Genomic DNA, 240,156 nt, shown 5'->3' with positions numbered 1-240,156 from the left:
GGGAACTGGAGACCAGCTGACCTTTGAGAGAGGAATGGTGTCCTATTCTTGTCTGACAGTCCTCGGTCGCTGCGTCAAATATTTGGTTTCATGATGGTTTCAGATTTTGTTCAGCTGATGAAAGGTCTGGACTGCAGATACCCAGACTCCTCTATGTGAAGTCATGCTGTTGTAATAAAGGTGCAGTATGTGGTTTATCATTAACTTCATGAAGTATAAAAGCCTCTCCCTGAAAAAGACACCTAGATGAGAGCATATGTTTCTGTAAAATGTACAGCAGTGTTTGTGTCTCGCAAGATGTGTAAGCTGCCAATTCCATAGACACTAATATATGCACCCCATCCTCTCTTGGACCAAGAGCTGAGAACCCTCGTCCCTCATCTTCACTCAAGAAGGTGCAGCATCCATGAATTGTAAGAATTTGACATTTTGGCTTGTTTGGGGGTTTTGTTTTGTTTTTCTGACCACAGAACAGTTTTCTACTTTGTCACACATCCATTTCAAATGAGGAACAGTCCACGGAAGATAGCGGTGGGATCATATTCACATATGGCTTCTTTTTCTTCACGGTAAAGCTCGAAACTTCTTTTTTGGTGGCACAATGAACTGTCTTTACCCCTGTCCTCCCACTTCCCTCATAGTTTCTGGAGGATTTCCTGAAACGCACCGATTTCCATGACACACTCATGCTTGTTTTTATGTACTGGGGCTCGAGGGCCCAAAGATCCATTTTGCATCTCCTTGTTGAGCATTATTCTGAAGCTTTTCCATAATTTGTAGATCCATTTTCGGTGGAATGATGGGTGTCTGCCCATCTGTACTTTTGAGAAACTTTCTTGCTCTTTTTAAGCCCAATCATGTTAGGGACTTGTTGCCAGTTAACCTTGTGAATATTCTTCCAGCTGTTTCCTTTTTGGTTCTGATTACCTTTGTTAACACCATTCCAACTTTTTTGAGACGTTGCTGCAATCGAATTTAAAATGCGTTAACATTTTCTTTAGTCTTAAAATTGGAAATGTTCAAAGTTTAAACATTACAAGTCATTGCATTCAGCTCTTATTTACATTTCACACAAGATCCTTTTTTCTTTTTGGAATTGGGGTTGTACCAGTTAAGCCTGTCATGAGGCACAAATACCCGGCTTTATTGTCCTTTTTTACTCTAATGTAGACTAGAATTTGCAAAATAAATCACATGTTGCATTAAATAAGACTTAGAAATTTGAATAAAAGCCATACACTCATCAGGAAATTGTTTCCTGAGCACTCAGACCAATGAAGTCAAAGGGTTGTTTTCCCAGTAGGCTTCTATCCGATCAGCCTTTTGCTCTGCCCCCTGCAGGCCATTAGAAAAACTGCAGGGTTAAGACACTTCCACATCAGAGTCAGTTCTCAGACCCAGAAAGTTGATCATCTTTTATGAACAGTCTGTATTTATTCTTTATATTTGATTCAATCTAATTTTCTGTGAAATTAGTTTTGTTCTCAGAAGGTCATATATTTTATTTATCATAGATTTTAATTCATCCACAGTGTCAAGAATGTGACATTTAAACTCACATTTTCTGCGTATAAAAACGTCAGAATAGGTATGGGCTCAAATTGTGGTCATAAATATTTTGTACTTCCAAATCAGTTTTGTATGTGTAAAAAGAATTTGTGTGTGCATGAAAAAGATTTGTATGTGTAATGTGTATGTGATTGGATTGTTAAATTTGTGATTGACATGACATTGGCCAATCAGATGAAAGGAAGAAAAATAGGGTCAAAATCCGTACTTGTAACTTGAAACTTGAGTGCAGAGTTTCACACATATTTTTTGGCTAAGTCCACACACAAATCTTTTTTACGCACAGACAAATTCTTTTTACACATACAAAACTGATTTACAAATACAAAACTGATTTACAAGTACAAAATATTTATGACCACAATTTGAGCCCATAAATAGGCCAGGGCAGGGCTGTTTACAGGAGAGATTTTGACTTTCTGTTGCAGCAAAACAATAGGTAACTAATGAGTTCAACAATGGCTGCTTTTTGATCATGGAGCCCGCAGGCGGTGTGCACAGTGGGGTTATAGAAGCGGAGCACTGTACTGCAACAAAGCCTTAATTAAGGTGATGAATCCCCCCCGTGAATTTCCTGCTAATGAGACACACCTGGTGGAGAGTAGTGAAGAGCCACAGACCTGCTTTATTTTCCTTTTTATTTCAAATAGTTTAGGTTGTCTTTTTTTTTTGCACTTCTGCAGGCTTCAGGATTTCATGCTGATTAGTTTTATAATTCAAAACCTCTGAATGACCGCAACCCTGAGGGGAAGTTATCCAGAGGTGTAGTCACACCTCCCATCGCAGGACTCACGGAAGCAGACACGTGTGAAATAACGTGGAGATCAGACAGATCCATGCAGCTCAGAAACTGTGACTCTGCCGATATGATGTGCAGGCTTGTACAGACATCCAGCTCACGACCTGCGAGAGCATTTCATGTCAGAAACTCCAGTGCTCAGACAGAACGCTTGATAAGACGTTTTCCACAGAAAGTGAGCGGATATTTTTATATATGCTACTTTACTGTCAAGAGAAATGATTCCAGGAGTAGGTCATGTACAGTCTGTGTGCTACTCAGCAGGGAAATAAACATAAGAAGTTTTAATTAGAAATATATCAAGGTCATCGAGGCTGACACCTCTGCTTTGTAGTCACACATTGGATGATTTGTGTTCGCACTAATCAGTGTTTAAAAAATGATCAACATGCACACAGATGCAGACACTTGCCTACATATGCTATTCTGCATGCTTTTAAACCATTTAAAATTACAATTCATAGTTTTATATGTGAATTATATAATGTTAAATTACTATTAAACAAATGACTGACTAAAGTATTTTAGGCTTAATTTACTTCAACCATATTCCATATAAATCAGGTATCATACAAAAATAAAAATAGCTTCATGAATATGACTTTAAGGACTTAACAACATTACTTCAGTTATACTACACCAACATCTCTGATACATTAGCACTAAGAGAACACTGAATGATCTGGTGGTTTTTGTCCATAAAACTACTCGTCTAAGATTACCACAAAGTAAAAGATCTCTGCAACATTTTAGGCACTATTGCCCCGATCAAATCAGTGAGCTGAGATTTTCTATTCTAAACATGAACTACTGTTACAGCAACAGACACGGACTACTGCTGACCCACACAACAACTCAATGTCCACTATGTGAAGGAGCCAAACACATGCCTGCTCCTCTCGTTAACTGAGATAAACTGCTGGCACATTTGTTTTACATCTATACTGTCCAGCTCTTCTGGTGGACATACAGCAGCATTGTTTAATCTCATTTGAGTCATTGTTAACCTTACCCATCTTTTTAGTCTTCTGAGAACACTGAAGCTTCTTTCAGCCTCAGTACATGCATTTTATCCTCAGATTAAAATTATTATTATGTGCCTGATGTGCCTCACCTTTGACCCTGGCTCTTCCCCTCCGACTGCACTAGGACATATTGCTACCTGATAAAATAACACATTGATTCGTGCCATATAAAAAGTGAGACATGTCAATTCAGATTCTTTGTCAAATATACACTAATGAATCAATTTACACCAGCAGCCTAACAATTGTTATGATGACAAATACTAGTTAATCTATAGCACCAAATCATCAGCCAGTCACCTGTGACCTTGCCTCCTCACCTCTGAGCTACAACATGGCAGAGGCATAAAATGTGCAGCTGCTTCAGTGTTTCTGTCAATTTGTGCAGATCTTGACTCATCAGTAATGTTTGTAGGGTGAGTGCATTTTTAAAACAATTTGTGCAAACTGCACTACAAGGTGGATATTTGCAAAATCATGACTACCTCATTATATTTTGTCTCAAAAATCAACCCTATGAATATGTCAGTGCCATTAGGATGAAATTATTGTGTCACCAACATTTTAACGTTAGACATATAATTTTAACAGCCTCTGTAAACTAATATCCTGGCTTGCTCGAGGCTGCCGTTTTCTCTGACAGCTTCAATCAAAATTAGAAATGCTACTCTGGGACTGAGAGAACTAATAGTGCTGCATGTTGTGCAGTTAGTTTACAAAACACGTTATTCATGGTTGCATACAGTTTTAGACTGATGTGGGCCAAAGCCTGTTACGTTATTAAGACGGACACATTTTATGAGTGAACTTGGTTTTAAGTGACTTACAGGTTTCTTTGAAAAATACTTTCTTATATCCAGGATCTTCCTTGTTGCTGCCATCCTCCTCTCCTCCTTGCATGTTCTTGCATCGCAGGCTTGCCGCTGCTAAAACTAAACAGAGGTAGGTCACATGAGGTAGGACTCCAGTAGAGAACGTAATTTAACTCTTTCTGCACCGCTGGGTGAATGAGACGTTGACAGATCGTTTTTTTTCTTTCTATCGGGTTTGTTTTTCTTTACTCGAAGAGATCAAATTATTGGTGGGGACAATTCAATAATCGTTGGATATTGGTGGGGACATGTCCCTTCCGTCCATGCCAAATCTACGCCCTTGTGTATGCACATAGTTCTTCAGAATTTTGAATTCTCTATAATTGCTCTTATCTCAAGCCCCACATTAATACACCTTCATTCTTCCAGGAAAACAGTTTAGCTGAGCTTGCATTCTTTCTCTTTCTAAAGACTGTCCTACTTTAAATTGCTTCAGTTACACATTCATACCCATGAGATGAGGTTAAAGCTGTATTCACCAATTCAATAAAAACAGCTTTTTTAAAAGATGACATTGACTCAAATTATGTCACAGATTTAAAAAAAAAAAATCGCCCATGTCCATCTTAGCTGTGAAAATCCACTGGTTTGAGACCAGAAGACACAAAATCAACCTCAGGGGTCACAAAGCTGGTGTATTTAATGCAGACTTGCAGTACATTGGAGGGTTTGCGTCAGGAAGGGCATCCTGTGTAAAAAATATGTCAAATCAACATGCAGATCCATCCGCTGTGGTCAAATAAGGGTCGAACTTAAAGTACCACAGTCAAGATATATAGGTGTCACGGCGGGGTGCGCCGGTGTGTTTTTTGAAACAGGACCCGAAAGCAGATGTGGACGAGGAGTTGCAGGTTTAAACAGAAAGCGATCCTTTATTTGGATGATAGCAGTAGTTAAACATGGAACCCTAAGCAAACTAAAAAACACTAAGAAACAAATACTATGAAGTTCTATGACTATAACAATGACAATAACTAAGACAATGGTGGAGATAACAGACGACCTGACAACGACATTCAGAAAACAGAGGACTTAAATACACACATGAGGTGATCAGAGGAAGTGGAGACACATGAGAACACAGCTGACTCAAATGAAACATAATGACAATACAGGGGAGAGTAACACTAACTACAATGAACAAAGAACACCAGACTCTTACATAGTAAAACAGGAAACACGGAGACATAGACATGACATGAACTTAACATAACCACATAGACATGAAACATAGACGCAGGAACCAGGGAGACTGGGGACAAGGGCAGATGACAGTAATAACTAAGAAATAAGGTCTGAACAGCAACCTAGAAATTAACTAGATTGAAAATGAATACAAAAATACATAAAACTCAAACACTGGGTCACACGACCCAGTACCGTGACAACAGGGTTTTCCAAATTTAGCAGTTTCCTCCTCCTTATCTCTTGTACAGAGAGTAAAATAGTTTAAAGCAATCTTATGATTTTTGGTTGTGTGCGGTAAATAATTGATCTGCTTTTAAGGCAAAAATATGATATAAAATAATCTCACAAGGCTGACTCCCAGTCTGGTTGGAGTATAATATAAAGGCTGTAACTGCAAACACATCTTCATCAGGTATTTAAGCCACATATATTTGACTGAGACTGAACGATCGAGGACAGGTTTCTTTGAGTATTGGTGGATTATTGTAGTTGACTTTGTCCTGATGTGGAAGCGGAGAGTTTCGTGCTCTTCAGTTGGACTTTTGTGGCCCCTCTGAGGATTTTAACACTGACCTTGCAGTCTGTCCTCTCAATTATAATCAGCTAAAATTAGAAAGTTAACATCAATACTCTTAACTCCAGCCTTACAGAGTAAGAAGATTTCTCTGTTATCTTTGAAATTACACAGTGGTGGCTGTTGCTGCTGAGCTCCACAGTGAGGCTACGCCTCAGGCCCCGTGTCAGGCTCCATCAGTGGGGACCATCATTAGCTGTATCCCTGAGGAGCTGTTTCTGCTCCACTTCACCCTCAGCCCTTTGTGGCCTGTGCTGATAAGGCCAAGCTAATATCTGCTCAGTCACTGGCTGCATGGGAAATGATAAACATAGACTGAGCTGCTGTCCACTCCACCGGGACAATAAAAACTCAAAGTCTAACACCTAAAGTGCACTTTTAGCTTTATATGTGGTTTTTAACTTACACTGAAATATTTCATTTGGTACCTTTGATTATCTTCACTTTGACAAATTCATTTTCACTTCATTTGAAACTGCTCTACATGCATCTCTGAACCCTTGAATTTTGCTCAGGAAGCAAAGTGATGATAAACAATTTAGAAAAAAAGCAGCGCAGGTGCTCCTGATTATGCTCTGATGTGCTGCCACTGCAGGCACAGAACCAATGATCAGCCGTCATGACACAAGAACGCAGAAGATGTTGAAGGTGAAGTCTAACAAATTAAGTCAGGTATGGTAAATGCAGTCTATTTACACCTACAGGCCAGTGGACACTCTTTCAATGATGAGGATGCACACATCCTGGACAGGGAGGAACGCTGGTTTGAGCGCGGAGTCAAGGAGGCCATTTACGTGAAAAGGGAAAGGCCATCTCTGAATCGAGGAGGGGGCCTGAGGGTACATCTGTCACCATCTTACAATGCTGCAATTGCAGCCATTCCCCAACTCTCTGTAAATGGTACTCATGGCCATTGATCAGTGGTTGGTGATCAATGGTCATGAGAATTTGCATAATTACGATGAAAGAACTGACCTCCCAGTCTCACGTCTCTGTCAGAATCTTAGAGCCTTAAATCTCCAGTCAAACTGATGCATTTACTCTCCCTAAAGCAAAATCTCTCTCTGCCCCGCTGTATTATAGCCTTCACCCTTTCCCTCAGTCTAAAGTCACAGGTCCTACAGTGGATGTTTTTTGGCAGTTGCTGGGATTCATAATTTTTTCCCTTTGGTCGTAACCCAGAGGTCATGACCGCGTCCGAGGGTAGGAATCAGATCAACTGGCTCAGGCTGGTAATGCTACCCCTCATCATCGCAGATGCTCTCGTCTCCGCTTCATTCATGAACAGGATCGCAAGATGCAGCTCTTTCACTTAGGCCAGCATTTGTCTCCCCACAGACACTTAAATTTAATAGCTCTGTATTTTTTTATTAAGACTTATGACTATCTGCTACATTAATTAAAAGCAGTATAACATTAATTTACATCTCATTAAACAGCTGAGTGACAGCTAGCCTCACAGGATGAAGAGATGCCGTCTGCTGACGACGGATAGCAAGGATAGAGGGTTTAAACATGTACATGGCAGGCTGACACAGTTTTTATCTCTCATGCTTATGTATGTGTGGGACCACCTCTGAGGAACTCCCCTTCCTTCTACAGACATGCAAATGTAGACAAACCTACCTCTGTGTCTCCTGCTACTGGTTCTGCATGGTAATTGCATTCTTGCTGGTTATTTAAAAACACACGCACACTGGTTGACAGGGTTCTCCTCAGACTCCTGATTTTTGTTGCAAACTAAGACTGCACGTTTACTCTGAGGCTCTGCTGAATGGAAACCAGAGAGCGAAGAAGACGAGCAGACTTCAGTGCAGCTACCTCACAGCGTGCAGTATTGAATTTTACTCAAAGTCATTTGAACCTGTTAAATGTGTGTGTATGCTTTATAGGAAACGAGTTTAACTCAAAGACTTACCAATTGCTTTCCTTGGCACAGTAAAAACTTTTACAGACATCAACACTTACATGAATTTAAACGTGCAGAGGATACGAGCTTCCTGTGTTTTAAAGTTCCTGTCAAGATTTTTATAAACTCCTTTTTTTAATGATAGTCTGTGGGGATGAAGTGGGTTTAAGACTGCTACAGTGTTGCAGTTTTAAACTTAAACAGACAGGCTGTAAACCTTGTCTACTGTGTTATATGGTTACTTCTATAGTGGTGCCACTGCTACAGTTTCTATTGCACAAATATGTTATTTGCTAAGTATTTAGTAACAAAAAAACCAAAACAGAGCATTATAATCAGCCGGATATCCAGCAAGTCTCTGAAGCATGAATTCTAAATGTTTTGTCTTTGTGTCCATGTGGTACATAGACTACAGTCAATCAATAGATCAGTTACAGATACTCCTGATTATTGCATAAAGCACCTGTTCACAGAATCAGTTTGGGCAAATGATGTCAGGGACATGATTGTAGATTAGAATGGGCTACAAGACCCTCAGCAAGAAGCTTTGTGTTGGTGTGCTTATTCAGGGATAAAAGAAGTATAAAATGACCGTCAGCCGCCCACAGTCTGGAGCTCTGTGCAGGATCTTGCCTCATGGGGTGAAGATGGTCATCAGAAAGGTGGAGAATCAGTCCAAAACTACACAGGGGGCGCTAGTTAATGACCTGAAGGCAGTTAGGACTACAGTCACCAAGAACACCACTGGTAACACACTGTGCTGTAATGGATTGAAACCTTGCAGCGCCCACCAGGTCACCCTGCTCAAGACAGCACACGCACAGGCCTGTCTTAAGTTTGCCAGTGAATATCTAAAGTGAGAGAGGGCTTGGGACAAAGTGCTGAAACCAAAATCAAACCCTAGAGCTTGGATCAGCATTTAGGGGTCAGTGGACAGAGCCAGGTACTGTAAAATATTAGACGATAACCTCCTTCTCTCACCCAGAACATTGAAGACGGGTTGTGGATGGCTCTTCCACCATGACAATGACCCAAAACATATCGCCAAGGCAACAAAGGAGACTCTAAAGAGAAAAAAAATTAAGGTCATGGAGCCGCCTAGCCAGTCTCCAGACCTCAATCCTGTAGAAAATCTGCACCTATCTCCTAAAAATCAAGTGGATACTATTTCGGAAATAGATCCTTTTGGCAAGAGGCAAATCTCTGTTCTTTTTTTCTTATTTTTGTGCTTTATTTCTATGTATAATCACAATGTTCTCATTCTATTGTGACCACAATTTGTGTAAAGCGAATAAATATATTTTTTTTTAAAAAGAAAACACATTAAAGTAGCCTAGGTAGTCTCCAGACCTCAATCCTGTATGAAATCTGTGGATGGAGTTGAAGTTTTGAGTTGCCAAGCAGCGGCCAAGAAACCTAAAGGATTTAGAGAGTTTCTGTAAAGATGAGTGGGCCAGAATCCCTCCTGAGATGTGTGTAAACCTGGTGACCAACTACATGAAACTTCTTACTGCTATGCTCGCCAACAGGAGTTTCGCCACCAAGCACTAAGTCATGTTTTGATCGGGAATACTTGTTTCTCTCAGTTACATTCAAATCAGTTTAAAACTTTTATGTATATCTAAACTCTATTCACAGTATGATGCACTGATACACTAAACTTCAATAACTTATTTCTCTACTATTCTACTTCTACTCTAACCTTCTGAGCATCACTCAGCTCATATGAGCTATCACTTTCTAGCCTTAAAAAGTTACAGTAAGGGTATGGACATTTTGACATTCTTTGTACTGTTGGGATGTCTGTCTGTCTGTTTAGGCCATTTCTTCTTCCCCTTTGCTTTCTTCATCTGTAAGACTTCCTTATAACCCAGGTCTAACACAAAATTTCTCCACACTGCCCACATATGTGTCGCTGATACTGTACTATACTGATAGTACCCGTCGTGCTATGAAATGTATAAAATGGAACATAAGTTTTCCCCTCTTATCGTAACCACTTAGTTAAACTGCTGGAACCTGATCAGACCTTGGGGAAAAGAAGACTTGTTTTGGAAATAGTCAGATTTGGTATGGAAAGCACTGATAACGTATGGGAATGTGAAGCTCTGTGTTGGTGCAGCTAAACATGTTTACTCGAACAACAGGAAAAACAGTCACAACTGCTTCTGGTGTTAAAGCTCTGGGCTGGTTTTTGTCTCCTCATAAGGCTTTGGGTTTCACTGGTTGCTCCAAACTGTGAGATCTCTATTAAGATAGACCTGAGTGACAAGAGCTCCAGGTAGCTAACAATCTCTCTGTATCCCCCGCTGGTTGGCAGTGATGGTGTGGTGTAAGCCACTCACTAGTGACAGGGGGACAGAAAAAAAAGCTAACCAGCAGGATAAAAATCTGCAGGGAAGCTGCTCAGCCTTTTGAAACGTTGCTCTGAATTTCCACTATATTTTTATCCAAGACAGCCCTGAAGAGTCACTCCTTATCTGTCAGAATGAGCTGGAAACTGTCAAAATATATTTCACACACCCAGATTTTTCTCCCTGTATCTGCTCTTCTTTAGCAGAAAGGCCCAAAATGTTGATGAGTGAGATGGCGCGCTGCTCGGAGGCGATATCTTTTGCTACCTTCAAACAGAAATCATGGAGCTATATTTCCCAAGTGAGAAATGACATCCAGGCAGTTTAGGTTGTGCGAGCAGAGATTCTGATGAAGTGGGATGTCTGAAAGTTGAAATGATGGATACCTTTTGTCCAAGTTGGAATAAAGGACCAAGATAACTTAAGACACTAAAACATTTCAAAACACAGCACATTTCATAAAATCTGTGAACTTTCAGGAAAGCCGTAATAAATAAAGTGAACAATAAGGTCATTTTCCCAAAGACTTCCTTGCAATTGGACTTACTTTTTAAAGCACAGTAGTTGCCCCCTGCAGTTCATGCAGAAAGAGCCTGCTACAAAGGTCACTTGAAAAAACCAAGTTGATGAGTCTAGCAAGTAGCTAAAGAGATGCACATGCGGATGAGACACTGGGAATTTCCTGGAAACCATGGAGATGGTTGTGCAGATGAACTAAAAACAAAAAAACAAAACGGTAGAGTCACAGTTTGGGGTATATTACATTAAAGCACGGATCCATTTTGCCCCGTATCAATAGTTCAGGCAGGTATAGGTGGTGTAATGGTGTGGTTGGTATTTTCTTGGCACACTTTAAGCCCCTTAGTACCGTCTAAACTTTGTTTTGAAATCGCCACAGCCCACCTGAGTATTGTTGCTGACCACGTCCATCCTTTTGTGGACACAGTGTCCCCATTTTTGACGGCTGCTTGCAGCAGGATGACACGCTCAAAACAACTCAAACTGGTTTCTTGAGCATGACGCAGAGTTCACCGTCACCTTCCAGATCTTAATCCAGTAGAGCATGTTTGGGATGTGTGGGAACAGGAGAATCACACATGAATGTGCAGCTGACAAAATATGGATCAAAATCCATGTTGGTCCATATTGAACATTTTCCTCTTGTCACAGCTGGCGGAGGGAGCCGTGTGGTGTGGAGGAAAAGGAGGACCCAAGATGCAGCGAACTGATGACAGAGTGATGTTTATTTACAAGGTGGTGGTGGTGGCAAAAACAGGCAACTCAACATGAGCAATTACAAACCTAAACTGGGAGAAACTAAAGACAAACCTGAGACCATACAAAAGGGGTGCGGGGCAGAGAGACGCAGAGACAGGAACGAAACACCATAGAATGCAGAGCTACACGGAGGAACGCAGTGATACATGGATGAACGCAGACGAGCCGACGAGGAGCACAGGCAGACACCAACTATAAATACACACACCAGGTAATGAGGAAATGGCACACAGGAGGGGACACAGCTGGAACTTAATGGGCATAACGAGACACAGACCTACAAAGTAAAACAGGAAATCTAGAACCCGAACCGGACACAAGGGGGGAGGACACAGAATAACTAGAACAGAGGGAAATAGTCACAAAACACAAAACGCTGGGTCAACGACCCAGGACCATGACACCTCTTCTCTACACAGGCCTTGGTGGAATTTAATTACGTTTAAGCGATGCAAACGTAAATGATGGTGGTGTCATGATCGTTATATTACACATGATTCTGTCGTTGTTGTCTTTGTTTTGTTCTTTTGTGTCGTTAATCATTGATTCTTTTTATAGTTTTCTGCATGAATTTGGCTTTTTCTCATCAGTGTGACAGCTGGACAAAATCCACAGTCTTATATTCATGTCAAACACAATGGAAATGAGGTTTCAGTAGTCTGAATCAGACAAATAAATAAATAAATGTTGGCATATGCATCAGGTTTGATATTTTTAGCAACACAAATCTCACAGCACTCATTTCTAAATGCATTTCTTAGTTGGAAAGGACAAGCATTTTAAATATTGGACATAATCCTTTACCAGCATTTTCTTTTCTTTCTTCTTTCTGGTTTTTTTCCTTGCATACATCCACAAAAAAATCCACTAGTGTAAAGACAGAAGCAGCAAACTTCCAGTCCTCTGTCTCCCCCTCCAAGATTGCCACATTTTCTTCTGGATGCTCATCACAGCTCCACAAAGAAATACAGTCTGGAAATTAAAAGAGGATATTTCCCAAGTTGTTGTTAGAATATTTTGAGAAATATCTACTGAGTCTATGTGTTTGGAACGCTGAAACCTGGCATCACGTCTTTCATTTAATAAAGACTAGATTTTCCTAACAGCTCTTCCAGCTTCATTACTTTAAGAAGGGATCTCTTTAAAGCAAGTATGAAGAGAAAAACAATAACAGCAGCCAAATGCGATGCTTAAAGGCAGACTTTTAATTTAATCCCAAACCAGACCTGCCTGTGAATGTCAAGTTTTACTGAACGGTCTGTCACTGGCCATGTGGTGTGAGTTGACACTAACTGATAAGTTTGTTTTAAACATGAAAGATCTAGCCTTTGGGGTAACGTGATACTTAGTGTAAAAAGATTATTCACAGCTTTAAGTTTTGTAAGTTTTGCCAGGCAGATTTGGGGATTTTAATACTGCAGAATGAATAGGTGTGTAATTATGCTTCTTTGACCCCAGTGCTTTTATTTTTCACATGGACATCTGGCCCGGCCACGGCCTTTGTGGATGACATTTATGTAGTTAAAGTGAAATCTGAGCGCTAGAAGCCCGCTCTGACAAGACTCGAGCGAGAGGTTTCTGCCTCCTCCGTGTTTGATCGGCTTGTTTAAAATCCCTCAGCACACGGAGCAAAGGTGCCAGAATTCTCCTGACATTTTGGTTTGATGACTGACAGCAGACTGGCAATGTTGCCCAGTTAATGAGATTTATCCAGAAAGGCCAATCTGCTGATCCGCAGCGATGCAGTGGCATTTCTCTCACTATAGATTGATCGATAAGTGGCCAGACCTTCCCCTAAAGGCTAAACATTAAAACGAAAACACAGCAAATGCTGACTTTAGATGAAACTGCTCACTGGATCAAAACAACCTTTTTTCTCCTCTTCCTCCCAACAGACTGGGTTAAATGCTTGAAATATTCACAAAAATTAAAATGCAAATGTAAAATGCTCTATTATAATCTGAGGTCTGCTGTGTGTTGTTCTTCCAAATCAGTGTGGAGCTGTATCAGATGAAAAAGATAAAAACATTTTAAACTACTGAATTGTCTCCTACGTAAAATTGAGCTGCTGTGCTGAACTTCTCATTGAATTTAAATAGTGCGAGGAGTATTTAAGTGTTTTATTAATGTTATGCATATGAGCAGATTTAATATGCACACAGAGGCTGTATACTTGTTTGCTCAACGAGAGCTAGCTGTGCAGATATCTTCTATATGCTAGCTAGCAGACGCAGCACATGAAAAAATTGAAATGATCTGCTTGTTCACTGCATTTTCATTTTCTTTCACACTCAAAAAAAGCTTCACTATTATTAATAAACTAAAAACAAATTAATTGTGATGTTCTTGTACATATTTGATTGGGTTTTAGAGTAAAACTTTGGGGCAGTTAGCTTTGCAGACAGCAGTATGACACTCTACACACTTACACATTGTAGATATACAACATACAGACAACCAGAACCACATTTGCTGTTTTCTACTGTGCAGCACCCTCTGGGATGTCCTTTTTTATACACAGCTTTAAAAATGCACTTATTAATTTTCACTCCATAGCAAGTTTTTGTTGAGAGTGACCAGCATGGACAGCCCAGTCTGAGCAGTTTGGAGACAGAGTTAGAGAAACCGTTGAGACATGTGCAGAGGAGGGATAGTGGATATATTGGATGAAGCATGTTGAATATAGCTGTCAAGCATGAGGAAAAGAGGAAGATGCAGAGAAGATTTATGGATAGTGAAGGAGGACATGCAGATGGCTGGTGTGACATTAGAGTTATGACAACCCACGGCCTCATGTTAGTATTTGTTGTTGTTGTTGTCTGCTGTTTGTTTTCCCATTTTCCAAGGAAAATTATTTCACCTGAGATACGAGACGGTTTCCTCCCAGGACGTCTCTCTCCTCCTAGAAGACCATTTTTCATTTGCTTGGGTCGACTGTGTTACAGTTATTCTTAGTTTATGCCACTTTGTTTGTCTTTTTACTCATTATTAATATATTGTGTGAGGTAAAAAACACAAGTGTATATCTCTCCTGCACAGCCATTGGCATCCCTCTGATTTTGCATCTTTAAATTTAAAATTTGCATTTGCAAATTTACAGAAAGTGGATGTTGATGGCTTACAGCAGGGGTGTGGGGAACTCCAGGCCTCAAGGGATGGTGTCCTGGAGGCTTTCGATGTGTCCTTGATCCAACACAGCTGATTTAAATGGCTAAATTAACTCCTCAACATGTCTTGAAGTTCTCTAGATGCCTGCTAATGAACTAATGATTTGATTCAGGTGTGTTGACCCAGGGTGATATCTAAAACCTGCAGGACACCGGCCCTCGAGGCCTGAAGTGTCCCACCCCTGACTTACAGTAATCCCTTGTGTAGTTTCTGGCTGAAAGTCTGTTAAGCTGCCTGCGTCTTGTCTGCTGTACTCAGGGGCACCTTCAAATTTTTTTGTCAGCAGGAATAAATTTGACACCAGAATATTTGATCAGAATTAAACAGTGTAGAAAACGCTGGGTGTAATTTTCAGGGACTCATAGATGTTTCACATTAAGTATGAAAATGCACAAGAGTTTAAACATACCTTTTCAGTTAATATCTCTTTTTGAAAACTGGCAAAACAACTATTTAAATTGCTTCATATTTAAATATTTAAATAGGCTGAAGACATACTGCCTAAAATAAAAGTTCTCATTATACGTGCTTGCATTGTATTAATATTTCAGTGAGGGGCACAGCTCTGCACATACCTTAGAGTTTTAAATAGTATATTCCAATTAGGATTTTCCTTTTGCCCTGTTCCCCAACACATTTAATTCCTCCTTAAATATTTCTAGTTTGCACATCAGTGGCTGAAGAGTTGAATATGAGAGCTTCTTCCACTCGATTGGCTGAACTGTTCTGGCTGGCTCGAGCGCTGAAACATTAGTGCTTTCTCCTCTTCGTTTCACCCCTGAGGTTCTCTTTGTCAAGCTGACCGGGGCTGAAGAGGTGGGCGTGAATGTTGACACCGCTGTCATCTTTTGGCTGCAGCCTCTTCTCCACGGCTCTTAGCAGCGCCCAACATTAAGTTCTGTGTTAAACCGGCACAGGGGTCTATCAGAGAGCGACATTTCTGTTTAGAGAAGAAATGTGGCGTGAAAAAATGAACTGTTTAGAGATTTCAACAGCTGCTCGCATACAGAGAAAGTGTCGTGGTGTTTCGGATGGCAAATGTTATAAATGTCTGCTGGCTTGAGCCGTGACACAGATCAGTGCTGAAAGTCAGACTCACATCAGCACCGGCTCGCTCTGTGTGTGTGTGTGTGCATTTGTCGTGGCAGGCATTAATCCAAAAACTGTTTCTCCAACTTGCCTGAGGGTGCAGCTGTCTCCATCAAGGGCAAATAGAGGCAAATAATAGAGCAGATTAGCATAAAGTGTCAAGACTCAGCTCAGGGATTTGTCTCCAGACTGCTCCTGCACACTTCTCCTGGCAAATATTCACTGCATAAAAAAAACACTCCTCCTAAACTTAGGTCTTCAAGGCTGAACGTTTGTTTTTGTTTTATTTTGCTTTTCAGAGACAGTAGGAGCAACGACACCTCCTTTTGAAATGTTTAACCCGTAATTCTTTTAAATAATTTTATCAGTTTGTTCCTTATGATTTTTTTTTCACAATCTAAATGTTTTGGGGACTCATGTACACAATTCTGCCTTCTGCAGTTTTAATAAACTGAATTATTTGTTCACTTAATATTTGCCATTGTTCCTAAATTAAGATAACACACAGAATCCAGTGGGGCTACTCTCTCTGTCATTGCAAATGCAAAGGACTCCAGTGTTGCTTTTATCATCTGCACGGGACGTTATCGTTATTGATCTTCTGCACCTGAGACAGCTGAGGCACGCCCTGCCACGTCTTAGTTGTTTTTAATCATTGCTGGTCTCTGCACAGCCACGGTGAGAGCTTGGTTCACATTACCAGCTGTAAGTCAGTCTGGGCAGACAGGCCGAGCCTTTGTCACTAATGCTGTTCATAATATTTACATAATATTTCTAGGTGCTGTCTAGGTGGGGAGAGCAGAGAGTCATCTCTGCTTTTTCATTGGCCTCCATCGTGACCTCCAGCTTGGACTGAAGTGGTTTGCAGCTGATTGTGGTGCAGATGGGATGAGAATTAGCACCTCCGTCTGAATCTGTGGTTCTCAGCTGGAGTAGGATGGAGTGGCCAGTCCAGGTCAGTGAAGGCATGGAGGAGCTTAAGTATTGGTCTGTTGCGGTGAAGAGAGCTGATCCCGAAGGTGTCGATTTATAAGTCGATCTACGTGCTGACACTCGCCTGTGGTCACGCTGACTCTGTGGACATTACTTTCACAACTAACAATACTTTAAAAAGAAATACTTTTTGTTGTTTTTATTATTTTGTTACTATAATTGCTTCTTACTGTAAATTATTCTCGAGGTCCCCAGGTGCCCCAGTCAAACATCCACGTGTGTAAAACATGTTGATTAAATAAAAGCTGTCGATCGCAGCAGCATCCCGGCACACACCATGCTTGGTTGGATCAGTGAGTTTCCTCTCCCACGGGGACACTGTCGAGCAAAAGCAGGACGAATGTCACGGTGTGATTTGTTACATGCTCGGTTGAGTTTGTCCACCGTGTCAGAGTCGAGATTCACTGCTATGCCTGATTGCTTTCAACAAGTTCCACTTCTCCAGTCATTTGATGTTGACAAGTTCCAGTGGAAAGCATCACACGCTTTGATTTCTGGAGGTATTTGCATAATGGCTGATCTCTCTGTCATGAAGGACCTGTTGAGGAATATCTGTGAGGACCTTGCAAAGGAGGAAAACTCGACCAAACTTTAAAAATGGATCTGTTTGTATGAGCACTTGTCCTGGTTTCTGTTACAGTCAGCATGGGTTTGAAACATGTGCAAACATGTAACTGAGAACACAATATTTAAGGCAAAAACAGAGTTTGCACAATTGTAACAAGCTTGAAAGTTGATATTTCTTAAACACAACAACTCTCTTATGTAAACTTCTTGCAGCAGTTCTCAGGAGTAGTTCTCCAGGGCTCCTGATTTTCCTTTCTTATGGGAAGAGAAATCAACTTGACAGCCACTTTTCCATCGAGACCACTACTGATGAGGCTTCAGCAAACAGTAGTTCGATCAACTGAAAGGGCCAGACGAATCTCTCAGGTCCTGTAACGTAGTTTCTGCCCATTAAGGACATGAGTGTCAGATACTGTTCATGTGCTGTAGATTTTATAGATAAATATAAATGTAGATTTAGGCCTGCCACTTCTTTTGTCCTCTGATATCTCCACTCTCCTCACATTTTTAAGGACTGAGGTATGACAAGGTTTCCACTGAAAACTCTTTGGGAATCACCTCGTTGATTCAAAAATACTATTTTATGCCTGTAAAAACGTGTTGTTGTTGGCATATTTTGTGGATTCAACAAAAACAAAAAAAGGGAACAAGTGATATGTTTCTCTTGACAGGATGTGAGTAACAAAGTGCCAGCAGACAGAATTTAAAAATGGTCCTTTGATGAGCTGTCTGTTATGTGTAGCGATAACACTGGTTCATCACTTGAGTTAGGTGCCTTTTCTGTGCTTGAATAATTCATAGGTCAGTGTTAAATGTCTTAAACGGACAAACAAGAAAAAACCCTCTGAAAATGATCAAGTACGTGGACTGGAGTGAAAATGAGTGACAATATCCAAAGAAAACTTTGAAAGAGCTTCAGAAAGCCTGGGGAGACCGGTCAAGACCAAAGTCTGGCTGCATGAAGTGAGAAGTAGCTCAGTATTTGTGCAGTACTTTATATAATAATCGTGAATTAATACATTTTGTGTATTTGTGTGTATGTCACAAACTGTTGTAAGGTTGTTACAGTGTTTCACTTTTTTTCCAGTAAGACAAAAATTGTGTTGGTGAAGCCAGATAAGGCGACAAGTTGTTTATCTGTTAGGATGGAGGAGCCATGATGGTAGAGACAATAGATGTTTATGTGAGCTGAGCTTCTTTAGCAGGAAAGGACAGTGTTTTCTTCCCTTTTCCACCACTAATCACTGCTTAACTCAAACCTGCCAGAAAGCAAAACAACGGTCCTGGACATCACTGCAGTGTGAATTACAGTGAGGGAATCCTTTACCTCCATGTAATACAAGTTAACAGGTTTAACTGTGGAGCTGAGAACAATGCTGGGATGCTGCAGGATTGAAGAGATAGGAGGAAAAAAAGCAGAGATGCAGAGAGAGAGAGAGAGAGGCATTCACTCTAAGTTATGTAAATTTCCAGAAGCTGTTCCCAGTAATCATTTCCATTGTAGATTGTGGTGTAATTGTGCTGCTGTTTTGCTGCTGATAAACCTTTGGAAGAGTCCAGTCTCCATTGGATTCTATCAGGAGGGTGTCAGACAGAAAGTCTTGGCTCCACCAGGAACCAGGAGGGGTTTTTGCCACAGTAGCAGTAGTTTTTCTTCTTTGTCCCAACACTGACAACACGCAAAGAGAAGACAGAAGTAACAGGCAGAGAGGGATATCAACACCTTGTTGTCATCATACGTACATGCAGCTCGTTTGGAGTTCTTATCTGCAGCAGCTGGTGGTGCAGAGAGTACACAGCCTCTTAGTTTTGATGGTCCAAGTGGAAATAAAAACCACTGACTGAAGAACTAATCAGGACTTTTGTTTGTGTCAGTGGACCATCAAAAACTTTTCAGTTTCCTCCACAGCCATTTAAAATTTCACCACTAAAATTCTTTACAGAGGCAGTGCTGAAAAGAGTTATATGTATATATATATATATATATGTGTGTGTATATATGTGTGTGTATATATATATATATATATATATATATATATATATATATATATATATATATATATATATATATATATGGAGAAGGAGGCTAGAGGGCAAGATCAAAGTAGCACGGAGGGAGGTTAGCCAACTAACGGAGTTGCAGAAAGGTGCGACAAAGAAGGTGCATAAGAAATACAGCAAGCTGTCCATACCTGAGGCCTTGGAAACTGCCAAGCAAAGACTCACAGCCTTGGCCAGCCGCTTGAGGAGGTACACCAGAGAGATAGAAGGCAGGAGAATAAACCAGCTGTTCTCCACAGAACCAGCAAAGGTGTACTCTCAGTGGCAAGGGAACAATAATAAGAGAACAGCACCACCAAGGCTGGAGACGGAGCAATACTGGAAGAGCATATGGGAGAAGGACGTAACCCATAACGGCAATGCTCAGTAGCTAGTGGATCTGAGGGCAGACCACAGCGACCTCCCTGAACAGGGTCCCGTAACCATCACAGTGGCAGATATCCAAGAAAGGGTCTCCAGTATGAAGAGTTGGACAGCACCAGGGCCCGACATGGTTCACGCCTACTGGCTAAAGAAGCTGACTGCACTCCACGAGCGTCTGGCAGCACAAATGAACCAGCTGCTAGTTAACGAGAGACACCCGGAATGGCTAACTGAAGGCCGGACGGTCCTGATCCCCAAGGACCCCAAGAAGGGACCGGTCCCCTCCAACTACCGACCAATAACCTGCCTCAGTACTACATGGAAGCTCCTGTCAGGCATCATATCGGTTAAGATGAACAGGCACATGGGTCAATACATGAGTGGGACACAGAAAGGAATTGGCAAGAATACCAGAGGCGCAAAACACCAGCTACTGGTAGACAGAACAGTCAGCCGAGACTGCAAGACCAGACTGACCAACCTGTGCACTGCCTGGATTGATTACAAGAAGGCCTATGACTCAATGCCCCACAGCTGGATACTGGAATGCCTAGAATTGTACAAGATCAATGGGACCCTAAGAGCCTTCATCAGGAACTCAATGGGGATGTGGCGTACAACACTAGAGGCCAACTCCAAGCCCATAGCACAAGTCACCATCAAGTGCGGGATCTACCAAGGAGATCCTCTGTCCCCACTGCTGTTCTGCATAGGCCTGAACCCCCTCAGTGAGATCATTAACAAGACTGGCTACGGATACCGACTACGGAACGGAGCAGTTGTCAGCCACCTCCTGTACATGGATGACATCAAGCTGTATGCCAAGAGTGAACGAGACATCGATTCACTGATCCACACTACCAGGCTATACAGCAATGACATTGGAATGTCGTTCGGACTGGAGAAGTGTAGTCGGATGGTATCAAAGAGAGGGAAGGTAGTCAGAACTGAGGGGATTGAACTACCAGAAGGCAACATTGCAGACATAGAGGACAGTTACAAGTACCTGGGGATCCCGCAGGCAAATGGGAACCATGAAGAGGCCGCTAGAAAGGCTGCAACCACCAAGTACCTGCAGAGGGTCAGGCAAGTCCTGAGGAGTCAGCTGAATGGTAAGAACAAGATCCGGGCCATCAACACGTACGCCCTGCCCGTGATCAGGTACCCTGCTGGGGTAATAGGCTGGCCAAAGGAGGAGATAGAAGCCACTGACATAAAGACAAGAAAGCTCCTTACCATGCATGGAGGGTTTCACCCCAAGTCCAGCACCCTGAGGCTGTACGCTAAGCGGAAGGAAGGGGGCCGGGGACTGGTGAGTGTCAGCACCACAGTCCAGGATGAGACAACAAACATCCAAGAATACATTGGGAAGATGGCCCCAACTGACCGAGTGCTCAGTGAATACCTCAGGCAGCAGAAACCCAAGAAAGAGGAGGGAAACGAGGAACCATCATGGAAGGACAGGCCCCTGCACGGTATGTACCACCGGCAGATAGAGGAGGTGGCTGATATCCAGAAATCCTACCAGTGGCTGGACAAAGCTGGACTGAAAGACAGCACAGAGGCACTAATCATGGCAGCACAAGAACAAGCTCTGAGTACAAGATCCATAGAGGCTGGGGTCTATCACACCAGGCAAGACCCCAGGTGCAGGCTGTGTAAAGATGCCCCAGAGACAATCCAGCACATAACAGCAGGGTGCAAGATGCTAGCAGGCAAGGCATACATGGAACGCCATAACCAAGTGGCCGGCATAGTGTACAGGAACATCTGTGCGGAGTATAACTTGGAAGTCCCGAGGTCAAAATGGGAGATGCCCCCAAGGGTGGTGGAGAATGACCGAGCTAAGATCCTGTGGGACTTCCAGATACAGACGGACAAAATGGTGGTGGCTAACCAACCGGACATAGTGGTGGTAGACAAACAGAAGAAGACGGCCGTAGTGATCGATGTAGCGGTTCCGAATGACAGCAATATTAGGAAGAAGGAACACGAGAAGCTGGAGAAATACCAAGGGCTCAGAGAAGAGCTCGAGAGGATGTGGAGGGTGAAGGTAACGGTGGTCCCCGTGGTAATCGGAGCACTAGGTGCGGTGACTCCCAAGCTAGGCGAGTGGCTCCAGCAGATCCCGGGAATAACATCGGAGATCTCTGTCCAGAAGAGCGCAGTCCTGGGAACAGCTAAGATACTGCGCAGGACCCTCAAGCTCCCAGGCCTCTGGTAGAGGACCTGAGCTTGAAGGATAAACCGCCCGCAGGGGCGTGCTGGGTGTTGTTGTATATGTGTATGTATATGTGTATGTATATATATATATATATATATATATATATATAGCAAGCTGTCCATACCTGAGGCCTTGGAAACTGCCAAGCAAAGACTCACAGCCTTGGCCAGCCGCTTGAGGAGGTACACCAGAGAGATAGAAGGCAGGAGAATAAACCAGCTGTTCTCCACAGAACCAGCAAAGGTGTACTCTCAGTGGCAAGGGAACAATAAGAGAACAGCACCACCAAGGCTGGAGACAGAACAATACTGGAAGAGCATATGGGAGAAGGATGCAACCCATAACGGCAATGCTCAGTGGCTAGAGGATCTGAGGGCAGACCACAGCGACCTCCCTGAACAGGGTCCAGTAACCATCACAGTGGCAGATATCCAAGAAAGGGTCTCCAGTATGAAGAGTTGGACAGCACCAGGGCCCGACATGGTTCACACCTACTGGCTGAAGAAGCTGACTGCACTCCACGAGCGTCTGGCAGCACAAATGAACCAGCTGCTAGTTAGAAAGACACCCGGAATGGCTAACTGAAGGCCGGACGGTCCTGATCCCCAAGGACCCCAAGAAGGGACCGGTCCCCTCCAACTACCGACCAATAACCTGCCTCAGTACTACATGGAAGCTCCTGTCAGGTATCATATCGGCTAAGATGAGCGGGACACAGAAAGGAATTGGCAAGAATACCAGAGGTGCAAAACACCAGCTACTGGTAGACAGAACAATCAGCCGAGACTGCAAGACCAGACTGACCAACCTGTGCACTGCCTGGATTGATAGAGGACCCGAGCTTGAAGGATAAACCGCCCGCAGGGGCGTGCTGGGTGTTTTTTGTTTTTTTTATATATATATATATATATATATATATATATATATATATATATATATATATATGTGTGTGTGTGTGTGTGTGTGTGTGTGTGTGTGTGTGTGTGTGTGTGGTTATTTTTTACCTGGAATATTTTTAGGTTCATATATTTGACTGTTGTGTGAGGGATGTGACCACTATGTGAGTCAGGAACAGTTCTGAATATCATACACAGCAATGCCACAACACTGAAATTCATTCAGAAATAAAGGTATTCATTTAAACACACTTTAATTAATTACAACTTAATATTTAATTGGCTGGTTATTTCAAAAACAGCATTGGGGACTGGATTGGACTCTGAGATACCAAATATTCAAGGATTAGGGAAAGGTGCAAAAATGACCAACTTGTACTTCTGTCCTAAGACAGAAATAACATTCTCTTGCACCTATTACATTGCCTGGTAAAGCGTGCATTAAGAGATACACCTCAGAAGCAGAAGCCAGGAAAATACATGGCTTCTTCTCAAAACACTCATTTAGGGTGTACCTTCAGCAATGGCATAAAGCTAGACCCATCCAGAGGTGACGCTGAGCAAAAACATCTGGAGGAAAGAGCTGTCACACAACACCAATGACAGGTGACTTGTTGCTGGAATAAGAACCGGTCAACATCATGAAGGCAGACATCCAACAATGAGCCTCAGACACAGAGAACTGGAGAGCACCAGGCCTAGCATGATCCATTCTAGCTGAAAAAGCACTCCGTGTGCACTTCACAGCAGAAATAAATGAACAGCTTAATTGGCTGGCAGGACAAGCCTGATCATGAAAGATCAACATTGAACTACCGCCGATTCATCTGCCTCTCAGCACTGTGGAAGTTCCTCTCAGACATCAGTGCAACCAAGCTGAATAGGTGCCTGGGTCAAAACATGAGCACACCACAACCAGAGGCTCAAAGCACCAGCTACTGGTTTAGAGCAGTACACAAACAGAGCAGGAAGTAATCCTTGGTGCAAGTATAACGATGGATCAAAGGTCAGTCTAGTACTGGAAGACTCCAAGACTATCAGTTTTAAGAAACTGTTGTTCACCATGGACCTGAAACTCTTCAGCCAACTCATCTCAATGTCAGATCTGGTCAAAGATTCAAGATTAAAGTGGGCATTAGCTACATCCTGTACATGGGTAAGACAAGAACCTGTACACAAACAGCAAGTGAGACATCAACTCACCCGGACCTACAGTACAGACATCAGGATGGAAATTAGACTTGCTATCTGTGGCACTCTGGTGGCAAAGACAATCTGGGGTGAGGAGTGGCAGGATAGGATACATACAGACATATAGGACAGTTACAAGTACCTGCATATCCCACAGTTCAATGATAAAAGCACAAGGAGGTCAGCTGTAGTCAAATACTGCCAGAGGGTAAGACATGTAAGGAGAAACCAGTTCAGTAGTAGCATTAAAATTCAAGCCTTCATCATCAACAGCTATGCCCTACCAGTCATCAAATACCCAGCTGAAATAATAAGACAGCTTCATCAGGTGAACGATCCCACTGATGTCGAGATGTGAAAGCTCCTCACAGCAGAGGGTTCCACCCAAAGTCCAGCTGAGGCATGCTGAAGCACTTTGAGCATCGACAAGAAAAAAGGAGAGGTTAGTGAGTGTCCATCCAGGATGCATACATCAGGATTTGCCCTGAGCTTGAGGAAGACACACATACCAGCCTTATGTGTTCTATATATTCACTAAAAGATTAATTAGTTAGAAAGTGTGTTAAAAAACAAAGATAATAAATAAAGGTTCCTAAATTCACTACAGTGAACCATCCTCTGTCATTTTTAATCCAATGTGCTTTAATCAGCAGTTTTGAAGGAAAATCCTGCTCTCTAAATGACTTCCTCTCCTTTCTGTTTGCTCAGCCGTAGAGCAGAGGACAGAGCCGTTTGATGACTTTCAGCCACTCAGGGTGAAAATTGGTAATTACTCTTCAGGACTGTAAAAAGACGTTCAGTGAAGCAAAAGCAGCACCTTTAAAAATAAAAATTCAGACTCTCGTGTTTAAGTAAGAATCCTTTATTTTACTTGCAGCATTATACTAACGAAAGGATAAATAAAATACTTTTTGTGGTCACAAAACCAAGTCCATGAAAATGCAGCTTAAATGAATTTAAAGCTGTTATGTGCTTTCCTGCTTGTTCACTTCTGTTAAGACAGTAAGAACAAGGCAAGGTGACAAACAAGGACCAGCACAAAGGCACATGACTCTCATTTCATATTAATCTCATAACTATCATCAAGTAAAATAATCAGTGACTAATGGACCATCTGTGCACTAAACAATTGAAGTGTAGCAGCTTCACACATAAAAAGGAAAGCTCCAAATGAACTTGCTGTGACTGTGGACGTCCGTCTCCCCGAGGACTCTTTATCTCCTGGAGCTGAATATTAAGAGAAAACAAACAAAACAAAACTCCTCAAAAGGTTTTGTTAACATTTTCCCAACACCCAAAAGTCCAAGGTCATTTCATCGCAGCAGCAACAATAAGATGAGAAGGTGTTTCTGTCCAGTGGGACAAGGATTTGTTCAGTGACTGGAACTTATCGAGGTGAATGGACGTCCTTGGCTAAACTCCAGCTTCAGTGTTTGAGCAGAGAGGATGAGCAGCAAAGCTGTGAAAACTCTGGGTGGATAAAAAGTCTCCAGAGATTGTCAGGATTTATATGTGCCTTGTGTTGCTGTAACTGTAGTTAATAATAATTCAAAAATCCTCATAATTTCAGATCACTTTCATCATCTATACTGAATGTCTTTTAGGAGCAGTGAAATCAGTCTCTTCATATTTCAGCTGCAGCAGACTGAATCTGTAACTTTGAGGAACAGAAGGACGCTAACACGTCCCGGATCTGATGTCTGCCTGAAGGAAGCTGGAGGCATGTCACTGTTTACCGCAGTTGGAAATCATCAACTTATTATTACATAATATTTATAGCTGCATTCTGTAACACTATGCATTTCAGTCACACCTTTACAGCCAAAGGAATATTTTTATTTCCATCTTCTGTAACTCTTATTTGATGGCATCTTCACCCTTTTCAGAATCAGAATAAGCTTTTTCTTTGCTCTCAGAGTAAACAGAAGACAGACAGTACAGATAATAGCAACATGACACTCACACTAACAACACAGAGACCTTTTTAGGGTTCTGTACAGTATCTTAGCTGCTCCTATTCCAGTCAAAGACCAGCTTCTAACGCTGTTTTTACCACTGGGTCCACTTTGTTTTTTTTATTCCACATCTGCTACAGTTGTTCCTTCAGCTCGTTGTACTTCTCTACTTTGTGCTCCTTCTTCCTGATGTTGCAGTCTACTGGATGACCAATCCCGTGCAGAGGTTTGGTCATAGTTCCTCTTACTGTTCCTCATCACTGTCTGTCTTCAGCTGCCCGAGGGGAGCCGTCTTCCTGATGTATTCGTGGATGCTTCATGTTTCACCCTGAACTGTGGTTCTGACACTCACTAATCCCCACTCTCCGTCTTCCTGCTGCTCATAGAGCCTCAGGGTGCTGGACTTCAGGTGGAGAGCTCCCCGGATTGCAAGGAGTTTTCGTGTGTTAACGTCAGTGTTGTCTATTCCTCCCTGTGCCCATCTTACAACCTTTTGTACAATTACAATTTTCATTTTCCTCAGACTAAAGCCTTTTTGGGGGAAACAGCAGAAATCCCCCAAATAGAAAAACAGAATAAAGCCATTAACCTGCACTGTTACATTACCCACCCAACATAAACTGAATACTTAAAGTTAGTTTACGATCACCAGATATTAATGCTTTATTTCATACCACCAGTTGTACATCTTTCCCCATGAAGGAATCGATCTTTAACTGTGAATTCGCAGCATAGTTCCTGTGGGGGGGGGGATATTTGTTATTGAAAACATTTACACAGCACTCAGTTCCAGTTAATTAACTCCAGCTAATTGCTGGTGTAACCCTTCATAGTCAGTGCACAGCTGGTCTGCAGAACATGCAGATGTCTGCAAGCAAACACGCTATTCAACATAAACAACATTTCCAGTCATGAGTCATATAAATCTTTTCTCATGGCTTAAATTGATTAATCCTTGTGAGCACATTTTTTGGGAATTAGAACAAAATTCAACAAAACCGACTGAACAGCTAACTAAAGGGCTTAAAACCTGCTAAAACCTTTCCCTTTGTTATTACTAAATAACAATTTATTCAAGGACAGTTTAGAAATGCGGGCCTGTAGCATGAAGTGCCACCCATGTGATTTATCTGTTGTCAACACTGATCAAACAAGCAAAATGTCTTTATATTGGACTTTTTAAAGGGATTTGTCACAAAAAAATACCTAAAAAACATATTATAATGGACTTAAAATGCTAAAATTTAAAACAGCATGCAAATTGAAAGCAATAAAAAAGAAATGAATGAAACAATTCTAGGATGTAAATCAATAAACTAACTGAAGAATTGAAAATAATAAGTAATTGCGGACAAAATAGTAAGACTGGAGTAGAAAAAAAGAATAATTCAGCACACCTAAAAGCAGGGCTGCTGCAACTAGTGTCACCCAAATCTGTGTTCAATCAGAGGCTATTAACCGTCTTCAAAAACATCCACAGGATTGGCAAATCTTAGAGATGCAGGCAGAGTATTACACAGTTCAGGGGACTGAAAAGCCCAATCACACTGAGACCTTAGGCGTGTGTAAAAATCTCTGGGACTGACAGTAAGTTTATTAGACTTAAGCAAGCAAGATGAAGAGTGATTATGAAGGAGATCAGCCACGTATGCAGGAACCCGACTATGAAATGCTCAGCGTGTAAGGGGAAGAATTTTAAACTGGATCCTGAAGTCAACTGGGAGCCAGCGAAGGGAGAAAGTAATACAGTTTGACATAGTAAGGAGCCTGAACTGATCCAGGCACGATGACGCCTACAGGAGGTCATAAACAACAGACTATATTCACTGTGACCACACTCTTTATTATCCGTAAAGAAATTATCTGAGAGGAAACGCTTTGGATTATCAGTGCCAGACATCACAGGTGCACTGACAAATAACACCAGATGCCATCACTCTCCACCAAACAGACAGGATAAAGTCTCCAGCAGGAGGATTGGCAGGATTAGCGCTCTGGATGGTGGAGCTTTCTAGGTACTGTTTTGTTTCTGCAGTATAAATGAATAACTGTGACACTGTCCACTTATAGGAGCTGCTTGGCCATACAAACCCATGCCATGAAGCTCCCAGCGCAAAAATATCTGTGCTGATGTTAATGCCAGACGAGACAGAAGACAGAGGGTTCCCAGCCGACTTGTGGATTCAAACGCAGCTGTCACTGCTGTGTTAACCACTGTGCCATTGCACTGTGCAGACTTAGAGTCATTGTTTTTATTATCTTAATTTTCTGTGTAAGATTTCTTCCAAGCGTCGGCTTAAAAAACAGAGTAACAAAAATGACGGTGGGTGAGCTGAAGCGCTCCAGTCAGACTGTGGAAGTTAAGTAAAGACTCTGCTGACTTCTGGATCATGCAAACCCACTCTAGTACATTTCAAGAATAAAAATGAGGAGTTGTTAATTAACACAGTAAGAGGTCCCCTTTAAGGCAGATAAATTATTAAAAACATGCAGAAAACCAACAACATTTGCCAGAAAATGTATTAAGCTTTCTCTTATAAGAAATGCTCAACTTTACAGTAACGACAGTCACATAGTCAATGAGAGTTTTATCACTGGCAGCCACACAGACTTGTAGAAGTTCAGTGAGTCGAAGTGGCTCTCTGTGGGGTTTTGCTTCCTACTGGGAATACATGTTCTACTAAATGTATGCACACCGAGTACGTTAAGAAACTGAACAAAAGCTTTTGTTCTTTATTCTCCTTCAGCACCATTTCCTAATTCATGCTCTTAATTTTCCCTGAAGGAGATTTAAAACACGAACAAATAATTAAAGCACGTGAAAAGAAAAGGGAGAGGAGGGCAAGAATGAGAGGAATAAGTAGAATAGAAATGAGGACAAAGAGAGAAAATGACACTCGAGGGGGTAAAAAGTGCACAGCAGGAGGTGTCGAGGAAGAGAAGAAGCAGCGTGTTGACTCCCGCCCTCTCATTATAAAGGTCATTAGTGGTTCCCCTCCTCCGGCTGCTGATTAATAACATCATTTAGATCAAAATGCCGCTTAACTCAAGACCTCTGAATTATAGTTTAGAGAAAATAAGGTCATCAGAGACAGAGGCCGAGAGTTACGAGGTAGTTCTCTTTCTGCAGTGAGCACAACTTTCTGCTCTTGAATAAAAACGCTTTTATCTTCCAACAGTGAGATTTAGATTTAGTCAGGAGCTACATACTTACAAATGTAAAGACTGTCTTATATCAAAAGGAGCCTTTGCCCCTCTTCGTATGCATCACCTCTGCTATCTGATCTGGAACCAGTTGCTGATGAGGAGAAACTGAAATTCATAAAAACTTGGACTAATTCCCACCTAGCTTCAGTTTGATTATTTATCCAATATGACCCCTTTCACATCCTTCTGTTTAATTTCATAAACCTGGCAACACATTTGACTCTTTCCCCCCTGTCTCATTCATCAGTTCACCTGGCTTAGTTTAAATTTTTATTTCTCCTCTTGGCACTGTTCATTATGTGTGTAATTGTCCTGTTTCTTTATTGGCTGACTTTGCCTGCAGCTCAGAGAGAAAAACAGAGCTGCAGCTGGGTGGTTAATGAAGGCGGAGGAGAGCCACAGACCGAAGGTTCAGGAGACAAATTGCTGTTACTGTACCTGGTTTGCTGATGACGTCAAAGACAAATGCTTCCTTCACGGCATGCCAGTATCTTTAAATAAAAATGTCACAGTGCTGTCATCTTTGACATGGATCCATGTATTTTGTGATGCCACAAAGTATAAAATTACAAAAATGGACACATCACCTGTTAGTGAAAGAAAAACACAGGAGATAAGAATATAAATGTCTTGCTGAAACAGAAAATAGATGCAGCAAGCAGCAGTGTGTGTTTAAGTATTAAGGTTTGTCATTTAATCTATTTTCATAATCTGTTGCTCTATAAGAGAAGCAGAAAACAAACAATCCCAGATGCCAAGATGAATTCATAAACTGTCCTAAAAATCAGAATAGTCAGAAAACTGTATTAATCCCCAAGGAAATGATGTGGTTACAGTTGCTTTAAGACAATAAGAACAGTAACAGGCTGAAGTAAATTAAAAAACACAATATAATACAAAGTTCCAAACTATAAGAAATATGTACAAATAGCTCGATTATAAATATCCAGTATGTTACAATGATTATGATTATATGATAGACATTTTACTCTAAAATGTCAACTTTAAAACTATTATTGGTTATTTGTTATTTTACTGTGAAGCATGTGCAAAAGGGTGTAACTATTGCACTTTGTACTGTGCCTCAGATGGAGGAGTTGTACAGGGAGAGGCATTTGTAGTTCTCCACAATGTCCACAACAACACCCTGGATTAAAACAAATATTGTCGTGTGAGGTGAGTGTGTGGCAGGTAGAGGGTGCAAAGTGCAAGACCGAACCAACAGAAGTGAACTAAAAGTCACAGATTTATTTAATGCTGGAAAAACATCAGTAAACAAACAGGGGCCCGTTCTTCGTACGTCGCTTACTACATCCAAGATCAAATGACACATCCAAGATCAAATCATCGCGCTAACCGTGAGCTCGCTAATCCGGTTCCCCGAACACACCTGCTGTTGACGATTACTACAGCTGGATGCAGGAATGTGACATCACTGGGTGTCGTAAAAGGGGCTACGCATCGATAGTAGAAACATTGATCGGCAACCCGCTGATTGGTCGGCGAAAATGTCGAAGGGGCGTGCTCGGTATTTTCCGGCAGCAGAGCAAGAACTCATGAGTGAGGGATTACAGGAGTTTCAGAGTTTAATTAAAACGCAAGAGAACACTGCAAAGGCTGCAAAAGCAAGGAGAGAGGGCTGGCAGAAAGTTGCTGACAAATCAAACTCGTAGGTAATTTAATAATAATAATAATAATGGATTGGATTTATATAGCGCTTTCCAAGGCACCCAAAGCGCTTTACGATACCACTATTCATTCACTCCCACATTCACACACTGGTGGAGGCAGCTACGGTTGTAGCCAGGCTGCCATATCGCGCCATCGGCCCCTCTGGCCAACACCAGTAGGCGGTAGGGTAGATCTATCATATGACACTATATTGTCCAATATCATATGGCATTATATTATATTATAATATGTTATATTATATCCCCTTTCACATTAGAGCCACAACAGGACCCACAAGAACATGGGAACAAGTAAAAGTGGAATACAGGAGTATTCTACAGAATGGTAATATTTATCTCTCAGATTGCTTTGCGTCTCTTGGCAAGGTAATACTGGCCTGTAATACTCTGTTAGTTTGTTCATAACAGCAACCAAGAAAAGGGCAGAGGAAAAAAAGACAGGTGGTGGTCCTGCACCCCCTCGTCAACAAGTTGGTTAAGTGAATAATACCCTCACGGGAATATCGATATCTCTCTATGAGCACACTGTCGCGCTGAGCTAAAGGATCCTGTCTATCCCGCAATATACGCTGAATTCTGAGGACTCTCCTTATCAATCTTGCACCTTCCGCAATGGGTTGGTCGCGTATACGGACAGGACATGGCTGCGACAGGCTTCCCAAATCCACCTTCGCTTTTATAGCCGTGGTCTCTCATCTTGATTACACGAAGTAATTTACAATTACTACTCTGAAATATGAATTACATCTGTAATAATCACATACATGTAATAGAATGTTAATAGTACATTTCCCTTTTTTAGGAAATGACCTGTATGTATCTGTGTGACATCAATAAAAGGATCAAGTGCTGCATTATCTTTAGTTACATTGATAATATTTATTTATGGTGAAACAGTGGAAAAATATCGCTGTTGCTTTCGTATAAATGAAGCGGACATACCTGCGTGGCCGCGATCTAATCCTGTTTACATAAAGTAAACCTGCTCCCGAGCAGGTTTACGCTTACGGCTCTGTTGCTATGACAGCAAGTCCCGGATGAGCTTCGGGGAACCGACTGATCCAGGATCACGCGAAATCGTCAACAATCTAATCCGGCTAACCTACTTAGCGAGGTACGAAGAACGGGCCCCAGCTGACCAACCAGGGAGGGAGCTGCCGACAACATATACACAGAGGAGATGAGGCAAAGTGGACACACCTGGGAAACACAGCTGAACAGAATCTGACAAGACAGGGGAAGCAAAACTGAACATCATACACACAGACAGGAGACTTTCAAAATAAAACAGGAAATAACATACGTTGAGCCTCAGACTGAGACACTTGAACTAGACTTGGGGGCTGTTTCTCAATACTCAAGTCCGTACTTGTGTTCTTGCTATTTCGCACTTCACAAGTTCACGCAGGAGTCCGGACTTCCCGAGACGGGAGAACGCAGCACATGAGTGTGCTTGAGTGCCTTTGATGACATCGCAACTCAGTGTTTTTACTACTACTAACCGCTCTTACTACAAATGTGATAAATATTTGCTATGGAAATTGCAGATAATACATGTAATTACCAGATTTCTTTAAGAAAAAAAAATAGATACATATGATCTGTTTCACTGTGTCTAATCAGCTTAATACAGTAAAGCACCAACAATCAGCACATGACTGAAACACAAACTTCATCTCTCTTAACAAAAAAATATACACGTATACACAGCTCATGCTGCTTATTGAATAAAAACAAACAGGTCAGATGTTAAACTGCTTTTATTTATATTTTAGTCGACACTTTAAACTTACGATGGACAGCTGGTGTTTGGAAAAGAATTAAACGAATATTCAAAACATAATTTGTTCATTTCTATAGCAGGCTTCAGAATCTGCAGGTATCAACATGCCACTCCAGATGTTTCTGCTCCCCGTGAAAATGTTTGCTCCTGGACTAAAATAGATTTATTTCAGAGTAAGCCATTAAAATAAGAACAGCACATTTTTTACATCAGGGAATAAAGACGAACAAAAGACTCATTTCAACAGACATCCTAGAAAATGTCGGAGCTGCACATAGGCGATGTCTCGATAATTCAAGCCGATATTTGAAGTTTACATGCCCACATTGTTGCCTGGAAATATCTTAAAAGTTTATTTTGTTTCACAGAAAGACTAATATTTCAAACTTTACTTACAGTTTTAGCCACTCTCCTTTACTGATTTTGATTTTCGGACTTGATGCGTATCTTGAATTAGAACTTGGAATGCGACATATCACATATCACAAATTCATGAGTACACAGTAAATACGCATGTTTGAGAAATGGCTAGGGACAACAAGTACAAAATAACATGAAACAACAGGGAAAACAGACAGAACACAGAGAGAGCAGACAGATCTGGGAACAAGACCAGATAATAACTCAGATGCACTACAGAATACAAAACTCAAGACCAACTAATAAAGAGACTAAAACATAAAAATCTCTTAAATCCAAATGAATGAATCTCAAGACGATAACAAACTCAAACACTGGTCTGACGATGGAGGACCATGACAAATATCTACTCTTTTAAGGTGAGAGCAAAACTAGAAACTCAGAAACAAATGACAAACTAAATATATAACACTATATTAAATTTTGACAGATACATATGTTGAAAAGCCCAAGATCCCAACAGCATTTATACATGAATACACAAGGCTTGTGCATGAATGCTACTGGGGTCTTGGGCTTTTCAAATTATGCTACGGTGTGCATTTTAATTCCATGTAAACAAAAAAATTATTTAAAAAAATGCGCTTGCACTCTGCCAGAAGCCAGTTTTGTCTTTTCTGTCGCACCATGGAAACTGTATGACCGTGGCTCAGGGGGTTGGTAAGCGTATCTGTAACCGGAAGGTTGCCGGTTCGATCCCCGGGCTCTCTGTCCTGGTCGTTGTGTCCTTGGGCAAGACACTTTACCCTACCGCCTACTGGTGTTGGCCAGAGGGGCCGATGGTGCGATATGGCAGCCTTGCTTCTGTCAGTCTGCCCCAGGGCAGCTGTGGCTATAGCAGTAGCTTCCCTCCACCAGTGTGTGAATGTGAGAGTGAATGTATAGTGGCATTGTAAAGCGCTTTGGGTGCCTTGAAAAGCGCTATATAAATCCAATCCATTATTATCATTTTGAGCATACCTGCTATTCATTAGATGGACAAAAGAGGGAAAATTGGAGTCCCACAGTGTGTGAGCTTTGTTGTTGACTTGTTTTCCGCCCCACAGCTGCTCCTGTTCTGTTGAAGATGTACGTGTATTTTTCTGGCTTTAAATTCCATCAATCATCGTTTCTTCCTAGCCTCATCCTCTTTCATCTCTTTGGAATTATTCTCCACTGAAGTCCACACCAACATGGGTATTTGGTGTATTGTAGCTTAGCGTTATAAAGCACATGAATGTTTGCACTGAACCTCATTCTCACCATTTGTTGGTAAAGCATACGACACTCAGATCAAAGCGAATCCAAGAAGGCTGTAATGGCTGATTTAAACTCCTTCAGTGAATGTTTGAGTCTGTATGTGTGTGTGTGTGTGTGTGTGTGTGTGTGTGTGTGTGTGTGTGTGTGTGTGTGTGTGTGTGTGTGTCTGTGAATATGAACTTGTATTTTATTTCCTTGTAAAGTAGTAGTAATTTACATTTAATAAAATACACTACATAGAAAAAATTGACATTGTAGCCCCTATGAATAAACCTACATAAGTGGCAATGTCTTGTGTTTTAGATGCAGTCCATGACAGAAACAAAAAATGCTGGGACTTTTTTCCCACCAGAGGACATCTTTCAGTCCTCGTGTTTAAATGATGATGATTATTCTTTCACTGACAAATTAGAAAACTCTGTGAAAACTTGCATAGGAGGGATTGATGGTACTAAATAGACTGCATCAAAGCATTGCACACTTACCATATCCAGGCAGTTGCATATCAATCTATGGCATGTGTTATGGTGTGGGTTGCAGTTTGGGGTTTCAATGGCGCTTGTGGTTATGATGGTGTCGATTTAACACATGGAGACGCACGATGAGGAAAAGTATTAGGGATGTACAAAATTAGACATGCAGCTCATGTTTCTGGCTCTGTGGTTTAACTAAATGCTTCACGATTTTCACAGGAGAGATGGTACATTTGTCTGTCACCTGTCATGCTAAATGTTATAGACCAGTTGGGAACTAAGTTACTGTAAAACTAAATTAAGAATAAAACACTGAAGCCAGCCTTTGTCGACTGGTAATTCTTGACAACTTTTATTCTCACAATCTAGTAAAGTATTTTTGATCAAGGCAGCTTTGAGCTTGATTTTCATTTCAGTTGAAGCTCACAAGCAGTGTTTAGACCTATAACTGTTATCAAACTGAAGGGCTTAGAGATAGTTTTGTGTGCCGACCGCTCAAATTCACATCTTTAACCTGCAGGAATTCCTCTCTGAGAAAAGTTTAAGCTGGGACAAACTTTAGTCTGGGTCGGTTCTTTTGAAATTACAAGGTTACCTTTTCTTTGAAGTTTCGCACATTTCATTAAAAACCTGACTCTGGCCAGGTAAAAGAACCACCACTGCTTTCGAATGAAACGGGAACCACAGAGAGCTCAGAGTGTGCAGAGACAAGAGCTCTCCTCCTCCACATTTACAGTATCACCAGCGGCGTGCTGCAGGCATCCTGCTGAACTAATCTGAGCCAGAGATCAAGGCAGAGAAGGCAGGGGATGGAAAGACTGAGGCAGAGAAAGAGTGATCCAGACAGAGGAAGAATAGAAAAACAATGTGTTGCAGCAGGCTGAGAGAAACCCTTCACTTTGTATTAAAAGTCTGTTAAGCTCTGCTCTCACTCCTCATCTGAGATTCTCTCCTTTCCCTGCGCTCAGTTTAACGCCTCAGCAGTTATCAAATCATTAATTAAGCATGCTTCAAATCTACTCCCACAGAGCCCACATTGTGTGTGTGCGCCTGTGTGTGCGCGCATGTGTATGTGAGAGAGTGAGGGGTCTGCAGGCAAGCAGTGCTACCCTGCCGCCTTTTGAATGCAAATATGAAGACGCAAAGTCATCATGTTGTCAATGGTGTTAACTTCTCCACAGGGAAATTTTATTTGAGTTACCACTAAATTAAACACAACACGGCATCCCATGTCTCCATTAAAAGTAAAAAAAAAAAATTTGATTACAATTACATGCAGAGATTGAACATTTCCTTTTCTAGAATTGTACTGAACTGAAACACATCGTCAATAACAGTTTGTTTCTTTATCCTTGAAATACATTCATCAGTCTGTAAAAGGCCATCCTGTCACTCTTTTACAGTGGTCCTTGTGGCTTTACTTAGATATACCCTTACAGTGACGGAGATTCAATATACAGAGTGTGATGGATAAGTTATTTTCCTTTCATGTTACTGGACCCTGAAAAATTTGGTAAAAGTTGATTTATTTTAAAAATGTACACAGACATGGTGCCTCGGGGAAAAAAATGGTCATTTATGGTCATTTGTCTAGTCTGACTGCATATTACTAAAAGTGAGTAGTGAGAATAACACAGAGGATACAAGTTATAAAGAGCAGTACAAGTTGGTATAGAAGTTGGAAGCTGACTAAAAGTGGCCTTCCAAATAAGAATAGACTATTAATGGAGCCTAAGGAGGGACAAAGCAGACCATCCAATAACAAATGGTGGGTAATGGCTTTAATAATGAATGTCAGTGTTCCACAACAGAAATTAGCATATGCAAAAACTGATGTTTATGCAGTACATTCAATACAATCTAACAGAGACTTAAGTGGTAACAACAAGTCTCTTTATTGCCTTAAAGGAAAAAAACAAACAAACATACTAATTCAATATCAGATCCCTGGTCCTGGAAATCTGTCCCCAGAGATCTTCATTTGTTACATTCCTGTGCCCCATACACTGCACTGTTATAGAAACACTGTTTTTTATTAAAACTGAACAACAACCGTTGAACACAAACCCTGAACTATAGTCAGTAATCGTTGTTTTCCTTCATGGCTTTGATGCAATTCTTAACTCATAGACATCATTGTCATCATTAACTCAGTTCTCAAAACAGTCAAGGCCTTTGTCATACCTCACTAAAACAATCAAAATCTCCATAGCATGTCCAAACATGCAGGGTCAGTCATGTAAATTCTCACTTTGTGACCAGTGAATAAAATCATTTTTTCACTGTTTTAAGGCATAGAAACAAAAAATGCTTTTATGTGTTGTTACGTTCTTAGTCTAGGCGTGTCTTGAACGCGCAAAAAAAAAAAAAAAAAAGGCCCACTCCCGCTCCACCAAAGCAAGAACCCAAACAATAGTATCTTCTAAAATGCTAAGCAGCCATTTATTTGCTTCAGCAGTGAGCAGTGCCAAGAATAACAAACAAAACTCCCTAATGGTCCCTACGCTTTCCTACACAAAATGAAAACCAAACAAAAGACAATTCACTTACCTAACTTTCTACATGAAAAACAGGCGAAAACTCAATCAACAAAAATGGCTTCTCACGCCTACTAGGCTGCTGCAGTGAACAATATATACAAGGTGAACAAAATACTCAATTGCTACTTTACTTTACAAATCTATTTACAGCTATTTACAAAATTAAGATACCAACACCAGACACAGACACACACGGTTATACTTTGTCAACGAAACTCTACACAGCAACAAATCAAAACACAGGTTCTTTGTTGGATGGTGGAGGCTAGGAGAGAGGGGGCCAGGTGGCTGTCATCTGGTAGTTAAAAACTGGAGGTGATTATCCAATTATCCAATCCAAGGATAGGAAGAGACTCCACCCAACTACTCAGAAGGCACGCCCAGGTGTCCAACTCCTAAAAGAGAAAGGGGAAAAAACCCACAGCCATCCTCTGGTGGGAGGAGTCACGCATAAAACAAAACACTGACAACATTGGATCGTAACAGTGTTTTTCAAAACCTTACCGCCTTTAAAAAAAACTGCTGCAAAAGCTGTAGGGTCAAAAGTGAACAGACACAACAATGAAATATGATGGAATTGTTTCAAACTTGACGCAATCATGGAGGAAATCATTAATGTAATGCCAGACAGTATTAGGTAAGTGAGAGCTCTGTAGTTCTGCCTGACAAAATGACAGCACAATTACAAAACATCCTTAAGAGTTAAGTACAAACAATAGATGGGGACAAACACAATGATTCCAGTACTGCTCCACAAGGAAGTAAAACTTCTTATGTGAGAATTGCGTGAAAAGCAATCAAGAAAAGCTGCAATTGTCATGATCCAACAGGGCGGCGCCTGCCTTCACACACACGTACACACACCTGTAGCTCATCACAGGTGATGAACACCAACCATACTTAAGGGCTGGTTGGATTGATGTTCCTTGCTAGAGCGTTGTACTTGTTAGTGTAGCCTGGCTCAGGCTCTTATTGATCTCCCTGTGTACCTGAGTGTTTCTCTGGTAGACCTTCCTGGACCTGAACCTGAACCTGTCTTCCCTGGACCCTTTCCGGTTGAGCTTGAGTGAGAATGAGCATGGTTTTGGAGTGGACGGTGTGAAATCTGGATTTGGACTGTATGAAGTGGAGTGTGAGCATGTGTCCCAGCCCTGGACGTATCCTTGGAAGCCTTCTTCTCCCTGTCTCACTGTATATATGTAAATATCACTGGTGTTGTAAATGTACGCACTTGTTTGCCTGCACAGTACAGTCCTGCCTTCTGAGTCCAGTACCAGCAAACGTGACAGCAATAACTCATCCCATCCACATCACAATAATCCTAATCTACCCCAAAATGATCAAAAAGCTGCTAAATTGAAGTGTTCTTGTTAAAACAGCCTCGGAGTCTTTGTGCTTACCCGCCCAGAAGTTTTCTGTACTTAGATTAATCAAGTACATCAAGTTATTAAAGGAAACAAGTGTGCACAGCTATACTTTTATTACTTTATCATAGTTAACATTATTAGGCATATTTCACAGTCTCAGGCTGTCACTTTCCATTTCTCCATAATAAATGGATGTGGATGTGGGGATTTACTTATGTGCACTGTATGTGTGAGTGTGTGCTAGAAAAGAAGGAGATGATGATGAAGAGAACATCTTCCCAATCAGTCTTTATAAAAGACTCTCTGTGAGTCAAACTGAAGATTTTTGTTTATAAAATGTAATCAGAGCCGCGCTTGAAGATCTTTGATTGGACGAGCACAGAGGCTCTTCTTTCTCCAAGGACAGGAACTGAATGTTAAACTGCCTTCGAAGGACTCCGGCAGCCACTCAGGGGAAGGAGGATGAAGAGATAGAAGGAAATAATCTCACATACCACTGGGAACAAGTCCACATCTCCTAGTTTTTGTAAGCGACCATATAAAATGTGTCTGTGTGTGTGTGTGGGGGGGGACTCATGTTTGGAGTGTTGACGGGGGAGTCTGCTTCTAATGTGAGAGCTTTGTCACAGCTTGCTGATGAAATGGAGATTAATGGATGCAGCTGAAGTAAAAAATAAAAATAACATTACCATACAATCATTACATACAGGTTCCAAAAAGGTCAGGACGCTGTGTAAAATGTAAGAGGTACATTTACAGTATTTTTCTTAAAATATAATACTTTTATTTAAAATATTGATTAATTTAGAATTTGATGGGCTAGGGTCATAGAAAGCAGCTCAAAAGTTGGGGCAGCATTCTGTTAAGCACTGGGTAGCATCCCCTCTTCTTGACAGTCCACAAACATCTGGGAATGGAGGCGTTTAAAATGAGTGCTGATATGGCCGGATGGTCCCGCTCCTCCTCTGTCCTTAGGATGTGGTGTCCACATTTTCCTAAAAAAATTTCAAGAACAGTTTTTCTCTTTGCCTCACTACATATTAAATGAGCTCACGGTGATTTCCAGGACAGAATCATGTCTGTGTTTAATGCAGTGCTGCCTGAGGGCCTGAAGATCACAGACATCCCACACTGATACTCAGTCTTGTCTGTTGTGCCGAGATTTCTCTAGATTCTCTGAATCTCTGATATTATGCACTGTGAGTGAGGAGATATTCAAAGTCTTCAATTCAATTCAATTTCTTAAATTACATTTTATTCATATAGCACCAAATCACAACGACAGCTGCCTCAAGGTGATTTGTACTGTAAGGTAAAGATCCTGTGATATTATGTAATTTTAAATGGAGGAAGATGATTCAAATTATTCAAAGATAATTAATGATTTTAAGATGTCTGTGCGTGTCGGCTCTAGAAAAGATTGGAAATCTGTCAACGATGAGCCCCGTCTGTTGCCCGGTGACAGTTGTGATGGATGGATGGTCTCTGCTTGCCTTTAGTGTCATCCACCACTTTCTCTCTTTCTCGCTCGTTGCTTTGTGTGCATGTGATTCTGAGTGTGCAGACTCATTGCAAGATCCTTAAAGTGGACATGAAACACTGCATCTTATATTAGGCTAATTTACACCATGGAGTCCTACTCTAAGAACGTCCACAGTTAACTTTACGCTGTCTGTGAAGCTGTATTGAAGCTGTACAAGTGTTTGAAGTACATGTTTTTAGAGCCTGTATAATGACATCCTGTTCCAGTACAGGATATGACATCAGTGGGTTGGTTGTTGCTATTGAGTTGAATTTGTATATTTTTAGCTAACTAGTAAAAGAACTGATAACTCAGTGGAAAACAAGGGAACGAAAACTAAAGAGCATCCTAAAGGACATTGCACACCAAGGGTATTGCAAAAATTACAAATTTTCCGGATCCTAGCCGACTGAACCTGAGCAGCATCTTACTGTGTGTCTGAGGTAAAATACTATTATTTTACTATTTGTATATCATTGTGTGTTCAGTACAATTTTTTAGCAAAAAATTCAGTTGTACCCAAATGCAGGGACCTGATTGGCCAGATCTGTTTATTTGGTTGGTTTGAAAAAATATCTGTCACAATATCATCCAGTGAAATTTGGCAGTCAGCGTGAACAGTCGCGATAAGAAGGGATGAGTTTGAAAAACCCACAAAATATTTGCAAGGATTTTATGTGTTGACTCTCTTTAACAGGGTCACTTTTCTACTGCCCTCAGCTGCAGCACTGTGTTTATATGCTCTCCACTCTCACTCTCTGTCTATACAGTAATATAAGATAAGATAAGATAAGATAACCTTTATTAGTCCCACACGTGGGAAATTTGTTTTGTCACAGCAGGAAGTGGACAGTGCAAAAGTTATGAGGCAAAAATTAGAATACAATAAGAATAAATACAGTACACAACTGTACAGAATAGAATAAAATAAAATACTATATACAGTAGAATACAATAAAATAAATATACAATAAGATGAAAATAGAATACAAATACAAATACTATATACAACTGAGTAAAAATACAACGATGCCAGAAAGGATTATTGCACTTAGTATTATTGCATATGTATGGATGTGTGTGCTTGATCAGTTAAAGTCTTTATTTTGGAGTCTGACAGCAGTGGGGAGGAAAGACCTGCGAAATCTCTCCGTCCCACACCGTGGGTGCCGCAGTCTCCCACTGAAGGAGCTGCTCAGTGCTGTCACAGTCTGCTGCATGGGGTGGGAGATGTTGTCCAACAGGGATGACAGCTTAGCCGCCGTTCTCCTGTCACTCACCACCTCCACTGGGTCCAGAGGGCATCCTAGAACAGAGCTGGCCCTTCGGATCACCCTGTTCAGTCTCTTCCTGTCCCCAGCAGAGATGCTGCCGCCCCAGCAGACCACACCATAAAAGATAGCAGAAGCCACAACAGAGTCATAGAAGGTCTTCAGGAGTGGGCCCTCCACTCCAAACGACCTGAGTCTCCGCAGCAGGTACAGCCTGCTCTGCCCTTTCCTGTAGAGGGCGTCTGAGTTATGAGTCCAGACCAGTCTATTGTTCAGATGAACACCAAGGTACCTGTAGCTGTCCACAGCCTCAATGTCCATACCTTGGATGTTCAGTGGTTGCAGTGGAGAATGCTTGTGCCTGCGGAAGTCTACCACCAGTTCCTTGGTTTTACTGGCGTTGAATATAGCACTATTTTACCCACTGACATCCTGAAACATGTACGAAAGTGCCTGTGATAAATTTTCAACTCTTAGATCAAACCATGAAATTTTGTCTGCTGCCGTCTTCTCTTGTTGTATGAACCTAGAATCTCTGTTTCTTCCACATCGGGACCAGTTCATTATCACTTGATGTTATTTTACTCTTTTAAAGACTTCATTTTTTAAGGGGGAAATTTCTGCAAAAATCGCAAGTCTTTCTGTCTTTACATCTAAAAAAATCTGAATTTTGTGTCACTTTTTCACAACATGCTTGGTGTGTAATGGCCTTTATGCTCACTTCTCGCCCTTCTTGTTCCCTAAATTCCACTTGTGTGTCAGTCAGCCTCATTCTAGGAACTTAGTTCACCTATAAATCTACCTTCACTCTGAAAACCACTCACATGAAGACCTAACTGGCAGCTCACTCACCGTCATTCCATGCCTCCACTGCCAAGAAAAAAATGTTGTGTCAATTCAATTAGACTTTAAATGTCATTTAATTCAATTTATTTTATTTATACAGTCGCCTCAAGGCACTTTATATTGTAAGGCAGTTCCTACAATAATACAACAGAGAAAACCCCAATGATCATATGACCCCCTATGAGCAAGCACTTTGGCGACAGTGGGAAGGAAAAACTTCCTTTTAACAGGAAGAAACCTCCGGCAGAACCAGGCTCAGGGAGGGGCGGGGCCATCTGCCGCGACTGGTTGAGAGTGAGGAGAGGGACACAGAAAAAAAAGACATGCTGTGGAAGAGAGACAGAGATTAATAGAAGTATGATTCAATGCAGAGAGGTCTATTAACAGATTGTGAGTGAAAAAGGTGATTTGCCAGTTCTGCATTGCTTACGACAAATTTATTATTTGGGTGTTGTTTTTGTCAGTTAAATAAATAAAAATCCACAGTTTTCGTCAAATAACAGGCTTAATACTGTTCCTGTGTGCAGCGTACCCTTGCTTAGTTAGTGCCTGAAGGTCTGTTTTGAACCAGTAAAAACCATAAAACCCATAACACTGTCTTGACTGCCTTGCTCATGGAGTCTAGAGAAGCTCATCAAAGAACTCATAGATCAGATAACTGAGAGTGACCTTGACCAGTATGAGAGAAAGTCAGTGTGTGTGAGTGTATAATGGTGTCCCAGTGTCTTTTATTTCCACAGACAGCTGATATCCCCCCCTCCCCCCTCTGCCACTCTTTCACTCGGCCCAATACTTCACATGAAAGCTGGAAAAATATCCAAACATGTTTTTTATCTTAGTTCCCTTTCACTGTCGTCTCTTCTTCACTTATGATGTTGTACTCGGTGGTCTGTTGCTTTGCTTTCCTGAATCTCCTCCACTGAAATCCAATTCTGTACCTGACAGGTTGAAAGCACTGAATTTCTGCATCATCTTTTTGAGGTCTTTGATATCCTGAATGGAGCCATATTAACCTCGCTGGGAAGAGATTTCACTGTCATGTAGGATCATAAATTGCTAACATTCATATGTAAACCAGGCTTTTGAACCGCTGCTGCTTTGAACCATAAAAATGACACAAGTTAACAGGTAATTTTGAGGTGGAGATCCAGTTTAAATGCTCCTATGTTGTGGTTACGTTTGACTAAACACCTGAATATTTGTGACTGAATGTCACCATATCACCTTTATGGATATAAATAGCTGTAATTCCTAAACAGTTTTCATAGTAGTAGCGTCCCTTGAATTAAAGCTGAGAGTCTGCACTTCAATCACATATTTATTGTTTAGTTTAAAATCTACTTTGTTAGATTATAAAACTATAAGATTGTGCCTTTGCCCAACACGTTGTGGATCAAGCTGTATACAGTACAAAGCAGTTCTTTAAATTGTCTGAGAATAGCAGCAAAACCAGTTAAATGTCCATCAACCTGTCTTAAAACAGCCTCTGTGATTAACACGCTTCCCTTAGGTTACTTCAAAAGCAATTCTTCTGTCACATATCATAACTGGGTATAACTGGATTTAATTTACACACATGTCTTTTGGATTAGCATATTTTAGGACGGTCAAGTCAAAAGCGGACATTTGAAAGTCCTGTTTCCCCCTTTTAGTCAAAGGTTAGTAAACAGGATGCGGTGAAAAACTGCCTGGACCTGACCTTTAATCAGTGGAGCAGACTCCCATGAGACACAGCACATACACACAAAACACACACAAATCATTAAGCTCTTATTAGTGGCATCACTAAAAGCTTTTCACATCAATAGTAAGTCTGGGCTTTATGCCATACATCTTCTAAAAAACTGCAACACTGGCTGATATTTAGGATTTACAGCAGGAATCCGCCTCTCAAAGGAAATAAATGACCTGACTGAAGATGGACAAAAGCAAAGTGGCCACAAATGAGATAATTGTTGTGTGTTAGAAAACGCTCGGTGAGGACAATGATGGGAGTCGAGCCGTTGATAATTCTTTCAGGTACGAGGCTCCGGTTCACTCTGAGCTCTGTATTTTTATCTTCCTCATTCATATTCCACACGAGATGCTCAGACTGTGTCAAATGGTTGATAATTGCAAAGAGCGGAGAGAGTCCCACTTAGACAGCCAATGTGATGTGACCAAGGCCAGACCGGCTCTTGTGATTGTAGGAAGGGCTGAATACCATCAGATCACAATCCATCGCTCAACACCATTACAGTGGCAGCCTGTGATTGGCTGGTTTCAGATGAAGTTGGAAGTTGGTCATCTTTGTGATTCTTTTTTATGTCCAACACAGAGAATCACTTTATAGTTTTGTTGAGCCTCAATTTGCTAAAACTTTTTCCCAAGCAATAAAACAAACTGTAGACTCATGCTTACACTGCATTAGAAGACTTAGCAAAGATTTATAAAAGACTAATGTCCCGTGTCAAAGCTGGTTGCCTGTCCACTTCATATAATATTTATATCCATCAATATTCATTCATGTTGACATTTTAGTCACATGGGACTTACTTTCAGAAGATGTGAAAGACTAGAAGATGTTACTTTTCAAATCATGTCTTTCCAACTGATTTTAATATTTTGATTCTTTTAAGCTTTCTCTTTGGGTATACCAAATAGGTAAAAAAAAAAAGTAGTTTACACGTTACCTGCTACTATTTTAACATTCAACTTTAACATCACTCTGAGTTCTTCGCTAGCTTTGTCATACAGTAGCATGCTGCATCACATACTGAAGTTTTTAAAGAGTGGATGTAGTGTTAGCAGTGTAATCCAAATCTGTCAGTCCTTGGGCATAATTTGCACTTTACCATGGCACTCTGATCCTTTAATGCAGGGGTGGGGAACTCCAGGGCTCAAGGGCCGGTGTCCTGCAGGTTTTAGATGTGACCTTGATCCAACACATCTGATTTAAATGGCTAAATGAACTCCTCAACACGTCTTGAAGTTCTCTAGATGCCTGCTAATGAACTAATCATTTGATTCAGGTGTGCTGCCCCAGGGTGATATCTAAAACCTAAAACCGGCTTTTGAGGCCAGGAGTCCCCCACCCCTGCTTTAATGGAATTAAATTAAAAGTAATGATAATGTGACAATTCTTCTAATGTTGTAAAACACTACATCATTTTCCATCTCATTGCACATAAGCTGAAATCCCCTGATTCCAGTGCAAACGCGTAGGAAGAAAGAAACATTTTTTCTTTCCTTGTCAATTATCAGTTATCTGTCAGTCGTGCAGATAATTGAAGTACCTTTGTAGCCCAAGTAATGACAAAATTGTAGCTGAAATCCTGTTGTGATTACAGCAACGTGTGACTTTGTAATACAAAAATAGAAAATTCACATCCGAGTAATAATGAAGCATGAATTTTACCTTCATGCCTAAGTGTAAAGGTTTTCCCAGTGGTGCTAGGTCTCGCTTGGCACGTGGTCATTCAGGTCAGGCTCAGGGCAGAGTTATTAGTCGTTTACGTCAAAAGGACCCATTTGAGGGGGTTTGGGAATCTGACTAGGATGCCTCTGCATCTCATCGATGAAGGATTTAGGGCCTGATCTAGCAGGTGAAGGCCCCAGAGAAGACCCAGGACATGATGGAGAAATCTCTTTGCTGGCTTGGGAACACATCTTTGTCCCCACAGATGAGTTGGAGGTGGTGTCTGGGAGAGAGGTCTTGCTGTCTCTGCTTACAATACTGCAAGCAGAGACTGGATGAACAGTAGGAAATATTAGTATTAGATGGATGGATGGATAACACAACATAAAAAGAGAGCATCATTGTAAAACAGAAAGCAGCTCAGACATTTTATTTTTATTATCTTGTTTTCATATTCATTGAAAGCTGAAATTTTGATTGAAAATAACATTTGATAAATTGTCTAGACCCACTAATTATTGTAAGCACTATTTATTTTAATCAGAATAAAAGTTCTAATGAATGTCAACATAACTGTCAGTTTTCATTTTAGTTTTCATCCATTACTGAAAAGCAGAACCTTGATATAAAGTGATATTTTCCTTTCCTCATTTAGATCAGGGGGCATTAGCTAATTAATTGTGCTATGACAAAACAGCAAATATTAAGCTATTAATTAGTGATAAAAATGACCTGCTGAATCTCTGCTGCTACTCCTTTGAGGGGATTTAAAAGTTTGAAGGTTCTACTTTCTCATGAAGAGAGAGTGATAAAAGAGGAGCAAGATATCTTCTACTCAGATTAAAATGTCTTCACGCTATTTGCCTTTTTGGCCCTAAAGAAGAAATAATCCATTAACCCTTTGAACCTGCAGCTACTGAAGCAGCAAACGGCTTTGCTTTAATTCAGCGGAGTCATTAGTATCTCCTTTAATTCAATGCAGTTCAGCTCCCGCAGAAGACAATTCAAACAGCCGAAGGACGGAGCGAGCAGGTTTGCAGTGGATCGTTACAGCAGAATATCTGTGCCCAGAGGAAAAGTCACAGTTCACATATAGTAGTTCAGGTCAAACATCACGATACTGAATCAACAGATGATTGGTGACATTTTGAGGGCGAGCGCTGGGACAGTTCAGAGCTCTGAGGAATGATACAGCTTGGCCATAAAATTGCTGAATTGTTCAATGATTGCTTGACCTTTTGTGGGAAAGTGCTGGTGGGGAAATGAGGTGTTTTAATTTGTTCTTTGTCACTCAGAGCATTAGTGTCACAAGAAAGTCAGAAGTTTGATGAAACTGAGCAGGATGTGATGGATTTCACTGCTTTAAAGTTATACATGGTTTCCTTCGTTCGAGAGTTACAGTCTTTTTTTGACCACAGCAGTGAACACTTGACACTAGAGTGAAGAAAACACCATCGTTGCTATAATCTCTAATGTGGGCGTGCCAACGGGCAACGCATTTTAACATCTTGCTGCAAAAATTCAACTGCCATTCAGGTACAATGAGGACATGTGGCACTATGCAGTCCTTTAACATGGAAGACATTATTTGCAGCTGCATTAACTGAGGTTTAACAAACTCTGCAGCTCTTAAATATTTTTGATCGTGCATCCTGCAAATTCAATTCAACATCTTCTGCTAGAACAGTGCAGCTAGCAGTCAGCAGTCAAACAGAGCTTCGAGGGAAAGCATCAATTATCAGAAACATTACATCAAATAATTGTGATACACGTCAGCTCAATGTGTGCAATTAGTCGACTTGTGTAATGGCAGTCTGGCGAGGAAAAAGCGGCTAGCAAGTCCAGCCAGATAACTCGAAGCCAGTCAGTTAAATCGAACAACAAACCTTTATTCGTTGTTAGCAACATAAGACCATACAAGCCAGATTCCTTGGGTCTACTTTGTCCGTACATACAGCCCGTTACAATGATGAGGTCTCTCTCTGAACACACGAGCAGCATGTAACGGCTGCAACCCCCCCACTGTGTCCTATAACACAATAAGGGTTGTTACACTAGACAATTATTATTATGTTCAAATATTCAGTGCTTAGTGCTGATTTATAGTTATCTTAGTATTTCTTACACCTGTACTCCTGTCTTCATGTTTTTCTTTTTGCTTGTTAAATGTATTAAATCTATTAGTTGCCAGGAACATCTGTAGTAAATAGGCACTGGTTTGCAAGCATGTCGGCTATAATAGCTTCATCAAGCAATAACACGATTGTATTGATTCTTTCAGCAGATTGTGGCATTCTTCTTCCCCCTCTTGCCAATAAATCAATTAATGCAGCTTCAAATGGAATTTCTTTAATGATGAGGATTTCATAATGTCAATATTCAGTCATTAAAAGCCTACGTGACATACTGGGCTGAAGCCAAGAAGTCTGTATTGCATTCAGAGATTTGTCATCTTACTTCACAGGCTGCCACCGCGCGCGTTGCTAATGTCTTCTTTTTAAGTGAACCACTGTTGGAAACAACTAATGGCCCGAGGTTTTGTAATGGAAGCAAACTGCAGCATGAAAATGTGGCATATTGTTGGGGATTTGAGGTCAAAGCTTTCTCAAGGTTTTTTCATACTAAAAGAAACACCTTGTGGCATCTTACACCCCCCCCCCCCCCCACACACACACACACACAGACACGCACTCCCCCCTCTCTCCTTCAGTGGTCAGTAATGGATGTTTACAAGAAGGGAGAAATAGTTTGCTCAGATCTGTGCTGCTGTCAGATCTGGTGGAGGGGAAACAAATGTCTGTTGTGACAGGAAGAAGCCCTGCAGAGAAAAAACTGTCCGAGACTAACAGGAAGACAGACAGAGGAGGAGGAAGAGAAAGAGCTGCTGTGACATGGACAGAGAGTGAGACAGGCGGAGCGGCACGGGAGGAAATTACATACGTGAAGCAGAAATTTAATCTGAATGGAGAGTGTAGCCTAAGGCGGCTCTAAATGCATTAAGAGTTAGTGAAGAGAAGGAAATTATGTTATTTTCCAAAGAGTGTGAAGCAGGTTATTAGAAATGAGTAATTGTCCGAATGTATATGTGGGCAATTTCCTTTTTATAGGTTTAAGCCCCAAACCAGTGCAGTTTTATAATATGACTTCAGCTACATACGAACCTGCAAACCAGTTAGATAACAGGCCACTTTCATCTCACATTTTACTTTTAAAGTGGAACCTCACTGATTTTGCAAATGTCAAAGTCACTTTATTGGTCATAAGGGTAGCTTGTAAACCTTTGTAAACAGTGTAATTAGAGTATAAAGAATAGAACCTCTGACATTTTAACTGAAAGGTCTTGAGCTTGTCTTTTGAGGATATTTAGTAATAAATGATAAATAACATAAACAAGCATGCATAATAAATTCTTGGATGGGTAGATAGGCACTGAAGCACAGCACAATCTTTGATGCGGATTTAACAGGACTCTATGCAGTCCTATGAAAATACCTTTACTGTTTCCATAGGAATTTAGAGGCTAAATACCAACCAGGTGCTGCTAATCAAATGCATCTGATTAGCTGATCATCAGGAATATCTGTAAAAGCAGAATTTTTGGCAGTTTCCTGGTGTGGAGCGTTCAGGCGTGCATTAACACAAAGTCGCAATCTTTACTGAAGGGGACTTCCACTCCAAGGTCAGACTGTGAACTGCAATGCTCAGAAATTGCAAAGAAAACCCATCTTGGGTACTACAGGCCTCAGTTGGCATATTAAAAACGCCCATCAATTAAAAAAACAAAACAAAAACAATTAGACATTTGAGTTTTAAAAAATTTAAAATGAAACATTTTCCATACTAGGAAGCAACTGTTTTACTAAAGAATTTTAACCACTGGAAAGGGGTTTCACACTTTTTGACTACCAGTAAGTCATTTTTATTTATTTTGTAAAACCAAATAATTAGGCTGACACATACATGTTGCTCCTGTGGTCTGATTACAGTTACAGTTGCAGAGTCATTGCAGGTCGAGGAATTACCCTTTCACAGCACTATGTTGCATAAAACTAGGTTTTAACTTAGATGAGGTCCCACTGTATTCAGTGTTCACTTCAAAGTATTTCATGCATTCAATGCATGAAAACGAATTCTTCCTTTGGGGACGTCTTCGCCTTTTTCTAACACAGAGAGACAGATGACAGTTTACCCTCACACCAACAGCCACTTAAGAGTCCCCAACAAGCTGACAATCAGGTCTTTGGATCCGGTTAACCCAAGAACCTTCTTGATGCGAGGCAACTGAGGCACCACTGTGCTGCCCAGATATTTGCTATTTTCCTTACTCACCAATGTAACTAACCACACCATCCAGTTCATAAGATCAGTGTTTTCCCCTCTGCTAGTTTAGTTCATTGTAAATGGACTGAAATTCATGTACCACCATTGTACTCTCACCTAAAACTCAAAGCACATCAAGCAGTAGCATCAGTTTACTGACTCTTTCAGCATAACCCCTGCTTCGACTGCAAGCTGCATCCACAGACACATTTTCAGAGCTCACGCAAACCCAAATGGATGCTTCGGCATTTTGCCGTAGGACATTTTAAGATGCAGATGCAGGTGTTCAGACCACCCACCTTTTAAATAGTTCCTAGCACTGTACTTTTCTGGACAGACATCTCTAATTTTCCTGTTACCACTGGGACCACTTTAGACTTTACCATCTCACAGGTTGCTTCTATTTATTCCTGCTCTGACCACTCTGCTGCAGTAATAATGTTAATTTCTCAACTGTGGGACTAATAAGCCTATCTTAGCTCATCTTATCTTAGAAGGGTAACATATCAGTATGTAGCTCATGAGGTAGAGTAGGTCGTTCACTAACTGAAAGGTTGGTGGTTCAACCCCTGGCTGCTACAGTCTGCACGTCAAAGTATCCTTGAGCAAGATACTGAGCAACAAGTTGCTCTCTGATTCGTCTATCAGTGCAGGAATGTTAGATAAAAAGCACTAAGGCATAGAAGTCAGTCTCTTTACCATTAAATAATAGAGTTCAACCATTAGTCTGTATTTTAAAGCACATTTTCTCATCTTTCCTTTTATTTCAACTTGGTTAAATGTGTTGTATGATGTATTTTTTTTCCACGTCTCACCTGTTTCCTTTTACGAAACAATGCCTTCATGTCACTGGGGTTTCGGCAGAGAAATCGTATTGTCTAGTAATCTGTCATTCAGTCTCATCCAAACCTATCAGTGTTTGCAAGGTGTTCACTAATCTGTAGACAGTGACTCTGCCCTAACAGGGGGTATAGTATGTTGACCCTCTCCCCCTCATTTCATGGCACAGAGACAGCTTTAAGCAGCATTTTGTTCCAGCTGTCAGTCATAGCTGACGGGTCATAGGCGCTCAGAGATCGTTAGGAAGCTTCCTGCTGTGAAGTTCAGCATCTAATATCACGCTTCACAACACTCTTGAGGGCTCCGCAGCTGGATACGAACCTCAAGGAGCAGTCACTCAAGCAGGCAGTCAGCAAGAAGTACAAAAAACTTCTTGTCCTCTTGCTCCCGGTCTTAATCATCTCCTCGGCCTGTTTCCTCTCTTACACACCTTGAGTCTTGGGGGGTGGACAGGAGCTGCATAGGTCACAGTTGGTACTGCCATTCATGTGGCTTTGCTGGGTGTGCTGTGCAGCAATCGGTTTCTTCCTTTTTAATTACACCATAGGCATAATATCACAACATGTTACTATACACGTAGGACCTTTGGGGGCAGGAGCACTACTAAGAGGTAGGTAGGCAGGGGTGGCATTAATTGGAGCTTATAAGTGACTGTTTCTATTTTACCAAATCAGAGCTATGGTGAGTATGTTTTAAGTAGTGAGTGAAAGTGCCTTGCTGTGACAGTTCAATCACTGCTTCCCTCTGGCTCTTTTCTTTTGTTCTGTTATACTTTCTCTACTGCGGTGATACTGGGATCTCATCTAGGAATTATGTCACACTTCTGTAAATGTATATTATCATTCACACAGTAATCACAGTCATTTGGCTTGTCTGCTTTAAACTAAAACCTGAATATTAAAACACAGATCTCTTAAATGTGATAAATGATGTTCTATAATTTCATAAATATTGAAGTCCTTGTCTCTAGGATTTCATTAGAGCTCATAAATGCCCTCTTGTGAATCTACTGTGATGTTCCCACATGCTCCTTCACATGCTGCAGGATTCACTGCTGTTAATGAACATGCAGGGATTAATTCCTGCTGCAGTTTGCTGCAGATAAGTCTCAGCAGACTTGACATATAAGATGACTCAGGTGGCAGCTTCAGGCTCTCAATTTGCTGTTTTATGTCAGTAATTGTGAGGCTCTTCCTTTTTTGATCTCACATCTCGCTCAAAATGTCCTGACAACTAACTCCTCAAAACGCCTGTTGACAGTGTTGAAGTTAACACTAAAATTTTGTTGGCAACACGTTGCACTTCAGACTGTAAAGCAGTGTTTACAAACACATAAAGATGAATTCACATGAGGTGCGCATATGAAAGTTAAGCACTCAGGTCTGACTGCTTATCTCAGTGAAAGCCTACATAGCTCGACTGATAACCTTCAATCCAATTGAAAATCTGACAGTGAAAAATTAAGATTTTTAATAGATATTATTTTGCTTATTTTTTGGCCTTTAATGGATCATGAGACAGTGAAGAGAGAGAGGGGGAGACAGAAGATCAGACTCGAACTCAGGCTACTGCCCTCTGGCCATGTGGCATGTAGCCGGCTCACCCACTGAGCTAAACTGCCACCGATCATGGTCATTTCTGACATCTTTTAAAGGAACAAAGTACAAGCTTTTCATTTCGTGGAGGCAAACAAGACCATATTTCAGTAAAGGGATGGAGAACTACAATATCAACTACTGCCAGGTAGCTTGTTTAGCAACAACATGGTGAGCTACACAAAAATTCAACACCTGTATCATTGCTGTGAGGTATAAAATTAGATAGGAACAAAATTGCTTTGCACCAGGTTGTACTTTTTTTTTTTTTATTTCTCCTTTAATAATAGTACATTTTAACGTCTGTGGAGACTGAATCGCAATTTAAGCCTCAAGTGGCCACTGGTGGAACTGCACCCTACACACTCTCTAATAACCCTTACCCATTAGTACCTACTTGGCTCGGCTCAACTCAGTTCTTAAATGAAAATGTGACATCAGCAGACTGTATGACACCTGTTGGCCAGTCAGTGGTGCGGCTCCTTCACACAAATCAAAACCGCCGCTTTAGAGACCCGGGAATGAGGGAAATAACTTCATAAAAGCCAAAGCCGTTGTCACTGAGCCTGATAAAAGGCCATTGTACTGTTGCACCCAATGTGACCCAGTGTCCTATATTGAGATTCACAGCCAGCTAAACTCTCTCTTGCATCACTTCCTCCAAGGAACAGGCACGTGTTGTATTTGGACAGGATTTAATGCAAAAAAGTGTGAAACTGAAATGATACAGAATACAGAAATGTCACATAAACATTAGCTTGGGTCGAACTTAAGTGGACATATAAAACACATCAAAAGTTTCCAAATCACTTCAATAATGTCATATACCCTCTCTTAAAGGTAAACACAATTAAGAAACTTACTCATATTGCCACTCAAAGGGATTTAACGGAGTGGATGGCTTTGGATCAGAGGAAAACACACCATGTCTTGCTTCACTCATGAGCAAACACTTCCTATCACACTTCTTTTAGTGACTAATTGGCTCAACATAGCAAACTGTGCAAACCTGCGCCCCCTATAGGCCTGGAGAAATAACATACAAACAGTTCCAGTACAGCCATAGATCGAGCAGTAGGTATACCATAGCTTCGATGTCTCCCATTGTTGTTTTGTGTCGCATACAAATGACCTCATTGGGCTTTCGACTGCAATGCTATAATGACCCCATTCATGTGAGGTGGTGCTCAGTTTTAATGGAAAATAATGAAAAAAACTAAAGCAAAAGAGGCGTAAAAACTGTGTGAACAGAAACATAATTACAGCTCTATATCTAAGGTGGTTTCTGTTGATCTTTCCTTGAACATTCAAAGGAGCTCTCTACTGAATGGCATGTAAACAGTTCTTTATTAACTCCTGTCCCATCGTCCTCAGTGAAGTACTGCACCGTCTCCTTATCTGTGGAAAATGCAAACACTGCTTTGCTGACTCTGCTTTTCTTTGTATCTCTTTCGGCAATACAAGATAGCGGTCTGATCCTGAACTTGATGTGATAAGACCTGGATAAATTCGCAGAGTGTTCGCAGATCTATTGAGGTTGGTTATCTCAGCAAAAGAAAACTAAAAGTCATAGTCACTTGAAATAAGTGAGGAAATTTGTTAAGTTTATCTCAGTTAGACCTCAGTTCAGGATCTTTCTTTCTTTCTTTCTTTTCAAGCAGGACAAATGAAAGGAATATGCACAGTAAGAGATAACCTTCAACTGAAAGATATTTACCACTCTCTCTTTCACAGCTGATTTGAGATAAAACTATAACAGTAATTGCATACCCTCCATATGTTTGAGAAGGCTTAAGGAGCTCTGCCGTCTCTTATCTTTAAATAGACATTTTGACTTCTGAGGCGAGGAAAGCCAAACATAGCTTTTGAGGTTCACTTTGCACTATTTTCATTTAAATTTTTGCTTCTGTCAGACATTATATGAATAAATATCATTTGAACAAAGCGAATAGACAAATACTAATAATAAGATTGAAAGAACAATTTAGTTTCTTCAGCTCTGATTACATATCCTTCACAAAGTTCAGCCATTTCACATTTTCATCTTTTCTCTTTTCCGTTTAAGCCTGCAGCTTGTCTCAAAAAAATTAAAGTGGGACTTAAGAGCTTTTTTTTAATAAATCAAAGAAAAATAAATCCTCTCCTGCCATAAAGTTTGATTTGATTTGCAATGCTTTCAATTATGAGCATGTCTTTCTCTTCATGTTTCATCTTAGGTGCACTGTTCGTAACGATATTTAAATATGAAAGTCAGTTCATACCTGTATATCAAAAATGTCACATGTGACTGATGTTCTATGGAGATAGAGAGTGATGTGAAAGACATTTTAGTACGTAAATAGAAAGTGTGACAATTTCTCCGCACTTTAAATTTAAAATAATAATGTCAGATTCCCTTTAAACTTTTCATAAAGTTACTACTCTGTGAACTTTACAGCTTTTCAGCCTTTCAAGAAAAATCTGACCAAAAGTTTCAGTGAGTCTACAATACGTGTTATATCCCTGGGTTTTTCTGTCGCTTTCTCATATCTGTGTCTTTATTACTGCTATCAAATGAAAGCAGGCAAAGAAACAAAGCATAAACATATTCTGAAATAGTATGGGCAGGTAGTCCATACACTGCTGAAGAGTTGTCTTTAATTTTGTAACCATGTACAGTCATTTCAAGCAAAGAATGTACATTCATCTTTTCTGGAAACATCTGTTCAACTGCTCATTAATACAAATATCGATCAGACAGTCATACTTTTGGTGTATTTAGAGGCTAAATAAACCACCACATTGGGGTGGGTATGTTTGGTATATAATGTGAGGTGAGTGAAGCTTGAGTTACCTCCCTAGTCCAAATTTAGAATAGCTACACAGCAACTATTTCTGCGGAGCAACAATCTGTTTTTGGCCCTGGTCGCAGAACACTTGTGATGTGTCCTCTGCAGTTCTTGAACCCAACACTGCATGTCTTTGTGTGTTTTCTCCTGTTGTTGCTCCTCCTCCTGCATTTGAGTGTTTCTGTTAGAGATGGACCGATCCGATATTACGTATCGGTATCGGTCCGATACTGACCTATATTTCTGGATCGGATATCGGAGAAAAATAAAAAATGTAATCCGATCCATTAAATATCACGAAAGCACCTCACAAAACTTGCAACACGCCGTAACTCACCTCAGAACGTTAGCATGTCGGAGCAGTATGCATCACGTGATAGAGCGGCTGTGGCATGCGGGACCTGTGGTCTGGATAGCATTTGGAGCTTCGCTAGCAACCCGGCATTTCATCTCCGACAAAGTTATCCCCGAGAGAAGTAAAGCAAGTGTGTAAGTCCATCTCTGAATGTTTGTAAAGCATTCCTGCGTTAAGCTTAACAAACGATATATGGAGCGACTGCCTCTTCTGGCTGCTACTTCAATCATGAAACTGCTTAATGATCAGCTGATCGGCTTTTCTGTCGCGAGTCCGTGTCTCTAGTTTGCTTTTGGCCCACTTTGCACCAGAAAGAGGAAACCAGCGGCTGAACAACAGCAGCACGTTTAAGCTTGATCAGCTGTTGTTAGAATGTATTTAATATTACTTTCTACTCGAGGATCTTTTTCTATGTAGCTGACGCTGGTAACTGTGCAGGGGCGGATCTAGCAAAGTTTAGCCAGGGGGGCCGATAGGGCATTAACAGGGAAAAGGGGGCACAAAGACATACTTTTCTTTCTTATTCTCATTTAAAATGTCTAGCTTTTAATAAATAATTATCTGACACCCAAAGTTTTAATTTGATGCAAAATGTATAGAAGTCCATTACTGTATATAGTAACTATTAAGTCTAATATATATACCCTAGTAAGCTATAGTACTTTTTCCTTTGGGAAGGTACCATCTGTGCAGTCTGCAATTTTGTTGAAGAAAGATGTTGAATCTATTTAATATTTCTTGAAAAATAATTGATTTCTGTGCATTTTTTTTTTCACACTGCATCAAATTAAGGTTGATTACGTCGATTAAGCATCATGAGGTGGAGTGTGAGGGGTGGTTCCCTATTTTTTATTTATTTATTTTTGTTGTTGCTGGGAGTTGGAACCCTATTAGTTAGGTTGCTTAATATTTATGCTAAGTACTCTTTAAAATACCAGAATAGGGAGGATGGTGTAGGTTTAAGTTTATTAGATTGATCAGTATTGCTGAACTATGAAACATTTTTTTTGCATACAGGTATAACAGAATAGCTTTAGTGTAGTTGTTGTTTTAAACTTGAGTATGAACTTATACAAAATGCAGCAAGATATTTAAAAAACAGTTTTGTTGATTAAAAAACACTATATCGGATTCATATCGGTATCGGCAGATATCCAAATTTATGATATCGGTATCGGTATCGGACATAAAAAAGTGGTATCGTGCCATCTCTAGTTTCTGTACAGTGCTTGGTATACAGTCCTTGCAGATGAATATTTTTCGGCAGCATTACTTGAATTTTAGACTGCCATTCTGTGCATATTTCCTTCAGTTGTTGTTTCTTTCCTCAGTTTCCTTGTTTTTGTCCTTTGCTTTGTTGTAAAATACTCGTAATTTAAAATTGTTCTCCTCAACGTTGTGGAGAACATGTTGCATTTCTTTCTGTGTCTCTTAAAGTTGTTTCTTGTCTGCATTCTTTTGGAGTGCTTTATGTAACATTTTTCTTGCAATGCTTCATCCTCTTTTTCTGTGTCTTGGAGTCTGCACTGTATTTCATTGTTCATTGCCTCACGTTGTTCCTTCTCTTTCAGCATTTGTGTATTCTGACGTACTGTGGTCTGTCACTACCTCAATGACAGACCACAGGCTGAAGGACATCACGTCTGACACTGTGGTCAGCAGCACAGGAGCACCACAGGGAACTGTGCTGTCCCCTCTTCTCTTCACCCTGTACACCTCTGACTTCTGCTACAACTCTGAATTATGCCACATTCAGAAGTTTGCAGATGACACGGCCATCATGGGGTGTATCTGGGATGATCAGGAAGAGGAGTACAGAAGTCTGGTGAGGAACTTAGTCGCATGGAGTCACACAAATGGTAAATGGTAAATGGCCTGCATTTGTATAGCGCTTTTCTAGTCCATAGGACCCCAAAGCGCTTTACACTAGATTCAGTCATCCACCCATTCACACACACATTCACACACTGGCGATAGCAAGCTACATTGTAGCCACAGCTGCCCTGGGGCGCACTGACAGAGGCGAGGCTGCCGGACACAGGCGACACCGGGCCCTCTGACCACCACCAGTAGGCAAACACGGGGTTAGTATCTTGCCCAAGGATATTTGGCATGCAGCCAGGATGCAGCCTGGGATCGAACCACCGACCTTCTGATTAGTTGCTGACCTGCTCTGCCACCTGAGCTACAGCCACCCCACCTGCAACTCAACACCTCAAAGACTAAGGAACTGGTTGTGGACTTCGGGAGGTCCAGAGAAGGTCCACTGCCGGTTCAGATAGAGGGGGAGGAGGTGGAGGTGGTCAACAAGTACAAGTACCTCGGGCTGTGGGTGGACAACAAACTGGACTGTTCATGCAACACAGAGCACCTGTATAAAAAAGCCCAAAGCCGACTGTACTTCCTCAGGAGGCTGAGATCTTTTAACATCTGCAGGAAGCTCCTGAGGATGTTTTACCAGTCAGTGGTTGCTGGAGTACTTTTCTATTCTGTGGTGTGCTGGGGGAGCAGCACAGCAAAGGAGGACTCATCCAGACAGGAGAAACTGATCAGGAAGGCTGGCTCTGTGGTCGGCATGAAGCTGGACACTCTGGTGACAGTGGCAGAGAAAAGGACACTAAAAAAACTGCTGGACATTATGAACAATGCTGGGCATCCTCTGCACACGGCCATTAACAACCAGAAGAGTCTGTTCAGTGACAGGTTGCTTCTCCCCAAGACAAGAACTAACAGACTTAAAAACTCCTTTGTCCCACACGCCATCAAACTGTTTAACTCCTCTCTGGAGGGGAGAGGGAGGGGAAACAGGAGGACAAAGGAGGGGGGAACAACTAAGCTGTAGTGCCTCTTCACTTCACTGTGCAATACTTTTGTTAATAGTCAGTGGTGCAATAGACCTCAATACTTGAAATGTGCAATTCACTTGTATTTTTATTTTTATTCCTATTTATTCTATTTATCCCCTTCGTATATTTTATTTATATATGTCTCTGTATTTATATGTGTGTGTGTGTGTGTGTGTATATATAATATTCTGTAACTCTGTAACTTCTGTCGGTGCTGTGCTTTTGGAAACCGAATTTCCAAGAGGAACCCACCCGAGGGATTAATAAAGTTTTATCTTATCTCTTCTTCTCAGCGCTTCATAAAACATTACACTTAAGCCTTAATTTTTCTTCTCCATATGCTGGAGCTTGCACTGCATCGCTTGATATTTTTCTTGGAGTTTGCACTGCAATTCTGTGTTTGTTGCCTCCTGCTCTTCTTTCTCTTTTAACACGTGTGTATTTCTTTGGAGGGGTTCATCAAACATCACTTGCAGGCCTTCATTTTTTTTCTTCTCAATGTCATAGAGCTTGCTCTGCATCTCTTGGTGTGTTGCCTTCATGTTTTTGAACTTGCACTGTATATCTCTGTACTTCTCCTCTACTTGAGTTTTCTCCTCTTGCATTTCTTTAACCCGGTTGTCCATGTGTTGTTGGGGAAAAAAACACTCCTAACTCGACTAGGTTAAGTTCATCTAACATTTGCTTCTATTTGAGTTGGTCAAAAATATTAAGTTGAACTAACTTTAACTATTTTGCACATTAAGGACCTGCTACTTAAAAATATCATTTAATTTTATGTATTTTTAAAAAAATTATATTGCAGTCATTTTTGGAAGGTTTTGATAACGTACATAAATGATATGTCTTTAGTCTGAGATAATTACTGGACTGATTTAGATTCTGAGAAAAGAGTGAAGTAAAAGTAAAATGTCCTCACATGTTGCTCACATGTTCTTGCATTTACACTGGATTTTTTTAATGTATTTTTTGTTTGTTTGTTGTGGGGTTTTTTTTTTTGGTTGCTTTTATTTCATTTTGAAACAACACATAAAAAATTTTAAATAAAAAAAAACATTTGTTATTTATATATTCATATGAATTTAGGAGTTTATTGGGGCATTTAGAAAAATGTGTATGAACTGCAAGCCTTAAAAAGAGTCAGCTGCTTTTATTATTTTGAAGATCCCTTAGTGAGGTAATTTCCTGTTTAATATGGAGCTCCGCCCACTTGTCTGCAGTAGCTTTTGAAATGTGAGAAGGTGGGATTGAAGACTCATTAAAAGGCCAGAGACACCAGCCATTAGGTGGCTCTGCATTCATCACTGTTGACCATTAACAGCATTGTGTCACAGTAAGTATTCTGCTTTTCTTTAGATTTCTGTTTTCCAAGACATTTTAATACCATTTCAGCAAAGCAATTCTCACACAGTGGTACCGTTAGCTAACAGCTAATGAGCTAACGCAGTCATTTGACAAAGTTAGCTGACTGAGTCCCCCACAGTAGCTGTTTTTTAAACTGTAGACCTTGTTTTTACAAGATTTTTGAATTTTTCCTTTTTTGTTTTGATACAATATTCTGTATTGTCATCAACCTTTTCCAAGCCAAGATCACTTTACACATTTAGATGAAGGCCAGAATCTACCAATTGAAATTCTAACAAATAAAATTTTACAAATGCATACATACTGAAAAATATTGCGTCTTTTGTCAACAAACGGTCAGCCTCTCTTACATTCTCTGCCAGTCTTTTTAAATTTGGGAAGTGTGACAGTCTCCCCTTTCTCAGCTGTATGGTCCACAGACCCATCTTGGCTTTGAATGCTTTGAGAGTGTTTATCATATCTGCCAAATCTTTGTCTTTGCCTTGCAGCTCAGAGCTCGTTTAATTTAGTCATCAAGTCTTTGAGAAAGCCCAAATCAAGAAGCCGTGCATCAGTTCTTCATGATTTTTATTTCTTGCTTCCCAAAATGCTTGAATCTGTGGGAGGAGTTCAACATATCACTGTAGCACTTCACCGCAACTTTATCAGCCTCAACATGCAAGAGCAAGTCCTCATGTTCAGTGCCCACCTCGTCCAAGAAGGATTTGTGAACAGTCTCTGCTGCTTTCCTTTTGGAGTTAACGATTTTTACAACAAGCAATATGAGGAAAAACCTGCAACTTCACTAGTGAATGGATGCTGTTGTATCACACAGTGATAACTTTGGAAATCTGGAAACTCTGGGTCTTTGCGGCATAAAGCTATAAAACCGGAATGTGTGCCTTGCATCACTGATCCGCTTTGCTTATTATAAATTGTTGATGACCTCACCGTCTGTGTTGCTGACTGAACTTAAGCACAAGTAGTTTATTTAATGCCGGAAACTTTCAGCGAATTGTCCTACAGACTCTACAGCCAAAAAACTTTCATTAGTAAGAAAATGAATGCAAAGTTATCTGTCTCCACTGGTTTCATGTAAATGATTACTTTGTGAGCTAAGGGTCTGTAAAGAGGTGGATCTTATCATACCACAATTTCTATTCCACCCTTTCTGAAATTGTCTCACTCTGCTGATGATGTATGCTGGGTCCATCTACAGTAACTTTACTTCTAGAGCACTTTATCAAAAAGCTCTCAGCCTGCCTCCTCCTTAGGTAGCCCCCTGGCTGTGTTCATACTACAGTATAGTTCTGCTGATTCTATATGGGTATCAGTATATGCTGAGCACAACAGGCTTGTAGTAGAGGGCCCCCAACTCCCCACAGCAGGGAGCAGATGCAACTACAGTAAGTCCAGAGGGGAAAACATAAATCAGTTACCACCTTGCACTGCAAGCTTTTTACAGTTCTGTACGTTTTTTGTTTTTTTTCTAAGGTGGTTTGGGTGCAACCTCACGAAAGCTGAGCCAGCGAGCTTTTATCATGTTGGTTTGTAAAGTGTGAACATATATTTGTTTTGTTTTGGGGGTTTTTGTTTTCTTGTGTGACAGGATGAACCTGTGTGAACTCAAATCTAGATTTGTCCAATTTCTGTGTGTTACCCAGTGGTTCTCAAACTGTAGAGGTTAAAACCATTGAAGGGAAAGAAACAGCTTGTTTTGCCTTTTGAAGTGGTGCGTAGTAGAAAACTTTGACAACCTAAGCTGTCCCTCTGGGACATTTAAACTCTCTTTTGTGTCATTTTTACAAAAGCCACTCAGGTCTTCACAAAAAGTAGAAGTGCATTCTTAAGTGCAAAGCAACATGATTTGAGGGCTCTGAGATTTTTGTCTGTCTGGGTATAGGACATCGTGAAGCTCTGGAAACGAGGCCCTTTCAGGTGGTTATAAATTCTGTTGCTCCGGTGGATGCTGCAGTCATTCAGCTGGTTTGACAAAGGGGATGGCAACCTCTTTCCTTATTAACTACTATCTTTTGTGTCAGTTTTTCTTCTTATCCATCCATTTTTCTGTAGTGCTTATCATATTTGGAGCTGGAGCTTGTCCCAGCAGTCAGATGGCAAAATGCAGAGTATTCCCTGGACAGGCCCCAATCCATCACAAAAGATAACTTGCAGAAACCCCCAGGGATGGAAGTCAGTTCCTCAAGTTAATGCTAAAAGACTTCCATCTAAAAATGTCCAAATACTTTAGGTCTGACTTCTTTAAAGCCTGCTACAAATAAGGTTTTTGTGGCTAATCTAATTTTTACACCACTTCCACTTTCCCACGCTGTCAAGCTTATTGCATCGTCACTGGTCTAGTCTAATCATCTTTCTTCCCGCCTTTTTCCGGCCAATCAGCCTCCACTCTGTGTACTTTAAAGGGGTGTCCAAATTCATGGGCTGCATCCTCCTGAGGCCGTGATTATGTCACAGCGCCGCGACGAAGGCTGTCCAAATTAGTAAACTCCTCCGAATGCAACCGACAAATGCGTCCTCCTTTTCCCCGAATTTGAAGGATGGGTCGGGTGTGTCCTTCGTGGCCCACCATATCCCAGAATTCATAGCGCGGCCCAGCCAATTCCAGTTTTCAACAATGGCGGCTGTTAGTTTTTAATATTACTCTTATTACTCTTTCTGGGTCACAAAATAAATTTTTAACATATTTTCAGGCGAGAATGTAGCTATGTAAACTTCAAGTATCTGCTCGGTTTATCAAGATATCATATTTGCAAAAGTGTTCTGACGTTTTCAGAGACGTCTGTTATCCACCAGCTCGATAGCTAGTCAGGAGCTCGAGGGTCACTAGAGATGCCGAGAATATCAAACTCCCAGCACATCATTTTCAGATCACCGCAGTCTTTCACTACTCAGGTTAAACGTAATATATAAGTCACTTAGATAACCTAAAAATGTTATTGTTTGGCTTTTTCAGTGTTTTATTTGTTCGTGAGTAAATCGGTTTGGCTGAGATTAAAGTTATTAGAATAGATTAGATAAAATGAAACTTTATTAATCCCCCGGGTGGGTTCCTCCTTGCTTTTCACACATCTGAATAAACGTCAGACAGAAAACTGATTAAACAGAAGTGTGAGATGGTCGAGAATTTACACCAGTGTCCTGTTATATTTTAGATAGCAAGGAGCAGGCAGCTGAGTTTATTAAACTGCACCGAGACAGCAGCGCAGATTCCAGGGTGTCTTGTCCTAATCTCTATCACTGCTGGACCTTCAGGTCAAGGTGACCAGGTTTTGAACTCTTGCAAGATTTTTAGTAGATGCATCTATGGTATGGATTTCAGAATCCTATGTCATCTTGTTCCCGAGTTATTGCATTCCAAGCCACCTGCACACCCGGTGAGGCGATAACAATGCCACATCAGGCTTTTGCAGTTAAGGGATGAAAGCTAAACTGAAACTAGAAAAAGTTGCCGTGGAATCTGAAAACAGCAGAAGAAGGAGAACTATCTGCTGAAAACACTGTGTAGAAGCTGAACTATTTGCTGAAAACTTCTGTATTTGAAAGGGTACATTGAATAGTGTCAATAAAGCAGAGTACATGCAAGCAGGGAAGATGTGCAGCAAACGCCGCAGGTAGGATTCAAACCTTTGCCACCAGGTCTTACGGCTGCTGCTCATCCCACTGAGCCAAAACCAGTTCTGGTCTCAAGCAAACATATGATGAGAGAAAAAATGTACACTGTGCAGAAGAAGCTAAATTGTGCTGAAAAGAGGTGAAGAAGAAGAACCTTGTGCTGAAAAGAGGTGAAGAAACTGAAATTTGTGCTGAAAGGAGGTGAAGAAGCTGAAAATTCTGCTGAAAAGAGAAGAGGCTGACATTTCTGCTGAAAAGAGTTGAAAATCTGAATTGTCTGCTGAAAAGAGCTGAAGAATCTGGAATTTGCGCTGAAAAAAGGTGAAAAAACTGAAAATTCTGCTGAAAAGAGGTGAAGAAGGTGAAATTTGTGTTGAAAAGAGTTAAAGAATTTAAACTGCTAACTGAAAAAAAAAATTGCCATAAGCGGGATTTTAACCTGACCCTCCTACTCTGAGAACGGCTGCTCATCTCACTGAGCTAAAACATGGCCCAGCCTGCAAGCTAAACTGGTGATCACACTGATAATGTGGTCCCATTCAGCAAAATGGGCCAAAAAAATGGCATAAAAAGCATAAAAAGATCAGAACAGTTTAAAATTTGAATGGGGGAAATCGGCTGACAAGGAAATCCACTCTGGAAACTAACTGAAACTAAGCTGAATTAAAAACAAAAAGTGAAAACGAAAGCTAATGAGAAAATTTAAACTATAATAACTCTTCTTTGCACCCTGAAAAAGAACACAAACTGATAAAGCTTGTGCTCTAACCTCTGCAGGTTTTTTTTTTTTTTTGTTTGTTTGTTTTTTATAGCTCTCCAGGCATCTTGGAGGTAATCTGTGGCAGACAGAAAGTCTGCTTTCTTTACAGTTCATGGATGCAGCTCATTAACTAAGCTTGTCAGTGTTACCTGATAACTTGGCAATCCACCCTCTTCCCTAAATATCTAAATATATTAAAAAAGCTTGTGCATATATGCTAAAACAATGCTTTGACTCTAGAATTTTTAGCCCAGAACCAATGGATGATGTCAACTTCATCTTTTTGTTATTCTGACTGACAGATAACTGGTGAGCCTGTTGTCTTCACGCCATGTTCAGCAGCCCAGAGTCAGGGTAATTGAGCTATCTGGATAAAGCTTTTCTTCAACTCTGCACTTACATGCAACACAGACGCTGAGTAAGAGCTGTACATTGGCAGCTGTATGAGAAGAGTAAACGTATCTACCGTTCAATAACTTCAAATTACAACAAAAATACAATCCAAGTAAATCCACATTAAACCCCAGTGCATAAGTAATTTATGAACTACATGATTAATTTCCGCACTATAATTGAGCTGATGATCTGGGCTCAGACAAATTTCCTCCCAAAAACATTTTTAATGAAGGAGGCAAATTGAAATGCTATTTTCAGGTTTAATGAAACCCCTTCTCCTCCGTTCCTTAATTAATCCATTAATGCACAAAAATAGAGAAGCTCTGGTGGAATCAATTTACACTCAGCTGACTGACATGTTGATTAATATCTTGTCAGCTGTCTTCATGTTAAAGCTTTACTTTTTTTTGAAATTCTCTGAAATTTGTGAGAGTGCGTGTATCTCCGATCATTTTCCTGTTCTATTTTCTGCCACTGCACATTGTTCTGATGCTGCAGTTAAACCTCCTTCACGCCGTCACCGGATCATCAATACCCATGTACCATCTCAGTTTTCTGCTGCTTTTAGCAACTCTGAGCTCTCCACGGTGGACTGGATTGATTCCTTGTGTGCAGAAGATTTAACTGATCTTTTCAACTCAACATGTACTTCTATTTTGGACCTCATCGCTCCCCTAAAAACACTCCGTCCCAAAGCTCACGCTGAACCCTGGATTACAGACTCTGTTCGTGCTCTCAGGCGCACCTGTAGGTGTGCTGAGAGAAAATGGAAAAAGGACAAGCTGCACATTTCTTTTAATATCCTCAGAGACTCTCTTTCAACCTATCAGAAAGCCGTTAAAGAGGCCAAGTCCTCCTACATATCAAACCTGGTTAGCAGTAGTGTCCATAAACCTCAGACTCTGTTTCGTGTTTTAAATTCCATTGTAAATCCTTACACATCCACCAGCCTCACACCTTCTGCCACCCTCTGTAATTACTTTCTAAAGTTCTTTGTAAACAAGATTTCCTCCCTGCAGTCTGTCATTCCATCTTCACCTTCCAATCCCTGTGTTTTGTCTTTGTGCCATTCTGCCTTTAATCAGTTCGAACCAATCTCTCTCTCTCAGCTGCATGAAATAGTCTGCAAGGTTAAGACTACCAACTGTTCCACCGATGCTATCCCCTCTCGGCTTCTGAAGCAGGTTCTGGACTCAGTCGGACCTTTCCTTCTGGTCCTGATCAATGCCTGCCTCAGTTCTGGTTGTTTTCCAACACCCTTCAAGCACGCTGTTGTTCAACCTCTCCTTAAAAAGCCTAATCTAGATCCATCCCTACTCTCTAACTATAGGCCCATTTCCAACCTCCCTTTTCTGTCTAAAGTACTGGAACGAGCCGCCCTCACGCAGCTCCAGCTATTTCTTGACAATAACAATCTCTATGAGAAGTTCCAGTCTGGTTTTAGAGCTCGGCATAGCACAGAAACCGCCCTTCTGAGAGTTTTTAATGATTTGCTTTTAACTGTTGACTCTGGTTGTGCTGCTGTCTTAGTAACCCTGGACCTGACAGCAGCCTTCGACACTGTTGATCACAACATACTGCTATCCCGCCTTCAACATTGTGTCGGTTTAAAGGGCACTGTCTTAAAGTTTTTCCAGTCCTATTTGAATAATAGGAGTTTTTCTGTTCACCTTGGTGAACTGTCATCTCCCAGAGCTCCTTTAACCTGTGGCGTACCTCAGGGGTCCATACTAGGCCCCCTGTTGTTTATTCTGTACTTGCTCCCTCTGGGCGATGTGCTCCGTAAACATAATGTGTCCTTCCACATCTTTGCCGATGATATTCAGATCTACCTCCCTCTGAGGTTGAACTGCAATGTTTCTTTGCAGCCGCTACTCTCCTGCTTGTCTGACATTAAGACTTGGATGACTCTTAACTTCTTACACCTTAATGAAAGCAAAACTGAAGTCATTGTGTTTGGGCTTCCTAAAGATCCCAACTTCTCTCTTGACTTTTTGGGACCCGAGTCTTGGTGTTATTTTTGACAATGCTTTTAAACTTGATAAACAAATCAGCTCTGTAGTTAAGGGATCTTTTTATCATTTGCGGATTTTAGCCAAAGTCAAGTCTTACCTTTGCAGGAACGATCTAGAAAGAGTGGTCCATGCTTTATTACTTCACGGCTAGACTACTGCAATTCCCTCTATGCTGGCCTAGATCGTTCCTGTCTACATCGCCTTCAACTGGTGCAGAACGCTGCCGCTCGCCTGTTGACCGGTTCAAAAAAAAGAGACCACATCACTCCGGTTCTCTGCTCTCTCCACTGGCTCCCAGTTGCCTTTAGGATTGATTTTAAAATCTTATTGCTGGCTTTTAAGGTTTTAAATGGCACTGCACCTTCTTACCTGTCAGAACTCCTTAGAACTTATCGCCCCAGGAGATCTTTGAGGTCAGCCGACCTGATGCTTTTAGATGTTCCCAGGTATAAATTAAAGACAAAGGGAGAGAGGGCGTTTGCTGTGGCTGCACCCAGACTGTGGAACAGTTTACCTCCTCACGTCAGACTCTCCAAAAGCCTAGAAACTTTTAAAACCGCTCTTAAAACTCACCTCTTTTCATTGGCTTTTAGAAAGGTTTAATTTATTTGTTTTATATATTTTTATTTTATTTTTATCAGCGAGGTGTTATTACAAAATTGTGTTCTATTGTATTTTTATCTGTATTTACTGTACAGCACTTTGGTCAGCCTTGGTTGTTTTTAAATGTGCTCTATAAATAAACTTGACTTGACTTGACTATCGGGCAGCTTGGACATCCATATTCAAATAGTTGAACATCAAGAATTATATATATATATAGAATTAGCAATGGTGTATTTTCATCCAGAAGCAAATCCTTGTGTTCCATTTAACTCTACTCTTGAACAATGGATTAGCCGCGAGGATCATCCTACTGTACTAAATGGGTTTTGATTAAGCATCATTGCTTCATTGGATGCAGTAGTAATAGAACATCCCTTTAACTGTCTGGGTTTTGGTTGGCTCCTGCTATTTCTTTGCCTTCTTTTACTCTCTCCCTTTCTCTTTGCTCTCTGGTGGAGTTTGGGAATAGTTCTGATATATCCTGTTACATCTGCTTACTCATTATCCAAAGACTTAAACAGCCATCTGAAATCTTCAATCTTTGCCAGGTTGTTGTAGTAACTTGTGATTTACTTACCTGGGAGGTTCTAATTATGTGACCTCATCTTCTTTCCTAGTTTTCTTCCTGATCCATGCTTTGACTTAACCAAGAGTAAACCAGTAAAATCAAGAAATCTCCAGCAGGTTCATCGGTAAAGCAAGGACCTACCTAAAAAGTAAAGCTAGCTGTGTGCATCCAGTAAAAATCTGAAGGAATAATTCTGTCTAAATACTCTCGTGAAAGCATCCTCCATGCTGGCAGTTTTCCATTGCTCAGTCCTTGTGCTGCAACACTTACTCGAATCATTCTTTGACTATAATAATTTTATAAATATCACAGCATTATAGTGATACTGATTATAGTGAGTGATTATGCACTCTGCTTTTGTCCCCAGCATTCGGTAAAGATTTTGGTGCTGTCTTCATGGTAAGTAGTAAACATGTATTTGAAATAAATGCAAAGGTGGTAAGAGTTAAGGATATTGAAGTCCTCTTTCAATATAACAAATGTGTATACCAAAAGGATCGCCAGTTTAAAGAAAAACCAGCATAGGCCACAATGTGTCACTAGCACAGCTTCTGTGTCCTTTGGCTCTGATTTTGTGTTTGAACTCTACTGGAGGGATGAAAACAACTTTTAAAAGATTTTTACTCATTTGGTGCTTTGGTGGTGGAAGAGCTGTTGAACCCATCAAAGTCTCCCACAGTGGTTAACCAATCTCGATCTGGTGCACAGATTAGTTATTTTAAGGATTTTCATGCTGAAATGATTATTTAGTCAGCCTGCGTTCACTTCGAATGGGATCTGTCATTGTTTTACTCTTTAAAATCAGCGTTAGCCACAAAAAGCCACATGTTCATTGGGCTCTCATAGAGAGGGCAACAAAATAAGAAGTTTGATGTAAGCATGTCATAGACTTATTTCTTTTTCAGCTGTTATGCTGATGTTTAATTGTCTGAGCTTTGCAACAGTAGAGCTGTTGTGTAATCCAGCAGCAAGCGTGTTAATTCCTGGGAGAGATGAGCTGCAGTGAACCGGCCAACAGCTCAGACGTCTGGCGCTTCGAGGAGGATGCTGCCGGTCTGATCAGCTTTGTTCCAAAACAATCGAAACCTGAAATGCCCTGAAAGGGAGACCAACAGGATTAGAGAAGTTGCTGTCTGTTGTTGTCTTAACACCAGTGTTTCAGAGATAAAACATAAAATTATTCAGAGTTTGCTTTTAATGCTGTTTTCTTCTCTGCCCTGGTTTTATACTGTAAATCCAGGCTTAGTCTATGAAACACCTTGAGGCTATTTTTAATGTTAGTAAATCAAGGATGTTGTCTTACCTTACAAGCGCTTTGAGGCGAGTTGTTGTGATTTGGTGCTGTATAAATAAAATTGAATTGAATTGAATCAGGCAGTGTGAGCCAGAGCAGAAGGGGTTCAAGACCCCTACAGTGGTGCAGAAGAAAATCTTTTAAGCTGACTAAATATCTCCTGCTCACCTACTTTATTTTGATTGAAACTTTTTTTCTGAGCCCCAGTCATGTTTGTTGGTGTTACTATATTTTTTTTTCTTCACTGACAAATTTGATGTTTTATTAAATAATTAAATATTTTTCTCCAAGAGTGAGATGAGAACAAAAAAGCACCTGGACACAGATTAGTATCATTTTCATCTGGGTTTCAAGTGAAATCGTGTTACATAATTCAAACCTAAGCTATCAGTTCTAGATTTCGTGTCCTGTTGATTTTGACAGTGGCACTGACTTAAAGTGCATGCATTGTAAGAGTTTCTGATATGCAAAATGCTCCAGGTTGCAAGATTTCAGCAATGCAGAAATAGCTTGCACGTGCTGACAAATGCCCTTGTTTTAATTTTACAAAGAAGGCAAAGGGGCCTGTTTTCTAAAATGCAGAAAGTTGCCAGGAAACTCATTTTAAGCAGCCATTGATTTTGTAACACTCAGTGCTTTTTATAAGATATTATCAGATTTCACTGGTGCTGCTACTGGTACTAAATGTATTCTCAGACATCTACAATAGTAGATTTGAACTTCTTTTTCCCCTGCAAAATACAAATTAATTGGCTTGGTGGTTAAGATAAATGTTTGTGTTGCAGGGGACCTTCGCTGCATGTCACCCTGTCAGATTCATAGAAGGCTACCTTATAGTTCCAGAATATAAAAAAATGGACCTGGAAAGAAACAAAATTTTAATATTAACTTCAAATCATGTAGTGCATTCTTATTATGGTCTCTTTTTTTAATACAAAGTAAGTGGATTTTAGTAATAAGTGCAAATGGATAATGCAGCAGCCTTAAACTATATCAGATACACAAAGCATGAGTCTTACAATACTAAGTATACTTTCCCTGGACCTGTAGTGATAAAGACATATAGCTGCAGACAGACTAAAGACTGTCAGATCAACAAACCCTCATTACTCTCCTCTAAAAGATCTGATGAAATGCAGCTAACCTGCAGTCCACCCAGCAAAGGCAGGAAAAACCTCTCTGGTGAAACCTGCCACCGCCCTCATCGGACTGCCAGCCTGAAGGCATTTCTCACCACCTGTCAGGTAAGGATTAAACAAAGCAGAACTATCGACACCTGAGGCTCTCTAACGCTCGCTAACAATTCACCTTCTTACACAAAACCCCAAGAAAAACAGACAAGTCTGGATCTAGTTAGCAGTGAACATCGTACACTTTTTTTCTTTTTTTTAATCATTAAGTCTTGGTGAACTTCATTAAATCCAGACAGCAGAGATAATTAAATGGATACTTGTCTAGTTGGTGTTTATGCCCCTGATTAATATTATATATTCTTAAATTTAATCTTCTCATTGGGACTTGATTGATCACAGATTGTTACGAGGACAGCAGGATGATGTGAAGGTGATCTGAGTGATACTTGTTTGTTAACTTTGTCCCAGATGAAGTTTATTTCATCACGTCAGTCTAACTACTTTGTGTAGAAACATTTTGTCAGCGGCTAATTACGACTTCCTCTTTGCTGTGTAGTTTTAATTATGTCTGGCATATGTTGTTGAAGTTGGCAAAGGTGAAATGACATTTTAATGACTTTTGTTCAAATGTTGCTGCAGTTCGGTGCTTTTAGAAAGGTTACATGACTCGACTCAAAGGTTTGTGCTGCTTAGAAGCCCAAAAGGAAAGCAGATAAGGAAAACAGAAATTCTGACTCTGTTATCACATAACAGAGCCTCTTCTTACTAAAGGGTGACCTGACTACTTTTGTACATCATATCTACATAGTAGACACAAACTTTCTTTTTGTATAGAACAGTCAAAGTACATTTTCTTCACCTCCTTCCAGGTAACTTTTAACCTTAAACCTTACTGATGTACCCACTCAATACAGACTCTGAACAATATTGAGCTGCAGAGCATTACAAAGTCACAAAAGTTTGTCTTGAATCTTCCAAATACTTCAAGAAATCTGTCATTTGGTCCTTTTTTTTTTTTGACTTAGCCAATGTATTGCTCGGGACAAGAGTAAGTGTAGTGCTCAGTCAAAGTGTTTCCCGTGACTGCTGTGCACTACCTGCTCAATGCTGGGTTTGGGGAAAAGGGTGCACAGTCTTTGTAAGGATCATAACTGACATTATTTGTATTTCAGTGCTACAACTGTAGTCTACCGAAACCCAATTCAGATACTAAAATAAAGTTGTAACCCTGAAACAGATCTGGGAGGGAAAAAAATGTGGATTTGAAAAAATATATGAGGGCTGGACAAAACGTTCTGCAAGCTTTAAATCAATTATCGTGGCTGTAAAAAGCAGATTCTCAGTGTTGTTTCGAGGGGTTTAAAAAAAAAAAAAATTTGCACAAAGCCTTTAGGAATAACAACCATTTTCATACACAATCGCCCACTTTTTTTTGAGTCTGAAAATGAATTGGACAGTTGATATCAAGCAGTTTCATGGTCAGGTGGCCCTGTTCCCTTATTTCATGATGACAAAAAAAAATACGAAAGTTCAAATTACAAAAAAGAATTTTGTTCTTATGAAAACTTAAGTCTTGTGACTCTTCTTTAAACACTAACCACAAAAACATAGATTATACTCTCTGCACAAGTGATACTGTAAAAGGTACCAAATAAACATTTTCTATCCATCTCCTTACTGGTGATCCAGATTAGGCACCAGCCCATGGATCCACATAACATAAAGTGAGAGGTAAGCTACACTTTGGACAGACCTCCCAGGTCATCACAGGGGAACCAAGCTCACATCAACCTATGTCCAATATTGAATGGCCGATTAACCAAATGAGTCTGTCTTTGAAATGTGGGAAGAAACCAGAGTAGCTGGAGGAAATTCCACAGGCACAGGGACAACATGTAATCTCCAGAAAGACTCCAGACAGGTTTGAACCCAGGACCTTTTGCAGTGAAGAGGCCATACTAATCTGCCTACCATGCTGTCTCCAGTAGTAAACTTTGGGTTATGTATTTATTCTGTGTGAATAAAACACTTGCACCATTTACCCCATGATGGACTGTCAGCCTGTTGAGTTTATACCCTGCCATTTGCCCAGTGTTAGCCGGGATTGGTTTCAGCCCTTCTTAGCCTGAGTTAAATACGTAAGAAAAAACAATGATTTTGTTGCTTCACTGAAGAGCAGAAATTTAAAAAGAAAAACACAAAAAACATCTAGACAATACAAGACTGGGTGGAATGAGCCGATATTTTCCACAGTTAAATCTACTTATAGCAAAATGTAAGAAATGAAAATTGATTTCAAAAGAAACCCCGACTACAAGAAATATAATCCAGAGAAATGCACACAACATCACCACAAATGGTTCAAGATGTGAATATTTGAGTAGCTTTGTAAGGAAGTGTGGCCGAGCAAAGCGTGGACCCTAATAGGAAATGACGGTTATGGAACTAAAGAGTGAATGTAATGTGTTCTACTAATGGTTAAAAACCTCAACATAAAAGCAAGTAGCTGGCTGCTCGAGCGGTAAATGCACATTTACAGCATGTGTTATGGTATTGAGACACCAAAAGGATAATGTTCATGTCTTTTTATTCACAAATGTAAACTAAATGACAAGTTAGTCAGCATGAATGCTACAAAAAGCAGAACAGGACTTTAAATTTAACCCAGGTCACTCGTAGTCAAAGACCCTGTGATGGAGAAACTGTCCTTATTTGAGGCCTGGGAAACTCGAACCTTTTTTTTTTAACATCACTGGTATTTGATAGAAATATGTAAATTCACAAAGTGTGTGTTCAGAGTTTACAGGTTTTCTCAATCACTTTGGTGCAGTTCTCACATCAGGTATGTCATTCTCATCACTCTTAATGCAGTTCTCAAAACAGTTAAGGCATTTTTATACTCCAGACTCACCTGTGCAAAAGACACTGTAGCAAACCTTATAGATGAGTGTTAAAACATGAATAGTCAATCACATCAACTCTGATAAATGACTAAAAACATTTCACCACCCTTTAAAAAATGGTTCTGCAAAAATGACGGCCTAATGTAGAGTAGATTGTTTTTTTTGTTTTGTTTTTTACTTTATAAAATTGAGAACAACAAAATGGAAAAAAAAATCATCAGAAAACAGAAAAAGAAATTACGTACATTCTAAGAACAAAGCGTGAATGTATAGTCCAGTAAAGTCATGCTACATACCTTTAGCAACCACTTTATTAGTTACATCTGTTCCACTGTTCATTACAGCAAACCACATATATAATCATCCTTTTACATCAGCAGCAACTCAAAGCACTTAGGCATGTAAACATGGTCGAAACAGCCTGCTGAAACCAAACCGAGCCTCCGAATAAGGAAGAACGATGAATGAATGTCGCATTGCTGGTTTTGGCAGATGGCCTGATGTGAGTATTGTATTACATTTTTAGAATAAGAATACAAATTTAATGCCACAAACTTGAGTTATCATATACATCTGTGAGTTTATGTGCACAACAGCATGCACATGTAGTCTGTGCATGAACACACATGAAGAATTTGACCGGTTTCTATGCTGACTGATGTGCTGCTCAGTGTCTTTTGTTCCCTGCTTTTAAAACAGATGTCACTCTCAACACAAGCTACTGCAGCCCAGCTGTCTTAGCTGAGGGAACAAAGGTACATTTGCTCACTTTATGTAAAATATTGTGATGATGTTACATTATATTAGGCAGGCAGCTGCCCGCATTACACTGTGACTGTCACAGTGTAACGGGACTGTTATCTATTTTGAACGCCTCAGCTGAAAAAGTTAAATATGAAGCAATCTGCAATGTATAATGTTTGTGTTTCTGAAAATCCTAAGAAATGTCTTTATTAACAAAGTAAACTAAAAATAGACTTTATTATATTTTAAAGTTTTAAAATTGAACTTGAACATAAAATTAAATAATATGTTTTTATATACAACTACATTTGACTCCCGAATATGTTAAAAATGGATGATTCCTCACTAGATGATGAATAATCTATTTACATATTTGCTGCACTGACAGCTTAGTTGTATATAAATATGATTTTTAGGACATGATGTTGACGCCAATTAGGTGAAAAGCCAAAGCAGCCAGTTCTGCTTCTTCTTCTTTGGTTTATCTCAGAGAAGGTATCAATGATGCCTGAGTGGACATACACAACTTACAAGTTCCAGGGGGGGTGCCGGAGGACGGGGGCCGTGCCTCACTGCCTGCCCCTTCTCGGAGAAACATTTCTACAGGGGAGTCGAGAGAGCCAGGAACTTGTGAGTTGTGTATGTGGTGTTTTACAGGTGGTGCTTACACCTCTGATGAAGTCTCACAAGTTTCAGTACTGATAAATTATCAAAATCATAATATTTCTGACTGTCTTAGTCAAAATTGAATCGAATCCAATCGGATCGGGGATCAAATCAATAATAGAAAACAGTGATGATACCCAGCCCTAGTATTTCAGACATTGTTTATTTACTGGACTCTTCCTGCACAGCCTTCTCCAGGATTTACAGAGAAAGGTCCGAAGAAGAGAACATATCCAGCATCACTTCTGAGTGAAAGTACCTTGTTGATGTCAGATGTGAGAGGAGAATGGCCACACTACTAACAAACTCATAGGACTGAAAGTAACTCAATTCACCACTCTGTACAAACAAGGTATGCAGAAGAGCATCTCCCACAAAACATCGGAGTTTGATGGAAATGGGCTACGGCAGCACGAGACCACACCAGTTGCCACTCCAGTCAGTTAAGAACAGGAAATTGAGACCACAATTCAAACTGTCCAACAGAAGATTGGAAAAATCTTGTACTCGAATGGCCTCCACATACCAGATCTGTAATCAAATACGAAATTTGGACGGACAGCTGACAAATCTGCAGCAACTGTGTGATCATATCCCGTCTATATGAAGCTAAATCTATGAAGAGTGCCGGTAACACCTTATTAAATCTATTACACAAAGAATTGAAGGCAAATGTGTTCCCAACCCAGCATGAATAAAGTGATTGTGAGAGTTAAATGTCCAGGATATGCATGTGTGTAAGTAGCAGCGTAATGACATTATGCTTTTCTATTTGTTTCATCTAAACCTCTTCTGACAATGTACAATGCCAGCATTATTTGTATTACTTGGTGTAGTATCGTGTACTTAAAGCTTTCCCGTTAAACAGGAATTTTTAAGATATATATATTTGCTTTCATTATTTATTACAAGGGTACTCAAACATGTGATGGTACACTGAAATTGGCCTTGGGATGCCTCTCTGCACACCTTCACCCCCTCACCCCACACCCACCCTCTACCCCGCATTCTCCGAGACTCCACCTTGATGTGTTGTTGACGGGGTTGCAGAGATTTTTTTTCCAGGGTTTCTGAAGGTTATGAAAATAACTCATTCATTCAGCTTAAAACTTTAAAGGATGCATCAGTCTATTTGGGGGGAAATGCACGGTAATATGATACTTGGTAATAGAAGTTTTTAATATCAGAATTTTAATTTGAAATCCTGCACAGCTATCATCTACATGCAAATGGATGTTTATGGATAAGCAACCTTGCAATGTGCTCTCAATGCTGTTTGGTAACCAGTTGACTGGTGATTCATTTACTCCTGCACTGAGATGTTAATCAAAATTTCATATTCCCAGTGACACATTAAACATATTAAGAGTGCAGTAAGAGTGCTCTACTGACTTACAACTGCACTCTAACAACACTGTAAAAAACACGGGTCAAAGCAGAAGGACCAGAGATGACAACTTTAATCAATTTACTTATTTTCTGTCCTTCATCTGTTGCTTATATTTATGCACGCCCTTGTTGTGAGATAGAAACTGTTATGCTAGTTTTGGCTAAGGTACGCTCCAGCTGTAAGATGGTGAGAAGCTACAGAAACTGCAGATTGATTCCCCCCACAGTATATCCAAAGTACTTCTACAGACTGAATTTAACCTTGTCCATTACACTGCTCAGATTTGACAGTTTTAAGTGTTTTCTTACTTTTAAACTAGTCAGTGAGATTGATGTTAATTAATAAGGAAATTATCCACATCCCCAAAATCCTGTCTCTTTAACTCTCCCTGATACTGCAGTAGCAGCGGAGACAAAGTTGGTCATTGCAAGGTAACTGGTCAGACAGAACAAATAGAGTCGTTTTTGCCAAGCCTCAAGCTTCAGTAGTTACTGCTGCTGGATTAATATTATTATAATGTGGTTAGGACTTTTGCCTCACAGCAAGACGGCTCTGGGTTCAAATCTACCACCTGGCCTTTCTATGTTGAGTGTGCACGTTTTTCACGTGTCTTTGGGAACTCCGGCTTCCTCCCACAGCCCAAGAGATTGCCTATAGGTGTGAATGCGAGTGCGAATGCTTGTGTGTTAGCCCTGTGATAGACTGGCGACTTGACTGTGTTGTATCTTGGCTCACCTGGCAGTAGCTGGGATAGACTCCCCTTGACCCTGAACTGGATAAGCAGAAGAGGATAGAAGATTATTATTATTATTATTTATTATTATTATCATCAATATTTAATTTTTAAATATCACTCATCAGTTCATCAGTTTCAGTGTATCGTGACACACCTGCACCAGATGTAACAATGTAAACCATTTCAAGGCATGAATGTACACAGTTCCCTGTAGACAAACTCCTCCAGCTACAATGAAGCTGGAGTCCTGTTAGGATTCTGTGGCCGTTCCATGTTGGTAAAATCCTGCACATTGAAGCAGTGGTTGTGATTTGGTGCTATATAAATGAAATGAAATGAAAGTGAATATCTATAGCTACCAATTCAACCACACAGAAAACTTGAGGTTTCCTGAATTATACACATATAACACTATCCAGTTAATCCGGCCCCGATTCTCATGCAATACACCGATATCTATTGTAGCTGTAATACCTTATATCTTGGCTATTTCTACAAAGCACCAGATACAACAGCGGGTAACTCATTGTGCTATTTGACTTAAATGGCTCTTTAATTTCCAACAGAGGAACTCTCATTCCAGCTCTTAGTACCTAGAATGCAGTAGAGAGTTTACAGTACACAGAAGACTGAACTTCTTTGTAGAACTCGTTAATTTCGCTCCCTCTTTTCTGGCTCCCAGCAGCTTGATCTCTGCTCTGCTCTCAAAGAAACTCTGAGTGTCTTTTCTGCTTCAGCCAACTGGCCGGCCGGTCAGGCAGCAGGCCTCCAACAGCCTGCAGCTGCTGCTGTGAATATAAAGCAGAGGCAGAATGCACTGATCACCAGCTCTCTCCATCTGCTATTCAACACAAATACAACCGTGGACAAAAGGCGAAGCAGTAGCCCGGGCTCACATCATTCAGCTGCAATCTGACTCATCATGTTAGAGACATTTTGAGCCTTTAATGCCTCACTTTACTCCATTATCTACTAATAAATGTGCTTCTCCCTTACATTTCATAATGCTGGATGAATCCACTGCTTTGAGTCAGAGAATTTCATCTTGGAAAGAAATGTGCTTCGAGATGTTTGATGGCATAGGGACGATTTGCAAGTTTAACTTGTGAGATACTCTACTGGCAATGAGTTCATTAATAGCTGGATTGGTTCGTGGCAGCACTAGTCAGTCACTTTAGCTTTCTGGGAGTCTTGTTCTATAGACTGTACATCATTTCATTTGATGAAGAGTTTAAATTAGCTGTGTAAAACTATGAGCAATTGCTAACTGTGAGTTTGGAACCTAATTAATTGAGTTTCTGGCAGGACTGCCTGAAAAACACTCCTCTTTTAGAGTGTTTATACTCAGGAAGTTAAATAGAAAGTGCAAAACTGCAAAGAAGTTATAACAGCTTCTTTGTTGGACTTTCCAGCTTTTTGTTTCCTCAGAGGTTGGCGCGGTCAAACTGCTCTTACCTCAGGGCATCAAAAAATGCCATTTTGATCTGTGACAGACAATCTAACATTAGGCCATGGTTCATTCCTGTTTAGACATTAGGTCATGTTTGTTGGTAGTGTTTGTGTGCATTTGTGTACTTTTTTCTGCTTGTAAACATCATAATTTGTTTTTAATGAATTCCAATAAAACTTTGTAAGGCTGTAGAGTAGAGTCATTTTAACAACCCGTTAAAATTTGGCTTAAATCCACCACAGTCTTCAAGGTTAATTCGAAAATTACCAGAACAGTCTTTGAACTTAGAAACTATGAGGTGCTGTGTATTGTCAACATTTACAAAGCAACTTATGAAGACTTAAAATATAATCTCACTTTTATTACATTCACATCTTCCTTTCTTTCAAGTTGACCCCAAAATGTGTTATATCTTTAAAGAATGTGTTGCTAAGAGAAAGTAGTTAGTTATTATATAATAAGCTCAAGTTTTATATGTTCACTAATTTACAAATCTATACTTTTTATCCATTACTAACTTCAAAGTAAACACCTGTCATATTACCTTCATCTTTACTACAAACTTATTTAAAAAGAACAAAAAAACAAAATACAATATTAGTCCCTTTAAAGTAAATACTCCCCAAAGAGTGTGGTGCCATATGGAGGTTTGCTTAAGTGCTGCTTATTTGATTACTTTTCTTTTCTTTCTCTCTTTATCTTTACTTTTGCTTTCATTTCTGTTCTGTTAGGTCTAGGCACCAACATTTGGTTCAACTTTAGGAAAAGAGGTTGGTTTTGGTTCAAATACACCTCATTCAAAGAAACCCTACAAGCAAAATGATGCTAAAGGGTACCCAGCACTCCAGGAGATCTGCAAGCATTTACATGAGCCGTCTAACTGTTGAGGTAACCGGTGAGTGACAGCACCAATACGCGCTTCCCTGTTGGATAAATGCAAAACTTCAAATGTCAAAATTTATCATAGTTTTTTCCCAAATGCCCATTATCATAGTCGCTGATAACGGTCATAGAATGCACAGTGATATCAGTTGGGCTGTTCCCAGCATTTGATCCCCATGGAGATGAATAAAGTTTAAAGTATGCTTTAAAAGTTGCTTTCAAAATGCTTGGAAGCTCAGACCTACCTGTGCAGTAGCCCATTCACATGCTGAAAGCTGTTGTATTTATTTGATAATGTTTATTCATCATGCTGGTAATTTTGCTGCTGAATCTTGTGGGGGGGAAAAAGCTAAACTTTAATCTTTTTTTTTTTTTTTTTTTTGTGCATTGGGTTGGAGATGTGAGCATCTCTAATGAGATCGACCACAAACATTATCTCTGCACCATCTAACCTGCAGCATTTCATTAACTCTGTGTCGAATATTTCCCCTAACCCCCCACCCTCCCTCCCTCTCTCTTTTCTGCTGTTTTCTCCTCAGAAACTGTGAAGTCTGTTTGCAGAAAGTTGATTCTGTTCATTTGGATGCAGCGTTTTCACTGAGAGAAACCTTTCATCACTCATCCACGACTTCTTCCTTCTCAGCTGACTGCAACTTTCCCAAACTTTATGAATAGTCGTCTCTTAACAGTCGTTCTTTGGGACTATTTGTAAACAAAACAGAGAAAAAAATCCTCTGGTTGCTAGGCAGCATTACAACATGATAATGTGATATACTGTAGATAAAACCTTCAGAGGCCTAAGATGTACCTGCGTGCCAGGTTTGGTTGCTCCCAGTCAGAGTTGGTATATTATAGTAAGATTTGTCTCCATGCTCTGTTAGAAAAAGGTCCTGATTTGTAGAAACAAACATGATATGACTGTAAAGTGGCTCAGACAGCACATTAGTGAATGGTCTCAAATGAAAAGCTTCTCTCTCTTATCAATATTTATCCAAAGACATGCACAGAAATACTAACAGATCCCAAGTTGATCCTTTCACCTATTTTCACACTCTGTCAGGAGGAATTTTCAGCTCTGCTCATGAAGTATAATGAAATGAATTTAGATTAAAAAATACCCATCATAGATGAAGCCATAATTAAAAACCATCTATATTACTTACTTTTAGTTGTAGTTACATCTACACTGGCCTCCCTCTCCCTCTGTGCTCATTCTCATGCAGCTCCTCGTTCTATTTTTCAGAAGTCCATTCAGCATCTCTGTTTAGCTGTGCAGGAAGTTACCATGGTAAAGGAAAAATATTTCATTAATTGCTATGTGGTGCAGAAGTAACAAGTTGCTGGTCGGGGATCAGGTTCAAAATCTGCTGAAAGCTTTTACCGACCAACTTGGCAGATCAGAGAAAGAAATTCCTCTGCGTTTGACAGAAGAGGAGATGGTTTAGTGCAGTGAAGGATCCATTGGGAGCTGATGGTTGAATGAGTGCTCAAATAAAAGCAAGTTTGCTTGCATTTATTCAATCACTAAACCTTTTACTTCTTTGGTTTGGTTTATTCTGCAAAGTGGGAGTGAAGCAATCTAGTGTCATCAATTAGTCTGAGATCTCAAAAGTTCAGCTTTCATCAGCTTTTTATTCTTGTTTAGAAACACCAAGGAAGTGATGTCATTTCTAATAAAGCCCAGCAAAGATAAAAGTAAGCATGGAAATAAAATACTCTGATAATAAATTACAATAAAATATGAGAAAACCGAAGAGAGATATGAGTCACATAATAAATCCAGTAAGAATATATAGACTAAACACAAAATTAATAAGGTACTGAAGACAAATAAAACCTGTATATAATTTCATGAATATGTGTCAGATTTTAGATCCATCAAAGTGTTTGCTGTGATCACAACTTTACAAAAGAAAGGCAGTATCCTTTCCAGTATCCTTGCCAGCATCAATGCGGGGTGCCTTTTAATTAACAGACAACTTGTCAAAAGTTTGTGGGATTTCTCACCCTCTAATGAGACCATCAGTTGTGCTGTGTTGAGCTACTGCTGGTATACATAAAAACAGTCCTATCTGCCTACGTTGGTAATTCATTGGGTAATTGTTTTCCCCGCTCAGCTAAGAAAAGCAAAGCAGCACTTAATCACCAAAAGACACCAAGTTCAGTCACAAGAACCATGAAATGCTGTGATGAAATTCTGGAAAGGAAGACCAAAGGTGGCCATCGTCATGTGTCTGGGCCTTGGAGCCAGGCTTTCATCTTTTTGTTGGCTCGTGTGGATTTTTGGTTTTGCTCTCTGTATTTTTGTTTTTCTGTTTCAGGCTTGTGAGTCAGAGTTATTGTCTTGGCAATAGTTCTTTCTTGTTTAATTTTTTTAACTTTTCCACAAGTCTTTACCTTCAGTTGTGTTTCTCGGTGTTCTGTGTTTTTATAAAAGACTTGTAGTTTTGTATTTCTTCTTCCTGACTTGCAATTGTTTTATATTTTGTCAGAGCTTACATTTAAAAGCTGCTTTTTGAGTTTACTCAGGTCTCCCAAATCTTGCATCTGGGTGGACATCCTGCCTGCTAAACAGCTGTTTCATGACAGCCACTGCTGCAAAGGATTGATTCACTCCATTAGAAACTGCATCAGTCCAAGCAGCACATACATCTCAAAATCAGCTGGATGGAGACTGAGTGACTCTTTTATCATCAAACAAGACTTAACCACCATGTACACCACAACATCTGAGAAAGTGACCCAAAACACACCTCAAGGATCTTAAAGGATTCTTGACAAAGAAGCGTGACAGAGTCCTGTATCAGCTCACTGACCTTAACCCGGCTGAGAAGTTTTTAGTACGATTTAAATGTAAAAGTAAAGAAAAAGCAACCAACAAGTGCAAAATTTGCAGTCTGTGTGAATGACAAATTCATGGGTGTGCTTCCTGTTTTGGTCTCATTTCCCTGCCAGCTCTGGCAGAATGGAAACTTTGCTGAGCTTTGTTCAGTGTCCCAATTTTAAAATAGAGGATTGATTATTCTAACAGTGTCCCATCACACTGTTATGAGCATTATTGCACTACCAGACTATAAAATCCCCCCAGGCCACAAAGGGTACGCTCAAACAATTTGATAATTCAAAAGTAAGGCAGTTTTTTTCACATGGGTGGCTGAAGGGACTATCTTATTAGAGATATATTGAAGCAAAAGTTAACATTTAATTGACAGTGGCCTTTCATGCTCATCATACGAGCACTTCTCCACAGGCCTGTCACGATGTGCTGTCATCACAATTTGGGTGGATTTCCTTCTGCTGCCAAAATCTCCAACCAGACAAGATGAGATGTTACAGTCTGATAAATGAGCTCCATCCAGGTTTAACTGACTAACTCCAGAGAGATCAAATTCTGCTATGGAGGATGGAGGGACATTAAAGTGTTCGTTGATGGGTAACGTCTGGGTCACAATTAACTCCCTTGCTCTGCTTTCATCTGTACTGTATTCACTAGTGCCAAACCAAGTGGACACAAAGAGTCTTATTTTCTTTCTTTAACCTGTAAATGAAAATCTGGTCACTTTTTACACACAATTCTTTGAAAGTTTTTCTATTTGAAAAGAAGCAAATTGGTTTTCCCCAGTGTCCCATTGTAGGCTTTCACTGAGAACTGCCAAGTGATTCTGTCAAACCTGTCAGATAAGGCAAAAACTAATCTTCCTTTCACAAAGTCGAAACTACACCCGTGTTGTGAAGTTGTTGTTTTTCTTTTCAGACTCTACAAAACCTAAGATTTGTCTGTCTTTCCTTCCCCATATTTTACTCTTTGAGTATTTTTTGATGTTCAGAGCTAGTTGAAAGAGAAAAAAAAGTGCGTTCATTATCCCTTTACCTGCTTCTAAAATGTTATTTTAGATTTTCTGTCTCACCTTATCAATCTACTATAACTTTCTTGCTGTGTGTCACTCTCAGTTTGACCTCTGCCACCAAAAGCCTGCTGTTTTCTGTCTCTGCATTTTCTGCACGTCTCACATTGACATAGTTTGAAAACCTCTCACTGGTCTGATTTAAACATTAAGCAGCAGCTGTTTTTTCTGTGTGCGGTATGTCCACAGGCCAGCAAGGTGTCTGATGCTAATTTTGAGTGTTTGTATCTGATTCTCCCACTGTGTTTGCGCTCAACAGGTTTTTTATCATCTCATTCCCCTGCTGTCTATACTCTCAGTAGGTTTTCATTATCAGATCCCCCTGCTGACTCTCTGCACGCCTTCCCCTCTCTTCTCTGTTTTCAGGGCTTTTTCTTGACCGTGCATTATCGACCGAACGCAACCGAAAGCTTCTCTCTCTAAATGTATGCACTCAATATTCTGCACTGCACCCGATCTGTTGAATGTAACATTATAACCTCATCCCCAGGCACTTCTGTGTTACACAAATTGGTCTCAAACGACTACTGTGTGTTGAATCACGGTTGCTTTAACCCACCCCTTACTCTTGACTTAAGTAAAGCCAAGAACAAATTTCGCTTCGAACTGTAGAGCAAATTTTAACCTAGTGTCTAGAAAATCTGGGCGCCATCAGAGCACTCCATGCATTTTGTATGTGTAACTGTGTGTGTGTTTGTAAAACCTTATACAACAAAAAAGTAGCAGACCAAAGTAGATTTTGAATGTGCTTATCTGGGGACCTTTATAGCCTCCTCTTCTTTATATGCCAATCAGATGCTTTTGTCTCTCACAATGCAAGCTTTACTTCACATGAGCACAGCAAACTATTGCCACCTACAGCGACTGCCTGGCAACGTTGTTGTTCTGTCATTTGAATTAGCAGCAGCTCCCGGATACTTCAGATTATAATGGCATGCACAGCGCAAGCTGTTGATATACTTTATCTGAGACAATGCACACTGGCCAGCTCTTGGATTTACGTAAGCATCTTGCGTGTAATTAACACAATTGCCTCATGCTTTAAAGTTAAGTGTAACTACATAGTGTAGAAACTACATGATATGCAGAGAGGCTAGATTAAATTGGTCATATCATGTTCAAGTGAAGTAAGTCAATAATATATCAATGTTAAATCCCACGACACTGCACGGGTTTCAGACTCGCGCTCTTTAGATTGTGGTTTCAGGAAGGCATCCATCTCAGTCAAGTCGAGCAGCCACCTCTACTTTTTTTAGTATACCAAAAAAAGTAAATTGGGTGGTTGTTACATTAAAAAAGTCTAACTTGTAATTTGAACACAATAATTTCATGTTTCTATGAACGTAATTAAATCATGAAGAATCTGTACGAAATTCAACAACTTAATTTGTTCTTGTTGAGACGACATGATACAATCTAGTAAGAGTGGTTAGTTGCTGAACTCATGAAATTCACAAGATTGCACAAGATTTCAAACTGCAGGAAAATCACTGGAGTTATAAGAGGCAGAGACCTACACACGCACCACCTGCATGCTATTGCTATTTATTGTGTATTATTACAAAAACAAAACAATTCTGCATCAAATACAGGAAATCATACCTTTCCTACATTTCCTAGATTGTTGGCATGGTGGTTAGTGCTGTTGCTTCACAGTAAGAAGGTCCTGTGTTCAAATCCACATTCTGGCTATAGTTTGCAGGTTTCTCTCTGGGTATTCTGGTTTCCTCCCGCAGTTAAAAGTCATGCAGTTATTAGAGTTAGGGTAAACTGGTGATTCTAAATTATCTGTGAATGTAAGTGTAAATGGTTGTTTGTTTCTATGTGATAGACTGCTCAGCTGTCCAGGGTGTACCCTGCACCGTAACCTATCACTTCAGGGTTATTTCCCAGCCCTCCTGCAACCAGGATAAAGATAGAAGGATGGTAGTTGTTGAAGACCCATTAAATTTTTATGGTAACCAGGATCTAGACTTTGTTGAACATTATGTAATATGAAGACAGCATGTAGTATTTAAGTGACCAAGTAGTATTGGGGTAAAAGTTATTGAATAGTGTTGAAATGAAATGACAAAATTGTGAAGAATTAAAATATTCCAGGAGCTCAACTTACTTCATCTGAACATGTTTCAATCGCGTTTTATGAACACAAAATGCACAGGTTTACTGAATATGAAAAAGTTGTGTTGATTTAACTCAGTTGTTTAAGTTTCTCCCAAAGCAAAACATTTGTGTGCAACCAATGTCCATTATTGAATCAAGTAAATCCAACATGGCCTTTTTTTCAGTGTATGAGGAGGAGACATGGCTCAAAGAATCGTGAATAAAAATCCATGGGACAATTCTGAGTGCCTGTTGCCTCACCCCTGCCCCCCAAAAAGCCAATCAAGCGTCAAATGGGAAACATATTGGCTAATTTTCTTGCTACACCGATACATGCGCAAAGCAGATCGTTACAACTGGCACATTTCTACATCTTTAAACATGATTACTAAGCTGTAGGTAACTGTAGTGTTCTTTAATTTTTATCAGCTTGCTGTATCCATCATGCAAATAAGCATGGTATTTGATCCCAGTTGTTGTTTTTGTGGGAGAAGCCGAGACACTTTTAATGTCAGCACTCTGGTTTGAGCAGTAAATAAAGGTGTAATGTTGTGAAACAGTGCAGTAGGAATATAACTGGTGGAGGGAAAAGACTTTTGGTGGCCAAAATAAGCGAAGTTTTAAAGCAGTTTTCTTTAAAGTCCACCACACTTTATATTTCACGTGGCAGTGACCACTGAAATAAAAGCTCTCTCCCCATTCTACTAGATAGGAAGTTTCAAGATCATTGCCAAGTTACAAAACTTGCTTCTGATATCACATTCACATGTCTTGATAAAACCATTAGACTAGCTGATGGGTTCGGAAATCCATCAGCCATCCTGATTTAATTGTAATTTAGCTCCTGGGGTCCAATATTTCAAGACTTCCAGTTTAGGAAATCACATCTCTGCCCTCGGAAGCTAAGTCATTACTGGGTGATGACCAGCAGTTGTTAAATGCAGATATCGTTCCTCTTTCCCTCAGTGTGATACTACAATTTTTGTGGTTTTGCAGGTTTCCAGTGTTTACACAGTGTTTTAGTGTATAATGATAAAAACTGATGGACAAAGATGCACATAGTAGCAAAAGCAGTCAAGTGGCTAAACTGAGAACCCACACAAACAGAAAAACATTTCAGCTCAAAAGCGTAATTGCTTGTCATTGCAGTTCATTTTAATGTTTTTGTCTTTCTGAGATTTTTACTTCCTTTTTCTCCTCTTCTGCTTGACCCAGTAATACCCAATGTTCCTCAGAAACTTTTCTGAAAGAGAGAGAGAGACCGTAATGCATCACATACTGCAAGAATTTCACTTAAATAAGCATTAGAGGGGATAAAATTCTTTATATTATATTATATATTTTCACTTAATCCAAGCTTCTACATTTCACTGTGAAATAAATGCATTTTTAAACCCCCCCTACATTTAACAGACCTTAAATATTTCTGTTATTATTTAAAACCACTTGAGAATAAATACATGTAAAACTAAAGTGACAAGTCAATTAATTTATAAGCCATTTGGCAGACTTTAAATTGAACTGATCTAATCTAGGTCTCATCTATGAAAAATACAGGTGAACTTCACATTTAAAAATATTGTTTAAATTGAGCATTTTTCATTTTTACTATTTTAAACCATTTATTATCATATTTAAAAACATTAACTTGCAGCAGTTTTAGTGCAGGACTCTGACGTGTGATGTGTAGTACTTTGACAGTCATATTATGTAGGATCTGAAAACTTTTTAGCACTAACAGAATGTTTTGTGCACAATATATTACAATTGTTTTCACAGCTTCACTTCTTTTCATATATCTCTTCTGCTCTTTTCCTTTATCAGTTTCAGACGACTAAATGATACTAATTTAGTTTAGTTATACTAATGATGATACTCATCAAAACTGCAGAATAACCAACTGTGTTAACTCCCGTGGCTCTAAAGTGAGCTATTAAGTTGTCTAATAACATCACAGGTAATTGCTATCACACTCACTCTCCTGGTTGCTCGTTGTCTCTCCTATCATGTTGCATAGCTCAATTTCCTTGAGCCTGATGCAGAGCTCACAGATATCATCCGCCTCGCTCCATGACGCTACAGTAGGATCTTCTTCTGCCGCACTGAAAACATCCAGAGGCTGGTAATCAGGCACCGGCAAAATGTTTGATGTCTTCCAGGCTGCCGGAGCTTCGAGCTGCTGATCAGCACCATCATTCAAGTTGTTAGCAGAGCAGTCGTTTCTGGAACCGATGGGCAAAGAGTTTTTCTGGTTTGGCGCAGGGTCAAAAAAAGGCCAGGTTTTCTTGTTGTCTGTTTTGTCGTGGATAGAGGGGAAATACTTGACAGCTGCCATTTTGCTCAAAGAGAACATTGTTATTGTTTAAATTCAAATTGGGAGATATCCATATTAGCTATTCCAGAACAGGAGTTTCCACAACATGGTGCCCGACTGTTGCCTGGTTTGATGAAAACCCAACTGACAACCCAACAATCACTGACCATGTATCCAGAGTACCCTCTGTAGCACAATGTCATTTAAAAAAAAAAAAAAAACACACACAGGCTGATATTCTTCTTCAGTTTAAAATAAAGATGGACACTGTAGCTTCTGCATTTGAAAAGGGAAGCTAGCACATATGTGCCTAAAACCTGCATTATTTTTTCCAGTTGCCAGAAGGGGGCACGTCTTCGGGTTTAAAAACAAGTCAGATTTTATAGAGGTCTATGGGAAAGCAACCCTTTGCTCACTGATCTATGGCCACAGAAGTGTCTCAGTCACAAAGCTTATTTAAATAAGGATCATGTTATAAATGATGGTTTCCATCTGACTTAAAAAGGAGAACAAAGCAGAGCATGCTTTAGTTTGGTGAACTTGTCTCACAAATACATTAAGTATGCTTATACCACAATTTTCCTTTTGCAGACTCACCTTTGCTGGGTGCCACCTGTTCTTCTAATGTATCTGCAGCATCTCAAAGAGATGAGCACCAATGTTCCCCAGACAGCCAAGTACAGGGCACTTGTGGAATACATTTTCAAGACAGTAATGAGATGCTAATGCAAACACTTGTCATGTCTTGGTGACAATTGAAAAAATCAACTTAAAACAACGAGATAATCAAAGATTGTGGAAAATATGCTTGTTTGATTACTTACAGAGCTGGGTGAGAAGATTGATGATGCTCAGCTCTTTGTGTGGTAGCAAATGTAAAGCACAGTCACTAGCTGATTCGGTTAGCCTGGGTCTTGGCAGTACTTCCTGGAGTTGTACACATGTTGCCCCTCATTTCTCCCCAAGAAATGTAAATACAGCTTTATATGAGATTTTACAGCTGAACGTTGTAATGACAGCCTTTTTTTTATTAGCTATTACACATCGCCTTCATTCTTATGCACTTTTTGTATTGCTTGTTTATATTTATTGTTAAACTAATGTGACTGTGTTGAATGTTTGTTCCCCAGCTGTGCGCACGTTTTAAGCCCACACGGGAATATAACTTGCTCCAAATGTACACAGATTTAGGCGCTTGCACAACTACTTTACTTTTTGTAAATAAAAAGCATTCGAGTTAGTGAGATTTAAAATGCACACACCATAAAAATGAAGTGTTGAGTAAGGCGTGGATTTGTGTGTGGATGTGCATTTCACGTGAAACGAGTCTGCCTGGCAGGATTTATTACCCCATTGGAACTGAAGGACCCAATCTTGCAAGGCGCAGGGCTTTTGAAACTGTGCTTATTAAACATCGATGGACTGAAGAAGAGCTTTCAGAGGAGAGGGAGGCGCACGGAAGCTGCCGCTGGGAACGTGTAGTAAGACCCTCGACTCGCTCTCTCTCTCTTTCTCACTCTCCCTCACTGCCTCCCTTCCTCCCCTTCAGTTCTGGTTTGAGGAGATCTCTCTTGGAGCTGGAGAGGAGAGTTCGTTCGTCTCTCTCCTCCAGCAGCCGCCGGGCTTCTCTGCAGCCTCTCACCGCTTCACCATGGATCTGGGAACTAAAAGAGTTGCTGGGATTATCGCTCAGGTCGCCCTGCTTCTCTCCTGCGCATACGGGACGACCGGAGAAGGTGAGCCGGCTGTGCGTTTTTTACTTTTCCCGCAGGTAGCGCAGCAAGTGCGGGGAGTCTGCTTAAAACACGACACCATTCATCTGATTAGAGCGATAGAAACACGGGGGACCGATATGTTTTTGTTACTTTTTAAATTAACATTCGAGCTTTATAAAGAGCTTTCTTCTTCTTCATCAGCTTTCAGCGCGTCTTCGTTGCCAATCAGAGGAAATTAAAGAAGTAGATTGTTTTTAAAGATATTTTTGCCCTTTTTATTAGAGCAACATTTAAGCCTCCTGCACAAGTCAACTTCTCTAGAAAACATTCCCCTTGTGATTAAGCCCCTTGTATTACATCTTTCCAAAGATTCCTGATTCGCAGACTCACAGTGCCTCCTGAAAACCTTTGTATTTAGGATGCTGCAGCCCAGAAGGTTTCACAGAGCTCAGTGTTTGTCAGTAAAAGGTCTCAGCTGTGTGTTCAAACCTCTGTAGGCTGAAGCCTTTATGATAACCACTGAATCGAGTTCATCCACTCCATACAGCAAGGTTATGTGTTTGCTTTCTGGTTAATTTTGTGCTTGGCAAAGCATGTTGAGCCTGCCCGGAGTACAAGAGTGTGGGTGAAGCTGTGTGTGTGTGTGTGTGTGTGTGTGTGTGTGAGAGAGAGAGAGAGAGAGAGAGAGAGAGAGAGAGAGAGAGAGAGGTTGAATGCAGCTTGTACAGTAGATGTGGGCTTGGGACTGAGAGGATGCTGGGTTGCGTCTTAGGTGAAGAAATGTCAGTTTTCATCACTGAATCATGTCTGAGTTGAGCATTAGTGAGTCTCCAGGTCCCTAGTTATGTGTCATTGTGGGAATGTGAAGCTGGGCGTTGCTGTTATCTTCCTCTGCCCGAAAGAAGAGGCGAAGGGGAGAGAGATGGACAAAAGGAGCAGAGAGGGAGATGCCATACGCTTGTACACATTGGAAACAGATGGCAAAATGACTCTCCCGCCCTCCTGTCTTGTTCTCTTTTCTCGCAGCTCAGTGATTTCTTTTCATTTCTTATTTCATAGCTTTCCTACCTTACACTCTTAAAGACGTGATTTGTGTAAAATATTGTTATCTTCACTTTCTTCTCCATAGCTCTTTTACTCTGCAAGTCCTCCACTTTTCTTTTTCGTGTTCCCTTTTCCTCTCGCGTCCATATTTACAGTCACTGACCCCCTGAATCCCACAGTCATTAGAAACTCTTGCTGTGCAGCCAAACATTGCTCACACTCGCAGAGCTTTATTTGAAATTCAAGTGGAGACCTCAAAGTTTCCAAAGACACCACATTTGTCAGGCTGAGTGTTGCAAGCATGCACTAGACATCCTGAATATTTCCACTTGATAGAAGGGCGCAGTCATGAAAATACATGAAGTGTTGTGCTTATTAATGCATTTGGATGTTTGAGCTTCACTGTGCAGAATGATATATGGGCACTTTGACACCAGAAGGCTGGATTCACTTTTCATCCGCTGAAGGGGGGGGGTTGTGTGCTGTTTTAGAGAGCCGATATCATATATATGGTCATCTCAAACCTTCTGTTTACAAGGAGCAGCTAGTCCTCATCTTCTCCCCTGTTAAGTGAATTTTCTTTGCTTAAGGGAAGGAGAGAGGCTGGACTGTGATGGGCTGCACTGAGACCCCAGTATAGGATATATGAGTGAGCCACTTAGACAAGTGCAAAGTGAAATAATGAAATATCTCATCTTCTGAAATGGATATTTGCATATTTGTAGGTTTAGGATTTCTGAGACACAGTAGTAGAAACAGTTCTGTGAAACTTATTTGTCTCTATATAATTTGAAACATCATTGAGTGGAAATACCAAGTTAAACATAAAAGCAAAGAGAGAATCCTAATGTTTCACCCTTTGTAGACTACCAGGAGCAACAAGGCGCATAAAAAGTCTCTTTCAGTTTGTGTGTGATTTTGTTGTCTAACAGTAATGAGGTAAGGAAAGAGACACACTCTGCAGACAGATGATGGATAAATGGTGTTGTGGAAAGAGTGTAGACAAAGCCGTGTGTAAGCAGTTAGAGTAGATGGCTTTGTAGTTTCCATCCTTCCTCCTTGAATAAAACATCTAGAGCTTCACCAAAATATCAGGCTCTCTCTCTTTTTCCACCTGCTGTGTTTCTCCTTCAGTTGTTTCCTCGCTTTCCTGCTGCTTCTGACTCAGATGTGGTGCGAACTCTCCATCCGTTCCTCCTTGTCCGACTTGTCTCTCTGCCTGTTGCGTTTTTCTTTTAGCCTTCCTTTTGTTTCCTGCCAGTGTCTCTCCACTCCCTTTGTCCTACTGAAGAGATGCGTCTCTATTTGTTTTCCTTTCGAGTGTCTTTCTCTTTGTCCTCCTCTACCCAAATTAGTGATGGGTCGTTCGCGAACGAAATGGCTCTTAGAGCCGGCTCTTTGACGTGAACGACGCAGCCGGCTCCTTATCGCGAGCCGTCACGTGGGTTTTGTTTTTTTTTTCTTTCTCTCAGCCTCTCTCTCGCACTTTTTTTCCGCTTCACTCTGCACGCGGGCCTTGCACGCTGGGCAGAGGGGGGAGGGGCGGTAGTTACACTCAGTAGCACAGGAACAGAGCCAGAGAGAGAGAAAGAGAGGCAGGGACAACAACATTAGAAAGGTATAGTAATCATCCACAACTATTTTCGGTTGCAGATGATAAAGGATTGAGAAAGTTTATTCATGCAGGTCCATATGACAGAGAATATGCATGTTCTTTTAGTTTTCATATTATCATTTATATTTAATTGTGTTGTGGTTTGCAGTGTTTTGTGTTCTTTTCACTTTAAATTTGTGAAAGGAAAAAGCTGAAAATTTAAATAGTTAAAACTTGAAATGTGAATAGTTGATTTTTGTATTATATGATTTATTTATTACATTTTATGTGGAGTGAATAAATAAAAGTATATTTACGGTGGCCCCTAGAGACAAAGCACGAACTCTGAAGCATGTACAAACTCCAAAACACGTAAAAACTCCAAAACATGTAAAAACACGTACAAACTCCGAAGCACGTAAAAACTCAGAAGCACATAAAAACTCAAAACACGTACAAAAGACAACAGAAGTGCTCCAGGATGCTGGGCGCAGTGTTGAGCCTTTGTTCAAATTCAAATTCAAATTCAAATTCAAATTCAAATTTTATTTGTCACGTACACAGTCATACACAGTACGATATGTAGTGAAATGCTTGGACAACTGCTCGTGACCTAAAGAAAATAAAAAAGGAAAGGCTATGAATAAGATAGGAAATAAATATGAAAAATTAAAAAGGGTAAATTTAACTAGGAAGGAATAAAATATAAATTAAGGTTAAAAATGAAATAACTGTACAACACAAATTAGAATGAAGGGTAAATTTAACTGGGAAAGAATAAGATAAAATATATAAATTAAAGTTGAAAATAAAATAACTGTACAACAAAATACACAATACACAATATAGAACTATATAAGAATGTATGAAGAAATCTAAATATAAATAAATATATACACAATAACAGCAGCTGTACAAGTATTAACTGGAAATGAAGAATATAGTGACCAGTGTTGTGCAAAAACAATGTCCAGAATGTCCAGTGTGTGTGTAAGAGCTATATGTGTGGGTCAGGACTGTGTGGTGGTGTGATTGAGAGACCGTATCGCCTGCGGGAAGAAGCTCCTCCTCAGTCTCTCTGTGTTGGTCTTCAGGGAGCGGAATCGCTTTCCTGACCTCAACAGAGAGAACAGTCTGTTGTTGGGATGGCTGAGGTCCTTCACGATCTTCCTGGCCTTGGTCCAGCACCGCCTGCTGTAGATTGAGTGCAGGTCAGGGAGCTCGGAGCGGATGGTGCGCTCAGCTGACCGCACAACCCTCTGTAGAGCTCGTCTATCCTGCATGGTGCTGTTCCCGAACCAGGTTAAGATGTTTCCCGCCAGGATGCTCTCTATGGTGCACGAGTAAAAGTTCCTGAGCACCTTGGAGGGCAGTTGGAAGTCTCTCAAGCGTCTGAGGTGGTAGAGACGCTGTCGGGCCTTTTTCACCACGGTGTTGATGTGACAGGACCATGACAGGTCCTGCGTGATGTGAACTCCGAGGTATTTGAAGCTGTCCACTCTCTCCACTGGGCACTCGTTGATGACGGGGGTCTGGTAGTTCCTCTCCTGCTTAGTGCTGAAGTCCACTATCAGCTCCTTTGTCTTACTGACGTTTAGAAGGAGGTTGTTCCTCTGGCACCAGTTCTCCAGATTCCTAATCTCCTTCAGGTAGGCCGTCTCGTTGTTATCAGAGATCAGGCCCACCACGACGGTGTCGTCAGCAAACTTGATGATGGTGGTGGAGCTGGTAGTGGCCACACAGTCATATGTGTACAAAGAGTACAGCAGGGGGCTCAGAACACACCCCTGGGGGGCTCCAGTGCTGAGAGTGGTGGAGGCTGAGACATGTCCGCCCATCCTTACTGCCTGTGGTCTGCCAGTTAGGAAGTTGGAGATCCACTGACACATAAATGAGCTGAGTCCCAGATGCTCCAGCTTGGTGGTGAGTGTGGAGGGAATTATGGTATTAAATGCAGAGCTGTAGTCTATGAAGAGCATTTTAACATAATTCCCCCTTCTAGTGTCCAAGTGTTATCTTGTGGCTACACAAGCCAGCAAGTACCAACGACCGGATTTGGTGTGTGGTAATAACAGGTAAATGAACTTTTTTTTTTTAATTATTTGAATATATATATGAGTGCCTGTGTATAAATACACAAACAATACACACATGCTTTCAATTGTGTAATTTAAGTGATCTAGTAGCTCTGCTTTGGAAGTTCAGTTCATGCTAGAAATGTGTTTTGGAGTTTGTACGTGTTTTGTCTCTAGGGGCCACCGCATATATTTATATATAAACATATATAAATAAAACCACTTGTTTTTACGTTAGTAATTCCTTTTGTGCATAATTTTATATTATTGTTAATAATAAATTAATTAAAGCAAGGCTGGCTCTTTTTAGTGAGCCGAACCGAAAGAGCCGGATCTCTAAAAAGAGCCGGAAATCCCATCACTAACCCAAATCTCTTCTCTACACCTGGATCAAAGAGGATGTCTCACTGCGCCATCACTGTTCTTCCAATTCATGCCTCCGCATTTCTTCATCTTTCCCGCTCTGCATGTGTCCTCCCTGCTCACTGAGTCCTTCCACGTGAAGCTGAAAACAGTTTGTTAATACTTTATGACCCAAAATCTTTTTTTTCTGAGAGACCTTGCTTCCCTTATAGATGTGTTTCTGCACATTTTCCAGCTCAGCTTGAAGGTGTGTGGAGCTGTATGTGGAGTCGCCTGCCATCGGTATCACAGGAATAACAGACAAGCCATTTGTGCCACCTTTGCACGTGCAAAAAAAGCTAACAGGGAAATCCAGAAGATTTGCAGTCTAACACGTAATATGTGCAATTGTAATCCTGAGACAAAGATAGTAGAAGTGAAAAAGTCTATTCTGGTGTGCTGCGTATCTGTAAATGCTGTTGGCAATGCTTATCAATGGGCTTACTGAGTGTATCACAGGCTACATAACTTTCTGCACCGACTCCATTGTTCCAGCTCAGACTGTTCATTGTTACCCAAATAACAAGCCGTGGGTGACTAAGGACATCAAAGCCCTCCTCAACAACAAGAAGAGGGCTTTCAGAGGGGGCAACAAAGAGGAGGTGAGGAAGATCCAGGTGTTACTAAAGGACAAGATCAGAGAGGCTAAGGACAATTACAGGAGGAAGCTGGAGTGGAAACTCCAGCAGAACAGCATGAGAGAGGTGTGGAGGGGCATGAAGACCATCACTGGATTCAGGCCAACCAACAGCAGGGGAGCTGAGGGAGGTGAGAATAGAGCCGACGAGTTGAATCTGTTTTTCAATAGATTCGACACCACAGTGTCTGCTCCCACCCCCACAACCTCACCTGCAGTCAGCCTGGAATCCAGAGCCACACCACTGTGCCAGCCTCTCTCTTCACATGTTGCCTCCTGTGAGATTCCTGACACCCCTCCCCCACCCATCACCTTCACTCAATACCAGGTTGAGATGCAAATGAGGAGACTTCACTCAGGCAAGTCTGCTGGACCAGACGGAGTGAGTCCCCTTGTCCTCAAGACCTGTGCCCCCCAGCTGTGTGGAGTCTTTCATAAACTGTTTATGCTGAGTCTGAGTCTGCAGAGGGTCCCGATGATGTGGAAGACATCATGCCTCGTCCCTGTACCAAAGACGCCTCGTCCCAGTGGCCCCCAGGATTACAGGCCCGTGGCACTGACCTCCCACATCATGAAGACCCTGGAAAGGCTCATCCTGGACCAGCTGCGACCCATAGTAAGACCACATCTGGATCCCCTTCAGTTCGCTTATCAGCCTCGTCTCGGAACAGAGGACGCCATCATCTACCTGCTCAATCGTGTCTACACCCATCTGGACCAGCCGGCGAGCACTGTGAGGGTCATGTTTTTTGACTTTTCCAGTGCTTTCAACACCATCAGGCCGACCCTCCTGGGTGATAAGTTAGCAGCGATGCAGGTGGATGCTTCTCTGGTGTCCTGGATTGTTGATTACCTGACAGGAAGACCACAATATGTACGTCTCCCACAGTGTGTGTCTGACAAGGTGATTAGCAACACAGGGGCACCACAGGGGACTGTCCTCTCCCCCTTCCTCTTCACCCTCTACACCACAGACTTCAGCCACTGCACAGAGACCTGCCATCTTCAGAAGTTTTCTGATGACTCTGCGGTGGTTGGATGCATCAGCAGGGATGATGAGACAGAGTACCGGGCTGTGGTCGACTCCTTTGTCACGTGGTGTGAGCAGAATCATCTGCAGCTCAACGTGGCAAAGACCAAGGAACTGATCGTGGACTTCAGGAAGACCAGGAAACACTTGACCCCTGTTTCAATCCAGGGGGTCAGTGTTGACATTGTGGAGGACTATAAATACCTTGGAGTAAACATTGACAATAAACTGGACTGGGCTAAAAACACCACAGCACTTTACAGGAAGGGCCAGAGTCGTCTCTATTTTTTGAGGCGACTGAGGTCCTTCAACATCTGCCAGAAAATGCTGAGGATTTTCTATGAGTCTGTTGTGGCCAGTGCGATCCTCTATGCTGTTGCATGCTGGGGGAACAGGCTGAGGGTCGCAGATGCCAACAGACTTAATAAACTGATCCGTAAGGCCAGCAATGTTGTGGGGATGGAGCTGGACTCCCTCAAGGTGGTGTCGGAGAGGCGGATGCTGTCCAAGATAAAGACAATGTTGGATAACACCTCCCACCCACTCCATGACATGCTGGTCAGTCACAGGAGCTCGTTCAGTGAGAGACTGAGATTACCGAAAAGCACCACTGAACGACACAGGAAATCATTCCTGCCTGTGGCCATCTCCCTGTACAACGCATCCACTTAACACACTGTTGCTGCTACAACTACACGTTTCTTTTCCAAATATTTATTTATAAGTGACTTATGTATGTATGTATGTATGTATATATATGTATATATTGTACTATTCTTAGTTAGTGTATTGTCTGTCTTGTCTTAATGTTGGTTTAAAATGGAGCACTGTAACAAAAAATAATTTCCCCCAGGGATCAATAAAGTATTCTGATTCTGATTCTGATTATTAGCAACAGAGCGCTTGGCCTCCCACAACAATCCCACATTTGAATAAGATGTCTCTATTTGTAGTTGTTGTTGGTTGAAACAACTCAAACACTTAATTTGTGATGTGGCTGCAAAACACCCCTTATAACGGAGCTCTGATTGAAAAAGCAAATCTTTCAAATGTTGCTTTTCTTTTCTCACAACAAAACAACAACAAGGAACTATTTTATCAAAAAAATCTGGCAAAACTTGTGATGGCAGCTTGATTTTCTCGTCAGAATGAGACCATCACACATTTGCAGTTTACTTGTACGAGAAGCACAAGTGACGCATGAACAGTGGAAGGTGTCGACATGTTATTCAGCTCTGCCCTCTTTGCTTTAACACTTTTTGAGAAGCTTTTAGCTATTGCACTTAAAATAACATAACATATTGTCATCAAATGAATGAACAAACAGCAATGCAGCTGCGTCTTGTCAGCTCCACATGTACGTATTTATGTGCGAGGAGGTGTACCCACAGTAAAAGCTGGGAAAGAAGAAATTAGCATCATTGTCAATGACAGCGTGCAGGAGCTATTACTGCTTATTGCATACATGTTACAATTAGAATGTAAAGAATCACTGGCAGCAATGATAATTAACTGTTAAAGAAAAACATTATCCATCTCTGTCAGGAAGAGCACCCAGCGTAAAAAATCTGCCAGATGAAACATGCGGCGCTACCCTCTGTGACAAGGGAGCAGCAAACAGCAGCTTTTTATTTTTTGTCAAAGCTGCGGTGATCACCACTGGAGACTGACAAATAGCTGCGTGAGGCTCAGAGCCACAGGTTCAAAACCCGTAGTCTGAACATTTCTCTTCATGTTTGACTAAGAGTGAAATTTACTCCCTAGAACAGCTGCTTAGCTAACTGCATCATGGATCTCCATCTCAGGATTTGTCCGTTTGCCTTGAATTAGCTTTTAAAGTGAGTCTCACATGTTCAGTGACAGGAAAAATCAGTGATTTATGGAAGCTTTTAAATGATAAGGCTGTTTACTAACACATACTTAAAGCTTAGAAAATACATACAAGTCGTGCCATGGCAGTGGCCTGCCAGTATTGCATGAATATTTAAAAAAATAACTGCCACTGTTACAGTCAGTGTTTCTGTCGATCTCTCTCAGTTTTCATTATTTTTTGCTTTGTGGTTCTTTTCCTTGGCTAGGCTCTTTCTCTCTCTCTCTCTGTATCTGTCTCTGTCTGTGATTATCTCGCTCAGCGTGACCCAGCAGCACATTCATCATGCACGGACCATAAACCACAGCAGCATAATAAGTTAAGACTGCAGAGATGGAGGGATCCCAGCTGCAAGTTCTTAGCCTGAGCCTCACATCTCAATTCTCCACGGAGACAGTTCACTGTTCATTATGGAGGTGGCACTAAATGACAACAAAGTAGAGATACATATTTTAACAACCGACGGCGCTCGGATGACTTGTTAGCCGAAGCAGCGAGCTGCTTTGTCACTGGAGTTGAGCTGATGAGATTCAGGGAAGTTGGTGTGTGAAGCAGCTACCCGCAGGGCCGTAAAGCCAGTGTGCATTTAATCGCCTTCCAATATGAAAACATAAAAGAGTCAATGTATGTTCAGCAGCTGCTATATGACAAAAATAAAAACTAAACTATCCATTTAAGCTCCAAAAACAGTGAGTAACTGTTTATCGGCTGGAGCCTCGAGCCTCAGGTCAGTTTTAGGTGTCAGAATGAGGTAATGAGAATAAAACCCTGCAGGTTTTAAACAAACTGTTAGCAAATCTTGATGTGGATAGAAGTGCTTTTTTCTAAATGCAGGAGTACAAATGGAATTGAAAATTAGAATATAGAAACATAGAATCTGTAGAATTTGTAGAATTTGTCAGCTGCCATTGGTGCTTGAATTGGGTTAACAATGTGCTGTCAGTGCACCACTATTCCTGTTTGAAACATGTTTTTGCTCCATTTTGTTGTGTTGAACACAGAGATATACATGCAGAATGTGGAAAGTTACTCTCATACACCTCCTACTGTCTGGAAGAAGGTCCTAACTATAGGCTGTACAAAAGTTGGACATGAAAAGTGAAGCCAGTGTAAACCTGCAGACGTTTTAATAGCGATCAGGGGACAATACCCATGATTTTCTGTAGGAAACCCGCCCACGGAGTTAACTTCAGTAAGCACTTTTCTAAAGAGTGTTCAGGTTCAGCCAGTCTTCTTAGGTCATACAAAATAAAAGATTAAGTCCATTATGTGAATTCTGGCCACTTTAAGTTTCAGAAGGGAGGATTATCTGGGGTGTTCTCATTAGCTTGCAGTTTCACAATTAGGTCCCAGTTTCAAAACACAGAATGGCAACAATGAAAACACATCTCAAGTCTTTCAGAAACCACACAGTGACGTCATGGTAACTACATCCACACTTTATACTGTCTATGGTTCTGTCCTACTCTGACAGACTGCTGATTGAGAGGGGGACATATGTACAGTGGCAGAAAGTTAATAATTAAACTGACACATTATAACATTTCATTTATGATGCCGATGCTTTTTAGTTTTATTTCATGCACAGAAATTGTGATGTGTAGATGACTATTCATTTGTTAATTTGCAAATCAATTCCATTTTATTTATTAATTTCTATAGGGTTGCTTTCCAGCCACCCGACCTCCCCGTGACCCAGATAAGGATAAGTGGAAGAGAAAAGATGGATGGACAGCCAAATAGTCACATCAATACATTTTATTGCAAGGTAAAGATCGTACAATAGCAGAAAGAAAACAACAATTAAATGACTCTCTGAGCAAGCACTTGGTGACAGTGGGAAGGAGAACTCCCGATTGCCAGGCTCAGGGAGGGGACCAAACTGCTGTGTCTGGTTAGGGCTGATGGGAGGAAGACAATAAAAATAACGTTCTCTATACTGAAGGTTAAATACTATTTGGGGGCTATTAATTCCTCCAGTAAGTTTTAAAGAAACTGTTTATTTTATTAATATATATAATAGCATATAATGTATATATTATATAACATCAATTAATATTTTAATCTTTATTAAGAGAAGATGTCAAGCTTAAATGGAATTTTAAAGCAATATTAACCAGCCTCGGTGTGAAGCATGTTGAACATCAGAGCTTATAGTGAATCCTTTTAGCTGCCTGCTGGGAAACAACCTGCACTATGAAGGTTGACCTGCAAAATCTTTAAGACAGCAAAGAAACATTTACTAGAGCGGTGAGTTTACTCATGTGAATCTCTTAAAAATTCACCTTGCGAGAACAGAATTTCAGCTAAAACCACAAATGTGTCCACAACCTGACGATGGAGCGGTTTGCACTGAGCATTGAAGGAGCCAAAGATTTTGTATTGCTATACTGAGTGGGTAGAATTGATGCAAAGCAAGAAACTGCAGAACAGTGAAGCCTTGCGTTGAATAACAGTAATGTAATTAGAGGTTTGTTTCAAAACTGCTGTGTCTCTAATTGTGCCCTCTAAAAGTTTTATATCATGACCTGCTTTCTTCTGATTTATTTTATTAAATATGAGCGCTGCGCTACTTCAAATTTTGAGACTCCTGTTTTAATTACTGGATTTAATTAGCTTTGCTTTTTGCTTTTTGAGGGGTTTTATTGGTTAATTGTTTTATGTGTGTGTGTATTTCCATTATGAAGAATGAAGACAGCTATTACTCTTCCTGACAGTATTACTCAGAAAAGAAAACAATTAAGAAAAAATCCACATTAGAGGTTTGTACCTCATTTATGTGGACGCTCGCTGACATCAACCAAGTCTTATTGCAGAAAGTCAGCCAGTTCTTACTGCTATATCTAGTCTACTATCAGTGAAGTTCAAGGGGTAAATCTCTGAAGTCTAATATCATGCACTTTATTTGAATCCTAAGATCCTTCTGAGTAGCTTGTTGTCTCTGGTGTACTATATAAGTGTAGGTGGATGAAGCGTTTGTGGTAAAGTAATGAACTTCCAGGGGAGGAAAAGTTGTAGTGTAGAGGTATGGGTGTTCTAGCACACGCTTTCCATCTGTTCAAATTATGAAAAAAAGATTTTGAAGAGGCTACTTTGGGTGCAATATTGGTCTCCCGCCTCCTCAGTAATGAATTTTTATGCTTGTGCATTGGAGACAGCTGTGGAGGAGGAATCTTGTTCTTCGAATTGTCCGTTCTTCCTGCGACCACGACACTGCGGGAGTGCGTCTGGAGAGAGAGTAACCCAGGTTATTTTTTCGGACGTAATATTTACAGATTTCCCCTGAACATGCCACATGCAGGAATCATTACGTTACTGTTTCAGAAGAGAACAATAAGGATAAACTGACTCATTGTTTTTGATTGTGCAGAATGGACAGATTGTGCGTTGCACTTTTCTTAAGAACTGCTCATCCAAACAAGATGAGTGGGTGACTGAAGTCAAACCAGTGGCAATGAATACTTGTATAGGTAAAAGTAGTGTAGAATACAATACAAAAGAAAACGTGTGTATTATGTTTTTGAGTTTTATACCAACAGAATAGTGAGATTTTGTAAAGGTTAAACATTTTTTGGCTTGCTGTTATTCTCACAGAACCTTGTAGGCCTCTCGCTCCCCTTACAGAGTGGAACAGGCGCCAGTCGCTGGAAACAACTTTCAGCTAAAATAAAAGAACTGCTCATTTACTGTGAAGCATCTTATATAGTGGCACTGCATTTAATCAGTTGCACAGCTTATACAGCTGCCGAGATTGAAGTGGGTAAACTGTTGTCTGTGTTTGGCACACGTGATCATTTTGGTTCAACGAAAAACGTTTACAATTTTTCGATAAAAGGCACAATTTTTTTTTTGTCATAACTTAAGAATTCATACACTGATTACTTCAAAATTTCACGCATATGTCATAAACTGTTTACTGTTATGGCTGCAGCATAATGTTTATCTCTTGGCTCACCTGCTGAGCTGTTCAGCTGGGGTTTACCTATGATTGCTGACATTGGTCTGGAAAGCAACCCTGGAAAATCAGACTAGGTTGAGGTTGCAAACCAGGCCATATGGCAGATATGTTTTTTGTTTAAACATTTATGTAATCCAAAAAGGAAGATTGCCATGTGGCTGTGATAGGGAGTGATGCCAGTACACTGCAGATGACTAACTGTCATGTATTTATTATAGAGATGGACTGATCCGATATTACGTATCGGTATCGGTCCGATACTGACCTAAATGACTGGATTGGATATCGGAGAGAAATAAAAAATGTGATCCGACCCGAAGTATCACAAAATCACATCACAAAACGCGCTACTTAGCGTAACCCAGCTCATCGGAGCAGTATGTGTCACGTGATAGAGCGGCTGTTGTCTGCAAGACCTGTCGGTGGTCTGTTGGAGCATTTGGAGCCTCGCTACATGCTTCCTAACCGCGGCATTTCATCTCAGCGAAAACTATCCCAGAGAAGTAAAGCAAATGTGTAAGTTCATCCCTGAAAGAAATACTTTTCTTTGTTATGTCTTTTAAAAACTTTGAATAAATAATTATCTGAATCTTACAACAAAAGTGGTCATCTGATTAAATGTATAGAAATCCATAGTACTTTTTTCCTTTGGGAAGGTACCATCTGTGCAGTCTGCAATTCTGTTGAAGCAAGATGTTGAATCTATTTAATTATTGTAGAAAAATAATTGATTTCTGTGCATTTGTTTTACACTTGCATTAAATTAAAGTTGATTACATCGATTAAGGGCGGGGGGTGGCTCCCTAATATTTTTGCTGGGAGTTGGCAACCCTATTAGTTAGGAAGGTAAGTACTCTTTAAAATACCAGAATAGGGAGGATGGTGTAGGTTTAAATTTATTAGATTGATCAGTGTTGCTGAACTAGAAAATGTCATGGTCCTGCGACCATGACTCAGTGACTTTATGTTTATGTACTTATTGTTATTACTTTCATTATTATTCATGGCTGTTTTGGGATGGTTTGTGTTTGGGATTTTAGACACTGGGTTCTGGGTTTGTGCTCCCTCTGTTGGTCCCTGGTGTTAGTGTTCCCCTGTCTCGTCAGGTTAATCAGGTCCAGCTGTTTCCCCCATCTGTGTGTGATTTCCCAGTGTCTCTTTGTGTATTTATAGCGTGTGATTTCCTCTGCTCCTCGTCGCGTCGTCTGTGTTCCTACCTGTGTTCATCCTCTGTGTTACCCTGCGTACTCTGCATCTACCCTGTGAAATCCTCTGCGTGCTCTCCCTGCTGTTCTCCCTTCGTGTTCAGGTTTGCCACTCCTTTGTGTAGTTTCACCCAGTTTAGTTCATCCGTAGTTCTGTTTTGCCATCTCCTCTTTATGTTTGTTATTATCAATAAATCACCCTCACACCTGAATGAGTGCTGCGCTTTGAGTCCTCCTTCCACTCTCCACACGGCCGCTGCCCCGGACCGTGACAGTACGACGCGACCACAACATGGACCCAGCAGCGCTTAATCCATCCAGGGAACTACGGGAAAATCTCATCGATGCCACACAGGAGCTGATCGACCTGTGGCTGGAAAGCCCGGGTGGCACGTCCCAGCGCGCTGTAGAGAGGCGGCTACAGCGTCTGGTGACCGGTCTCCCATGGCTTCTGGGCTCGCTTTGTTCGTGGGAGCGGGAGTTCCTCCTTCTGGACCTCGGTCTTCACCCCCCGTCTGCTTTTACTTCCGAGCAGTCCGAGGCGGTGAGCGAGCGACATGTTCTGGCTTCCCCAGATTCCGAGACTCTGTTTTCTGGGGCTATCCAGAGCGGGATGGGAGACTGTTCGGATCGCTTACCCACCTTCGTGGTAACGGACCCTTCGCAAGTGGGCGTGTACAGACCCTCTGTGAAACCGAGAGACTGTTTCTCTGCCGCTCCTTCTGAGCCAGGACTCTATCACCATTCTCCGGCTCAGTTCTGTGTCCAGCCACAAGCTTCCCAGTCTGTAGCTCAACCATTAGCCTCCCTTAAGCCACAATTTTCACACTGTTTTTCCACCGCCGTTTCTGAGCAGGGAGACAAACTGTTACATTACGGACCTGTTCCTCAACAGCTGGCAACATTAGTGACTGTTACTCACTCCGGGGCTTCCCCAGAGGCGGGGTTGCTGCCCTCAGCTTACTCTGGACCCCTGGTGGCCAAGATGCCAGCTGTGAACTGCACCGGGCTGTCACTGCCTGAGCAGGGTCAGTGCTCTGCGCAGCTGCAGCCCTCCGTATGTGTGCCAGAGGCCCACGTGCCTACTGGTTTTGTTTCATGTGTGCCAGAGGCCCACGTGCCTACTGGTTTTGTTTCATGTGTGCCAGAGGCCCACGTGCCTGCTGGTTTTGTTTCATGTGTGCCAGAGGCCCACGTGCCTACTGGCTTTGTTTCATGTGTGCCGGGGGCCCCGGTGCCCACTGGTTCTGCGGCTGTTTTCGCTGGGGGGCCCGAGGAGCCCGTCCAGCCTCCTGCTTCGCCTGCTGGGGGGCCCGAGGATCCCGTCCGGCCACCTGTGGCTGCTTCTCCACCTGTGGCTGCTTCTCCACCTGTGGCTGCAGCGCCGCCTCCTGCAGTATCATCACCTGCAGCGCTACCACCTGCTACTGCCACGCCTCAGCCTGAAGCTTCAGCCTCGTCTGGTCCGGCTTCATCTTCGTCTGGTCCGGCTTCATCTTCGTCTGGTCCGGCTTCATCTTCATCTTCGTCTGGTCCATCATCAGCATCGTCTGGTCCAGCCTCCGTGTCTCCATCGTCTGGTCCAGCCTCCGTGTCTGCATCTTCGTCTGGTCCGGCTTCATCTTCATCTTCGTCTGGTCCGGCTTCATCTTCATCTTCGTCTGGTCCGGCTTCATCTTCATCTTCGTCTGGTCCAGCCTTCGTGTCTGCACCCTCGCCTGGTCCAGCCTTTGTGTCTGCATCATCATCTCCGCCTGCTGCGGTCCCGACTTCCGTGCCCTCAGCCTCGCCTGGCCCAGCCTTTGTGTCTGCATCATCATCTCCGCCTGCTGCGGTCCCGGCTTCCGTGCCCTCAGCCTCGCCTGGCCCAGCCTCGTTTGGGTCTGGAGCTAAACGGCCGTTTTCTGGACCGCTGGCTAGGCTACTGGCCGAGCGCCGTCGCCTGACTGGCCGCCGTTGCCTTCTGCACGGCCGGCCCCCGGACCGCCATCGCCTGAGTGGCCGCCGTTGCCTTCCGCACGGCCGGCCCCCGGACCGCCATCGCCTGTGTGGCCGCCGCTGCCTTCTGCACGGCCGGCCTCCTGAATTCTTTACGCGCCGCCGTTGCCTTCCGCACGGCCGGCCTCCTGAACTCTTTACGCGCCGCCGTTGCCTTCCGCACGGCCGGCCTCCTGAACTCTTTACGCGCCGCCGTTGCCTTCCGCACGGCCGGCCTCCTGAACTCTTTACGCGCCGCCGCTGCCTTCTTCGTGGACGGCCTCCTGAACTGTGCTTTGGACTCTGCTCCCCTGTGGGTTTTGTGTTCATCTTTGTTTTGGGACTCTGGGGCCTCCGTCCGTGGTCGTGGTCCGGTCCCTCCGTCCTGGGCCCCCTGCCGCCCGCCCGGATCTGGTGGTGTGTTTCTGTGGCTGTCGGGGGCCAACCCTTGAGGGGGGGGTACTGTCATGGTCCTGCGACCATGACTCAGTGACTTTATGTTTATGTACTTATTGTTATTACTTTCATTATTATTCATGGCTGTTTTGGGATGGTTTGTGTTTGGGATTTTAGACACTGGGTTCTGGGTTTGTGCTCCCTCTGTTGGTCCCTGGTGTTAGTGTTCCCCTGTCTCGTCAGGTTAATCAGGTCCAGCTGTTTCCCCCATCTGTGTGTGATTTCCCAGTGTCTCTTTGTGTATTTATAGCGTGTGATTTCCTCTGCTCCTCGTCGCGTCGTCTGTGTTCCTACCTGTGTTCATCCTCTGTGTTACCCTGCGTACTCTGCATCTACCCTGTGAAATCCTCTGCGTGCTCTCCCTGCTGTTCTCCCTTCGTGTTCAGGTTTGCCACTCCTTTGTGTAGTTTCACCCAGTTTAGTTCATCCGTAGTTCTGTTTTGCCATCTCCTCTTTATGTTTGTTATTATCAATAAATCACCCTCACACCTGAATGAGTGCTGCGCTTTGAGTCCTCCTTCCACTCTCCACACGGCCGCTGCCCCGGACCGTGACAGAAAATGTTTTGGGTGGAGTGTATTTTTTGCATACAGGTATAACAGAATAGCTTCAATCTCTTGTTAACAGCATGTTAACAAACTGTGAAAAAAGCCACACAAAAAATGAATGGTAAGGGTTTCTACACATTAGTATTTACGAAGGGTATGTTGTGACTTACCTTCAAAATTACAGTGGTCGTTCGCTAATAAGGCGGTTCACCTTTCACCTCACTGTTTTGCAGATTTTTTTAGTGCAAGTTTGCACGTTTTTTTACGTCACATTGTGTCCTGCCACTGCAGACGATCTCCTCCGTGGCGTCTCTCCTGTACAGTACAGAATCGCTGCATCGATCGCTAGCAGTGTGACTCTGAAGTGCAGTATTGTATGTCCACGATGTCCACCAAACGTTTTGCACCGTCAAAAAATACAATTGGCTACTTGATTTCACCTATCGCTGGTTATTTTTAGAACATAACACCTGCAATAAACGAGGGACAGCTGAGAAATATAACATTTGAATCCCTTTTCTATTTTGCTCTGAGGCTCGGGGAAAAAATATCGACAAGTCGATGAACATCATTTACAGATATATTGGGTAAATGCCCAAGACATCTATAGAAATGTAAATCGCCGCTTGATTCATTCATTTGCTTAACTTGTTTTGGACCGTAAACAGGGCGTGAATAGGACACCGGAAACAAAGCTCCCCACAGGAGTTTCCGCACCGGAAGTAGCATATGCTAACGTGCACATAGTCTATTTGACAAAATAGGGATAACTTACCAGTAATTCTTCAGCTACTGCAACTACCAATAATTGCCTGCACTCAGTGGGGGAATACACATTTTTCCCTCATGATTGGTGATGATCAGAAGGTCGCAAACCACTCTCTAGGCCTGTGTGACTTGGGCTTTCCACAGCTTGGTTATTGTAAACAATTCTGTGCCACTATTTGTGAAGATGTGGGGCGTAACATTAAAAACAGGAGTTGAAGGATCTTAAAATACTTTGCAGAGTGCAGAGAGTGAAGATCTGTGCCTTTGAGTTTAATGTAGTAAGTAACCACCGAACAATTAATTCAGTTACTCAATTTTTACAGTAAAAGGGTCACTTTTTGTCTTTTGTGTCATGCTATAAAGATAATTTGAGAATGAAGTAAATCTCAGTTACTTATATTAGAACATTACCGGTGGATTAAACGTAAGACTGCATTGACAGAGGCAGGCTCAGGAGTCGATAGAATGAAGACTAGTATGCTCCCTGAAAGAAAGAGAAACGAGAAATAAAACTTTAATGTTCCTTGTGGGGGGAATGGGTCAGTGCAGCTGGAAAAAAGAAATACACACACACACACACACACATACACACACACACACACACACAATAATGTCATACAGAAGGCGAAGCTTGTGCCTATAGCTGTGTATTAGTATGAACATTAGCAGATTTCTTCTTTAGGATGGAGAAGAAATTTAATTTATGTATTTAATTTATTCTGTGCAATAAAAATTATAATGATTCTGAGATGAAGAATACACTTATAAAAGCCATACCCTGACATCTTACAGAATTAAGGATAAATCAATATGTGGATGAATGGTTTTTAAGGGGAAATTTAAACATGAAAAACTACACTTGTAGAGGGTATATAAATTTAGAAAACAAAAGCTGCCACTCAAAGTATATGTACTGCCATGAAATTAAAACCACCTTATAGCCGAGATGGAAAAGCTTCTGGACCCAGAGGAGTTTCTGCAATTTATAAGCTATAACCAAACACTGAGACCAATAAGTTGTCCTTCAGCTATTTACTCCTCAGAGAGTCCACCTATAGCACATCGTTCACTTAATAATCATCCACGTCGACTTTTCCCTCCACATTTCATTTGTTTCAGTGCTCTGCCGCTGCCAGGGGCAAGGTCTGGCTAAAGCTGTTTATCAGAATGAACTGAAGGAGCTAAAATACGCCCTGAGAGGTTTGATATTTGTGTTTCTTCACTAACAATATTTCACTTTTCATCAGGATTAGGGGGGAAAGGCTTTACATTGATGAATCACAACATTAAAACAAAAATTAAAACAGCTCTGACCCATTAGGGCATAGTTGGTAATGAGTATTTTGGGTTTTGTGGGGTGAGGGCCTCAGTGGATTGGATTTAGTATGGGGCATCTCGCAGATGTTCATTTGGGCTGGCATCTGAGGAGTTTGGAGGCCGGGAACTTTTGAAGTATAGTGGGGCACATGTCCTGCAGGGATAATCTGCATTCATTGGTTTCTGGGCCTCGCATGTTGAATTCTAAGCATGAGCATTCTCGCCACCACCGTGTTGGTTTTTTAGAACCAGAAATGACAGTAATTAGCACTTGTCCTAACATTAAGCCTTAACCAAATGAAAACAGTTGAGTTATAAAACAGATCATTTTGCATACAGCTGTTACAGATGAGGGGGTGGACCATAGAGATGGAAAATGAACATCTATGTAGCTCTCTAGACTACAAGGCTCATTTAATCATACATTCAGTGCTTTTTTTCCCTGTATAAGTTCTCTACCTCCCATCCATGCTCAATTTAGATGCATCATTTAACTTAAGGTGCATGTTTTGGACTGTGGGTGGAAGCCAGAGTACCTAGAAAAAAACTAAACAAGCAGGCTTCACACAGAAATGCCCATTTCTTGTTTCTTATGTAATAATAATGGATTGGATTTATATAGCGCTTTTCAAGGCACCCAAAGCGCTTTACAATGGCACTATTCATTCACTCTCACATTCACACACTGGTGGAGGCAGCTACAGTTGTAGCCACAGCTGCCCTGGGGCAGACTGACAGAAGCGAGGCTGCCATATCGCGCCATTGGCCCCTCTGGCCAACACCAGTAGGCAAGTAAGGTAAAGTGTCTTGCCCAAGGACACAACGACCAGGACAGAGAGCCCAGGGATCGAACTGGCGACCTTCCAGTTACAGATGCGATTCCCAACCCCCTGAGCCACGGTCGGTAGAACTTAATATGGCAAAAGAAATTCATGTGTTTATACATGGAAGTTAAAGGGGACTGAACTGTCTCATTTCTGGAGCCAGCCTCAAGTGGCCATCAGAGAAACTGCAGTTTTTTTGCTACTCTGCATTTTTTTTGTTTTGTTTTTGCATACAGGCAATGCATTATGAGTACTTTGATGTTGTACTCACAATAGTGAATACAGTGAATCCGCTGTCCCTTTAAGCCAACATCCTTCTGATTGGTTGCTCTTTGCAAACAGAAGGTTTAAAAAGCAGGTGGGTGGGGCTTGGAGATGCACCTGCCTGAAATGACTGTATTAAGGACAGCCCTTCTTACTGACATTATACATTGCCAAAAGTGGAATACTTATACATGGGTTGACCTCAGTATTTTCATTTTGTCACCCTTTAAGCTGAACATCTGTGTTTACAGCCAAGAAAAAGGAAAACTAGTGGCCTCTTACGTGTTTAATCTGCTTTCTCTGTCCCGGTGTTATTGCTGGCTTGTTTAAATTATTCCTACATGTCCCTATATTTATTTATTTATGTAAGAAATGTCAGCAATTACTCTTGATTTAAAAATATCTTGTTTACTGGGCCAAAAGTCTTTCGTTCAGTTTTTGGAAAATTATTCCAATTTAAATAGAAATTGCAAAATTGGTCAGAAAAACTGCGTTTGGATATTTTTCTCAAATAGTTTAGCCTTAATGGAATTTTTTTTTACTTTGCATGTCTTCATCTTCATAATACTCTCCCCCTCTCTCATCAGTCTTCCTTGAGGATTTTATCTCCCCTCTGAGCTGGTTCACATCCGCTGGAGTGTGTGCTATAATCATAGCCTAATGACAGATAATCTCAAGAACACTGAGTGACTTTAATCCTAGCCTAATGACAGATAATACCACACGATCCCTGCTGTGTGTGTGTACACTGATTTGCATTTTCGCCCTAGTCCCTCTGTGTTTAAATGATGGTGACTCACTGGTTCCTCTGAGTCACCACATTCCCAGTACGACAAATAAAATTAAAACTTTGTAGTCGGTTTACTTTCTGCCTGCAGAGAGAGCCTGAGGTGTCCTGCCTGAAAGTCAAACTAAATGCTCTTTATGAGTCAGGTGTCAGACTACTGAGTTTCAGACTGCCTCTGCCCATTTGTCCTATGACTGAGCTTCATGATGGTTGATATAATTGGACAGGTAATCCTACTTTCATTATCTTGAACTTAGTAACCTGTTTCTAAGCTAATTAGGCTGTAAGATCTGCATCGTTATTGGTTATTCACATGCTTGATGCTGAAGGAAAAGTTTGATTATTCAGCTGCTGCAGGCTGGAGGGATTTAATATGAGTTAGAGTAAATTATTGAGATGCTGAAGGCTCAATGGCAAAATCAGAGGTGTTATTATTCACCCAATGAAGGCTATTGGCTGCCTTTAGAAAGAGTTGGTTATTTAAGCTGTGGAGGCTCCAGGGGAATATTAGGAGGGCTTGATTAAATCTCTGTGCTCATGAAGTATCCCTCATCTGTTCCAGGATTAATCTGGTAAAGAAAATCCTGAGGGTGGAGAGTGTGAACTTGAAGTCATTTCAGGTGTGGCGCAGCCCTGTCTCAGGGGAATTTATTGCTTTTCAGTGAGGTAGCTGAGAAAAACAATGGCATTGTCATTTGGTGTGAATATGTGGTGAAATTCCTTGCAAACCTCCCAGCCGTTTATGATTCATGAGAGGGCAGCATCAGCAAGAGCTGGGATGGGGGGATGGGGGGGGGGATAGAAAGTAACTGAGGGTAAATCCCATTCATATTTCTTCTTTAGTGTCATTTATGGAAATGCGTGCTGGCAAAGTGGAACCATGAATGGGTTTTGATGAAGTCAAGGTTGCAGAGCAAACGAGAAACCACCGGTCATGAATCTGGATTTATTAACCCAGGAACAGGTAGTTAAACCAGGAGCTGAAAAGGGAGCTACAGTCCAGCCTTGTGATATTAGGATCTGCTGGACTGGTGTTTGTTCAAGGATGTCCCTAGCAGAAGTCTGACTCCCAAAACAATGAAGCCATTTATCAAATGCAGCCATTGTCATCGAAGATGACTTGTTGTCGCTTCAGATATCAGCTCTCATGTGTGGAGGTCACGATGCTCCATCACTCTGAGACTGTAGACTCTAACAGTAAATGGATTTTACACTTAAAACTCTATTTGCAGCAGCTCATACTGTATTAGTTATGAGTGTCATAATTTGATATATATACCGAGGACATCAAACTTACCAGCTCTAACTGCATTAGCTACCAGAGTTGCCATGCTGTTTCACCCTCTATTACAGCAGAGATTAGCCTTTCATGAGACAGATTACACATTTGTCAAAGTTCTGCTGCAGTTAGTATAATAACAGATTATGCTTTAAATACTTTGAAAAATACTTTGAATTTAATGATGAAAAGGCTCCAGTAGATTTGACAAATAAGTATTTGGTGCCCAAAATGAATGCATTAGGTCCCCTTTAATGTGAAGGAGACAAGAACGCATGCCTGGATGATATATGGAAACTCTACAGGTGGATGGTGTTGATGTTCATGACACACTGTCTCATCTATATCTGATACATATCTGAAACTTTGGCCTCTTGGTGGTGGTAGAGAAAAGCTTTGCAGTGACACCAGCTACATCAGGGTTTGTTCTCTGGGGATCATGAGCTCTAAAAGACTTTAAAAACCTTTTTGGGTGAATATGAACGTGATGAATATTTAATTGATTGCAATTTGAATGTCAAGTTACAAATTAACTTCATGGGGCAACCCAATACAATTCACCAATTACTAATTAATTAGATTATTTTAGTACAAGACACTGTTGAAGAGCGAAAAATATTTATATAATTGAATTCCTTGAACTTAGTAGTTAGAGCTCTGCATGGTGTGATATTTGTCTTGTGGATGTACTCATTGCAGCCTGGTGGCAGAGCCTAAGGAAGTCATAAAAGTCATAATGAGTCATCGTTTGGGGATCTTTAGTATTCTCTGTATCATCTGTATCCTTTGGCCTTTGTGTCTACCCTGCATCTCAGTCTGATGCTCCCTAGATGAGGTCGCAATGTGAAAATGGTTTTTCCTCAACATCATTTGACCCCTTCCTTTCCACTTATGGAAAAGCCGACATCATCCTGCCCTCACAGTGTGACTTAGATACTGGCAATATAGAGTCCATGCAATTCTCCTGCAAAGCTAGTGTTTATGCTGAAAGACAAGACTTTTCTCTTTTGTGCCCATTTTTTCCCTCAAACAAACTACTCAGTGTTATTTAACACCAGCATTGTATTAATACAGTTGTAGTCCTGAAGGTTTGTGTCATGGCCTGCAGCTGGAATTCTTTTCACCCTTTTCCCTGTGTGTCAGAGGCTCAGATCACATGTGTGAATAAAGTTTCCAACCAGAGTTTCCGAATTTGTCCGTAATTGGTCCAGAAAGCAAACTGGAAGTTGTATTTTCAGCTTTCTCAACATTGTAATCTTCAAATTTTAGCTGTAGTTAAAAATTTGATGGAACAAAAAATTCTAATTGGTGTCTGCAATTTTTGAGCAAACAACCAGATATTTATATACAACTCTGAGTTGTTTATTATCGCATCATCCTGAACTCAGCAATTTATCAGTTTGTTTCATTCAGGGAATTTGTGCATAATTCTGGGTTTAATTTTCACACTCACAGAGTAGATCCTGCCACTACTGCTACTACTACTGATTTTTAATTGCATAGAGAAATTTTGGAAAAGAGTTTAGCCAGAACAAAAAGTCTGGTAAAACAGACACACTGGCTTCATTGCACTCCAGGAAGTTTTCATTTCATTCTGGTTTAGTCAAGCCGTTTTCTACTATTTGCCTTATTAGAGGCAATAATTACAGTTTAGTTAAGTTGGTGTTTGATGATGGAGTCTGCATTAATTTCATGTGCAAGTTGAAACCACTACCAAAGCGTGCCAAAAATATATCGCCCACACATCACCAGCAGCAGCCTAAACTGTTGATACAAGGCAGGAAAGGTCCGTGTTTTCACCTTGTTTAGGCCAAATTCTGACCCAACCATTTGAAAACTGAATCAGCTGATACACATTGTATCTAGTGCTCGGTGTGGTCTTCTGCTGCTGTAGCCCATCTGCTTCAAGGTTCGCTGTTTTGTCTATTAGAAATGCTCTTTTGCATGCCTTGTTTGTAACGACTGATGATTTTAGTTACTTTTGTCTTCCTATCAGCTCAAAGCAGTCTGGCCGTTCTCCTCTGATATCTGTCATAAGCACGGCATTTTCATCCAGACAGCTGCCACTCACTGGATATTTTCTCCCTTTCTTCAGAACATTCTCTTTAAATCTCACAGATGTCTGTGTGGGGAAAATCAGCAACAAACATGCCACATTCAGACGTACTTAAATCACCTTTTTTCTTCATTCTGATGCTCAGTGTGGATGTCAAACCTAACCTCGGAGCTGATAATACTTTTCCAGAAGCTATGGAAAATGGAATAAATCAATATTCTTTCAGGGTTTTGTTACAAAGTCAGAAATTCCAGTGCAGCATACTGTAAACAGTAGTTTTTACTGCTGTCAGTTTTAAGTAGCTGGTGTATCAAATTTACTTTATACCTCAGTCCAAGCTCGAGGGTGTCATCTTTACACACCAGAATGGATGCTGATCATAGTTCAGTGTTCTCTCTGCTGACTATTTTTTATGATTTCAGTGTCCAACAGCTCTGCAGTTTGCTCCTTTGATATTCTGCAGCGAATGCTGATGAGAAGAAGCACGGCCAGTCAGTTTGTATTAGAGAGGAGGACAGAGCTGAGTCAGTGGCCATTAAAGACAGAAGGGTGAGGCTGAACAAGACAGCGGTAAATCAGAACTAAGCACTTTGAGGTGAAACACAAGAGGATGAGGAGAATAGGTGGACAGTGAGGAAGAGGAGGAATGAGAAGTGAGGAGAGCTGTATAAAGTATGAAAGGCTAAATTTTAGGGGTAGCAGGCTGTCTGGCTGGAGTATTCCCTCTGTGTTTCTCACAACTGCAGTGACATTTTCCTCTGCCTTTCCCATTTTATCCCTCACTGATTTTGCTGTATGTGTGTACCGGCCTCCATCTGCTTCTCTGGATGCCCCACCTCACATCTTGGAGATGATTTGACTTCATGAGAAGCAAAGAACAGACTGTGTATGGGGAAAGAAATGATAAGCACTCGAGGATAAGAGTGTAGAGAAGACAGAGGGGAAGAGGAGGATTAGGATGAGGTGAGGAATGAAGAAGGAGAGAAAAAAGGGATGATAAGAAAAAACGTCTAGCTAATAGTTCCCCTGTTTGTTTCCCTGCTGTGACACGCTGAACCTCTTCTACAATTTCACCCCCGCTGGCTTTTTAGGGAGTGTTAGTGTCTATGTGTTCCCATGCAGCCCTCAGTTTTGCAAAGCCTCTAGAGTACTGGGTTTCTGCAAGGCAGCAGTGCTATAAATATTAATGTCTGTCCAGAGAAGTGAATGTTTAAGCAACAGATTTTTGCTAAGAGTGGTCGGATCTGTCTGTATTTGTGTCAGTGTCGCTACTTCCTGAAACGATTACAGGGGAGTTTTCTCTGCATTAAAGAATTAGTCAGGGTCTAATTTCCTTGTTTTTTTCATCATAGCCAATGAAATCTAATCTCATATGACTTTGGGCTGAAGACGTGAATTCAGCTTCATCAGACATTTATAATATATTCATTGATTTATTTTTTGCATCTAAGCCATCAGGCATCCCTTTTTTAAAGCTGTTCTCATGAATAGTTTTAGATTAACGCTGGATTAAAAAACGGAGTCCCTCATAGTGGATGCACCCACAGGGATTTTCACCCTTTTCAACTCTGTGGGGCATTTAAGAGTGTTTTGGATCATTTTTAAAAAGTTTTTCTAGTTCTGTCTTCCCCATGAAAATGATCCAAAATGTTCAGTAGTTTTACTAGATAATGTTATTACTGTGCATAACCACAAGCAGAAACTATGTAGATGGCATGGAGTGTAGTATCCTGTTTTTAACATCATTATAAATTATATTACACCTCATGTTGCTCTTTCTGTAACCCAACTTATTAGATTTTCCAAATAAAACTAAAGAGCTTGTGCTGCTTGTGGCACAGCCAACCCACCTACTCCATAATGCACATTCTCTGCATCCCTTAAAATGGAAACTGTTATATATTGTGTCAGGAAAATTTACACGGGTTTGAGATGGAAGCAAAAATAGTTTACTTTAGAAAAATCCATGGGAACTGTCTGAGAAACATATGAACCAATCCTGTTATTGGTAAGGAACTCATCATTTCTCTTCTCTAATTATATCCCCGATGTTGATGGGTTGAGACAGAAAAGGTGATGTGTTGGCATTCTGTATTGAGCCGCTAATGAAGACGTAATGTTGTTTACTTATGGTGGAAGTGAAACTTGTAGGGAGCAAAGCTCTTAGAACCTTAATTTGGGTGAAATTTAGTGAACTTTAAGAGCATTTTACGGTGATTTTAATTTAAATTGGTGATTCTTTATTTCAGATTTTGTCACCATGACTTTTAAAGAAACAAAAGGTATAATGATATTAAGTTGATTAAGTTGAGTGGCAGAGAAGTATGTGACTGTTATGCAGGACATGTATGAGACATATATAAGGATAGCGAGACAGTGGTGAGGTGTGTGGTAGGAGTGACAGATGCTTTCAAGGTGGCGGTTGGCTCTGAGACCTTCCTTGTTTGTAGTGGTGATGGACAGGTTGATAAATGAGATCAGGCAGGAGTTTCTGCAGAGTATCGTATTCACAGATGACACTGATCTGTAGTGGGAGTAGGAAGCAGGTGAGAGAGAGCCTAGAGAGGTGGAGGTATGCTCCGGAGAGAAGAGGAATGAAATAGTAGAAGCAAGAATACATCTGTGGATGAGAGAAAGACTGGTGTAACCGGGCAGATAAAAGTAGCAGAGGTACAGCAAACAAAGCTATGGATGGAGTACAAGAGAGGTGAAGAAGAGAGTGAAGGCAGCGTGGAGTGGGTGGAGACAAGTGTCAGGGGGGATTTGTGACAGAAGGATAACAGCAAGAGTGAAAGGGAAGGTTTAGAAGAGGGTAGTGAGACCTCCTGTCATTTTCTGGAGGTAGCTGACTTGAAGATGCTTTTGAAGATTTCCACTGGGAATAGCCTGAATGGACAGGGTTAGAAATGAATACATCAGAATGACATCTTAGATCAAGTGCTTTGGAGATAAAGTTAGAGAGGCAAAGTTGAGGTGGTTTGGGCATGTGCAGAGGATGGATAGTGGATATGTTGGACAAAAGATGTTGAAGATGGAGCTGCCAGGAAGGAGGAAAAATGGAAGCCCACGAAAGAGGTTCATGGATGTAGTGAAGAAGGACATGCACTCGTTGGTGTGACACAGGAGGATGCTGGGATAAGATGAGATGGAGGCATGCTTGTTCAATCCAGAAACTTGCTATGAGGTGCTCACCGCTGCAAACTTCTTTCCCAGAAAATGCCCTTGAAAATTGTGCAGTTGAGTTTTACTCATCCCTTAACACCTCAGATACCTAAAAACAATCAGTGAATGCAGCTCTCAAACAACCCTTATTAAAATTGTTCTTCAACTACATTTGTAGGTGTTTTGACCATGACCATGAAGAATGTATGTTTTTTATGCCAAGAACTATTATGGTGCTTTACAAATAATGAAGAAATGTATATGGAAAACATATAGCTGCTGTTTTTTCATCGTATTTTAACTCTTAAACTTTCAGTAACAAGAACTAAGAGGAAAAAATAAAAATCTGAACTATAAATTAGATGAAAATCAGTGTTTGTTTCAATTTCATGAAATATTTTACCCGTTTTGCAAGTTTTTATATTGCCAGTGGTATCACACTATTTCCCTCTTATTACAGCATGATATTATTCCAGAGATGAAATGTAAAGAGTTATCCAAGCTGCGTGTGTTTTAATGGTCCTCAGGGAGAAAAGTGCAGCTTGAGGGGATTTCAGGTCTTGACCGGTCATACTGCAGTTGTGTGATAAATTCTAAACCCAGCAACCAAACACCAAAAAATTGAATTTCTCTACAGGGTGTATTATCAACTTGGAGATAAAACACTTCAAGCTTCAGCAAAAGATTCAATTTAAGGCAGGCTGAGAACAAATGTGTGTAATACTGGTCTGGAGCAATGCCACCTACAATCTCGTGCTCCCTAACCACCATGATCACCCAGACCTGCTTTTTTTCCTGAAAAGGCATTGGAGTTCATCTTTGGTGTGACGATGCTGGTTTATCAGTTTGTGTGTCATCTCGTAGAAAAGTTGTGTGCTTTTTTTCATGTGAGCTGAAAGAAGGACTCTAATGATTGCCTGTCTGGCTGACTGATGAAGTCTCAAAAGTTCTGCAACTAGTGATGATTTTGGACTCAAGGTCAAGTCAAGTTTAACTTTATGGTGCAAATGGATGTTAATGTTAGTTGTAAGATTTTGGCTGGAAACATTTTTCAGATTTTGGTCGATATCGACATGATAGCATCACACAGTTGCTGCAGACAGATGCACATCCATTGTGTTAATCTCCTGCTCCATCATCATCCCTAAGCTGCTCTGTTGCACTGAGATCTGGTGACTATGGAGGTCATTTGAATACAGTGAACTCGTATTCATGTTCTTGAAACCAGTTTTAGATGATTTGAGCTTTGTGACTTAACACATTATTCTGCTGGGAACCACCATCATCAGATGGGTGCATTGTGGTTATAAAGGGATAGAGATGAACAGCAGCAGCACTGGGGTACACTGAATGTTGAGCTTGTGCAATTTTAAGACTTAGTTTCCTATTTTTAGTTGACAGTAGTAGCACCCAGTTTGGTTGTCTGTGGCTCATCTGTTGAGCTGAGCATTTAGAAATGTTTTCTGGAGCACGTCACTGGATATTTTCTCTTTTTCAGACCATTCTCTGTAAACCCTAGAGATGGTTTAGTGGGAAAATCTCAGACCTGCCCATCTGGTTTGCTCTGTCAGCGGTCTGCCTCTATATCGCCGAAGTAGGGTGGCATTACCATAATACATCAACACAAAACTTGCCTTACTATCAAAGCACAAGTAAAGAAATGAAATGAGTAAATGATAGATGATGATGTTTTCTAAAGAACCAGTTGGGAAACTGTTAGTGCAAATGAATGAATCGCTTGTTACCTCTGAGTGTCTCAAAACCACAGTTACGCATTCATAACTACTCTTTGTGCTTTTTTAAGTGGTGAAACATCATGTCAAACAGTTACAAATTAATTCCAGATTAATGGAGTAACACAAGAATGACAACTGATGGTGGAGTAAACTATAATAAATGAGCAGTGGTGTATTTTGAATCAACGTTAATCTGGAAAAAGTGATTCATGGATAGTTTTAAACTAGTTATTACCTAGTAAATCTTGATATAAAGTACTTAATATGTTTTTTTGAAAGTTTTTTCAAGGTCAGCTTTGACCTTAGGTGCTAACATTGAAAGCCAAGGTCAAATTGTTAGTCAACCTAGGTACTTATGTCCCCCAAGGCCTAGAATATTGTTGTGAAGTTTAAAGGTGATCCATAAAAATGTGGGTAATATAAAGTTTTTACTGATTTTCACATTTGGCTCTGTTCCAAGATTCAGTTGGAGATCATAGTCCTTCTACTACAATAAAAGGCTCAATGAAGCGAACAATATCAGAGCCATTTGCTTTTAATGGTAAATGGTAAATGACCTGTATTTGTATAGCACTTTACACATCCAGTCATGCACCCATTCACGCACACATTCACACACTGGTGATGGCAAGCTACATTGTAGCCACAGCCACCCTGGGGCGCACTGACAGAGGCGAGGCTGCCGGACACTGGCAGCCTTAAAGTAAAGCCATTTCAATAGGTGCAGTCACAGCCATGTTTAAAGAGTACAAAGTACAACTATGAGGAAATCTGGAGGGAACAAAGAGCTCTCTATAGAGGCACTTATTCACCTTTGCTTTTTGGAATCTATCAGACAGAAAGTCCAACATCCAGGCATAATATTGGGTTTTATTCACGCTTTCCCACTATGACAGGAGATAGTCACCATAACAGCCTTCATTTGTGACCGCAGGCCTAATTGGAGTCCATATTTTAACTCCAGTTCCCCTCAATTACCCTGCACTGTGAAGATTTAACAGTTCAAGCCAAAAGTTATGCTTCAGTACTTTCCTCTACAACTTTTTGAAAGCATTCAATCTCTGCTGTTAGCTAGAGAAAACCTAGTAGCTTTTGTGTTTCAGCCCTGAGGAAACCTGAGCTGGAATTGCTGAAGAGGCAAGGGAAGATCGAGAACATCAAATTATCTGCAGAGAAGATTTTTTTTTAAGAGCACTTATTTTAATGTCTCCTTGGGGAAGCTGGCTGTAAAGTAAAACTAAGTAGTTGTTGTGAATGTGGCTCCTGTTGTGGTTTAGTGAAGGTGTGAAGCGATTGTGCGCACAGACGGACACCACGCAGGGAGAGAGACAGAATTTATAGAACGATTTATAAATGTCCTCTGTCATTATGACATCAAGGGTTTTTTTGTTAGGTTTGATGCTCATATAAAAAAAATTATATTATAGCGGTGACAGTGCAGTGAGGTTTTCTGGTCTCTGTGCAGCAGGTTGCAGTGGGTGTGGATGTGATCTTCGCTGCCTTGCTGTTGCAGTGACTGGATCCTGACCTCATTTTACAGGAAACCTGTCCCCCCACAGACTGACAATATTTTCTGCAAGCAGCATCTACTCCAAGCAGTTCTCTAGCTGACCACCGCTGTTGTTTACAGTGATGGCCCTCATAAACCTCTAGAGGAGGAAAAGAAGCTTAACATGGCTTTGTGTTCATGCAGTATTGGTTTAAAACTTTACTATACAGCTTATAGCCAGAAGGAATCCCACCTGAACATGTTGTCTTTTTCTCTGTCACTCTCAGTTTGTGTAGTGTCCCTCTAACAACACTCGCCAACATTCATAGACAGAGCTCAGTTTTATTTACAATATCAAATATCACAGTGTTTTGGAGTCAGCTCTTAAAGAGTAACTTAACACCTGGCAGAGAGTACGATTAGTACTTGGCACTAAGCTCTTCAGATGAAAGTTTCTGGCCTGAGCAGAAATCTGCTCCAAGTATGACTCCTCTCAACCGTGAAAGCACTTTGAATATTAATACCAGTTCTGTCATACCAGATTTAAAGCATGTTGTTGTGCTGACAGAGTGGTTTTTTTTCTCTCTTGGTCAAAAAGTCTGAGCTGCCTATGTTAATTTGATACCAGAGCCAAAGAAAAAGGGGTTGTAGCATTTCCTGTCAATCATTGTTTGTATTTTGTAGTTTATTAAAGTGCCTAAAATAGTTTTAATAAGGCGTAAGTTAAATGCTCTCTAAAAAAGATTATGTCACCAACCAGCTAATTGCAATAATTTACACAAGCAAGAAATCAACTGTTAAGTTGTAAAATGTCTAATCAATTATATTATTCATCCTATTTAAAGAGTAGGTGGGCAGTTAAGCTTGATTTATAGTAATGTGATAATTCTGTTGTAACCTATGCTGTAGCATGATGCACAGCTTTCCAGAAAAGTAACAATATGTCAAGGCAACAGCTGTGATTAGACTTCCTGTTCTTAACACGTCTTGGTAATAAAGTAAATTGATTAGCACAAAGATAATTTCTCTGTTTAAGAAAATGTAATAGATTATGTATTTCAGCGTAAAGCACAATGTTAATAACTAGTGCTGTTTCAGTGTTAACACAGTTTTCTTGTTTCATAGCTCTGAAAATTTGTGAATAGATTTGATGATTTAACTCATCAGTCATTCCAGTTGTTTAAAATCTGTTACCTCTAAGGTTGAGCTTAACGGGATTGTCCACCCCAAAATCAATTTTACATGTCCGAGATTTGTGTTTTAGTGTTTTAAAACACCTTTGACCCACACAGGGTCAAAGGTATACATACAGGTCCAAATATATAGCTACACTTGAACCTTTTAAAAAGTGCCGCTGAAGGATGTATAATGTACAGGGGTTTCTTTATTGGTCTTTTAACCAATAAAGAAAACCCCGGTCCAAAATCAATACCCTAAACTCAACTGAAGTTTGCAGCTTTCCACTCAGAGAAGCCAAAAGTTTTATGTTCATTAGAGACAAAGAGCTACCTGGCCACAATGACAACAGGTATGCTGGGGGGGGGGGGGGGGGGGGGGTGGAAGATGAGGCTTTATAACCAAAGAACACTGTTCATCTGTTGAGCATCATACAAGTGGCAGCAGCATCCTCTGGGGTTGTTTTGCTGACTGTGGTGCTGGTATATGGGCCAAAGTGGATAGAATAACGAAGAAGCAGCGCTAATTCTTCATCTTCATTTCAAATCAACAGCTAGATGGTTGAAACTTGTACATAGTTGGGTGTGCTAACATGAAAATGATCCCAAAGATTTAACTGATCTTATCTGTTTTTCTACCCAGAGTAACTATCCAGTCAGAATGATGCCAGAATTATGAGTGTATGTAAACTTCTCACCGGAACTGTATGTGTACCTTCTCTTCAGTTTAATACAATTAAAGGCACTCACGTTGTGCTGCTTAAAATTCCACAAATTTGAAAAACAACAGTGTTTTTGGAAATCATTCACGGCTTACTCCAAAAATCAACATAGTAACCAGTTTCATGTGAACTTCATTAACTATAACTGTGCAAAAGGATTACCTGTGATGAGAGGGTCATAACAAAGTAGATTTAAAATCTTTATTACACCCACTCGGCTTAGCTGTAATGTCAACTAGCTGCACGTTTCCTTTGGTTTGCAAGTGAATTTCAGCACAAAGAAAAATTGTGGTAAGATGACATGAAAAGAGACACTGATGCTGTTCAGTTTTCCAACAGATTTACTTTTATTTCTTTTTTGTGGTGCAGTTATATTATAGTCAGGATAAGCTAGACGTCTTAAAAACACACATCTAATCACACTGGAATACAGGTGGATAAATGGCACCAGAGGAAAAATGACATTTGTGCATTTGATTCCTGAGGTGAAGTGCCCTTTAAGGGGTCTGCACCAACATATATCAATGCAAAAAATTGCCCTTTAAGCATAAAGCAAAATGAAAATCAATAAAATATAGTTTCATATTACAATACTGCTTCATATTTATGGCTACTGACCCTATGAAAAAAGATAAAAGTTACACTGTGGCACTCATTTACATAAAAATAGTTTGTAGTGTAAGCTCTTCTGCTGGTGCAATGCAGTTTTCAATTTTATGAATCCCCAGTGTCCAATTCAGTGTTTCCTTTTTGAAATAAATTAGATTTGCCATTGCTTGGATGATATGAACATCCCTGCATTTTACTTGAATGACAGAACAATATTACATTTTGTACCATTTCTTTTCCCCGCAGAGACTTGTTGGTCTGCTGCTCTCTATTAATACATATTTTGGGGCAAATATATTAAAATCATTTGCTTATTGCTGCCAGTGAATTAGTGGATTTTTTAAATTAAATATATATCCTCTTGGGGCCATCACTATGATTGGTGTTTCCTGCAGCACTCCTTCTAAATCTGCATATCTCAGGCGTTGTGATTCATGATAAATGTTCTCGGTTTTAGCAGCATATAAACGGACCAAAGTCTTTTTGCAAGTTAAACCTGGCAGTTTCAAGATGAAGGAATTTTAAATGCTGTGGTTCTGTGGCTCGTTGCTGTTTTGATCACTTCATTTGGTTGATGTCTGTCTCCCACACAGCCACCCACATCACTGATCAGTGTGACGAGCCTCAATAAGAAGGATGATTGTTCTCTGCTTTCAAAGGCAGTGTCGGATTGTGTGTGGGCTACTGTATAGCCTTACACACACAGATTGTGTTGCACATAATGAGTTGATTATCTGGTGTTTTCTAGCTGGATAAGGCCAGAATGAATCGGCATTATGCAGGAACCTGTTCGACATCTGGCTAAAGAACTGGAGCTGAAGAACAAATATCCTTGCCATTGCTCACAGCCAGATGAGTTAAAGTGCTGAGCATCTCAGTTTGGTAGCTGTCAGACAGGCAGATGTTTGCAGGGAAGAACACAGGAAGCAAACAAGAGGAAGCCCATCGAAAAGTACTGATTCCTTAAAGCTGATCTAGTACTTTGAAGCATTAAAAACAGTGAGCAAGAAATATAATTCTTTATCTTGTGTTTTCAGTGTCACACAAATATCAAGAAAACTCCAAAACTCTATTACCCTGCAAGGTCATCTTCCTATCACCCTCTGGACCTCTTTCAGGCTTTCCATAGGTCTGTTCTGTCCTCTTATGCTTATGAGTCAGTGATGCACACGTTCTTTCAGTTTGTCAAACAACAACTTAAATTTCATTTTGGGTAAGTGGACAATGGGAAACGAAGATTGTCCAGGTGTTTTTTCTGTGTCAGAGCTCTCAGAGCACTACATTAGAACTTTAAATCAACAAAATGACCCTAGGGAACATATTCACGCTAGACAACCTCGTGAATCTCCAAAGAATAAAAGAAATAAATAGTTATGTGATGTGTACGTCTGAGTTTGGAAAATCAAAAGTGTTTGACTTAAAACTGCCGGTTAGAACCTCAACACGGGCAACGGTCAGTTTGACAGAAGAGTTGATGTTGTTGAAGTTTAAGGTTAAATGTGTGAGTTCAAAAGGAATTTCTCCAGAGAAATCTGAATATAGCAGGAATCCTGGTCAACAGATACATGACAACAATCCAATTTAAATCTTTTTTCTTGCCTCCCTCTATCTTTTAAACAAATAAAATATGTGAGGCAGTGGTGTGGTTTTACATCTAAAATTACTGTACAAATTGAGTAATGTCTGAATCAGCAGTAAGATGAACATTGTTTTTATGTCACAATGACTATTTCTTTGTTTTATTCTCTTCTGATAGCACTGTGATAGAAAACAGTCATACAATTTGTATAAACAAATGTAGGTTGTACACTTAAAAATTAGAAAATATAGTCAAGTTCTAATCTAGACAGTGTTGTCAAGTAGTGTGAGTAATGTGTATGTTTTTAAAATTTGATGTTTAAAATTAAAAGCCTATAAACCTACATTTAGTACATTTTTTTGTACATTTTGTCTTTTTTTTCTTTTTATTCTCACTTGTCGATCTGACCTTTTCATTTAATTAACCTATTCCTCCCTTGCGCGCCTGGTCTAAAAAAAACAACTTATGGGGCTATTTTTCAAAACTGCATGGCAAGTTCATTCAACCAATCGAGAAATCATTTACTGTTTTCTCACTAAGGGGATGTTGGATTTGTTGCATTTGATTTATGTTCCAACAAGTTTGGTGACAGTTATTTAATTACTGTAAATTTGTCAGAGTTTCATGGAGTTTTGCAAATCGCTGTCTGGACTGATGTGAATGCATTTTTCCCAAATGTCTTTCATAAAAGTCTAAGGTTATTCACGATACTGTGGACCAATATTCAAGGACTTAAAGGGTTACTTAACTATATAAACTTGGGTAAACTTGAATGATTTAGCAGCCTTAAAGAACCAGGCTTAAAGAAGTAAAGCTAAAGCACGTAATCTAAAAAACATATTGGGCCAAAGGTTTCAATAAATTCTGCAAGTGCAACAACAATAAACTGGACTGAACGAGTGGGAAAAAGTTTAAATAGACTTCAAAACTAAATTAAGTGACACATGGGTATTTAAGTTTCAGATGGAAGACCCCCTATGTCATTGATAAGTAGGGATGGGTATTGATAAGATTTTCACGATTCCGATTCCATTTTCGATTCTGTTTAATGATTCGATTCTTTATTGATTCTTTTTAAAAAAGGAGAACACTAAGGTCGATTAGCTTAGAACTTTGTTTTATATCTTCTCTTTGAACAAGATAGAAATTTAGGAGTAACATGGCCTTACAAACCCAACAGTGAGATCTTGTGAGATCTTAAGAGGTCCACAGCCTTCAATGGGGTGTCACAGGGTCCCCAGGAAAAAAATTGTAAATGTAAAATAATAAAATAAATATTCTTCTGTAGCAATAACAAAGTATAACATCAATTATTCAGTAGCAATTACACAAGAATATCCAGTAATGTCCCTGCCTACAATTAAACACATTCACTTACCGAAAATCGGGGGCATCTGCTGCGGCAAATGGGTGCAAGCCTTTGACCACAAACTTAGTCACTGCTCGGAGACATTCGTCTATCCTGGCCTGAAAGGAGACGCTACCGGTAGACTGCAGCGAGAATCTGAGCCAGCCAGACTCTGTCTGTCTCTCTCATCATGGTCACCTAAATGCACAGTAATGGCAGGTTTTGTAATAAGGCAGATCGCGCTAACATAATATGCACTGTTAGTTGATTATTTACCTGCCGCATTAACGGGAGAGGACGTGCAAACATTACTGCTGCTGCTGGGTTGAGATTCACGAGTCCGGAGTGGAATTAAAAACATGACAGGCCGACTGGAATCGATAAGGGAATCGTTTGCTAAAATGGCAAACAATTCCAAGGAATTGAAACAGTGGGAACCGGTTTTCAACAAGAACCGGTTTTCGATACCCATCCCTATTGATAAGACAGCACAAGATAGAATTAAATATCCTAAATGTCAAAACCATTTGAGCTGATAATGAAATTAAGATCTTTGGTCTATTTGGAGACGATTTTTAAATACCTTCTACCAGTTACAACTCAAAATATAAGATTTTGGGTTATTTCTTTTAGCTTCGCAACATTGAAAAAATAAACCACGCGGCAGAGCTAAAGTAAAACAAAATGCAAAAAAGCTCACTGTGTTGTATTTTTAATGCGTTCTTTCTTTCTCTGTGTATATCCAGGCAGGAGCAGGCTTGAACCCCCTTGGGTCAAACTGGAGGTAGACGTTGTGTGGATTAGTAAAATGAGCATTGATGTTTTCTGCTTGAGGATGATTGTTAGCGCTCTGGAGCAAAAACAACCATCGCTGGAGCCTCATTATCCTGCTTACTGCTACGTGCTTTGAACGGCTAAATAAGTTGGCTCATACTGAGAGGCACTGAACTTTGGGTTTGTGGGGCTTATAGAGCTCTGAAGTGCAAGACCTTCTGTTTGCTGAGGTGATGGATGGAGCTCATCGGTATTCAGGGTCACCAGCTCAGTCACGGACTCTGTGGGCACTTTCTATTCAGTAAAGAAGTGGACAGTGCAGGTGAATGAGCCACTCTGTCTCTGGTATTAGTCTGTCATTTCAGGGGTGATAAAATGTATTTGCCTTATACCCTCCAGAGATATTTTCAAAATTTCCTTTAATGTTTTTTAATGCGGTCAAACTGACCATTTGTCACATTGGTGCAACGATAAAGTTGGCACTCTATGAATTGATGGATAGTGCAGACGCTGAGTGATGGGTGTCCAGGAGGTTTTTGACTGAACTGAAAGGATATTTCCCATCACTCAGAGTTCAATACATGCTTCCAGTTCTGGTGCTCAAGTTTTTGTTTTATCAAAGGCAAAGAATGCTTCTTTTTTTTGCCAGGAGATATTTCACTTAGCCGAAGATTGAAGAATTATCTTTTCTGTGTAAATTTATAATACTTTGATCATGAATAATGTTTTTGTGGTGATCTGAATGCCTAAAAGCATTATTATATATTTTTTTTAGTCTAACACCCTTTAATGTGAAGCTTACACAAAGACAGGAGGTGTTTTCAGGAAGGTGCAGCAGTTTAATATTCAGAAAGGCTCTCTGTCCAACACAGCCAGGGTCAGTGTTGAGGTTCGTTGGCTACAGAGGCCAGCAGGTATTCAACATTTAGCTCCATTTTCCTCTGAGCTGTCTGTGTTTGTGCTCCACTAGTCACACTGTCAGGGACATCGGCTTTTAAATGCCACAGCTCCGTCGAGGAAAAGTGGCCCTGTGTTTTAAAACTCCACTGCTCTCTCTCGGCTGTTTCCTCAGCGAGGCTGTGCTCTCACCACACATTATCTCCTCAGGGATTACAGCACTCCGCGTTGGAGAGCCGTCCCTCTCATCTCACCTCTTCAGACTACTGTAATTCACCTGCTTTTCATACTGAGAGCTCCCCCACCACCCACAGTTATAAGTGTCAGTAAGGGCATAGCCTGGAGGAATAAAGACTATCAGGAGGAACTTCAGAGGACAAAAGAGCTGGACGCCTTCTGATGATTGTTGAGTAGCTGGATGGCATTTAAAATGCTAGAATTAAATATGTATGAGCCTCTGCTCCACTCTGGTAACTATAAAGTGCAGTATAACTGTGTTATATGGTCTGATGTTTAATGATAACTGCTGCAACACACTGTACTAAACAGAGTTCAGACTCGGTTAATACCCAATAATTTTACAATCAAATTACAGTGCCACTGAGGCCAAGCTGAAGGCTTTCTAATGTTAACAAGCAGCTGGACCAAATATTCATAGACATTTATCCCTCCACGTGGATATACACTCACCAACCTCTTCATTAGGTACACCTGTTCAACTGCTCGCTGATGCAAATATCTATCAGCCAATCACATGGCAGCATCTCAGTGCATTTAGCTACATAGACATGGTCAAGATGAAGTATTGATGTTCAAACTGGGCATCAGAATGGGAAAGAAACATGATATAAGTGACTTGCATGGTTGTTGGTGACTTACAGGCTGGTCTGAGTATTTCAGAAACTCCTGATCCTCTGGGATTTTCCCACACAATCATCTTTAGAGTTTAAAGAGAATAGTCTGACAAAAAGACAATATCAATTGATCAGCAATTCTCTGCATGAAAATGCCTTGTTGATGCCAGAGATCAGAGGAGACTGCTTTGATCTGATGCGAATAGTGACTCAAATAACCACTCATTGCAATCAAGGTGTGCAGAAGAGCATCTCTGAACGTGCAACACATTTAATCTTGAAGCAGATGAGCTACGGCAGCAGAAGATCATCCTGGGTGCCACTTCTGTCAGCCAAAAACTGGAAAATTAGTCCAGAATTTGCAAGAATTTACTAAAAGTGATCAGTTGAAGACTGGAAAAACAAAACAATCTCTGCTTCGCCGTTCAGATGGTATGGTCAGAATTTGGGTTAAGTGAATAAACGTGCAACCATTCTGCCTTGTATCAAAAGTGCCAACTAAGCATCATTTAAATGCTACAGCCTACCTCAGTATTGTTTCTTAGCTTGTTGATGCCTTTGTTCACATCTTCTGATGGCTGCTTCCAGCAGGATAAAATGCCATATCACAAACCTCAAAATATGTCAAAGTTGTATTCTAATTTTTGCCTCATAACTTTTGCACTGTCCACTTCCTGCTGTGACAAAACAAATTTCCCACGTGTGGGACTAATAAAGGTTATCTTATCTTATCTTATCTTAAGTGATTTCTTGAACATGAGGTCACTGAGTTCATCGTACTTAAATAACCTCCATAGTCACTAGATCTAAATCCAGTAGAGCACGTCGGGATGCGGTGAAACAGGAGATTCACATTATGGTTGTACAAGCGACAAATTCGCAGCAGTATCAGTCTGGACCAAAGTCTGTGAGTAATGTTTGCAGGACCTTGTTGAATCTCTGCCACAAGGACTTAAACGAGCTCTGAAGCCAAAAGGGGTCCAACCCAGCACTAGCAAGGTGTACCTAATAAACTGACTGTATAATTATAAGCTTTAATTCTTAGCTCCCCAGCTGTATTGTGAAACGTGTCTATCACAGCACTACACAAGAATTAGTATTTATTTGTATGTCTTTGCACACCATCCTTTTTTTTGTTTCATTTTGTATCTGCAGGAGACAGCTAATGCATAAGTAATGGTGAAGAAGCCTTTTGATCAAATATTCTGGGTATATATGTTGTAGTATACTCACCACTCTAAGCACTTTACACTTTACATTGTCACAAACTGTGATGGATATATCAACTGTTGCTTTTGGCACTTAGTATCTTGTCCAGGATCACTTTGACATGAAGTACTGTAGCTTGAGATTGAAGCATTGACCTTCTTATTAGTGGGCAACCCCGACTACCACCTGAGTCACAGCTACCCCTCAGGGTTCCTATGTGAGACCATATTGGAGAAGACTGTTGACTGTTTCTGTATTCTCTTTAACAGAAGTGTAAAACGGTAAATCCTCAACTGACTTGTGGTGTGTTTGGAAGTACAGCTGTTGCTCATTGCATTTGTGTTTGAATCCTCTATCGTGTGTTGCAGTTTGGTTAAAACACCTGCCGAAGATATAGATTTAATAATATAAAAATCCAGTATTTTGAAGCATTCAAATGAGAAAAAATTACATTTAGACCATTATCTTTAGAGTGAATGCCACATTTGGGCTCTACAGTGTATTTAATTGTGTATCCAAATACTTGGCATCCTCAGTTACTAAATAAATATTCCAGGATTTCAGGGTTCAGTTTGTGAAGCATCGTCAGTGCTTTAAAATTTAAAATCCTGCTCTTTTCTAAACTGATACAAAATTTTCTTTAACTACAGGTAAATAGGCCAATATTGTTGTTGGCTCTAGCTACAAATTTCATTTGAAAAGAGCTGCTGTAAATGGAATGGTATTCCTCTTTGAAATTATCGGGAGGCGGATGAAGACCTTGTGTTGTTGAGATGAAGTGCACTGATGTTGACAGAGTAATCGAAACTAAAGCCTTGCTGTCAGAGTTCTGGGCCCAGATCGGACTGCTGCGTGAATCATAGTAATTGGCTCTTGTCTCAGTGGTGGAGAACAACATCCATTAACGGAGAGGCTTTGGATGGAGGCGGTGATAGTTTGGCTTTAGCTTACAGTTTGCAGCTTGAGAGGAAAACTATGAATATTTATGGGGCTGGTGATCATGAATCCGTGTGTATATCTGTGGGATGTGATTATGCTGTGCAGACCAAAGACAATCAGATACAGTAAAACAAACATTCATTTGTAGTCTGCCTTTACAAATGATTTCTCTATGTCATGTAGCTATAATAAATGACAGAGAAAGCTGCTTTAATTTGAACAAAAAAGTGCTTGCTTTCTTTTTTTTGTAGGTTTATTGGAGACTGTGAGAGAGGCTCCAATTAAAATAAGAGTAATTAATGTTAATTACCGCATAATGTTCAATATATTATGTTTTGATTTCAGGGAATCATCCATAAACTAAATATGAGAAACATGTAAAGGTTTCCTCTGACAACACTGAATCATCCCCATCAGCATCCAGCCTATAATGACTCACTCAGGACGCCATTCATCTCCGCAACACGACATGATTGCAACGTTCATTTATCCATTGAGCCAGAATTACACCATTTACTCATCCAACTGGACATTATTACGCTGTTCATTCATCTAATATGGAGCCATTACTGCTGAAAGACCCGTTTCTACCTGGGGAACATTAAACCAGCTCCTGAATGATTAGACTCCTCTCTGACACTCATGTTGTTATATTCACAGGCTCAACACTTTAGTTGTCATTAGCGCCTCTTTAAGACTTTAGAATGAAACAATCAAAAGCTGTCCGAATAAACTTCTTTTATCTTAAAAAAGCTGATCATTTGCAGAGACAACGCTTTTACCTCTCAGCATCAGAGCACTCCCACCCTGCTGTTTATAACATTTCATCAGGTTTTCACTCAGGCTAAGAGATGGAGACTAATCCATTTCCAGCTGTGTCGGGTATTGTGATATTCTCATTGTGCTTTTTGCTGTTGATCTCTACTCTTTGAACCACTCAGCTTTTTTTCAGTCAGATAAAAAGTTTGAATGCTTCCTTCTTCTTTTTTTTCTTGATTTTAAAGCTTAAAAAAAGACATTCCCGCGTCAACCTACTGTTGTGAACTACTTAACTGTGCAGCGAGGAACTGTAGCTGACATTAACCCTGCAATTCAAAGATAACACATCCACTGCTCCTCTTTGCTTATGGCACTGAAGCCCAGTAACAGATTTCTTGAGCTAAGAGTGCTCTTACTCAGGATGCGTCATAGCTGTGTTCAACTATGCTTACTTCTCTCAGACTTTTAATTTTGTTTTGTTCAGTCTAGGAATATTTTGAGGAGGCTATATCTGTGTGGAGATGTTGAAACAAATGTAATTATAGACCCTCAAAAAGCACAGCAGTGCACATGCTGACATTTACATGTAAATGTCAAAATCTGAAGGACATTCATTATACTTTATGTTTTGATATTTCTCGACAGAGGTGTGTGACAGCGCACTGGTCTCCAATCTGCCGCCATCTTCCTTCCGAAGCTCTTCCCAGCTGTCCAGCAGCCACGCCCCGGGTTTCGCCAAACTCAACAAAAGAGAAGGTGAGGAACAGATTCTGCTACTTCCAAACAAAAGTACCTAACTAGTATTAAAATATATTTGATGATCTGAAACATGTAAGTGTGACAAATATGCAAAAAATTGATGCAAATAGTGTTTGTGCCTTTGGCATGGTTTGGGGAAAAAATAGGATTATGGATTAACTATTAGTTGGAATGGTGATACGTTCTTTTAATTTGGACCTGAATGTTTTTAACTGGGAAAAAAAATGCAAGCTTGAACAACACAGCGTGTTAGTATGTGAGGCTTACAGTAAACAAGAAGGTGCCAGTCTGATCTTAGGGGAAAAAATCTACTTCTGTCATTTGTATCTGAGCAATCTGTAGGAGTACTCTGTCAACACGCTGCACGCTCTATATTAAATGCTAAATTGTTTTAGCATCAATTATAATAGAGCGTGACTCATTAAATCTGAATTTGACTTTCTACTCTGCTTGGTAGTAAAGAAATGAGCAGGCGTTGCAGTGACACTTCAGGCCGTGTATTAAAGACTGTAAGAGCTAATTTTTCATTGTTGCCCTTTGCTGGCATTTGATGTTCAAAAGCCACCCTGCTGTAATGGAACTGACATTTCGTGGTCTTTCATTAACTAGGAGACGCAAAGATGACAGAGACAAGATTTCAAAGACTTGTGAACATTTAAAACTCTTAAAACTAATATTAAAAGTAACCTGAGACCATTTTATATTACCCATAAAGAAGATTATACTTACTGCTGATTGATTAAAGGCACTGCATGTTAGGATGTGAAGCAGTTAGAAATAAAAGCTATATTACATAAGACTGTTGACTTGATTTATAATACTACATTAAGTCTCTGATCCAGACTACAGCATATACAGACCTGCACCTTCTCAGAAATATAACTACACACTACAATAACCAGACTTCACAGGAAGTGAAGCATTTAGTGTGCGCTGAGCACTTTACTCTGATAATCGACCAAGTTCTCTATCCATTCCTGTGTCTGACTTCCTGGTATCTTCATCTACTTGCTGGCACTTACACTTGCTAGCACCTACATAATACCAGCGTGCACAAGCAACCCACAAGCAAGTATCGGCCAGCGTTGTCATTATTTACAAGGATTCAGGATTCATGCAGAGAAGCGCAGCTTAATAGCTACCATTAACTAAAACAACACAAGTTTGTTTTTTGTTTTTTTCAGAGTGTAAATGCACTATCCATTGCATCTGTCTCATTTGATGGCGTTTACACAGTTATCATTAACATGAGCTGAGTTTGCAACTGGAATTGTTTCAGCTGTCTTATATGTTGCACAGTATACGATTGGGTTTTTATTTCCTCGAAATCCAAGTGAAATGTCTTGTTTCCATGTTTTGTAGTTATGTTAAACACTAGTAAAAAGAGAAAACAGAGAAGAGATAGAATGTGCCTCCAGGATTTTATATATTGAGTAATTTCTCACATAAATCCTCTCACTGCTGCCATCAATATCACAGACACTTTGTGCTGTATATTTATGCAGTATATACTGTATATATTAAAAAATCTCAGTGGTACACAGGCATAAATATTCATTTCTGTACTGTGGGAAAAAATCAAGGTTGGAAGACCAAGGCAACTGCAATATTTTTAGCTCAATCAGCCACCGATGATCTTATGCTGTGGTGAAGTGTCTATCGTGCATCTACCCACAGTTTCACTCCTCCTGGAATGATCGGATTTTGGTGAAAGTTTCAGACGGTCACCTGATGGATCTTCATCAAAAGTCTGCCCAAGGTCAAGGTCATGTTTGCTATTCTCTGTGAACTTTAGTTCTTATTAGTTTGTGTAGTACTGCTAACCGATGACAAGAAAACTGGTCACTTTTCTTTTCTACTTCACGTTACAATAACTGATGTGCACCTGTGTTTCAGATGCACCTGATTTTGGGGTCATGTTGAAAATTTGTGGCACGAGTTGTTTGTTGTCATTTTGAATATATAGGTTAAAGATTAAGTCTGAAGAAAAATATGTATAGTTTTATTCCTCAAAATCAGTATTTTTCTTCAAACTCGTGTCCTTACCTTTATCAAGGTTCGGACAGGATCTCACTGAGCATGTGCAGAGTCAGGTTTCGGACTCAAGCTTGTTTACTGAAATTAGATTGAAATTTGTAGTCTTACAAAAATATGACAATTGTTAGAATTGCCCCCAGCCGACCCATACATTTTAAATTTGCCACAGAGGAGAGCATTATAGGACAAAATAACTTCCTCAGGCTTCCAGTTCATTAAATTTACATGAATATAAAAACATGATGTTGATGCTATACCCTAGGGCTGGGCGATATGACCCAAAATTCATATCTCGATATTTTTTAGCTGGATGGCGATATAAGATATATATCTCGATTTTTTTTTTTAAAGCCATAAGTTAAGAACAAAAAGAGAGTTCTTAGTCACACTGTGTCCCAGATGTCACACGGGCACTTTTATTTACATACAGCGTAGATGTACATGAAGAAATTACTCAAAAAAAATTATCAGCATTTATTAAATAATCATGGTCCATAAATAAAAGAAAATGTTGTTTTTGTGCATAACAAAAAGCTCACAATTGTGCAGTCAAAATGTAAACTAATAGACGCTGAGCATAATAACAAAGAGACAGATTTCACAGCTGCACCACGTCTCTGAACAAGTGCCATTTGTGGTCCTTATACACACACAGTACGTATCACTCCGCGAGGCTCCTCCCCGGTAGCCGTAATCCTCCGACATCAAGCGGTGCAGCTCCGTAGCTTAGCAAAGTCATATTAAAACTTTAGTTGACAGATTGCTGAGCGCTGTGTACCACATAAAATCGGTTCGCGGTCAGTAAGCACAACCAGAATTCATACATAAGGCGCACTGTCGAGTTTTGAGAAAATGAAAGGATTTTAGGCCGTGCAGCCCCTCCTGGCTGCATGTCGTTAGCGCGGTTAGCTCGTTAGCGTGGTTAGCTCGCTAACACGTTGACGCCGTCCAGCCCCACGCACGGGGCCATCCGCGGTAACTCGCTAACGGAGATTTTCCGCTTTCATCTTGTCATTGCCTGCAGGTGAAGCTATGGGGGAGGCGGAGTTGTGTTCAGTGAAGGAGAGGCGAGGCCGAGTAACGTTGCGTAGAGACAAAAGTGGACGAAAGAGAGGCAAACCTGCGGCTCCACAAGTATAATTATAACGTAACATAGACTGTATCGATATAAACGATATTGTCACATCTTATATCTCGTATGAAAATATATCGATATTTTTAAAAAAAAACTCGATATATCGCCCAGCCCTACTATACCCCTGCACTAAAATAATCCAGGTACAGTCAAAAGACCCAGAATAAACTCTACATTCTTTAAGTAGTACAGTGTATCCACAGGGGTTGCCGTTAATGTGTGAAGGAAAGTCTGTAGAAACAGATCATTTAAACATGAAAGAACTCCTGGGCTATAATAGAGTACCAGCTGAGATCCCACAGCAACATCTGGTTCAATGTCCTAACAAATAATTTCAAGACAGCGGTAACCCTCATGCATTTATTTTTCCTAATCTTGCTCTAGTATGTTGCCAGTAGATAAGGAAGTTCTTGGTTCGGGATCCCAGGGAGCATTCCCAGCTGTTTGCCGAGGAAATCGATGAATAAATGAATGTCTCCGACTCATTTCCATCTCTGCTGCAAACTCTGCTTCCTCTGATTGTTCTCTAAGGAGCCGCTTCACTCTCACTTCATTTATCCACTAAGTGAACACCGATTATCAGGCTTTAAATATGACCTACACGGCACACCATAACAAGAAATCTATAATGTTTCACTCATTCAAACTTTATTGTTATTGATGAGCAGTGAAGGTCATGAACATGTGTTATATGTGATGAGATTATTCACTTTAAATGGAATAACTATAGATTACAATTCCATTTTTCATGGTATACCAAGTACATTTATACACCAAAAAAATGTGAATACGAGCAGAGCAGCCTCAGAACAGAAGATTGTAGTGATTCTTTAATCATGGGAGGTCTGTGTTTGCTGATAGCAAACAAAAACAATTTTTTTGGCTTCCTTTAACCACTGAACCAGTTTTGAATTACAGCCTTTTGTTTGACAGAAACTGTGATCTTCAAAGATCAGTTATTTTCCCTGCCAGGGACAGTGGTGCTTTGAGCTAAAAACTGGCATATTAACATGTTCAAATACAAAATGTTAATATGTTGAAGCTTGGCGGAGGATTGTAAGTGTGCATGTTCAAGTAACTACAATGAAGTTGAAGTTGCTGTTATCATTTTTTGAGTGCAATTCTGTATTTTTTTATGAGACTAATTTGTACTAAATTATAAAGTAATAAATCCTCTATGTCTGTGTATAAACCTCAGTGTCGATCAAGTAGTTGATCTGTATTTCTGTATTTCTCCAGAAGGAAGAAAGTGGAAGTCATTATATGTAAAGGGTGAGAGAAAGTAAAACCAAACCAGCTGAGAACTTCGAGGTTCTCCACTCACCTCAGTCTGGAAATATTGCACATTTATGTAAACTACAGCTTGATATTTTACTGACGCACGCAAGGAATGAATGGACTGTTTGTATATGGCTTTATACTATTCTTCACATATATGGAAGACCTAAGGAAGAATCTGACGATAATGATGATGGTAATAGAGATCCAGAGGAACCACTCAAAGTACTTTATACCGCAAGCAAATTTGTACATAGAGCTCTTCTCCCAGCACAAGCAGATAACAGATGTCTTACCCAGGACTGGAGGGTTTAAAGCAATAAGTGGATGACCCTCTCCGCCTCTTCAGCCACAGCAGCCATACAACAACAAGGCAGCAACACTGGGATTTGCAAATGAAAGACAAAAAAACAAAATCCCAAAGTCATTTATAAAGGAAACAAAAATATCCTTTTAAGCCAGACATTTTATGAAACAAAGCACCTTCCCTTTGCATTCACACATTCACCTGAGGGCCTGACAATGTACTTGGGACTTTAACCTGATGTAGCTGATCACATTGGAGGTCTGAAGGGGACACCAGAAGTGGATAAAAACCCCTTTATAGTCTATTGATTGGAGATGAATGGCCTATTAACAGAAACCTGGAGGATGAATGACTCAACTATTTCAGTTTCCCCACTGGTTACTGTTATCCTTCATTTATCTTTCCTTTCTCTGCCGCTCACTCTCTCCTTCTCTTCGTGATGTCCCATTTTTCTTTCCATATATCTTGCCCATCCCACCTCATCCTTTCGCTGAATTGCCCCTGTCCATCTTCTGCTTCATCTGCATTACATTTTATTTTCACTGGTAAGAAGTCATTTAGCCATCTCGGTCTTCTTGCCAAATGTTAATAGCAGTCTTCATGTTTAAACATTTTCTTTCTTCTGTAGGCGCCGCTGACAGTTATCAGTGACGCCACTGCAATTATGCTGAAATTGACTTGAAAAGAATTATTGTGCCACAGTAATCATTTTCCCAAAGGGTTGGATTTGAAGGCAGAATTAAACTTTAATTGGAATCTGTAAATTGGAACTATGTAAGAGCAGCCAACTAATCAGGTATTGATTTTCATATTCAGTTACGCTCTGCGGTTTCCAAAAAGTTGTTATTTCTAAAATAGTATTACTTAAGTATCTGTTTTTTTCCCTGCATGTAATTATATTTGCAGCAGTCCAAGCTCATGTTTCTAGTCTGAATAATTCATAAATTCCCCAAATTTACATGATGCTGGATCTTTTGAAAGTAATCTTCTTGTTTCCATAAATTGCAAAAACAGCAATATTATCACAAAGGTCAGAACAGATTCATTAATTAGTTAATTAGTTTGGACACCTGATATTTATCAAGTCAACTGCAAGTGTCGGAAACCCCACGAACACTTTGATTAGTTTGAAACTATTTCAGCAAATTCTGCAAATTGAGATTTTTACACTCTAAAATAAGATGTATTACTTTCTTCATGGGCTCTTTTTGTAGCATCTCATATGGATGAATCTTTCCTGCTTCTCCTGCAGAGAACCTGCAGTATTCCTCAGCCTGGTGCTGCTGTCAGTGTCGCATCGAGCTCATTGGCCTCCTGGTGGACTTTCTGTCCGACTGACATGTTATCAGGCTGCTGAAATTACCCTCCAGACTTGGTATTCTCATGCAAATGACCAGTGCTCATTCTGGGTCGGGTGCTTGTATCAATCTGTTACATGTCTTTCCAGCTGCTTTCCTATCCCTTTAAGCTGCCTGTCTCTCTCTACCATTTCCTGTCTCACTTTTTTTAATTGTCTGTCTTTCAGTTCCTTTTATTTCTTCCTCTGGTCATTGCCTCTGTTCTGTTCCACTCAGTCTGCCTGCCTGTAGCTGCATGATCATGTATTAGCGCACAATTGAAGGTGAAATAGTAATTTGTTTATACTCATTCACCAACGTTGTACTTGTCAGCTTCCAATATTGTTGGATAATTAATATTAGACAAAGACTGCATTTGCCCTCGGGCAGCTAATTATGAAAAACACCTCATTTTCTCTCCATTCAGTGCTGAATTGTATGTCATGCGCTCCAGAATCCATCCATCTATCCACCCATTTTCTTAACTGCTTATCTAATTCAGGATTGTGGGGGTGTGGGACGTAACACAGAGAGACGGACAAGCAGTTGCACTCCCGTTCACTTCTACAGCTGTCACCAAGTGGCTTGTCTTGGACTGCAGGAGGTTCTTAGAGCATGACACTCACAGTGGTGCAGTGGTTACTACTGTCACCTCACAGCAAGCGGGTTCTGGGGTCAAATCCACCGCCTTCAGGCTTTCTGTGTGGAGTTGAGACACCAGACTGAAATGCCCTAAATGTTATCATTCAGTACCGAAGATTGGAAATTCAGGTGTAGGTTTCGTTTCTAAAATTCAAAGTGCCTTAAATCATTTCTTGGCCAGCAGATCCACTAGTTCCAAAGGTTCTGCATCTATAAGAGTCTGTGGGAAAATGGTAATGGTGATCTAAAATTTGACCCCTAAAGGCCATCATGATAAATCTGGGTGGGAATGAAGAAATGCACTTGGCTCTCCCAAATTTCCATCACTGAAGAGTCCTTGAGCTGCTCAGCAGCCCAAAGGTTAAACTGTTTTGGGAAGTTCCCAAGGGTGGACTTGCCAGTGTGGTAAGAGTATTCCTTGAAAAGACAACTGTCAGTAAAACTATCTGAAAAGTTGAAACAGGTGTAACGTTAATCACTGTTTATTTGACTTTTGGATAAACATCCAAAACAGATCTTGGCAAAATAACAATGTATGCAGCGCAGCGTGACTCTGCCCCGATTCGTCGGGCTACATTCATAATTTCATCCTCTGTTTGGCCATAAAGGCTGTGATATCACACTCCTGACCTCCATTAACCTTTAGCTCTTTTTGTAGGTGGTCAGATCAGGTATGCTGACAGACAGTGGGGGAGAAAGAATCCAAAACGATCTCTTTGATTTAAAGCGACAGCCGTGACACAAAGTGTTCAGACCATCCACCATCACTTCACCTCCATTGTATTAGCTGCAGTTACTGTGACAGGGTGGACACAGTAAATCTTTGTAACGCCTCTTAGCCTCTCAGTCATTTTGCTTTAATCTCTTTCTTCTTTTCTCCACAGTCTTATCTTTATGAGCAAAGGTCAGAGTGTCTGCTCTTTTCTGTTCTGCTGTCACTGGACACGTCTGTTAGTCAAGTTCTTAGCTCTGGCCTTTAAAGATCAGACTGGACCTGCCACCAGACCGGCACGGATTTCCTTTCACCGTTTAGTTTTTTTCCCATCAGTCTGCCGCCACATTGTTCTGCATTATTTTAAAATGATAAACAAAATAAATAGTTGTTCCAACTACTGTTTCCCATTTGAACTTCTTTACCTCGAAAACTGTCCCTACTGACAACCTGTACAGTTCAGGTTGTCAGTAGGGACAGTTTTCAAAATATTGAAAACCGCAGAACTTGCTGGAGAGTTTATATAACTTGTCTGGCCCGGGAGCATCTTTGAGTCCACTGGGAGGAACTTGTAAGCATTGCTAGGCAAACTGACGTCTGAAATACCCCGCTAAACCTGCTTCCACTTTGACCCAGCTCCGGCTCCCAAAAATTGGACAGAAACATTCAAATCTGTCATGTTTTTCGAAGGCTTATAATCTCTTTTGTGAAAATGAAGGTCTCAGGGAAAGACTATAAAAGCACAGGAGAAAATGCAAACTCCACAAAGCAAGGCCCTGCACAAATTATGCTCAAGAACCTCGTTTTGAAGGAACCAGTGAGTAACAGTGCTGCCTATGGTCTGCATTCATTCTCAGATGATGGCACAAACTGTCTGCAGAGCTGACAAGTGGAAGCAGCAAGCTAAATCTAATGGGCCAAACTGATAACATACGACTTCAAGCCACCTGATATCACCTGGAAATGAGACAGTCAGTGTGATCCGTTGTTCTTTTGTTGTTTTAGGCCATGGCAAGATGCAAGTATTTGTCTAGGATACTCGATGAGCCTTTAGCTGGAATTTGTGATGTGTTTTGTTATGCCAAAGCTTCTGTCACTGGTTCTTTCTGCTTTAATTCCTTTATTCATGATGCAGGTTGCTCTAAGCCATAATTGGCTAGGATACGGTGTTCGGTGACACAGCAGGTTTTTAAGGAAACATAATCACCAAATCTTACAAGTGGCCATCTGGAATGACACCGGTGTTCTGTAATCTGATCTTGATGGTCTAGATTTTGTCATAGGGTTGCAAGAGGAGGTCCTGCAGCTATTTAGCTTTGTGCATGATTTTGCCTTTTAGCCTGCCTGCACAGCAGCATTTTGAGAGAATAATTGGCTCCAAGCTGATAAAAGAAAATGAGAGATGGCTGCGAGCGTGTTTATGTTCTCTACGGCTTTCTGACACGCAGCATGGGCGTGTTAGCTTGTGAGCTCAGTGGGACTCTGGTCAGCAGCCTCCTTCTTCAGAATTCGTCCATCTGGTGTTTGAGCTCCACACGTGCAACCACACACACACACACACACACACACACACACACACACACACGAAATTGCCTCTCTTTTTCTGCTTCTAACACCTCTTTATTGTGCAGCAGCCCATTTAATCAACTCCAGTTTATCTGTCCAGGCAGACTTCTGTCAATAACTCCCACACTTCTGCATGCATTGTGAGCAGTGTGCATGTTTTCACTAATGTGTACACACACACACACACACACACACACACACACACACACACACACACACACACACACACACACACACAACTGGGGTTTACCACTTCAGAGGACATTATATTGACTTACATTGATTTCCAGGACCTCACTTTGGCTCAGTCTTAAAGGGGATCTGTTATGCTTTTCCATATTCTGTTCCAATGGTGTATTCTCATAATTACACATTATGAAAATTGATTATGTGCCCTGTTACTAAACCTTCACTTGTTCAGGACGGTTTCATGTCACACTATCAGTGTACTTTCTCTAATGCGAGGGTCGGGAATAAACTTCCTCCGAGGGGGGCTGGGTTCTCTCTTAGAGACAGGGTGAGGAGTTTGGTCATTTGGGAAGCACTTGGAGTACAGCTGATTCTCCTCAGCATTTAAAAGAGCCAGTTGAGGTGGTTCAGGTATCTGTCTCAGGATGCCTCCTAGGTGAGATAGTTTCAGGCATGTCTTAGAGAACAAGGCCCTGGAGCAGACCCAGGACACAATGAAGAGGTTATAGCTCTTGGCTGGTTGGGAATACTTCTGTGACTTCCCAGATGAGTTGAGGAGGTGGCTAGGGAGAGGGAGGTCATGGATTGTCTGACTGCTGTGCCTGCAATGGATGGATGGCAATGAACCTATACCTGGACCTATAACACTCATTTCCAGTTCAGTTTTTTTTTACTGGATTCTACTGGAGTAGCTGTGCATGATTCATAGTTCAGAATGATCTCTATTCATATTATTCTGGGCCTTGGTGCAGCCCACAGTTCATCCTGTGTGAAGCAAAGCATTTTAGCTCTCTTTCTTCTCCCTTAAGCCAACTTTCTGGACTGGCTATGTAATAAGCACATAGGTGGGGCTACCTATCAGCTCAAGCGCCTGCGTGACCTCCTCTTCTCCTTGACCTTATACAGAGCTGTAGGTAGAGAAAAATGTTTTGAAATGGAGCATTTTGAGCAGTTTAACCTCTAAGCTTTTGGCTCATATGGACTGTTAGATTTACTGACCTCATTATTGGAAATTTAAATATGAACATTCACCACTGCAACAGGATATCTTTGCAGAATGAACTCCATTTAATCAAATAAGGAATATATTAAATTTAAAAGGATGAAGTGATCAGGTTTAGTGTCGCTGTCTTAAGCAGATCTTTTACGGATCTACAGTTTACACACAGACATTATCTGGAGATGGTTTTTTCATTGCTTTGAAATATTTAATGCTTTTAACGTAGGGTCTTTACCTTGAGGCAAGCCCCTTGAGGCAACTGTTGTTGTGTTTGGCACTATATAAATAAAATTGAATTGAATTGAATTCTGCATCTTTTAATCTTACATGTGACCTATAAATATGCTTCTGTTCCAAAACTGTTCCAAAACTTTAAGGCCCTGTGCATCGTGACAAATTCAACTTTTTAAGTTCCTAAAGAGAGTTCTTAAAGTACGATTTATATTTGAGTATAGCTTCTGAATGGTTCTAATGATGCATACTGTGGTTCAATCAATTTTCATTATTCGGGTTTCATAACTGAAAAGTGGGATTTTTGGCTCACAATGAAAGGTCAAGCAATGCAATTCATTCTTTTCTCCTCACCAGAACTTATTTCATCTCATCCAATCTACATGGACATCTAATACATCACTTATCTATAAATGGTGTCTTTTTTTTATATTCACATCTGTCTGCAGGAGCTGGAGGCTGGTCTCCTCTCATCTCAGACAAGTATCAGTGGTTGGAGGTCGACTTAGGCGAGCGCACCAAGATCACAGCTGTTGCCACACAAGGCCGTTATGGCAGCTCGGATTGGCTGACGTCCTACCTGCTGATGTTCAGTGACACGGGACACAACTGGAAGCAGTACAGACAGGAGGACAGCATAGGGGTGAGTAGGGTTTGGCGATCTTCTCCATAGTTCTATTGTCCCCCTGTGATATAAGTGTCCCCCCCGCCCCCTTCCATCCACGAGCAGGGAAGGTAGCTGAACAGGTAGTTGTTAAGGCAGCTGTCCAGCTTCCATAAAACATACAGTGCTGTGTGGGAAATAGAAAAACGCCACCGGCGCTACTGCTATGAGACAGATGGAGAGAAAGACCGAGGATTGTTTTTACACTTCCAGCATGATAAGAAACACGTTGGCTACACCAGCAGGAGAACATCATTTAGATATAATTGTGAATCGTTTAGTCTGACATAATTAGTGCCTGTAAGTGGGCTTTTTCAGTCTGTTTTTGTATATGTGGAACATAGCTCATCTGTCTCTATTCTTCACCATGACCTCACCACACACAGCAGTCTTTTACCAACAAACACACAAAATAAAGAAGTTTCATAGACCAGAGTGACAACAGACTAAAATACCCTCTTCCTATTTTTGTGATGCTGACTGGTGAATGTAGCTGCTCTCCTGCCAACAATCCTTTTCCCCAGGTTTCTCCTGTTTCCAGGAAAAATTCACAATGACTGTTGACTCCCTGAGCCTGGTTCTGCCAGAGGTTTCTTCCTGTCAAAAGGGAGTTTTTCCTTCCCACTGTTGCCAAAGTGCTTGCTCACAGGGGTCCTGATTTTTGGGGTTTTCTCTGTTTTTTCTGTATTGATGTAAGGTCTCTACCTTACAACATAAAGGACATTGCGGCGCTATTGAAAATCAAATTGAATTCAATGCTGTAATCCATAATCCATGCATCCATAAATTTTGTTAGTTTGTCTTTTACCCCAGTGCCAAATTGACAAAGAAGCACAGTCTACATACACAGTCCACACACTACACAATTTCAACTCACATTTCACTGCAACCTGGAAACAACAATCCTATTTCAGGACTTTGTAAGCAGCTAATCACTGCATCCGCATTAAAGTCAGATGCTGAATAAATGAGCTTGCTGTCTTTGCTGATTCTGTTGCCTCACTACCTGCAGTACAGACACAATAAGTGTTACACAATAAAATAAGTGAACCAAAAGAGAACTTTTTGGATGTGTGTGGCATTGAGTTGTTCAGTTTCCCCAACAATCACTCTTTCCAGCCACATTAAATGAGTCAAAAACTTAATAAGTCTAAGCTCCTACCCTGTATTGCACTGTGGTGTTTCCCCCCAGGGATCACTAAACAGGATGCATTTATTGTAAGTCATATGAAGTGATGTGTTGTCTTGTTGTGGCTTGATCTGTCCTGTACAGATAAACTCAGCCATTATGCATTTATCCTTTCATTTCTGATGTATGAGCAGGTTGGAATCTGCTGAGTCTGCAGACCTTCTGACACCACTGTTAGCTGCAGATCATGAGGAGAGAGGCAGTCAAATGGGGCAGTCAAAAATAGATAGATAGATGATAGATGGATAGATTTAAATAACAGTTCTTCTTGCTCTTGCTGTTCAAAGCACTTTATGTTTTGTTGCTTGTTGAAGCGCTTTGAAAAGTCAGAAAGACTAAAATAAATTATATATAAATACCACTCTACTTACATTGTACCCTTTAATATGATTCAAACTAAATGCAAATAAGATCCGACATTTAAGACTTATAGACATACCCCTTCTATCAGAAAATACAGATTTGTCTTATAAAGGCTAACCCCAGCTGTACACGATGAACCTTTGATTTTTAATCTCAAATCAAACATGTGATTATTGCATTTTAAGTGCAAGAAGGTTAAGGCCATTGTTTGTTTTTAAAGACAAAAAGCAGTGATTAAACACATTATTCTGCTCTTATCTGTCCAAAACAGCTTCACCTACAGCTAGTCATCTAAGAGAACAGAAAAGGGCATGTGTCACTCACAGACTCCGATGAACCCTTGGCCATTCGATCTTAAAAAAAGATGTAATGATCTAACAAATTAAGTCCATCCACAATGTCTGCTGATGTTGCATCATACACTTGATCGCTTGACACTTTTTGCTGTTGATTAGTGGAAGATGTGTGTGACCCAGGAGTATAGATGAGACTGAATGGAAAGAGCGTGTGTTTTAAAAAACAAAAACATTCTGTGCTCCTCATTAATTCATTTTTTATATACATTTCATTTTTAGGCCACGTGATAAAAAAGCCCTCACTCTTACACACTCAGTTAGGTGTTTCACTAAAGTACATCCTAAAGACAGAACCAGAGTACACAGACAGATAACAAATGTAAAGGAAAACCAGAACCACTTAAGTCCAGTAAGTCTTTCTACCATAGGAGGATTTTGCTCACGGGGCTTATTTCCACTTGTCTCCGTAAGGATCAGTGCAAATTAACCAAAAATGATCACGTTTGTGCTGCGATGAATGACTGTGTACTCATCACAGTACTGTTTGCACTGGGTGAAATAGACATGAAAGGATCAGTGAAGCTGTTCTGGAAATCCTGTGCAGGCCCAAAGCCTTAATCAGACACCTTCTGTAGAATTCTTCTGTAATTTGTTACCTTCCTGTGGATCATTTTATTACTTTTCCCCCACTGATCACAACTAACAACATGGCAGAAACATGGCAAAACATAGGCATGAAGTGATAAAGCCTCAGCTGGTCTCTGTAGGGCTGATTAATGAAAAAAATCAACAAGATGGGTCACAGACGCAGCGAGGCATCGCCTCCCGCCTCTTCGTAGACACAGCACTTCCCTTTGGCGTTTTCTCATTGCACAAGTGTCATGTTGGACTCTGTTGTATTTGTCCCACTGCAGTGGCGATACATGGTTTAGTATAATGGCACTAGAATACTAAGTAGTTTTGGTGTTGAAAGCAAACACAGTGATGAATCCTGTCAGCTCAGTGAGCCACTTGAAAATATGTACCTGCATGCTCCCTGTGACTTGGACACTAGCTCAAACAACAAACCTGCAAATTTTCCACTGTGTACATGGACACTGATCCAGGAAGAAAGCACATTTGTTACAGAGCTGCAGAGAGGAGCTTTGATTAGAAGTCGAGCTGAGTTTTAATCCAACTAATCTCAGAACTGTGGATCTTTTCTGAGAAAGCAGAGGAAACTGCTCCTAACAGTTTAAAAACATCTTGATCTGAGGTGCTACACAAGTTCTCTACAAACCCAGTCACATTTCAAAGGATTTCGGAAATTTGTGAATTTGTCAGCCAGGCATAAAGACTCTTCCAGAAGAGAAAGTTAATGGCAGAGTTCCTGGATCATTTGCGACTTTTGCTTTAGTGGGCAGAAGACCAGGGAAGGGAATTTGTTGTTTTCCTCTTCCTCTCTGAGGATGACATCTTTTTTCTCTCTCTCTCTTTTTCCTCAGAAGCCCGTGGGTGCTTGGAAATACTGCAATCCATCTTTTCTTTATTGTCTCGTTCCTCTTTATCTGTTTGCTTTCTCTTGCCTGGAGGGCTGAAGATGAGGAAACAAGTCCTGCTCTTTTCACTTTTCCCTGTTTCTCAAATTCCCTTTATTACTTTATTTTGTTTTCTTATTTGCTGTCTTTACTGCTTGTCGCCCTCCTTCTTCTCGCCAGGTGATTCTCTTCCCCCTCTGTCATTTTCCACTGATACTCATCACTCTGGTGCATCCTTCCTGCTGTTTGCCTCAATGCTTTGAGCAGATGAAACACTCAGCCTCTCACTTTTTTGGACTGCAGCTTTCACTCAACTCCATACGAACAGAAACATTACTCTTACACTCCTAAACAATTCTGTATCGGATTTTTCTCAGCAGAACAGCACTGGCCCTGAATTCCAGCACTTTAAAGTAATGTAGTAATGCCTTCTCCTCCTCTCTGATGAGGTCTCTGTCTTGAGTCAAGGTTGCAGGTCTGGTTCACAAATTTTTCATCTTTGAGTCAGAATATTTATGCTCACATCCTGTCTGCAAACAACATGCTGTTATTTTAACAATCATCTATTGTTCTTTTAGTCTCTTCAAAGGAACATGTAGTATCAAAAACCTCCTAACATTAATGGAACATTCCTGTTAAGAAAAACCTGGTGCAATTGGATCACATGATACAAATAATACAATTTATTCCAAACTTCGCTGATGTTGCAGATTAACTGCTTTAGTCTTTTCTTTTCTTTTTTACCTTATAATAGCTTTCCACTTAAAATTTCAGCTGTTTTCAGCTTCTTAAACATAAGAATGCTTTAAGAGCTGAGTATATGTTTTCTTTTAAGAGAGCATCAGTATCATGTTATATGTGAGGATTTTCAGATGTTTCAAAAGACCAAGAGTTTAAAGTTTTCATCCTCTAAAGAACAAAGTGAACTAAATCATACATAAAAGTCTCAAAAATGAATTCTCAGATTTCACATTGAATGTTTTTTTTTCCTTTCAGTCAAACATAGAGTCTCTTTTCATCATATGATGTGATCCAATTCACGTTCTTTTGATTACAGAGGAATTAATAAGTTAATTAAGTGTCTAAGTTTTATTCAGTATTGGGAGAGCGAGTTAACCTGCGTGTCAACTTCAAGGGAGGCATGTAATTAGGGTAGATAGCCAGATGGAGGAGATGGAAAGAAATCCATCAGGCATTATGCCCAGAGTCTGAGAGAGACCGACAAACCAATTCGCTGCTAACACTCCACATTTTATGGAAGGATTTTAGCATAAAGTAGGTTAATGAATATAATTTCCTCAAAGGAAAAGTTTCCAAATCTGAAAAGATACAAACTGCTGTTAAACTTCCCCCTCACCTCTGCTTCCTGCCTCATCTGCCCATCAGAAACAGCTTTTTCTATACAGCATGGTGTGTCTCCAATTCCTAATGGAAATGTGCTGTGTCCTTAACATGGTCATTATATAAGCTGCCAGTGTGATCAGCTTTATTTTATACATTTAAGTACAACACAGATGGCATATCTCTGCCTTTCATTTTACCCAATTAAAAGCGCTGTGTGTCTACATAGGTGGTAAGCCAAGTGAGAACTAGATAAAACAGCCTAGACTGGATGACCTTGAGATTAAATCAAATAAAAAAGCTACAAATAATCATAAATTTGTGTTTTTAGAAATACAGAAAAAGCGCTGACCCTCCATCTCAGAAGCTGAATCACTACTATTGATCGTCCTGCTTTTACAGCCCATTGATTAAAGATTGAAATAGTCCACAGTCAGACACAAAACTCTTATTTGTTTCAACAAAAAGGTGGAATAGCGTTGTGATTAAAGGAGTATCAGAGCAAGGAAAGAATATTGTGAATATTGCATCAGTAATTGCACTACATGTGGATGTATTTGACCCTGTACACAGTAAATGTCCCCTTTTAATGATGCTAATGGGACGGTTGATCTTGTTGAGTGGACAGCTGCTAAATGATTTTCAGTTATTTCGGTGCTTCCTTAACACTTACCGATTTATCGTCAATTAAAAATGTTACTTTACTGCTTTTATATTTTTGCTTTCGATGCTTTGGTGAATGTGGGAAAATTTTGACATGATAAACATTACAGCTTGCTACATATATCATATCATATCTTACTCTTTAATATCAAGATGATTGCAGTCATAGGCTACTCTTGTGGCTTAGTCCCTGGGGGAGATTTTCCAATATGTCAGGACTTTAGGTGGAGCCACAAGACACCCAATCAAAGACCTCCTCTTCCCCCAGCCATTCATTCTTCAACAATGCAAAAAAAAATTAACAGAAAGCAAACAACAAAAAGATACGCCGACAGTAGTCTTGGTTGATATATTATTATATTATTGGGAATGTGGATTATACAGTGTGAATTATATGCCCTCAAAGCTTCCTCAAACACGATTGGTCAAGAAAGCTCGGACTGCAAGCACATTACAATCCATTTTCTTCCGCTTATCCGGGGCAGCAGCCCAAGCAGAGAAGCCCAGACCTCCCTCTCCCCAGCCACCACCTCAACTGGCTCCTTTCGATGTGGAGGAGCAGCGGCTCTACTCTGAGCCCCTCCCGAATCGCCGAACTTCTCACCCTATCTCTAAGGGAGAGGCCAGCCACCCTTCGGAAGAAGCCCATTTCCGCCGCTTGTATTCAGGATCTCGTTCTTTCGGTCACTACCCACAGCTTGTGATCTTAGGTGAGGGTAGGGGCGTAGATCGACTGGTAAATTGAGAGCTTCGCTTTTACACTCAGCTCTCTCTTCACCACAACAGATCGGTACAGCGTCGGGCAGCCTTGGCGGAGCCCATCACCCACCAGGAACGAGTCCGACTTATTGCCGGCTATGCAGGCCAAGCTCTTGCAACTGCTGTATAAGGACAGAATGGCCCATAGCAATGGGCCAGACACCCCATACTCCAGGAGCACCCCCTACAGGACCCCCCGAGGGACATGGTCGAATACCTTCTCAAAGTCCACAAAACACATGTAGACTGGTTGGGCAACCTACAAACAGGAAACCAAAAAACTTGAATTTCCAGTGCAAATATTTATATATGTAAATATTTACATGTCATTTTTTTTCTCTGCTTGTATGTTTTTAGTCATTTCCAGGTAACAGCAATGCAGACAATGTGGTTCAATACAAGCTGCAGCAACCAGCGATTGCACGTTTTCTCCGCCTCATTCCTCTGGACTGGAATCCCAGCGGACGGATCGGACTGCGACTGGAAACCTACGGATGTCCTTACAGTAAGTTCTGTCTTCTTTATCCCGACTGGATCACCTGAATTTTATTCAGTCTTTTCTTGAGAAATGTATACATTTCATGATTTTGTTATTGGGCTGCTTTTCTTTCACTGAAAGCCTTTTGTTAAGAGTTAAGAGCTGCTTTTATACATGCTGGCCCCAGCAGCCGTAGCATCAGTACAATGAACTAAACAAATACGACATTGGTTTTGCACATAAGCATTGCTGTCAGATTTATTCACATTCAGTTACATAACATATGTGAGTTGTTGTTTTTTTTCCATATAAAATATGAATCCTCTTGACTCAGCATGACTTTAAACACATTAGACTATATTTTCAATGAATGGAACTCCTCTTCATCCTGGTCTTTATTCCCTTTACAGCTAAGGTGTACAGTCAGACGTACAGGCTTTGCTCATTTTCTTAAACGAGCAGGTGTTTGTAGTCTTTTGTCTTCTCAGCGTTCATTTGCTCCTCTGCCCTGATTTCTGTGCTCTAATCAAAACACGACATACTCATGAATATCAAAAGCAACTCCATATATTTACATATACATGCTAGAATATACTTAGCAAACAATAACTATTCATGTGCAAACACGGTTTCCTGGGATTTCCTCCACAGCCGTCTCTGTGTATTATTTCAAGTTTCCGCCTATATTTCGCCGGCTGTACTCTGAGTGGAATATTAAAATAGAAGTATAAAAATAAAAGGACATCAGCTCGTTTGCTTTGAATATACTAAAAAGGAAAAAGCAATTTCACAAATACGACTTGGTTTCAAAAGATGTCTTTTGAAAGTGTTCTACTTTTTCCATTTATTTCTAATTCATACTGAATGTCACTCTTAGAAGAAGACACATAGTCTTCTTTTCTTATAAGACTCTTTGTTCTTCTAATAAAAACAACCCGGCAGTGTGAAACTGTACCAACAGTGTCCTCAGGTTTTCTTTAGTTTGTTCTTGGTGATCGCCACTTTTACGTGACATCTGTATTGTCTTTATAGTCTTACATCTTGTACTTGCATCTTCATCACATGTAATCTGCCAAGTATAAAGATGATTTATGCTAAAACCATTGTATATATCCTTATTTAACTGTATTTACTGTTGTCTGCGTGAGAAGAAGATGGATTTGGAGAAACATTAAAACATGGATTTTGATGAATAGCCTATAGTCGTTTGGAAATATTCAAAAGTTACTTACGGATATATTTGTGTGCTATATTTATCAGCTGGTGTCACAGTTGTCAGAGAAGATTCCTGGTGTTCCTGCAGAAAACTAATGCAGCATTCACGGCAGAATCCTCCCCGGAAAAACAAATGTAATACATCGCAGGGAGCTGCGATATAGCTGCTGGTGACAAACGGTTTGCCACAGTGTGAGAAATGCACTGAATGTAAATGCTCGGTGGATATTAGTCTTTTTTAAGGAAACACAAAATAATGTGTTTTGTAGTTAACATTATAAGAATGGATTGAGAACATTTTCCCTGGCCTACATGAGAGTTTAAACTTCTTAAAATCCATGCAAACCTGAACAAAAAAAAAACCTATTCATGATTAAAAAGTTAATTAGTGGAATTAGCCACACACCAGAGCTTTTTGGTTTCTGGAAGTGCTGGAAGTGTGATGATCTGTATTATTTGCTAATAGTGTAAAACACTGTAAGAAGGCAGAATAATGGAGTATAAATGAGGAGTATTTTCACTACATCTTCAGCAAAAGAGCATTTTTCTGTGAAAGGAAGATTTCTTTTTGCACTACCTCACTGTGCAATACCTTTTGTGCAATACTTTTGTAAATAGTCAACGGTGCAATAGACTCAATACTTGAAATGTGCAATTCACTTGTATTTTTATTTTTATTCCTATTTATTCTATTTATCCCCTTCGTATATTTTATTTATATTGTCTCTGTATTTATATATATGTGTGTGTGTATAACTCTGTAACTTCTGTCGGTGCTGTGCTTTTTTGGAAATCGAATTTCCCAGAGGAACCCACCCGAGGGATTAATAAAGTTCTATCTTATCTTATCTCTTATCTTATCTTAGCGTCAAAAGTCTGTAAATGACAGTAGGTGGTTAAGCTGGTCCTGAAAGATACCAGCATCTGCTGGATGGATTTAAAGTTTATACAGTGAGTCATGGAGTAAAGATTATTTTCTTGGCACCACGAGGATGACTTTTGGAGTTAAATTATTACCACCCATGGGATAGTTTGTCTTAAATGTAGACACAGACAATTGTGCTGTCTGCAGCTTGCAATACAGAGGTGTCAAATGTTTAAGTTATTAAAGCGCAAGTTAATCTTAAGTGTGCAGGAGCACTATAAAAATACCTCCAGATCTATAGAACAACAAGTCCAGTTTGATTTTAGGAAGGCTAAACATCGATTATGATTCAGATCTCTGACTCAAATGACATTAAGAATTGGACAACCAGTCCCTTGACGTCCTCTATTCTTAACAACCTGTAACCCAATGCTTCCTACAGAAGCAAACAGTGGGAAATACAAACATTCTTCCCCATCTTCTCTGCAGTATTCCTGAAACCATCCCATGGGCCAGACTAGTCCATTTTGTAGGCCTTCTTGCTGATAACCACATGTCTTTGAAGTATGATATTCATACCAGTCTAAATTGCTCTCTGCTAATTAACTGATGCTAGAAAGCAACAGCATAGCTACAGGGACTTGTCTCCTCTATTTATGTATTTTTTATTAATTTCTTCCCATTGTCATATGTGTGTGTTTCTATGATTATATTTACTGCAATCAATCAAATATATGTGTGTAAAACTATGTCCAGCTAATTACTGCACTCACTATGTCCAGTGCTATTTCAGTACGCAGGTAGTGAGTCAAAAATAATCAACAATATGTTCTGGGGATAATTACAGGGATATGGCTGATTGTAATTACATAATACGTAATATTGTAGAACAAAATGTAATCTGGGACTTAATTAGAATGGCTTGATAGTCCACAGAGTCGACTTCAAGTAATGTTTTTTAGCTTTCAGTCGCAGAGGATGACTCAGTGCTTCTGAGCCCAAGCCTACTGCTCTGCAATCAGCAGGAAATACACTGTACAATGCAATAAGAGCATTACTGCAAGCAAAGTGGTTGGCTGATTGTAAGCCTTAGGAAGCCAAAGAGTTGCCAAGTCCATTAAGAAACATTCAGTCGGAGAAATTAGTTGTACAACTGAAAAGGCTTTTGATGCTGTACTCAGCCGCAGCTCTCTTTAAACAGTTCAGTATTTGCAGTTCATTCTTTACCACCTACACCGTTTTCCTCACATGACCTCAGCCCAAATCCCCAGCGAGCAGCACGCAGTAACTGAGAGACTTCTTGATGAAAAGTGTTAAGCAGAATACAGATTCAGTCCTTGCTGCAAGGTTTTCCCTCGCTGTTTAACAAATTGTCTGCTACAACCACAGAATTACAGGTACAAGTAGATGAGTAACAAGTGTGAGTAACTGTGAGTTTATGCAGGGTAGCATAAGCATTATTTAAGAACCTTGAATTAGAATATTACATGGTATTAATAGCAATTCTGACACCCAGTTATTAGTCGGAGCTTTGAACAATCTGATGCTGTAGGAAAATTGCACAAACACAAGGACTGTTGTCTGTTTCAGGGTTATATGATATGAACTGTTAAGCTTTTGCTTAAGATTCTGGTTTCAATGTTTTGCTCTCGTTTCTTTTATCATGAAATCTATTTTGTTTTTGATTTTTAGCCTCTGATGTGGTGAGCCTAAACGGTGGCAGCAGCAGCCTGGTGTACAGGCTGAGTCCCGGGCCGTGGCAGACATCCAAAGAGGTTGTCTCTCTGAAGTTTAAAACCCTGAGGAATTCTGGGATACTGCTGCATGCAGAGGGGCAGCAAGGCGTCAGCCTCAGCCTGGAGTTAGAGAGAGGAAAGCTACAGCTGCTGCTCAGACAAGGTACAACACAACACAAACATAATGGTAGCCATTTATGGAAGCAGACTTTTCCTCATACATACTGGAGTAGAAGTAATGGTATTTAAGAGAAAAACGTGGGACAGATTTATTAAAAACCTCTTTTAAAAAAATGTATTTAAAGAAATAGACACAAAAAAGATACGTTATTGGCCAAAACTATAACCTGATATAAATTTGTCTGATCTCCTAGTCGGGGTCATAATCTGGTACATGTCCAGTGCTACTGCCTTTTTTAGATCACACAGTGGAACTTCCCCTGCACACGTGCCCCTTCACTGCATGCTTTCTTCCTCGTTGTGTGAAAACAGTGACTCTTCAGCTTGATTTTGGTAAGGAGGACACCATCACAGGGAGGATATACTGGAAGGTCGCGAGTCAAGACTGTGTCAGTTTCACCAAACGACTCCTGTATTTTTAGACACCCCAGGACACTACAGTAAACTGTGTTGACTGTCTAATGCTGTGGGTTAATTTGCGATGTGACTGTCCCATTCCTGTCCTTCTGTGCCTCCTTTGGGCTTCAAAGCTTTGCACTCTCCTGAAAACTGTTGTACTATTGCCAGTCTGTCTGGTCAGATTGAAAGTTGATGTTTTTCTGTGTGCTGAAATCAAAAGCACACACATAATACATGTAATGGCACTGTCACACTAGAGTGGTGGTGATCTGGTGATTGCACTGAATTTCTGTTACATTAAGCGACCCATTGCAAATAGTTGCAGTGACCAACTGGTGTCCCGGTGGTTGAGCATGCAACATCCTCAGCTTCTGGACAACCACTTTTAATTGTAAGGTGCTTGCAGAGGTCAGCTGGTTGGAGGGAACCTATATGTTTGGTATTTTTTTAATGGTAGATTGCCAGATTTTTTTTAACTGCACCCTATGCACAAAAAAGCAGCATAGCATTAGCTCTGGCTCTTAACTCAAATTTCCCTGCAGTCCCCGAAGATCAGCTGGTCTCAATGGAAGCTAAAATCATCTGATGGCTCATCATTCTTTGCATCATATTGTCAAGCTATTTGTGGAGCTCCCAGCTGCTACATAACCACTGATCTTATTTTCTTTCTGTGTGATACCTTTAAAGGTTATCTGTTATCAGTAATGCTTGTTGTTGCTCTGACTTTCCATTTATGAACAAATATTTGAAGTATAAAGAATGGCAACATGTAAAAATGCAATGTGGTTCTTGATATTTGACATAAGTATACATTTTAGTCTAAGAGGCTTTTTGAGTGTCCATATGTAAGATTTTTTTAATCAAACTGATAATCAAGCAGTAACTACGTCAGGTTTTTTTTAATCCTTTCAGCGGTTTGTACACAAATAGACAAAAGAAAGGCATCTTAGCACTCAGACATGCTACTGCAGTTGGTAAGAGCATTTTTAGCACACCGATTTTGCAGTTAAGCACATTTCCTCTGAGAAGAAACATGCTATTTCTGTTTTTATTTTCTGGTTCTGGTATTCTATGTTATTTTAGCACACAGAGGTTTTTTGTCACTTCAGGGTTGTATTGGTAAAAAACATCTGTATAAGTTTGAGGACAGCTCAAACTCTAAAATAACTTTAGATTGTTTTTGGTTTGAGATGGTCGTTACACACACTGCCATCTGATTGGTTTAGTCTTGGCTGCTGCTGCATCTCTGTCTAGTTACAGCCGTGATGGATGGTACCCATTCACTGTAGCATGTGTTGGGGCTGGACTCTGTAAGCCTTGATGCATGGCTTACAGTCTGTATAGATTGTGTGTGTGTGTGTGTGTGTGTGTGTGTGTGTGTGTGTGTGTGTGTGTGTGTGTGTGTGTGTGAATAGGGTTAAACCAGAGGCTGTCAGACTGCCATCGTTAACATATGGCTTGCCAGTCATCAGGATTCCCATCAGGTCTTTTCATCCATCTATCTTTCCATCTTTTTGCCCTCTCACCATTTCATGTCTACTAAAAGTGATTCCTCCATCGCCTCCTATTTGCTTTCATCTTCCCTTTTATCCACCCCCTGACTTCTATTTCTCACAAATGCTCTTCATCTCTGCATCTTTATCTCCCATCCCTCCCTCATGTATCCGTCATCTGTTCTACCTTTCATCCATCTGTCAGAGACATCGCTGTGTCTCTTCTCTGAGACTGTAAAACTTGTTTTGCACATCCTTAAAGAAAGTAACATCTTAAAGAAAGGTTACGACTTCTTAAACAACATTCGCTATGTCCCCTCCAGCACTCAACGCAGGCAGCAAAGAAACCCTACCGCCTCAAAAAATGACCTAGACTTTTTCAAAATGTCATTGTAGGAAGTTGATCACCTTGAAGAGCTTTCTGAAGGTGGGCTGTCACCTTCAAGAAATTTAAATCAATTATAACGAGAGCGCTCTAACTTAATCAGATTAGGCATCATTTCTCTAGTATGCTTCCATATGGGATATACACTGTGTACAGGGGTCCCTCGCTATAACGCGGTTCACCTTTCGCGGTCTCGCTGTTTCGCTGATTTTTTTGGTGCAATTTTGCATGCTTTTTTTTTTTTAACAGCGCATTGTGTTCGGCGTCCTGATTGGCTGTAGACCATTGTCAATCAATCTTGTGTCGTGTCTCCTGTGCAGTACAGAATGCATTCAGTTTGTCAAATTTATCTTAATCTTCGATCGCCAGCAGTGTGACTCTGAAGTGCTGTACTGTATGTTTGTAAGATTTCTCACATAAACACAAAAATGTCGATGAAACGTTTTGCACCATTGGTCCCTTTGGTTTTATTTTATAACAATGGACTAAGTTTTCTACGAAGGTTTGAACTTTTGCAGTGTTTAAACCATAGAGAAAAGTGTGAACATGTTCAAGCCTGTCGGAGAAAAGTGTATAAAGGGTGTAGTGACGGGTTTTACAGCCATAAAACATCCATAATAATTGTAAACAATAAAGTTGGCTACTTCGCGGATTTTTAGAACGTAACTCCCGCGATAAATGAGGATAAACAAGGGACCCCTGTACTTGTTCAGTAACCCATCAGGGTGGTTTGATCTCAATTATAGACTTAAAAGAAATGACATTAAAACAAATGACTGCAGTTAATTATACATTTTGTTAAAGTTTTGCTGTTATGTTGGGTCTGACTTCACCATATAGCATGTAATAGAAAACATACAAAAATGTATGGTAAGTGTACTGCTGTTAGCTAGGTATCATTGGCATTGCCATCGATGCTGAGGACATATCATCCTCCTATTGGCTGAAAATGTAATTTTTGCCCCCCCTTTCATTTTGCTATTTAGCCAAGCTGGCCATTCACCTTCCAGTTTTTGCCTCCCCTTTTTGAACCAGGGGTGTGAGCGACTAGTTGACTAGGTTTTTAAATACTGCAACCCTTGCTATACATACTTGGTGGAGCAATTATTCTAATTGTATTATTTTACACTGCCAGTTAACTGTCACTTCTGAGATGTTATGCAGATGTTACACAGACTTTTAGCCCGAGCAGATGACACCAGCCCTCTCTGCCTTGTTGCCTCAGAATAAGCTGGCAGATTACCGCTCGCCCAGAGCAATGCAGAACTACATCTAGCACAGCGGGTGGATGTTAATTTGCAGGGAAAGAAGGCAGCTGGCACAACCACTGCTAATGTTAGCAACACTCAGCATCTGACACTGAGCGTGTACAGTGTTATGCATGGCGTCACACTTTTCAGCTGCATTTTGATTATTGTCCATGTTTAACCTCATCCATTAGATTGACTTGGATTTAAATGCCTTCTTATTGTTTTCATACTTGCAGACTGGTTGATTAGTTAGAATTTTTCTTCCCATCTAATCAACTAGTAAATTAGTCATAAGAAACATCCCTAGTGTGAACAAACACACGTACTCAACATAGCAACATCCCAAGTCCTTTGATATAATAGCAACAGAGCTTTCATTGTGGTTTCTCTTTCTGTTCCTCTCCACCCTGTTTCTCAGCAAGACTTTTTCTGATTTAATTAGTGTTGTTTTTCTGAGTTTCTCTGCCCACATCTCAGTGTTTTATTTATTTATTTATTTTTAATCAGAAGAGACACTTTGGCTGTTTTTAGTTGTACTTTAATTTTCATTCTCCTGTCTTGCCTTCTTGACACACACAAATACCTTTTTGATATTCTCTCCAACCATCTTTTCTGTTTTCCTTCATTGTTATGTATCTCTGTCTTTTGGATATGCCAGAGCAATTCTTTTCCTCTTATGTTATTTCAAAAGCTTCCGTAAACCATTTTTCAGTCCTTCATCTTTCTGCCTCATATTTTCTACATTTTTCTCCCTCTCTCTCTTTTTCACTTTTCTGCACAAAGTTTTTAGGTTACGAATTGTGCAATTCGGGTCATCTGCTTTGTGCACTTTTGTACTAACACTAACACATCCAGGTCTGACCCTCCTGGAGCAGATGCTGTCCACATTATGAGGCAACACTGAGTAACAACCCTGCACAAACAGCAGGTCTGTCCTGATGACTGAGGAACCAAAATACAAATTAAAAACTAGGTGGTAGATGAATTACTTTTTAGCAGATGCTAGTACCTTCAGCAGTTCAGTACTTTAAATAATGTGATTAATTCCTGCCCCTGTCACTCTCCTTTTAATTATTAACCAATTATAATTTTCTGCATGAGAGAAATTAAAAAAATCACCTCTCCTGTCACTCGTTGCCAATTTGTCGACCATCTCTTTTTAGATAATTGCATTCTTGATGGAATCTGTGTGATTGCAGCAGGTATGTGTAGTGAATATATAAGGACTAGAAGTTTAAATACATAGCTGACTGTATGGAAAGCCCCAGCACATAAAGAAGCCTTGTTACTTGCTTCCTAGATATGAAAGTAGTAACCAGGTCATTAGTCACAGTCACCTACTTGGCTGCACTGCAGGGTGTAATTATTGGCCAATCTTATTTTGTGACACTGCGTTGGCAGCTAAACATGTTATGAAATCTCACAGCAAATATCACACTACCCCACAAAAGAAATTCCAATAAAAGTTTACTTTACAGCAGGTCGTTTTAAGTTCATTCAACTTATAAACCCAGGGGCCTTTATAAATTTGGGTTAACTGAATATACATTTGAAGAGAATTAATTTTGAAGTTAGCTTTTAAGAGGACCTTTTATGCTCATTTCCATCTCCTTTTTTTAAATTCTTGGACTAGTTTTCATTATTTCATATATCATTTCATTTCAAAACATATTTGAAATGTTTATGTTATGCTGGGCTTTGGTTCAACCTCTCAGTTCATTTACTCTCTGAAACAAGCTGTTCTTGCTCCCTTCTCGATGCCTTTAAGACAGCTTTCTTGAAATTTCCTGCACCTTGCAATAGAGACTGTTTTAGTCGTTTTGAATATCAGGTGGATGGGGCCTGTGTGGTCACAGTCAGAGCAACGTGCCACCATATTACAGATATCAGCACCATTTGCATCATAGAGAGCCAAGAGTAGAAAAACTGTCTGAAAGCAAGAACTGAGAGCAGCGTGAAGCCTACATTTGCGATTGCTGCACATATTTCGCCTTTATTATTTTGAATCTTTGGCCTTCTTTGGTCTTGTTGATTTGTCCAGGGTATAACCTGCCTCTCACCCTATGGTAGTGAGAATAGGCTCCAATGCTCCTGCAACCCCGATAAGTGGAAGAGAATGGATGGATGGATGACCTTGTTTGATGTGACTATCAATGATTGTAACAGTATAACAGAAAATATTGTAGAGGTTGAAAGGTCCACTTTAAGATACTAAGATTAATCAACAGTCACAGACTTATTACAGCCAGATTTGTTTTTCTTTCAATTTTCCTCAATTTTATGCATATTTAATATGCAAAACCTACAGCTGCAGCTATCAAAGCGATTTTGTACCAAAGTCAGTGCAAAGACAACAATCTGAGGCTTCACTGGTGAGTTTTTTGAATTATAAGTACTGAGGTAATGCAGTGAGGTAGAGACTGAAAACATAGAGCAATGAATCTCCTCTTCACAGTAAAAAAAAGAAAAAAAGAAAGTTTTAATTCTCAAGCAGTCTGGGCTGGGAAGTCAGACATGTTTGTGTCTTTAAGTGCTTGTTTTAATGACTAGAATGAAATCTCAAAATTTACATTTAAGCATCCTGTAATTGTCTGATTTTTCCCAGCTGTCGGCCAGATGGCCTTTCTAAATGTCGACTAGAAAAGCTTTCTGGACCTTGTTGCAAGGTCGCAAGGTTTCTATAACTTAATTGTTGTTCAGCAAATTTAACAATGCTAACAGCTAAGGAGCTTGGAAAGAAAAGCGACTAGACTTCTTTGAGTTTCTTGAAGATGTTTCACCTCTCATCCAAGAAGCTTCTTCATTTCTAAGACCAAATGATGGAGATTCCCTAGTGGGAGTTGTATATTAAAGGGTTCATTGGCCCACTATTGATCATCACATGAGCCAAGGTGTGGAAAAGGTGTGTACCAGGAGTGGGGTTTGAACCCACGAGAGCATTTGCTCATTGGAACTTAAGTCCAACGCCTTAACCACTCGGCCATCCTGGTACTTGCGCAAAAGGAAAAAAAGGGATTTATACTGCAGTTTGGTAAATTAATACAAACTTTCAATGAGCTGTCTTGACTAAAACTCATCTTCACTGATTTGATGAAAGCCCAACTAAGATAACTATGTTTTAAAAGCTTTCTTTACATGTATGTGTTCCTTTTCTTTCCCTTCTACCTCTGAGGAAATGTTTTCTGCCCAGTGTTGCAGGGTCCTGATTACTCCAAGTTTGTGTTCCAGCGCGTCCAAGTCCAAGAGTAGGTACTGGTCTGTGTGTGTGGGCTTCCAGTAAACTTCTGTGTTGAGGTTTCCATTCTCCTCAACGTGCACAGCACAGTACTGAAGTGGCAAACTGTTGTCCTTTGTGTCTTCCCTGTTGAACTTTATCCACTGAGTTGATGTGAAGGCTTAAACTTCTTGGCTTTTGATTTCGACCCTGTTGTCATCCACGTATTTGTACCAGTGGCTACGTGCTGCCAAGGGCTTTACTGTCCATTTCCTCCATGTAAATGTTGGCCACAGTGGGTGACACCGGAGAGCCCATGGCACATCCATGTTTTTGTCTGTAGACACCCTTGTTGTATTTAAAATATGTGGTGGTAACGCAGAGGTCTAACAGTTTGCAGATGTTATCGGGGGTAAAGCTGGTTCTCTTTTCTAAGGAACTGTCTTGCTGTAGTCGTTTTCTGACAGTCTCCACTGCCTCAGGTATGCAAGTGAAGAGTGAAACCACATCAAAGAACATTTTGGTTTAATCCGGATCCAGAGGAAGTTTCTGGAACTTGTTGGTAAAGTCAGTGGAGTTTTTGATGTAATGGGGTGTGTTCCCCACAAGGGGAGCTAGGATGGATTGTTGTTTTCGTGGCTGTGATTAGATCCACTGTGGGCAGCTGTTGTGGAGAAATGGCAAAATGGAGTCCTTTGGCTAGTGCCTTCTTTTCAGGTTCAATGAGGTTCCTGTCTGATAAGTTCTTCACTCACTTTTCATGACTGTCTTCAGTTCACTTCAAACAAAAACGTATAATTTTGAGTCGATGCCTAGACCAGACAGACAAGAAGAGGAAAACACCACAACCAAAGACTGCTGAAAGACCTTTACAAATCCTGGAGGAGATCACTTGAAGATCAAGTGTCAAGACCACTTTAAAAAAATGACAGAAAGCCTGGTTCCTAAGAAGGAAAATGTAAAGAAAGATGGCTCTTTCCACAGTACTGTATGATTGTTTTTCCCTGGTTTGTATGAGAGGGTATGACTGGACTATTATTTGATGTGTCTCCTCTGGCTGGCTGCCTCATAATCACACTTTTGGCTACAGCCTTTGACCATTTTTGTCCAGAGACACAAAACTTCTGTCTCAGCGATGTTTGCTGGGATCACTGAACTCTCTAAGCCCAAAACAGAACTATTCACAAAGTACTCACAGGCTCTCCCATTGCCTGTAAATAAAAATGATAAATGAGATCAGATAGTCCACTATATGCTTGAATTTGTTGGCAGCTACTTCAGCACATACATATAATGCAAGCTTGAACCTTTGCTAGCTTTGGAAAGAAGACATTAAGCTCTTAGCCCCGACAGCAGAATTCAATAAATCCCACAGTATTTCACAATATCCAAATTATAGCAACACTCAAATGCTCAATATATATTAAATGACTCTTTTAAGATGAGAAATGATCCTGTATCTGTTGGTTTTCGTTTGATCAGCTTCTCTTAATGTGACCAAATGTGATTTTTGCATGTGTCATTTTTGTTAGTTTAGATTATTGTGCAAATTAAGTCTACAATAAAAAGTGAAAAGAAATAAAAGATAAAAAGATGATTAACCTCACTTCACATGATGCAGGAGGGAAAAAGCACTAGAAATACTTTCTGAGGAAGCAAAAATCTTCCTGCAAACTTCTCACTTGGTGACCTGAGCTGTGAATCATTAGCGAGTTTCTGTGACAGACATGGTGTTTTATGGCAGTCAGTTGCTGAAATAATTATACCAGCCAGTTTTCTGATAAGAGCAATCAGATTTTGAGGAGCTGTAATAGAATAGGAGACAAGATACAGTGACGCGATAGTGTCTTGCGGGCATGAGTAGAATGACAAAATGATTTAAACTTGTGTTCAGTACAGACTTATAATGATGAGACAGCAGACTCGGTCTGAGGAAGAACTGCTGCAGTCATTCACAGTTTAAACTAGGTTTCAAACTTTTTTCCCACTCTATTTCTCAACAACGTCTTGCTCGTGGGCACACACATTTCCATTTAAGTCAGATTTCAGTCATTAAAAAATGGATCTGATCTGCATCTTCTCTCAGTTTTGTCTAGTAAGGCCTTCGGGTGAATACGCTGAAGACAATTACTCAGGATATTCTGTCTTTTTCTCTGATGTTCATAAATAAAATCTTGCACAATTTATCAAATGACACATATTTTAAAAGTTTAAAATAGATTTTCTGACTGATTCTGGGATAAGATGTCGTTCAGCTACAGAACATCATCTGTGTTTATGTGTGTTACACGGAGTCTAATCGGATATACACTGAACAAAAATATAAACGCAACACTTTTGTTTTTGCTCCCATTCCCCATGGGATGGACGTAGAGACCTAAAATTCATTCCAGATACACAATATAACCATCCCTCCCAAACAGTCGTCACAAATCAGTCCAAATGTGTGGTAGTGGGCACATCTGCTATATTGAAATAATCCATCCCACCTCACAGGTGTGCCACATCAGGATGCTGATCTGACATCATGAGTAGTGCACAGGTGTACCTCAGACTGCCCACAACAAAAGGCCACCCTGGAATGTGCAGTTTTGTCTCACAGCAAAATGCCACAGATGCCACAAGCAATGAGGGAGCGTGCAACTGGCATGCTGACAGCAGGAATGTCAACCAGATCTGTCGCCCGTGCATTGAATGTTCATTTCTCAACCATAAGCCGTCTCCACAGGCGTTTCCGAGAATATGGCAGCACATCCAACCGGCCTCACAACCGCAGACCTCGTGTAACCACACCAGCCCAGGACCTCCACATCCAGCAGGTTCACCTCCAAGATCGTCTGAGACCAGCCACCCAGACAGCTGCTGGAACAATTGGTTTGCACAACCAAACAATTTCTGCACAAACTGTCAGAAACCGTCTCAGGGATGCTCAACTGCATGCCCGTCGTCCTCATCGGGGTCTTGACCTGACTCCAGCTCGTCGCCGTAACAGACTTGTGTGGGCAAATGCTTACATTCGATGGCGTCTGGCACGTTGGAGAGGTGTGCGCTTCACGGATGAATCATGGTTCACATTGTTCAGGGCAGATGGCAGCTGAGAATGTCCCAGTTCTTGCATGGCCAGCATACTCACCGGACATGTCACCCATTGAGCATGTTCGGGATGTGCTTGACCGGCGTATACGACAGCGTGTACCAGTTCCCACGAATATCCAACAACCTCGCACAGCCATTGAAGTGGAGTGGACCAACATTCCACAGGCCACAATTGACAATCTGATAGACTCCATGCGACGATGTGTTGCACTGCATGAGGCAAATGGTGGTCACACCAGATACTGACCGGTTCTGGGTCCCCAGACCCCCAATAGCGCAAAAAACTGCACATTCCAGGGTGGCCTTTTGTTGTGGGCAGTCTGAGGTACACCTGTGCACTACTCATGATGTCAGATCAGCATCCTGATGTGGCACACCTGTGAGGTGGGATGGATTATCTCAATATAGCAGACGTGCCCACTACCACACATTTGGACTGATTTGTGACCACTGTTTGGGAGGGATGGTTATATTGTGTATCTGGAATGAATTTTAGGTCTCTACGTCCATCCCATGGGGAATGGGAGCAAAAACAAAAGTGTTGCGTTTATATTTTTGTTCAGTGTACTTACCTTATGGTATATTATTGATTATTCCAGCACGTAGGAGTAAGTGTTTCTTGTAAGGTGCCTGGCTTTGTGTGTGCAAGGTTAAGTGATCTGTTACATTAATTGGTTCTATTTAAACAACCTGGTAAGTTCTGATCCACAGAGTTTTAATGCAGAGATATAACAGTGAGCAGACAAAAGAGTTTTGGAAGGTGGAAATATCAGAACTGACACTTGACCTTCACATTTAGTGTGAAGGTCATAAATCTACAGTGCATAATACAGTGTTTCCCAACCACTGAGGTGTGATCCGGTGTGCCGTGATCTGGTTCCATCTGATCAGTACTCTAAGCAATCGGCATGAGTAACCGGCAGAACAATTACATTCTCTTCCACTAGAGGGCAGTGCAACTGCCTTGCTCTAATTAAATGGTTGCCAACTACCAGTAAAACATAAGGTGAAGAAGAAATTACATAATAGTCATGCTGTGAGATGACACAGTACATAATAGCAATACATAAATATTTGTAAAGAAAAAGTAGTCAATCTGACCTGGGTCCTGGAGAAACCTCCAACCCAGATGAAGGCCCTAACATGATGCTGTGTGATTTTTCTAATGTGAAATATGTGGCGTGGCTCCCAAAGGTTGGGAAACACTGGCATAATGAATAATGAATGGTATTAAATACAATTCAAATACTCATGTTTTCCATTAACCTGAAGAATGGCAAAATAAACTATAAATAATAATAAACATACAATCATTACGTTTGGTATCAGGTTTCAATCAATAGGATCAAAGACTTGTATGACTGGGTACTTAATAATTTAAAAAATAAAAACATACTGACTGGTAGTTGGCCAAGCTCTACATGTTCATCTTTGGACTGCTGTTTTTTGGCCTAGTCCCATTTTGACTACTTGTATCTGTGTATCTGAACTGTTTATCTATCCCAAGGTTGCAAGGAGGCTGAGTAACATTTAGTGAAAGGCAGGTTACACCATGGAAAGCCTGGACAAGATTCTAATTCAGCCCCAACCGATCAGGACTTTTGAATATGAATATGTGAGGCAGCAGTCCACTGCACCACTGTGCTACAATATGAATGCAGAATTCAAACCTGTTGAGAGCAAATATCAGCTTATATGTCAAACTGACTCAGAAGTCACCTTAATAAGTATCATCACTGGTAATGAGAGCCGGGGCTTTGGCTACAACCCTGTCAGCAACCAGAAATTGTCAGAGGAGAAGTGCACAGTGTCTAAGCCCAAAGCCACACATCAGTTGGGGGAGATAACCTGGAGCATGTTTGTCATTTTTTGTGACATTCACAAGATTGTACACATTGAAATTGTCCCCCAGTGTCATACTGTCAACATAAGGTTCTACAGTAAGGCATTTGACAACATTCAGCACAACTGACCTCCATGATAGCACATGCCATCGTGGCTCTGACTTCATCTTTTTACCTAACTAAATGAGTAGGCTGGAGTTTTCATCCACTGCAGGGTCCAGCAAAGATGCACAAGTTCAAGTAGTCAAGGTTCAGCTGTGTGGTAGGCAGGGAGTGGACCCAAATGCAGCTTATTGCTCGACTTTTTACAGAAATGCAAAGAAACACATTTCTGGGATAAATAATCCCAAAGGTTGGGAAGATATGAGACAGGACAAAGGGACAAATGATAATGAGGCTAAGGAAAAAACAGGTGGGAAATATGGCAGGTGTAACTCAGGGATAATGAGACAAGCGAAGTAAAGCTGAACATAGAACACACAAGACAAATGTTACCCAAATAAAACAAGAAATAACTTAACAGGGAAACATAACAGACAGAGACTTGACAAAACGTGGGGAGGCACTTAAAGACTAAACTAAGAGCACAAACAAAAATGCCTGTAACGGAGGATACATTTTAAAAAATACACAAAAGCGACAACTGAACAGTAAGCAGCTACAAGCTTAAACAACGACAAACGCAACTCAAAAACATAAAATGCTGGGTCAAAGACTCAGGACCACAACACAACTGGTTATAGTGGGACTTCCAGAGTGACCTAAAAGATATCAGGCACAGTGACAGTAGTGAAGAGGTGCACATGAAGATGACCTTGAAGGGAAGGTTGTAAATATTTACAAGTTTTCCTTTTCATTGTCATGTTTGTTGGAACCTCTTGATTGCAGCTCTTCTACGGCTCAGCATAATTATATCATTTATATCTAACATACTGAGTTAAACTGACTGCATTGCTGATTAAATAAATAGCTGTTAATTAAACTACTTGTTTAATTAACAGCTATGTCTAACAGAGGACTGTGATGACAAAAAAAGCTGAGACAGTCTCAAATTTTGTAACACTAGGTCCTCAAAACTGGAAAAGTTTCCTCCCTCAGAGGCGATGATTTCACAGCCAAAAACGATTGGAGAATACGAAAGACAGAAAACGCACGAGGAAAGATTGATGAAGAGATGGAAAGAGATGGCTCTATTTATTAATATTAGTAAAGCAATTTTCTGTTTTGGCCTCTGATCTCTGATATTGATTCCTGCTTTCTCTTTCCCATCATTCATGCAGTAATCAAATCATCCATCTAATGAAACATCCATCCAGTAAGGCCCTCTTCTCTACCTCCTACAACACAGTAATTTTTCCATTAATCAAAGCCCATAAAGAGATTCTCATCTTTCCTCTCGTATTGATTGCAGTGTCTCTTTCTGTTCATCCAGACTCTAATCAAATAAGTCATCACAATAACTGTGTTGACAGGAGAGACTTCCTCTGTATCATTAGTTTAATTTTCTCTGATAAAATAATAAAATTGTTTTTCTTCACTCCACCTGATGTAAGAATATGAAAACGTGACGAACTCAAGTTTTTTAACTTGAGTTCGTCACGTTTTCATATTCTTACATCAGGTGGAGTTTTTTTTTGTTTTTTAACAAAAGAAAGCTCAAAGCTCAGTAAGGTGTTAACATCAGAAGAGTTTTAATGTTTCTTCCTTCCAAGCACGAGCTATCCAAGAACATTGTTTTTCTGGTCACTCAAATTTGTGCTATTACTATTCTTGAATTGTACCAAACTGCAACAATTCGTGTTTATCCAAGTAAAGAATTTTCTGTTAATTAGAGCTTAAGGGTTTAAGGCCTTTCGAGGTTAAAATTAGTTCTAATCTGGTCCAAGATTTGGTGAAAGGTGAAAGTTATAGAATATTTGATTGGCATTTCATTTAGTTATATCAGATTGAAGTTTTGGAAAAAAGAAAAGCGTGTTGCATGTATTTGTAGCAACCTCTGGAACTTATTGTTCCCACATGCTAGAGTGGAAAGGTGGTGCAGTAGTACGCGAAGTTCCCTCGAAGCACAAAGGGTCTGGGTTTGAATCAACTAGCTGTCTGAGTTTGAAAAGACACTGAGGAGGAGGACTTGTCATCTTTTGCTAAATGTATTTTAAATAACCTGAAAAGCTGGCCTTCCAGCTTTTGGTATTTAACCAGAGCTGCAATATATGCATGTGGCAGAGTCATTCTTTAACATCGTCTGAGTTGACAATGATTCTTTGATAACTTTGCTGAAGGATAGAAATGTAATTCTTTGAAAAGATATTCGTTTTTTCCTTCATTTGGTTTTTCAATGATGGCAAATGAGAGCATGGTCTAGCATATCATTTAATCCTCCCAATAGCTGATTACTGTGAAGGGCAGACATATGAAACCATATTCATACTTTTTACAGTGACGTCTTGCTCCCTGTCGATTGTCATATGGGATGTTGTGCAGACCACTTATATCAAGAGCTTTGTGCTGATTTAAAGTGACTCTCTAAAGCTGGGTATACACAGACTGTCCCAGACAAGCACCATAATCATCAAATCACAGCAATATCTTTCTTTTGTAGTGGCTCCAAAATGTTGTTCCTAAGCAGAAGGCTAAAGGCTAAAGGTAGCCTAGAAAAAAATGTTCCAAATTCAGGATGACCACCTATTCAACTCTACCAACCAACAAACAGAAATGCAAGCTTGAAATAATGTAGTGGTTAGTGTAACTACAGCGCTAGTTAGAAAAAACGACAACAACAGAACAGTAACTTATCTCAAGCAGACAGCAGTCAGTAAAATGTGATAAACTAAATGTTTGGGACACCAACAAGAAGAAAATGTGGCAATAGAAGACGCGTGGCAGCAAAAGGTGGAGGAATTCCAGCTGTGCATCATAGCCCATGACTGACGTGTTAGGAGACAATATTCATTTGTAACACCTGATGTTGTACAGTTTCATTAGACCTAAGTCAGAGAGTTTTTAAGCTTTGTATTAAACTTGCAACAAACAGAAGAAAGGGCGTAAATGTAGAGCACCAGGAAGTAGCGTAAGTTTAGAAATCCAAATCCTTTAATCCAGGTAGGAGTTACATTTAAAGGCAGCCAGAGGAAGAAAACACTTCCAACAAGGGGTTAAGCCCACACCATAAATTAGGACATTGGTAAGAACATTAGGAAAAACACAAGGAGATACTGGGAACTGCTGGAATACTTGTTTTATTACAAACTCACAAATCTGGCTAGTTGTATTTAGGCGAGACAGATTCAGCAGAGGTAAAGCTGAAGAGGACCAGACAAACAATTACAAGGACAATAAACTGACTGAAGGGAAAGGTGAGCGTAGGCACCTTAAGATGAGTTGATCCAAACAACTCGTGCATGATCTCTACCTGTAAGCATGAACAGTTCAGGGTTTTCCTTTGATTTCTCACTAGGTTGTATATATTCTCACAGACCGAAGTGAAATATCAAAGATATTTGTCCATCAGCTTCCAAGTGGTCTGTTTCTTTCTCTGAAGTTGAAATTGCTTTTCCCTTAAGAATATCTAATACATTTTTAATGACTGACAGTATTCTGCTCTCTCCAGTTCCCCCTGTAAGCAGAAACACAGTTTCTTTCACATCCCTAGGGGGGGAATAGAGATGGATCCACTTATTAGGACCGGCTGGTGCTCATCTATCTTTAATGGTGTCTTGCCATGTGTCTTCTCCAGTTTTTCCCCCCCAGATTAGGCATTAGGACATATTTGGCTTTGTTTTTCAGTGTTAGCGTGCAGTTATATCTAGTTGTTGCTAATGAGATGACCAAGGGTGACCTCTCAGTGATCCTCGCTGTGGGATTCAGAGAAAAATGAAATATTTAGATGCAGTATAAAGTCTGATTGTTGTTGTTCCCCAGAATAGTGGGTCAGATATCGACAACCATGCAAGCTAACAGGTCATATAACAAAAGTCGCTGTCAAATCAGGTAAAAATTGAAAAAGTGCTAAAAGCCACCAGAAAACTGAATAATCCTAATGACATAAGTGAAATCATTTGATGAGCGCTTCACTTCTTTTCCATTTCATAGTGACCAATTTGATGTACAGTGTTTCTTTTTTTCTTGTTTCTTACAAATAAAACAGTTTTGGTGTGTGGATTAAAAAACAAAGTCGGTCTTTGTAATTTCAGTTTCACTCTGAGCAGTTTTCAATAACGATCTATTTGTCTCTGCCTGCTTTATCCTCCACCACCTCTTATTCTTTCCGTGCCATCCATCAGTCTTCTTTGTTTTTCTTCCATGACCAACCCCACCTCTCTTCTACCTCTAGCTGATTTTTACCTTCTTCACCTTCTGTATCCACTTCTCCCTTTGCCCCATTCCTTCTCCTTTTTATCCTAAATGTATTTTTCCAACACTTTCTTCTTTTGTCTTTCCTTTTGCATTCTTCACCATTTCTCTTGTTATTCTTTATTCACCCATCTTTTCTGTCTCCCGCTTTCTCTTTCAGGTAAGACTTCCCCTGAACCACTGCATCTCACCTCCCTTGGCAGCCTGTTGGATGATCAGCATTGGCACCATGTAGTACTGGAGCAAAAAAGTGCTCACCTCAACCTGACTGTGGACAAAAACACGGAGAGAGTGCAGCTCCCGGCAGAGTTCAGTCGCTGGGCCATCGAACAGGTGTGCTAAAACACACTGATATAAAACTGACCAGTGGCGTGTTTATATAAATGTGCACAGAAAATATACAATATTTTTTTCATTGTGATCTCTACATAGTTGAGTTTAGGAGCTGTCCATAGCCTTCGATCGCAGAAGCCAGACGCCTCCAGTAAGGACCTCCATGGCTGCATAGAAAACCTGCTGTACAATGGCTTCAACTTGATAGAGCTGGCTAAGAATAGTGACCACCAAGTTACTGTCAGGGTAAGTACATGATACCAAGAACACCCATTTTTCTGTTTTCAAGAAAGCACTTATATGCTGTGACTCCAGGCTCTCAAACAGTTCGCCTCTTTGCATCAGTAACATAATGCCTTTACTGGCATTATCATAAATGTTTGGATTCTTTTAGTCTTTTGCATTTCATTAAGCTATATATATATATATATATATATATATATGTCTATTAAGTAGACATCTTCCTCTACTTAAATAAATGTAAAAAAAAAACCTGGCTACTCATGGTTTAAGCTGGGTATCTTGCAAAACTGTGTTGATTCTTGCCTTCCTAAAATAGAATGAGATACAACATTACAGCATAAAATATCTGCAACACGCAGGGCTAATAGCTGAGCAGACTATTAGCAAAGGAGAGGGTGGTGTTACATCTAATGGTTTAGATAAGATAACTGTAACAATTTGTTGGCTGAGAAGTTTAAATTAGTTGAGAGTAGGAAAAGCTAAACATGACTTATGGATGTTTTTAATTGTGCTTCTTCTTCAGGAGTCGTAATCAATTGGAAGAAAAATAAATTTATTCTAAAGACATAAGCATTATGAAACAATTACTAGTGTGTACAGTTAGTAGAGTAACCTGATACCTGATGAAGATTTGGTTGAGGTTTCCTGAGTATCTCAAGAATCTGGAAAAAAAAATGGACTAATCTTTCATCTATTTCCCAATAGATGAAAGATTATTGGGAAACAGTGTTCTGACTGAAATTTTCAGTGAGGTGAAGTCAATAGACCACAATTAGCAAAGAAAATAGACTTTTAGGGGGTAAATGCTTTGCAGAATGACCCATGTGTGAGCTGTACAGCTTTCCTTATATTTATCTTTAGACATGTTCTATTTTCTTAAAGCTTAATCCATCCTTTACACACTCTGATAATTTATTGATCAGTGCATCGAGAGGGTTGATATATATATATATATCGTGTGATAACAACTGATTTTGTGCTTTGATGTTTAGCTCCTCAAACTCCCCAGGCTCTGTGGGTTTTATATCTGAGAGTATAAACTGCAGACTCGTGACTCAGTTTTTTTTTCTTTTAGTGACTTGATTATTAGTATTATTAAGAAATCCCTACAAACAGCACGAGGCAGATTCCTCTGCTGCTTATCCAGCACTCACCAATCCTCCGCGTGCATAAATAACGACAGGTTAGCCTCGAGAGTATATGAATGTGTTTGCACGTGCAGGTGTGTTCATACATGTTCACATCCTCAGAGCACCACTGGGAAATTATGTGGATGCCGGCAGCGGCGCTGCTAGCTGGTTAATGATGCTAATGAGCTCCTAACGAGGAGACTGAGCGATGAGAAGACAGAGGAGCCTTGATGGTGGTTAGATTTCTAGTAAGCCCTTCCTCGCCTTTATCATTAGAAAAAGAAAAAAAAAACATTTCTCCAATGACAATAAGTGTAGCGAACTCAGTGGAGAGCAACTCTGAACCATTTTGTAACAAATGGTTTCTCATTACAGTTTAGGATGAGAGAGCAGAGAAGCAAAACGTCTTGGTAAAAATGGTTCAGAGATTCACATGCATGGCTGAAGGTCTAATAGAGGCTGTTTTACAAGAGCTCCATACATCTCATAGTAATAGAGTATTAACACTGTTCTAGTCTGTCTTGATAAAGAGAGCACTTTTAGCCTTTCTTAAAGGCACGGCAACAGTAATGTGGAGTATTTTGGTTGTGCATATGTGTTAGTAAATGGCTTTTGGGGAATTTTATAGCCCACTTTTTACTTTTTATTTTGCAGTGGTGAAGCTTTCTCCACCGTATACTTTCATATATCACTTTAACAGCTCTACAAAGGGCTTTTAGATGTCATCTGTGTTTCCAGAGCATTATAAAGATAGCAGGCTGATATTCCCAGAAGAGAGCAGGGGCTGTAATATATAACTGCTACAGCCTTAGCAATGGACCTAGTGTCATTACCACTACTCAAAACAATGGGCCGCAGTGGAAATGCCTGTATAGCACTGTTCATATGCATATCTACCTCCCTGTACAGCTCTGTGATGGGTGACATTGCTGTTTTTAGTTAGGAGCCATTGCTATATTGCTATATTCAAGGAGACTTGCTGATGAGATCGCTGCGCCACAAGGTCACAGCGACACGCCCTCAGCAGCTGATTAATATTCATGTTTTATGTTGTTTTATCTCACCAGTAATCATTTTTTTTCTTCCCACCTCCCCACTCTCCACTCTTCATGTTTCTCTCTCAGGGCAATGTGACCTTTTCTTGTGCTGAGCCAGTTTCCGTTGCTTTGACGTTCCCCGGGCCACAGAGCTTCCTCCAGTTGCCCGGGACTACAGCGTCCTCGCCGGGTGGTGTGTCTGTCGGATTCCAGTTCAGGACGTGGAACAAGGGAGGGCTTCTGTTCACCTTTAGCCTTCCTCAACAAGAGGGCATGGTCTGGTTATATCTGAGTGATGCCAGACTCCGACTGATGATCCATAAAAGTGGCTCAGTGGTGCTAGAGCTCAGCACAGGTCAGTGTATAAACCTGCACAATGAAATCCTAACCTTTCATGTGTCAACCCCTTACTGATTTATGTTTTTAATACTGTTTTTAAAATAAAAAGAAATAAAATATCATTAGGGTTGTCGCCTGCTGTTTTCTCAGGTGCTGCTCTAAATGATGGTCAGTGGCATGCAGTGGATTTTACAGCCAGACGCGGTCGCTTGACAATCTCTGTGGATAAAGGAGAAGGGGGCATTGCTCATGCTGCTCCCTCATTTCCCATCACCGCAGAAACTCAACTGTTCTTTGGTGGTAAGAGTGAATTCAGGCTTTTGAGCTTTTATAAACTAAGAAACTTTGAAATTCCTTAAGTATATGTGTTTCTACATATTATATCTATGCTTAGATTAACTGGAAAAGCAATTAGAAGATTTCTGTTCCTTCTGTTGGCTGTAATTAAAGTTCTTATTCAGTTACAAGATCCCCTGAAAACTGATTTTAAAAGTATTTCTCTGGAAAGCTAGATGTTCATGAAAAAAATAATCTTTGAGGTGTTTAACACTACATACACAGCTAACCTCCTTCATCGTGACTGTGTGGGTGTGTTCGTATTAAATTCAGGAAGCTGAGAATAAAAGCGAACAATCTGTTTAAATATTGCATAATCCTGATTCGTATAATAAATTGAATGGCAAAGTACATCAGAAACTAGTGTGGAAAATAAATCATCCTTGATATCTCTACTGATATGGATTGAGTAATGCGGGAGGAACAAAATGATTCTACATCATTTCATGGAAATAAAAATTATCAACGTACAGAGGACTGAATTCAAAGACACCCTGAAAATCAAAATGAAAAAATGATGCAGCAGGCTGGTGGTTGTATGCATGCCTGACGATGTTGGGACATTTTCCAAATAAGATGATGGATGGTGTTCTGGGGAATCTCCTCCCAGCTCTGAACCAGCACATCAACAAGCTTCTGGATAGTCTGAGGTGTAAACTGGTGGCATCAGATGGACCAAAATGTAACGTCCCAGAAGTGCTCTATTGCAGCGGTTCCCAACCTTTTTTACGCCACGGAGTGGTTTAATGTCAGACAACATTTTCACGGACCGGCCTGTAAGGTGTCACGGATAAATACGACAAAATAAAAAGATACGACCAAGATAAAAACTGTGGTATTATGTAAATATAATAATAAATGCAAATTCACTGTGTAATTGTGTAACTTTATTAGCAACGTCCTCCTGAAATGCACCAACAACATTGAGAGTAACATCCTCCCCCTCTCCCCCTTAATGTTCTCTGGTCGCTATGATAACACGTAAATATTTCTTTCAAAATAAGACACACAACTACAACACGGGAAAAGACCCAGGGAAACCGAGTTATTGATAAAAACCCTGAAAACCATAAATTTCACACCCGAGCCTCAACTCTCATGGACCGGTACCAAATGACTCCCAGGGGTTGGGAGTGAATAATTGGAATTGGCACTCAGTGGTATCCTCCCCGAACTGCCTGCATACTGTCACCACATGAGGCGTTGTGGTGCACCAGGAGGAACCCTGGACCTATTGCACCAACATACTAGGGTCTGACAGTGGGTCTAAGGCAACAACATCCTGATACCTAATGGCAGTCAAGGTGCTGTTACCTAACTTTTAGAGGTCTCAGCTTCTTCAAGAAGCTCAACAGGACAAGACTGAGCTGTACATCTGCATCTAAAGGATGAAGGTCACTCTTTCGAGGATGCCAGCGACCATCTTTGAACAGAGGGGGTCGCTTACAACTGTCTGCCATCTATAATCCAGTTTTGAGATCCCTTCCCAGACGCCTTAACGCTCACTCACATTTTGAGTCATTTGATCTCAGTAAGTCACATGACTGGGTGAGGCAAGGTCTCACAATGGGTTCACCTGAAACCTTGGCTGATAGTGACCCACACCTGTTTTCACACCTTGGCTGGTGAGATTCGGCGGAGGATCAATAGTAGGTCCATGAACATTATAGGGTCACTCCCAATAAGGCTTAAAAATCTGGGACTAAAATCCATCAATTGGTCTTAGAACTGAAGAAGCTTCTCGCATGAGAGGTGAAACGTCTTCAAGAAACTTAAACTAGTCCAGATGCTTTTCTTTCCAAGCTCCTGTATCCAACAAGGGTCCCTAGGCTAGACCCCCCCATGCTATCCAAGCCTACCTCAGACATGAGCGAAAGACAGAAAACTGAAACCATACCAGCTTGGATGTTGCCCGGATGTTGAAGAACCAGGACACACTGATGAGAAGTAGGCTACTAGAACAAGAAGGCGCAAGTGGGCTATTGATATAGATATACACACACTTACAAGGATGGATGCTCATACTAAACATGGCTCAGTTTCAAATGCTGAGGTCAGCACATGTGCAAGTACACCCTACATGCCAAAAACTCATGCAGGCTTTAGACTGGTCCACATTCTCATTTCAGTGAGAGGTTGGATATCCCTAATATGGTCATCTCTGGCACACAACAGTTCCACCCATCTGTTGTTCAGATTTTCAGTTAACGAGGGGAAGTCAGTCAGATTAAGTTGGCTTAAAGGCAGAGGATTAAACAGCTTGTTCCAATACAGTTTAAAAGAGCATAGCTATATTTATATAGAAGATGTGATATTGTATGTATGTGTATATTGCATCATACAGTTAGTGTACTCTTTCTCTCATCTTGCTTTTGTCTCTCTTTACTCTGTCCTTGCCTCATGCTGCAATCCACTTCATTCTCTTTCTTTTTTCTCCCTCCCTTTCCCCCTTTTGTTCATACTTCACTGCCTCCCTCGCTGCCTAAAAATCTCATCTCCTTTGTTTTCCCTCTGCTCAGCAATATTGTAGTCTAGCATTATGTTTAACAGCTTTAGGCTTTTTTATCATCCTGCAAGTGCACTCTCGCACATTTACACATTTACTCGCGCTAGCTGCAGTAAGTGGACAACAACAAAAAAGATGACCTGTTTTCATATGATTTAAAGATAGATATGAAGCAATAAAATAGCCAATTAAAAGGTGCAAATGATCCCCGTAAGACTAATCATCAGTATTATGAACGCTATTAACTGCATGAGAAGACCAGGTCATCCTCACCAGTGTTCCCCTGGTACTCAAACTGTAATGGTTCTAGTGCATGTTGGAGTTGTGGTCTCATGGGGCTCACACTCCCCATATCATATCTCTGTTATTTGAGAAGTGAGAGGAATTGCTCTGTAGTGATTAATCATCATTAGCTGCCCTGCCTTACTGGCATAAGACATGATGTTTTCCTCCTGCACCAATGACTTAGGCTGAAGATAGCACAGGCAGGCTCCACCGGCTTTGACACACGGTCTTTAAGTGCCAGAGTACCGGGCACCACGGTCTTCCGCCTTCCCTGAATTCTGCCTCCTGAGCTCAGCTCTCACCCAATCCACTGTAAAGAAGAGCTGAGGAGAAGCTGGTGTAGAAGGTGCTTAGTGAGGGTGGTGATGGCGAAGAAGCTGGACTGGCAGAGGTTGGCGGGAGCAACTGGTCAAATCCGTTTGCAGAGCATCTTAAACGGCTGATTTCTCTTCTGCTTGAAGCCAGTAATGATATTCATTCCTCTCTACACCTCTTTGATGTTATTGCACTGCAATTTCCTGTCGAACTTCCTTTTAGAGTCCCCTTTTTCCTGTTTCAAACTGCTTTTCAACTCATGCTATGCCAACCTAATTTTTTTCCCAGTCACTAAACATGACAACTTCCTTTTTCTCAGTTAGGAGGCACTCGATAGTGCACACAATCCAAGGTGTGTTAAAGGGAAAGGAGTGAACTCTGGTCCACATTTGCAGGATTTTAGGCACTTAGGAGTACAAGAAAAAAGCACAAATAACAGCACCACTCTTTATGTGGTAGAAGACCTTTTACCAGAGTTTGACTTCATTTTACTCTCACTCATCATTTTACTCATGCACTGCAGTTCTGACATTTTCTAAAGGGCTTAAGGACTTACCTAAGACAGCTGTATGCAGAACAGAAGTGTTCAGTGCAGATGAGATATTAACTGATCTTTAACCAGCCAGCTCTGTGGGACAAAGGGCATGTGATGTTGGATTGTGTTGATATAAGAACAGAGCAACTAATATTTGGGCACATTCACTAGCAAGTGGGTGTTATGTGCTCTGTCTCCTGTATGCACTAGTAAGGCAGCGGTATCACGTAAATTTTACAGATTATTTTCACTGGTACGAATGTGTGTGAAGCAGAGTTTTTACTGCTTTGTGCTACATGTTTTCACTTCACAAGCATGCTGTAAAGCTTTCATTTATACATTTAAAGCCAGTCTGAAAGTTCCTGCAATATACATGTAATTTTCACACCACCACTAAACTTTAAAACCAAACTACTGGTCTTGTTAACACCTTGTGCACTTGGCCTGTCCTGTTGTTTTCTTTGGAGGATAGCATAATCTCATTGGTGTTGTCTTGTCTTTTTGTTTAACTGATAAAACTTCTTTCCCATCAAGGTTGTCCTGCTGAAGAGCACAGTGAGGAATGTAGAAACCTCTTCGAGACTTTCCAGGGCTGCATGCGTCTACTCACGGTGGAGAACCAGCGAGTCGACCTGATCAAGGTGCAGCAAAGACTGCTGGGAAATTACAGCCAGCTGCAAATCGACATGTGCGGCATCATTGACAGGTCAGCACCAGCAGAAACCCATCTCACTGAGCTCAGATTAAATCATTTTATACCCTCGCTGTCATTGACACTGAGACGCACCGACACCGATGCAGAGATCCTTACCGCTGTGTTGCTTGGATAAGCATTCATGTTTAATTTTAGCCATAATGTGATGGAGTGGCTCTGTCATTGACTGCAGCATCCTGTACACATACACAAGCATGACACACATTCCCCTTAGCTAATAAAACATGCTAGTCTTTTTCCTTGACTGTCTGGGGCGTTTGTACATACATATGCACAAATAATATAGTCAGTTACAATTTGTTGGTAACTCATTGCATACTCACTCCGTCATCCCATCGAGGAGTTGTCACACATAAACCCGTAGCAGCTAATTACTTCTAAGTAATATAACAATACATTTTATTAACCCAAAAGGGTACACGGGCTTCTTGGTTTAATTTAAAATTCTCCAAAAAGCACCACGGCCACAAATATGTTCAAGGGGTCCAGTTCAGTGAATCCAATTAGCAAAGGTGAAGCACAGCAGACAGCCCATGGCTACAGCTGCCTGAATCCGCATTCATCTGCCGATACCCTTAGCGTAAGCCTTGATAAAGTTCAAAGGGATGAATTACAGTAAAAATAATAAAATGACTGGAAACCATAATCATTGTTGTTCCACACAGTAAAGTAGACCATGTTTAATAATAGGAGTACATGTCAATTAAATAGTTTTTCTAGCTATAGAGGCGGGTTGATGAAAAATGTCTTTAATGGTACAGTAAGGGGGCGCATGTAAAAATGCCCTGCAGTAAATACATACCTGAGTTTTCAAACACATGGATTACTTTATGAAATGGTGTATTTTAATACGAATCTACATCTGTCCCTGTTCCAAACCAAGCAATATTGGTCCCTAAAGTCTAACTGAGAGTGTAAAATACAAAGTAAAAGCAGTGAGTAAAAGAAAACATAAAAAGAAAGGCAATACTTCTAAAGAGAGCAAGATCTAAAAATTGGATATTGAACATGTGTTCAGTGTTAAAGCTCTTATCGGTAGTGCACCTGCAGCTCCTCCTGCCTCTTGTATTCATTTGTTGTTCTTTTGAGTCTATTCCTGACATTCAACAAGCTGAATGGCAACCTTTGAAAACTGTCTATTCAGCCTGCTTGTAGGTGGAGTCAGTCTTGGTGTGGTTCTTTGTTTGGTTTTTGAGGGATAGCATTTTGTAACATTTGTCATCTTTCATATACAGCATTTTGGCTGCTGCCTTTCATCCTTTTTTATTATTATTTTTCTTTTAGCACCATCATTTTCTTGCTTTCTTCCATCTTTTATGAGCTAGAGAAGGAATTGAGCATCACACGTAATACACCGGGTACTTTTGCTGATCACCTGGTGTTCTCTGTGTTTGGTGCTTTGATCCTACAGGGTGTATGGATGTGATATTCAGGGAGACTCAGGGAGGGTTGAGTGAATAGCGTTTGGCACAGATTGAAATTGTTTTTCTGGTAAAATAATTTATTTCCTCCCAAGAGAGCTCAGTGTTTTGCAGCAGCCTTTGAGAAATGTTCACCCTCGGTTGGTGGGTGTGCGTGACGATGGGAACATAATGGAGCTGTAGTGAATGCAAACACAACAGTGTTCACATCTGCCAATATCATTGTACTAATGGAATAATTCAGCTTTTTGGCATCTTCAGTGGCCAAAATCCAAGAATATGAACTAATCCAAATCAGACCTGTTGAAAGAAAACCATACAATGCTACATTTTCACAAATGAACATTAATCACACACATGCTAGCGGACATATATTTTCTATTCTTGGATATAATCAGTTTGATTTTAGGTAAACTGCCATTCATTCACAAGGATGCATCTAAAAGCTGCAGGACAGTAGCTCTCAAGGACTGGAGTTGGACACCCCTCCTCTAAGGTTTAATGAGTGAATACAGCTGCTCTAACAGGGGTGGGATTTGAACCCACTGGAACTTAAGGCATCACTGTAACTTTTTGGATATAGTCACTACCTTTACTAACACCAAAGTAAATCAGAACTCCACATGGACAGCAAATTTGACTCTACCAGGAGTGGGGCTTGAACCCACGAGAGCATGTGCTCATTGGAACTTAAGTCCAACGCCTTAACCACTCGGCCATCCTGGTAGTTTCCTTGGGCAAACTACCAGGATGGCCAAGTAGATGTAAGCGCATGTTACATGTAAGCCAATCACTACAGTTTTACAATGCAAGCTAGGTATTTTTACTGGAGGAATAGCCCCAGTATCTTCATACAGCCAAAGCTAGGAAAACAGTAGTTATGAAAACTGGCTTTCCTAGACATTATAAACACTGCAAGCATTATGGAAACTTTAAAAACACTGTCTTATTTAAAACTGGTCTCAAAACAGTGTAGGAAAAATTATTGCAAAAGCTCTTTTTATAACAACCAGATGATGCTCACTATTATATGATATGAAATCTGTATTATGCAAATGACTTCAGTTTTTCTTAGCTGTTTTTTTTTTTTTACCAGAGAGTGCTATTGCTAGGTTTGTTACACAAGGTAAGGGTTATGTGAAGCTTCACTAAAGCACAGAATACCAGGAGTGGGGTTTGAACCCACGAGAGCATTTGCTCATTGGAACTTAAGTCCAACGCCTTAACCACTCAGCCATCCTGATTTCTATATAACTTTCCAATGCACTTGATCAAGGCATATATGAGATTGACTCTGAGGAGGGATTTTAAGTTTCTGACATGAAATCCCATCAGTCATCCACACACAAAAAAGTGAAATGTCATCCCTAAGTATGGCACTGTAACCATTCCAGTTTATCCATCCATCCATTCGCTTCCGCTTATCCTTTTCAGGGTCGCGGGGGGCGCTGGAGCCTATCCCAGCTGTCATAGGGCGAGAGGCGGGGTACACCCTGGACAGGTCGCCAGTCTGTCGCAGGGCCAACACACAGGGACAGACAACCATTCGCACTCACATTCACACCTAGTGACAATTTGGATTATCCAATTAACCTATCCCCACAAGCTGCATGTCTTTGGACGGTGGGAAGAAGCCGGAGTACCCGGAGGGAACCCACGCAAACACGGGGAGAACATGCAAGCTCCACACAGAAAGACCCCGGCCTGATGGTAGAATTGAACTCAGGACCTTCTTGCTGTGCGGCAACAGTGCTAACCACCGTGCCACCTCCATTCCAGTTTAGCTTCACAATAATTCAGTTTAATGTCCAATAATTAGCAATGGTTTTACTAGTGCAAGCTATGTCACCAGGATTGCTAAAAGAGGTCTAATTGTTGTAAATATTAAAGGCAAATATGGCAGGGCATACGGCAGATGCAGAAAGACATTAAGAAGTGTAAGAGTTTCCATTTTCTAAAAGTAATTTATAGTCCTCTCAGATCGGCAGAGTAAGTCATGCACAACAGAGACAATTGCCTTCTGTCTTGATGATACACTAATTACACAATGCAATGAGAGGAACGATTATCATAATTATGAATGTTCCTTTTGGCAAAAACCAGAAAACACACACTTATATATGATATGGCGTCCGTGAATACAGTTGCAGACATCAGCTACACATTTTCACCAGAGAAAGAGGATCTCCTCCAGCTGGTTTAATTAAATACCTTTCTTTTCTCACATTTATCAGATTATTTTTCATGAGAATTCAGCTCCTGCTCAGTTCTGGCTGCAGGAACAGAACAAGACAAAAAACAAAAATAACCATAGCCTCTACTGTACAGTCGTACTTGTGAGATATAAAGAAAAATGGGTCACACCACACACACCTTCCATATAAAGGAGACTGCTATAGAAGTATATAGAAGCATCCATGTTTTTTATACTCAACACTTCAAACTGCAAGCAACACAATTAAAATGTTTTTTAAGCAGCTCGAGTACAACACCGTAACTACTCAGCCAGCCTGTTCACAACCTTGGAAGAGATTTCCTTGCCTACTCTTTTGTTTTTTGTTTATTTTGGTGTTTCCTTGTATGATTAAATGCAGCCCACATGTATTCATATCTAACAATACCACATACTATATATAGTACATGGAATTGTTCCCCCAGGTCATCTCTGGTGAGGTGTCTACATACCAGTGGAAGATCATATTTAGGCTTGTTCACCTAGAGCTATGAAAGATTGAGCCTGCTTTTACAGACATCAGCTGAACACGTAAAGCAAGAAAATTATCCAACTTTCAACTGACTTGAAAAGCTGTCAAAGATTCAAAAAGAACTGTTTTGTCCTCAAGAATATCTGTGATAGCTAGAGTAGGGCCTAAATCCACATGGGTACACACCCATCTGAGTCCAACATCTTAAATATTCAGGTCTCGTACAGCCTGGTGATGTACAAGACCTGATACATGTCATGCCAGCTGTTACACTGTAACAGTCCTGGCAAGGACTGTAGCTTTAAATGTAGTGAACAGGGCCGTAACAAGATGAATCACAGAAAGTTGAATCTGCTCATCTGGACATAGTTTTGTCTTTTGCATTATTGATTGTTTATGGTTCAGTGTTTACTTGACTGATATTGAATATGTACAAGTCTGTTTGTGATAAGCAAACTGATGGCTATTTTTTCTTAGATAAACTTGGTTTCAAGCTTGATTGCTCTTGTCACTGCAAGAAGAGTTGCCAAGCAACCAAGGATGTGTGATCACAACCAGGGAGTAAACTAAAACATTGCTAGAGTGTCATGACACTAACATATGTGCAGTATAGCTATTTAGAAAAAGCACAGCTTACTGAAAACCAGTAAAACTGCAGTGTGGAGGCAATTATGCCTGCAGCAGAATATTCTGTTGTTGTAAACATCTTGTTTACAACCTTATCTGAACACTGACCTGGTCCTCCATATTTACCAAAATTCAAAGAAATATCAAAATATGAAAAAAAAAAAAAAAACTAAACACATAATTAAATCAACAGGGCACTGCTTTCACTTTCACATTGTGCTGCATTCCTGTTGATTAAAATGTCACTCCAGTGATTATACCTGCATTATGGATGTGACTAAAACTCATAGCAATGTAGTCGACAGCTGTGAGATCCCTTTCTTTTTGTCAATTTGGAAAAATACTTGCCTGAGGGGACACTTTATATTTTATCTAGTATTTTGCCCCTGAAGCCTTCTTTACTCTCCGTTAATCACTTATCTTTGGCCACAAGCAATGCAATTGGCTGGTGAGTTCAGTGTGTTTTTGTAAACTTGATGCACACACAGACATGTTATACACGCACAATGAGGATTAAGGATATTTGAGTTTATGCTCATGTTAGTAGCCATTACATTGTTTTCCTTGGCCTTCATGCATGTATTAAACTGCAGTTTACTGTGGTAACGTTAGCCACTCAGATTAGATACCAGGGGTTGATTTTGAACTCACAAGAGCATTTGCTCATTGGATCCCACTTTGTTACAGCAAACCAAGTTTCCATTTTCTAAAAGTAATTTATAGTCATCTCAGATCTGCAGAGTAAGTCATGTGTAGCAGAAACAATTGGCTTCTGTGTTGATGATACAGAAATTAATAACAGGAACAATTACCCTAATTATAAATGTTCTTTCTGGCAAAGAACAGGGCAAATGATGTGAGCTATTTAAGTATACCAGGAGTGGGGCTCGAACCCACGAGAGCATGTGCTCATTGGAACTTAAGTCCAACGCCTTAACCACTCGGCCATCCTGGTGTCTGCTCACATAATGATAGTCTGTCACGATCGTGACCAACAAACCCAGAAATACGTAACTTTTTATCAAGTACAAAACATTTGCTTGAGAAGGTAACATATGATATCATATAGTAAAAATCACTGTGTCTAGTAGATATATATCATTAGGCCAAGGAAAGATGAAGTAATGCTTTTTGAGCTGCATTTCATTGTCTTCCTTTAACACAACACTTACTTACTAACATGCAGAAGGAAGCGCAAGTAAGTTCCCACAGATAACTTCCAGATTACCACACATGGGATTCCAAAATGTACCAGGAGAGGGGTTTGAACCCACGAGAGCATGTGCTCATTGGAACTTAAGTCCAACGCCTTAACCACTCGGCCATCCGGGTATCTGCCCCTGAGGAAAGCCAACATCACATCAAGAAGGCCCTGAGTAAATGTGGTTATCCCAGCTGGACTTTTGTTAAAGCTGGGAAGGCGCCAAAAGAAAGCGCCAGTCAATCCAGGAGAGAAGGACAACAGCTGCCTAAGCAAAAACCTGTAGTGATCCCGTACGTGTCAGGAGTATCGGAACAGTTGAGATGCATTTTTTTCTAAACACAGAGCCTCTGTGGCTCTGTGTCCCCGGACACAAACAGAGTAACATAGTGTATGCTGTTGTGCCAGGAGGATTGTCAGGATTTATATATCGGGGAAACCAAACAACCTCTGGTGAAGCAGATGGCACAACACAGAAGAGCTACCTCGTCAGGCCAGGACTCTGCAGTATATTTACACCTACAGGCCAGTGGACACTCTTTCAGTGATGAGGATGTAAACATCCTGGACAGGGAGGAACGCTGGTTTGAGTGCGGAGTCAAGGAGGCCATTTACGTTAAAAGGGAAAGACCATCTCTGAATCAAGGAGGGGGCCTGAGGGTACATCTTTCGCTCTCTTGCAATACTGCGATTGCAGCCATTCCCCAACTCTCTGTGAATGGTACTCATGGCCTTTGATCAGTGGTTGTTGATCAATGGTCATGAGAATTTGCATAACTATGATGAAGGAACTGACCTCCCAGCCCATTGTTCCTTCATTGGGCTGGTTTCAGTCATTATGCAAATGTACTGTTTATAAGGTCGGGGAAACCTGCAGTCAGCTGAGAGTGAAGAAGTCACTTGGATGAGTGACGAAATGTTTCTCCTACTGAAAACGCTACGAATCAACTTTTGGAGATCCACTACAAAACATTTACTTGAGAAGGTAACATATGATATCATATAGTAAAAATCACTGTGTGTAGCAGATATATATCATTGGCCAAAAGACCTTTCTCATTGTCTTCCTTTAATATAACACAGATACTCATTAACTTGTGATTTAGTCCACCGTTACCTTCTAGTTTAATAATAATAGATTGCATTTATATAGCGCTTTTCAGGGCCTTCAAAGTGCTTTACAATTCCACTATTCATTGGTACTTTAGTTTACTACACATGTGGTACCAAATTATACCAGGAGTGGGGCTCGAACCCACGAGAGCACCTGCTCATTGGAACTTAAGTCCAACGCCTTAACCACTCGGCCATCCTGGTACATTGTCCACACGAAAATGTATTTCAATCATGTTCCACTTATACCAAGGTAAGTTATACCTTCTGCGGTGCCAGAAATTTGAATTTTGTTGCATATCTGTCTTTTAATCTAGTGCCACTCATCCAAACTACTCCTGGAAACTTTAAGCTGCACCTTGCAAAGAACAACTGTGATTGGGCTCTTTATGGTTTTAAGAGTCAGAATAACAGGTTGAACTGTCTTACAAAACCACTGAGGCCCTTCATAGAATCCATATGATGCTGACCGAATCACTAACATCTCATATTGCAGTGTGAGCTAAGTGTGAGGGCTCCTTCTTAGGATAGTGAATGTTTTAGACCATTTAAACAAAATTGCGAAAGTGATTCAGAGCGCAAAACAATTTCACACATTCATCTCCTCACAGGCTCTCAGTAATTCATATTTGTTTGCTACCCCTGAGTGCATGCACATGTAAGACGTGTATAGACTTCTCATTTCAGCAAAAGCCGCATTGAATTCGAAGCTCATCAGCAGTCAGACAAAAGCATCTATATAGATCATGTACAGTATACACTACTGACACACTGAGTCTGATTGCATCAACAGTCACGTTCCTGAAACCCTCCTTGCTACTGACTCACATGCACAAACACTCAATATACTGTGTAAAATAAAGGAATGGAGCAAAGTGGAAATGTGAATTTAAAGTAAAAGCTAAGTGGTTTATCTTCAAGGCTCCAGCTTACTCTGAGATTAAAGTAGTATAGAGATAAATGGAGGTTGTTTTTAAAAAAATCACACTGTTGCAGGCTGACAGGCTGCTGAGTTAGGGCTTTTATCTAAATAAAGGCGAGGTTGCAGATTCTGTGCAGTCATCTGTTTTCTCTTAAATATTTCTGCCTGTGTTCGGGCAAACACACAGTTTAACACTGTCACATACATTTACATAAGTAAACTCACACACTGAAATGTACGTTTAGGATAGAAGAGAAAAACACACTGCTCAAAGCCTGCACATACTGCCGAGCGCTGCATCCACCGCTGACTTAAAATTGTCTTTGTGTGTGTGTGTGTGTGTGTGTGTTTGTGTCAAACCTCCTGGAGGTGCCAGCCGGTCGTGGAACAGATGGAAAGCAACCGGTGTAGATAAAAACACTGTTACTCATCGTTTCCTGTTGTCCTCTCTGTCTTTATCTCAAGAGAATGAGGTCACATTACTCCTTTATGTGGGTTAGCAGAGACACAGCAGCTTATATGGCTATTTTAATCTGTCACATATATTTTCTAACTTCTCTCAGGTACAGCACAGTTTTTGAGGTATCTGTCTCAAAGATTGCTGTTGTGCAGTGGTTTGAGAGCTCAACACACCAGAGTAACAAATACAAACAGACAATGCTCAAGCAAGCTGAGAAAAAATGCTGAAAATTGAACCTAATTGCAAAACACCACTAATACTATTCTTAACCTTTATATCACTGCAGATACCGCTATTAACCAAAAAAGGTTGGTACCATCAACCTGTGGGGCTGGAAAAATAGAGTCTGTGTGAAAATGTCAAAAAATGCAGGCCCTTAAATGGCCACTTCAGGCTGGTTTCAAAGGTGAGTCAATCCCTCTAGACTCCCATGTTAACGTTAGTCCTCTCCTCAACCACCTACCCAATTCAGGGATTCAGGAGGGCTGGACCCTGCCGTAGTCGCCATTGAGTAAATGACAGGGGTACAGCCTGGACACGTAGGTAGAGGTCGCATGACAAAATGCCCAAATTTAAAGTGGAATAAACACATTTTTATCCAGGGTTTACATAAGTGACCCAACTGATCTATTAAAACTTAAAATTATGCAGTTTTATAACTGCATAATGGATTGGGTTTATATAGCGCTTTTCAAGGCACCCAAAGTGCTTTACAACACCATTATTTATTCATTCTCACATTGGTGGAGGCAAGCTACAGTTGTAGCCACAGCTGCTCTGGGGCAGACTGACAGAAGCGAGGCTGCCATATCGCGCCATTGGCCCCTCTGGCCAACACCAGTAGGCGGTAGGGTAAAGTGTCTTGCCCAAGAACACAACGACCAGGACAGAAAGCCCGGGGATCGAACCGGCGACCTTCCAGTTACAGATACGCTTCCCAACCCCTGAGCCACAGTCGCCCTGGCTTTGGAGTGTTGTTTTCTTTGAGTGACACGTGGGTGCCAGGACAGGCTAAACTGTGTCAACTCAATGATTTCTGTCAGTGAACTGGACCTCGAAATCTATGCTCAATTTTTATCAGCGTTCTGGTATTATGTTTTAAAGTTTGTAATGGGTATCTGTGTCTTTGTGTTACACTTTACATTCTGTGGAGCAGTTGGTAATTTATCACTCATATGTCTTTTCAAAATAAGGTTGGTTCTGGCTCCAAAATAACAAGATGGCAACAGCCGAAATGCCAGTGTTAAAGCTTAAACACAGTAATACATGATGTCACATTGCCTATACTCATCTTTTATGTGCAACTTATGGAAAATAAACATAATCTGGGTATAATCTATCGGCCATGTTAACAGAGTGAAGAGACAAATAAGACAGAGGATTTACATATTTGTTTACCTTCTAATACAACTCATGGATTATTGATTCAGTAACCTCCTGAGTAACCATGGCAACAACACTGTGTCCCAGTCATGCCATCACATTTTGGTGGAAACTGAAAATATCTGAGTTGGAGTTTCAGGGCCAGTGAACAAATAAAAGTATGAATTATGTTTCTGCAGTGTTCAACAGCAATGTTTCTGTAGTGTATAAACTGATAGAAGTTCAGAAATACCCAGAAGAATGAATTATGCCACAGTACATATTATAATGACATATTCAGCCATTTCAGCCACGTCATTAATAGAAGAGCAATTAGTGCCTTGATTTGTGTTTTCAGCTTAAATAAAACAAAACGAAGCCTCGCACATAGAAGATACAGAAAGATGTACAGCCTTTTGAGTTTTCATAAAAGTAAAACTTATCGCAGAACTTAGAAGCAAAGAGAAACTAAATTAATAAAAGTTAAGAGCAAGTTTTTATAACTACATAAAACATGATCATTTAACTGTTAGTAAGATTATTTCACAGCTGAAGTAATCTTTTATTTCGACTTCACAAGTTGCTCATTTAATGGTTGCCGACAACGTTTTTCTCTTCCAGTTGCGCTTTAGAAAATCTTCAGACAAACAGAGAACATAGTTTTCTATCTGCGACTGTTACAGCCTCAGCAGGGCTTCCTGTGAATTTAGCCTTGTGTGGATGTTCCTGCCGTCTCTCCTGCTTTAGGCGCCACCCTTTTTGTACAGCTGATTCTACTCAGCAATTAAGATAGAGCACTTAAGTCCAGAGAAATGGTGAGCTCTGGTGCCAGAGAGGCTTGTTGGTTTTGCAGTTAGTGAGCTGTGTGTGGGGTGGCTGTATATTCCTGCTCTGTGGAGAGGAGTGTGTTTCAGTGACTTTTCAGTTTAGAGACCAACTCCTGGGTTTTGTTTTCTTTCTTTAAAAGTTGATAGCGGCTTGTCTGTCTCTTTTGATTTATTAATCAATTCAAATTAAATAACCTTTAACAATTTTGCCTCCTTGTCTACTTTTTTAAGCTGGATATTTTTTGTTACTTTACCACATCCCTTGGACTTTATAGGGGAACGTAACAGTGACCTTCACTTGTTTTCTTACCTTTACCTTCTACCATCATGTGACAAAATATTCTGCTCTTCGCAGTTGTGGACGTTTGCTTTCTGATAACAAATTGCTCTGTTTTATTATAATAAATTACACATTGCCTTTCATCACAACAAATCTCCCACAGTGGACAAAGTAATCACAAGTCACATTTGCAAACATTGCAAACAACAAGTCAGGGAAAAATTGTAAAAGCACGATGATGCAAACAAACAAAAAACTGGGATCTGGAGTCATTGACGCAAGTTGTAAATATGATTACAGTCTCTACAATATTTGTCATGGCACAGGCAGTTTATAACTCTCTTATAAACTGCACACATATCCACTGTAGATCATATAAATGTAGGGGAAGGGGAAAGCACACGTCAAAGGGAGCAGAGTTTTTAAATGTTGGAGTTTAGTGATTTCGTTTCCAGCGCAGAAACTGTGACTTGTGATTACTTTGTCCACTGTGGGAGATTTGTTGTGATGAAAGGCAATGTGTAAACTTACGATTTTTACGGTCTCTGCCTGCCTCCTTCAGTCCACTCCATCCCTCCTCCCACACAGGACTGGTGTTATGATGGTTACAGCAGTATGATATTTATCTATAAATAACACACATAGCTTCAGTAAAGTCTCCTGGGATCTGGAGTCATTGATGGAGCTTCTTCAAACAGTCTTGCAGCAGTCAGAGAAGATCTGCCGCTGAGAAGAAGCGAAAAGATATCCTCTGTTCACTGGAAAACCTTTCCTTTTATATAAAATGAAAGAAAAATCTAAAGCACGAGTCTGTGAAGTAATGAATTTATTCTTTTGATATCACAGAGGAAAGGTATTTCAATGGATATTTTCCATTAAGCATAAGGAAGTCAATTTCTTTTTAACCCAGCAACATCTCAGATTGTACCTAAATACAAAAACCGATACTGGAAATGATTGAAAAGATTTATGTCGTTTCACTGCTGTTTAGTAGCACATTAGGTGGATTTAGAGTCTTAGGATAAATGACCTCGAACATCTGCAAAACCCCTTTTTCCTCTGTGAAATGAAAAGGTGAATTTTTTGAAGCAGAGCTAGTTTAATGATGGTGTTTTTTATGTTTGTTTGTTTTTCTTCTCAATATACGCTTTTGATCTGTGACGCCAAGATTCAAAGTGCATTTACATGCCAGTAAATACCATTATTACAATGACACCAAGGCACACATTATACAACAACATGTAAATAATTTAACTCGGAGACTTCCCCAGCCTTAGAGGAGCATTGAAATGAATATTTGGGTGCAGTTAATATAACATCAGCTTCAAGCTGCACTGATACTTCGGAAAGATTTATTTTCCATACACTCTTTATGTCTATGAATAATGTATATAATGTATAATAATGTGTATATTATCTTCAGATGATTCATTTATCCTTTAAATTGCTCTTATAACTCACAGGAGATGGCATAGTCTGATGAGTGTTTTACACTGATGCAGAACAAAATACTGTGTGGAGGGAAAACATACTAGTTTACATATATATAAGTATGTTTTTTTTCATGGGTTATAATAACAGTCTCAAGCAGAATTAGTCAGACAAAAGCAAACGATTTCTGATCAATGTTTACATCAAAATGAATCAATAGTAGAAAAAAAATTCTGTCTGAAACTGACCTCTTTATTTTGAAACTTTGACCATTTTCCTTATATCTGTGACAGTATACAGCAGAAAATGGGAAAAAGCACAGTAGATCCCCATTAATTAATCTTGTTATTTTTCACTGTCAAACTAAAATGATCTTTTTTTATCATTTATTTCTTCCATACAAAAGTAACGTTTACAAGGCAAACACTTAAATGCTCGGTTGCTAGATCAGCAGCAGAAACACATTATGTTCCTTTTTCCTCAAGGTGCTGCTGTTCTGTTACTCTTTGTCATGGTTCTCGTGGGATCTGTTAGTTTATTTATTCATTGAGTGTTTTTTTTTCTTTCTTTTCTTTCTTTGTTTGGTTATTAGATGTGTCTTAATGGTAGTTACTTGTCTTGTGATTTGCTTTGAAGGTTATTTTGTAGTGATTTCACGTCCTGCTTCTGTTGCTTTCGGTCTTTTTTTCCCATTTGATTTCACTTGTGTTTCCCTTCTTTCTTTCCCCTTGTCCTTGTCAGATTGTTGTTTGCACTCTCTGGGGTTTCCTACTGTTCCACACGATTATGTTTATTTATTTATTCATTTATTTTTTCTGCTTATTGAATTAACATAAAATAACAATTTAAAAAAAGCATTTGTTCCCAATTGGTCGTTTGGGGTGTTTTTTGTCAGTATTGTCTGCATCTGCATCCTGCATCAGGATCTTCTCTCCAGCTACACGTTACAGTCTGCTCTTAAAATGCTTTAATCAAAATGAATGCAGCATGGTGCTTTTTCCTGTTGCTGATATGGTCTCTTTACTTGCAAAAACGTGATGGAAACTGGGATTTCTTCCCCTGGTTTATACATATCTCTCTCTCTCTCTCTCTCAGGTGTTCTCCCAGTCGCTGTGAACACGGTGGCCGCTGCAGCCAATCCTGGACCGTCTTTCACTGTAACTGCTCTGACACCGGCTACAGCGGAGCAACCTGCCACAGCTGTGAGTCACCTGACAGCTAAACATCAGCACATGACAAGTACAACAAGTGAGGGCAAATGGAGAAAGATGGGGGGAGGGGTAAGAGGGACAGATGAAATGCAAATGAGGAACAGATAGCGTGTCAAGCAAGATAATGAGGATGTTTTTCATCTTGAATAATTTAAACTAGGAGGGGGAAAAAAACAGGGAAGGGGAATGGCAAATCAATCAAATCAAATCAAATCAATTAAAAATGCATTGGGTGGGTTGGTTCAGTCAAAATTATTAAGTTATTTACAATATTAAGTTATATCCAACATTTTACATTGGTAACACAAAACTGTGATTCCTGTCGTTATTGTGTGTGACAACCAAAGTAAACTCTAAGGGTGGTATTGTAATTTTTTTTTGCTGTTGCTACTTCCTGCACACTCATATGGTACCACTTGTCAGTGAGGGAGGCTCACTCTGAAGTAAACCCTACATTATCCCCCTTTTTGACTCTAACTAAAGAAAGCTGAGGGTCATTTCCCCATAGACCTCTATACAAATAGACTTTGTACACCTCAGGAAGTCACTTCCTGCTGGCCAGGTTTAAAGCACTTCTGCATCAGCTTGGTTTTTGACACCTGATTTGTGTTATTTACAATCCTTTCACCTGTTACATACTAACATGTGATGAGTATGGAAGCCCCAGAAGCCTGCCATTCAGATTGTCAGCCGGCCTAAAGAAAGATCACTTGAAGGAAAGTAGAAGAGAGCTGAGCATCTTGTCTCTGATGGTGCATTAACTGCACTAATGCTCAAAATAAGACAAATAAGAACTATCTTCAACTGTGACTCTGCTGTAGAAAGAGTCTGAGAATAAAAGTATGTAATTTAAAATTAATATAAGTATTTGTTAGAGAATAAATAGTGACAAATACCTGCTTAGAAAATATTGTTTATCTGAAGGAAGATGAAAACTCTTGTGTGATCTTCTGACTGCTTGCGTGTCCATAAATCTTTATTATGGAATCAAACTTTAAATGAGGTGTCCCCTGAGATCTATTTTTATTACCTGCACATCTTTTCTCTCTATAACGCCTTTTTGTGTATAAGGTGATATGATGGAGGTTAATGAGACTGTAGCTGTGACTAAAATACCAAAGAGGGAATAAATAAATAAAACCGTGACAGTGAGTTGAGCTTGCAGGTGAGATTTAGTGGCTGTGTGCTGAATGCCTCGAGTCAAATCCTCGAGACTAAAACAAGGAGAGTTTCCCACACGGTTCACCTATGGTCTCATTTTTATTTCTGATGTTTCTTTGAAAACTGGTCTCTAACCACACTCGGGGAGTGTGAGGAATAAAAAGCCTTTAGCTGTGGAGAAGAAGCGAGATAAACAGGAGAGCAGAGTGTGGGAACTTTCAGATATGGATTTGAATCTTTGACTGCAGAAGATGTACTGTTGCGTGCTTGAGACGGAGATGAGAGGAAGACTTATGGAGACACAGAGAAAGAGGCGAGAAGGTCTGATAAAGTTACATTTATTGAGGCTGTGTATTCCCATCAGTCATTACTGTCATCTCCAGTTGGATTAAACTTTAGTTTATGGGATGCCGGTGCAGAAAAGGAACCTCCGATTATTTTTTTCTCTCTGATCACATGACTTTGATTCAGTTGTGATACATACATATGAAGCAGCACCCACAGCATAGTAATCCTCCACAGTGTGTAATCTTCATCCCCTCGCAGCTCCGGTGGGTCAGCGTGTTGATGTAGTTCTCATTATTTTCCTCCCAGCTGTGTACGAACAGTCCTGCGAGGCATACAAACACAACGGCAACACGTCAGGACATTTTTATATTGACGTGGATGGCAGCGGACCAATCAAACCACAGCTGGTCTACTGCAACATGACAGGTGACACACACAGACTCACACATGCTTTTACACCTTGCCTGCCTCCCATCATCACTGAACCTTTTTTATGATTGAGATGATGACATAACTTTAAATGATGTCCCCGCTTATCACACCCAGATCCCCATTATTGTCCACCTTCATCTTTTTTTATTTCATCCTAGACTTCAATCACTCCCTCTCCTCCTGTTTCTCTTTCACTCAATCTTTCATGCCCTTTGTGTAATCATATAAATGAACTATGATAACATTCTTTACCTTTCTCTGAATCACATGCTTACTTAGTTCTTTGTTTTTACTTTTCTATCTTTGTCCAACTCATTGACGGAAAGTGAAAATTTACCGCCTAGATCAGTCACTGGGCGATTGCAAGGCTAACACTAAGAATAGGAGTAACACACTAACTTAACATGCATGTGTTTGGAAGCAGCATGAAAAACATGAAAAATCCACACACAGAGTGAGCTGAGCTGAAATCACCCACTCATAAAGAAATGAAAAAAAAAAAAGTATTACTTTTTATGTTTCGTCAATTATAGCGTTAGACATAAACATTAGGAAACAAGGTCAAACATTTACTATTGAAGGACTGGGAAATTTATAGCAGTCAATAGCACTGATAACCATTGCACCTTCATGTCACCACTTTACATTTATACATCAAATATACATTAAAAAACAAAACATAACTGCAAAACTTAGCCGATGAATCAGCTGGCTGGTTTGCAGAAGATCAAATGACCATTAAATACTTTAGATCAACTATTTGGATAATTGATCTGTTCCTGTTTCTTCCAGTAAAACATTCCCAAGCTCCAGCTTCTAAAATTTGACATTTTACTTTTTTTCACGTAGCATCAAAAGGGCAGTTATTTGTTAAAAGAATAGTAGCAAGAATGAAAGGGAAGGTTTACAGGACCGTGGTGAGACCTGCTATGGTATATTGTTTGGAAATGGTTGCTCTAACAAAAAGACGGGAGGCGGAGTCAAAGGTGCTAGAGTTGAAAATGCTAAGATTGTCTTTCTCTCCTGGTAGAGGATTAGAAGTGAGAATCAGAGGAAGAGCTCAAGTTGAGCAGTTTGAATGGAAATTTAGAGAGTCAGGGTTGAGATGGTCTGGACATGCGCAGAAAAGGTATAGTAGATATTTTGCACAGCAGTAGTTGAACATGGAGCTGCCAAGAAGAAGAAAAAGAGGAAGACCACAGAGGTTCATGGATGTAGTGAAGGAGGACATGCAGCGGGTTGTTCTGACAGGAGAGCATGGTAGTGGATCAAGGGAGATGGAAGCAGATGATTCACTGCGGCAAACTCGAAAGCAAAGTGCTGAAGGAAAATATGAAGATCCAGCATGAAAAGGGAAGCTTCATCAGCTCTGTTGCATCATAGCAAAAGATTTTGTGGCTAAAAACTCCCACTCAGCTCGAGTCCTTCTGTGTTCACCTGTTCTTCCTGTGGGTACGCCGACTTCCACCCACAGATTAAATAGCGATTCAAACTTGGCTGTAGGTGTGAATGTGGGAGTCTGTGGTTGTCTGCATGACGCATCTTACACTGGAATAACTTCCAGCCACTCCACGACACTAAACAGAAGGACCAAAATGGAGGTATATCTATACGAAAGTAGACGACTCTTGAATCTGTGCTATTTTCTAAAAAGCAGAAATATAATTGTCATCCATTTCACTTTCTTCCATCACAGGCTTATTTGTGTAGTTACATCATGCATATATTGCTAATTTCACAGTCTGGCTACTTAGATGGTATTTAAATGGTACACATTCTAGGAAAGAAACTTTGCAGTAGAGCTTTATTGTAATAATAATAAATGAGTATAAATTGCACGCTCATCTTTCCCACCAGAGGAAAACACATGGATGGTGCTCCTGCACAACAACACTGAGCTGACCCGAGTGCGACCCTCTCCGGCTGTGTCCCAGCATTCGGTTCACTTCGACTACTCATCTCAAGAGGAGCAGCTGCTGGCTGCCATCAGCCAGTCAGAGCACTGCGAACAGGAACTGTCCTACCACTGCAGGAAGTCCCGCCTCCTCAACACTTTGGGTAAAGATTTGCTGTTAGTTGCAGTATAACATTATATGTCTTTCTTTATTATTCTGTAAATGATTATTCTGATGCTGCTCAGCTGGAACAACTGGAAGTGTTGCAGTGTAAAAAGCACATAGCTATGAAAATGTTTTTCAACCTGCAAACACTAAACTCTTTTCTGTAGCATGAAGTCTGCCTCTCCTTGGCTCGCTGTTCTTTTCCCATTTGCTGCGAGGCAAAACATTTCTTGTTCTCAGTGCTTGATATTGACTATGTATTTCCCTCTCTGAAAATAGATACTAGTTTATCAGTTCAGTTTCTGACAGCTTTATCTTAGACAACTTGAATTGCGTTATCTGTTGCTGCTGAAATTTTCTTTATGTACGTTAAACTTCAGTAATTCTCACTATTTAAACATCCTATGTAATCCTCATCCCTGTAATGTTTAAATTGTAGTTAAAATATTGGCGTTGAGGTTTTAACTTGCTTTTTCCTTTGATGTGTGTTAAGAAAAAACTGGCAAATAAGACAAAAACTTGCTTTTAATTAATGTGTTTGGGTCAAAAAGAAAAAAATCAATAAAAAACTTGATTAGGCTGACTCTGTTCAGCTGGAGCTCACCACATCATACTCTCACTCTCAGCCAGAGAACAACAAACTTACTTCACTCCTTTCTTCAAACTTAGTTTGGTTGCAGGGATTTTCTTGTCTTTCACAAATGATTCAGAAACATTGATTGTTCAGGATTTGTTAAAAACCTCCCCCTTTTGGAATGAGTATCGAGTTGGGTTAGTGTTTTCTTTTTTTGTTCATGTGTTTTGTTGTGATTGCATTGACTCAGAGGCGGTGAGTATTAGAAACAGAATTACAATTACTTTGATCCCTAAGTTGCATTAAATTTGTTTTAGTAGCAGTGGATTCAACAGATTATTCTTTCAGAGTCTGTGTAAAAGAGCACCCGAACATTGTTCGGTGTTGAGAAATAAAAAATAAAAACATTGATTTAACTTATCAAACGCTGGTCTCACGGCAAATTGTGATGAAATGCGATGCTTGTGAGGGGCAACCTAGCAAACTGATCTTTTTCTAAAGCTTTCCAAAAAAAACTAAACAAAAAAAGGAGGAAATAAAACAATTAACCCTCTCAGGCTCAACTTAAGTTTTTGTTGCTAATGCACAAAAGAATACCTGCAGTGATACTTCTGAGTAAAAACAACTCATAAAATATGTATGTGTGGTAATCAGGTTGTTAGCTTTTAACTGTTGCAAATCTGCAACGCCTGCATTGAGAGGGTTAAGAAAGAAAATGTAAAATATTGCTCACATGTGGACTTCAAACTTACTTAGAAGAAGTCCTTTGAGTTTTGTCCTTTCAACAACCCAAAAGTGGTCAAGAAATGTCAGCCTGTAGTAACGAAGCCGACTGACCCTCAGAAATGTCCGTCAGGTGTCTCAGCTAACCAGATAAACAGTTTAGTTTTCTTTTGATTGCTACCCATCCAATGCAGATCAGTGGGAGTCTTGAAAGTTTTTATCAATTCAGGACCTATAATGGAGTATATAAGGGAAAGAAACTGAAGAAACTTTTGGTCTGGTGGGTAATAGAATGATGGATGAAAGTGGGGAAAAGTGGTCGAAAAGGAAGAATGAGCGGAGAAATAGAAGTTCCATTATAAACTCTCTGGCACTCCCTGGGAAAAATAAAGGAGTGCTGACTCAGCAGAGACATCTCCAAACACCCTCTCGCCATCTCTCCACCTACACTCTCTCAAAATGTGAAATACATATTTCAGCTTATACTGTCATCGTCCTCAATATGAAAAACAATATATTCAGTGTTAGGGTTAGAAGCTGGCAAGCATCCCTCCGCCTCAAACACTAGCTTTGTCTTTGGAGGATCATGTGGGCTCTTTCCATGCCGCACTCTATTTTCTCACAGCCCAGTCCATCTTGGGCACAATATGGCATCCAAAGAAAGTGCAATAAGTTATGTGTTGTGCAAATGGCAACATCTTAGCCTGCATTTGAAAATTGTGCTTAAAATTTTGAGACTCAGTTTTCTTTTAAAAGTTTGAAATAATTCATGACATTACAACTCCCACATAATACTTAGTGGGTTTAAAATGACCAATCAAATGACTGCAAGCGATTCTACAGTCATTCGATTGGTCAAATGACTGCAGGGGATTCTGGTACAGGTCAAGGCTGTTCTCACAGCAGTGTTTAAATAAAAAAGTATAATTTAAATAAAGTGAGATTAATATTTTTTTTTCTGCTGTAATTTATCTTTGCTGACTCTCTTCTAGTCTGTGAAGGTTCTCAGTCATCCAGGTCATCGTAGTCAAAGGAGCTTGCAAAGAAAAGCGTCTGGACTTCTAACTTAAAGAAGTCCAGACGCTTTTCTTTGTAAGCTCCTTTGACGACTCTCTTCTAGGTTTTTCCCACCAATATGGTCACACCTCCTGCGCTTATATGTACTTACATGGAAAAACTAAGGCTGGGAGACCAATAATAAGACTGTTCCCTGCAGAACAGAGCAGATATCAATGACAGCAGACATGACTCTAAGTCATGCAACGCTAAAGGTGCTGCTGGGTGACAAAGCGGCTTGCAGATGCTCCAGAATTCTAGGAAAACTAAAGAAAGCTAATAAATCTAACAATCTTGTCTCAAAAAGAGATTATTTTCTCTTAAAGGAGGATCCCCCTTAAAGCTGAAGGTCATTTACAGAGAATAGTAAAATGCTTTTATCACAAAATAATCCGTCTAGTTGTTGTTTCATTTTGAATTTCATGATTTTATAGAACCGGACACTTACATAGGAACAAAAATATCCAATTTAATTTGATCAAAAACACCCTTCCAAATGCAAAACCTTGTCTTTCCATCTCCTGCTTCTTTTTTAGGCTCCGTTTATTGAAATCAGTGAAAACAGTTGTAAGAGTGAGATTTGTCTGTTTCAAGCATTGGAAGCTCCACAGGTTTTCCCAGTTTTCTGAAGATTATTTTTAAAAGGAGGAATTAGACTGATGGTAAATTAAAAGTAAAAAGCCTGTATTTAGAAGGCACGCATGCTGTAGTGAGAGTTCTGATATTTCCCGAGGTTTGAGTAAAGGATTTGCAGAAGTGCATCAGTTGCAGTCAGCTAATTTGGGCTGGCATTGAGAGCAGCAGGCTGAAGTTAAATAAGATGTGCTCAGTCTTTGAGAATAAAGATAAACATTTCTTTGATTTGACAGGAAGAATATCTGTTAGTGTAGGAAAATTATACCAGTTATGAAATGGAAGACTTTGACATTTCCCAATGTGTAAGCAGTCTAGCTGTAGTTTAGATATTAGAGATGCACTGAGTGAATTTTTCTTGGCCGATTATGATTTTTATCTTTGAATTGAGGATGTGGATTTTAGCCAATTCCAATTTTCCTTATCAGAACAATAACTGACAGGATATACAAAGAAAACTAAACTGTTACTCTATGCAGTATATTATTTTCACAATTACAAAAAAGTTCAACTTTACAGTTTCCTCCAAAACTTCAAGTAAATCACAGCATCTTCTCTCACTGAAACAATTGAAAACAAAATGCTTTGCTACTGGTGGTAGAAGGCAAGGCAAGTTTATTTGTATAGCACAATTCAACAATAAGGTGATTCAAAGTGCTTTACAGAGACATTAGAAACAAAAACAAATAAAAAGCATGATTTAAAATTGATTAAAACAAGCAAACAAACAAAACAGTATATAAAATCAAAACAGATAAAATCAGAACAGTAGATAAAATCAGTAGTTAAAATGTAAGTTTTGAAATTTAAGCTTAAGTGCGGATTTGGTGCTTTATTCAAATGCAGCTGAGAACAGGTGAGTCTTCAACCTGGATTTAAATAAACTGAGTGTTTCAGCTGATCTGAGGCTTTCTGGGAGTTTGTTCCAGATATAAGGAGCATAATAGCTGAGTGCAGCTTCTCCGTGTCTGGTTCTGACTCTGGGAACTGATAAAAGACCGGATCCAGATGACCTGAGGGATCTGGATGGTTCATACTGGGTCAGGAGGTCATTGATGTATTTTGGTCCTAAACCATTCAGAGCTTTATAGACCAGCATCAGAACTTTAAAGTCTATCCTCTGACGGACAGGCAGCCAGTGTAAGGACCTCAGAGCTGGACTGATGTGGTCCACTTTTTTGGTCTTAGTGAGGACTCGAGCAGCAGAGTTCTGAATGAGCTGTAGATGTTTGACTGATTTTTTTAGGTAGACCTGTAAAGATGCTGTTACAGTAATCAAGCCTACTAAAGATGAATGCATGGACTAGTTTTTCCAGGTCCTGTTGAGACATCAGATCTTTTATCCTTGATATATTCTTGAGGTGATAGTAAGCTGACTTTGTTATTGTCTTAATGTGTTTTTCTAAGTTTAGGTCTGCATCCATCACTACACCCAAATTTCTCGCCTGGTTTGTGGTTTTTAGATGTATAGATTGAAGTTCTCTGGTGACCTGTAATCGTTTTTGTTTGGCACCAAAGACTATTACCTCAGTTTTGTTTTTGTTTAGCTGGAGAAAATTGTGGCACAACCAGTCATTAATTTCCTCAATGCATTTACCAAGAGAAGTGAAAACAATTAGCTGAAGATGAGCTGCTATTCAACCACCTTTACCCAACACATTTTACCTTACCAAACAAAAGCAGATGCAACAGATTTACGTAACAACTCTCCATAATTTGTCTGATAGCTGCTTTGATTCTTTGCTCATTCCGAGGCTGCTGGCTTGGAGCTGGATCTGAGATCTGCATAACTTTAACTTTAGCCACTTTGATTTATGGGTGTCTTTAAAATGTTCATGTTCAGCAGAGTCGGGATGATTTAGGTTCGATTAGGTTTGTTGTTGAGAACATTTTGCGGCAATCTCCTCACAGTTTGATGAACTTTGTGTCTTCACTCAAAATAAAGAACTTCTATGCTAATGATGTGTTAGCATGCATCTATGAGTTTGTGTATGGCTGTTTGGCAAGACTGACATGAACTGGCTCATAATGAGAGATCCATGCGACTGACGAGCCAGTGCCTGGAAATCCCTGGCTGTCCATCTCAATTAAATATTTTTAATTTAGCCTTTTGATTGCGTCACGGTTTTCAACTCAGCAATAGGTAAAAGAAGTAGAAGGATAAACATTTAACAATTCCTTAGTTGGTGTTATTTAATAATAATAATAATAATAGTAGTAGTAGAAGTTGTAGTAGTAAAAAAATTTAATGTTGAAGCTACACATGAACATGATTGTGTGTTTCAGAGGGCTCTCCATTTAGCTGGTGGCTTGGCGGTCCAGGTCAAGGTCGAGTCCAGACTTACTGGGGAGGAGCTCATCCAGGAAGCCAGCAGTGTGCCTGCGGCCTGCAGGGCGACTGTGTGGATCTACAACACTACTGCAACTGTGATGCAGATCGCCTGGAGTGGTACTGACCTTTAAAAATTCATAGGCATTATTATTACTTTGTTCATTTCATGCCAGGTTTGCTCTCTCAACATTATTTCATAAATTAAATTATGGTAGCCCTGCCACAGTCCAACATTAATGATCCATTCTAGTTTGAGGGGCTTCCTCCTCTCTGTGGTAACTTTTGGTTGGTTTGCCAGTGATTTGTTTGTACTGGAATGAATTATTTACAGCAGGGGTGGCCAACCACATGCCAGTGTGCAGGGTTTTTTGTCTAACTAATCAACTCAGCAAGTGAGTTCGCTAATGAAGTCTTCTCTGCTAATCAGACAGGTGGAGTTTGGGTTGTAAAACAAAACCTGCAGAGTCTTGGCTCTCAGTAGCACACTCAGCTCTCTACCTGTAATTTAAAAAATGCAGCATCAGCAGGTATTAGGTATGTGCTCTCTCTTTTGGGCTTAGATTTAGAGTTTGTATGAGCATTTTTCAGGTTACCTCCCATGCATTTAAACATTACTACCTGTAACGATAACTGAAAAAACGTAGGTACACCAAAAGCTGTAATTTCTAAAAGATAAAAGAAAACACTAAAGTAGGCAGGTATTTATTTCTGATCAAATTCTTGTGTTAATCCTTTCAGATTGTGGGATTCATTATTCTGAATATGACTTATTTTTGAATACACGGACAAACAGACTTTCTAGCCTCGAGTAATAAATTATTGCTCTTTACTTACCGTCCTTCATGCTGTGAACAGTCCTGCTGCTTTCATCACACTTCACCTTCTACTTTCTCTCATCTCGCTGTCAAGCTTTCCAGCGCAGACACAGGCTTTACAGATGTGCTTTGCGAGTATGCCACTCATTTCCAGTCTTGGATAAAATTCTCACCTGACAGCGAGACTGTCTTGTAGATTATCTGAACATGTGTGTAAACGGACGCCGCTGCTCATTCGGCTGTCTGTCTGGAGAGCGCTTTTGGAAAAGGCTGTCACAGAAACTGGCGGAGATGGAGTGTTGAGTGTCAGGTTGGATATGATACGATCTGTCTCACTGTTAAATTGTCTTCCTGAAAATTTGTCTTGCACATAAAACAGGTTGTGGCAGATTATTACAGCAGTCTAGACTTTTTTTCAGCGGTGCCATTTGCTTGGAGATTTATGCAAGCAAATTAGCCTAATTAGCATACATGTCAAAGCAGTTAATCCCAATAAAAAGTAATTTGTCCTTTTTCATGGTTTTTCTCATCTTCTTCCCTCTCTTCTCATTTTTCTTGCTCCTACTCCAACTTCCTTTTTCATCGATTCCTCCTCTTTCCCGTTTTCCTTCCTAATCATTCTTCATGTGTTTCTTCTCACCCTTGTCTCCTGCTCTCTCAATCTCTCACCACCTTTTCCTTCTCCCTGCTTACTTTTCTTCATCTCTTCTTCCTTTCTCATCTTCCTCTTTACAGGACTGAAGACTCAGGCCTTCTGACCCATAAGGACACCCTCCCGGTTAGGTCTTTGGTGCTGGGTGACATCCAGAGGCCAGGGTCGGAGGCTGCCTACCGGGTGGGACCACTCCGTTGCCATGGAGACAGTAAGTCTCCATAACTGCTTGGTTACAGCAGACGGAAAGCTGACAAAAATCATCCTATTTATAGGTTTTATGTGACCACACATCATTATATAAATGACCACCTGGAAGGCAAAACAAAGCTCTGCCTGCCAGTTGTTTTTTGGTTGTTGTTGTTTTTATAACAGGTTTGTTTAGCCAAAATTCTGGATGGTTGTTAAATAATATGCACTAATGACTTGCCGTCAGTGTCCTAAATCTGCCATACCAAATGTCCACATTGCACAAGTATGCCTGTCTGCAAACTGTAGAATAGAGCAGCATTAAAGCTTAACCATTTAATCCCAGCCCATGTATTTTAATTTGTTTAAATGCTGAATTTGGGCAGTGTTTTTGGAGGTGTTAAGCATCAATATCATTGGTTTAGACGAGTTAAGTTGTGGTCATGCATTAATTTGGACTGGTTTCTGAAAAGTTAACCATCTACTTAATTGGTTTGGACAGCTTTGAACAAGTTTTAACATTGTTTTCATCGGTTTGGACAGTTGGTAGGAAGGGCTTAACGATGATTTCATTGGTTTGGACAAGTTTCACTGGGATTAAACATCTATTCCAACTGGATATGTCCCATTTTAATCAAAGCCTAACCTTTGACACTGGAGAATTTCATGGTCTTCACCGTTCTGAAATGGTGACATTTTTAACCAATCACGAAAAGAAATACATAAAGCAGTCTGTTTTATTGTACACTTTGATCCTGGAAGCAGGTTACAGATATGATTTGTCTACAAGATATTTTTAAACATGATGATGCTCTGACTTGGACTTTGCTCTTTTTAGAAATCCAGAAAGTCTATTCAAACACGTTTGTTTCCCTGCTTTTTAGAGGTGGTCAGATGTTTGTGAACAGAAACAGAAGGTTGACAAGCTTGTGGCCCATTTTGGGCAGCTTGTTGGAACTTTCCCTTGAGATCTCAGTCATGTGACACAGATCTATAAATTCTGGAAGTAATGCCATTTCCTTAATGTAAAAGATGCTGAGTACTAAATTTAAAAAAAAAATAGACTAGAAGTTTTAGTATCAAGCTTAGAAAAAAGGATTATGTGTCTAATGTTTAATTAATTATGAATTAAATGGATTCTTATGGGTTCAGCACCTCCTCCTCCTTCTAGCTATCACTAACATAACTGTTACTAATCCATATTTCCTTTTAAGTCTTCATTCTCTGTTAACTGCTTCTCATTAAGAATAAAATACAAGGTAAATCAAAGTCAAAGTATCGACTTTGTTCTTCTTTTCATTGATTGCTGTTCCAGTCACTGTGTAAATGCTTCACAACATTGATAAATAAGTGTTATGAGCTATATTTAATGTTCATGACACAATGTTTTTATCATGCTTCTTAGAGAACTTCTGGAATGCCGCATTTTTCGACAAGGAGACGTCGTACCTGCACTTCCCCACCTTCCATGGAGAGCTGAGCGCCGACATCTCCTTCCTTTTTAAAACCACGGGCTCCTCTGGTGTGTTCCTGGAAAACCTGGGCATCAAAGACTTCATTCGCATCGAACTGAGCTGTGAGTACTGTAGGAGCTTGAGGGCACCAATTTAATGAGGATTAGAGTGATGTGTCACTAAAACCTGGAACTTAAAGTTTTAATCTGGATTTGTGTAAACCCAGAGGTTAAAGACTTTATCTGTGTCAAAACTGTCCTGTAGGCACAAATATTACCTTTTTAAAACATCACTGTATCTTCCTGTGTCTTGCACAATCTGAATGCAAACAAGCTACATTAATTTGACACAAGGATACCATTTGTAACTTTGGCAATGGTTTGCTGCAACATTACCCTCGATTCTTCCAGGACACCGTCAAACCTAGCTGCAGGAAACCGAATAATGACGATATCTGAATCATCACAATCATCATCCCAACAGTTCGGGATAAAGTCGAGTACCTGAACTCAACCTTACATGCAGGAATTTTAATTCCAAACAAAAATAAGCTAACACTTTATTTGTTTATGTTCTGCCCAACTCTGCTCAGATCAGCTGTGTTTGTGGCCCAAAGACCTGCTGCCAACAGGGACACTGCAGAGCGCCCTCTGGTGGACAAAATGTGCAGCATCAACAGTCATAGCATGGCTAAATGGTGTTTCTCTTCTTTACTTTTGAAATTTTCATTTCTAAATGCTAGCTTTCTGTGCTACCTGCAGAATCTTCTAGCAACTTAATATTTAATGAATAATCGTTTTTGAAAATATTTAATTTAATGGAGACATTTAGCCAGAGGAAGCCAGAAGAAGAGAACTGTGGCACAGTCTTTGGCATGGCTATGGACATCACTTTTTTTATTGTGCAAAAGGACAAGAATGTGATGGTAAAGTTGAAAATGCATCTACAGAAACAACTCCATTATGCTGCTAACACAGCTTTGGCGCTTTGCTAACATCTGCACAGACAGCATGCTGATGCTCAGTAGCCAAGAATACAGTGTGATGTTAAAGCTGAGTGAACTGTAGCCTGTAGGTTTATATTGTTAAATACTAATTATGAGACAATGCCACACAGCAATTAATTTGTATGCACATAATGTCTTTGATATGCTGTTTAGCAATGGTGGTGATAAATGATTGGTACCAATGTGAACCCAGTGGAAGTCAATAAGAGAATTGAACTGATAAGTTGAAATTCTTCTTTTCCCTCATCTAATGGCAACCCTGGTTTACAGAATGAGTGTACCCTAAGAGTTTAAACTAAAAAAAAGTTGAACTTTGAACTCAGAAGTGTCACTCCATGCTGGCCATCAGACAGAGTGCATGTTTAAGTCATGTGTCCATCTTCTATATACTTTCTATAGTATCATTTAGGAAATAGCAGAACTACACTCATGGATGCTCATTACTTTGCCTACAGCACTGCAGTGCAGCAAAGTGACAGGTACACATTTATGAGCCAGTTTTATAGTCACTTTAGTTTGAGGTTAGTTTGCAGTGTTATCGCTGCACTGATTTTGCATTTTACCTAAAAAATTGATTTAAAGGGACACATACACAGCTGAATACAGGGACACTGCTGGAGCAACAGCTTTTCTCCTCAGGGAAATCACTGTCAGCGAGGTTGTTTCAGATCTGAACAGTGTTGCTTTGTTGGCAGCTGCCTCAGATCACTCTGTAACGCTGCAGCTGGGCCTGAGAACAATTTCTAAATGAAGTTACTGCAGGATATTGTTTCATCTTGTTCTGTGCTCACAGAGTAATACATCTTCTCCTTCCAAACCATGAAGGATGAGAGTTTGTTACACAACTGCCATCATGTCTTTTTGTTCGAATGAACACCGCAGGAAGCTTTTTTTCTCGCGGATGTGCAAAAAGGTGCAGCACTTTAAAATGTGATTACGGTAGACTTTTCACTTCCCTGGCTTCTGTCAGAGCTTGGTGAAAGGATGATCTATACCATGACACTATAGATTTATCAGCCAGCTAGGATTTAGTTACAGCCTTTATTTCATATATCATATATATAGATCTGTGAGTTGCTTCATCGTGTGTGTGTGTGTGTGTGTGTGTGTGTGTGTGTGTGTGTGTGTGTGTGTGTGTGTGTGTGTGTGTGTGTGTGTGTGTGTGTGTGTGTTGAGAAAAAAAACCTGAGTGTTACGCACTATGTGCTTCAGCAAACAGTGACCCTGCTCTGTAACTTTACATGGCCTCCCACTTCACATGGCTTTGACAGTTGGTATGGTTACTAAACACTCCCACTTTGCAAAAATAAAATTTACAGTTGATCAGTGGATATCTAGAAGGAAAGAAATTTCACAAAGTAACAGTAGAATCCTGTTACAGTATAGAAAATCCTTTATTTCACAAATGGTTATGAAGACAAACTGGAGAGCAAGGTGCTTCGTTTTTTTTATACCTGTGGCAGTAGAATTAAAAACACCTGAATTCAAAGTCCATGATGTATAATTTATGATACTCCAAATGTGTTCGTCTGCATACGTGTTTCTGTTTGCAGGGAACAGAGTGGCACTTTCACCCACTACAAATGTGCTCCCAGGCCATCCTCCAAAACCCCATCTGTATGTTGGGGCGTGGATGACTGATGCGTCGGTCAAATGCTGATTGGTTGGCAAATGGACCGGAATAGGGAAGGGAGTGACAGCAACTTTACCAAGAATTGGAGAAACTTGAAAAATCTTGAACTTGACTTGAGAAGAAAAAGATTTAAAACAATACAGCATGAAAAGTGGAGACAAACACTCAGTTTCACTTCAGGTCTCTATATATTCTAACTTCACTGCTTCCTGCAGCTGGCTGATAGATGTACAACAGATGGTCTCTGCAGGTTGTTGGACAGACTGTGACTGAGGTGTGGCCTAATACTTTTGCCTGTATAATGTTACTGTATTGGGTGACTTTTGTTTTGTTGACCCACTCTTTGGAATATGTGAATTGGGAGCTGTCTGGGAGCCGGTCTGTGAGTCGTTTGGTACTGGGTTGCGGGAGTTGAGGCTCAGGTGTGAAATGTTTGGTTTTCAGGGTTTTTATCGGTTTTCAGTGTTATTTTGTTATCGTTTTTATTGTTAACTCTGTTTTCCTGGGTCTTTTCACGTGTGTTATGAATAAATCTTCTTTTTTCGGTACCGGTACTAGTTTTATTTTGTTGTATTTATCCGCGACACCTTAAAGGCCAGTCCGTGAAAATATTGTCGGGCATAAACTGGTCCGTGGCGCAAAAAAGGTTGGGGACCGCTACTCTAGAACATTTTTTTTTTATTGAATTAGTTAACAAATACTAAAGCCTGCTGTATGGTGGTGACAGCCCCTCCAAAACATTAGTGTTGTACTTTTGGGTATTCTAGTTTTTGTGAGTAAAATATAAGTATTTTATTGTAAGTACTGTATTTTGGCAAGGTGTCTGTGTGTTGAATCCATATAGTTTCTTGATAGTTTTAAGAATGTGATATCTGACATATTTTTCCAAAAGAGAAGTGTTTCCACAGTCACTTTAACATACAGATGAGCCGTGGGCCACTGCAGACACTGTCATGTCATGTGAGGGCCACTTTAGTGTTCAAGTACTTCAAAGTAAAACAAGCAAACAAGAAAACACAGACAAATATTTCAGAAAATGAAGTGTTTTGTTTGCTTTTTTTTTTCAAATTTCAAATATTGTATAACATGACAAAACTGCAAGCGTGAACACAGTTTATTTTTCTCACTTTTAACTAACTGAAGCCTTTCGTTGAACTACCAAATAAACAAATTGGTGCTGTCTTTCTGGCCAGGAACATGGACGCACAATTTTGTTCGTATTTAACAAAATAAAAATGCAGACATGAGTGTACACATTAGTTTCTGACTACTAGTGAAAATTGTTTTCTTTTAATTAATTCCCTCACTGAACTAACACAACCAAACCCTCAACATGTTTGTGCTCTCTGCTCATATTGCCTTCATATTAAATCATTTTTGCTCTGTAAAGAACTTATTTTAACATTGCACACAACAATAAACAAATCCTCCCTAACAAAAAAAGTAACTTCAAGGGTCAAATTACATTATATTTCTTCACATCAATATACGGGCTGAAAGTAGAGGTGATGTGACCCCCGCTATAGAGAGTTGCACAATGAAATACACAGATTTTAGTTTGTTAGTATTTACTAAAAGCTTCTTAAATAATATGAGGTTGTTTCTAATGAATTGTTGTTTTTTTTATTTTAAAAGGAGGACCCTCTTAAAGCTTAAGGTCATTTACACAGAATACTAAAAGACTCTTATCACAAAATAATCAGTCTAAATTTTAACAGCCTATGAGTTTTGTGATTTAATTTATATAATGATCCATATAATCATTATTAAAAAGCGTTCTATTAATCAGTTAATGAAATCACGCTGTTTTCCTGTCCCTTGCTACTTTTTCAGCCTCCACTCAGGTGGTTTTCTCCTTTGATGTTGGTAACGGCCCACTGGAGGTTCGTGTGGAGTCAAGCGTCCCGCTGAATGACAACCGGTGGCATCGGGTCCGAGCAGAACGGAACGTGAAGGAGGCATCGCTTCGACTGGATGAACTTCCTGTCGCCACGCAGGAGGCGCCAACTGACGGACACTTCCACCTGCAGCTCAACAGCCAGCTGTTCATAGGTGAGGATGACATGGATGCATTTGCGCACAGTTTTTGTTTGTTAATAGTAGTACTGCTGGTTTTGGTGTCTTTTTTTTTTTATGTCTCTTTTGTTTAAAGAATTCTCTGTCTCCATATATTCCCCTGCACTTCTTTAGAATATAATATACGTAGTCTATATCTCAGACAATATCTTCTTTGTTCTCCGGGGAACAGTAGTTCAGCTCAGTGTTTCTGTACTGCTCCTTCTAAAGTCTGCTTTTAGCTTTTAGTCCTTTTCTTTCCTCCGTGTCCCCGTAGTGTGCCAACTCTGTGCCTCCCACTTAAGTTCACATCAGATGTCACTGTATGAATTGTTGTACTGTGCAGGGCTATTTCTGGTTCCCAAAGGCTGTGGTTTAGAACATTTCATTCTCACGGTAGCTTGTATAGCCATCTGTGCCAGGAAGTAGAGTTACCTCAACTTTTAGCTTTATTTTAAATGTTTGGAACCCGTAGGTTACAGTTGGCATTGCAGAGACGGAAAAAGTAAATTATGGAAAAAATACGGACTCGTATTTGCATGTGTAGCATTAAATAGTCAGCTGTTGAGTTTTAATTCATTCTTGAGTGCCTTTGTGTTCTTGTTGCTGTTGTGTTTTTGTTCTCGCTATAGTTTGCTAAATTCAGGCACACGTTTTCTGGATTTATTTGTTGGTTCATCCTCCACAAATTTAACCTTAATGAACAATAAAAATTTGTGTTCAGCACATTAAGCCGAACACTAATTAGTAATGCATGTTAGGATTTTTGTTGTGTTTTGCAGAATGGTTGGTGTGTGTCCTTCCGACGTTTAGGCCAGGTGCAGGATAATAGATACAGTGCACAGACCATTTTATTGGAGTGTTTAGCTGGCAAATATCCAATGTAACAAAGAAGTTCTATTGTTTACGAGGAAAAAACCCCACACAGAATTAAATTGTGCTGATATATATATATTCTTTCAAACATCCCTGAAGATTAATTATTAATAAAAAACAATTCTGTTGGTTTTGTCGAGCCATTTTTCACAGACACCAAAATGCCCAGCTGCTGTTAGGAACCAGAGAGTTTTATTGTGTTAGTTTGTTGATACCTCGTATAAACAGTGCAGTTGCTCCTGTAGAGGACCGGCTCTCAAACAGACGGCGAATAGATCCACTCAGGGGGTCCTGATTACCTTTAGAAAATTTATATAATAAAACTAAGTTAAAGGAATATGAATGAACCAAAAACAAGAGCTTTTTTTTCAACCAGTATCTGGATTCTTAACAATTTAAAAAATCATGGCGCTTTTTTTTCACACACACTTCTTCATTGACTGATTATTGTCATCTATCTCACATCCACACCACAAATTTAGAAGCACCAGTTAACCTTACGTGCAAACTTGGAGAAACCCCTCACAGGTGCAAGCAGTAGATGCCAACTCCAGAGAGAGAGGGCCAAGGAAAGATGCTGACTACTGCACCATCAGAGCCTATACGAGCCTTGTTTTTTTGGCTTCTAAGCTAACGTTGGGTGGAAAAATACATTTTAAAGATTAGTAGTCCACTTTTTTTTTTTACTACTGTTTGTATAAATCCTGTTGCCTGATCATTTCTAAAAAGGTGGGAGAGACTTGGTGGGAGAGAGTGTTTTTAGAGGCTCCTAGAAAGCTAATGCTTGTTTTTGACCCTAAAGTGTGTTTCACAAGTGCAGCCTATCAGCTCCACTGCAGGATGTCTATGAAAGCCAAAATCCAGCCAACACTCGGGACCAGTTGAGAGATTAAGTAGAGGTTTTACAGTCTTTTTTTGATTTGCGCTCTAGCAGTTGAGCTCAGTTGAGATCTAGAAGATAATTTTGACTAAAGTTGCTCTTTTCAACTTCTTGGCGCTAGGTCAAATAAACTGTGAGTGAGATTTTTTTTTTTTTAAATAAAATTTAAAAAGTATAAGAGAAGCAAATCTTTTTTTCTTTTTTCTGATTATTTTCTCCTAATTTTGCGAGAAATCCTCCTAGACTTGGATTCAAAGGCAGGCCCCACATCTGGTTTCCTCTTTCAGAGTCATACTTTAAAGGAAAAGAAATCATCTACAACAGAGTGCTAAACTGTTCTTGGCCAGATGCCACCAGCTCTTCAGCATTATTGAATATGAAAGTGCTGAGGCAATGGTTCTGACCACTGAACAATAATCACAATAAATAAGCATGCAGTAGGGAGTTGTGATTATTTATATATATACACACACACATACATAGCCCATGGTGTGATTTCTTGCAGCAATAAATAAACTGCAAAGAACTCTAAACCTCTAAGTTATTAATTTCGCAGTTATCTTATTAACCAGCTACAAACTTCATCAATGCCGCAGCCCTATTCAAGGTTCCTTATTTGTCACATGCATAGTTATATAAGTATAACACACAGTGAAATGTAACCTGACATGCTCCTCGACATGTGCAAAAATGGGGGGGTAGAGGAAGAACATTATATGTATATATATAGTATATACATTAGGTGAATGTGCAGTAGTAGCAGCAAGCAGGTGAATTCTGTACATTAATAGGAATAGGCAATCTGACTATTTTACAGAATAGAAAAATAGAATAGAATAGAAAATTTAACTTACAGCCAGTACAATTGTACAATTCAAGTCTTATCATTCTGTAAATATTTAGTCTTTCACTTCTTACCAGTAATCACACTGAAGGGAAAACAAGCCAACAAACTCTGAAATTGTCTGATGGTCACAAGAACAGACAAATCAAGGAGAATATAGATTGGCTGCATGTGTTTAACCAATAGGCTCTTTGTAAATTAACTGCACCTCACCTACAAAGCAGAGCAGGCAGAGAAAAATATCTGCTGTCAGTTTGCTGCTTCCTATATAGCAGCTGTTAAATCTGATGAGTTAGCCTCTTAAAGTGCTATAAAGTCTGTGATCTCTCTTTACGAATGGTCATGGTCAGTTTCACATGAATTCTCCTCAAATCAGCATCTCTTTATGGCTGTATATAAATCACCTGACCCAACCTGTCCCTCTCAAACAACGTAACTCAACCAAAGACATTAATAGAGGAAATAATTACAAAGACATCAGGTTTCGGTGTCTAACCCCCTCACCCTTCAAACAGTCATGGCGGAAGGTTGCTCTTTCCTGAGTGTGGTTCTGATAGAGGTCACTTCCTGTTAAAATGGAGTTCTTTATCCCCACATTCACAAAGTGCTTGCTTGATCAAGCTGTGCTGTCTTTTTCTTAAAATATAAAGAACATCAAGATTACTTTTGCAATAAACTGACAGTAAATTTAAAAAAAAAAACAGGTGGTTCATACTGTAGCTTTTCTTTAAACTGCAAGCAGTTATACTCTACTGATTATACTGATAGTTTATGTCAGTAATTAAAAAAGCAGCAGTTGACATCAATTGATACCTGGATGGATGCTAGCTACATTACCTGGTTTGTTGTTGGTTCTCTTTTTGTTTCTATGTTGTATTTTATTGGCTTTATTTGTGAATTAATGTTTTAAATATTAGCAATGATGTTGTTGAGCAGAAGACTCAAAATTTGGCACCAAAGTAAATAAACTGATTAATGACTTGTAATTGTTGTAATTTATTTATTCATTTACGCTGCTTTTGAAGGGCAAACACATTTTGCTTATCATCAGTGACAGGGTCTTAGATATGCACACCTTTTCCAGCAGTTTATTTATGAGAGATTTTTCTTCACGTGTTTTTTTTTTGTTTTGTTTTTTTTCACAAACCTCAATTTTTTTGAAGACGGCAGCATTGCTCCCTTACTTGGATGGATCTACATTTTTGGCGCAGGTTTTACAAATGCCTTACCTGCCACAGCCCTCCCATTTATCCGGGCCTGGGACCAGCAGTAGGAGTAAAATGGCTTGAGACCCCCCCAAATCACATTTTGAGTAATATTTAAATGAATGCCTCGTGGCTGTTGTGGGGCTATTTGGCATCAGCTTAATAACACGTGCGTCCAGTTTGATTTTCTATGAAACGGCTCAGTTGGTTATTAGCCATACTACCAGCAAGGCCTCAAGGATCACGCCTAGATATGTCTAAAAATTTTGGTCTGGATACAGATCCCTCAATAAATTGTTCAATTTTGTTGGGGGTTTTTTTCCCAGTAAAATTTCGGTTTATTTACATGTGCCCCTTTCTTTTTTCCTATCACCATCATCAGATCAAAACTGTAGCTATATTGTCCGGTTCTTTGGTTTATTAGTAAATATATGCTAAAATGGATAAATAAAACTAATGACATTCCCATCAACCCTAGCTGTACTTTGAATTTTGTGCAAATTTGCATGCTAATAAACTACGATTAAGATGCTGAACATTAGTTGCTAAACATCAGCACGGCAAGCTGATGTCAGCATTTCTCTCACCACCACGGTGCCTAAATACATCCTCCACACAGCTCCCAGCATGGCTGTAATCTCATATCTTGTTTTTTATTAAGCCCTCCCTGACAGCTGGATGGCTCCTTACTTCTACCTCTCATCCCCCCAGTTTGTACCAAACCATCTCACTTTAAAAGTTAAAAATATCAAACCTCTATAGGGTAATATGTCATCCAACACGTTTCTTAAAAGATATCATTCAGCTATATTACACTCATAATAATCCCCACAATTATTAATAAGATTTTAAGTGTAAAACGTATATATGAAATGTAACCCTTTTAGTGTCTTGGCAAGGGGGGTGACTTTAAAGCAGTGTTCAGATTTCTCTCTACATCGTCAGTATCTCACCGCGTCCCTCCTTGTTCACATAGTATGAAAAGCTGAATATTAAGTTATTTGCATTCACAAGCCTCAGCATGGGCGTGATTACATTTTCAATCCATTTTACCCCATGAATTGTATTTGTAAGACTCCATTTGTAAGGCAAAACTGTTCTATTGTGTAAATTACAAGCTCCTGTGTTGGTTTGTATAAATTCACAAGCCATATTTCAATGTATGCTGTACTTATGTGCCATAATCCTGCCTTGCTTTATAAGGCAGCGGATTCCATTGTCTTGATTAATAAGCCGTGTTATTGCCTTGCATGGATTTATAATCCCCAGCATGCTGTTTGCGTTGGAGGTGCTAAAAATCCACACACAGCAATTTAAAGTGAGCTCGGCAATTAGCTCAGCAGAAATCACTTCCTTTGTGAAGGTTAGAAGCAGTTGTTTTGTTTTGTTTGGATAGCTGAGCCTTTGTATATTTGTGCAGCATCACTATCCACCAACTGATGCACAGTTTATTCCTCCATGCTGGGATGTGTAGATGAGACTCCATCCTCTACAAGGATTTTCAGGATTCCTTTGATCTTCCCTTCATATCCCTCGAAATGCAGCTGCATTGGCACTAGATTGTCCTATTATAGACAGTGCGGTGTGCACGGTATCCTGTCAAGTCAAGGTTGTTATTTTTCTTCGAATCCTCTTTGAAGCGCAGCTTAGTGGGGTTTTTTTTTTTTTTGGGGGGGGGGGGGGGTTTCGGTGCTGTGTTGATCTAAGTTATATGCTTTATACGAGGCATATTCAACCTGCATGTTAAACCAGTGATGACAAAATACTTTTTTTTTTTTAAACTTATCATTGTTCACTAGACTGTTCATATCCTGTTCATCAGAGTTCACATTACAAATGTTATACACAAAACAACAATTTGTAAACTGTAATTCCAGCAGAGGAATGGACAATTTGAGGTTAATTCAAAGTGTTGAACTGGCATTGCATAACATTTTACTGGAACTCTCAATATGAGGTCCAAAGACATGCTGATGTAGGTGGAAGTCATCATTAGGCTGAAAAAAAAAATGAGGGATAGCAAAAGTTTTATCAGAGGTCAGCTGATCACTGCATACATTCCTAAAATGAATGAATGCAATGACTAGCACAAGAACACCAAAAGGCCTGAAAGACTTATGTGGATGATCAAAGAATTATTTCCATTGTTTCCATTTCCATCTAGCTAGGTTAAAAACACTCATTAGAAGGATAGACTTATCTTTGTTAAGTTCAGGAGATGCCCTCATGAATGATGATGATGAGGCTAAGGATACAAAAAAAGTATGGGCAAAGAGAGAAAAGCTCATGAGCCAAAGCATACCACATCATCTGTCAAACATGATGGAGCCAGTGTTATGGCCAGTGGAACCGGTCAACAACTGCTTATTAATGACTTCTTGAGTGAATTCTGAAGTGGAGAGCTTTTCTGTTTTCTGAATATACCGTCAAAGAGACAAAACGGTAATTTGTTTAATTATTCTGCTCAGTATTTTCTCCCTGTCTATGTTCCATCCTTCCTCTCTCATTTGTTTTACTTGAATTCAGAATTTATTTCTTTTTTGCAGGATAAACGGAGAGAAATCATAGCCTCCAGTTGCAGTTTGCACTGTGTTTTTCACACTTTAACCATTGCTCAGCAAGAGTCAAGTCTTTGCACACGAGTCAACATCTTCCTTGCAAACCATCACAGCAACCCGCTAAAGCAATCACAAGGAGGTTTTCAGTCCAGCACTGTGTACCATTCGGTGCCCAGTTTCACATAGCAACTGCCAGAAACCACTTAGCAACCAATCAGGGATTGAACCATTCTTCCCTAGCAACCCGTAGCTATCAGAAGGCCGCAAACAGGTTCCTAGGCATGTGTGATTATTGCCTAACTTCCAGTGTTTTTTTTAATTCTACCATTTTTGCTGCTTTTATATGCCTCGGTGTTCTATTCAGTAAAGATTATAAAACATTCTTACCCTCCAGCTTGCTCACACAGTTATTGAGTAAAAATGATCTTGCCAAAATTTCGAGATGTGGCAATGATTATTTTGTGAATCAGTGTTTATCAGTGATGGTAAAAAATACTTGCTCAAACATCTGAAAGTTTCTTCTCAGTAATGAGTAAATTGAGAAACTGTTGTATAAGGAACAGTTAATGAGTGAAGAAAGGAATAAACAGGCTAACAAAACTGTATGTTTCCTTTTTTATAATTGCAACTTTACAGACTCTTAACTGTAGGGGTGGAATAGACATCAAATGTAAAGTGTTTAGGCTGAACATATATATAAATTGCCATGTTATCTATATGCTCTTTTCATGTGTGCAGCATAAGCAGCCCACAAAGCACATATGATTTGATGATTGTTTTGTTCGCCATCGCTCAAGCGGTGCAGGTCAGCTCATCCTACAGCATACTGTTTTTGGTTGTTTGTTTTTAATCTGTGTTTTCAGAAAATATCCTGGTTTCATATTGAGATTTTAAGTCTTTTCTCAGAGCTGTGCTGTGCTTTTGCTCCTTCTTAGTTTAACTTTTCTTTTTCCTGCGTTTTGCTTGTTGAGCTCGATGTTCAGGCTTGAACACGCATCGGCTTTGATCTCCATTTCACTAATTAATTTCTATTCACGCTCATGTCGTCTCACGTGTCCAGTAATACACAGGATCCAGACGTATAGTAGACACTGAAAATGTCTTGTTAGAGCTGATGCATTTTTGATGGATATGAGGCTGAAATTCTCTTGAAGGTCTTACTCGTAGCTCTGCTCCTTTGGTCAGAGGTGGAGTTTATCTGCATTTCAATTCTTTGATGTATGCTTTGATCCCCACATCACAAATCCCTCATTATGCTGTTTAAGTGTTTTCTTTAAGCAGCGTTTCCATTTGATGTGAAGACTCTGTAATCCTTGTTGGAGCTGAAGTTGTACGGCAGGATGTTTGTTGAAAACCCTCACCGCTCTGATAGCCTCCCTGGTAGGAGGGTTTGTTCTTTAATAACCTCTCCTTGCTGCTGTTTTATTGCTTTGATCAGAGGTGGTGGTCCTCAGGGATGCTTTTTTGCTCACTGCTACAGTCACCTCTTTCACTCTCACACACTGCCATTTAAAAATTTCCTGCGCTACTAAAGCTTTTCTTTTGGCTGCCAAACAGAAGCGGAGTAAGATATTTCCGACATCTGGGGTTTTTGACGTGACAAAGATGAGTGGAGCACTTAAAGCTTGGCTAGACGTGAAAAATATCCTGTTTAAATGTTCGTCCTGAAATATGAGCGTCTGTGTCGAAAGATGTCGGTTTCCTCGAAAAAATATGCATAAAACTCAAGAACAGCAGATAATGGTGACTGAAAATGCACTTTTGGGAGAAACATCAAGTCAGCAGATTTCTGATTTGGTTGCGTGGAAGCTAATGATTGTAATTGTATAATTCTGATAAAAGTTTTCTTTCACTTACTGGATAAATATTTGAATGTATCTGAATTTAATAAAAATGCACTTTAAAATATATTATTCTATTTTGCCAGCTTTCTGTGTCTTCATCTCTTCAAAAAAGCAAAGGACTGAAGGTCATTGGTAATACTAGGAGCCATAGGAAACCTCTTAAGGGGACAAAATATAGAATTCCTGATAAATGAAGCTGAAATAATTAAAACTGGTGGTCATAACTACAAAAGACATAAAAAACATAAAATTCTTAACTGTGTGAATATCTCCCAGGGCTCAAATTAGTGTTTGGTAAAAATGACTTTTATGTGTGCTGAGTGTTCTTCCTGGAACCTTTAGAAACTTTATTTAAAGTGGCCAAACTTGCTTCCTGTTGGGTATTTGAAATCACTGTTGTATAATAGGCCAGCTGTGAGCTGTAGTTTTAATATCAGAGTCACAGCGTGAGATTGTGTTAGTTATTTTAGTTCTTTTATATTGGGTTGTTGTTGTTGTTGAAGGCCAGTTTAAGATGACTACATAGGTTTTGTTTTTTTTAAACTGTGCTTTCTGACTCTCAGAATGCAAATCTACAACTTTTAAGAAATCTTCTTAATAGCTAAACCTTTACATGACTGAATGGAAATTTTATAAAAAATGGTGTAATATGATTCTTAATCTTCTTAATCTCAGCATGGCCTGAGATTAAGAATCATACTGATTAAGAATGTCAGCATGAGCCTAAACTCCCAGTTTTTACATGTGAAACTCTTGACTGAAGAAAATGTAAAAACGTTTGTCTTTTGTCAGGATGTCCAGAAGGCATATTTAAACACGTGACAGCAATAACTGTCACAATTTTGTATGTGTACGCCTGTGTTTAATAAGTGCAGAGTAAAATGTTCCAATACATTTACAGCTGGAGATTTGTGGGTCGGGACACATTTGCAGTTAAAGAAAGGTGTTTGCATATTGTATTAATTTGAATCACTATGCAGAAAACTGTGGTACAATAGCTGTGATTATAACACTGATTAAAATGTGATTACACTGTAAGTCTGACCGCTGGAGGGTTGCATTGTTATGCAAGTGAAGGCGTCCAAGTGTCTAACCTCTCTGAGTGATTATTTAAAGAGTAACAGTTGAAAGGATGACAGGATGACTGGATTGTAGACATTTGAATCATGAACAATGACTTCCAGGAGAGTCTGTGAGGATTCAAATGACTATTATGTTGTGTCAGAAGCAAGTTTCATATTACGCGGTGCTTTGCTGGTTTAATCATTTATGGGAGTTGTATCAGAGCAAAGACGGAAGGCCTAGACAAGACTCTAACAGAGATCAGTGACTTGTTGGTGTGCAAAGCTGCTGCTGAACAACAGGACATTGTCTCCTTCTAACTTTGACTGCAAAGAGCTGCTGAGTTAGTGCCTCGAGCGAGGTAATAGATCGACTCTGATCTATGTAGAAAAAGAGGGGTTGTCTTATTTGAACTATGTGAAGAATCGGTGACCGTGTAAGATCTCAGAGAGAGTGTGTAACAATGAAAACAAGGTTTAAACTTCCACTAAAGAGAGCATGCAGAATGCCCTGTTAGACAGGCAGACAGATGGATGATAAAAGTTACGTCCCCCAAACTGTTTCCCACCTACAGTTTGTTGCTTCATTGCTGTTTTATCGTTGAGTCATTTCATAAAAACTTTTGACAGTTTGGAGCTTCCGGGGAAGCACAGGCGACATGTGTATCTGCTGTAGTCGACAGGAGAAGCTGTCAACACATAAAGAAATGAAAGAAGGGCTGAAACAAAGACAACATGTTGTCATGCTGTAGTCGATCGTTAGCTAAACATGCAGAATTTTGCTTCCTCTTTGTTTTGGAGGCTTTGAGTTTTAGTTCATTAATGTTTAAAATGGAAATGGGATGCTAATGCCATGCCCTATTTTTGTGTTATCAGGAGGCACAGCATCCAGGCAGAAAGGCTTCCGGGGCTGTATCCGCTCTCTGCAGCTGAACGGCGTCACTCTGGACTTGGAGGAGAGGGCGAAGATAACACCAGGGGTTCAACCCGGCTGCCCGGGTCACTGCAGCAGCTACGGCTCGCTCTGCCAGAACCATGGCCGCTGTGTGGAGAGAGCCAGTGGCTTCCAGTGTGACTGCAGCCTGTCAGCGTATGCGGGAGTTTTCTGCCAAACAGGTGAGCAGATACAGGAACACACATTTTACTATTAATATTGTGTATGGCTTAGGAAGTTGATTGCACAAGCTTTTCTCTTAGAAAAACAGATTCTTTTAGATACTTAGTGATGCTGACCCCCAGGTCTGTCCCACTCACTTTTTTAGAGGCTTTTTTGTTTGGAGTCCTTTGGGTTTACTTCTCTGTGGTTTCTTTGTTCTTTATTTAATGCAGGTTTTGTTTTTCTATCTATTTGTCACTGCATTAAGTCCTTGTTTGTTTTAGTTACGGATTTCATTTAGAGTTTTATAGTTCCCTCAATGTGTCTTTTGTCCTCATCTCCTGTGAGTTTCCCTCTGTTAACTTTATTCATGTGTCTGTATCCCCTCGTTTTTTTGTTTCTCATTTCTCGTTTCTTTTTGGAAGTTATTTTCTCTTTTGTCTGGTTTTAGTTTAATCTGGTTAAACAGTTTTTTCATCAGCCCATCATAAAAGTTTCAGTCTGCTTCACGCATTCTGCATCGCAGTACTCTCACTTCATTAAACATGACAAATGTATTGTTTATGTGTAGAGGAATACCACAGCAAGGTGAGGTACATGGCCCAGACATTCGCCCTTATCTTATTTTGGCTTTTTGAAAAGTTTGTCTTTTTTGTTGTTTGTTGCTGGGTAGCTTCTTATTGACGAGACACCTGAGGTCGAATGAGTAGAGTAAAAGTCCAGTATAACCAAAATGTCTTAAAGGCGCTCCATCGTTGATGAAAAAATGCTGAGCTCTTAGTTAATGTAAGATTACTTCTCAATAATGTAGAGTTAAACTTTATGGAAGCATGATTTTAGAAACACATCGTGACATCTTATTTGACATTTAAAATACTTTTTTGTCACGGTTCTGGGTCATTTCGACCCAGCATTTTCAGTTTCTTGTATTTTGGTGTTTTTCTGTATTATGGTTTATTTTCTAATTCTTTAGTTGTCCTGTTTTGAATATGATAAGGTTTCAGTGTTATTCTGGTTAAGAGTTTGTTCTTAGGCTTAGTTCAATGTCTGTTCTGTGCCTGTCATGTTTGCTGTTTTACTTTGAAGGTCTTGTCTCATGTTAGTGTATTCAATTTTACTTCCTAGTCTTGCCCAGTGTTGGGTAAGTTACTTTAAATTAGTAACTTAGTTACATTACTAGTTACTTCTATCAAAAGTAACTCAGTTACTTCAAGTTACTCGTTACTTTCAAAGTAACTAGTTACTAGGGAAAGTAACTTTGATTTTACTCAGAATTCTCTTGTTAATGTGTTGCTTCCGTAACTGGATACCCAGCAAGACTGCCAGTCTTCTAGCTTGCTTACTTGCCACAAGTGCTCTGTGCCACCTACCAATAGAAAGGAAAATATAATGTGCACATTTCCACGAGAGAAATCCCACGCCTGGACCGTCGTTGACCGCCGCCATGATTCTAGCCTACGTTACAGCGTCATGTGCGCTTTTTACATCCAACACAAAAACTGCAGTCATGGTCCTTTGATTGCACTCAGAACTCGGAAATTCTGCCTTCCGAATAGGAAGATGTAGGTAACACCAGACTGCAGATGAGCTGCATACAGGGCTGGACTGGGACAAAAAATCGGCCCGGGCATTTTGACTAGAGCCCGGCCCACCATTATAGGAAAAATCATAAAGCCTTTGAATGAAAACAAACGACAGAGACGGGACTTGCGACAGAAAAGCCGATCAGCTGATCATTGATCAGTTTCATGATTGAAGTAGAAACAGGAGAGGGAGGGGGAGGGAATGAGAGAAGAAGAGGCAGCTGTGCAGCAAAGACACAGAATAACTCCAGCTTTGTGTCTTTTTCATTGTAGCTGAAGTCCGGGGCAAACTGTGTTCCTTTTCACCTCAATACGAAACGCATGATATTTTCTCTGAATACGAGACGATTCCGTTTTTTACGGGACGGTTGGAAACTCTAATAATTAACCTTATGAACAAAATAAAGTTCAACATCAGTAACATCATAGCACCCACCCAGCTGTATAGAAACTCCGTCATGCTAGCTAGTACCCAGTACGAAAAAGTCAGCATAACGAAAATAAACTCCACCTAAACTTGGTTCATATCTGACCCAGATAGACTGCAGGTCATAACTTCTTACCTGAAGTTCAGTTCTCCTCGGGTCTCTGCTCCTCCTGCGTCCCCTTTCCCTCATCCACCTGCTGGCCTCCACCACTTGCTAATGTTACTGAATCTGTGGAAGCTCCGCGATAGCCACCGCAAGAAGTAACGAATAACGACCCAGTAACAACTAACGCGTTCCTGATTTTGGCATAATAACTAGTTATGTGCTCGTTACCACAATAATAACGTAGTTACTGTAACGCGTTACTTAATAACGCGTTAGTCCCAACACTGGTCTTTTCTAATAAGTTCCAGCTATGTGTCCACCTGTTCCTCATTTCCTCATCTTCCTGCTAGTGTATTTTAGCCCCTGTCAGTCAGTATTTGTCATTACGTCCTCCACGTTAGTTGTGTGTGTATCCCTCGTCTTCTGTCGTCAGGTTATGTCATGCCACGCCATGCATTCCCAGTCTAGTTAAGCAATCCTAGTTTGAGTTGTGTTTTTGTATTGCCAAGTTTGTGTTTCCAGCAAATAAAGCTGCCGTCTTAAGTTAATATTTTGTCTCGGGGGCCTGCACTTGGGTCCAGCCACTGCCAGCCACACAGCTAATCGTGACACTTTTACTTTTCAAATCTCAAATACAGAGCAAAAAGATCACAATGAGTATTTGTGATACAAAAAGAAATGTTCAGTTTGACCAGGATTCGAAAAAGCGTCGAGCTAATCAATGCACAAACGTATTTTAATCTAAGTAGCCTATGTCAGAATCCCCATGCAGAACTATTCTGACGCACATGCTTTTCATTGTGCATTTCTATTCTAAGGAATTTTTAGACCTTATGGTTAGTTGTTTTTGCAATTTGCTGACTATCTCAAAGCACACAGGTAAAGAAACCAAACACAAGTTCTTCTGAGGGTGGGAAGAACAGAAGATAAGAAATATGAAGTAAACCCCTTCCTCTGTCTTTAGCTCTCTTGTAACATCCTGACCAACACCACTGTTCTGTGTGAAAAGCAAAAGTTTTGGAGATGGCAAATCATTTGATATTCAGAAGAGAGAGTTTGGATTGGGTTTTACTTCAGTGGTGTCACCTGCTTTGACCCCTCTCCAGAGGATCTGTCTAAACTCTACAGGATGCTGCACAGTGTCACATCATACTTCCATCCCCTTCCCTCAGCGCAGCTGCCTTATACATCTCGCACACTGAGGTTAAAGCATAGTTTGAAGGTATGTAGGTTAGTTTTATTTCTCTGAGAAGAGTCCTTCACTGTGAAGATCAGTCCTGATTGCCTCTCTTGCCATAAAAAATTCGTCTTTCAGAGTTATTTCTAATACAGATGGGTGAAATTCCTCACGTTTATGGAGTGGAAGTTGAAATAATGCCAAAGCACTTACAAGTGAGTGTTTATCCTGCTGCCTGAAGGTTAAGAACCTATACTTAACTGAAAACATTTTTCTGCTTTTATGCTACTCAGCACCCATCAAGAAGTACTTGATGTGGTTTGATGTAGATAGCTACTGTTTCATATGATTGAAGTCTATTTTAGTGATTTGTTTTTGATGTTAAAGTCACTAACAGTGCGTCACCACGTTGACCTTTGTGTTCTCCATTAGTTCTATAACTGAGTTCAACCATCTGTCCTTTTTTAGCCCGCCTCCCACTAAACACCGATATCTTCTGATCTCCCACATCATGCTGATGCTGATGCTGATGCACGCTTTGTTTTTCTTTGTGAGTCACAGTGAGACACTCTGTGTTTGATATATTAAAAGTTAATCTCTGTGTCTGGTTGGAAAATGAAAGCAAGAAGTTCTAAAGACTAATTTCTGTAATTAGAAATATAAAGTTCCTAAGTAATAAGACATGCACGATCCTTCCTACACCACAGCCCTCATTTGAAGTTAATTAAAGTTGGAAAACACTGTGGGGATAATTTTGTATATATTTATTGTTCTGTGCCCCAGAAATAATTTGTTTACTCTTACATTATTGAAAGCAGAGCTAACACTTTTCAAACTAGAATCTTTTTCATGTAGGCTGAAAACTTAGGATGTGAAGTTTTCAAATTATTGCCAATGCTCTAGCAATCAGCTGAAAAGCAGAAGATTATTAATGATATTTTTGATAACTGAAATTCTGGAGACGTCATTAAACTGGTAAAACAAATAAGGTGGGTTTCAAATATCCAGCTAGTTCAGGCTGGGTACTTGAGCTTCACTCTGTCACACAAAGGCAACACACCTCACTCGCTCTGCAGACTCACACATGTCTGCAGTGATGTGGACAATGTACGACTCTCTTGTGGTAAAGGTACAGCTGAGAGTGAAAGCAAAGCTGTCAGTTTACCAGTTAATCTACGCTTACCTATAGCCGCAAGCTATGAATAGTGACTGAAAGGATGATATTGTGGATGCAAGCAGCAGAAGCAAACTTCATCCCTTAGAGCTGTTTCATTTAAGAGGTAGTTTAAATAAAGCCACTACTCCTCCACAGTGGAAGAAGCTAGTTAAGGTGGTTTGGGCATTTAGCTGTGATGTCTTCAGGATGGCTCATAAGTGAGGTGTTCAGGCATGTCCAGCTAGGAGGACACCCTGGGCATCGCTGCTCAAACCCCTACCCTTCCGAGCTGGACCCGGGTAAGAGAAAGAAAATGAATGGATAGATACTGTAGGTTGATGGGTTCATTCCAAAGGCTGATCTCGTTGCGCAGGAGTAAAAAGTTTAAGTTTGAGCTCCAGTGACCTTTGATACCTCAGAACAGCAGTCACCAACCTTTCTTGCGCCACGGACCGGTTTATGTCCAACAATATTTTCACGGACCAGCCTTTAAGGTGTCGCGGATAAATACAACAAAATAAAACCAGTACCGGTACCAAAAAACCAGAAGATTTATTCATAACACAGGGGAAAAGACCCAGGGAAACCGAGTTAATGATAAAAACAATAAAAATATAATGTGAAACCCATACATTTCACACCCGAGCCTCAACTCTCGCGGCCCAGTACCGAACGACTCACAGACCGGTACCGCTCCGTGGCCCGGGGGTTGGGGACCGCTGCCTCAGAATGATGATAAAATATGCAATGTGAGTTTAAAATTTTGTGTCAGTTGACTTTTTTTTTTATTATTAGAAAGTCATATATTTCATGTATTTATGACAGCAATAAGATGTTGTTGCACTATTCTTTAACCTCTTTAACTCTTTTAAAGTTTAATTTGAACAGCACTCTAAATCCTCGCCTATTTATTTTTGTCCTGTCCCAGAGGTGTCAGCCAGCTTCAAGCCTGGAACATCAGTCAGCTACACCTTCAAGGAGCCCTATGAGCTGAGCAGGAACAGCAGCGCTCTGCCGTCCTCCATCTACTCTGAGATGACACTGAGAGCAGAGAACATCTCTTTGAGCTTCAGGACGAACCAGAGTCCAGCTCTGCTGCTCTACGTCAGCTCCTACTACAGAGAATACCTGGCTGTGCTCATCAACAAGCATGGTAAGAGGGGCACAGGCCTCCTACGCTTGTTTGTCTTTTCTTCTTTTCCTTTTAATGATCTCATCTCCTTTCTTTCCTTATCCTCCTCCTTAAGTTAATTGAGAGGTGTCTTGATCCTCCTTGTACACTGTTCTTCTCAGTCTTACCCCTGCTAACTCCACTTTTAGTTTTCCCAACTTTAAAGTTTTGAAACCTCAGAAACTTTTAATGCCAGCCCTCATTTTTCTCCCTAAACTTTGTCTAGTTATATTTTTTAAATTTGCTTCTCCTCCCTGATGCTCCTCTCGTTTCTCTTCTCCTCTCCTTTTATTCCCTCCTGTTCTCTCCTATTCATTCCTAACAACTTTTCCTGTTTTGACCTCGTTTCCTGCTCTCCATCATCAAAATCTGTCAGATCACTCCTCTCTCTGGATTTGCCTCGTCAGCCTTTAGCATTTTCTATACAGCCAGCTTTGCCAGCAATTAGGTTTTGTCTCAAGTTAAGAATAAAGTGTTTTCTGGACTTATCTCTGAGACCCAATGAGTGACACTGCAGGAATAAGGATTAGGTCGGCCGATAATAGGAGGCAGGTCAGCGCACTTCTGAATAAAAGAGCTGGAAACATGCTGAAGTGTTTTCTTAGCTTCTGTGTGAAATAATTGTGTTGTGAGTTTGACTTTTAAGAGTGGAACGAGGCACTTTGAGTTGAAAATTACATTTTCAGCATCCAGGAATCTAATAAAATTGGCACTTTGCTGCTAGATTAGTTGTAAATGGATTTTTTCTGGTGTTAATGACTCAGAGAAAGCTGATGGACAGCAGGGCATTAAGATTTGCTGCTGACCGTGGAGTCGTCAGGTAAATGCTCTTAAAATGAAGCGTCCAATTAAATCCCTGAGAGCTTTCTCTTGTTTGCCCTAAGATGGCTCATTTCTTTTCATCCTTGACTGCAGTTAAACCCTCTCAGCCCGAGCACTACTGCTTCACTTAGGGCCCTTTTTCGTTTTTTAAAGAATAAATTTATTGTTATTAGAGCAGTAGCTGGTACGTGGTACGTCTTTAATATTTCCCCTTCTCCTCAGCACCTCAAAAAGAAGATATTGAATTGTAATTTTAACCTTGTGATATGATTTATTCACTTTGATTTATGGAAATATTGCAGATGTGAGAAAAAAAAACTTTCGTTTTTAAAAACAATCTTTAATCTTCACTCTTTTGATAAATCTCCAATTAATATGCTTGACTATTAGGGGAATTAATTGGATTAGCTCTGTTATTGATGGGGAATTAGCGCTTATCCTCCTATTATGCAAATCTCAATTAATAGAACAACAACTTCTTCAAAACATTCAGATCCATATATGAAGGATTAAATGTATGTTTGCCCTGCTGGTGAAGATTATACAACGTAGCAAAGCCTAATTTTCAGGAAAAGACCAAACTTAATGCTGATGATCTCAAATCCTTCTTCTGTGAAAGTGTAGAAATGTTACTTCTTTCATATATCTGAGTTGTAACACTATTATTTGATGAGTATGTGTGTGTGTCTGTTATGTATGAAGATAAGCTGGAGGTGAGATACAAGCTGGACAGCAGCAGAGATGCTGAAGTGTTAAGGAGCAGCGTGAGGAACGTGGCCAATGGACAGCTTCACACCGTTACCATCAAGAGGCTGACAGACTCTGTGTCTGTGCAGGTAAAAACACCTCATCAGCTCATGAAATCACTGCAAGTTTGCAAATTGGCAAAGTACAACGAAATCCAGCTCGCACAAAGGCGTCGGTATTGTTTTAGGTAAAAAAAAACAAGTCCAGCGTTTAATGCAAATTTGCGAGGTTGTTGTTTTCTTACATTGGAGGAACAAAAGACAGATTAGCAGCACACAAATGATCCTGTTTGCAGAGTTAATGTGAGTGACAACAGCAACACATTCCAATAGAAACCTTTGGCCACATCCCTACCACCTTCGCTTCATAACCCTTAAAGAGTCTACAAACTGATGTTTCATTATTGTGGATCTCATAAGCTTTGGCACACAACATCATGTTTTATTCACTGTTTGCAGACTGTTGTAAAGCTGATATCTACTATAGAATTTCAGTGCACGGCAGCAATCCCGAGGGCGTTTCTCTCCATATTACTTGCTCCTTTGCACTGTCATTATCACACCAGAAAACACATCATACAAACAAGCTTCTGCTGCCACAACTCGACAAGAGTTTCTTCTTTGCTGGAAACATTTAGTTTGCATGTTTGAACCACACACTGAGAATCATTTTATTTTGTATTTCCAGAATGATTAGCAGGTGTGGCTCGTAACAGTCACAGCAGTCTCATTGTGAGATAGGTGTAGTGATTCTTCTGACACTTCCAGAATTTAGCCTGATGCAACAGGTTATGATGTTATGATGTTGCTATGTTGTTATGATGTTGCATCAAATACAATATCCTAATTGTGATTATCCAGTAACCAGTATCGTTACCAGTAATGTAATGGTGCTTGAGCCACTTGCTAAAATTATTCCATAAATAATGCAAAGTCATGCATCACTGTGTCGTAAAACCTGCTCCTTTTATGTCGATGATGTGCTTTTGTACATGCAGATAAAGAAGATGAGGTGCAAAGCTACTTAAGATAAACTTTTTTTGTTCCATGTCTTTGCCAATGAGGAGCTTATCTCAAGGGCAATAACACACACACACACACACACACACACACACACACACACACACACACACGCAAGCAGTTCTGGTGTGGACCACACTACAGTATTGTAAAAAAAATCCCTCTTTGTTTTAAGCCTTAGTCAGCAATGTAGTTTACTTCCACCCACAGTAGTTGGATGCAGCTATAGCAGGACAGCGCGGACAAACCGCCCATTAAATAAGCCACAGATGAAATATGAAGCATCTTCATCGTATCTGGATCTCCTGAATCTCCTATCTTGTTAACAAGAGCCTCAGATGATGTATGAGGTAAATTTTATCTAACCAGGATGCAGCAGCCAGAATGCCTATATAATTATCAACTGTGAGATAAATTACAAGGTGACCTTGTCTTGCGTGGGTGTAGCCTCCTGATTCACTGTGTTGTGAGGCTCCAGTAAACTATGAGGCACATTTCATCTTATCACTTTCCGTCATACTGAATTGTTGTATCTTTAGCAGCATACAGTATAGGAGTCATAAGGTGATGGAGATAGTTTTACATCCATTTTAAAAAAATTTGAATCAAATTTGAAGCACGTTTAGAGTACCTCGTAATACCGTTTCTGTAAGATGTTTTTCTCGTGCCACACCTACCGCTCAAAGTCGCCGAAATTAAAACAAAACTTTCCTATTTAAATAATGGAAGTAGCTCTCTTCCTTCAGATTGATGAAAATGCCAGAGAAGACTTCAATCTGACATCTGATGGGGAATTCAACGCTGTGAAGTCGCTGGTGTTGGGCAGAGTGCACGGTAAGTGAGGAGCCTGTAAAAATAGAGAAGAAGCCCTTTTACTTAAAGAACACTCAGACTCACACTCATTTGAATAACAGCTCTGGGGTGTTTGGCCTCATTTCACACTCAGCTTTGGGAAACTTAAAGAAATAAATGTAGCTTTAGCTGTTCTCAGCAAGCCTGATTATTCAGATTATCTGGAAAAAAAAGAGACTGAGGCAAAATGGAAAAATGTCTTTAATCATGACTTTAACCCTGAACTTCGTGTATAGCTGCTGCAGGAACTGATGTTCAGACATTTCTGGTATCTTTCGTTTAAAAAAGATGCCATAGTTCAGAAGCCAAAAATGATATCAACTTTAATGTATGATGTCCTGAAAATGACACATGTTTGATAGCACTGTCCATTTTCTCTATAAAACACAGGTGATTATGGGTAGCTAAAACTAAAAAGTAGGTATAAAAAACATTTCAGTTAACTTAAATAAAAAATAGAAACAAGATTTTAGAAAAAATAAAGCTAACGATACAATATTGTTGATTAAACATTGTTTAATTGTTGGGGTTTCCATGTATTACTTTAGTGTCTTTACAGTGTAAGCTCTTGTAACTTGGCGCTTTTTAATAAAACCAATTTGAATTGAACATAAAACTACACAGGAAATATGTTTTAATTTTAATGCTCATCAATTGTGGGAAAATATGTTATTACAACAAGCTAAAGGAAACATCATTGCGTATGTGTTTTAAGCCTGAAATATGATGAGTGTATGCATGACTTACTTGGCTTCACCAGTTGTTGCACTTGTGTTTTTAGCATCTCTATTAATATTATCAGTATTGTTTCGGTAATTAATGGAAGCTTGGAAGCTAGTTCAAACAGACAACTTGAGCTTTAAGAAGCTTCACTCTCAACTCGAGACAACTCGATCAGTCTTCATGAAACTTTGCGTAAACATTGCGTGAGGGCCAACGTCTTTGAAAGTTGACTGTTCTACTGAGCACAAAGAGACATTCATAGTGTGGGGGTTTACTAATTCAATTAAATTATATTTTAAAAAAGTCTATATTACTTTTTTTGAGATGCAGTAGTTTGTAAAAACAAATAAACGTAAGAACTCATCCCCATCGCCAGTTCATAGTGAAAACATGAAGAACGACTTCGGCTCAGTAAATAGGAAACACAGAAAATCAAAATCTCAGTCTAAGATGATGCAGGTGTTGTTGTAGGAGGTTGACAAATTCCCTCAGCAAATAACAGCTGGGGAGTTCGAACGTCATGCCTTTTGCAGTAACGTATCCGGGATTACAGATTTTGCAATTAGTGACCCTTATTTTATTGAAACCCTAACTTTACAGTATTATTTTTTTCTTGTGTTGTGAATTTGCCCTGTACAGTCTCTTATTTCTTGTATTTTTATTCTTTACTGTTGTGTGAATTTTCTTGCTCCATTTCTCTCTCGCGTTGCTGTTGGAACAGGTGAATTTCCCTAGTGAGGGACAATAAAGGATGTTTATATTTCTATCAAATACTATGCAAATAAAACAAAACACAACGATGGTGCATTTATGCAAAACATGGTACTGCTAAACAATCTTTTTGTTAATATTCACAAATTGGTACTTATTGCATTTTAATTATGGATATGATCTGTTTGGTCCCAGTATAAGGATGTGCTGGTGAGAAGGATTCATAAATATTAGGTTAATGGAGAATATGGGATTCAGTTTTTGTGTTTTTTGTGTTTTTGCCATTAATCTGAATTGCATTACACTTCCATTATTTTTTCCATCCCATTTCTATTAATGAGGCTAGGATAAATATTCAGAACATTTCTCTGTATAATGCAGTGTATGCATAAAGCAATACAGTATTGCAAACCTTAAAACATATGGTTTGGTCAACACAGTATAATCTGTAAACAGCATAAATCTTCATAGATGGTATAACCACTTATAGTAAAATGCATGTTATTATCGCAGTATGTGCAATTTAGACATGTAGATATTTAAAAATTACATAACAACTAAAATAAATACAAATGTTTTCCTTTTTCTATCATACAAAAATAGATACTTATTCTGGCAAATGGGGTTCCGTCGAGGGTTTACCGTGATTGGTGGGTGAGGTTAAACCAGAACTGTGTTTGCTTTAATGCACAAGTGCAGATTTGACACCTGGGGAAAAGTACTCACTCTCTGGGAGGTGTAAACCACATCTTCATTGATCTCCAATGCATACTCTTGAACTGGGACCTGTAACAGTGCTGGGGTGAGGGAGAAATGGGCTCTGTCATGACTTATTCATGCTCTCCTTGAGCAGTACCATCAAAGACAGGCTGAGATATAAGCTGTTAATAACACGAGGTGCTGAGAGGCTGCAGGCTGTGGTCACAGCTTTCTGATAAGACTCGGAGTCACAGCAGCGCACTGGTGGTTTAAAACGTAACACTCTGCAATTAATAGTGAAACATGAGTCAGCCGAATGAAATGCCTTTCATCCGGGGCATCCATCAGGACGTGCTATGTAATGAACATAAGATAATGTACAATTTTGCACCATGTAAGAACTGAAAAACTGTGGCAAAATCTTTAACAGTTTAAAAGAACAACAATTAACGAAATAATGGAAATCCACATGTAATAGAAGCCGTGCACTCATGCTGTCTTATTACACAACTAATACAAATCCCCTCAGGATCCTTTTCTTTATGCAGTAAATCTGCTCAGTGTTCCACTGTGGGTTTTAACCCTGTCATGTCAGCATGTGACCGGTCCTCTCCTCTGTCAAACCAGCAGAGGCTGGGAGTCAGATCAGGATCTGAAGAGCAGCAGGAAAGTGGATTTTCTGTCACTCCCCTCGAACCCTGTCATCCATCAGCCTAACTAATGGACCCGGAAGGAATACACAGAAACAAAGTGGGGGTAGAGAGAGTGGCTGTAGTGTATCAGCCGAGAGGAGCTTACAGGCTGCGCCAGTGTCTCCTGCTGCTCTCATCAGCATGCAGATGTGTGCTGCTTAAACCACAGTCACCTCTCAGTCATCTGAACAGATAGTGATGCAGCTGTTTCCAGCAGTAATGTGGGCTTTCACAGCTGCTGTTTACACCGCTGTGAAGGAGCAGAGGTGAATGATGGAGAGTTTGAAGTCAATAAAATGAACAGAAAGAGCTGGAGAGTGCACGTGTCAAACGGAGTGATGGATGCAGACTTTAAAGCTGACCAGCTGAACGGTTTGTGTTGTATTGACAGTGTGTGTGAGGTTGTGTGTGTCCTTATTACTGTCAATGAGCTGCCACTATTGTCCCACTCTGATAACGTGGGAATGTGAAGCAGGATCAATGTACCTGTCAGTGTTTGTCGTGCTTTTTGTCGTGTCAGATCACCCTATTGGTTGACAGAGCAAGCTTCTGAAAGGTTAAAAGTTCAGTTATCTGAAGTGATTAACTAAACTGTCCTATGGAAACCATAAGGTTTATATTTTTAAAGCTGTTGTCGAAATGATGACACACATGGCTTCTTTTAATGTAAAGCATTTCGTTTACATTTTAAATTTACATTTAAAGTTAGTCCTAAAACCAAGTTAACAAGTTCAGTCTGATAATAAGACAAAACAGCAAAGTCTGGTCGCTGTGGCATGCCAGTAAATTGTAAAACTATAGATTAAACTTACAAGGTGAAGCTAACTTACGGCTGACAATAGATACACATTTCTTAGTGATACAATGCTTCTCACTAAACTCTTGCCAAAAAAAGCAAAGACATGCACGTCTCAAATACTCGAAGCAATGAGTTACAGACGTGGACAAAATTGTTGATACCCTTCAGTCAATAAAGGAAAAACTCACAATGCTCACAGAAATAACTTTCATCTGACAAAAGTCTTAATAAATAAAAATTCTATGAATGTTAACCAATGAAAGTCAGACATTGTTTTTCAACCATGCTTCAACGTAATTATTTAAAAAATAAATGCATGGAACAGGCCTGGACAAAAATGATGGTACCCCTAGAAGAGAATCAAAATAATGTGACCAAAGGGACGCGTTAATCCAAGGTGTGTCCACTAATTAGCATCCCTGGTGTCTACAATCTTGTAATCAGTGAGTGGGCCTATGTATATGACTCCAGGTAGTCACTGTGTTGTTTGGTGACATGGTGTGTGCCACACTCAACATGGACCAGAGGAAGCAAAGGAAAGAGTTGTCTCAGGAGATGAGAAAGAAAATCATAGATAATCATGTTAAAGGTAAAGGCTATAAGACCATCTCCAAGCAGCTAGATGTTCCTGTGACTACAGTTGCACATGTTATTCAGAAATTTAAGATCCATGGGACTGTAGCCAACCTCCCTGGACGTGGCTGCAGGAGGAAAATTGATGACAAATCAAAGAGACGGATAATCCGAATGGTAACAAAAGAGCCCAGAAAGACTTCTAAAGAGATCCAAGGTGAACTTCATGCTCAAAGAACGTTAGTGTCAGATCGCGCCATCCGTCGTTGTTTCAGCCAAAGTGGACTACATGGGAGACGACCAAGGAGGACACCATTTTTGAAAACAAATCATAAAACAGCCAGACTGGAATAAGCCAAACTACATGTTGACAAGCCACAAAGCTTCTGGGTGAATGTCCTGTGGACAGATGAGACAAAAATGGAACTTTTTGCCAAGGCACATCAGCTCTAAAAAAATGAAGCATATCAATATCCTACTGTGAAACATGGAGGAGACTCTGTTATGTTCTGGGGCTGCTTTGCTGCATCTGGCACAGGGTGTCTTGAATCTGTGCGGGGTACAAGGAAATCTCAAGACTATCAAGGAATTCTAGAGAGAAATGTGCTGGCCAGTGTCAGAAAGCTTGGTCTCAGTCGCAGGTCATGGGTCTTGCAACAGGACAATGACCCAAAACACACAGCGAAAACACCCAAGAATGGCTAAGAGGAAAACATTGGACTATTTTAAAGTGGCCTTCTATGAGATGAGCCCTGACCTCAATCCTATTGAGCATCTTTGGAAAAGCCGCCCTTCAAACCGGAAACACCTGGAGCAGTTTGGTCATGAAGAGTGGGCCAAAATACCTGCTGAGAGGTGCAGAAGTCTCATTGACAGTTACAGGAATCGTTTAATTGCAGTGATTGCCTCAAAAGGTTGTGCAACAAAATATTAAGTTGTGGGTACCATCATTTTTGTCCAGGCCTTTTTCATGCATTTATTTTTTAAATAATTACATTGAAGCATGGTTGAAGGCAATGTCTGAATTTCATTGGTTAACATTTATAGAATTTTTATTTATTATTACTTTTGTCAGATGTAAGTTATTTCTGTGAGCATTGTGAGTTTTTCTTTTATTGACTGAAGGTTCACTGAGCGATCCTTCTCCTTGCACAAGGCTTGCTGGTTGATTTGTAAAGTTACACTTTCAAATCATTATAAAATCAACAAAAGGGCAAAACTATCAAAAGTGGATTATATGGTTGTCACAAAAAAAGACTTTTTGGTATTTTTTATTTCAAGAGTCTGATATTTTCTTATTCCCAGAATCTGATGACCTGGATCCAGACCTGGATCCAGACCTGGCCAAGTTGGCGTCCCTCGGTTTTACTGGTTGTCTGTCTGTGGTTCACTTTAACACCATGAGTCCTCTGAAAGCAGCTCTTCTCCACTCAGACACCAGCCCTGTCATCATCACTGGACCTTTAGTCCAATCTAACTGTGGCTCTGCAGCTTCAACCAATCCCTATGCAGCTGAGAACACACACCACCTGTCAGGTAAGAAAGGAGGAGCCTCATTTGCATCATCTGTGAAGAAGCTGTTTTGTGGTAATTAAATTATTAGAGTAATTATTAGAGTCCATAACTGACACTAAAAATAAATATATATATATATATATATATATATATATAAAAATAAATAATAAAGGGATGGTCGTGTAAACTGTTTGGTACACAGAAATCCTCCAGCCAGAATTTATCATTCCAGCTCAGGGTTATTTCTCTGGGTCCAATCAAGCTGGCATATAGCCCGCTGTGTGCTTTGCAGTTTGGAGAAGACGTGATGTGCAGAGGGTGGGATGGGAGGTCAATAGAGGCTCAACAGTGAATTCTTGCCTCACGCCATGGCTGGAAAGTTGTTTCATAAAAAGCGAAAGCCCAATTTTCTTGCACTGGAAACATCAGCCTTGCTGTATGAGCCCTTGAATCACCCAGGGTGCTGTACTTTTGCTCACTGCAGATGGGAGTTCTATTAATATTCCTAGAAAAATATATTAAACACGCCCCAAAAAAACATTCAGAGGATACCTCTGCCCTTTCATTTTAAATGTAACTGCTGTTCTCGCTGGCCTAAACGCCTAATAATTTCCAACCCTTTTAACGTGATGATAATTGTGCAATAGCAGGTTAGAACGTGTGTGTGTGTGTGTGTGTGTGTGTGTGTGTGTGTTTGTGTGTGTGTCTTATTGATGGGAGCTGCTTTTTGTGAGCTGCATTATGGTGTCATTAAATTTGTACACCTTGTTGGGATGACAAATGACAATGTGCTTGATAACGTAATTAATTAGACCCACACAGGGGAGTTACAAACAGTTCCTCCGGTCTTGTTTTCATCCAGTTTTATATTCCTTAAACAGTCGTCTAACTTGCTGCTGTAGTATTTGCTTTGTATCTGTTTTTATGAGCGTTATTGTTTCTCTAAATAGCCCTCCTTGTCCATTTCTTTTGTCTGACCTGTTTATTTCCTCTTATTGCCTCTCATTCATCTACCTTACCTCGCTTTTCTATTAAAGCTCTCTGTATCTCTTCTTTTAATTCACGTTGCCCTTGGTTTTTCATCCTTACTGTGTCTATTTACCTCGTTTTTCCCTCTTTATCTCATCCTTTCTCTTTCTCTGCTGTAGATCAGTCTGGTTCAGCAGGTTCGGGTCAACCTTTGATCAATGCCATTAGGACGGACTCGGCTCTTATTGGAGGTACTGTTTTTTTTAAAAACATACTTCACTATACCGTGAACCTTCTTCACCTTGTTTTGCTGCGTTTTGCTGTTGAACTTTTCTTGAACTACGTGTGACTCAATATTTCAGCGATAAGGGGATTTTGGCAAAGGTGATATGATGAGCAAAATATTTCATTTGAACTAAATTACATCGCCCCGCTTCACTCCAGAACGATTCAAAATGAAGATTGATTCCAAAGTGTTCCTATAAAGTTGTAGCGAGACAAAAGTGAGAGATTCTGGTGTTTCAGTGTACAAAGGGCAGCTGAACTAACCAAACCTCTGCTGAAACTTTCACCCTGTTATCTTCAAAAGTTTTAAAACCAAAGTAGTAAAGCGCAAAATTGATTTCTGTTTTTGAATTCCAATTAGATGAAACTTTCTCTGAATGAAGAAATGTGTCAAACAGGAGTCCAGCTGGGTACAAATGTGTGAGATTCTGTTCAGTGTGTGCTGAAGTTAGATTAGAACAACCAGACTGCAGGGCAAGAAAGCCGACTTACCCAGGAGAGATGGGCAGACAATGTACTGTGAGACTGAGCACTGTGAGAGATTTACAAGTGAATTACAATGTGGATTCTACTCAGTTCATTGTCTAACCCAATTATAGGACTGTAGGTATTAGCTGCAGGACATCGAATTATTTCCAGCTTCCTTATGATGACAGTTCTTTATGTTTTTTTGACGAGTGATTTCCAAAGGCTAAGCGTGTTACTGTTATTGGCATACTTACAGTCAGATAAGAAAAGTAAGACTTTAATAAATAAAAATGTTAGTGTTTACCTTTTAAAGGGCTTCTTGTGTTACATCTTTGTCCCTGAGATGAGATATCCACTCTGTCAACAAACCCAACAGCAGCTGCTCAGCACTAACTATTTTGTACCTTCTTTAATTAACATTTTTTTTTAATAAACAGCACTGCGAGCAGGTTTTGAGCCACCTCAAATAGGTGCAGGGATTTATTGAAACGTGTGCAAACATACAAGGACTTGCAGGGTATAAGGCAGAGATAGAGTGATATTAATATTTGGTTTGACCGCCTTTTACTCTGAAACACAGCCTCTGATCTCTGTTAAGCAAGCTTTGTTGGGATTTCTGTAAGTAGTTCTCCAGGCTTGTAGTTTGTAGTGCTTTTAAACTCTATTGTGTATTATTAAGTCCGCTCCATTGATTCAAATATAAAGTTTAAGTGCGGGCTACATAACATAAAAGACCTGTCCAAACCTGAATGCCTGGATATGTCTGCCCTGCAGGTGTCATCGCTGTTGTGATCTTTGTGGTTGTGACTGGGCTGGCGATAACGGGCAGATTACTCTACCAGAGAAAAGAGACATATCGAAACCAGCAAGTGAAGGACCGGCAGGAAAACAGCCAGGATTTTGCTTTTAGCAACCAGGCTGATTCCCAGAGCGTCCCCTGTGAAAACCCAAAGGAGTATATCATTTAACAAGAATCCTGAATGCCTGATGAGATGGTGGTTTTTGGAGGGGTGCAGACCGGACTGTCCGTCATCCCTCAGCACTTCAGACTGCACACTGAGCCACAACGCAGCGGCTCCACGCAATAGAGAACGTATAAAAGGAACAGTTTTGTCTTTTACTGTATATTATGTATATAGTGAATCAAACAGACTACAGTGCTGGACCTTAAAAGTGTTGACAAACTTGTTTCCACTACTATAAATATTTAAAAAAAAAATGTATATGTGGGAAATTATGTCTACAGCAGTCTCTAGGTATTGTCACTCTGTCATATTCAAAGGCTGCAGGTATTTTGTGTTTTTATTTTTTTATGGGTTGATTTAACTTTATTTCTTTATTCCTGAGAATCAGGTTGTTTGCAGTTATTTGGCTGATGGTGCATTTTTATGAGGGTCATGAATGTTGTTTGCTTAACTGGAAGTGGAAAAGTCTGTCCCTTAATCAGGCCCTCAGGAAGACTACTTCTGTAAGTGCTGGCATTTGTTCATTTGTAATGCCTTTTTATTATGCGGGAAGTTTTGGGAGAATAACAATTTGGAGTTTCTGGAACCTTGAAGACGTCTTTAAAGGAAAACTGTGCGAGCTTGTACAATTGTACTTTGTCAGAGGAATTTAGCTAACAAACATCTATGGACTGCTTTTGTCAGCATTTCAATTATACATTTTATTGAGTGATTTCTTTCCAGCCATGCTGTGCTAGAACAGATTCTTTTGGTCCTTTTTAAGTGACATCTTAAAGTCAACAGTCTTGCTCACTTGTGAATAAGCACATATTGCATTTGTACTGTTGGTACGCTGCAGTTGTGGAAATAAGAGATTTTTATACAGTAGGGACTCATTTTCTCCTTTCTTTCCTTTTTCAGTCTCTTCTTTTCTCTTCTGAGCACACCACAACATTAAACCTTTTCTTGTAGTTTTCTAGCTTTTTATATATATTTTTCTTTTATTAAAGTTTTCTCCTCCCTGCTGCATGTTGCCTGCTGGGAGCATCATCTCCAAATGCTCTAAATGTCTCTGAATGGGGAAGTTTTTATTGCTGGCGGTAACAGTGCGGCTGTCTGTCACCTCATTCACTGCACACAGAGACGGTTAATGTGTTTGTGAAATGCTAATCTGCTCTGATCTGACAGGTGAATTGTGATTTGATGGAAAGCAGAGACAGAGGAGAATAATAAGACTGAAAGATAATCTGAGAGACTGTGTCAAGCAAACATGGTTATAATGAAAACACCACCAAGCAGAGAGGCCCAACAGCAGCTGTTTATCAACACACGCACACACACCACCGTCTCTCTGAGAGACCCAATGCACAGATGGGATTTTAATGACAAAAGTTGCTAAATCTTCAAAGTGCATAATTCATCTCTTTGCGTTGTTGTCTGTCCCATTCTTGATTCCAGAGAGTTCATTCTCTGGTGAAGAAGCACTGACTGTCCTCGCAGCAGAAGTTACTACAGTGCAGCACTCTTTAGGTTCAACAGGTAACTTTGACATCCAGACGAGCGTGCAGACTGAACTGTGCTGGATGATACGCTGCATATGTATAAAGCAAATAAGACGTTTCTCAAGACCCAGAGAAGAACATTTTCAAAAGTTTCCTCTGCAAACACAGCATAACATTGGCACCAGTCACTAATGTGGGATTTGTGAAGTGATTTGTGGAAACCGTGTGCAAACTGTCACTGTGAGCGTCTCTGGTTTTGTCAAACCATTTTAACACGACGAACAAGATTACAACCATGTTACATTTGAGGCTGATCATTTTCTACACTATTATGTAGAATTTTGTTAATTTGTCATTTAAAGGATGAAGACCTGGTCACACGAGAATTAAAGGAAGCCTGTGTTTTTAGGAAATTGCATTATTGTATTATATCATATTTAGTACTGTCAGCGAGCTAACCATGCTAACGCGTTGATGCTGTGCAGCCACACGCACGGGGCGATCCGCAGTAACTCGTTAACGGAGATTTGCCGCATTAATGCAGTTATGGCGTTAATGTCATTTTATCGAGATTAACGCTTACAGCACTAAGTATATTATATTATATTATATTGGGCTATACAACCACTTCAGAGTGGTACCGTTGGTGTGGGAGGCTTACATCCCACTTCCTGTTGTATATTTTCTGTTGTCATCAAGTGGACGTATTAAAGAGAACTGGATGCTGTATTAAAACATTGTGGCTCTTTCATTCACGTTCTAAATAAAGCACGGGCTAGTTATCCTGTATGCTCTGCATGCTCGCCAAATTTAAGCCCGTGAATATAGGAATATAATCTGTGACACTCCAGAGAGCATGCATACCCGAGACTCCCACATGCCACTCCTACTGACTTCCACTTGGCTCCCTCAAACCGACTAATGGACTTTAATGAAATAATCATACCGCTACTTTCAAAGCATTACTGGACTTTTGGTCTAATACTTTGATCTGTTACTGAGCTGAATGTATCAAACTCTCACGATTAAAACAAAAAAAATTACGTTTTTGACTTTAAAAAATTGTCTAAAAAGAGTAAAAAGAACGAGTTAAAAATCAGAAATGTGCAGCAAAGCCTGTAATGTGAGCACAGCCACAAGAACTATACATTCTTAATGCTCCACTAGCTGATGAGCTACAGCTTCTTGACTGTCTTTTAGTTTAATTGTGTAATGGGCTGTTTACACTGCCTGACATTTCGTCATTAACTGAGTAAAGAACTTTCCAAAATAAAATCAGGAAGTCCTTATTGTCATCAGGTTTGTCCACTCACTAACTTAAACGTTTTAAATACATATTTAAATTCATGTATTTTAAATTTCAGGTTCCCAATTTTATTTATCTCTGGCTCTACGTTCCCTCAAATGTTGAGAAAATGTGCAAATTGGCTAATAACCTAACTTAATGTGATTAAAATAAAGCAAAAAAAAATTGCTTAAATTCACTTTGCATTGGTGCCATGTTAGATCATTAACCTAGCAGGTTGTGGGGGGTTATTATTATTAATTTGATGAAACTCACATCATGTGACCAGGTCTGAAGTTATGCAGTTTTCTTATTGTCATCAAACTCTGTGAAGTTAAAAAACAACAACAACAGGTAACTGATATTAATTGTGATATATATTTCTCTGTGACAAGTAATCATAACCAGTGAGACTTTACTTTGATTGACGAGTCATTTTGAACACAGTACACAGGTGCACCTATAGACAGGATAAAACATGGACATAGCTTCCAGGTCTGAAAAGCATTACTGAAGTGCCTTAAACCTACAGTTTTTTAATTGTCCAGCAGGGGGCAACGCCTCTTTCAATAAAACTTACAGTTGTGTAGAAGTCTATGGGAAAACACTCCCTGGCTCCCTTGCTCTGTGTGACTTCAGTAAATATTCCCCTGATGGATTTATGGTCATTCGCCATAACGAATAACAACATTAAGCCCATTTTGTAAATTACTGCCATCCAGAGAGTTGTGAGGGACTTATCAAAGATATGCTCATTGCACACTATTTCACTGCTGGAGCTGCCCCTCCCTCATTGCATCTGGTTTCAAACGGCTTGAAATGCTCTACTCAAGGCTTCATAACAGGACTTTATTGACCAACAGGCCAAATCAGAGTGGCTACGTCCATCCTTTATACTGTCTGTGTATAAACTGTCCTGCTATGGGAAATGCTTGCTAAAGTATTTGTGTGTGAATCTACTGCTGAGCTGAGTTGCTAACATAGAAGTACGTAGCGAAGTCCCGGTAAGGTTTGCCAAAAACTACCGTGGTCTCAAATTAGTTTTTGGGAGTTTTTTTCAACAGTACTGAGGCTAGAAAAAAAGTTTGGGGAAGTGAAATTTGACCTTTTCATGGGATTTATTGACTTTAAGTTAAATATAGAGTAATTAAAGTCTTATTCTTCAGTATTTTTTTTTTTGACTGACAGTGGTGTAGTTTCTCTCTGACAATGCACTTGTTTAACGATGAAATGTTGTCAGTGTATCTGTAGTGTTAGTGAATACAGTGATGTGAGTGTGAGTGACATGCAATAGAAATATACAGCTTTCATCCATAACTCTGGTTGTTTGGTTATCAACAAAAAACGCCTGTTTGATGAAAATAAATAACAATGCTTTTTTAAAAATAAAAACTATCATGTTTTCATGCTTTACACACGAATTGCAGGAGTGTTAAACAGTAATTGTGTTTGTGAATCAATTTGTTCTTACATTTGCATATCTGAAGGGTTCTGCAGGACGATGACATGTGTTTCCGCAACAAAATGAAAGAAAATTAGTTGAGGTAGGATTCTTTACAAAAAAAATGTAAACCACTGCAATCTTTTGTTTCTTTGTTAAATGAATGTGACATACAGCAAAGACTTCCCCCTCAATAACCATAACAATTTACATACATTTACATCTTTTATGTGTGTTCCTTTTAACTGGAGTGTGGGAGGATGCTCATCCTTCAGTGCTGACATTTATGATGGCTGTTAACATCCCAGAGATGAGAGAAATATGTAAAGCCGTGTGGCATCCAGGAGCAGAGGGTGACAAAGTGATTGCCTGTGAAGAGTCACTTAGCGCCTCTCTCTGTTCAAGCGCTAAGACGCCTGAGGTTATGATATGATTCAGCTGCCGCACATCAGTGGTCCCTGCTCGATTCATTTAAGTATCCGCTTACTGGTTGTGATCAGAGGCCACAAGTAAAGCTGATAACTGACATCTTCAGCATCAGCGGCGATATCAGAGACTCGCTGAAGAAAACATCAAACGGATCAAATAATCTCTACAGCCAACTAGAATTTAAACTCGTTAAAGGATTCAGTCTCATCTGTGGGCAGTGCGGTATACATCTAATGCGTCTGATTAGGATGATAAATACCAGTCTCTTCCCCTCTTCGCCAATCAGTTGACAGCA

General features: G+C 40.2%; 1 protein-coding gene, 2 long non-coding RNA genes and 6 other non-coding genes across 10 annotated transcripts; 1 reads left to right on the top strand and 8 right to left on the bottom strand.

Annotated features, from left to right (window-relative positions):
* Positions 1 to 53,270: 53,270 nt before the first annotated feature.
* LOC146553156 (uncharacterized) lies at positions 53,271 to 53,539 on the bottom strand. The gene is made up of 2 exons (XR_014889402.1): positions 53,450 to 53,539; positions 53,271 to 53,302 (listed from the first exon to the last, which is right to left on the bottom strand). It is a non-coding gene; the product is annotated as an uncharacterized LOC146553156 (long non-coding RNA).
* Positions 53,540 to 86,276: 32,737 nt separating this feature from the next.
* Positions 86,277 to 87,766, bottom strand: LOC146553155 (uncharacterized). Its single transcript, XR_014889623.1, has 2 exons — positions 87,121 to 87,766; positions 86,277 to 86,386 (listed from the first exon to the last, which is right to left on the bottom strand). It is a non-coding gene; the product is annotated as an uncharacterized LOC146553155 (long non-coding RNA).
* Positions 87,767 to 89,045: 1,279 nt separating this feature from the next.
* Positions 89,046 to 239,383, top strand: LOC146553148 (contactin-associated protein-like 4). 2 transcript variants are annotated; one of them, XM_085253689.1, is made up of 24 exons: positions 89,046 to 89,193; positions 131,161 to 131,271; positions 142,158 to 142,351; positions 148,858 to 149,005; positions 152,751 to 152,957; positions 169,166 to 169,338; positions 169,438 to 169,584; positions 171,836 to 172,103; positions 172,238 to 172,387; positions 176,599 to 176,770; positions 190,224 to 190,330; positions 192,095 to 192,214; positions 194,078 to 194,278; positions 199,553 to 199,715; positions 201,149 to 201,276; positions 202,660 to 202,830; positions 207,181 to 207,399; positions 217,547 to 217,786; positions 223,144 to 223,368; positions 224,911 to 225,044; positions 226,721 to 226,808; positions 232,329 to 232,559; positions 233,687 to 233,758; positions 235,035 to 239,383. In XM_085253689.1, exons 1-24 carry the CDS (start codon positions 89,109 to 89,111, stop codon positions 235,226 to 235,228), a joined length of 3,948 nt encoding a protein of 1,315 aa, XP_085109815.1. In that variant the 5' UTR covers positions 89,046 to 89,108; the 3' UTR covers positions 235,229 to 239,383. The 2 variants fall into 2 exon arrangements, 1 of the variants encoding a protein (XP_085109815.1); XR_014889419.1 differs by lacking the exons at positions 233,687 to 233,758; positions 235,035 to 239,383 and having other exon boundaries at positions 226,707 to 226,808; positions 232,329 to 232,468.
* On the bottom strand, positions 159,409 to 159,491 carry trnal-uaa (transfer RNA leucine (anticodon UAA)). Its single transcript has one exon. It is a non-coding gene; the product is annotated as a tRNA-Leu (tRNA).
* trnal-uaa (transfer RNA leucine (anticodon UAA)) lies at positions 178,844 to 178,926 on the bottom strand. Its single transcript has one exon. It is a non-coding gene; the product is annotated as a tRNA-Leu (tRNA).
* Positions 179,362 to 179,444, bottom strand: trnal-uaa (transfer RNA leucine (anticodon UAA)). Its single transcript has one exon. It is a non-coding gene; the product is annotated as a tRNA-Leu (tRNA).
* Positions 182,405 to 182,487, bottom strand: trnal-uaa (transfer RNA leucine (anticodon UAA)). The gene has a single exon. It is a non-coding gene; the product is annotated as a tRNA-Leu (tRNA).
* Positions 182,782 to 182,864, bottom strand: trnal-uaa (transfer RNA leucine (anticodon UAA)). The gene has a single exon. It is a non-coding gene; the product is annotated as a tRNA-Leu (tRNA).
* Positions 183,968 to 184,050, bottom strand: trnal-uaa (transfer RNA leucine (anticodon UAA)). The gene has a single exon. It is a non-coding gene; the product is annotated as a tRNA-Leu (tRNA).
* Positions 239,384 to 240,156: the final 773 nt, after the last annotated feature.

This window comes from Mchenga conophoros, linkage group LG18, assembly GCF_057382185.1.
Source record: "Mchenga conophoros isolate Kocher_MC1m ecotype Shallow Benthic linkage group LG18, M_conophoros_male_GT1.1, whole genome shotgun sequence".
In the NCBI taxonomy this organism is placed as follows: Eukaryota; Metazoa; Chordata; class Actinopteri; order Cichliformes; family Cichlidae; genus Mchenga; species Mchenga conophoros.
Note: the sequence above shows the minus strand (reverse complement) of the source record. Positions and strands in the feature narration are given on the sequence as shown.

Excerpts from the sequence above, each read along its gene's own strand:
- LOC146553148 (XM_085253689.1), top strand. The coding sequence starts at position 89,109 with ATGGATCTGGGAACTAAAAGAGTTGCTGGGATTATCGCTCAGGTCGCC. Across the intron at positions 131,272-142,157 it reads CAAACTCAACAAAAGAGAAG|GAGCTGGAGGCTGGTCTCCT; the intron begins GTGAGGAACAGA and ends ATCTGTCTGCAG. Across the intron at positions 233,759-235,034 it reads GGACTCGGCTCTTATTGGAG|GTGTCATCGCTGTTGTGATC; the intron begins GTACTGTTTTTT and ends TCTGCCCTGCAG.